Source organism: Canis lupus, chromosome 31 (genome assembly GCF_048164855.1).
Source record: "Canis lupus baileyi chromosome 31, mCanLup2.hap1, whole genome shotgun sequence".
Taxonomy (NCBI): Eukaryota; Metazoa; Chordata; class Mammalia; order Carnivora; family Canidae; genus Canis; species Canis lupus.
The window spans coordinates 24,618,933-24,907,290 of NC_132868.1; the positions used below are offsets into that span (position 1 = coordinate 24,618,933).

The window sequence follows — 288,358 nt, forward strand, 5'->3', positions numbered from 1 at the left end:
AATCACCTATTTTGGGTAGTTTGACTGGATATAACATCAGCTGTCCTCTCTTCTTTGGCCCAGATCCTTCCCTTTCACAGTGGTCAGCATCTCCTCTAAATTAATATTAAACAATTATTTAAAGAATATAATATTTAACAAGCTAAAGTAGTGGACTTCATAGTACACTACATGACATAGTTGGGCCTTTATATAAACTATCCTCATGTACCAGTTTATTCCACAAATCACTATTATTTCCCTCAAAAGCAGGCTTCAAGTCTAAGTTGCATTTTTTTTGTTTTTTTGTTTGTTTGTTTGTTTGTTTGTTTGTTTTTGCTTCTGCTTCCTCTGGCCAAAATAGTATGTTCCAAAGACTAGGCATCCATTACATTTTTCTGTTACACTAACCATTATCATATGGTTTTAAGGTAAAGTATTAATATTCCATATTATATTAGAGGAAAATAAAGTTTACAGAGAGAAATTAAACTACTTATGGGTTCACAAGTAGAAAAAGGCAGAGTTCATATTCAAAGTCTGATTTCATAGCTAAAGGCTCTGTCCACCAAGTCTGTACCTTTTCTAAATTAAAAATCATTTTAGATTAACTTGAAAGTCCATTCAACTCTTTATATTTTTTCTATGACACTATGGCTTTAAAATAAGAATAATACATTTCACAGATCATATTTTTAGTAGGTGATATTTTTACTATGTATCTGTGTTCTTGAGATTATATCTAAAGTAGGAGTTGGCAAACAGCCGTCTGAAGTCCAAATCCGGTCAGAAGCCTGTTTTTGTAAATGAAGTTTTACTGGAACACAATCACTCCCCTTAATTTTTGTATTATTTTGGTTGCTTTAGCACTATAACAGCAGAACCGAATCCTTGCCACAGATACCCTATGACCCACAAAGCCAAAACTCTTTACTGCCTGGCTCTTTATAGAAGAAACTTGCTAACTCTAGTATAAGGAATCCATTATTTTCCAATAATATATATCATGTACTCTGAGTTCCCTGGATACCAAAATAAAAAGTAAAACAATGGATTTTCATTATATAATAAAAGGAAAATAAACAATTATTTTTTATAACTAATGCTAAATTTCCCATTTGTATATTAGTGTGACTTTCAGTAGTAAAATAGAAAATTGGATATGTCAATCAGAGTCCAATCAACAGACAAATATCACATCAGTAATTTATTTTTTTATTTTTTAATTATTTTTATTGGAGTTCAATTTGCCAACATGTAGCATATCACCCAGTGCTCATCCTGTCAAATGCCCTCTCAGTGCCCATCACCCAGTCACCCAACCCTCACCCACCTCCCTTTCCACCACCCCTTGTTCGTTTCCCAGAGTTAGGAGTCTCTCATGTGCTGTCTTCCTCTCTGATATTTCCCACTCATTTTCTCTCCTTTCCCCTTTATTCCCTTTCACTATATTTTTGTATTCCCCAAATGAATGAGACCATATAATGTTTGTTCTTCTGCGATTGACTTATTTCACTCAGCATAATGCCCTCCAGTTCCATCCACGTCGAAGCAAATGGTGGGTATTTGTCATTTCTAATGGCTGAGTAATATTCCATTGTTTACATAGACCACAGCTTCTTTATCCATTCATCTTTCAATGGGCACCTGCACCCCAGTGTTTGTAGCAACAATGTCCATAATAGCCAAACTGTGGAAGGAGCCTCGGTGCCCATCACATCAATAATTTAAACAAAGAAATATGTATATGAAGGATTTTCAACAGTTAGGAAGTAGTTAACTAATAAAAAAGCCATATTGCGTATAGTATAGCAGGATAGAGCTGCTTCCAGATGGTTGATTCTAGGGAAGTAGTTGCATCAAGGATGCAACAGAAGCTCCATCACTGAATAATAAAAATAATGGAGAACTGGTAGAAACCCAACAGAGAAGAGTCTACTTGCCTCCATCACCTTCATTTCACTCCTGAGCTCTTTGTTGATGAAGAGTTACATTTTCCATCTGGCAAGATCCCCAGAATCCAGCAGGGCAAAGGAGGGTGGATGTGAAGCTGAGAAACAGAAAGTGGGTAACCGACACCTGTGTGGAAGTCCGAGATAACAGAATGAACATAAACGTCTGGTGTGGGTCTTTTTAAAATAGATTCAATTAACATTTGTCATAAGATTAAATTAGATTCAGTGGAGGTATTTTTCTGGCAGAGGGCTAAATTTTTGAGTTACAAGCTAACTGCTTCTTAATAATAGAACATTATCTAGAAAACATAGAAGAGTGAGATGGTGCGTGTTATTTAGCATAAATATTGTTTTAGTTACAGACCATTTTTCTCTAGAGAAAATTACCTGAAAGAAGACATTAAAAATAGGGTTCAGTTGGTGTAAAAATAGCAATACCAAATGATGCTCTCTGTTCTGTTTTTAGCCAGTGTTGTTAAGTACTTCCAGGTTCCTTCAAACTCTATCAACTTATTTCTTTGTGTTCCCAAGGGGTGTCCTACATTTTCTCACAATTCCTCTCTGTGTTATCTGTCATTTTTCTCCCATACTTCTCCAGACCAATGGAAAGGCAATGGCTGCTGAGAATGCTGAAATCACCAGAAGCCGGAGAGGCACTAAGTCAGCAAGTGCTCCCGTGCCCAGGCCAAAATTGCTGGTGTCCGTGCAGAGGATGGCATGATGCCTATGCTGTTGTTAGAGTTGCCAATTTATGCCAAAGCATAGCATCTTCCCTCACTTTTATTCTGATCCATTGCTGAAGGGCGATCCCCGCTTAGGCAACTGTGTCCACCACCACCATAGTTTGCTCACATACTGTACACCACATGTCTTTAACAGAAAGTTAGACTCACATATTTTTTTTTTCTTTTCTGTCCTTATTAGAACTCAAGGACATGTCCACAAGAGAAGAACCAATGAAAAATCCCCTCTTCCGGTAACTATGAACATTTTTTATGAGAATGTATTTTTTATGTATCTTACTATGCTACACAGAGTTCTTTTCCATAAAACTCTTTGGTTTCCCATGCAAGGAAATTCCAAGTGAGTCCTATTGTTGAACTTCCAGACATGTCCCAAACATATCTAAATTCTATGGTTACAGTTTATAGTGAAATCTGTGAGTCCCTAAGACGTAGAAATGGAGTTTGTTTTTCCACCCAAAAAGTATGGGGATCTCTGGGTGGCTCAGTGGTTTAGTGCCTGCCTTCGGCCCAGGGCATGATCCTGGAGACCGGGGATCGAGTCCCACATTGGGCTTCCTGCATGGGGCCTGCTTCTCCCTCTGCCTGTGTGTGTGTGTGTCTCTCTCTCTGTCTGTCATGAATAAATAAATAAAATCTTTAAAAAACAAAAAACAGAGGTTTAACATTATGTCATGTGAATTCTGCTATGACCCTTATAAAAATAATCTTATTTGTTTCTTCCTCTAGTTAGTAAATTTTCCAAAGAATTGTTATTCTGACTTTCTAGTCATTTTCTAAGCACTTAACACAGTACCTAGTATAAACAGGCATTCAACAACAACTAATATTTATTGTTCAGGTTTTCATAGAAATGGGGCGCCTGGGTGGTTCAGTGGTTGAGTGTCTGCCTTTGGTTCAGGTCCTGATCCTGGGGTCCTGGGATCCAGTACTGTATCCAGCTCCCCACAGGGACCCTGTTTCTCCCTCTGCCTGTGTCTCTGCCTCTCTCTCTGTGTCTCTCATGAATAAATAAACAAACAAATCCTAAAAAAAAAAAAAGTTTGCATAGAAATGAAGTGAATTAAGAAATCAAGTGAAAGTCAAATGTTGCCTCTATATTATTAGGTTCATTGTTTTGGCTTAGTTTACGCTAAATAATCTAGGTTAGTTTACTGATTCTCACCTGCTTTTCATATATCAACATGTTTTATAAAAGATGGGAACCCTGGGTGGTGCAGCAGTTTGGCGCCTGCCTTTGGCCCAGGGCGCGATCCTGGAGACCCAGGATCGAATCCCACATCGGGCTCCCGGTGCATGGAGCCTGCTTCTCCCTCTGCCTGTGTCTCTGCCTCTCTCTCTCTCTGTGTGTGACTATCATAAATAAATAAATTTAAAAAAATTAATAAAAGAATAGAAAAGATCACCCTTAGGAATATATGTGGAAATATTTCCTTAAACAATTATATTTGGAAGATTTTTCCACTTTTACACCAAGATTTGGTAATTGATGGGAGAAGAAGGGCCAGTAATAGCCGTTGCTAATGGTAACAGATCCTGAGGACAAACAGGAGGGAAATCCTGGGAAATAGCATGGAGAAAACTGTAGAGTTACAGGGAGGATATCAAAGTAAAAATAGAATAATTTAGAAATCACCATCTTTCTTTGAATGGATATCCTGGCAGTCAAAATCCCCAAACAGAAGCTGCTTGAGCCAAGACTTCCTTTGAAACCACTTCTATTTCATGGAAACTAATTTTTAAAACGTTCAGTGGTTTAGGAACATGAAGAGTCAGTTTACAAATCATCATCCACTTCATGAAAAGAAAAAGAAAAAGAAATCATCGAGAGCCCAGATCTGAAAACCATATGACAGACTTAAACATTAAGTCATGTGACAAATTAGAGGGACACCCGAGTAATTTCAACACAGTCAAATCATCGGCCTTCAGTCCCCATAGTGATTATGCTCTCAGCTTACATACATCTCTGCATTACTGTGGCGTCCTAATAACATCTGTTAAAAATCCTGACATGTTGGTAATGTGAGGAAAGGACATCCTTCAGGGTACCTATGCCAATAAGCAACTGTCTGTTCTAGTTACTGAGGTTTTTAAGTCTTTCTGACTATATATAGCTTATACTTCTCTAATCTCTGTACTACAGAACAGAGTATATTTAATAGCTCAATGAAAATAAGCAAACTGTGATTATTAACTAGTTCGTATATTGGTCTAAAAACCCAAGTCTATGATACAATGCTCTGATAATGGGCATGAGGTGAATGTGTGTTACATCTGGACTCCATAGAAAAGTTGTACTTCATGTATTTTAAATATGGAGCAATTATCTTGTAAATTAAGATTTTTTTAGTTTTCCATTTCTCAGATTAAGAGGACATCCCTGATTGTTATGTATTCTGGCCCTAATCGAATATTCACTTTTCTCAGAACCTGTACTTTAATCCGTGAATGACTTTGCATATAGTGTTTCCTCATCACTTAGTAGTTTCACACATCCTTCAGATCTTAACTCACATATCTCCCGCTTTATGAAACCTTCGTCTCAAGTCCCCCCAGGCAGAGGCAATTAGGTTCCCTTCTTCCTGTCTGTTCCCACTGCACTTACTGCAACCATTGAACGTGCTTTTCAACCTCCTGTCTTGGGATGAGTTTCTCATGGAGAGGAGTGGCATGTCTTGCTTCTTTATGGCTCGATTATTTAACCCAGTTCTGGAACATAATTGAGAAAAATATTAACTTGTTAAATGAATCCGTCTGCCTTCTGGATCTTCTCTCCTCTAATACCTCATCCCGGTACTTTATATGCATTTCATTATGCTTCAGACACAGAGGACTAATTACCATTGTAAAATCTTTCATAATTTTTATTACAATGGTTTTGTTCAAAGAGTTGTATCAGCCTGCCTCTTGGCTGAGACAGAGACTTTCATAGATAAACAATATAGCGATGCATTGCGTTCTCTGTTGTATTTTAAGGAACTCCTGAGAATTTCCTCAACTGCCAGAACCTCTGCCATCAGAGTATCTTCATTTATTTAACTGCTCAGTCTGATTTTGACTTCCAAAAACACTTCTGGAAAAGCTATACCACTAATTTCTCTGCATGTTAGTGTGCTGATACTCTCCAATATACAAGTTATCTGAGAATGAGAGAACACTCTGCTTGAAGTTCAACACAATCCCTACAGTTTATTGGATGTGTGATTTGGAGCCTGTCACTTGACATCTGTTTCTCCCAAGTTCTCAACTGAAAAATTGTAAGAATGATAGTAACTACTCAAAAATCTCATCACTGTTTTGTAAAATTTGATTGAGAGGCACCTGGGTGGCTCAGGCAGTTAAGTGTCTGCCTTCAGCTCACTCATGATCTCTGGGTCCTGGGATGGAGCCCCACATTGTGGGGGGAGTCCCTGCTCAACAGGGAGTCTGCTTCTCCCTCTGCCTCTGCTGTGCCCCCATGGCCCACCACTTGTGGTCTCTGGCTTTCTCTCTGTGGCTCTCTCTCCGTCAAATAAGTAAATGAAAATCTTTAAAAAAAATTGAATGTGAAATTATGATGATGATCAACACATATTGAATACACTTTAAGCACTTACATTTGCTTTACATACATTATTAAATGTAATCATCCTTGCAGCATTACAGAATAGGTGTTAGTGTTTTTTTCTACAGAAAATTTGCTCAAAGGGGTGTGTGTGTGTATGTGTATGTCTGGGTGTGTGTATGTGTGCATGTGTTGGAGAAAATATATCTAGTATAGTAATTTGGTCAGACTTATTTGAAAGGTAAAAAGTGAACAGCTAGAACAAGGAAATAAGATACTCGGTTAATATGGATTTTCATCAAGTTTAATGAGGTTGTTAAGATATAAACCAGTACCAGCTTTCAAGAAGGAAGTGGTATTTTTTTAACAAAAAATTAAAAATCTAAGAATATTTTCGCAAATAACCAAAAAGGGCTTAAGAGATAGAATTTCCAAAGAAGCCATATAATCCTGATGAAGCTAAGACACACTGTCAGCTCAGTTAAAGGACAACTTACCACTACCCAACACAAGTCAGGTATGAAGCTAGACCTCTGTGCTAGAGGCAAAGGTGATTACATGCTGCTGTTACTGTCAAGGACCTTACAATCCAGTGGGAGGATCAGGGATGTAGGCAAGTTTTAAGGTAATAGTGAAAGGAAGGATACTTGTATTATGTAAAGTCACAGAAAGAAAAAAACTAACCCAACTGGAGGGATTAGAAAAGAGCATTTTGTGGTCTCTGGAAACTGAATAATAGTTAAAAGCTGGGGAAGAAAAGATATTTAACATAGGCTATTATGTACTACTTAGAAATATATCCTTGAGGATCTAGTCTATTTGGAAAATACTGAAATGTTCTATTCTAGTTAACAAGTATCCAAAAGACATGTCCCCCCCAAAAAAAATGGAATCTAAATTCTAAACAAATTTAAGGTATTATCATGGGATCAATAACATTAATCATCAGAATTTAAGGAATAAGATAAAATACTGGTTTATAATTTATCTAAGAAGTACATCCTCAGACAGCAGTGAAACCTGCAAAGATACAAATTGGCTCATGTTTTGCATTTCTTCCTGAAATTTATCCAAATTTAGAATCCAAAACAACCATACCTAGTTCCTCTTTTAATAAGATCTACGCAATAGGAAATGAGAAGAGTGTCTTTGAAAATAAACTAATTATGAAATTAAATGAAATTCTATCATCCTAATTAATTAAATTCTATAATTCTAATTTAATGTTTAGTGAATAAATTGCATTTTTCATGCCATTTCTATGGGTATTTCTCTTTGCAATCACCGTCTCCCTATTTTCTCTACATATCTCACTTCATCTTCATAAAGGAAAATAGTAATTTCTATCCCTGGTCGGGTAAAGTATGAATGAGAGGCAATTCCTATTAGGACATGTTCTGAAATAGAGCTCAGAATTGGGTTTCTTTTACCTTGGTAACTTGGAAATAGAGAATAGATGCCAGAAGCCATGCATCAAAGATTAAAATCCAATGGCAATTTAAAAAATCAAATAGTCAAAGCAAGTAGTAAGGGGACCATTGGGAGCCAGTTATAAAACCAACTCGTTTGAGAAACCAGAACGACAAAGCATAATAAGTCATGGAGGGAACAAAAAGGAAGTGATCTAGAAACGCTCCTGAAATGGAAGAAGGTAACTCCAATGAGCTGAACACAAGAGAGGTCAGGTTTTGTAGATCAGGAGTATCTGATAGAGCCTGAAATGAACAGAAAGAGTAGCCACCCTTTATACAGAAGATATGAATGGTACACACTAGAAATGAAGCCGTACCTTTTTAATTTTAGTTTCCAATAGTGGCTGATGCCTACCTGGTCTGTCCACAGGATCCCTAGATGCAAATCTCTTCTAGCAGCAGCAATAAACCTCTCTGAAGAGAAGCGTTTGGAAAATCAAAGTTTTCTCTCTGCTCCAATAATAATGTGTTGATAAGGAAGAGAAAATGAGGCTTTTGAGAAAGTGAAAGCTAATTTTTAAAGATAGTCTAAATCAGATGAGGTGATAATAGAATTGTGCTGCTTTTCATCTTTAATTCATTTGTAATGCTCTTGAATTTAAGTACAATATTGTATACTACATACCATACCCAGAATCAATATTTTTAAATCAACTAAAAAAAATATGAGCTAAATGAATCCATTTCGCTTGCATTTATAAATGTATCCATTTGATAAAGCTTTAATTTTAAGACATTAGATCTAGAAAAACATTTCCAACAGACACTTCAGAGTAGTTTGATATGTCAATAGCCTTGCATTCCAAATAACCAATTGGTAGGGAGCATTCTCCCTGGAATCTGGAATTCTTTGGACTGACATAACAGATGCTGGGCTAGATTCTATAACCCTTTATCTGATTTTTCCTTCCTTAATCTACCTAGCCCTACTTCTAAAAAAAAGGGTCTGTTTTTGTTTGTTTGTTTTTAATATACCTGTGGTTAGTATAAGGTCTTCCATACACTTTCTCTGAATTTTCCCAAATACTTTCTTTACCCTAGCAGGGTTCCAGGGAAGAAAAGAAAGAATGAAAAAATAGATGTATAATTCTGGGTAACCAGCTCTAATTAAAAAGTTGAACAGAAATTACTTATATTCAGGAGGCATATAGTATGTAATGAGAATTGTGGGTTCCGAAAGCATAAGGTTTAAACCCCACCTCTATACTTCCTGTCTGGGTGACATCTTATAATCATGTAAGCACTTCTTGCCAAAGTCATTTTTTTTCAAACTTATGGCTAATAAGAATACCTACCTCTTAGAATTACTGTGAAGATTAAACAAGAGGGCTGGTACTGAGGAATCACTGAATAAATGTTGCAATAATTATTGTTATGATTAGACCCCACATTTTGGTAATATGAAGGTAAATGGGCCATTCTTTGTTCCAATTTCCTCTACATTCACTTAAATATCACCTTTCTTCATTCCTATCTTCATAGGGATGCTGATGAATTTATTTACATAAGAAAATCATAAATAATGAATAATTAAGTAGATGCTTTTTCCTTCATGAGACAAGGATCCATAAATCATACTTATTTAATATCATTATGCCAAGGAAGCTATTAATAAAATAATTAAGGGAAACACTTTACTGGGAGTTCTGTTGCTTAATGAATGCAGAATCTTTGAAAAGTGTTTTAAAACTTAACAAATGAAGAACTGCTCCTATCCTTTATAATTTTTAAGTAAACAATTATTTCAATGCAGTAATATTTGAACTTCAATGTTTCTCATCTTCTGTGATTTTTTAATTCATTCTGTTTCTTTTATACAGTAATTAAATCTTTTTCCAATAATTGAATGTATTTTTATGCTATTTCACATTGGACTTTAAACATTAGTGAAAAATTAACACAAATGGCAGCACTCCACTGCTGCCCAGAGATGGCCAATGAAACTAGAGAATATTGTGGGACAGAGTGGGAAGAAGATGGCTTTGCTCACACCCACAGTGCTTCTATTTGTCAACTCTGCACAAAGTTAAACCCCAACTTCACTCTCAACTTCATATTACCATACCCACATTTATAATTAGATTCATGGAAAGAATACATTTTAATGAGAGGTATCCAGTTTTGCTTCAGATTGTCAGGTCAGTGAATTCTAGTAACTTGCCAGACAAAAGAGTGAGAGTTTATTTTAGGTAATGAGCAGATCAGTATAAATGCTGAAACAAAGACTCAGTGTGAAGAGGAAGAAACACCATTCTTTTATGTTCTAAGATATATAGAGGGACAAGAGTGTATGATTCCTATTGGAGGAAATACTCCGTGGTGATCATTGTAGGTGAGATAATTCTAAGCCTGTACTTTGATGTATAGGTTGATAGCTGCTCTTTTCTTATATACATCCATGGAAGCTGAAAAAAAGACTTGATTCTTGGATATTAAAAAAAAAAAAAAGTTACTTCGTGCATTTATGATTTTAAGTGTGGACTTTAAAAGTCCCCTCTGATCTTGGCCTGTGGATGGTTAAGATACCTCCTTATTTAAAAAACATGTGTTCACATATTTAATGTTAGGGTGAGATCTGTCAGCCACTCTTCAGGCACCCTGGCAACTAAAATAATATGACAGAAGGTAAATCTCTCAAATCATGTTTAAAATACGCCTCCATAAAACTTTCTTTTCGTACCATTTGTATAGTACCAATCATATTGAAATGTCGTTATTTTCAAAATTAACCTCTTCTCTGCAAGACTTTAAATTACTTTGAGGACGTGAGCTATCTTCTACAAACTCTTTTTCCTGCACTATGACTTTCTTGGGACCTGATGCACAATAGATTCTTGGGAAATATTTATGGAAATGCAATTAAGAATAGAGCAGTCTATGCAGACACATTGTCAAACAAGCAAGAACAAGTGGTGCTGGGGTTACTGCTCCAATAAGTATCTTACTTATAATCTGCAGAGGGAAAAACTATGGAATACTTCTAAATTAAGTCATGCCTGGAAGGCTAACGTCCAGTTTTGCAGAAGGCTGTGGGACATGAAGATTCTGCAGGAAGAAAAAGGCAACTTGCTTGCCTCTGCTGAATATCTGTTCACCTCTAATACACAAAGTCATAAAGACATTGGAAATACTAGTGCGTGTGCTTGTGTATTTAAAAGAGAGAATGAATAGCAAGAGAGAACAAACATGGTATAAGAAAATATTCCCAAAGAAATATAAATTACATGAAAATATAAAAACAAGTACAATGACATTTAGACATTAATATTGACTTGCTAAAAAATTTTAAAGGAAAACATTATCTTTGCTAATTACCAACTAATTTTTCTGACTAAAACCTATTGCTACTCCAGCTAAAATAAATACCTATCCCTGCCTTAGCATACAGAGTACACTTTATCTACCAATAATGATGGCTAAGCATCAGGCCTCTGAACCAAGTGAATCTGTTAACTAACTTCTATATACCTCAGATTTCTAATTTCCAAAATGAACACAACTGAAGAATTTACCTCATAGGATTATTATGATGATTAAATAAACTGCTATATGTAAAACATCTTAGGGAAGGTATGTGGTTCATAGGATGCGCTCAATAGATGTTAAATATACATGCTAACTACATATTTATTACATATTTTATTTTCAATTCCCAATTACTGAGTTATGAATCCCTCAATATGCCTTAATATTTCAGGTTAGGAGTAACCTGAAACTTGAAAGGAAATTCAGAGTTTAAAAGAACTACCAAATCACTGGTAAGTCATTCCCTGCTACTTTCCTCAATCTAACTTCAGAGAAAACTAAGCTTAAACATTGTTTGTCTTTAAGAAAACAATGAATTAAAAAACTTGTGATTCTAGAACGATTTGCCTGTAGTTTGAGTAAATCACTATTTTTAATATTTGGAGCTAATACTCAATATGTCTGGCAATCATATTAGGGTAGGTGTTTTATATTTTAAAAATTTCATGTGTATGATTTTTTAAAGGTTTTATTTATCAGAGAAAGCAAGAACATGTGCATGTGTGAACAGGAAGAAGGGTGGAGAGAGAGAGAGAGGGAGAGAGAGAATCCCAATCACATTCCCCACTGAGTGTGGAGCCTGACGTAGGGCTTGATCTCACGATCTTCAGATCATGACCCGAGCAAAAATCAAGAGTCAGATGTTTAACTGACTGAGCCACCATGGTGCCCCTCACAGGTTTGAATTTTGATCAACATATGGAAGATTACCTAAACAAGCCTTTATCCTATCTATTTGAACATAAGTATGTATCCATTTTCCATTTTTGTTTATAGAATCACAAAGTTTAGAAGGAGAGACGCCTGGATGGCTGAGTGGTTGAGTGTCTGCCTTCAGCTCAGGGTATGATCCTGGAGTACCGGGATCTCGCCCCACACTGGGCTCCCCGAGGCGCCTGCTTCTCCCTCTGCCTATGTCTTTGCCTCTTTCTCTTTGTGTCTCTCATGAATAAATAAATAAAAACTTAAAAAAAAACCCACAAAGTTTGGAAGAACCTTCCTAGTTTCCTAATCTTACCTCCCCCTTGATGTGATAATCCTTTCTTCAGCACATCTTATATTTCCATTTCTTCCCAAATATCTTTTTATGTGGGGGCTAAATGTCCTTTAAGAGGAATAGAGGGTATCAAATAAAAATGTTACTTATAAACAATCCTTTTCTTCCTATTGAAATCAAATTTAACTTCCTATAATTTATTATCCAAGGTAATTAATATGACTATAGATTTATCTTAAAATGAAATATATCTGTACTTCTAATGGTCCTTAGATTAACTGCTGTCCAGATGCCACCCTATGCTGAGCATCCATTAAGGATACTCTAGTTTGTCTGTTTCTCTCTTAAAGTATGATGCAATCTTACCAACAAAGAATAGGACTATTACCTCCATCCTTTAGATATCATATCCATGTTTAAAAGTTCTGTTAGCATCATCTATATCATAGTGTTTATTTGTACTGGATATGTTTACTTAGGATAAACCTTGCTTTATTAGATGCTTCGACAACTGGAGTATTTTGTTAGTGGCATTTCCTACTTACTTGAGAGGTCCCAGTGTATATTGAACAAAGTCTGTTTATTTTTATATTTCCAAGGATCCTTCCCACTATGTGTGTTCATGGAGACAAGTTTGAGGGATACATAATTTACAGAGACATTACCTCTCCACAGTGATGGAAGTAGATGGCCTAAATAGATGAATAGCAGGAAAGGCAGGGATGCCCAGAGCTGTCAGGTTGACCTCAGTGTCACTGGTGTAGTATAGTGGAAAACAATCTTGAGTAAGGTTTAGAGGAAAGGTTTTGAAGTATTCTTTCATGGACAAATCCCAGCTCTCTCATTTATATCTGCATGACTTTGAACATATTCCAAACCTAGTTTCCCCATGATTTAATTTTAGATAATACTTAACTTGTAAGATAATTTTTAGGATGACATGGAAAGTTAGTACAGTGCAGTTGTTAGAAATTTGAGCATCAGAAAAATTTGACTGAAACCTTGGCTTTCCTACTAACTAGTTTCTTGACTTTGGCTAAGTTTTGATTTCTTCTTCTTTAAAATGAAGATAATCATAATCTCCCCCTTACTGTATTGAAGTGAGAATTTAATGACAATGCTGTCACATGGTAAGTCTTCAATAAACTATGTTGATTGTTATAATGACTGCAAAAACATAATACTATGCCCGTATCAAAGAAGGTAATCAATAAATAGTTAACCTTATTTTTTGGTGTCTACCCCTATAATTTCCGATAACCTTAATTTTAGACAAATAATTCCTGACTCAACATGAGAGAAAACATGTTTGATATGATGTTGGAAAGCTTTCCAGAGTATCAGGTGATTCATTAGGGAAAGAAACCCTTATAAAAATAGTGTAAATGAGTTAAAATAAGAGAGTTGAATTCTTCACAGGGTAATATGGAAACCATCATGGAGTTATTTGCATTTCTATTTTGTCTTCTCCATTCAAATATAGGCTCATTGAGAAGAGGATCAGGATCAGGACTTCCACAGACCCAGCAGAGTTCCTTGCATATTAAGGGGACAGGTAAGTATAATTCTTCAAATGTCAGTTTTTTTCAACTATATAATGGTGTTAATAATAATTGCCTATTATGTAAGAGTATTGTTGTATCCACAAGAGAACAGTTACTACAGTAGTAAAATAAATTATATAAAGACTTGTAAATTTTGAAGTGCTATTGCTGACAGGTCATTAAATCATTCTGTTTAGTTACTGTATGTGTGTTTGAGAGAGAGAAAAAGAGAGAGAGAGAGAGAGGAATAAGGATATATATGTCAATTGGTCTTCTAGTGTGGTTTCTGGTGTCCCGGCATTTCCTTGTCCTTAAACTGATAAAGTTAGTGATTTGAACTGTCAGAATTTAGTAGACAGACTCCGGTATTTAACGTAACCAGTAGGGGGGATCTTAATAGGGAAAGAGTGAAGGAGCAGAGGTATCAAATGGTAACAGGCTTAGCAAATGGCATGACTATAAAAGCCATTTTTGAAAGACAGCCAACAAGACTAATTGGGGTTCTAGCCCAATAAAATAAAACGAATGTGCCTTGCCTCAAAGGGGGTCTGTAAAACTCTAGTCCGTTGTAGAATGCTCCACCACACCAAGTACATAGGCGCAATGTGAGATAGGCATGGAACACATCTAAAATCTATGCAAACTAGAGTGACACGAGGAGTTCTACAGGGGCCAGAGGTAGCGTTTCAGTCTTCTGACTTGGAAGATCACATGAAATGGAAATGTAGCTTTCTGGAGTTCACTTCAAGATAAATACAAATGGAAATATGTGGAAGCTTGTGAATACAGTTTTAACACTTCTGAATTTTTTTTATTTTTTATTTTTTTAACACTTCTGAATTTAATTAGAAGGATGATTTATACAGATGACAAGTGCAGTAGCAAAGAAAGAACCTAGCTAAAAGACAAGCTTGGCATCTCTCAAATCTGTTTGCATGTCTACAAAATTGGGATGATAATAAAAACAATATTATTAGAAAAAATAAACAGATTATCAAAATATTCTTATATTGCAAAACACACATAAAAATGTAAAGAATAAGACTCATGATTCCACTTAGCATATAGGAAGCCGCATGACAATGTCACTTTCACAAAATCATGCAAAACCATGACTTTTTTCAGTGCATGCATGAGAAAGCTAAGGTCAACAGACTACCAAGGGTAGAAATTTCAAATGGTTACAGCCCCTCTGAGGGGAGAGAGGGGCACACAATAGTTGGACTGTTGGTAGGGCATCTAAGGAAGAGGTCACCATAAAAGTGATTTAAAAAATTAATATTTTAATTTTTTTAACTGAATGTATTGGCTACATGAGAATTTAGATTTCCTGGAAGCTGAAGACATCATGAAATCTCATTAATTTGCTAAACCTATGACATGCTAAAATTAAAAACACACAATATCAGAGACTGAATTCAGCATATGAAACAGTAAATTAATTTGAAATTAAGATCAATAGAAAATATTTTTACTGAAATTCAGAGAAGAAAAAGAGTTTTAAAAATATCAGAACTTCTAGGATATAGGGGACAGGTCAAAGGATCTAATATACATGTAATTGGAATAAGAGAGGAAAAAGAGAATGGGACAAAAGAAATATTTGAAGAGACAATGGCCAAGTTTCCCCCTAAATCAATTAAAGAAAACAATCAGCAACTCAGAAAACCTAGGGATAAATATAAATAAAACTATAATTAAATACATCATAGACAAATAGATGATAGCAGACTTTCCAGCAGGCACTATACAATCCAAAAGAAAATAGAACATGAACTTTGAAATACTGAAAGAAGAAAAGTTATCACCTCAAATTTCTATCCTGAGCAATAAAAACATGTAAAAATAAAGATTAATTAAACACTTCTTTGGACAAAATGCCATAAGAAATGTTAAAAGAAGTTCTTCAAGCAAAATGAAAAATAGTACTCCATGGAACTATAAATCTAAACACACACACAGAGAAGCATCAATACAGTAGATGTGATAAATATGAATTTTTAAACATTTAAAAAAATCATTAAAAATAATTAGCTGTACAAAACAAAAAGAGAACTAAATTGTAGGGTTTATAACTAGTAAAATTAAGATGCGTGATAGTAATCCCATAAAGGATGAGAGGAATAAAGTAGAAGACTGCTGTTGAAAGATCATTACATTATGTATGAAATGGAAAAATATTTGAGGAAGACTATGGTGGCCTAAGGATGTATATTGTAAACCTGTAGAAACAATATAAAAATAAGCAAGAGATATAACTAATAATCCAACATAAGGCAGAGTAAGAGGAAACAGGGAACAGATAAAACCAAAGAAAATCATTTTAAGATTGGTTTTAAAAATATCAATAATTACATTAAAGGCAGTAGTCAAAACACAGCAATCAAATTTTAGAGATTATCAGAATGTCAGATGGGATAGGTTGACTAGAAGTGGAAGGATATGGAGAAAAGATACACATGCCATCAATAATCAAAAGAAAGCTATGATAAATTGATTAATAACAGACAAAGCAAACTTCCAAACAAAGATTTTTACTAGAGATACAAAGACAAATTACATAATGATACAGGGATATAAAAGGCTTAAGTATGAAATGCAAAAGCTGATAGAACTGAAAACAGAAATAGAGAAATTTTGGACTTGGAGAAATCAGCCTTCCTTCCTCAGTAATTGGGAGAACAAGCAGACAAAAATCTTTCAAGTATAGACTTGAACAGTATCAGCAAACTTACCTGAGCTTTATAAAATATTCCACCCAATAAAAATAGAATATACATTCTCTTTAAAGTACACATGAAACCTCACCAGAGTAGACAACTATATTATTGGTCATAAGACAAATCTTGAAAAATTCATAGGAATTAAAAGAATACAAAGTATGTTTCCTTAATACAAAACAAACTAGCAATCAATAACCAAAAATTATACAGAAATTATCAAATATTTGGCAATTAAATGAATATACGCTAAATGACTAGGACTAGTAGTCAATAATTTTAAGGAAAATTAGAAAATATTCCAAATTAATTAAAATGTGAAAACAGAGCATATCAAAATGTACAGGATATAACTAGAGCAGTGCCTACAGGAAAATACATTGTATTACATGTCTATATTAAAAGAAAATAAGTATCTATATTCAATAATCTAAGTATCCATATTTTTTAAAAGATTTCATTATTATTCATGAAAGACACAGAGGGACAGAGGCAGAGACATAGGCAGAGGGAGAAGCAGGCTCCTCGCAGGGAGTCCAATGTGGAACTCGATCCCAGATCTTGGGATCGTTCCCTGAGCTAAAGGCAGATGCTCAACTGCTGAGCTACCCAGGCATCCCGCTAAGTATCCATATTAAGAAAATTGAAAAAGATGAACAAAATTACAAAAATCATGAAACAGAAAGAAAACAACATGAAGTAGCATTCATTAAAATAAAATGACCAGGTGCTGATTCTTTTCAAAGATAAATAAAATTTATAAAACTTTAGGGTGACTAATTTTAAAAAAGACTGAAAAAAATAAAAATGAAAAGACTGAGGAAAAAGAATGCCAGAATTAGTAATCAAATAAGGATATCACCCAGATTGTACAAATATCAAAAGGAAAAAAGAGAGTAGTATAAATAACTTTAATAATTTAATGAGATGAACATTTTTGAAAAGTGAAAGCTATGAGACTGCACTCAAAATTAGCTAGAATGATTAGTTCTATACCTTTTATTAATGAATTTGAAATTTTAGTTAAACACCTTCCCTCAAAGCCATCTACCCGCACAGATAACCTCTCCTGGTGAATTTTATCAAACATTTCAGGAGGAGATGATGTAAACTTGACACAAACTCTTCCAGCAAATAGATGAGGGTTGTTATTGACTAAATACGTCCCTGCAAAATTCATGGATTGAAATCCTAACTGCCAGTATGATGTTATTTGAAGGTGAAGTCCTTAGTAGGTGATTAGGTCATGAAAGTGGAGCTCTCATGAACAGGATATTGCCCTTATCAAAGAGCTTCCAGAGAGCTCTCTCACTCTCCCTGTCATGTAAGGACACGGTAAGAAGACCACAATTTTTTTTTTTTAAGAAGACCACAATTTATGAATCAGTAATAAGGTACACACCAGACACCAAATCTGTAGATGCTTTGATCTTGGATCTCCCAGAACATGGGAACTCAGTGTTTGTTGATTAAGCCACTTAGTCTATAGTATTTGTGTTATATTGTGAATGGACTAAGGCAAGCATGTAGTTCTTCCTAAACATTTATGAGACCTCTTACCAAAACTTGAAAAATATGTTTCAAGGAGATAAAAGATCTATATCCCTCATTAATCAAGATCTTTGAAAAGTAGTATCACTTCAAATCCAGCAGTATGGAAAAGGATAATATGTCATGATCAAGTGGAATTTATGCCAGGAAGGCAAGGTTATAATTCACTAGGGAGTAAGAGATTGAAGGTGGGTAAAACTGGTAAAGGGCGTCAAGAGATACAAACCTCCAGCTTCAAAATGAATAAGTTATGGGGATGTAACATACAGTATGGATACTATAGTTAATAGTAATGTACTGTATATTTGGAAATTGCCAAGAAAGTAACACTTGAAAATTCTCATAATGAGAAAAGAAATATGATCTTGTATGGAGATCAATGATAGCTAGACTTATTGTGGTGATTATTTCATAGCTTGCACAAATAGCAAACCATTACATTGCACACTTGAAACTAATATATGTCAATTATACCTCAATATAAAATGAAACAGGAATAAATTTAACAAAATACATGCAAGACCTATGCTTTTTTTTAAAGATTTTATTTATTTATTCATGGGAGACAGAGAGAGAGAGAGAGAGGCAGAGACACAGGCAGAGGGAGAAGCAGGCTCCCTGTAGGGAACCTGATGCGAGACTAAATCCCAGGACCTTGGGATCACAACCTGAGCCGAAGGCAGATGCTCAACCACTGAGCCCCTCAGGTGCCCCTATATGGTTTTTTAAATTAAAAAACTGTCAAGAAAAATCAAAGATCTTCATAAAAGGGAAATACAGTATGCTTACAGATCAGAAGATTTAATACTATTAAGAAGTCACATTTTCCCAAATTGATCTAAAATCCAATGAAATCCTAACAAAATCTCAGTAAGTTCTTTGGTATACATTGACAAACTGATACTAAAATTTTTGTGGCAATGTAAAAGACCTAAAATAGCCAAAAAAAAAAAAAAAATTGAAAAACTTCTAGAAGGAAACATAGGAGAAAATTTTTTGCAAGCTTGAGTAAGGGAATGATTTTGGGGGGCACAAAAAAGCATGATTAATTAAAAAAAAAGACCAGATTTAATCAAATTAAAAATACCTACTCTGTGAAGGAAAATGTTATGACAAGGAAAAAACAAGCCACCTAGTGAAAAAAAAAAAAAAAGCAAAACACAAATCTTATAAAATTCTGGTGTTCAGATATATCAAGAACTCTCATAACTGAATATTAAGCAAAAGATTTAAACAGTTCATCAAAAATATATGAATGAGAAATAAGTACATAAAAAGATTCTCAGCATCATTAGTTATTAAGAAAATATAAATTAAAATAAAAGATACCAGAATACATTTATTCAAATGGCTAATTTTTTTAAAACTGGCAATGCATGTCAAATGGTACCAAGAATACTGAGCAACCGGGACTCTCATATATATCTGGTAAGAATGCAAAATGGTAGATCCATTTGGGAAATCAGTGTAGCTATTTCCTATTAAGTGAAAACTTGACCAGGTGATTTTAGGAAACCTGTATCTATGTATTTGTCCAGGTGAAACGAAAACATAAATCTCAACTCAAGGCCTCCTATATTAATGTTTATGATGACTTTATTCATAATCATCCCAAACTGGAAACTACCCAAATTTTCACCAACTCCTGAATGAATAAGTAAATTGTGGTATATCCATCCAATAGAACACTCTCATTAAAAAGAAACAAAGTGCTGATACATTTAGTAGCATGGATAAATCACAGGAGCTTTACTCTAAGTGAGAGAAGCCAGACACCAATGACTATATACTGTATAATTTCCTACAGCCTTCTGGAAAAGGCAAAATTATAGGGATAGAAATCAAATCGGTGGTTACCAGGACCTGGGGGTTGGGTAGGGTTTGACTGTGAAGAAGCATGAGGGAAATTTGGTGGGATATGGACAAAGTCTATATCTTGATTTTAGTGGAGGTTACATACGGTTTATGTTTGTCAAAACTCCTAAAACTGTACATTTTAAAAAGTCAGATTTTGTGTGTATAAATTGCATCTCAATTAACTTGACTTAAAAAAATGTTAGGAAGTAACAGATTTTAATTCAGGTAAACCACAGCATTTGCAGTCACGTTGGTCTTTACAAAGGATCTTATTTGTATGTCTTTTTAACACAGTTGTGAGGTTAGATAAGGTGTTGGGTCTTTTAGCTACACCATCCAATCCCTTTTCCAGTCGGGTGTGACTGAAAGTAAACGTAATAGTAGATTATGGGGAGAAAGCAGAATGAAATCCCGGTGTGTATTTCACACACACAATTCCCTCCCCTGTGGGCTGCTCTGGACTGGCCATGTCCCTTGATGAAAGGTCACATTTCTTCTGACAGGCAACTTTGTCTACCCATATTCCTCTGTCTCTCCTTAAATTTTAACCCTTCAAGATTAGGGATAATTGGCTACTATTGGGTTCAGGGACCAGAGAGGTCCCTCTACACCCTGCCCACATTAAATTCTCCACAACTTATTCAATTTCAACGTGCCATCTCTTTACTGTCACAATCCTGATTGATACATAGAACAAGGTTCAACTCCTAATTCCATCACTTTGAAGCTGTGAGCACTTGGCCCATGCATTTATTATATTTGAACTTTAGTTTTTTCATCTGTTAAACATGAATAATAATACCTCTTCAGCAAGGTTGTCATGCAGGTTAAATAATGATATACTAGCTGAAGAGTTTTCATTAATAGTTTCTCCCTTTTTCATCTTAGTCTCTCCCTTCTATCACTGGATGTATATTCTCTTTCAACTTCTTCACGTGCTCCTGTTTCTGCTCTTTCAAGGTAACAGAATTTCCCTAAAATGTATTAATGCATAAGCAATTTATACAGGGGGTATATAATGTGCAGAACCCTGCATAAATGGCTTAAATGTACCATGGTTATGTTCCTGGAATAAGCTTGCTATTTCGACTGCTGCAGAACAGTTAAGTCAAACTTTTGAATTAGGTCAACAAAATCCACAAATAGGGTGGAATCTTTGGACTGTCTAAGCAGGGACAGATCTGGAATAAATCAGCCGCAGATATCACTTGTCAGCATGCTGAGGGAGGCATTTCAAATAAGAGTAGAAGGTACGTCAAAAATATTGGCTTCTGGTAGCATTATGATGTATCCATTAAATCTATACTGAGAGTTTTCCATCATGTGGATTCAAGCTAACATAATCATTTTATGGCAGTAATGTCTAAACAAGGGTCCACAATTAGGCTGTATTTTTATCTTGACTTGTGAACTATCACTGCCAACTACTCAAATTTCAAGCTTTTGAGAGGTATGTTATCCTGGAAACCCTTCATTAAAAAATGAAACATTTTACTGTCCCACCAATTCAATGTGCTCTGGCCCGTCCCTATCTAGATCCAAATTAACCATGTAATTGTTTCTACCCTAATGACTAGTATTTTTAATGACTTTTAGAGAAAAACCAAAGAGAACAAATTTATTTCTATTTTCACAAAACATCATCTGGCTTGGATTCTTTTTCTAGCTTTTTAAATAGTGAGACAGGATGACGTTGTGGGAAAGAAACTGGATATGGAATTAAGATACGTATTTGAAATCTGGTTCTGCTACTACTTCCCAGCTGTGTGGCCTCAGAGTCATTTGATTTATCTAGACTCAGTTTCCTTTATCCACTAAATGGGCATCTGGTGGTGAATCAAATGAGCTCATAATGATCTAACAGCATAATACGTATTTTAGAACTTAGTAACTTATATTTATTTATTTATTTATTTATTTATTTATTTATTTTACAATCTGTGTGAATAAGGTTGCAAATGTGATTACTAGGAAATGAAATGAAGAAACCTTTCAGACAGAGGCAGGAATGTTTTGGTGAAATGAAAATTAAAATACTGGAGGACGGAGAAAGATATGAATGATTACAATGCCTGCATTTATAGCCCACATGTCACAGTTCGGTATTTATAGGTTTGTTAGTGACAACCTTCCCAGTATAGCAATGTTAATTATGAAGTAGCTGTCAGTCTCCCTGACACAGCGCTATGCACCTGACTAAGGCTGAAACTGCTCACCATTTCCATAGATGATCATTTCATTTAAGAGTCCAAAATATACACCAATAAATCAGTTTGAGTTTCTGGGTATAATCTCCCTAAATCTTACTTTGAAATAGCCTGGTGAGCCTCTTTTTTTTTTTTTAAACAAATCCTAGTGCATTTTTGTTTCCCAAATATGATTTGTAATTATCCGAGCTAGACATAAAACCTCAGGGAGAAGTGATGGGTCTCATGCTGAACACAGTATTAAATATATACTTAAATTTTCCAGAGCCCAAGCTCCTGTTGCTACTTAAATACCATGATCAAAGCAATAGATAAATATGGAGAAGAGTAAGAGGGAAAGAGAAAAGCTGAGAGAAAGAGAATAAGAAAGAGAGAGAGAGTGGGGGGGAGACTGAAGAGAGGCTTGGGAAAATGTTCAGTGGAAAATCTAGAAATGATGTAAGAGAAAGCAAAGACAGGGATTGGAGTAAGGGGTGTCTAACTGAGACTATAAAAACTCAGAGAGAAAACTCACCATCAGGGCTGAGTTTGGGAGAAACTGCACAGACAGGACTCTAAAGTTAGAATCTCCTGATTTTTCACAAGGTAAGTTAAATATAAAAACTATGAGAAAAACTTAAGGGTTTACTTTTCTTTTAAACTACTTTTTAAATTTTCACATACTGTTAAAATGTTTCGATTATATCTTGATTTTGAATGTTTTTTGGTAATATTTCCCTCTCTAAAATGAGTAGAAAAATCTAAGAAGATATTTTTGTAACACAAAATTAAGGTGGAGCTAATTGTTCAGATATTTCTTATTTATTATATTGTTTGTTGCTTTTATTTCCCACTTCAAAATAAAGAGAAAGACAATGCAAGATGATGATTCTCTATATATGTTAACAGTATTAATTTTGCTTTCATCAAAGATGTCCAATGTTAGAAAATGTTTAAGTGTATAAAAGTGCTCAACTTTTAAAAGCCTCGGTAGAAAAGAAAGGTTTTCTCTTATCTTGATTTCTATCAAAGTTAAAGCTTAAGAGATATCCCTAAATTAATCAAATTCTAAATTCAATATTCTATATTCTTTAAACCTAAAGTATCCTCTGGTTTTCTTCTTATAAAACTCAAATGTGCCACTGTGATATTAACAGTTTAGACTTAAGTCATACCAATTCTTTTGTATTTGAAGTGCTCTTGCTATTAAATGATTACATTGAGAGTTAATCTGAAACATATATTTGAGTTATGTTTAAGAACAAATTTAAAACTTTATTTCAGGTTTCCATCTGTAGGAATAGTGTACACTCAATAAATTCAGTTTTACCAATGCAAAATATTGCTCCTTCAAAATACAATGATAGATTCCACAGGTTTAGGATGGTGATAATTATTTGTTTTTAAATTATCTTTCTAGAAATTAAATAATGTTAATAATAATAATACATTATGAAGATTTTAATGCCCACATAAGTTTTTAAATTGATAGGTCTCCCCAAAAACATCAGGCATGGCATGTATCTCCTCCATACTTTGGTACTAGTTTTCAGTATTCTTACAGAATTTTTCTAAGGAAACTCTCCCATGGATGTGAATTCAAGTCTCCTCTTTGTAAGCAAACTACATGCACTGTGGTGTCATTCAATAAGTCATTTAGAGTAGGCTTTTTTTTTTCTCCCCCTTATTTCTTGGAGTTTTGAACTGATTCCAGTATAATGAATATGGGCAGTAGAGAAGCAGATATGTTTAGTAGACTAGATTTGGGCTCTTCGGGACTATAATTTTAACTTCTTGTTAAAATACTTTCAATGATTTGAACCTTTGATTAATAAAATTAGATTAATGGAACTTGTCCCAAAGGAACAGAGCTCAAGTAAGCAGTCCCTAAATATTGCCCCAACTCTGTCACTGTGTAGTTTATAGCTTCAGGCAAGTCTGAGGCACAGACTAGGGTTCAATAATATCCTGTTATTATGGAAAGAAACAAAAAAACTGGAAATGCCATGATACAGAGTGGGAAAATGGCCAAAGGAAGCTCCTACATCAGCTAGTTTTCCTATATTAGAGAATGAAGACTCAGTTTCACAGTACTTTGGAGCTAATCTTTACACATGGCCTAATTTAATCTTATTGCCCATATTTCATCTACTAAGATCTCTATCTACTGGACACTTTTGCTTAGAGACTATGGTGCCCTCAGAGGAACATGAGCTTGGGGGTCAGAAAACCAGACTTCTAATCCCAGTCGTGACTTCAGCACGTTTCGCTCAGCCTTCTCTGAGGCTTCCTTCTCCCCTGGAGTTATAAAAGGTGAGCCCCAGGTCACCAGGTGCCCTCCTAGCCCTGGGTACCTCTCTATGTAGGCCAACTCCCCTGTGCCTGAGGTCTCTCTGATTAGAGGTCTCGTTTAAGTGAGCCTTTCCCTGTCTTTAATCAGATAGTTCTCAAGGTATCTCTGTGGAGCAGTGGTTAGAGCCAGCTGCCATCATTGCCGGGGTCTTAGCTGGCCTGAACTGACTGTCGCCCAGCCTTAGCCTTATCAGGCTCCCATCAGCTTAGGCCTCAGCATGAGGCTGCTCCCACAAGAACAGTTCCTCCATTATGCCTCACCCCACTCCCTCCTTTTCTTTATCCATCTTAAAGTTTTCCTTCATCTCCTTTCCCTTTGCCAACCTAATTATCTCTGAGCCTTGCTCTCTCCATCTGTTGAGTGTTAAATTTGACAGTTTCCGATGAGCATCCCCTCCGTTTTCTAAAATTCTATGTTCCTGTGACACATAAGGCTGTAACCATGCAAAAAATGCACTTTTAAAATATCACCCATACCACCAATGGCAACTTGGCTGTTGGCCCACCAAGTCAGAGCTGTGGTTCCCACGGGATCATTTTGCCGGGTGCATTTTCCTGTAAGCTCTCTCTTGTCCATCCACACCAAGGCTCTAAGAGGCATCCTCTCTTCCTCTGTCTCTTTTGTGGTCCATCTCTTCCCAGCTCTTCCAGTGCTTGTGTAAGGTCTAGTTCCAGTAACAAGATCCTTCATTCCCTTAATCCCCATGATGGTTCTACTTTCATGACACAGCTTGACTATTGCTATACAGTCAATATCATAAAAACTCTGTGAAAATCATAATCCTAACAACATAGAGATTTTCAAAAAAACAAAGTCAATAAAGACATTTTATGAACTGTAAAACAAAAATAGGTATCATATAAAATTCTATTAAAATTCAATTAAAAATTCACTTTTGTTACTACAATGAGAACTTGAATAATTATGTTTTGAGTATAAAAGAGATTACTTCCCTTTGTTTTCTTCCCATTATGATATTCTGTTGTATGCTAATATTTTCATGGAAATATTTCATAGAAATGTTATTGCTGAAATTAATGATAATGCATAATGTACTGTAACACCAAATGTCAGAGTGGTTGCCACTTATAACTCTCTTTGGTGAAATTTCTTTCCTTGCTCAATATTACTTTATTATAATTCATTTAATAATTACAATACCAGTTTGCCATAATTCTAGAATTCAAGTAATTTAACTGAATTTCATCCTTAAAATGCATAAGGATAAAAAAATATTTTTCATGACATAAAAAAGTAGTATGGCATCTTTCATTAAGCTGCCAGATTTAGAAGTCATTATCAGGATAATGATAACTATTATTTGCATAATTAATTTGTGCTAGTCAATTGCATTATTTGTAATCCTTATAATAAACCCACAAAGTAAATTTGTGCCCCATATTCCTGATGAAAATATTAAAGCAAGAGGCTAAGTAGCATACCCAGTCAAGAATCATATCCATATCTGTGTAACTTAAGGACCAACCTCTTCCTGCTAATTGACTTCATTGTATACAGAAAGTATACACACAGTACAGGGAGTTCGGATACCGGTATTCTAAAGTAACTCTGCTTGTCTCAGGGCATCTATTTTAAAAAATACAATTATAATATTTTTTCATTTAGATCTAGCATGATTGATGTGGTGATGAAAGGAGAAACATTAATTTCAAAATAATAAAGTACTATGCAAATGTTTAAAAAATGGTTACTTACAACAATTGCACTTGAAAGAAATGGAAGAGCCTGTTCTTACAGGAAGAAATTCCTGGGCAGAGCATGTGGTCAAGGAGTCTCCACTTTGACCAGGCTGTGAGCATCTGAGGACAAGATGGGTATCTTACTCACTGTTATCTCCCTGGCGCTTGACACATAATATATACCTAATAAGCACATCCTATTGAGTACGATAAAATTTATATTTTTGACCCTTCATGTACATTTTAGACAGTATTTTTTATTGATTATATTGGCCAGTTAATGTAATTGAAATGTAAGTTAATATTTTTATCATATATTGTATGTAAGTACAAAATGGGATAAAAGATAAAAGGTGGTGGTAACATTCCACAATATCTAGAGGCTTATCTACGCCATCTTTAATTGCGTTTATCCTTTGAAAGCCTTTTTATGCCAGATAAAAAGCCCTCCAATGTATCAAATGGCCAAGCAGCTAGTTTATGTACAAATCTACCAGCTTTTCCCTACCCATAATTTTAATGATACTAGTTTTTCTCATGATCGAGCATTAGAATAAAACAGGAACTCCCATTAGCAGAATTGTCTAGAATTGTCTACAGTCATACACTAAAGATTTTTTCTATTTCCAGGTGACATTGTTTTATTTCAAGAAACTTGCATTAATTCAGGGATCTAAGCACAAGCTAAGGTTGGATAATGAGCAATCTTAAAGTCTACTGGGAGAATTACTGGAGAATATTGATTTGTGTTGCTTTCATTAGAATGAGAATCTGAGATATTGAAACATTAATGGACTTGCTGTGACTCTGTCATGAACTCCGTCCCATATTACTGTGGTTGTACAACTTGGGCAAATCTCTTCTCTTCCCTAAGCCTTAGTTGTTTTCATATCAATAAAGCTGGAATGTTAATATGGTCTGCATTCCTATTTACCTAACACATAAAGCTGCTACATTCATTCATTCATTCATTCAACACATCGTGTTAACTCTAAATACTTTGTTAAATTTATTTACCTGGGCTTTTTAGTAATGCAATCTTCCCTTATTGTCATTATAAATTCCCTCTTAAATTTTTGCAAGAAAAGAAACTAGTACTATGATTGCAAATTCCAACTAAGCAAAAAGAGAGACTTAACAACAAAATTTTTGAGATTTTTCCAAAGGCAATAATGTCTAAAAAAAGAATGAAAAGGGTGCCAAATAGAATAAAATCAATTAACACATGTATAGTAGTAAATTAACATTCTTCCTGATTCATAGCATTCAGGAAAAGTCCTTTGAAAATGCAGGTGTGTGCTACACTAAGAACATGTCATCCGTAAACATTTTACTTTATAAGCAGTTTGTTTTGGAGATGGAAAAATGTTTTATGCTTTTATAAATTGGTTATACTTGAAGGAGCATGAAACTGAGAGTCTGAAATGTAAGTTGTTTTTCTGGTTCTTTTAACTTGCTCTGTGATTTTGGAAAAAATGTACTATTGCCTACTGAAGAGCAATGTGAATGAGAAAGAACACATTCCTGATATTTTAATTAAAACAAAAAAAAAGGGAAATATTAAGCTGCTATCTCAATTTGCACCTTTCTTTCAGGATTGTACTTGAAACATAAAGTACCCATCACACGGGATCCCTGGGTGGTGCAGTGGTTTGGCGCCTGCCTTTGGCCCAGGGTGCGATCCTGGAGACCTGGGATCGAATCCCACGTCGGGCTCCCGGTGTATGGGGCCTGCTTCTCCCTCTGCCTGTGTCTCTGCCTCCCTCTCTCTCTGTGTGTGACTATGATAAATAAATAAAAATTTAAAAAAAAATTACTCATCACACAATTTACTCAAGATAACAAATTTTACAAAGAGAATTTCAAATAAATGTCTCAGCAACACAAGTATTTTTCTCAGATGTATTTTTGGGAGGATGATATAGATTTTATATATATATGCTGACAGAAGCCACAACTTATAATTCAAACTGCTTTTGGACAAAAATCCTCAGTGATTTTTAAGTCTTTTATTTATGATGATACAAAAGCAATTACCCATTCCTATAATTCTAAGTGCTACACTGAGTTGTTCACTGGGGCCAAATTCCAGAGGCAGGGAAGCTCCAGTAAGGAAGAGACCCTCAATTCACCTGGTCTGAGTCTCTCAAGTATTTCCAGCACCTGGCTGCTTCACACTTCAAAGAAAACTAGTAGCAACTTTCTTACCACTCTGTTCAAATACTGTCACTCACCGAAATATCAAAATTATCTGTACAATGTAAAACTGCAATGTTGCACAATCTGTAATACTTTATCAATGCCCCCAAATTTTCAGTTTCCTACCTGGTTGTTGAGTGTAAGTTTAATGTTCCCTGGAAGAATTTGGCTTCAAAGATCTGCCTTCAGCTCAAATATAATCCCCTTGAAGCCATGTAGTTAATCTTTTCCCATGATCTTATAGTTTACAAAACGTTTTCATGTACAATTTAGAGTTCCCATTGAAAATTTTTTACCTATTGTGAAATAATAATAAAAGTGATTTGGTATATTTTCATAAATAATTATCTTTATACATAGTTAGTAAATAATATGAAATATAAGATTAAATACACTTATTACTGATATTTGGCAATCCTAAACCAAATCCACAATGCTTATGCTGCTGGTAAATTAATTAATTTTAAATTAACTAAAATCGAAATTTTATGAATTCACACAGTGAGTTTTATTAGACAATAATTTTATTTTGACAATTTAAGCATCTTGTTTAGGGTCACCAGACCAATAAGTAGCACAGCAAGGACACTTTTCTCTATCCTTCAAGTCTAATTCTGTGTTGTTTTTCTCACCATCACAGAAATTTTTATGATGTTTCTACCTATTTGTTGACTGAAAGAGTTATATTTTTATAATACTAAGCATAATGACTTAAGCATGATGAAAAAAAAGTAAAAAAGCCCAAGTAAACATTTGAAAGTACATTACGTGTACTATATTTCATCCATTCTGATGCACATTTAACATCTTGGAAATTGGAATGCATCATACACTTGATAGGATGTCATAATTTAATTGGTAGCATGTTTTCTTTTTAAAATGCATGTATTAGATGGGATCTCTTACTATAAATGACATGTTAAAATGAAAGATTTGGAGGTCCTCCTGATTCAGCTGGAAATACTTTAAATTCAAGAGGAATGTGTTTATGTCAAAACCTACATGCAATTTTATGCATAGACTGGATGATTTGAGGGACAGCAGAAGGTCTTTCTAGCGGCACCTGCACCAACTATTATCATTACCTACAATGTCTGTACTTCTGCCAGAAAAGAGCCAGATTCACCAACAGACTTTTAAAAAGCTAGAAGCAACATTAGACGTCATTTAGACCAAGCCCATTTCACTCCACCTAGAGAGGAAAGAGTTAGCCCAAGCAGTAGATATGGTCAAGCCAAGGCAGGGCCTCAGTCTCCCAAGACTTGGAGCAGGTCTCTTTCTAGTACAGTGAGCCACATAGACTTTGTGTCAGGCATTGTCCCTTTTAGGTCCTCTTTTGAGATAAAAAAATGATAGTCACTCTGTTATCTATTATTCCTAAAGCTTTTCTTTGTTATCAAAAAGACCTGGATGACTGTAACTCATGGAGCAGGGTACAGGGCACACTGAGCTTACTGTTTTACAGACTTACTCGGAGCCACGCTGATTCACCAATTGCTTAGATGACTACCATCACTTTCTTTTTTAATTAATTTAATTTAATTTAATTTAATTTAATTTAATTTAAATTTTATTTTATTTTATTTTATTTTATTTTATTTATTCATGAGAGGCACAGTGAGAGAGGCAGCAGAGACGTAGGCAGATGGAGAAGCAGGCCCCCTGTGGGGACCCCGATGAGGGACTTGATCCCAGGACCCTGGGATCAGGACCTGAGCCAAAGGCAGACCCTCAACCGCTGAGCCAACCAGGCATCCCACCATCATTGCTTTCTAAGAAGATGGTGAGCAGTGCAGTGCGCAGGTACCCATGGTCATTGCATAGTGTCAGAACTAGGGACCTTTTACAATATGTCCTATTAAATCTCACTTTAAAAATATATAAAGCCTTAATTAGTTTGTAAGTCCTTTATCCTTTATCTTTAAGCCCTTTATTTTTAGTTTTTGTTGAAAATAAGGGTAGGGCAAAGTCTATTTTGAATATTTCCAGTCAAGTAACTAGGGTAAATTAAAAATTCCCAAAGTTATCAAGGTTCACCCCCAAACTCAGTATTCTTGAGACTTTCTAACATTTCTACTACCCATAAGTCAGACAGTAATGATAGTCTTAGGTTGAAGAGAAGTTTTCTTCATCACCAGAGTAGTTTGTGTTTTTCAACGCCAGCCCTCAAGGCAGATAGTTTAAAAGTGTCATTAAAAAGTGCATACAGTCAGATGTTGGCTCACAATGTTTTTTTTTTTTTCCAGCTTAACCTCTCTCTCTCTCTCTGACACCTACCCTCATTCCTGTTTGCTTTCTTATTTAGATCTGTAGGTTTTGATCTTTTCTCTTTTTTCCTGTCTCAACCCACTTGAGAGGGTTTTGTTTTGTTTTGTTTTTGGGGTTTTTTTTTTGTAACAACAATGACTCATTTTCTCACCGATTCTCAATAAGGCAAACATCTTTCTTCATTCTAACAGAATTCTCATTTAATTCTAGCTTAAATATAATTAAATAGTTTCTTTGCTACTGTACTTTCAGAGCCTTTAATATGCCAATATGCATGCTCTGTGTTCCTTGAGGGAATCTACAATACATGTTGCTTCCCAAACTTAAAGGACAAAACTTCACACACCTGGCTCCCTCCACTGCCACTCCAGCTACAGTTTGAGGATCCCTTTGGGATATAATTCTGACATGTGGAAAAGTCTTTGAAACAAAGGTTGAGAAGTTGCACAATGTGAATGTTTGTTTGTTCAGCAGTATTATTCACAATGTGAAAATGCAGGAACATAGTAGACCAGTTGGCTGACAGTGAATGAAGTACTGCACCTAATTTTATCAGTCAGGTCCCACACTCACTGTCTCCTTTGAAGATCCTCACTAGCCAGAGGAATAATATTCAAAAACTGCTCAATGTAAATTACTGATGTCCTGGAAAAATGACAAACGTCTCTGCTCTGGTATATTCCCACAATGAACATCCTTCAGTGTTCTTTCGATTTGGAGTGTACATGGGGCCAACTAGATTTTAAGTCATAGGCTATATTTATCCACTATCAACAAAATAGGGAAACGGAGCTCAACCTACTCTTTTCCTTCCCTCCCTATAATTTCCTCTATTTCTAATTTTGTGGCAATCAAGTTTCAACTAGTTAATCAAATGTCTTTTGTGTGGCAGGTGCCAGGGTGTTTGTTTTCATTAGTGTACCAACTGCCATATTTAGGAACTTGGCCTTTTGGTTAACTGGCTACAGCATGGCTTTAGACCATTAAATGTGTGTATTTAAACTCAGCATTTATTTTTACATCTCCCTATCCAAATAATCAGGATGTGGTTATCTGTAAGATGATACATTATGACTTTTTTCCTATATACACCCAAGCACAAAAATATATGCCTTGGACATAATCATCAATATTATAAATGCCCATCATCCTGTGCCATTTATAATATCGCAAAGATGAAGAGAAACCTGGTTAGTAAAACGTACATAAAAATAGTTAAAGGAAATCCACATGGAAAGACTTATAAAATTGGACAGTTTCACACTTTGTAACCTGTTTTTAACATGATAAAAAATGAGGAAGGCAAACATCACAATTGTAGCTTAACTTTGATTGAATAAGAGAGCTATTTTTTAAAAAAAATAAAGATTTGCCAGAAATATGAAGTCATTTTTAAAATAATTCAGGTTTTGATGTATCTTCTTCAGTTAAAAAGACATCAGAATAATCAGGAGGAAAAAGTGTAATTCTGTGGCAGAAATTCTAAATAATTTGTAATGCATTTTTATTGGTATTTTTATCGGATAGCTGTTGCATTCTTTCTTGTTATTTTTCTACTGTCTCAATTTAGAGAACTAGTCATGAGTTACTGTTTTTTGATACTTACAAAAGTGCTCAGCTCAGATATCAGTTTGTTAGAAAGAGAACACAGAATTTACTGCCCTCTTCCAGAAAGGGTGGAATATAAAGAAGCAACTAGTGGTTAACATAGTAAGAGTCCAAATTATTTGTTGGTGACATATTGAAGAACTAGTTTAGACTAACATGAAAATCAAAATTATATTCAATAAATGTTATAAACAACACTAAAATCTGTTTATGCCCATTTTAAATGTTAATAGGCATGGTTAGCACAGACGCTACCCCATCTATATAAAACACCTATTTGTCTGTATTCTAACAGATGATCTTTCTTGCTAAAATCTACACTAAGGTTTCACAATAGCAGTATTATAAGGAAATGTCATAAAAAAAATTCTTGGATCACACCAAAGCGAATGTAGTTACTAAAGAAATACTTAGTAATACCTCATCAGTGTTCTTTCATTAACAAATTATAAGTACTATAGGGGATAAAAAAAAGTTTACATGAATCAAGTCAATCCTCTCAAAGCTCTTTTGAGGTGAGAATTATTTCTTGCTTCACGAATGAAAAAATAAAGCTCAAGTAGATTAGGTGATGCACATCCAGTGTTACTAATACAAGGAGACTCAAGTCCAATTCTTCAGATCCATCTAAGCATCCCATCCTTTTTAATCCCAGAAATTTTCCAATTTTTTTTTATGGAAATAAAAGTCTATTGAGACTTCTCACTCATCATATATGAACTGGGGGCTGGGGAGGGAGAGGTGGGAGGTGAGGCTTTGTCAATATAATGTACTAAGTGACGAAGTTGGGCCCATTCTATTGTAACCCACAGATTATAAACTTCCCTAAAACAGGCAATGCCTCCCCTTTACCAGCAGTCAAACTGGCAGCTAGCAGACCCAGTATAGACCATAGATTAGCTTTAATTGTCTATATAGTGGTTTTTTAAAATATAAGAAATCACAAATGTATAAATAACACATCTTTGTGCTCACTGCACAGAATTAACAAATGTACTATTGAGACGTATTTGCTTTAAAAAATATATTCATTAAAACTAAGTCCCTATGTTTCCCTCCCTCCACAGAGGCAATCATAGTCACGAATCAAGTTCCATTGGTTTATACTTTAAGTGTGTGTATAGATTTCAAAATATATAAAATTGCTTTGTGTATTCCCAATTTAGGTAAATGGTAGCATAGCATATATGTTGTTCTACAACTTCTCATTTCCCCCAAAGTAGCTTCTTTGAAATCTATGCATACAAATACACATAGCATTTAAGACATTGTTTTAACAGTAGATACAGATATATTTAAGTCATTTGTTCTAAGTCCATAATACGGATGTACCTCAATTGATAAATCCATTTCCTCCTGGGTAGAGTATTTGGGTTGATTCCAGTTTCACCACTATAAACAATGAGTATACAAACTTTCTGATACATGTCTCCATATAAACATGTAAGAGATACTTTGGAATATTTACCAAGAAGTAAAATAAATGGGTTATAGTGTAGGACATGATCATTTTCAACTTTTCCGGATATTGTCCAATTTTCTTCAATCCAATCCAATCAATTGGATTGATTTCCAAATCCACCAGCATCACTTGTGTTTTTCAGTGTCCAAGCACCATTCTAACATTTGCAATGTTCACTTTAAATTTTTGCCAACCTGATATATGTCTCTCTCTCTTTTGTATGAAATAAGTTGCAGGTATTTTGGGATGATGTATTTTTGGATGTTTATTTTCCATTAGGTTATTTCCTTTTATGAAATGCCCATCCATAACTTTGGCCAATTTTTAATATAATTGTTCATTAATTGTTATTTTTAATTTTATTTATCAGTTTTAAGCATTTCAAATGCTAATCTTTCTTTTATACAGCATGTTGAAGCTATATCCCATTTTGCACCTTTTGAATCTTAAGAAATCCTCTCATAACACAAGGACATATATATATTTGCCTCTCGGATATGTGGTGCTTTTGAATTTGTGAATTTGATAGCTTATAGACAGAGCACATTCTCTCAGGTTCATGCAGACCTTGCTAGGCCTTATTTTCTAAAACCTGGCCAATTTCACACATTTCCCCTAGATATATGAGGTTACAATCCTTGGATTAGATAGTCAAAGAATAAAATTATACAAATTAGATTTCTCAGACTTTGGTTAGTTCAAATTATGATTATATCTATACAACCGCAGTCTAGGTTTCCATGGAAATGAAGCCTTGATAGAGTTCATGCCAGGAAAACTGACAGTTTCTATTAAGTATTATTTAAGTTTTGCAGAGATGCACTCCAGCACATAGAAGCTGAATGATTTGGCTTATCACCTGCATCTAACAAGTTTTACAGGAGCTTTTGTTCTCTATCTTTATATGCCAAACTAATAAATGTTGACTTTGATGTATGTGACCCTCAGATGCTGGACTGGAGATTGGCAAATGCACATTTTATTCTGGCCATGACGTTGATGCTGTGGAGTTCAGGAAAAGTACACTCAGTGGATGTAGCAACAGAGGTAATTAATGGAAACTAGCTTAAGGGATCATATATTTTTTATGAACAGAAGCCATTTCTACTAGTGTCAGAAGCAGGTGCTGCTGGAAAATAGATGCCTTCGTAGCACAAAATCAAGGAGATAGTTTTTTTTTTTTTTTGTATTGTCTTGACTTCACTATAGATTCAGAGAAGGCCGGTTATCTGACTGTCAAAAAATGAACTGGAAGTAATAAAGATTTGTATTCCCTGAACAAAAAGCATTAAGAGAAATTCCATTATCATTTCAGCCATATTTTTAATGAAATCAATTACATCAAGGTGAAGTGTTTTTGTGGGAAAATTGAAGTTGTTAACTGTCAAAATTTAACTCGCTTTGGCCAAACTCTGTACTACTATACAAATGTTTTCTTGCTGCCTTGACTAAAGTACACAGGGAAAGAAATGTGAGGACATCTCCATGCAGAGAAATGTTAATTTGGCTTATCTGATCTCATTAGAAAGTGTTCTCTGTACTTCGTAACTAAACAAGTGAGAATTTGAAATACATTTTACTGAAGGAAAGTTTTACATGAGTTCCATGAATTTTTTCCCCTGAGGATTAAGAATATCTTGAAAAGGAACCAAACTCTATTTTGTATGTGCAGTGATTGGAAGAATGAAAACATATCTTTTGGAGGATGCTCTGAGAGATAATAGAAGATCTCCTATATTTGCCCTTTGAAAGTTTGTCTACTACTCTTTAGAGTTTCTTTCTCATGATTATATAGCATCCTTCCCTTCCCAGTTTCTATGTCGTCAAGCTCATGTAGGGAAGAGATAGACATTATGAGTTTGTGGACATTATGGAGTCTGCTCTGTAAATAACAAGAGCCATGAGAGATTTCTTGTATTCTTTTTATATGAAGACAGTATGCATGAAATAATCAGCTTCATGGCAGTGTTAAGGATAGAAGAGAAAAAGGGGAGATAGGAGATAGAGAAGCAGGCCATAAAGTTATTAAGAGTATACACTAAGCAGTAAGGAGTCGCCGTTGATGGGAATCAGAAAGAGCAAGAGCAAGAGGGGTTTTCCAGGAAGTATTGACCAGACTTTGTGCAAATTTGGTTGGCTCAGGAAAGAGGAGGATTGATAGCTTTGAGTTTAAGTGTCAGACTATATGTATTTCAAGAGTTTCTGGGGCTAATGATGAAAAGAAAAATGTCACTCTTTCATTTTTTGAAGGGAAATGAAGAACATAGAGAATGGAAGAAATAATCGAAGAAGGACAGGAAGGGAAGAAAAAGAGTCTTGCCAAGACCAATAGTCTGGCATAAGGAGGAACGTGACTAGTGGAGGATGCAGGGAGGAGGCCCCTGGGACTAGTTTCTTCCCACAGGGGAATTTTATCATTTTCTTAGAAAAGTATATCCCCCTGACTGCACAATGACTAGAGATAATTAATAGAAACATTTTTTTAAAAAGATTTTATTTATTTATTCATGAGAGACACATAGAGAGAGACAGAGACATAGGCAGAGGGAGAAGCAGGCTCCCTGCAGGGGGAACTTGATCCCAGAACACTGGATCCCAGAACTGGGATCACTGCCTGAGCCGAAGGCAGACACTCACCACTGAGCCATCCAGGTGCCCCAATAGGAACATTTTTAAATGCTGTGATCAAGCTTAGGAAAGGAAAAGACAGGCTTCATAAATGACATCTACACTTTTCTGATTTGAATGAAGTGCAAACTGGCAAAATATGTAACAAACAAGAAATTTTGCATGGGAGGGTGAAATTATGGGGATAGTTCTGACTCACAGTAGACTCTCATTAGCATGTAGTAACACTGGGCAGCCCAGGTGGCTCAGCGGTTTGGTGCCTGCCTTTGTTTGGCCCAGGGCGTGATCCTGGAGTCTCAGGATCGGGTCCCATGTAGGGCTCTCTGCGTGGGGCCTGCTTCTCCCTCTGCCTGTGTCTCTGCCTCTCTCTCTCTCTCTCCCTGTGTCTCTCATGAATGAATAAATAAATAAAAATCTTTAAAATTAAAAAAAAAGCATGTGGTAACACATCACATGGAAAGATATAGTAAGCTTCACGAGGGCAGAGACTGGATTCTGTTCATTTTCACATCTGCCAAGTCTAATGCAGAACCTGGTCCATAGTGAGTGCTTAATGGCTTGAATTAATAAATTGTGAATGAATGGTGAAAAGAAAGCAGTGTGAGGTTTGCATTTTCAAAATTTCTTCAACAAATATTCAGAAATTTGCTGAGTACTAACTATAAGCAAACTACTGGCCTAAGCATTGAATAGAATAAACAAATAAAAGACTAATTAGACACAGTTATTGCCCTCAGGATATTCACAATCGGAATCAGTACAAATATATGGTAACCAATGTAATACAAGGGAAAATGTAATGAGCACAATGATGAAAGAAGTATAGATAGAGTGCTGTGGGAATGATAAGGAAGGATGCAGTTGATTATTGAAAAAGATGTGAAAAGAATAATCAGTTAATATACTAAATTTTAGAGGCAAGTCTGTAGTTTTTTTTTCCCTTTATTCCTGTGTGTGTGTGTGTGTGTGTGTGTGTGTGTGTGTGTGTTGTTTTAATTATTTTGGATATACCTCACCTCTATGCATTTTTGTCCCCAAAAGGCTTTCTCTCAAGACCATAAATCCACAAGAAATCAAGTTTTCATGACAGGCAGGCAGGTCAGCTAAAGGTAACAAAAGCCAAATGAGATGATTATACATATTTAAGGTTTCTTTTTCTGAACAAATGGAATCACCTTTCCCGCCCTGTAGGCTTTTGATTCTGGAGTCATAGATGTGCAGTCACCACCCACAGTCAGGGAAGAGAAGTCAGCTACTAATCTGGCAGCAAAACTCTTGCTTCTTAATGAACTTGTGTCTCTGGAGAATGATGTAATTGAAACAAAGAAGAAAAGGAGCTTCTCTGGTTTTGGGTCTCCCCTGGACAGACTCTCAGCTGGCTCTGTTGATCATAAAGGTAAACAGAGGTAAGGAACATTTTTATTTTTTAATTCTTCCACTCTAATTTCAGAAACAGAATTCCACATAAAAAGTATAACGAAACCTTGTAGATAAGCATATTTGACAGTGTTTTAGCTAACTTGTGAGTTTAATACTATGATTTTGAACAGAATGATTTAGTATCTAAAATGACTGCTACAGTGTGCATTAATATTGTTATACTTTCCTGAGGAAGCTTCCATTGCATGCAAATGTAAAATAGTTATTATCAGACTATTACAGCATTGGGAGGTGAGGGTGTGTGCGTGTGCTATGGGATAAATGTTCTCGCTACTTGAGTCTTCAATTTAATAGAGCTACCCAGAATTCCATTTCTATTTTCACCTATGAAACAAAGCTTTCCAGAATGAGTGAATGAGCTTACTCCCATATACCAAGAGGTGGTGGAGATCTCTCAGGACTTGGAGTCAGACATGTATGTTTAAATCAAATTTCTGATAATTTCTAGCTATATGAATTTACAAGAATCTTATTCTCTGTGATCCTCAGCTTATTTATCTGTAAAATGGGGATAATTACTTAACCTCTATAAAACTCAATGAGTACTTGGTATGCTGTTATTATAAGAGAATTAGAGTCATTAAATCTCTTTAATCGTTGAGTAACTATAGTAATTTCGAATCAGTTTCAAACTTTTCATTTTCTACTTTCTCAGTCTTTGTTCCTGATCTCATACATTTCATATTAGAAATTGCACAAAAAACCACCCAATTAACAAGGTCAGAAATCTGAGGAATTTACCAGGATACCTTTTGCTTACTTTAAACATTTTATTTTTCATGAAATTCTTCAAATCTCATTTGTTTGGTGTCTTAAATATCTCCAGAATATCTTTTCCTATTAAGGCTTTCCTAATTTGGGTCTAAATTATCTTTTTCATATTTATTTTTTCCTCCAATCCTCCTTCATCTCCACTTCTACTACCATCATTACCTTTTATCACCAATGTATCCTCTGCTCTACTGCCAGGGGAGATCATTTAACCCAAAAATCTTTTGGTGAATGTTCCCATTGCTTACAAGACAAAAGAAAACTCCTCAGCACACCCTACAAAGAATTTCAACATCTGGCACCTCATTTTTTCATACACTCATTTCCATGTCCTTTGCTCCAGTATCACCTGCTTACTTGGAGTTTGAGGACTTGTCATCTTTGTTCATAGTGCCATGACTTTGCTCCATGATTCAGCATACAGGATACAATTTGCTACACTTCTGAGAGTCTCAAAGCTACATGAGGAAATAAAATTACCACTTGGGGAGTGTAATTTATCCTACTTGTACTTGAAAAATAGTCCCTCACTCATACTTTGAAATTCAGACCCTATTTTAATTAAACAAATACAAATTAGTTCCACTTATTGTTGTAGGCATTGTGTTGAGTTCTGGTGGAAAACAGGAGGAAAGTATAGTCTCTTTCCCTCAAAGAAATCACATACTAATAAGAAATATGAAAATATTTATAATGAATTACAGTACAAAGCAAAAAGAGATATGTTTATAGAACAATTTATAGAAGGCCATGGAAATTCAAGGAATCAATGGAATTTTAGTGGAGAAAATATGCCTTCTAATAAATGATATTTCTTGATTCCTCAGTTTGCAGCATAGTCTATTAAATAATTGAAAAATCAACATATAGATGCCATATATAAGTATTTAAATATAGATTTATAATAGCATAAATACATAGCATATATATCAGATACATATATCATCAATATCATAAATGCATAAAACCTATATTGAAGTTTCATCCTAAAAATTTCTTCAGGAAGTATCATAAGGGGGGACCATATCAGGAGATATAATCTGTCTCAGACACCCCAGCTTGCAAGAAAGAGATTGGCAAGCATTTGATACCAATTTGACAGATTTTCACATATAAAGGCTCCAAATAAACTATTATAAACATTTAAAAAATCAGGGAATATTATTCCCCTGAGTACTTCTTGAAAAAACTGCTAGATGAGCTTCTTTGGAGGACAGAAATGATTGGAGAAATATCATCACAGGAATTGGCGTGAGTGTAACACTTCACTATGGAATCACAGTAAAGTGAGGGAGGCAAACCAAGAAACAGACTCTTAACCCTAGAGAACAAACTGAAGGTCCCCAGAGGGGAGACGGTTGGGGGAATGGGTTAAATAGGTGATGGGGATTAAGGAGGGCACATATGATGAGCACTGGGTGTTGAATCACTATATTGTACACCTGAAACTAATATTACACTGTATGTTAACTAATTGAAATTTAAATAAAAACAAAAAGAATATCCATTTACAAGTATGTATAAGGAACCAATAAGAATAATACTAAAATATAAAAAGTAGATTTGCACAAATGGAGTCTCACACTGTGTTCCTGAAAAAAAAGACTCAAAAGTAAAAAGATGGTAGCTCTTAGGTTAAATTACAAACAACACAATTTCAATAAAAAAATACTATCAGATATTTTTGTATCTAAAGAAATCGATTACAAAATTAACTTGAAAAAAATTAATAACTGGCATAGACGAAAAAAGAAGGGCCCTACAAAATATTTTAAAATATCATATTTTCCTTTCCATACAGTAGTATAATAGCCCATGGATAGACCAAAACTAAAAAAAGATAAATAAATTAAATAAACAAAACAGAAATTCAAGTAATAGACATATAACTTGATTTAAAAGCAGCCTCAGATATTAGTGAGTAAAAGGATAGACTGAATAAGTGACTTGGAAATATGGAAAACAAAAGATAAAATTGATCCTTTCTCAAACTATACATTGTGATAAATTGTAAATGAATCAGAGATTTAAGTGAGAAAACAGATGAATCCATTGATATGAAGAAAATATTGACAAGTTCTGTTCAGAGAGACAGTAGGTAAAGTCTTCAAAATTCTGATGCAAAAATCCAGAAAAATCCAGAAAAAAATAAGGAAAAACTAGATACACTTGATTGATTACAGATTTTTAAGTTTCCATGGCTACAGATATTGTAAAGCAAAGTAAAAGGAAAAATAGTAAATTAAAGAAAGGCTTGTAACTTATACCAAAGACAAAGTGTTAATAACTTTAATATATAGAGAGAACTTTTAAAAGTGGAGAAGAAAACAAACAGGTCTATGGAAGAATGGGGTAAAAATAGTTCACGAGAAAAGAAATGCAAATCATGAACAATCAAATGAAAAGATGGTAACTATTGTTGTAAGAAGAAAAGCATATTAAAGTTTTTCTGATATACTATTCTTGTGTATGTTAAATTGGCAAAAATCCATTAAAAAGACAAGATAGTCTTGCCTGAAATCCACCTAGTAGGTGGATTTTCAGGAAATATGAAAGGCAGAGAAATTACTTCAGAGACTCTAAAGGGATGTGAACAGCAAGTGAGACTATAGGGAACTGCAAGACGAATAATCCAGTTTCTTCAATAAAAGAATTACAAGGTTTTGAAGAAAAAGAAAGAGATGGAAGGGAAAGGGGATCCTAAAGATTAAAGCAGAATAAGACATTTATTAACCAGTCACAATGTTAGGGGGTCCTAATTCAAACAAGTGATTTATTTAAAAAATAACTTATGTAGGAGACAATTGTAAATATGAGCAAAAGCTACTTGATGATTTTAAGTAATTATTGTGTACTTTTATTTTTTTTTATTGTGTACTTTTAAATATCAAAATGGTACTGTGGTTACATTAAGAGAGGTTCTTATTTAAATATTTCATTGAATATGTTTATCTTGGATTTACTCCAAAGTCATACAGGAGTGAGAACAGAATGGATGAAACAGGTTTGCCTAACTGGTGATTGCTGACTTAGAATGAGGGATATTTGGGAGCTTATTACACTATTCTATTTGACAGGTGCCTGAAATGTCCCATGATAAATTAAAGGGAAAAAAGCTACACACTGAAAGAAAGAGTAGATTAGATCTGGCCAAACAGTAAATGGATTCATCATATGCGAAGGCTAAGGAAATTACTTTAGAATACACCAAGAGATGGAGAACAGAATAAGAAATTACAACATATAACTTAATCTAATAAGAGTTTAGTGGGAACAAATAGAACAGAAGGAATCACTACTTGAGGAGATGGGGTTATTTTTTTCAATATTTTCCAGAAAAGGTAAAATAAAGATAATTTTTCATATTCAGCAGTAATAACAAATTTTGACTGAAATAACTAGTATTGCTTTTGATCTTTAAGTGGATTAAGAATAATTATTCTGTGGAAAGTAACTCATGTAAGAGATGGTTTACAGGCTTGAACATTCAGGGCATGTTCTTGCAAGGGCTTAATAGCATGGTGTTGGCTCAATATCAGATACAGACAAGAAGCAAGATAGGAAACGAAATTGGGAAGGAGATTTGGGGCCACACAGGGACATCATGTTCAAAAACTATGTTCAAAAGCCATGCAAACCCCATATATAAACTCATTCAGTATCTCTGAAGCTAGACAGTGAAGGTCCCATCCAATGTATATAAATCAAGAAAGCATCGTAGTAGAGTGATGATCTTAGGAGGTCAAAAATTAGTTTTCTATTTCCTTTTTTTCTACCTTTCCCTTCACCTCTGACTACTTCCAGAAGTTGGAAATGAGTTAAGTGAAACTAATATATTGGCACAATAGTTTCCCAATGAGTTTAAAAAATTGAGGATTTCCCTTAATGTAGACTTTTTATCTTGTTTCACATCTGGAATTAAAATACAAAGACAAGGCCTTTCTGTAGTCTCTGGCATAACAACAAAGGTGAGCTCCGATGTCAGGATTATTTTATTTTGAATTTATTTAGAATTATCTATATACATTAATAATTTTCTCATGTAGATTTATTTATGCATTTTATATTTTTATTTTCACTAGTTGATGTTTTACTCTTTCAAAGTAAATTCAAAGGGCACATCTTGTGTGGGGAGTGTTTCGGTTTTATATTTTTAATAGGGATTTCTGTTCTTGGTAATAAATTAAATATTATATTTGGTTTGTATATTAGGAAGGTGAGAAACTTAAAATAAGTAGTAGCTCTTTTTTTTTAGTAGTAGCTCTTATATAAAATATTTCTCTATACTTCTTGAGTTTTAATAGAAAAAAATTAGATTTTTTCAAAGTGTAATGATAACTCAAAATTAAAGATTAAAATTTTAAATCATCTGATAAAAAAGTATCTTTGTATCATTGAAATGTATATAAAAGGGTGACAGGACAAAAATTTGCATTTTCCCATGTTTAATAGAAAAAGACACACAGTTTAGAATCCTGCAACTTTTTTATTAAAAGAAAATTCATAAGAACTATAGTAATTTTGCTTGGAGAGTCACACATAAGGTTATTTGCTGCTCTTTTATCATATATGAGACAATAGCTTTGGTCCATTAATCCAGGTAGCTTTAAACTCTTCTCTATATATTTTTAAATTTTTCACAAAATTAGGAAATATCATTTACTTTAACATGCATGTGTACACACTTTCGTTGTTGCTTGTAACCTATGGTTTTTGTGACTATGCCATCAAGTTTTATCCTTCCCAGGCATGCATTCTCTATCTTCTCATATTCACCCAGAGAGGGTCATGGGTCTGAGATCAATTTTCATACAATAGCCCCAAGATTGTATCCATCACTTAATCCAGGGATTCATAAACTTTTTTGGGTCATGGGCCACTTTGGGTAGTTTGGTGAAACTTCCTTCTTATATTATTATTATTTTTAAGTGGATAATATTCATAAAGTTCAAATCTTACCAATATTCGTAAAGTTCAAATCTTACCAATAGAATTATTCTGTATATAGAATTTTCCAAAAATTTTAAATTAATCCGTAAATAACAGCATATATGTTTATTAATACATAAAATAACAAGTTCTAAGAGCCAAGTCTAAAAAGTAACAATCAATTCAAGTAGCACTGAACATAAAAGCAATTTTGAAGTATCTACAGTGACTGAAATGTGATCTGAATGTAGCTGTGATTTCTATTTGTAACAGAGGTCTAGACACTCCTCATGTTATTGTGATTTGTTCCCTGCATTCATATTTCCATTAGAGGGCAATGAAACTGAAGATGTAACATTTTCCCATCTCATTTATGGATTCCTGAACTATATTGGTACAGGACTCCATATTTTAAAAATCTGACTTTCAAGTATATGACATGCATTATTTTATTTCCAATTATTTTAAAATATTCAGAAAAGGAAGATTTTACACTCTGCTTTTGAAAAGCTTCATAAGAGATAGAAATAGGAAAATGAATGAATAGTTGGGGAAAATTTAAAAAAAAATCATGAAAGGATAAACAGAGCAAAATCTATGTCAGATCATATTAAAATGAAGCAAAGAACCACCTATTGGTTCCTATTTTGTATGATGCTTAACTTTTTTCCTACCTTAGTTTGACACAGGCTGTACTTTCAAATGGATGTGCAAATTACTTTAATTCACGGGGCGAAGTTAACCATGCTTTGAAGTCCAAAGTATTTTCCTCATTCAGCTCATCTGTTTAAAGCCTGAAGTTAATGAATGGTTTTCTCATTTATGCAAATAAAGCAGCTATGATTATATCCCTGGCCAAGTAGTATCTACTGCATAAATGACCCTCTAATATTAGAAGATGCTAATAATTGGCCTGGAATTTCTCTAAAAACTGTGTCCCTTCACTCCCTCCCACAATGCTGAGACTACCTTGGGGAAATAAAAACAGTCCTAGTACTCGATATCTATATTTACTTGCTATAAGTATTTTCTGTTATTGTTTGAATTCCCTCATTAATATTTTGGGGTCAGCCAAGCAAGTGATATTATTGTGTCCGTCAGAGTTTCTGCAGGAAACAAGCAGCACGTGTGACATAGGAAAATTTGAGAAGGATTTGTTCACAACAGGACTTTTTATAAAAGACAGAGCAGAGGGGAATTGTTGTGGATGGCACAACAGCCTGAGACACTGGTCCAAAAAGAAAAGGAAGGGAGAGGTTTCCAAAAGTCGGAGAGACAGTCCTGAACAGCCAGATGGGTCAAGAGAAGCAGTGACCTTCCATCAAGAGGAAGTGATCTTGCAGGGCAGGAGGCAGAGGGAATTATCCTGATGTCACTTCCTCTGTTTTTCTAGTCTCTTTCCAAGGTTGCACATTACCTAACCAAACCAAAGACAGAGAGCAAAGGAACTTTTATGTGACCCAAAGAGGTCGGCCTCCTGGACTGAAAGTCAAATGAGCAAAGGTAGGGATTAATTCTGGCAAGCAGACGCTGGACTCCCAGCGTAATTATATACATTGTACAGATACAGCTCAATAAACTTTGCTCCAGGACATTGTTATTATAACCACTTAATTCAAAGAGAAGGACTCCGTGGGACACACTCAGAAAAACATTTTAATCCTCGCCTACATGCATTCTAACCCATTCAGTAGAAGTTGGTTTTTTTCCTATCTTTTAGATAAAGACAAGGGCAGGTACTAGGACTCCACTGGTCCCATTGAAATAATAAAGACCCCTCTGGTCACTTTTATTAGAAAACAACCATATTTCAGTCATCAAAATAACTGTTCTTATGTCTTAGCCCATACCATAGATATGATTAAAGTTTCTCTGCTCCCCTGCTTAGGCCCCATTCAAGCTGTAAAACTGTAATGGGAAAGGCAGGGGTGCTTCTAGTCAGTTGATCCTCACCCCTCCTCCTACTACAGTGGGCCGCCTTCCACTTCCCTGGTCTTGGGGATGGCAGTACAGAGAGGTAAAAAGAAAAAAAAATCTGACCTGACTGATACTTTTATGCCCCGGCTTTAGTGCTCTGTGGCCTCAGTAAATGGCCAAAGCTAATTCCTTATCATAGGATGTTTTTTGGGGGGGTCATCACATAACCCCTATTGGGAACGTTGATATACACATCCTTGCTTCCTGCAATGTCTCTCCCCTGGTAAGTCAGTTTGCCCCTCAGCCTCATCCTCCCTTCTCAAATTCTTCATTTGACACCACCACCAGCATCACCCCTGGCGGCAAGGCCTTCAGGGAAGGTGCCTCTTGTAATGAACCTAGGCCAACTGTACCCATTGTGCTTGCCCTGCATCTGCTCCACAGAAAACCCACACCTTTGATTCTGGTCACTGAAACTGAAGCTATTCCCTATGTCACCATCTCTTCGTTCTTGCTGGGTGGAACTCTTATAGCTTCTTGCTCTTCAGATTTTCCTGACACTATCTCTGAGGCCTGCCTGCTTCCATGGGTATATGTCAGACTGTCTACATTTTTTCTTGAAGCTTGCCCCATATATGAAAGAAGAGGAAAAATACCACTGTTCTCCAATATCTCACTCCACAGTAATTCTCCTCAATCACCTACTCTACATCAGTTCTTTTACTAGAGTCAAGTTGGGAAAATCAATTTTTAGGAAACCCCTTTGCAAAAACTTTGTGAGTGTAGCATCCCACTTTGGAATGCAAGAAGAAACATTTGCCACCTACTTCTGTTTTTCCTCAGCTTTTTTGAGGCCACAGCCAAAACTAAGATAGAAAAAAAATCCCATTTTAACATTCTGATAAAATGGGATTTTTTTTCCTAATCCCTATAACTCCCAAGAAGATATTATTATTCTCATTTATTTGCATATTTTCAGGGAGACAAAATGGTTTTCCTGAGTTTACCAGCCATAACGTTAGATTGTTTAAATACAAACCCAATGACTTTCCAGGTAAGCAGCTGCTTCTAACGAAGAAATTAAAGTCCTGCATGAATAAGGCACTTTTCCAAGGCCTAGAACAGCAAGGTTTACTTAGAATGTATGCATTAAATAAATAGTTTCAGAGAAAAATTATACCAATGATATATAGGTTTCAATCCTAAGCCAGACATAAAATTCAGACGACAGCTGAGAATAGAAGTTGTGGTTTCATCTTGTCAGATATGATTGCCCTTCTTGCTGACAGTCCCAAAGCTTAAAGATAAAAATCCTAACATTTCATTTGCCTTTCTAATTAATTGTGAAACAATCCTACAGACCTAGACTGACGTAGACGTCTCATGATTTTTGCTATTCCTTTCCAGCTCTTATTTGGTGATGCCCAAGGAAGTAGTTCAAAATGGGCTCAATTTCAGAGTGAGAAACACAGGGAAATAATTCAAGTATGGTACCCTATTTCCCTGCTTCCTTTCTCCTAGTCAAAAAGCCTGGCTGAATAATAGGAAATGCTCTTAAGCATAATGATCCAGGACTACTGTTCCTTATAGCTGCTCTTTATTGCCGGCCTCTCATCACAGCAGCTCAACACCACAGACAGTCCCTTTGCCTTCACTTCCTACCCTAGCTCATATATGAATGAGTTTAAAACCTTCTCCCCAAAGAAGATTCCATGGATAGGCTTTGATGTGTACATCACCCACAATAAATAAATAAATAAATAAATAAATAAATAAATAAATAAATAAAATTCTAGAAGACATTTTTATGTAAATCTATTTGCTGGGTAGAAGTTCTGAAGGTTTCATTAGGTTCTCACAAAGGTTCATGAGCCAAGCAAATGAAGATCCCCTATACCTTATCCTAGTACTCTACAGCAATTACGAAATCAAGCAAGCCTATATTACTTTACAGAAACTTGAATCTCATTTTTTATTCCAGTGTTCATGGTTTGTTTCTGAAGGCTTGTTCATATGCTCATTCCTTGGGATAATACTTCAGAAGGTGACATTATGCTTAGTCAGCACCATCATCATAAATTTAATAGAATCCACTTAAATTTGAATTACTACTTTGAAATAGAATTCTAAAAGTCATACATAAACTTTCTGCTAAGCCAAATAGCACTTTCTTCCATCTTCCTAAACACATCCCATTTATTAAGCCTCAAATTTCCATGTAGAGGAACTCTAATTAGGGAAAGACTGGCTTTTTGTCCTACCTACCCTTGATTCACTCCCTTCTGGAAGAGAAAGCAGTCATTTATCTAATAGGCCACTTACTGAGGACGAGTTGAGCATGTTTAGTAGATCCTTTTCTTCCTGTTATTAGATAACCATGACTAGTCACATAAAGCTGTCTAATACTAGCAGGAAATATAAAGAAGACCTTTCAAATGCAGATGTCAAGTCATATCTTATATTCAGCTGATCACTAAGAAAAATGACATTTTAATTTCCTTTCATTGATCATAGCTTGGTTATCTATTGTTTCTGAATGTGGATTCTGGGGGAAAAAGGATATTATGCATTGGTCCCTAAAAATTACATCATCATTCAGACTTATTATGGTCCTTCATCCTAATATTCTGGAATTTAGATTCAAAAGCCCAATATCTGTTTCAAACATGACCCTGTGGACTTTGATGATTTCCCTTTTCATGATTTAAAGGGCTTTGCTGAGTCCTTCATTTTAGTCTATCCTAATACATTAGTTCTTTCAAGTTCGTATAGCTGTCCTCTTATAGTCATTTCTTCTTTTTTTTAAGTTTATTTGTAAAGATTTTATTTATTTCTGCTAAGCAGGGAGCCTGATGTAGGGCTCCAACCCTGGACCCTGGGCTCTTGACCTGAGCTGAAGGCAAACATTTAACTGACTGAGGTACCAGGCACCCAAAGTTTATTTATTTAAGTAATCTCTACCCACAATGTGGGGCTTGAACTCATGACCCTGAGATCAAGAGTCACATGTTCTTCCTACTGAGCCATCCAGGCACCCCCTCATATAGTCATTTCTTAATTCTATACCTTAGTTTTGAATTGCAACAACAAAGATTGCAGGATTCAGAGGCCATCATTTGTTTTATTGTTGCCACATACTCCAAAAATTCTTCCTGGGACCTGCAAATTAGGTGTGATCTCTTCTCTTGTGGAATCCCAGAGCATTTTGAACTTCGCTGTATTAGATATCTATTGCTATTCAGGTGAACTACCCAACACTTAGCAGCTTAAGACATTAATAAACATTGATGTTCTTGTATAATTTCTGTGCATCAGAAACCCAGAAAACTCTTGCCTGAATGCATTCTGGCTCCAATGTTCCTGTAAAGGTTACAGTGAAGAAGTTGGCCAAGGCAGCAGTCACCTGGAGGCCTATATCAGGGCTGGATTATCCATTTCCAAAATGACCCATTCAACATGGCTGATGGCAGGAAGTCTTAGTTCCTCATTGGCAGTTGGCAGGAGGCTTTAGTTCATTGCCACATAAACCTCTCTATAGGACTGTTAGAGTGTCCTTAGGAAATGGCAGATGACTTCCATAATGTGAGTGATCCAATATGGCAGAAGCTGCAACATTTCCATGACTTAGCTTTGAAAGTCACACATTAATCACAATATACTGTTGGTTACAGAGGTCAGCCCTGCTCAGTGCGGAAGGAGACTGCATTATGGTGGCATTATTGAGGTTCATGTTGGATCCTGGCTACTGTACTCATCTAAGCCTCATAGTATAACAATTTAATTCCATCTTTTACTAATCTAAATTACCAAATTATTTAAGGGACCCCCAGTGGCTGAGTCAGATAAGGATCTGCTTTCAACTCAGGTCATGATTCCAGAGTCCTGGGATCGAACCCCCTATCAGACCCCTGCTCAGCGAGGAGCTTGCTAACCCCCTCTCCCTTTGCCCCTTTCCCCAGCTTATGCTCTCTCTCTCTCTCAAATAAATAAATAAAGTCTTAAAAAATAAATTCTGAACTATTAAAAAGAACATCCTCTGTTTACCACTACTGCATATGTTCCTTTTCTGCATATTACTCAAAGTTGCTGGAGTGCCATGCCTTTCTTGATAGGACCTGACATTTTGTTGACCATTTAAGAGATACCAGCAGATAAGACTGCTGTTTTTAGAGAACATTCCCCACACTCTGATTCTTAGGTTTCTTTCCTTGGAGCTCGAAATTGTAAGCAGGATTGGTAAAAGTTGTTGTTGTATAAAACAATTGGTAGAAAGAAAAGGAAAACATTTACATTCACATGAAATAGCTATTAACTTCAATGAAGTTCCAGTCCACAAACTAAGGCTTAAGATTTTTAAAGCTCTGGTTACCATATGGAACATATGTTTATACCTTGATGTAATTAAATCCCAATAGGATAACAAAAAAGAAGGTACAATCTTCAATTCATTTCATGAGAAAGCATTATCTGGTCATCAAAACTATATACAGAAAGAACAAGAAAAAAATTAGAATAGTAGCATTAAGGAGAGAAGATAAAATTCCTACAAAAAAATATCAAAACAATTCCAGTAGTGTATTAAAAAGACAATACAGCATCATCATGTTTGAGTTCATCACAAAAATACAGTATAAGGTTAGTTTGCTTTGCAAAGTCAATTAACAGGATAATAGACTGAAGAAGCTAAGCCAGATCATTCAATAGATGCAGAAAAAGCACTCAGTAAAATTAAACATCTACTTATGATCAAAATCACTGATAAACTAATAATAGAAACAGAGGGAAACTTTGTTTTAACCAAGTAAAGGACACCTATTAAAAAACCTTACAGCCCATGCTTTTAAATGGTGTCACAACAACAGAAAATCTAATAAACTATGAAAGGTCTTTTATGGAGAAAATTACAAAAATTCTTGAGAAGGCATGAAAGATAACCTAAAGAAAGATCTTAGATAGTAGGATTCGATATCGTAAAGACTTCAATTCTCTCCAGACTTATTTATACCTTTGATTCAATACAATTTGAGGTAAAGTTGCAAAAGGATTGTCCATGAACCTAACATTTATAAATAACTGAGTATGAATATAAAAAAATGACCTTTGTCTCATTCCATATATAAAAAATTTCAAAAGAATTTAGAACATAAATGTGAAAGGAAAAACTACAAAAAGATTTTAGGATGAAATAAAGGAATATCTTCATAACATTAGAGCAGGAGTCATTAGTAAACAAAAAGTAAAAATATTGATAAATTTAAAAACAACATTAAAGATTTTAATAAAAGACACAATAAAGACTAACCACAAATGGGAAAGTATATTCGCATATAACTGACAAAATCTAACTTTTGGAGTATTTGTAACCCTCCTACAAATCAATATTAAAAAAAAAAAAAAAAAAAGAACTAACTGGGATACCTGGGTGGTAAGTGTCGGGCTCTTGCTTTTGGCTCAAGTCAAGATTTTAGGGTTGTGAGATTGAGCCCTGCCTCGGGCTTCAAGCAGGGTCTGGAATCTGCTTAAAATTCTCTCTCTTCTCCCACTGCACCCCCCACCTTCTCTGTCTATCTCTCTCCCTTTCTAAAAAAAAAAAAGAAAAGAAAAGAAAAGAAAAGAAAGAAAAGAAAAGAAAAGAAAAGAAAAGAAAAAAGAAAAGAAAACAAAACAAAAACTAACCAATAGAAAACAGGCAGCAGACTTGAACAGGTACTTCCATGAGAAGAAATCCAAGCAGCCAATAAACAAAGGAAAAGGGGAGAAACTTATTCAGGGGAACCAAATTAAAACCACAATGAGATAAAATCGCAAATACTTGACATCTTGCCATTTGCAACAACATGGATAGAAGTAGAGGATATCATGCTAAGTGAAATAAGTCAGTCAGAGAAAGACAAATACCATATGATTTCACTCATTTGTGGAATTTATGAAACAAAACAGATGAATATAGGGGAAGATGAAAAGCCCACATTGCAAGGTTTGGCCTAGATCTGAAACAATTGGGAGTTGTCACACACCACTCTTGGATATGTAAATTGGTACAACTTTGGAACAGTCTGTCACTAGGTAATAGAATTAAGTATAGGCATAGTTGACAATGGTACTTCTACAAACACACTTGAGAGAAATCTTTAAATGTGCCCTAAAGGCATCTATAAGAAAATTTTCATCTGAAGAATACGTAACAACAAAAAAGAAAATAATTCCAATTTCCATCTACGGTAGAATGTCTAAATAAGCGGTTGTATGTTAATAGAATGAAATATTTACAGCAGTGAAAATAAAGAACTGAAGCTATATATATCAACATGGACAAATCTCAAAGCAAAATACTTGCTGAAAGAAGTCAAGAAGAGTTTGTACATGATTTCTTTTAAATAAAATTTTAGAACCATCTACACTAAACAAGAGAGTTTTGAATAATACATCTAGATTATAAGGAAAAGCAAGGAGATAATTAGACCAAAATGCAGTCTATAGATTACCTTGGCAACGGAGCCATGAAAGGGATGCAATTTGGGAGCAAGAATGCAGGTTAATTCCAAAGTGCAGGTAATATTCTATCTCTTCATTTGGTGCCAACAGGAATGTTCATTTTATTTTTCTTTAAACTGCAAATAGATAATTCTAGAGGCTATTTCGTATGTGTGAAGTGATTCTCAATAAAATATTTAAATACATATTTTATAACTTGTTTTAGAATGTAAAAAGCTTTTTAGAATGTGGATGATCAAAGAATATAAATGTTTTAAAAAATCCTATTTAACACAAGAAGTATATATTAGTGTAAAGTTTAAAGTTGTATTTAAAATAATCAATCTATTCTCTATATTAGTTTGGCAGATATTTTTGTATCCTTAAACTATTTCAGAATCATTTAAAATGGAAAATGAACACAGATCTATAATATAAGCCATGTCATACCATTATTTTGTCACAAGAGGGACTAAATAGTCAGAAAGTACAGCTTTCCCCTTTGGTCTTAAGAATATTTCACTTTCTTAACTTTTATGTTTTACACATTGTTTATTCCTGTAAGTGTACTTGTTTAGAGCTTAGTACAGTGATATATATTTCATAACAGCAAAAGTGTTAAGATAAATACTAGTTTGCCATTTTACTTCTAAATAGTTGGAAGCTGTGTAGAAATAATTTAACTTACTGAAATATGATCTTTTTTTGGTTTAACTGCTTTATGGGAATAACTGTTTTCATTTTGTTTTAGTGCCAAAAATGTTAAATACTGAATGGCTTTTCATATATATTTGTTTATTGATTTTTCTTCTTTGATTTAAAGATACATATAAGCATTTGAAACCAATTCCAAATTTTAGAAAAAAACATCAAAGTAATTATATGGATCTGTGGCTAGAACAAAAGCATTCATATCCACTTGGCCAGTGGTTTTCAAACTCTGCTGTAAGCACCCTGAAGTGTTTCTGGAAGCTCTTTCAGGGACCACCATATAGGGAAAAGGAGGGGCACTTCTTTACAATGACAGCTCTTTTATTATTTTTTTTTATTATTAGAGAGAGAGAGAGCAAGAACACAAGCAGGGGAAGAGGCAGAGGGAGAGAGAATGAGAGTAGCAGACTCTCTGCTGAGCAGGGAGCCTGATGCAAGGCTGGATCCCAGGATCCCGAGATCATGACCTGACCCAAAGGCAGATGCTTAACTGATTGAGATACCCAGGCGCCCCTATAGAGACAGTTCTTTACTTAACATTTTAGGTATTGATCTCTTTTACAAACCTTTTATTTGTATAAATAGTAAACTACAAATAGTTTGAAAACCAGTGGATAGGGGAGGACTGATAGAAAATGATAGTAGGATCAGTTAAAATGTGTAAAAATGATTTCATTAGCTTTTTCTTTTTTTTAAGATTTTATTTATTTATTTGAGAGAGAAAGAAAAAATACACAGGCAGAGGGAGGGGCAGAGGCAGAGGAAGAAGGAAAAGCAGGCTCCCCAGGGAGCAGGGAGCCCAATGAAGGACTGGATCCCAGGACCCTGAGATCATGACCTGGGCTGAAGGTAGACACTTAACCAACTAAGCCACCCAGGTGCCCCATTTTTTAAAAGACTTTATTTATTTGTTTGAGAGAGAGAAAAAGCATGAGAGTGAGAACATGATAGGTGAGGAAGGGCAGAGGGAGAGAGAGAAGCAAGCTCCCCAATGAGCAGGAAGCCCAACGTGAGGCTTGATCCCAGGTCCCTGGGATCCTGACCTGGGCCAAAGACAGATGTTTAACCAACCAAGCCACCCAGGTGCCCCATGTTTTTTTTTTTTTTTTTTTTTTTTTAAGATTTTATTTATTTATTTGAGAGAGAGAGAGAGAGGCCTCGTTAGCTTTTCTCAAGTAAAATGTGAGCTTTAACAGATAATGCATATCTCATTCACCACTGTATGCCCAGCGCAGAGAATAAATAACAATGGTTCTGCATAAAGCAATCAAATTTAGTTAAGAAATAAGTGTGTTAAATAAACAAACAGGTCTGAAAGATAGGCAAGCAGGTATTATCTAAATTTGATCAAAGAGAGAGAGAGAGAGAGAAGCTCAGAATGACAACAGTCTTACAAACGCTTACACTACCATTAAGTAGAAGAACCAAATAGAATCAAAGTCTTCCATATCCTGGTTCCTAATCAAGTCTTGGGGAAAGAATGGAAGGAAAGGTCATGGAACAAGGGAAGATGTAAGGAAAAAAATAATTTATTTGCCTTTCCATCACTATAGCTGCCTTTTATTTGCTTGAGCAAAAAAAGATCAACTGCAGGAAAGAAAGGGGAAAATGCTACTTTCATTTATTTTATCTTTATTTTAAAAAAATGCATTAGGACTCTTAACCAATACATGTTCTGTTCTAATTTATAATAACACATCATACTTTCCTTTAAAAAAGCAGAAGCATTACTTTTCCTGCCACCATCCATGCCACAGGCGCTTTGGGAGGTCAGATCACATGTGTGGCACTACTCTTTCTCCAAACTGCCATTTCCTTCCCCTTCTCACCAGGCCTTTAAACATCTGGAAGGGGTTGCTTTCTCACTTCCTCTTCCTACTTTTTTTTTTCTTTTTTTATCTTTTTTTTTCTTCCTCTTCCTACTTGTCTGGAACTTCTGAGCACTCTCCTCCACCCTGAGGTGACTTTTATCTTACCCCTGCCCTGATGGAGTTAGTCAGTAAAGGGACTAAAGGGTTCAAGGAATAAAAGTCATTATCAGTCTCATTTTTTATATATACACAGCATTGCCCACGACATAAGCTCTCAATCACACAAATATATCCATGTTTTATCGCTATGGTAATACATTACCTTAAACTTCTGGACTCAAAACAATACAAATATATTATGTAACAATTCTGTAGGTCCGAAATCCAATAGAACCTTGGCAGTCACCATATGCCAATCTACACAACTTTTCTTAGTTTCCTTTCCAATTAGGTGCAGCCATGTGATGGATTGTTAGCCACTGTGTAACTATAATTCTCCCTGCTGGCCGCTCTGTGCTCTCCTTTCTTTGCCTGATGTGCCAGCTGACTAAGGAAGAAGTCAAGAGGTCAGCAGGTAGCACTCCTGGAGGGTCCAGAGGAGAAATCATTTCCTGTTCTTTTAGGTTGTTGGCAGAATTCAGTCCTTTTGGTTGTAGGACTTATATTCTCATTTTCTTTTGAGAACCTCTAGAAGTTACAGAATTCCTTTTCTTTTATTTTAGATTTATTTATTTGAGAGAGTGTGTGTGTGTGTGTGTGTGTGTGTGTGTGTGTGTGTATGAACAGAGGGGGAGGGTGGAGGGAGAGGGAGAGAGAATCCTCAAGCAGGCTCCACACTGAGCGCAGAGTCAAGCAAGGACCCTGAGATCATGACCTGAGCAGAAATCAAGAGTCAGATACCCAACTGACTGAGCCACATGGGCACCCCTAGCATTCCTTTGTTCTTGATCCTTTCCTCCATCCTCAAGGCCAGTGGTGGTGGGTTAAGTGCAGCTCTCCAACCAACCCACTCTTCAGTCAGACTGGGCCTACTCAGATAATTCAGGATAATCTCACCTCAAAGTCCTTTTTAATCCTATCTGCAAAGTATCTTTTGCTACGTAAGGTGATGTACTTATGGGTTCTGTAGGTTATGGTGTGAATGTCCTTGAGGAGACCTTATTCTTACTACCATAAGGAAAATAACTGCTTAAAATAAAAGTTTATAAATTATGTGAATAAAAATAAAAAATATAAAAGGTGTTTTTTCTTTTTTCCAAAAATAATTCTTTATAATTATATCAGAATACCCATAGCACAACTGATATGCATAATTTCCTATGATTCTTCATCATTAAATGTATGCTTATTTTATAGAGAATATGTTTCCCCTTTGACTATCAAGTTGAAAAATATGTAGTCAATGTAGTATCAAAAAATCCAGAGTACAAAGATAGACCCCACTTAAGAAGGTATGTTTTTCAGAAATCTAAAGAGTTGAGGTAGTGTTATGGCTAGGTTAAGAATAAGCACTAATTTTTTTTCCTGGATTTCCCCCCCACTGATCGAACTACTGTCTAGCAGACAGCCTTATAAGATCATATATACTATGCCATCTGCATTGACTAACAGAACCACAAGCCAAACTAGAAAAGATGGTGGATGTGAATCAATAGAAAAGAAGGCTGCATTAGTACAAAACAGAACAAAACAAAACAAAACAAAACAATAAACACATAACATGGCCCTGTTCCTCCAATATCATTTGGAGATAACCTCCAAATTTGATTCATTGCCTATTTTTATCATCTTTGTCTACATATATAAAGCATTAAATATTAATTACCATCCAATTTATTGTTTTAATTACAATCAGTGTTAATGGATGTTCCATATGCAAGACACAGTAATAAAAATACCCCATGTTTCCATTTTTCTCTATACTTCTCAGAGCCTTAAAATCAATTATTTACCTAATAATGATATGAGGAACACTGATTAGACCTGGTAGTTAATGAAGACCTTGTGTCAATAAAAATGAGGTATTTTTTCCTCTACATGTTCATATTTTCTCATTACTCATCTGAGAGTACTTAATCATAGATTTTTGAAAGCAAAGGCTATGTCTGATTTATCAATCCCAAGGTAGCCACAGGAGCCTTAAATGGTAGTTACATAATAAATGATAATAGAAAAAAATCATAGATATTGAAGTTTTTGTTCACATTTAGTGTTTAAATTGTGTAGTGTATATCGACAATCTAATGCAAGTAGTTAGAATAGAAGCTATTCAGAATGTTCTGAAACAAATATTGTTAATTCTTTAAGCCTTTGAAAATTGATTCAGTTGAGGATGCCTGGTGGCTAAGTGGTTGAGCGTCTGCCTTTGGCTCAGGTTGTGATCCTGGGATCAAGTCCTGCATCGGGCTCCCTTCGAGGAGACTGCTTCTCCCTCTTCCTGTGTCTCTGCTTCTGTCTGTGTGTCTCTCATGAATAAACAAACAACAAAAAAAATCTTTAAAAATAATTGATTCAGTTGTCTCTGTCTTCATGAAGAAGACTGAAAACTTCTCAAAGTTCCAAGACCAGTGAGAGATATGTTCTGAGAGTTCTGGGACCTCCCCTATTAGGATTTTTATTTGGTGGAACTAAGGGATGGCAATTACAAATCAAATTAAAATGTTTCTTCTTTCTAAAGAGAGAATTTACTAAACATACAAGCTAGAAGTCCTCTCCTCTGATTTTTTAAACTTCATTTTCATAATAAACTTTTTTTTTTCAAATAATAATTGACACAGAGAATATGTAACAGACATAGGCCATTTTGTACAAAGCTTATCTGGGTAAAATTTAAATGATGACATAAGTGATGACATAAGTAAGCACTATTACCACCCCCACCACCATTCTTCCCATGAAGAACCATTCTGAGTCAGAAACTGGGGAAAACACTGACCTAGTGCAATTGTCTTCCATAACAGAGGAATACACCAACATTTGAAATGAGAAAGGGACTTACCCAAGCTAAACACTCAGCAGATTGATATGCTGATTAGACCCGGCTTTTCATCTGCACTGTTTGATTTTGCATAAGTAATTTAATTTTTCAAACCTTCAGATTCCTCAGATATAAAGTAGAGGTAGTTATACCTACTTTGACAGAGGTTGAGAGGATAAGAGATAGTATCTGGCACATAGTAGGTGCTGATGAAGCTGATGAATGGTAACTAGTGTGTGTATTCCAACTCCTAAAGAAAGCCCCCAGATCCGCAAGATATAAAAGAACAAAAGTCATAATTGATAACTTGGACTTTAGCTTAAAAATGTTCTCCTTGGTTTGTTTCAGGAAAGTAATAGATCATCCAAAAAGGCGATTTGGTGTTCCTGTGGATCGGATTGGTGGAAACCGCCTCTCAAATTCCAGGGGCTAACTGATACCAAATGTGAGTACAATTTGAATGTGTAGCAGGATATGCAGGCTTCTGACTAGCATTTCACAATGGACTAATGGATGCATCTTGATTTGTATATTGCCCTTTTGATTTCCTAGCTTATAAATTCACTGTTTCAACATTCCTATACTCAGTTAGTATATTGATGTTAAGTAACTTAAATACATTAAAGAAGCAAAAGAATATTCGAGATCTACTTCACCATAAAAAGATTCAGTTATTCCCACAGATTTTATATAATTATTGAATATTAATATGTGAACAATGGTTAAAATTCTAATTGATGTAATAAATCACTGATGTAATCGATGTAATAAATACAGAACTGTGTAGTAATCCCTCTATTATGAAGAAGACAGATTTCAGTGACACGCACCATTTTGCATTCTGTTTCTAATGACTACATCCCCAGAATTGTAATAACATGGACCATAGGGGAGAGAACAGTATAGCAGAAAGAGTATTAGCCATGGCATCAGAACACCTATTCCCAATCCTAGCTCTGTCACTAGTTCATTATCTTGTTTCCATACTTGTTTCTCTATATCTTGTACCGTTAGATAGTAACATAGTGGTATGATGAGAATTAAATTAGATATATATGGGGCACACACTACACAAAGTGATCTTCGATTACAGTTCTGAAAATGTACTCTGTGCTGGGCCCTATACTTGGTGAGATCATCCCATTCCATAAATTAGGTCCGATCACTACTCAGTATCTTGAGAAGTAGTACATTACGAGGAGTGAAGTGTTAGCTGGAGAGGCCAGCTCTGTGGATCAAACCCCAGTTCATCTATCTGTTAGTTGTGGGACCTTGGTTAAATTCTGAAATTCCACTCTGTAAAATGAAGACAATAATAAATTCTATCAAATTATATTGTCCAGTGTACTAAATGAATTGAAACATATTAAGCATTTAAAGTAGTGTCTGACATGTAAGTACTCCATAATAATAATAGCTAATACTATTATTAATATTATACAATAAGCAGAAAAGGCATATTAACCCACAATGCCATATGGCTAGTAAATGATGTAAGTAGCTTAAATTCCAGAGCTTAAACTCCAGAAAGCTTAAATTCTGAGCTTACATTTTCAAAAGTATATTTAGTCATACATTATATATTTTAAACATAAAATGTTAAACATAAAATCTAGGCAACGTATTTTTTCTCAGTAAAGCTTACAGAGGATGCATCCTCCCTCTCAAGCAGATAAGACAATCTGGAACTGTTTTGCCAATTTCAAGCATGAATTTCGTGCTTTTTATTTCTCTCAGGATGATCCTTAGACCAATGATACAGATCCCCCAAAGCATCACACTAGCCCTGAACCTTTCAATTTAAATCCTGCCAGTTTTTTCTTTTCATCAAATGCCCTAAACCATAATGAGAAGTCAATATTTTTACTTCAACTTTATTATTCTCAGAATAACTCAGTTAAAAGAATTTTTTTTCTCCATGGAGCTCTTGATCAATGAAATCATGAAGTTACTGATGTCCACCAATATGAGAGGATTTAATGAGTACTGTGAATAAAACAGTGCATTTTGAGCACTACCATCTTCAAAACACGGTTTGAACTTTCCTTATATCTAGAGATACACCAAGTATGGTTACTCTTCAGGACTGTTTAAAATCACCACATTATCTTTGAGTAGGATCTAATTGCTATTAAAAACCAAGTAACTCCTTGAAATTAGGATCATAATCCTCCAGTTTCTCGACGTATTGAGAGCATTATGACACTGAGATTGAAACAATTAGGTTTCTACATGTACTCTATCACCTTGGACATGCTGGATTATCACCTATTTTAGTATTTCTAAATTAAACCAAAACAGGTTATGATTTAAAAAATCATGTAGGAAACTCATTTACATATACATTTTCATATGAAATTTTAGAGCATACAAACTCCAGATAACCACTGAACTATGAAAAGGTAGTTGAATGAATATAATGTCTCCTGAATCACTATGGGTGAAATTAAAATTCATATATTATGTCCTTCATAGTGGTATGATGACAACCACTATCCTTATTGTTAAAGTTTCAAGATAGTAATAAAACAAAAGAACAGGCTTACAATAAAATTTAGCATCATATATTTTCTCTTTCCCTTTTGTCAATAATTGCAGGTGCAGCCGTTCAACCATTAGGTTTCTATTCATTATTTCCTGCCATTATCACTGAGATTTCTCAGATGCTTTTTTGCTTCCTCATATGAAGTTTAGTGTTTTATAGTTTATAAATAGTAAAAAACATAAAAAAATATATCTGATTTCCATTTAACTTTACAAAATCACTTTTGTATGTTATTTCTTATTGGTACAGTATTTTTTGGATTAAGTCACTATGAGTTTCAAAAACATAAAATCTCACTTAATCCAATCCTTTTTTTAAAAAAAATTTATTTATGATAGTCACACAGAGAGAGAGAGAGAGAGAGAGAGAGGCAGAGGGAGTAGCAGGCTCCATGCCAGGAGCCCGACGTGGGATTCGATCCCGGGTCTCCAGGATCGCACCCTGGGCCAAAGGCAGGCGCCAAACCGCTGCGCCACCCAGGGATCCCCAATCCTTTTGTTGTTGTTGTTTTGTTTTTAACAAAGGAGTCTGTGAGAGGGTCTGTGAGAGGAAATTGATTTGCTCAAAATTTTACAGACTTTTGGAGCAAAATCCCAAACCCAGGTGTCTCTGAACTTCTAGGCCAGCATTTCTCTTCATGACCTATAAAGTCTTCAGGATGCTAAGTTGTCATTGCTGGATGCCAACTTTTCTGGTTATACATTTCTAAAACAAACAGAAGTGGAATGTTATACTTTGTGAAAATCTTTGTTCCACTTCTGTGGGAATTAATGTATACTCTTTTAAAGTAGGTTTATTTGTGGTTCTCGGTTTCAGTCTTCATACTAAAAGTGAAACTGGTTCTAATCATGGAAGTTTTGCGTGGTTTGAGTTTAGATCTAGATGCAGCTGCTGTATGTTACCTAGTTTCCAGAACAGATAACCTCTTCTCAATATGTGTTTTAAAAAAGAAGATAACCTGGTATTTGGAACAATGTCTTCCTCAAGTCATTAACATATTGGACCACAGTTTTGAGTTTTTTATAGGCTTCAGCTCTAAGCAACTCAAATGGGTTTTATTTAACATTTCATATCTTCTCTAAATACAGTTAGCAAGTTCTACGTCACTGCCATTGAAACTAGGATGCCTTCCTGATGAAATTTGGTAGAAATGGGACTATTAGTTATGCTTTCCCTTGCTGCCACATGCACAAAGACTTTTAATAATGTAAGGCATATGTTGCTGTATTTTCCTGACAATTTTTTATTTTGGATAAATATTGACACACTATCATTCATATATATTAAAAGAATTCTCAAAGAGCAGAAATATCATGTTTAAATGTCAGTATTATTGTTGGGCCCTTTAAGTAGAGCAAAATATACAATTAGCAATGTGCTTTCATAGCAATAAACTGAAAGTATTAGTTTGATCATTTCTTTCTTATGTCATGGCAACATCCCTGAACCAAGATTGAAGACTGAAAAGAAATAGAATACAGCAGGTATCCAAAGCAAGGAATTGTGGCTTGAGCATAAGCACCTGGCTTGTACATTGAAGATGCTCCTTTTAATGTTTTTTCATCTGAAATTATCATTTTGCATTATTGTCTTTGCAATTAAAGCATGTCCTAAGAAAAAAAGCTATAATGAAACATCTTGTAGAGTTTTAGCTCTTGTCGATTGATGTTCATGGTACTTCCCTTATCTATGGAGCTCTCAGTAGCTTTAACAATTTCAATTTTCATTTTTGCAGACACAACTTCCTCGGAGGAAACGTCACAGAAACATGGAAGATGCTTCAGTGAAATCCTTTGCACTCCTGAATGATAAAACATTTAAAGAACTGACCTTCTGCAAATCCTTTCCACAGTTTGAACTTCAGTCTATCACATCAAAGTATTGTTATAACTTCAATTAAATTATGCAGACCATTTCAAAGCATGGATTTTTTAAAATATGTATTTTAGTTAAGAGAAATGGTTACCTAACTCCAAAACTTGCTTTTCCAAGAAACAATCGAAACACTATACAGTGAAATGCTTTCTATATGCATTTACTAGTTACACTTATGCTGTTGAAGAATAATAACTGAAGACCAACTTGTTTCTGTAAAACTTGGATACAATCTGTTTGCTCATTATTGAGGAACAAGGAAAGACACTGTTGTATATGTTCTCTTAAATATTTTATTTCTCTCTTATCCTTTGCCTGTGAGCCTCTTGGGTAATAATTATGAAATTAGGCTTCTCTTAATGTATTCACCTATCAGTCAGGTTCAACCAAATAAAACGTAGCCCAGAAATAAAAGAAGAAAGATTTATAAGCAAGGGGAAAAAAACCAGCAGTAATAAAGCCCATCAATTTTATTCTTCTAAAGAACTGAGAAAATACTTGCAGTTCAGAGCACATTAACAGAAGTAGGAAGTGAAGGATATCACTCATTTGTCAAGTTTGGAGGTTTCATGTCCCCTAACAACTTTTCTTTTCTCTAAATTACAACTGGTAGTTAATTAAGAGCAGCAGTGGTTAATTGTGAGAAAAACCTCACAGGAGTAACAGATGAAATTATGGGGGAAGGCTAAGAATCACTAAGTAGTAAACTACTAAAGCAGTCTGGGGCTCATTAAATATACATAATTTTAGCACAGTATAATAAGTATCTTCTTGATGCTTATTATACTGTGACTCACCTACAAAACTGGTTTCATACACTGTGTCTAATAAGGCGTTGAAAAGTATATTGTTTAAGAATGATTTCTTTAAAATGATTCAAATTATTTTTCATTGATCTATTAAAGCGTAAAGTGTCATACTCTGGAAAGTTCATTTCTCAACAGTAACTGTGATGTTACTGCAACTTAGGTACATGAGCCCGTTGTGCATTGGGTATGCTTTCAAAACACAAAGATAACTTATTTCTTGAAGCAGACACAGCATAAGTTAGCAGAAATTTTTAAAGCCTCTAGAAAACACTTCTTTAAACCCAAGTAATCACTGTCAAACAGATCTGACATATGAGAGGAAGGAAGTTTGGTCAGTAGGACAGAGGTTTATTTTAGCATAAAAGGAAGAATGTTATAAGATGGTATATTCATATTACAAGAGGAAAAATGGATAGTTGTTAATTTGAACTAAAAAATGAATAAATATATCAAAGAATAAAGTGGACTCAAAGAACATAGAAATGAACATGTATACTTAGAATACAGAGTGGGTTTGCATATAGATTCTTAGTTTTGGGGAAATCTTTCCAACTGATGAAAATCTTCACATTTAAGTTTAGAGAATAAACAATAAATTAATGGTTCTGTTAAATGTAATAGATGGACTGTAGCAAAGAGAGATGAATTTTGAGAGAACTAACCAATTCTGTTTTCCATAAACTTGCATTAGAAAGTTAGCAGTGGGTAAATATTCTGTAGGACTTGTCATTTGAAAGAATTATTTAAGAAGTTAGAATGTATCTTGCCATCTTTCCCCAACCTTCTGTTGAATTATAGAAATGTGTTCTAGGCCTTGGAAGTTCTTTCTTCCCTTTTTCGCCCATCTGGGTGTTTGTAAGCTTCTAATCCAACGAGGTGCTGCTGCTTCATGCATTGACAAAGGTATTAAAGCCTACTTTAGCCTACGATTTTCTTATGGTGAAGATTTATTTTTTTTTTCAGGTTACAAAGAAATTTTTAGGAAAATCTCTAATTTGTAATTTCTCCCCCACCAAATAAATTTGTACAAGAGCTATCATTGGCAACTTTTTTCCCCATTGGGGTGACATTCATTTAACATAACATTAACCATTTTAATGTGTTCATTTGGTACATCACAATGTTGTGCAACAACAACCTTTATTTGGTTGCATAATACCCTCCAGTTCCATCCACGTTGAAGCAAATGGTGGGTATTTGTATTTCTAATAGCTGAGTAATATTCCATTGTATACATAAACCACATCTTCTTTATCCATTCATCTTTCGTTGGACACCGAGGCTCCTTCCACAGTTTGGCTATAGTGGCCATTGCTGCTAGAAACATCGGGGTGCAGGTGTCCCGGCGTTTCATTGCATTTGTATCTTTGGGGTAAATCCCCAACAGTGCAATTGCTGGGTCGTAGGGCAGGTATATTTTTAACTCTTTGAGGAACCTCCACACAGTTTTCCAGAGTGGCTGCACCAGATCACATTCCCACCAACAGTGTAGGAGGGTTCCCTTTTCTCCGCATCCTCTCCAACATTTGTTGTTTCCTGCCTTGTTAATTTTCCCCATTCTCACTGGTGTGAGGTGGTATCTCATTGTAGTTTTGATTTGTATTTCCCTGATGGCAAGTGATGCAGAGCATTTTCTCATATGCATGTTGGCCATGTCTATGTCTTCCTCTGTGAGATTTCTGTTCATGTCTTTTGCCCATTTCATGATTGGATTGTTTGTTTCTTTGGTGTTGAGTTTAATAAGTTCTTTATAGATCTTGGAAACTAGCCCTTTATCTGATATGTCATTTGCAAATATCTTCTCCCATTCTGTAGGTTGTCTTTGAGTTTTGTTGACTGTATCCTTTGCTGTGCAAAAGCTTCTTATCTTGATGAAGTCCCAATAGTTCATTTTTGCTTTTGTTTCTTTTGCCTTTGTGGATGTATCTTGCAAGAAGTTACTATGGCCGAGTTCAAAAAGGGTGTTGCCTGTGTTCTTCTCTAGGATTTTGATGGAATCTTGTCTCACATTTAGATCTTTCATCCATTTTGAGTTTATCTTTGTGTATGGTGAAAGAGAGTGGTCTAGTTTCATTCTTCTGCATGTGGATGTCCAATTTTCCCAGCACCATTTATTGAAGAGACTGTCTTTCTTCCAATGGATAGTCTTTCCTCCTTTATCGAATATTAGTTGCCCATAAAGTTCAGGGTCCACTTCTGGATTCTCTATTCTGTTCCACTGATCTATGTGTCTGTTTTTGTGCCAGTACCACACTGTCTTGATGACCACAGCTTTGTAGTACAACCTGAAATCTGGCATTGTGATGCCCCCAGATATGGTTTTCTTTTTTAAAATTCCCCTGGCTATTCGGGGTCTTTTCTGATTCCACACAAATCTTAAAATAATTTGTTCTAACTCTCTGAAGACAGTCCATGGTATTTTGATAGGGATTGCATTAAACGTGTATATTGCCCTGGGTAACATTGACATTTTCACAATATTAATTCTGCCAATCCATGAGCATGGAATATTTTTCCATCTCTTTGTGTCTTCCTCAATTTCTTTCAGAAGTGTTCTATAGTTTTGAGGGTATAGATCCTTTACATCTTTGGTGAGGTTTATTCCTAGGTATCTTATGCTTTTGGGTGCAATTGTAAATGGGATTGACTCCTTAATTTCTCTTTCTTCAGTCTCATTGTTAGTGTATAGAAATGCCACTGACTTCTGGGCATTGATTTTGTATCCTGCCACGCTACCGAATTGCTGTATGAGTTCTAGCAATCTTGGGGTGGAGACTTTTGGGTTTTCTATGTAGAGTATCATGTCATCGGCGAAGAGAGAGAGTTTGACTTCTTCTTTGCCAATTTGAATGCCTTTAATGTCTTTTTGTTGTCTGATTGCTGAGGCTAGGACTTCCAGTACTATGTTGAATAGCAGTGGTGAGAGTGGACATCCCTGTCTTGTTCCTGATCTTAGGGGAAAGGCTCCCAGTGCTTCCCCATTGAGAATGATATTTGCTGTGGGCTTTTCATAGATGGCTTTTAAGATGTCGAGGAATGTAGGCAATCTAGAAGAAATGGACGCATTCCTGGAAAGCCACAAACTACCAAAACTGGAACAGGAAGAAATAGAAAACCTGAACAGGCCAATAACCAGGGAGGAAATTGAAGCAGTCATCAAAAACCTCCCAAGACACAAGAGTCCAGGGCCAGATGGCTTCCCAGGAGAATTTTATCAAACGTTTAAAGAAGAAATCATACCTATTCTCCTAAAGCTGTTTGGAAAGATAGAAAGAGTTGGAGTACTTCCAAATTCGTTCTATGAAGCCAGCATCACCTTAATTCCAAAGCCAGACAAAGACCCCGCCAAAAAGGAGAATTACAGACCAATATCCCTGATGAACATGGATGCAAAAATTCTCAACAAGATACTGGCCAATAGGATCCAACAGTACATTAAGAAAATTATTCACCATGACCAAGTAGGATTTATCCCTGGGACACAAGGCTGGTTCAACACCCGTAAAACAATCAATGTGATTCATCATATCAGCAAGAGAAAAACCAAGAACCATATGATCCTCTCATTGGATGCAGAGAAAGCATTTGACAAAATACAGCATCCATTCCTGATTAAAACTCTTCAGAGTGTAGGGATAGAGGGAACATTCCTCGACATCTTAAAAGCCATCTATGGTGAAGATTTAAAGTTGAATTAAACAAATTGATTTCCTATCATCTTTATTTTTTTAATGCAAAGTTATGCGTATGGCCTTCAGTTTAATTAAAGTCAGAGGTCACAATATAGGGATTTATACTCTATTCTAATGTGTAATGCATTTATCTCATAATATATATACAAGACTTCAAGAACAAAAAGAGAAAAATGTTTTCTCCACTCATAGCTATTTTATTTTCTATTTTAATTTTTACCACTACTTTATACAAAGTAGAAAATAAGTCAGCAGTACACTAGTTTGAAATAAGGCATTCTTTTAACATAGCAGGAAATTAAAACATAATTTCTGTTAAGAATATTATGAATCATCTCATTCATTTGTGAAACTTCATAGAGCAAATTGTAAATATGGATTTATATCTTCTGGCATCAATTACATAACCTGTTTTTCATGAGAGATGTTCATTCCTGGTTGTATCATCTTAAAATTTACTCACACTACAAAAAGTCTAGCAAATTATACCTTTAATTTACAGATAACTTAAAGGAATCAAATTTCTCAAAGCAAACTATTAAAAGGTGATTTGGTGGAATCTTCTAAAAGGAAGAAGTAGCAATAACTTTTTAAAATGACCTTAGCCCTGAATGTTCAGAATGCATATTGTTTAACTATTCCAAAGTTAATAAATATGAGATGATGAACACAGGAGTTTTTGACTTTCTTTAGAACAGTATTATGTTTGTGTTTCTAACTAGTATAAATATGTGAGAATAATTAGGCATTATTGAGCAACTAATATTTATCTACATTTGATGGCTCCTAACAAGTATATAAATAACACTATAGATATATTACTCAACTTGATTTGTTTTATGGGTTTTTAAACTTAAACAATATTGTTCATTCTCTCTTACGAGATAGTTTTCTCTTTAAGCACCACAAAATTAATATTATGTAGATAAGCTGCATTTACCCCATGTGAAATAAGGAACTGTGTGTAGGCTCATCTGGCCATCTATTCTAGTCCTTGATTTTTTTTAAGCTACTTTGAGAGAAACAGAGAGGGAGAGAGGCAGAGACACAGGCAGAGGGAGAAGCAGGCTCCATGCAGGGACCCTGACATGGGACTCGATCCCAGGTCTCCGGGATCACACCCCGGGCTGAAGGTGGCACTAAACCACTGAGCCACCTGGGCTGCCCTATTCTAGTCCTTAATATTCTGTAAAGTTACTTTGATGATGTTTCTCTGCTAGCACAGGTGACAGACAAAATTGAACTCCCTGCCTTGAGTTGATTAAATAAGCTTGTTCAGATGCAATCAAGAGCAGTTTGATGTATAGATGTGAAAAAGAAAAAAAAGAATCAAGAAAACGCCAAAGAGTTTTGTTTATTTTTTTAGCACAATGAGTGTAGTCTCTTAAGACATGCTGAGTCTCGAATATTTCATGATGCTGTGGTGGAGGCAGAGATGAGAATTAAGAAACCAAAAGCCAAATAGTTTTGTAAGAAAGTTTTCGTAATAGCTATCTCTGAGACATCTAATGTTACTTTCTCCCAGAGCCCAATAAATCATATATTCCTTCTCTCTAGTAACATATTTATTTGGTTGTAGTAGTTTCAGTGACAGTTGTCCAAATGAACAGAAAAGAGATAGTAGCTAGCGCAATCATAAGAAAGAGAAAGGACAATTTTTTTTTCATAAAATGAGACCATAGAGTTTAATTTTCCAAGACGCTTTTTTAGAATATTTTAATGTATAGCTCAACAGCATGGTCATCACCAGACAAAACCATATATAGACATTGAATCTATGGAAAGCATACAATTATAGATACAACACTGTCAACTTTAGCACTACAAGTCCATTTGATATAGCCCATGCCAGACAAAAGTGCAACCGACTTGCCATTATTCACAACTTAAACCTTAAGTATGCAATATGTAGAATAAATGCCACCGTTACTTTATGCTTAAAATAGCTTCAATCTTTAAGCAGTAATAAGTAGACGTATTTCTTTTTTCTAATGTTCTTCTCTTTTTGTATCCAGAGAAAAAAACTTCAGACACAGTATTTCCAAAAGCAGGCTAAAAAAGAAAATGAAACAAATTCTTTATTAGGAGGATATTTGATGAAGCATTACATTTGAATAAAATAGTTCATGTGTAGCTCAGTATGAGCAAGAGAGTTTGGTAAAAGGATTGTTCAATGTGGTTGTTATGAGCCTCATGTGAATCTATACATTAATTAAAATTAAATAAAATTTAAAAATTCAGCTTCTCCATCACACTAGCCACATTTAGAGTACCCCATAGTGACTTGTAACCAGTGAGTACCATAATGGTCACTTCATCTCAGAAAGTTCATTTATATAGACTGTTCTACATAACAATGCACATAATACAGTTCAGAGAATACAGTAGGTTGTCCAATTAGATACATCTCTCTGTTTTATATTTGGGGTGACTGAAATCCCAAAGGAGAAGTCACATGAGTAAAAACTATGATAAATATGGTTCAATTTATGGGGGAGGGAGGGGAAAGGAAGGAAGAGAGTTTAAAGTTCACTTTGCAAATCCCCAAATGTTATTTAAGCAATTTGATTGTCACATTGAGTCTTCACATTCGGACCATAAAAATGATGCTTCAGAAAAATCAAACCAATTCTAACAGTACTCTTTAACTTTCAAATGCACAAATGAGTCATTTTAAATCTTCTATAGGTTGCTCCCAATCACTTGACTTATAGTAGCTTCATAGAATTCGGGATAAATTTCTCTGATTCCCGGGATGCCTGAGTGGCTAGTGGTTGAGCATCTGCCTTTGGCTCAGTGCCTGATCCCAGGATCCAGGATTGAGTCCTACATCCGGCTCCCTGCATGGAGCCGGCTTCTCCCTCTGCCTGTGTCTCTGCCTCTCTCTCTTTCTCTGTGTATCTCATGAATAAATAAATCTTAAAAAAAATTTCTCTGATTTCCTTCAGTCTAAGTGGTTTAGAAAATTAAGACCTCAGAGGACAGGTCTTTGATTCACTATTGATGAATGGGACGTACAGTAAAAAAGAGTTTAAAAAGATACTCTTTGAAATACTCTTTGAAATAAATGATAAAAGTCTCTGCTTGCCAGGTTTCCCCTCCCTCTCCATTCACTCTGTAAACCAGTAACCCTCAAGTGCATCACCACCTACACACACAGTGTTATGACAGCCTCAGAGTATACTTTTCATTTCTACATGAGCCGCAGCTTCCTTTAATGAAACCACATTCAAATCCTATGAAAAGAGTTTATTTTCAGACACTAAACTGAGGAGCTTGGCCTAATTCAATCTTTTTATAGTGTGTTTCAGAAAGTTATCATCACTGACCTGTCTGGCCCTTTGGATATCATCGAATAACTCTGTCAGGAAGATATAAATGTACACATATCCAAAAATTACTCATGCGGGGCTCGATTAAGTATGCAATGGGAATACAGTTTGGGAAATTTTCTGGACCTGGATGAAAGGAAGTATCATGGATGATATCCCCAGTAGAGCCAAACTCTTCAGTGCTTATCTACCATTTGTCATCTGCATGAAGGAAATCCCTCACTATCATTCTGGTGTTGATGTCTGTCTGGTTCACTCTTGTAACCCTATTTTTAGCAGGATGCTATGCATTGGACAGCCATATATTTATTTATTTTTCATCTCCTCTTCCCAAGTTTCTTCAAATGTGCTGCTTCCATCTTATGTCAGCTTATGAAGCCAAAAAGCTAAAGCCATTGAGTGCAACTAAGTAAGTAAACCAAAGTGAGAGCAAAGAGACCTTTTCTTCTTCTTTTTTTATTTGCTAAATTTGACATTACATTTTGTAAATTTAAGGTGTGCAGTGTTACTTTGACAAATTTATATACTGTAATATGATTGCCATTGGAGTAGTATAGGTCACATTACATCATTATAGTACATACAATATCATTGTCTATATTCATTACACTGTGCATTAGATTTCTATGACTTATTTACTTCTCATTACAAGTTTGTATACTTAAACATCATCAATCTGATCCAAACCCCGTTTGCCTCCACAGCCCTCTGGTTACCACCATTTTACTCTTTTTTCACTGGGTGGACTTTTTTTAGATTCCACATAAAAGGGATATCATAAAGAACTTGTCTTTCTCTGTCTAACTTCTAATGTGCTCAAGTTTCATCCATGTCGTTGGAAATGATATTTTCCTTTCTCATAATTGAATAATATTCCAGTGTGTGTGTGTGTGTACACACCATTTTTATCCATTCATCTATTGATATATACCATTTTATCTATTGATATACACCAATTTTATCCACTCATCTATAGATATATTCCTGGAAGTGGAATTGCTGGATCTTATGGTAAATCTATTTTTAATTATTTTTGAAGAATTTCCATATTGTTTTCAATAGTGGTTGGACTAATTTACACTCCCACCAATAGTGTGTAAGAGTTCCCTTTCACCACATTCTCGCCATCCCTTATTGTCTCTTACTTTCTTTATGATAGTCATTCTAACAGGTGTGAGGTGACATCTCATCGTGGTTCTGATTTACATTTCCCTGCTGATCAGTGAATCTTGAGCATCTTTTATGTGGCTTTTAGCTATGTTGATATCATTTTTGAAAAAAATCTAGTTCTTCTCATTTTAATTAGGTGTTTTTAGAGGTTTTTTGTAGTTATTAAGTTGTATTCTTTATATTTTTTGGAAATTAATCTTTTATCCAATATATGCTTTCTCAAATTTTCTTCCATTGTATAACCTGACATTTCATTTTGTTGTTTCTTTTGCTGTGCAGAAACTGTTGAGTTTGATGTGGTCTCATTTGTTAATTTTTGCTTTTGTTGCTTGTGATTTTGGTGTCACGTCCAAAGTCATTCCCAAGACCAGTATTGATAAGCTACTCTATATTTTCTTCAAAGAGTTTCATGTTATCAAGCTTATGTTTAAGTCTTTTCTCTATTCGAAATGAATTTTTGTGAGGTATGAGGCATAGGGTCCAATTTAATTGTTCTGCATGTGTTTCTCCAATTTTCCCAGCATTATTTGCTGAAGAAATCATCCTTCCTCCATTGGATGTTCTTGGATCTCTTGTTGAATATTAGTTGACTCTATATGCCAAGATTTAATCCTGGGCTTTCTGTTCTGTTTCATTAGTCTACATATCTATTTTTGTGCCAGTACCATACTGTTTCTTTTATTACTATGGCTTTGCAGTATAGTTTGAAATCAGATTTTGTTCTTTTATCCTCAGGACATCTTTGGCTGTTTGGGGTCATTTGTGGTGCCACATAAATTTTAGGATTATTTCTTCTATTTCTGTGAAGTATCCTTCTTTATTTTGGTGAGGATTGCATGAATCTGAAGGTGGCTTTGGAGAATATAGCCATTCTAACAATATTTATTATTCCAATCCATAAACACAGATTTCTTTCCATTTGTGTCTTCTTCATTTTCTTTCAGCAAAGTCTTAGAGTTTTCATTGTGCAGATTTCTCACTTCCGCGGTTAAGTTTTTTCCTAAGTAAATGGGCAGAGGACCTGAATAAACATTTTTCCAAAGAAGCCATACAAATGATCAAAAGACCATGAAAAATGCTCAACATCACTAATTATCATAGAAGTGCAAATAAAAAACACAATGAGGTATCACCTCATAAGTGTCAGAGTGGCTGTTGTCAAAATAAACAAATATCAACTATTGGTAAAAATGTGGAGAAAAGGGAACCCTCATGAACTGCTGATGGGAATGAAAAATGGTGTAGCCACGATGGAAAACAGTCTAGATGTTCCTCAAAAATTAAAAATAGAACTACCGTATGATACAGCAATTATACTCCTGGGTATTTAATTGAAGAAAATTAAAGTGGTAATTTGAAACGATACATGCATCCTTCTGTTGTTGCAGCATTATTTACAATAGCCAAGATGTAGAAGCAACCTAAGTGTCCATCAATAGACGAATAGATAAGGAAGACATTACATACACACACATACACACACACATTAGAATATCCATTAAAAAAAGAAATTTTTGCCATTTGTGATGTGGATGGACCTAGAGGTATTATGCTAAATAAGCCAAACAAAGACCATATGATTTCACTTATATGTAGAATCTAAAAAAAACAAAACAAATGAACAAACAAAACAAAACAGAAATAGACTCTTAGATACAGAAGATAATCTGGCAGTTGCCAGAGGGGAGGGAGTGAAATAAAGGAAGAGGAATAAGAGGTACAAACTTCCAGTTATAAAATAAATAAGCCATGGGAACACAGTGTACAGTGTAGGAAATATAGTTAATAATATTTAAAAGCTTTATAGGGTAGCTAGATTCATCTTAGTGATCACTTCCTAATATTGTATCATTATGCTATACACTTGAAACTAAAATAATCTTGCAGATCAACTACAATTTAATTAAAAAATGTATTACTAAGTGTTTTACTGTTTTTGATGCTATTGTGACTGGAATTTTTTTCCCACTGCTTCATCATTAGTATAAAAAATGCCACAAATTTCTGTAAATTGATTTTGTAATCTGCCATCTTACTGAAATCATTAATTTTAGCAGTTTTTTTATCAAATTTTTGGGATTTTGTATATATAAGATCATGTCATCAGCGATTAGTGACAGTTTTACTTCTTCCTTCCTTCCTTGACTTTTATTTCTGTCTTTCTTAATTATTCAAGAAAGGACTTCAGCACTATATTGAATGGAAGTGGTGAAGGTGGGCAACCTTGTCTTGTTCCCAAACTCAGAGAAATCCCTTTCAATTTTTCTCCATTGAATATGATATTAGCCATGGGTTTGTTACATATGACCTTTATTATGTTGAGTTGTGATACTTTGATACCCAATATATTAAGGGTTTTTATTATGAAAGATGTTGTATTTTATCACATTAGACAGCAACATTCTTAATGAATTTAGTAGGCATCTATCAACGATATATTAAATGATTAAAGCAAAGTATAAGATTCCCCAGTAAGTATAAGTTATTAGTGCATTAGCTGGATCTCTGGGTCCATTTTCCTTTCATACAATCTTATTTATACCAGACAACTTCTAGTTACATAATGGAATCACACTTAAAATATAATGTAGGCTGTTTTTGTGACTTAACCTAGGCATTCAGTTCATATCTTTTATCACCACAAATATTTACTTTATTCCTACTACATACAAATATGTTTTAATATCACCTTGCTAAAACACAAAGAAGTTTCTTTGACATGCCCTCAAACTTCTCTAGCTGATATCCCAATTTCTTCTACTCTTTAGAATGAAATTTCTCAAAAGTGGTGTCTATTGTCGGTGGTTCCTGACAAATGATAAAAATATTGTTTTATCATGTTCTCTTTAACAAAAAGTCCACCAAGAAATTCATGTCAAATCCATTAATAATCTTTCATTGCTGTTCAGAAGGAAAGTTGCAGTTATCAACTTACTGGACTTATTAAAACTTTAAATACAGTTTCACTACTTTCTGGAAACAGTGCAGCCTTCCTTTGTCACTTCCTTCCTTGGTAGCTACTCTTATCAAGAGTTCCTTTGCTGATTCTCTCATCTGCCCAATTTCTAACTTTGGAATCACCCTGGATTCAGTCCTGGCTGTCTTCTCTTTTATATCTAGAGTCATTCCTTAGGTGGTCTGATCACAATACCAAGCAAAATTGATATGCTGATACCTGTCAAATTTTTATCTCCAATACGAGCTGCTTCCCTAAACTTCAAATTTATATATTCAATGGTCTATTCAGATCGTTACAAAAGTCTCCCCTTATCTGTGGGGGATATGTGCCAAGACCCCTTCCTCGTGGATGTCTTAAACTATAGATTGTACTGAACGCTATAAATACTATATTTTTTCCTATACACACATTAATATGAAAAAGTTTAGTTTATAAATTGGGCACAGTAAGAGATTAACAACAATAACCAATAATAAACTAGAACAATTGTTCTAGTTACAATTGTAATAATTGTAACAATATACTGCAATAAAAGTTATCTGAATGTGGCCTCTGTCCCTCAAAATATCTTATTATACTATAGTCAACCTTCTTCTGGTGATGATGTGTGATGATAAAATGTCTATGTGATGACATGAAGCAAAGTGAATGACATAGGTACTATGATGTAGCATTAGGCTACTATTGACCAGAATTCTGATATGTTATAAGGAGGATCATTTGCTTCTAGATCATGGTTGGCCACAGGTAACTGAAACTGCAAAATGCACATAAGGAGGCCTATTATACTGGGAAGATATTGTTATGCATGGCTGTAGTAGGGATATTCTTGTACTTTGTTTTTTGTTTGTTTGTTTTTTGTTGTTGTTTTTTTACATTTTCTAGGTGTTCCCATGACCCTGTTAAGTTAGATTATGATCATGTGCCTAATTTGGACAATTAAGAGTGTGTTTATCTATCTCCAATTCTCTCCTCTTCTACTACAGGGACACATAGAATAGGTAAAGAGTAAAGGAAGATAACCAACATACACAAGGTTTCATGTAAACAGCAAATAAATCTTAAAGCAATTTATATCACTGAGATTGTGGGTTATTTTCCTAATGTAGTTTGCCTTATTTACCCCCCAAATACTACCTGACAACAAATAAAAAGGGAATAAAGAGAGTCAAGAAATACAAGATCTCAAAATGTTGAAAGAACTGACTTCTTCTAGATCCCAAACACTATAAAATAAGATTTGAAACTACTCCAAGTGACAGAGGCTCTGTAAATAGAACTCAGGGCAAAAATCAAATTGAGTGTATAGTCTTTAAGGTATGTTTCAGATATTTTCCAGGCAACTGCTACTAAGTAGGGGGTGAGAATGCAGAAAAATTAAAACTGTTATTTATTTATTTATTTATTTATTTATTTATTTATTTATTTATTTATTTATATTTTATTTATTTATTCATGACAGACACACAGAGAGAGAGGCAAAGACACAGGCAGAGGAAGAAGCAGGCTCCATGCAGAAGCCTGACATGGGACTCGATCCCGGGACTCCAGGATCACACCCTGGCCTGAAGGCAGGAGCTAAACCACTGAGCTACCCAGGGACCCCCTAAAACTGTTTTTTTGAAAGTATTTGCATATAGCAAGTACATGAGAAGTTTTCTAAATTTTTGAAACAATATCATTGCCAAAGAAACCATAAATCCTAAAACAAAAATATCTTTGACACTTTAAGACAAAATAAATCTTGGGCCTCCAACTTTGTAAAAGCAGGACGAAACCTGAGAAAACTATGTCATCCTGGAGAAGAGAATAATCCCAAAGTAGCATATAAGATATGTCCAGGAATAAAAATGAAAAAGCAAAAATCTCAAACAGTACAGCCATTGGAAACATTACAGTGGGCAGATGACTCCTCCTAGATACCACAGAATCCAGTCAAGACACTTTTTCCCAACTGGAGGGTAGAGGACCTTTGTAATATTTGTCCAGCGGGATTTCAGAATTACTGGAGGATAGTATTCTTTGTGTCTCTTGTTTGTTTCCTTTATGAATGGGATTATTGATTGTGCTTATCTCATCCTTGTTCCTCTTCCAATTACTGGATTTGTCCTTTTAGCCAACAGGTCTATAAATGAAGAAGCTACACTATAGCTGATGAAGACAGTATCTCCCCCGGGGGAGCCTATTCTTTGTTCTGGGTTCAGTCAGTGAAAGAAATCTGGAATTGTCTCTAATGGGAATGAGTTGAGTAGAGTCTATGTGGTTAAGGAGAGATCAAAGGATAGACTGTGGTAGAGGCAGTACTCCCCAACTATTATATGTACTTCTTAAAATCTCTCAACCTGTCTTGCCAGTATTTTGGGGCCAGCCCACTTGACTAATTCTAGCCAATGGACTTCAGGAGAAGCGACACCTATCATTGAACTGAGTTCTGAATTGAGGCAGTTTAAAGCTGGGATGTGTCCTCTATCCCTTTCCTGTGTCTTGGCAATATTAGGGACAGTAAAGATATAACAACATTCTAGATGATATAGCCAGAAAATAGAAGAGGATTATACTACATGCATTGAACTTGATTATTAATAGGCCTCTGAGATTTGAATTAAAACTGGTACCACATTATAGCCTAAGTTATGTTAATTATAGGAAGGCCCAATAAATCTCTATCTCAACACTTCTATACCATCAAACCTTTTCTTCTTCCAGCTATCTCTTGCTCAATAAATAGAAATCACCCTCTTTTACTTAGTTGCTCAAAATAAAAACTTAGAAGTCATTTATGATGCCTTCCTTTTTTTGAAAAAAAAAATACTCAAACCACAGGTAATCCTACTATAAACTTCGTTAACTTTTTTATTCAAATATATCCAGAATCAGGCTCCTTCTTATCAATTCACTACTGCCACGCTAATCCAAGCTACTACCACGTTATCATCTGAAACACTAAATTCTCTTCCTTAATGGTTTCTCTGCTTCTACCTTTCCCCATCTTTTTCAGTGTATTCTCCATGAGGAGCAGTTCTGTTAAAGCTTATCTCATTATTCTCTTGTTCAAAGTTTCTAATGATGTCCCAGTAAAAGCTAAGGTCCTTAAAACTCCTGACAGTTCTCTCCCTGACAGCTTCCAATTCATCTTCTATCACTCTCTCTTTTCTGGCTCACTAGCTGAGTCACTTAGCAATTGGGTTATTGTTGGCATATAATTTTACCTCTCTGAGATGTAATTTCCTCATCTATAAAATAAGCATAGTAATGGATATCTTATGGTGATTATGATGAAAATAAAATAATAATTATAGTATTGATCAAAACCATAAAAAACAAGTTAAGCTTACATAGTATTTACTATATGCCAGGCATTATTCTAAATGCCTTTCATATATTTACTCATCCCCCCAACAATCTCATAAAGATAATTATTATTATAATTTGCATTTGGGGGCAAAGAAAATGTATAGGAAGTTACATAATTGCTCAAGGTTACCAGGTAGGAAATGTCACATTGATTTTAACCCAAGCAGTTTGGCTCTAGAGCCTATGTATTTAACCACAATATTTTGACATATTAAAATATAAAATGTCTGGTATATGCTAAGTGTTTAAATAATACCAGTGCATCCTCTTCCCACTTAGTAGCATTGTGAATCTTAGGAAGGCTCACATCACTATTATAATAGAGGAATATACATATAATTTTTTCAAATATAATAACTAATTCAGCAAGAAACAATAATTTCCCAAGAAATGTTATAAAAAATAAGAGAGTCCAAAAGGTAAATCTTTCTAAAATTAACTGTGATGATTCAAACCTTAAACCAAGTGTTAGAGCAATGAGGGTTCTCCTTACTTCAATAAAGATGTTCTAAAATTTGAATTGACTTAAAACTGGGTTGTTTCTATTTGTGATTCTCCCAACTTCAGTCTCTAAGCAAAATAGCAAGCATAGGTCACAATTTTAAACAATAAGACCCTATTTTACTTAAACCTGGGACATATGACTTTGCTACCTACTGCGGTAAACACAACATAGCTCAGATACATTCATAGGGGAACATTTTCATTGGCCTCTTTCTTAAAAATTAACTTGGATTTTGATATTCACCATAGGATTAAGAAATGTCAAGTTAATCTCTTCTCTCTCAGTAATCATTGCAAAAATTAATCTTTTAGATATCAATTTTAAAACTTTGAAATGAAAATTTACCTCGCTTATTTGGATGGGAAGAAGATAGACCATCTATAGCATAGGATATCTCAGCATCTTTTGCCTCTGTGAACTGCTCTTTTAGGTTTTCCAACTGTTAAAAGTCAAATATAAAAATTATTGATCTTTCATAAGAATGATGCTGCTTTCTACTGAAGAAGAATTAGAGTAAGACAAGAAAAAAGAGTAGGAAAAATGGAAGAAAGAAGAGAAAAGGGAATAGAAAAGGAGAAAAACTATAAAAAAGTAAATAAAAAGAATTAAATAGAAAAATACAAGGAAACTTAGAGACTAGCTGGAAAAGGTACATGACTCAACAGGAGATCAGGAAAAAACAAGTTTATGATGAAGGAAGTCAACTCTAGGTGTTAATTAATGGAGAGGCTGTAAACAGACTGTGTTGCTGGACTAGATTTTATGTCACCTATAACGAGCAGTCCTTTTCAAGGAGCTCCAAAGAGTTATGTAAATGTTTGAATTTCCTGAAATATTTCTCCTTTCCAGCAGAAAGAGAGAAGTATTTTGAGGCCTTTGAGGTTTTACCCAGGATTCAACCCATGTTAATTTTTAGCAATCTCTCTGATTGCCCATGCCCTGAAGACTTAACTCTTCAACCTGACTACTGAGGGTGTCCAACCTGCTCAGAACAATGGGGCATAATTCACTCTCCCAAACAGCCACATGGTTTGTATACTATTGGATTTGCATGTGTGTTTGTGGATAAAGTTTTGAAATAATCTAACTTGGTGATCTTCACATTTTTTCCCCACATGTCAAGCAGTGGGGGAATAAAGCTGCTAACTGGCCCCCTATCAGGGCAGCTGAGAGCAGGTCAAGAATGCAACACCTCAGGCCCCTAACCAGCTGCTTTAAGCAGGACAGCTCCACCTGCATATGCTTCAATGACTAGGAACACATCAAATTTATTTGGGAAAAATGTATTTCCACTTTAAAAAATAATAATAAATTTTGAAAATCATGAATCTAGGTATAGTCTTCCATTTTATAGATGAGGAGATTTAGATCCAGAGAATTTCAATTTGTCCATGGTCTTATAGTTAGGTAATTGGAGAGCTGGGATGAGAATCCAGAGTTTCTACACGTTTCATCTCAAGATCACTTCAGCTATAGTTTTGTTTTGTTTTTCTTTTCTTTAAGTGACATTTGACTATTTTTCCCCTACTTTACTCTGTCTCTAGCAGGAATAAAAAAAAAATCACACTATAGTACTAATAATTTTTCAAAATGTGTCCAAAGAAAATGCTTGTAATTATCATTAAAATTGAAATGTAAGTATTTCACATTCTCACCTGGTTAAGTTCTTCCAGTTTGTTTGCCAGTTCTATTCCTGCAAGATACATTTTTCATATAAAAAATTTCATTGCAAGTAGTATTTCACTCACTTCAGAACACACATTCAGGATCTTATGTGGAAGGCAAAGGTCTTTTCCATATGATTTAAGACCACCCATCATCCCTAAATAAAGCCCAAATATTTTCTCAATACCTGTAATATTGAATTGCAACCAGTTATGTAATGAGAAAATACTTAATTTCTAGTAACAAACACAAAGCTTTCTAAAATAGACCATAGCTCTAACAAGTACTATTATTTAGTTCTAATAAGTACTATTATTTAGAAATAAACTATTTTATTGACATGAGGAAATCTTATAAAACAATATTAAGTGAAAAAAGCAAGACACAAACATCTGTATAATTCAACTGAGAAATACCTAAAATATTAATAATAACTCCCTCCCTTACAATGAGCACGCATTTTTCTTTTTTATAATTTCATTCATTTTCTTCAATGAGAATATCTTACTTCTAATTTTAAAACTTTGTATTTTTGAAGTGTTTATTAAGATAGTGTAGTCAGTACATTGTCCCATGAATAGACATGTTCTTTAGGCCAGATGTTTTCTGAGAGTGTACCACACTGACATATTATCACATTTTTTTCTGAAGCTAGACTTACTGTTTCTGGCAGTATTTGTCATTTCTTGGAAAGCATTCTGATGCACAATTATAAATTAGATTCTGCTGTTCTTCAAAGAAAAAAAAATCTCCATTGGTGTAGCCTAAATTTCCCACTGTTCTTTACTCCAACCATTTCCCACATTGAGAGAATTTGATTGCAAAATGTGCTATAAGACTGCAGTTAATTTGTGAAATTTTTAGTGGAAACCTATGAACAGATGTGAAGCATTTAGTAAAAGAAAATATTAACTGTGCCATTGAGGAGCTGCACAGATGAGAGGAAAATATGAGTAAAGGTAACTATTTTATAACAAGATGGTTATTGATCCCACTAGGACTCTCTAATTGAAGAAGATACGATTTTAATATTTGTTAATAATGCCTTTGCTTTTAGCGTGAATATGAAGTAATAAAAACACTTAAGCCATCAGTGCGGCATAAAAGGGAGTAGTTACTATTTTATTTAACATACATTAACATTTAGAAAGAGCAGTTCAGAAGGCAGAATAAATTCTTGACTCACCAACATTGGAAGGTCTTTGGAAATCAAAATTTGTATTCAGTAGATCCAGCAATAGTTCCTTGCTATTTGTATCTTCTTTTGCTGGAAACAATTCATTTCCTGCAATAATCATCTCAATGTAATGAAACCTCCAATTTCAATCCGTCACTGAAAGTATTTCTAATTAAATACATTTTACAGGTAACTATCAATGCATATACTCACCAATAAAAGGGGTGTGGAGAAAGTTGTGTAATCCAAAAAAATGGGCTGATAAATAAATCGTTGCATGCATAGGAGCACTCAAAGAGAGTTTGTGAGAGGAAAGGTGGAGACGTATGTCTGAAACATGATACCCTAAAATTTACCTGCCATCATTTCTAGGTAGTAGAATTGCAGGTAGATTTCTTATTTTTTATCTGTATTATTGAAATTTTCTACTCTTGTGCTTAATATAAAAAATATAAATCAAAAGTTTTATTTTTAAAGAAAAAATAATTTATTTTAAGATTTTATTTGCTGTACAAATTTAAATATGAGACTTTTTGTGTTCTTGAGATTACCTTTAAAATCATCTAAGGAAACCTTGCAGGAGAGGTGGTATGATGTCTACTTTCTCCCTATTTTTTAAAATATTTTATTTATTTATTCCCAAGAGACAGAGAGAGAGAGGGAGAGAGAGAGAGGCAGAGACAGAGGCAGAGGCAGAGGGAGAAGTAGGTTCCCTGCAGGGAGCCTGATGCGGCACTCCATTCCAGGACTCCAGGATCATGACCTGAACCAAAGGCAGTTGGTCAACCACTGAGCCACCCAGGCATCTCTATTTCCTGTCTATTGACATCTTTCCATCTTTGTCAATTTACTTCCCAGCCCCTTCTTTGATCAGATGCTCAACTTTTTTAGCACTTTAAAATCAGAAATATCACCCAAATTTTTGTAAATATTTTATTCTGGAGTAGAAATCAGGACAAAATGGCCTTTACTCAAGCCATAAAACATGAAGACTCAATAAACTATCAACAAATAATGCAATTGAAACAACAGCTAGTGTATTAAAACAAAATGAACTTTTGTGAGGTGGCCTGCAAAATCAAACCTCTTTCACAGAACTTCTGTAGATCATTCACCCCATTTCCTAGTTCCTCATAGTCACTGACAGTGTGAGCAGAAACTAGATTTGCGAGTTTGAAGTTTATTTTTTTATTTATTTTATTTTTTATTTATTATTATTTTTATTTTTTATTTTTTTTTGCGAGTTTGAAGTTTAGATGTGCAAAAATTGTGGTTTTAGGTACAGAAATGGCTCATGATTTGAATATAAAATTCCATTAAATCGGGGATCCCTGGGTGGCGCAGCGGTTTGGTGCCTGCCTTTGGCCCAGGGCGCGATCCTGGAGACCCGGGATCGAATCCCACATCGGGCTCCCGGTGCATGGAGCCTGCTTCTCCCTCTGCCTGTGTCTCTGCCTCTCTCTCTTTCTCTCTGTGTGACTATCATAAATAAATAAAAAAAAATAAAATAAAATAAAATTCCATTAAATCATCTGCCTTTCCTGTATCTACAGAATGTTAATTGATGAATCCAGAGGACTAAGAGGCTAATGAAAGGAATGAGAAAACCTTGGTGAGGAAGCAAATGGATGACTTGGGGCAAGTGACAGTATTGTATCTACACTGACCATAGTTCATTGATGCTTAGTCTTCAATTTCTTTACTTCATAAACATAGAAATTATCTGTGATGTTTTTTTTCTATTGATCAATTAAAACACTAATAAAATATTAATGGGACTTTTATTTAACATCAATTATATGAAGACCTTCAGAAATCATTTAAAGATGTGGCCATGCAATAACATAATTGTTATTACAGTTGTTTATGAAAATGTTAAATAATACACCTTATAATGTTTGTTTGAAAAAGAAATACCATACATTTGACAGCCAGATGATAATAGTTAACTTGTTTCGGAAAGAGAACTGTATAAGAAAAATTGATTCATTACCTTCAACTTAGAGAATGTATAAGATGAGAAGGAAGTAATGAGGAAAGCTTAGAGCTGAAGTTTTTATGTTTCATTCACAGTCCACTTCTGCATGTTTAAGTGGGACATTTTTCACAAAAGAAAATTGATCTATTTTCCTTTCTTGGCCAGTCTGTTTTCTAGTAACTATGTTTGCGTAACTGTCCTCAGAACGTCTTGTCACTACCTTCTAAAGCAACCATCATTTACAGGAATCTCGGAAGAAATATTTTCTCAAAAATTTTTTTTTTATTCCTGAAGTTAATATATTCTCTAAGAAATATAATAGAAAATAAGTCTTTTTTTTCTTGATTTCATATTTAGTTTTAAAACAGATGCATGGGCAGCCCGGGTGGCTCAGAGGTTTAGCGCTGCCTTCAGCCCAGGGCGTGATCCTGGGGTCCTGGAATCGAATCCCACATTGGGCTCCCTACATGGAGCCTGCTTCTCCCTCTGCCTGTGTCTTTGTCTCTCTGTCTCTCTCTCTCTCTGTGTCTCTCATGAATAAATAAATAAAATCTTAAAAGTAAATAAAACCGATACAGCCTTAAAAAATTGCACTATTCAGACTGTTTCTGCCCTTGAACTAAAAGTTAATATTGATAAAGGAAATGCTAAATACCTGAGTGTCAATGCACCCTTAGCACAAAGGATGGCAAAGTGACCCAGATGTGATGGAGTGAATGCTTTTAGAAACACACAGATAATACGTGTTCATTTTTTAAAAAAAGATTTTATTTATTTATTCACGAGAGTCACAGAAAGAGAGGCAGAGGGAGAAGCAGGCTCCATGCAGGGAGCCCGATGTGGGACTCGATCCCAGGACTCTGGGATCACGCCCTGGGCCGAAGGCAGACTCGCTTAACCCCTGAGCCACCAGGCATACCAATAATACTGATTCATTACTACTTAAGATACTGGATCAAGGGTTTACTGTCTCCTTGCTTTACATTCAAATGTGAAGCTTTTTAGTTGAGACAGAGAAATTTTACCAGAAACAAATCTGAAACCCCTAAAATGATAAAATACCAAAACTTAATAAATTATATATATAGTATTCTGGGTCATGATATTCACTCTTCAGTCTTTTGTGTTAGGCAGTATGCTCAGTGTCAGGTTTACCCATCAAGCCGTGCTTTTCTGTAGTCCCAACAAAACGAAAGCTGGCAGAGTGTGCCATTTGTCTGAAATACTAACACAGAAAGAGCAAGGGATGGTAACCCCAACTTTGTACCCTGTCAGCAGACAAATGCTTATTTGAGAAATGTGTTAAAAGATTACAATAAGTCAAACATTTGGCTGCTATGACAAATGTGTGTATGGACAGAGGCTCACTCTAATCATAGACAATTTAGATAAGAAAGTGACCTTACTAGTAATTAAATCTTTTCCATTTACGTACAATGCAACAGATCCAAGGGAGTCCCCGAGAGAAAACTTTCCAATATACTGCCAGTGATATAAGCACATCAATGTGTGGTATTCTAGGGTCAGAGGTGTTATTTAATTTTAATCGAGAAAAAATGCTTTAGGGTTGGATTTTTCTATATTCCACATCCACGTGAAATCAGAAGTTACATTTACCACTAACTAACATCCAAGGGAATAAAGGGGAAAGGAGAAAAAATGAGTGGGAAATATCAGAAAGGGAGACAGAACATGAGAGACTCCTAACTCTGGGAAACGAACTAGGGGTGGTAGAAAGGGAGGTGGGTGGGGAGTGGGGTGACTGGGTGATGGGCACTGAGGGGGGCACTTGATGGGATGAGCACTGGGTGTTATTCTATATGTTGGCAAATTGAACACCAATAAAAAAATAAATATATTACCACTAACTAACATCTTAACCTTTTTGCAAAGCTCCCAATGAATGATGTCATTTTTCCTCACATGTCAGCAGAGTGGTAAGAATATTGAAAATCTCATTATTTCACAAGACCAGTGGAGGCCCATGAAGTGCAATGATTTTGACCAGCCAAACACAAAATGAGAGCCATGGATAAAATCCAAAGTTTTTGATTCCCAAGCTTCTATTTATGTCTCTGAGATAATTTGTTTTTCAATGGGAAAATCCCTATAAATAAATAACAAGGATTTATGCTTTTTTATTTTCACTGCCAAAAGAACTGTTCTTTCACTGACTTTTAAAACCACACTTGAGACAACATGATCTAGTAAAATTGAATTCAGTCCAAAAGGGAGAAACTTAGCCCTCTTCTTAAGCCAATGTCATGTAAACCAAATGTATTATGTTCTTTTTTTAATTTTTATTTTATTTATTTTTTGTTTTTTGTCCTTTGATTCCCTTATGTAAGACAAAAGCTAAAGACTCCTTCCTATCAGGGAGGTCAGTTAGATGATGGTAACCTGAAGCTAGAAGGGAAAATAGCACATTTTAAGTTACTATTTTTCAAACATAAAGAAATATACAAAAGTCTCGATGATATTGCTCACCTAATAAACCAACATTAAATTTAGCTCTACTGATTTTCAGATGAAGAGTTATTTACACTACAAAATGAAGACTTTAAAGAAAGATTAACAGAAGTTACAATATTATTAGAGCAGATATTTATTTTCTCCAACTTTATATATAGTAAATATTTGTAGATGTCATAGATTAAATTATTTCATTTAACATAAGTACCCTAATATGTTAGAGATCTGATAAATGCATAATGTGGGTGCTAGCACTGTCCTCCTTGAAAATACTATGTAGATTTCCCCTTGCATTATTACCTCCCAATCTCTGCAAATACAAATTTCCATCTTAATTTGTTCTTTTCTGAGCCATTCTCCTCTCATAAATAACTTATTTATAATCTCATTGGATAAAAATATTACTTTTCTTTCCCCAAATGTACTTCAAAATATGCACATATTAGTTCATTGATTGTATTACTATTTATACACTCACCACCTATGGTCATAGAGTAGAAGTAAGAAAAAGGTTCCCCATGGTTAGAAAAAAAATAATAAAGTGCAGTTAAAATACATTTAGTACAAATTGATTAAAATTAATTTACTTGAGAAGAACAGCATCATAGATTATAATTTAAAACAGCAACTTCTGAAGGGATGTTTGATGATTACATAATACCAGTGCCTTAGAGCATTATTTCAATAATGGCAGAAAAATCAAGGCAATGCAAACAGGAGAATAAGGATTATTCACCCATCTGTAGGATTTTAGATTCACGTGTACATACCTTGGGTAAGATATGGCCGTCCATGCACCATTTCCAAAAAAATCATTACAGATAACAAAGTTAGGAATCCAAAGCAAAGAGTGGTTGAAAGAATCTTGTTCATGTTAAAAATCTGTGCTAGCAGAGAAACTGACTATCCAGGTCAAGATGAATACTTCAGTGGCTCTGGAATGCTGCAGAGATCACTTTTAAAAGGTGGCAAGTGTGCTTCAACTACAAATGATCTGAACAAAGAAAAAAACTTATAAAATGTAATGCATTCTGTCAACATGATTCACTACTTGGAGAAGTGACAGGTTTGCTACTCAGTCAATGACAGGAAGAACTCAATCGATATATCTCCTACCTGCCCATTTCGCTAAAAGCAGACATTCCTATGCATGCCCACGCACTCAGACACATGCACAAGCATAGTGCAAAAACTGGCAATGTCGAACCTATTGGTTGGATTTTCAGAACAATTAAATGGGAACAATGCCTTTCATTTGACTAATTTAGAGCCCCACGGAGGTCTTCCCATGTTATTTGCAGCCACCACTTCATTTTTAACCAACCAATAGATTTGAGTTGGGAAAGAGCTCAAATTGGAAATGAATCATAATGGGAACATTAATGTCTTACTGCACTGAAGAAGGATGGTTTCATTTTGCTGCAACCAGCACTTCTAGAGATTAAAGCTAAATCTAATTAATTCAAAGTTGGCAAATGTCCCGTCAATTACACTCTTTAATACTTGCTTTAATTGTAATGGTTTTCTTTTTAAGTCAAAGTCTTCCAGTATATCCACAATTCCAATTTTATGGCTCCAAGGATGTGCTAATGACCTCTGGCCTTGGCATTTACTTCTTCGATCAGGAGAACTCTGGATGCATTAGCTCTAAACTGACTCAGTTTCCTCTGCATAAACGGCAGCATGGGATGATATGAAAAAAAATGCAATGACCCAACTTTTCATGAACCCATTGCTTTAATAAATTCCCTGAATAAACTCTAAACTGCTTAGTTTGATATTCAGGCTTGTGTTTCCTTCGCAGGCTCATTTCCACTACATGGCCTTCTGCACTGGTCATAGTAGGCTTTCAATTGATGAACATATCTTGCACTTCCTTACTTCAGAGCATCACTTCTGTCTACCTGGACTCCATTCCACCACCATTTCACCTACTCATTCCTTAAACCCCTGGGAAATGACACTAGATCTGTTTAGTCTTCTGGATCTCTCTCTTTTGCTTTCAGACATAACTTTTTTTTTTTTTTTACCTCATTTGGATTACCACAAAACTGCTTAGATATCTATCATCACCCCAAATCCATTCTTCCATTACAGTTCCATGTTTTGTGTGTCTGCTTCCACTATTAAATTGTGAATACTTTGAGTATTCACAGTTCTTGTCGTGGACATTTCTGCCCTATTTGCAAATTTTGGAGCATTTCAAAGGAAAAATAAGTGAAAACATATTTGATTTGTGAATAAGCAGTAACTGAAATTTTTGGTAATTTAAAGGCAAAATTGGATAATGCTCTTAAATTTTACATGTAGGTATCAAGCTAGATGAATGGAAAGAATAATTGTACCTCCTTAAGTGCCTATTTTCTCTTGAGCCTTAAAATTCAAGAACAATGTCTTTGCAACTTGATCCTTAAAGTTGTTGGGTTTTTTTGAAGATTTTTATTTGTTTATTCATGAGACACACACACACACACACACACACAGAGGCAGAGACACAGGCAGACAGAGAAGCAGGCTCCATGCAGGGAGCCCAATGTGTGTGGTCTCCAGGGTCTCCAGGATCGCACCCTGGGCTGAAGGCAGGCGCTAAACCGCTGAGCCACCCAGGCTGCCCTGATCCTTAAAGTTTATCATACCATAGTGTTTCAAAACCTTTCATCATTCATACATACCTTGATACTATCATTACTTATTTAATACATTATTTGAACTAGGTTTTTAAGCTCTATTTTTAAAAATATATCAATATGGAAAATGAGAAATAAATATTACTTAATGGACAAATAATATACAACTATTATGAAAAATAGTATAGTTGCAAGTAATTATTAAAGAAAAAAGTAAAAACAAAATATAAAGTGCACCTATAATAAATCTGATCAATCATATATAAAATATAATAATAATAAATCTAATAATTGAAAATGAAGATCTGGGAATAAATAACAAATGAAATGCAAGTTAAATATGAATCAGTATTAAAGACATGTTCAGTTTATGGTTACTTAATTCAAAAATATTGAATATAAATAAAATTATTTGGATTTTTAAAAATTTTATTGTTAAATAGGAGCACAAGGAACTCCAATTCCCATGGAGTTTGCCTTCTTAAAAAAAAGGTAGCTTAATTGAATTGCCTTCTCTAATAAAGTTGGATACTGATGACTCATTTCTTTTTTTTTTTTTTCTTTTTTACTGGCTGAAAGAGAACTTTTTACTACTATTCTGTACAGAAAATTCAACAGCATCCACTCAGCCCAGTTTGGTGGCCAGTTCTTTAGCCTTTGTCTTTTCCAACTTGGCAGCGTGGGCCACCCCAGTGAGGGTAGTCCTCATCATGTCTGTCATTGTAATTGGTCCTGATGGCTTCCACCAGCTTAGCCAGAGCTCCTCTGTCTTCCAAGTTAACCTGTGTGAAGATGACAGTGGTGCAGGTCTTCCTTTGACCTGAGGCCCCAGCCTGGCCTTCCCCTTGATAATGCAATGGGGACCCCCATCTCAAGACATGGGGCAGGCAGGAAGACAATCAGCTCAATGGAATCCACATCATATACAATCACTACCAGTTGAGGCTTCTTCTTCCTTTCCACCAAGGTGGTGACAGAATTAACCCCAGCTCTAAGGACAGGAGGGGTCTCAGTGGGGACATCCCATTTGCCAGCAACTTTCTTCTCAGCCCAGGCCACAGTTTCTTCTTCTTCTCTTGCTTTGTCTCTGGTCCATGTCTCTGGGCCAGCTTAGGCAGTTGAGTAGCTGTTTGGCGTTCCATGGTTTGGGTGAACTGGTTCATCACGAGAAGCACTTTTAGATGTTTATAGAAAATAGCCCTTTGCCACTGCTGCTGAATACTGCAGAGCCATTTTCAAAAAGGTTGAAGTCTCTTTTGGACTGAATGTCCTGTCTGATGACAAAATTCTTGGGCATTTTCTCAGACAGGAGATTGACCATCTTCTTGGCTTTGGGCTTCTTCAGAACAGCAGGGGCTAGGACCACCTTCTCCTTAGCCCTCTTTCCTTTCAGAGTCTTGGATGGCTACAAAATGTTATGTATGACTTTTGTTCCACAAACATTTATTTCAGGAAACCACATGTAATGTCCTGAATTTTCTGTCATATTTTAGCTAATGTTGGCAAAGTCATGAAAAACAAGTTCTTTATCTGTGGCCATTCCATCTACTTTGGGAAAAAAAGCTACAAAGATCCTTATACTAAATCTTTTATCTATCTCTCTTAATAATCAAAATATTTTGCTAAATTATTCTCATGAGTATTTAATCTAATTAGTTGTTCAAGTAAAAACAAATTTTCAAGACTGGTCGCATTAAACAGACAAATGAAGTTAGAATATTTGTTTCTGGAGCCTTTAATGTACACAGCAATAACACATAATCAAGGACATTGTTGCCACTAATTGAAAAATCATCCATGCCAGGCCCTGTTCCAAGCACTTCACATACAGTGTCTTATTTAATTCCTTCTGTAGTCCCTCAAAAACTGTAAAGCTATTTTGATTTTTCACCTTTTACAGCAAAGAGCCAAAAGGAAACCTAGCTCTACTGCAGAGTCATACTCTTATCCAGTTTGTCTCTTGTCCACAGTCTGGAAAACATAGAAATGGAAAGTGATTGGTTGTTCCAATCAGAGAGATCCTGATTTTAAAGGAAATTTACATTTTGCTTCAAATTTTCAAAAGAAATCCTCTTGATCACTTAGTCTGTATCTCACATATTGTTTCTAAATAGCATTTCTATTTTGTCAATGAAGACATTGTCATTATAATTTACTGATCACTCTAAGATTAATTTACATCTTAACTATTTCTCATAATGAGTGACAGCAAAAGCACAGATAATCAGGGTCCATAAGGTGACTCAAATACATTTGAATGATTACTTTCTGACTCTATTAAACAGTTGGGCTTTTTTTATCAGTAAGTAAAAAAACTTAAACAATTTCATTTTGACCTCCTTCTGACCCCATTATTTCTTGGTGGAATTCCTAATGTACAGTTAAGTGAGTGAAAGAAACAGCAGACAGAAGAGACGAGGCAAAAGTAGAGGCTCTGCATTCTGATAACTGTGTGCATGGATTTTTTTTTTCATTTAAAAGAGTTCAGAAAGCCTTTATTTGTCAAAATAAAGTAGAAATGTCTATTCAAATACCTTCACAATTTTTTAAATTGAATTGTCTTTTTATTATTAAGTTGCAAGAGTCTCTTATATTCTGGATGCCAGTCCCTTATCCAATATATAATTTGCAAATATATTTCTACATTCTATGGATTGCCTTTTTACTTTCTCAATACTGTCCTTTGAAGCACAGTTTTTGTTTGGATGAAGTCCAATTTGTTTATTTTTTCTTTGTGTGTATGTGTGTGTGTCTATTTTTTTAGCTTATCGAAAAACCATTGCCTAATCCAAAGTCATGAACACTCATGACCATGTTTTCTTTTAGAGTTTATACTTTTAGTTATAAAATGTAGGACTTTGATCCATTTTGCATTAAATTTTGTATATGATGTGAGGTATAGGTCCAACTTTATTCTTTTACATGTGGATATCTAGTTTTTATTGATATGTGGTTTTCCATTGATCAGTTTGTATGCCCTTATGTCATTACCATACTATCTTTTTTTTTAAGATTTTATTTTTACATAATCACTACACCCAACTTGGGCCCTGAACTTACAATGCTGAAATTAAGAGTTGCATGCTTTGCCAACTGAACCAGCCAGGTGCCCCTATCATATTATCTTGATTAATGTAGCTTTGTAGTAAGTTTTGAAATCAGGACACATGAGACTTCCAACTTTGTTCTTTTTCTGGATCTTTCAATTTCATATAAATTTCAGAATTTGGGGGCAGCCCAGGTGGCTCAGTGGCTTAGCACTGCCTTCAGCCCAGGGCCTGATCCTGATCAGGTCCTATGTCGGGCTCCTTGCATGGAGCCTGCTTCTCCCTCTATCTGTGTCTCCCCACAGGGAGCCTGCTTCTCCCTCTGCCTATGTCTCTGCCTCTCTCTCTGTATCTCTCATGAATAAATAAGTAAAATCTTTTTAAAAATTTTAGACTTAGCTGGTCAATTTCTGTAAAAAGGGCAGTTGGGATTTTGATAGGAATTACATTGAATTTGTAGATCAATTTGGGAAATATCACCATCTTAAAGATATTAAGTCTTTCAATCCATGAGCAGTTTTTCTGCTTATGTCTTTAATTCCTTTCAAAGCTATTTTGTAGTTTTCAGTGAACAAGCCTTACACTAATTTTGTTCAACTTATTCTTAAATATTTTATCTTCTTGATGCTATAATAAATGGAATTGTTTTCTTGATTAACCTTCGCATTTTTCATCGCTAGGGTATGAAAACACAATTGATTTTTGCATATTGATCTTATTTCTTAAAACCTTGTTGATTTCATTTATTAGCTCTACCCTTTTTGTTTGTTTGTTTGTTTTTTGTTTGTTTTGAAGATTCCTTAGGATTTTCTATATAGAAGATCGTGTCATCCATAAATATAGTTTTACTCTTTCTTTTCACTCTAGGTGCTTTTTTTTTCTTTTTCTTGTCAATTGTTCTAGCTATAACCTCCAGTACAATGTCTACTTATCTTGATCCTGATCTCAGAGAAGATAGATTTCAAGCTTTCACCCTAAGTACAATCTTAGTTCTGGATTTTTTGCAAGTGCGCTTTACAAGGTTGAGAAAATTCCCTTCAATTCCTGGTTTGTTGAGTGCTGTCATTATAAAAGAGCGTTCAATTTTCTCAGATAATCTTCCTCATCTATTGAGATGATCATGTGATTCTGTCTTTTATTCTATTAATGTGATGTATTACATTGGTTGATTTTTGTAAGTTAAATAAACGTTGTATTCCTGGATACATCCCATTTGTATGATCCTTAGTATATGTTTGATTCAGTGCACTAGTGTACTTTTTTTTGCTTGCATTTTATTGAAAAATTTGGCATCCTTACTTATAAGGGATATTGTCCTGTAATTTTCTTCTTATTTCATTGTCTGGTTTTGGTATCAGGATAATACTGGCATCATAGAAGGAATTAGGGAGCATTCTTTCCTCTTTTATGTTTTGAAGAGTTTCTGAAGGATTGGTGTGTATTATTCTTTAAATGTTTGGCAGAATTTGACAGTGAAATCATCTGGTCTTTGACTTTTCTTTGTGGGAACTTTTTGAACTACTAATTCAATCTTCTTATTTTTAGGCCTATTTTACTTATTGATTTGGTTTTAGTACTTTGTGTCTTTCTACGAATTTGTCTATTTCATCAAGGTTATATAATTATTGGCATACAACTGTTCATGGTATTCCTTTACATACCTTTCTATTTCTGCAAGGTTTGCAATGATATCCCCAACCCATGGAGTTTACTTATTTTCCAATATAGAAATAAAACACTGAGATATTTTTTCACTTTTTTTATTAAGAAAAACCGTGAGATACAGAGACCTTTCTGGCAGGATCCAGGGAAGAGGAATAATCATAATAACGTGTATACCTAATATTGAATATCAGTAGGAATTAACATTCAGAGGGGCTCTACACTAGTAGATGGGCAAGACAACAGAAATTTCCAGGCATAGACACATTGTACTACGGGAGTTTAGCCTGTTTTCTAGTAGCACTTTTGTTAATAGTTGAAAGCATAAAAGATGTCTGAGTAGAAATGAGTAGGGGCTTAGATTCTGGTCAAACTAGAGGTTTAAAATCAAGGTTCAAATATAAGGTTCTTCCCTTATAGCACATGATGCAAAATAAAACATTTTTCCAAAATATAACTGAGGTGAGAACACTGGGCAATATATCATAAAATACAGTCTATTGGAACAGAAAGAAAGGAAAAACTGGATGGAAAATCCAGGATCTATTAGCATTGTTTGTGTAATAAGAGATTCTCGAAGCCTACAGATGTTAAGCAGTAGGAAACCAGACTCTTAGAATTGAGATTAGAAGAAGAAACTGTCAAAAAGGTTTGAGCCTCAGTTTAAAGGGTAGACTCCCTGGCCATCAGGGGCCCTGGGCTACAATTAATGTCTGTAAACTCTTCTTCCTTCAGCCATCATGGAGGTAGTAGCTGTCAAGATGGTCTATCCTTGCATCAAGAATCAGAACCTCCAGGGATGCCTGTGTGGCTCAGCAGTTGAGCGTCTGCCTTTGGCCCAGGAGAGTGATCCTGGAGTCCCGGAATAGAGTCCCATATCAGGCTCCCTACATGGAGCCTGCTTTTCTTCTGCCTATGTGTCTGCCTCTCTCTCTCTCTCTCTCTCTCTCTGTTTCTCATGAATAAATAAATAAAACTTTTTAAAAAATCCCTCCATTTGCCACTATCATTTAAACCAAACTTTCTCTTTCTCATCTTAAACAACAAATAAACTTTACTAGACTACTCACAGTGTCTTCCAACTACGGTTCCTAGGTTCTCTCTCCATCAAGGCCAAACTGCCAGAAATAATTTCCTTCCTCTGGTTCTTTCCCACATATTTACTTTAGCCCAATTCAATCTTGCTTTTACCACCCTGCTCCCAACTCCACAAAACAGCCCTCTGCAAGAATCCCATTGCCGTTAAATCCAATGAACCCTTTTTAGTTTTCCTCTCCTCTTTTTCAGAATCTTCTTGGTTGACCACAGCCTACTCACTGAAAAACTCCCTGGTTTCCTCTGACTTTGCTAGTCATTCCTTTTCAGTTTCTTTCAACATTTCCTCCTCCTTTGACCTTTGAAACGTGAACTTTGTCAGGGTTTTGTTCTAGATTCTCTTTTCTTATCATGCTTCAATCTCTTCTAGGAAATGTATAACTTTAATCACTCCCTGCATATCATGACTCCAGAATGTCTGCCTCTCTCCTCACCTCTTTATGGAGTACCATACCTGGATTTTTTACAAGGTTCTCAATCATATCCAAAAGTGAACCCTTCATTTTTACTCTAGTGTTTCACTTCTCTTCCAAAGTTTGCTACCTGAGTGAGCAGCATGGCTATTTACCCAGTCATTCATTCAAGAGCCCTCTTCCTCTCCCTCATGCCCCATCTTTTCCACCCAATCGCAAAGTTCTATCATTAAGCCTCTTAAATATTTTTCAAATCTTTCCATGTCTATCTTTTTGGCACCTCCCTAGACTAGGAAGCCAACATCTCACACCTGCATTACTGAAATACCATTATTACCAAGTCTCCATATACTCACCATTGCTTCTCTTTAACCCATTCCCCACAAGCTTTTAGAGTACTCTTTTGGAAATGAAAATACCAGTTCATAATATTCCTACTTAAAACCCTTGAATCCTTTTTTGTTACACTTAGGATAAAGATTGAAATTCAGAACATGGTCTATAAGGTCCTGCATGATCTGCTTCTACCCATATCTTCAATTCGTCCAGACTTATTTTTGCCTTACCATAGATTAGCCACAACGATCTTAGTTCTTCAAAATTGTCAAGCTACTTTCTCCCACAAGGACTTTGTGTCTGTAGGGAGGCACACACTCTCTCCCCACTTATATACCCCCACACACATACATACACATATTCCATTTCAAGCCTCAGTTAATATTGTTACTTCCTTAGTGAAATCTCTCTGATTTTTCCAGATTAGGTGAGTCTGCCTGTCATAGCTCTCACTGCACTGTACATTTCCTGATTAGCCCATGTCTCAACTCTAAAAAAATTACTATGTATGCTTTTGTGCATTATCTGTATTTAATGCACTATCGAATTCAACATGTTGATTTCTGTTTGCTATATTTATAACCATATTGTCAGCAACCTCAAGAGGCCCTGGTACATGATAATCCCTAGCCAAATATTTAATGATTAAACAAATGAATAGAGTAAGGGTCCATTTGTAGTAGAGTTTATGCTTGGATACTTCCCATTAGTTTGACTACTTCCCTTCTACCTGCTAAAGGGAAGAAGGATACTGACTATTCCAGATGCAGAATAAGACTAAAGGAAGAAGAAAAGACAAATATTTCCAAAATAGACAGGGCTAAGATCTACAAATTTAGAGTGCTCAGAGGAAAAGATGGCAAGAAAAGGCAAAGGCTGGCATATTTTTTGTTGTTGTTTCTCTCCTACAGAGAGGAAATAAATGGCTTTGAATGAGTGAGGCAAAGAGGAACCAGACATGCCTTTGATGTAATAGGCAAATTAACTAATATGTGAACACTTTAATGTCTGTATAGGTCATGCAATAAACTGTAATGATGCTTGCTATGCTTGAGAAAAGAATGTCAATATCTGTGAGGAAGAACTGTGTTGAAGCCAAGAGATATCAGGAAAGAAAATTGGCAGGCATCCTGCAGATTCATTGAAGGTCTGAATCAATGCTTCTTCCAGAGGAGGTTGGGAGCACAAAGTATTTTTCTATGAGAATGTCTTCAAATGAAGAGCTTCCTGGTAACTTCTGTGCCTTTTCTCCTTGTGTGTGACTCTTGGATTTGAACTGCAGATTAAAGGGTTTGTCCCTTAGAAGTATCTAACTCATAGAGGAATACGTCTGTGTTTGGCCACTTTCCTGACTTTATTCTTGTTAGGAACTAATCTCAGAAGTCCTACTAACTCTTCTCTGACACTGATTTCAGCTTTCTCCTTTCTCTTACTCTGAGGGCTGGTTTAGCACTTGCCTCACTATGAGGTGGAGATAGGAGAATACTTTCAAGAAATTATTCTTTTGTTCGCATAGCTCCCACTGCCTAGAAGATCATTATCCTTCATTATTCTACCCAGGACACTCATTAAAAAAGAAAAAGTCAGAGGTCTAAGATTATATTTTCCAATTAAGAATTCCTCGATCTTCTTAGGGCAGAATTAATTGCTTCTTCTTCCATATACTGTGAGGCATAATACAAATTATGTTATTGCACTTGTTGCATTATGTTGCACTAATGAGAGCTGCATGTGGGTCTCTCTCTAAATCTGAATTGTTTGAGTATAGGGATAATGATTCCTTATCGTTCATTGTGACATACACCTTCCAGCCTGTGGTAGGATTTAAATGAAAAAATAGATGTAGAATATTTAGCATGGTTCTCGACACATAGTTTGTGATTGCAAATGCTAGTTAAAGTGAATAGTAATTCCACCATTGATTATTCTCATTTAAATAATCGCTACTAATAAAATTAATTTTAAGAAAATATTATTCAGCACAATAATGCACTTAAGAAATCTTTACATTGTCATTCAGCCAGGTTAAGTGTTTCTTGGTCACCTAGTGAAGAAAAAAAGTTAACACCTTCTCCTTCTGCCACATAACATAACTTCCAAGCTCTGGGCTTCAGTCTCTCATGTAAAATGTTAAGGTTGATTACATCCAACATCTCTTCCTCTTGACCATTTCGTAGCAACATTCTGCTAAAAACTTTCTTATAGCCTATTGTTCTCTATTTGTAGCATGTATAATCATTTTTTTTATGTTTTAAGAAGAAAAAAGATAATTCAAGATTGTTTGTACATTCATACATCTGACATAATATCTAGCACAATAGAACTCACAAAAAATTCATTGATGAATTATGAAAAAGTCACTGCTTTAACTCAAAATGGTTACTCTTTCTCCTCAGTAAATCTATTTTTTGTGTGCATTCGAGTTTATCACTTCCTTTCTTTTCATTTATAGGAATGATTTCCTGCTTACCCACAATATGTCGCCTTCTTCTCCTTGACTGAGCCATCTCCTCTTTATTTAGGTGAATTCCATCAGGTCGTTTTGGGTGGCCAAACAGATTTATGTATTTACATAAGACTTAGTCAAACCAGCAGGAGAATTTGTCTCATTCTAGCTGATGGCCTGAAGATATGAATAAAAAACAATAAAGTAATTAAAACATCCTTGGCTTTGCATAATCCATTTTGCTCAGTCCTAGATGATTCACAATGCTACATCACCCTCCACAAATTTCTTTTCATTTCTCACCACAATATTCTTCAAGATTTCACTCTGAGAAACCTTCTATATTATCAATACATTAAATAATAAATGAAGATAGACATTGAGCAATTCAATCTTATTAACTAAATTCTTGGTGATATTGATACATTTATAGAACTTCTGTCCAAAGAACGGTGCTTTAGAGAGAAGATGCCATTATCGTAATGAGATTTCTTCCTCTGATAAAAACCATTAGGTGGAGTCAATATTTATGAAGCTTTTATCCTGACTTGAGTAATTTGTAACTCCTGCCTGGGTATGACTTTTCAGCTCAGTTCTTAAGTCCATTAACTACTACAACAGGATGAACTCAGATTTACTGCACTACTAGAAGCTTTGCAAAGAGGTGTGGGTTGAGAGGAAGAGTCCTTGGAAATTGGAGGACACAGAAACAATCAATTTTGTTGGCTGCTGAGATTCAGCTCCATAGATAGTTTTGGCATAAGATACCCCAGCAGGCACAACTTACATCCCTTGAACTGATATTCATTTCCTCTAGGAGGGAAGAATTAATACAGGATTTGGACAGTAGTATCTGAGAACACATTCCCCTTCAAAAAAAAAAAAAAACCCACAGTTGATTCATAATATTTATCCCCAATCTTATGACCATCAGTGAGGTGGGTGATATGATGGATACAATCATTCAAGGAGCTGTGTTCCATAAAGGAAAGGACCCATCAATAAGATTCTTAATGCCTAAATTCAACTTCTGATGCACTACCCATGAATATCATAACAATTAATGAGTCCTGATTTCTTTTTCTCCTTCCACATCCGGTGTTCTTCCTAGTGTTTCGAGCAGAGGGTACAGTGAGTAGTTGTTTATGGAGTATTATGTGCATGACCTTGACCTACATCCAGGCTATTTGTATTTACAGTCTTCACTATAGCAAGGCATATACTAGGGTGAGCACACTTGTTGAGATGCAAGTGGGTACCAGATCCTTCACTGGAAAATTGCAGAAGAGAGATATGGGTGATGGCTTTAGAAGAAAATCTAGTAGAGCTCCCTGAAACAGACTTCATCCAGTGAAAGACAGGGATGTACAAAATAAATATGCTGGCTTCCTTGACCTTGGTTGGGACAACTGTGAACTACGTGCTTCCCTGTCACCCAAAATTCCCTAGTAGATTATATTCCACTTGCCCACAGTGGTAAACTGCTTGATAACATTCTCTTTTGGTTTTCTTTCTTTCCCAGGCTCACTTCTCTCCCCATCAGATCCCTTTTGATATTTCCTCCCAAATAAACTACTTGCATTTGAATACTTGTCTCAAGGTATACTCTTATAGAAATATAATTAAGAAACCACTAACACAATGTGAATATAATATTCACATTTCATTTAAACCTCAATACAGAAACTCAGCAAACATACAATATGTTTTATATCATTTATCTTTCCTCTCATTACCCTATAAGATAAAGAAAGACTACATTGCTTTAAAACATAAAGAATACAAGTTAACTTCAGAGATAAAATCAACATGCTCACTGATTTCATTGTCTATAAATTAGGCAAGGGGATGATTGAACTCTGGCACATTTCACAATTTGCGAACAATTTATCATGTATTTTGCTAGTTTACATCTATTCTCATTTTACCCCAAACAACCTGCATCAGAAATATAAATAGCAACCAGTTTCCATGTTAGCCTCAGAAATTGCCAAAAGCATCATAGAGATATTGATAATAGTACAAAAGACATGCCTGGGGGTTCATAAGATGCTTGAGTACCAAAGTTTCCTCCGGTAAGGAGGAGAAATTTTCATGCTGAAGTTTGCAGCAGATTTCCTATTAACTAATCCCCTGAAGAAGCTCCAGTTCACCTCTGGCAGACCTTTCTTCCTCAACAAATGAGGGATGGGCTGCTGACAGGAAGCAGAGTGCACCCCACATAATTAAACAAAGGAGAGATTCCTAAGCATTACGTGACAAGAAAGACTCAGCAATCTCTGCTCCACCATTTAATTAGCTAATGAATGCCTGGACAGGCACTAAGTTACTTTATTGATGCAGAATTCTGTTCCTACCACTTTGTGTGAATACAGAATAATAGATTTTTGGAACCTGAGCTTCTTTTGAATGCTTAGCTTGACTTTTAAGGTGCTCCATGCATGGATGAGCCGCAACCTGTCTCTAGTCTCCTTGCTGACCACAGGTCCATATGCCTTCCATATTTCTAATACACTGTGCTTTTAGCCCAAGTTTTTCCAAAAAAGAAACCCCGAGACAAAATTATACGCTGGTGCTTTACTAGAGGGTACTAAAAGGTGGCGGGATATGCCATTTTGACATAAGGATCACTGAGAGATAAAGACACTTGAAAAACAGCAGGTGCAAGAGGGGTGGTATGACTCCTCTTTTTCTACCTGAAAGCAAGACATTAAACCTCATATGGAAAATACCTTTCCAGTATCAGGAGAAAACTAACATTCTTATCACTGAAAGAAATCTATAAAAAAAAAAAAAACCTTGTTAAAATAAAACTTGTCTTTCTGGTCACTTATCTATCAGATTAATTACCCTAGCCCAAGCGCCTCTGCACTGTCACATCTTCACAACTTATTACTCTTTGTTCCATTCAGCATAGACACACATTCAAATCTAACTGCTTCTTTGGGTTTTCTTTTTTTTAAGATTTTATTTATTTATTCATGAGACACACACACAGAGAGAGGCAGAGACACAGGCAGAGGAAGAAGCAGGCTCCATGCAGGGAGCCTGATGCAAGACTCCATCCCAGGACTCCAGGATCAGGCCCTGGGCCGAAGGCAGGTGCTAAACTGCTGAGCTACCCAGGTGTCCCTGGGTTTTCATTTACTTATGTGGGCTCTCTGTCATGCAAAACTTATATTAAATACATGTTTATGCTTTCCTCCTGTTAATGTGTCTATGTCTATGAGTCCCAGTCAAAAACTCCAAGAAAGTTAGCGATACAATTTTGTCTCCTCCACAGTACAAAGAAGCATAAGATAAAAAAGAAAAGTAAGGCATGAGGGATCCCTGGGTGGCGCAGCGGTTTGGCGCCTGCCTTTGGCCCAGGGCGCGATCCTGGAGACCCAGGATCGAGTCCCACGTCGGGCTCCCGGTGCATGGAGCCTGCTTCTCCCTCTGCCTGTGTCTCTGCCTCTCTCTCTCTCTGTGACTATCATAAATAAATAAAATTAAAAAAATTTAAAAAAAAAAAAAAAGTAAGGCATGAAAAAAGGAAATCAAATACAGGGTGATGTGTTTCTGTGCTGGCTATAGTCTTACCTGAAAACCTATGTTTGATTGCTGAGTCCTGCAGAATAAAACTGACATCAGAGAATCACTGTACTATAGAATAGTCCACGGTGGATTAAAAGGGCAAGGCAGGGAAATTCTCTGCTGCCTCCATCTCATGTCTTCTATCTTTGCTCTACCCCATGGAGTAATAACTGGCACTTGCAGGTTCTATTATTACCCTCTTGACCCCCTAGGTATTCAGGTGGAAAGCTGGAAACTCCTCAACTTCATTGCACCAATAAGCCATTGCAGTTGTCTCTCCTTGTCTGTCAGTACCTCACCAATGTTCTTTTTTGTTTGTGTTGGTGGAACAAGCAGAAATAGTTGGGCCCTTATCACCTGGGTAATGGCAAGAGCTATTGTTAAAACATCTATGGCTTGGAAGGAAATCAGTGCTAGGGCCAGGGATAAAAGTAGAGATAAGCCACATGAATATATTTCAAGTGGCAGGGCAGCTTGCACTGCAATATGGGCCCCTCTTGCATAGGACTACACGAAAAATGTGCAGCCTCCAAGTCATTTAATGAAAGGGTCTCAATAGTATTACCAGTCGCCATAAATGTTACCTCTGAAATTCAGAGGGACCCACATACACAATCTTTTTCTCTTATATAGAATTTGCAAAGGACAACATTATGATTATTACTTTAAAGCAGAGTTTCTCAATCTTGCCATCATTAAGATTTGGGGTTAAATAATTTTTTATTGTGAGGGGGCTTTCCTGCACATTGTAGGATGTTTAGTTGCTTCCCTGGCCTCTACCCACTTTTGTTGTTACCCTGGCTTCAACCCCTAGTTTACTGCCTACTTGATGTCACCCCCGCTCACTGATTTTTGAACACCAAAATGTCTCCAGGCATTGCCAAATGTCTCTTGAAAGGAAAATCATCCCCAATTAATAGCCATTGCTTTTATTTAAAAAAAAATTAAAGATTTTATTTATTTATTCATGAGACAGATTGAGAGAGACAGAGACAGAGACAGAGACAGAGACAGAGACAGGCAGAGGGAGAAGCAGGCTCCATGCAGGGAGCCCAACGTGGGACTCGATCCTGGGTCTCCAGGATCAGGCCCTGGGCTGAAGGCAGCGCTAAACCAGAGCCACTGGGCTGCCCTAGCCATTGCTTTTAGACACGACTCAGTCTGCCCCAGATCACCAGACCCTAAGAACATTACCCCTAAAATTTGTGGGTTTTAGTTCCACTTTCTGACACATATGTCCTGCTAGAGTATTAGGGATATTTGTCACTTCTTGCTTATCAACGTAATCAGAATGATGCTATCTACAGAGTTGACCACTAGGATATTCTGCAGAATGTGAGAATGACCATCATGGTCCGGATACCCGAGGATCGAGGTATAGTCCTAAGGACAATATTGCAAAAAATGTAGGATAGTTAACATAGCCATGAAAAGGGCAAGCTATATCTGGTCCTCCATGCTAAAGGGATCACTAATTTGATAATAGCAAACCAAATGTCAGAGGCTGACTAATGTGCTTCAATAAACATAATGCATCCGCTATTGGGAGTCAATTCTCAGTGAGCATCCCACATTTTTGCATATCCTGTGAGCAGAGGCACTGGCTTCCTTTGTTCTAGGCTATTTTTCAAAGGATGTTTTATAGCAAACAGCTTTGAAGGATAGAAAAAGCATATCCCTTCAGAGCAAATAGTAGGTGTATTTACATTCCAGTATAAGAAAAATAGTATCTCCCATCAAGGCATAGGATAAGCAGGCTTACTTGCCATTATGAAAGATTCAGGATCCCAAAGCTTGAGGTTCCTCTCTTAACACACCCCACCGACTATAAAGAAACGCCTGGCTCTGTTTGCAATACCCTGTGAGTTAGAGCTTGAGGAACTGGTGTTAAGTGTTAATGTACTGCTTTCTGCTCTTTCTGTTCATTTGTCTCCAACTCAGGAATCTCATGTTTTCCACCAGCATCCATGGAACTATGGCAGGCTAACTTATTAATTTGCCAGTGGAGTCGAATCTCAGACCTTTCACGGTTCTTGACATCCAGCAAAACAGCAGTGATTGGAGTTATAATTTGGCTAAGGCTATTGTACTCTCCATCATCCCCTATGCTCCAAGTGGTTTTTACAGAGGTCAGAGATGAATTGAAGAACATGCTGGTAACTAACTTTGCAGTTTAAGTCTTTGATGGTGGCTCACATCTCTTCAATTACTTTAGAATGTGGTATTGCTTCTTATTTCCTACCTTTGAAGTGGGGGAGGGCAGTCGCAGAAGCTTCCAGTTGGCATCTCCAGTTGGCTCTTACTCCAAAGGTCAGAGAATGAATCTAAGAGTTCCGTCACCTGCTAAGTATATCCATCCTTAGTATGCATTTGCTGACTTTGGAAATAACCACTGGGTTAGTCTATAGATGCAGTGGACTCACTGAGAGACAGACTTGGATCAAAACTGTACTTAACATCTGTCCTCTATGAGGTCCCTCTCCCATCAGGGGTCTAACATGGCATTTCAGGTTCCCTATGCATAAGTTCAAATTGCATATATGTCTTTTAAAAAGCACCCAGGAAAAGTTATCTTGTCAAATGGCAGCAAGTCCCTATGGAGAAAGTTGGAGGATACTTATTACATATGCCCTCAGGTCTCCAGCCTCTCTTTCAATCAATAGAACCTAGCTCTGTGAATAGACTTCAATATGGAAACTGAAAGACAGACTGTGATTTTCCAATGTGACATTGGATGTCAGACATCCCTCACCTTCTTTCTTTCTTTCTCTCCGTCGTATATATAAAACAACTGTCCATCTTTGTTACCCCTTAGGAAAACCATAATCTATTAGCCATCAGTGTATTTCTCTGATGGTCAAGCTCCTCTGACCACCACTCCAGAATTTCTGCATATTAACTTTGTCCTTGGCCATTCCAAAATCCCATATTCTTCATGTGTATTTAATTAGCCTAGTTTCATAGCATCATCTCCCACTGATGAAGGAAGCTACCTTTGCTGCTTTTCTTTTTTTAAAAAAATTATTTATTCATGAGAGACACAGAGAGATGCAGAGACATAGGCAGAGAGAGAAGCAGGCTCTCTGTGGGGAGCCCGATGCAGAACTCGATCCCAGGACCCCAGGATCACACTCTGAGCCAAAAGCAGACACTCAATCCCTGAGCCACCCCTGTGCCCCTACCTTTGAGCTTTTCAAAGATATCAATGTCTTTCTCACTGTGAATTCATTATTGCCTTAATAAAAGCAGTTTTCTTTGGGCTTTAGGTAATAATTCTCAGGTGTTCATTCCAATATCTCTACTTCTCTGAGACTTGACAATCCTCAAGAACAAATTCCAAACAATAACAAACAAAATGGACACTCTGGCATCTTGATTTCATTTACCATAGGCCATTATCAATGCCAGGTTTCAAGAGACCACACCAGCAAATTCTTAGATTTGTACTTCCCTAGTCAGGTTGTACCAAAACCTGATTCTGGGTGTCAGCTCTGGAAACTATGAGGAATTTTAAGCATGGACCCTGAGGACATCAGTGGTCATATTAGAAGTCACCATTTTGAGTAGCTATGGCATAGTCTTTAGGTTATGCTGTCTTCATCTGGCAATTAGGAAGGACTGATTCTGCAGGCCCTGAAAAATCAGAGAATTTAGGAGATTCAAATTCCCAAATATCGTCATTTCTGGCCTCAGGGACCCCCATTTGTTTTGTTTGCCTTAAGAGACCCACCAAGTCTTCACCTGTTTTCTTTTTGCAGCTCTTGCAACTTTATAATCACAAATGCCTCTAAACTGATCTAGTATAGTAATAGCCCCTTAACCTCATTTAAAAAAAATATTTTATTTGGGGAGAGAGAGCAAGCATAAGTGGAGGGAGGGACAAATGGAGAGGGGGAGAGATAATCCCAAGCATGGGGCTGGACCCCATAACCCCAAGATCATGACCTGAGCTGAAATCAAGAGTCAGCCACTCAACTGACTGAGCCACACAGGTGCCTTGCCACTTGACCTCTTAATGCCCTTCCTTATACCTACACTTCATTCCACTTAACCAAAGGTGAAAGCTTGGATAATTGTAATTCCATTGCAGGCCAGGAAGGTTTGCCATTCCACTTTATGACAGTAATGGAGTGAGTTGCTCTGGCTCCAGGACATGAGTGATTTAACCCAAAAACTCATATTGAGGATGGGCTTTTGAGGGCCATTTTTTGTATCAGTTATGTTTGCCTAGGGCTGTTAGGAAACAGAACTTTTGACAAAACTTATTATATGCTAACACTTTATCATGAGGTAAGAGGGCAGCAGGAGTATAGAGAAAAGAATACTGAAGCAGAACTGTGGTAAGACAAATACAAGGTGATGTTTTCTTTGCAGGTCACATTTAGATAGAAAGTGAAGGGTCATGGGTTACACGCATATTTGACATGAAAAACTGTCAGTATTCTAAAAGTGTTGTAAAATTTCATACTTATAGAACTGTGAAAAAATCAATTAAATGCATATATTTACTTCTTTCTGGATTCTTATTCCACTGGATTATTTCCTTATGCCAATACTACACTTTCTTGACTATTGCAGTTTTATAGTTAGATTTTAAAACAGAGTATATCTCCACTCTCACCACTGCTACTCAACATAGTGTTAAAAGCCCTAGCCTCAGCAATCAGACGACAAAAAGAAACAGGCATTAAAATTGGCAAAGAAGAAGTCAAACTCTTCCTCTTTGCAGATGACATGATACTGTACCTAGAAAACCCAAAAGACTCCACCCTAAGATTGCTAGAACTCATACAGCAATTTGGCAGTGTGGCAGGATACAAAATCAATGCCCAGAAATCAGTGGCATTTCTATACACTAACAATGAGACTGAAGAAAGAGAAATTAAGGAGTCAATCCCATTTACAATTGCACCCAAAAGCATAAGATACCTAGGAATAAACCTAACCAAAGAGGTTAAGAATCAATACCCTAAAAACTACAGAACACTTCTGAAAGAAATTGAGGAAGACACAAAGAGATGGAAAAATATTCCATGTTCATGGATTGGAAGAATTAATATTGTGAAAATGTCAATGTTACCCAGGGCAATTTATAAATGTAATGCAATCCCTATCAAAATACCATGGACTTTCTTCAGAGAGTTGGAACAAACAAGATTTGTGTGGAATCAGAAAAGACCCCAAATAGCCAGGGGAATATTAAAAAAGAAAACCAGAGCTGGAGGCATCACAATGCCAGATTTCAGGTTATATTACAAAGCTGTGATCATCGAGACAGTGTGGTACTGGCACAAAAACAGACACACAGATCAACGGAACAGAATAAAGAACCCAGAAATGGGCCCTCAACTCTGTGGTCAACTAATATTCGACAAAGCAGGAAAGACTCTCCCCTGGAAAAAGGACAGTCTCTTCAATAAATTTGTGCTGGGAAAATTGGACAGCCACATGCAGAAGAATGAAACTAGACCACTCTCTTTCACCATACACAAAGATAAACTCAAAATGGATGAAAGATCTAAATGTGAGACCAGATACCATCAAAATCCTAGAGGAGAACACAGGCAACACCCTTTTTGAACTTGGCCACAGCAACCTTTTGCGAGATACAGCTATGAAGGCAAGGGAAACAAAAGCAAAAATGAACTATTGGGACTTAATCAGGATAAAAAGCTTCTGCACAGCAAAAGAAACAGTCAACAAAACTAAGAGACAACCTACAGAATGGGAGAAGATATTCACAAATGACCTATCAGATAAAGGGCTAGTTTCCAAGATCTATAAAGAACTTATTAAACTCAACAGCAAAGAAACAAATAATCCAATCATGAAATGGGCAAAAGAAATGAAGAGAAATCTCACAGAGGAAGACACAGACTTAGCCAACACGCACATGAGAAAATGCCCCACATCACTTGCCATCAGGGAAATACAAATCAAAACCACAATGAGATACCACCTCCTACCAGTGAGAATGGGGGAAATTAGCAAGGCAGGAAACAATAAATGTTGGAGAGGATGTGGAAAAAGGGGAACCCTCTTGCACTGTTGGTGGGAATGTGAACTGGTGCAGCCACTCTGGAAAACTGTGTGGAGGTTCCTCAAAGAGTTAAAAATAGATCTGTCCTACGATCCAGCAATTGCACTGCTGGGGATTTACCCCAAAGATACAGATGCAGTGAAGTGCCGGGACACCTGCACCCGATGTTTATAGCAGCAATGTTCACAATAGCCAAACTGTGGAAGGAGCCTCGGTGTCCATCGAAAGATGAGTGGATAAAGAAGCTGTGGTCTATGTATACAATGGAATATTCCTCAGCCATTAGAAATGACAGATACCCACCATTTGCTTCCACGTGGATGGAACTGGAGGGCATTATGCTGAGTGAAGTCAGTCAATTGGAGAAGGACAAACATTATATGGTCTCATTCATTTGGGGAATATAAGAAATAGTGAAAGGGAATAAAAGGGAAAGGAGAGAAACTGAGTGAAAATATCAGTGAGGGTGACAGAACATGAGACTCCTAACTCTGGGAAATGAACAAGAGGTGGTGGAAAGAGAGGTGGGCAGGGGGTTAGGGCGTGGGTGACAGGCACGGAGGGTGGCACTTGATGGGATGAGCACTGGGTGTTATGCTACATGTTGGCAAATTGAACTCCAATAATAAAATACACACAAAAAAACACATAGTGTAAATCTACTGGTGTTGGTCAGTTTCAAAATTGTTTTGACTATCTTAATCATTTGCATTTCTATATTAGATTTTAAACAGCTTGTCAATTTTTGCCAAAAAAAAAAATCTGTTGGAACTTTAGACAGAATTGCATTACATCTATACATCAATTTTGAGACAACTGGCCTCTTAAAATATTAATTCTTCCAATCCATGAACACAGAATGATTCTTTCCTCTAGGTCATCTTCAATTTCTATGAGCAACAGTTTGTAGTATTCAGATTGGGAATCCTGCATATATTTGTTAAACTCATTTCTAAGAATTTTATGTATCTTGATGCTACAGTAAATGGATTTTTAAAATTTGTAAATTTTTATTCTTTAATTGTTGCTAGTATGTAGAAATAAAATTGATATTTATATATTGACCCTTTACTCTGTACCTTTGCTAAATTTATCATTTCAAGTAGTTGCTTTGCACATTTCTTAGAGTTTTCTACTTAGCCAATAATATAACATACAAAATTACTTCTTTCTCAATCTAAGTGCACTTTATTTTCTTTCTTTCTTGCTGCACTGTGGATTACTGCCTGGTAAAATATTGAATAAAAATAAAGAGAGCTCATAACCTATTATTGTTCCCAATATTAGAAGGAAACAATGTAATATTTCACTAACTTGTGTGTTCTTTGTAGATACATCTTATGATATTGAGGAAGCATCCTTCTACTTCTGGTCTTCAGGAGTTTTTTTCTTTTCTTTTCTTTTCTTTTCTTTTTTTCTTTTTTTTTTTTTTTTTACTATAAATTGATGTTGCATTTTGTCGAAATTATTTTGGTAATATCTATTGAGATGATTAAGACGTTGAATTCCACAGACTGATTCTTAAATAAATTCTGCATTCACATCCTGGGAGTAACTTCAATTGGTGTTCATGTGTTATTCATTTTGCATATTTCTATATTTGATTTACTAATATTTTGTGGAGGATTTTCACAACTATATTCATAAAGGATATTGTTCTATATTTTTTTTTATATCTCTGTCAGGTTTTGTAGTTAGTGCTGTGCTGGACACATAAATAAATTGGGGCATGTTCCTTTTTAATTTATCTAAGTTTTTCACACCTCAACTTCACAGCAATTTAATTTCATTTATCCACTCATTACTTTGTACTTTTGTTATCATGAATTTTACTTCTACATACTTTATAAACATTAACTTACAATTTTATTTGTTTATTTTTTGTTTTAATCAATAAATTATGTTTTAGGAAAAAGTGAAAAGATAAAAGCAGCTAGATCTTTGAGGACTTATCCTCATATTTAGACTTTTCTTTCTTTTAATCTGAAATTCCAGGGGCAACCCTGGTGGCTCACTAAGGTGGCTTAGTGCTGCCTTCAGTCCGGGGTGTGATCCTGGAGACCTGGAATCGAGTATCATGTCAGGCTCCCTGCATGGAGCCTGCCTCTCCCTCAGCCTATCTCTCTCTCTCTCTCTCTCTCTCTCTCTCTCTGTCTCTCATGAATAAATAAATAAAATCTAAAAAAAAATTCTGAAATTCCATTTGCTATCCTTTCCTTTAGCCTTTTGAACCTCCTTTTGTATTTCTCATGATTTAGGTATGGTGATTACAACTTTTCTGAGCTTTCATGTATTAGAAAATAACTTTATTTTTATTTTTGAAAGACGTTTTATTATTTATTTATTTATTTATTTATTTTGAAGATTTTATTTATTTATTCATAAGACACACACACACAAACACAGAGCGGCACAGACACATGCAGAGGGAGAAGCAGGCTCCATGCAAGGAGCCAGACGTGGGACTCGATCCCGGGTCTCCAGGATCACACCCTGGGCTGAAGGTGGTGCTAAACCGCTGTGCCACCTGCGCTGCCCTATTATATATTTAATAATGATTTGATAGGTATTTTTTCTTGTTGCCACTCTAAAGCTGTAATTTTATTACTTTCTGGCCTATATTGTTTCTCATTAGAAGATAGTCATCATTTATATAGTTGTTTTCTTATATGTCCCATTCTCCTCGGACGCTTTAAAGATTTTCTCTTCATCTGTGATTATCAAATTCTTGATTGGAATGGCCTAGGTGTTTTGGTTTGGTTTGGTTTGGTTTGGTTTTTGTATTTCTCCTTTTGGGATTTCCTGAGCTACTTGCACCCATCGGTTGATGTTTTGAAATAAAATCTGGGAAACCATTAACCATTATTCCTTTGAGTATTTTTGCCTTATTCTCTCTCCACTCCTGGGTCTCTAAGTACCAAACAGAATGATATTATACCAAAGGCACCCGAGGCTCTTCCTTTAAAAAATCTGTTTTCTGTTTCTTCAGATTAAATCCTTTCTATTGATCTATCCTCAAGTTCAGAGTCTTTTTTCTACCATCTTCATTCTACTATTAAGCCCATCTAGTCTTTTTTTTCACTTCATGTATTATTTTTTTTCACTTCAGATATTATAATTTTTACTTTTAGAATTTGCATTTATGTTCAGGTTTTATCTGAAAAATTTCTAGATTTGTTTACTGATTTTTGTACAGTTTCTGTTGTCCAGGGAGAGCCTCCAGTTATTCATTCCTTATAACCATATATTCTGCTTTAAATCCTTGAAAATACTTTTAATAATTGATAATGAGAGCCTCTTTGCGTCCTTGACTACTATTTCCAACATCTGGGTCATCTTGGTACCTGTGACCTCTGATGCCTTTTTTTTTTTTTTTCCTATTACTACATTTTCCTACTCTTTTGCACATTAGATAATTTTTGGTCGATGATTTTTTTCTGGACATTTTGAAAGACACATTTTTAATCTAATTTGAATTAGATTGTTTTTTTAAAAAAATCAATTGTTGACTTTTGTCTTGGCAGATAGTTATTTATTAGAAGCTCTCTTTCTTTCTGTCAAGGCTTGGTTTTAGACTTTCTTAGATTAGCTAAAGAGTAGGCTTTGCAAGTAAGCTATCCATATAATTTATGGCTTCTTTGGTAACTTACCTGAATACTAGATGCGTTAATGAGTCCTCTCTACTCTAAATGGGTCTTTAATATGACATTTCCAGCATCTAGTGACCTCTTGAATTACTATTCCATTCTCTATTCTAGGGATACTGCTTTCTGTTAGGGAAACTCTTTCTGTCAGTTTCATCTTGTATATGTTCAGGCTTTGGCCAAGCACTTGGGAAATCGTATGTACAACTGTCTCTTCTGTACTCTACCCCACATGTTGAAATTGTGTTCGCAGCCCTAAGCTCAGTTCTGTCCCTCTCCAAAAAGACTCGGCTTGGATTATACCCTCTTTTTCTTTCTTTCTTTCTTTCTTTCTTTCTTTCTTTCTTTCTTTCTTTCTTCTTTCTTTCTTCTCTCTTTCTTTCTTTTTTCTTTCTTTCTTTCTTTCTTTCTTTCTTTCTTCTTTCTTTCTTTCTTTCTTTCTTTCTTCTTTCTTTCTTCTTTCTTTCTTTCTTCTTTCTTTTTTCTTTCTTTCTCTTTCTTTCTTTCTCTCTTTCTTTCTTTCTTTCTTTTCTTTCTTTCTTCTCTTTTTAGTGCCACGTGTGCAGGGGGCTGAGGGGGATGCTGGGTAGAGAGAGAGGGAGAGAATCTTGAGCCGGTTCCATGTCCAGTACAAAACCTGATGTGTAGCTTGATCTCACAACCCTGACATCATGACCTGAGTCAAAATCAAGAGTTGGATGCTTAACCAACTGAGTCATCCAGGAGCCTACACCCCCTTTATAAACATTAGAAAATTGTACCTTGCTACAGAGTTGCCAAGACTGGGAGGCTCACTGCATGTGTCTATCTTTCCTCAGGGATCACACCATCTATCAGTCCATATTTGAAAACGGTTGCCATATATGCTTTCTCTAGCTGTCTAGCTGCATATGGAGGGAGGCTGTGGTTAGAACTATTTACTCTATCCTAACCAGAAATGCAAGCCTAAATGGGTCTTTAAATTTTGAGTTAAGAATTACATAAAATTTCTTATGTAAAGAAAAAAATGGAAAATAATACAGTCACCAAAGTACCACAACCAGATTCAAGGAAACCATTTTTCCATATTTGTCACAAATATGTGGCCTTTTCTCAAGGAATTGAATCTTCACAGATATAGTTGAAGCATAGTCTTTTGGTTACCTATCAATACATAGTATACCACTCTAGCTAAAGCTTATTAGCTTTAAACAATAGCATTCATTTATTTGTTTAATATTCTATAAACTGGGCAAGATCAGTGAGGACATGGTCCCACATGGCTTTACCTTAAATGTCTCAACTGATTTTGAAGAAAATGCTTGGCAAACATCTTGGGGTTACCTGTCACTAGAGATGTTGGCTGGGCATCTTTATTCCCACTCACATAGCCTCTCTATATAACTAGCTGAGTTTCTGACAACATATATTAGGACCGTCAGATTTCTTACCAGTCCACTGACTTTTTTCAGAGCATAAAAGCAGAAGTTCCCTTAGTGCCAAGACTTAGAAGTCTTAGAGTGTTATTTCTGTTGCATTTTATTGATGAATGTCATCACAGGTCCAGCCAAGATTCAATCAGAGGAGAATTAGATTTCATCCCTTTTGTTTTTAAAGACTTTATTTATTCATGAGACGCACACACAGAGAGAGAGAGAGAGAGAGAGAGAGAGGCAGAGAGAGGCGGAGGGAGAAGCAGGCCCCATGCAGGAAGCCCAATGTGTGACTCGATCTCGGAACTTCAGGATCATGCCCTGGTCCGAAGGCATGCGTCAAACCGCTGAGTCACCCAGGGATCCCCTAGACTCCACACCTTGATAGGGACTACCATGTCATTTTGCAGGAGGGCATATGCGACAGGAAACGATGCTGTGGTCACTCTTGCAGATACAACCTATGGCACAGTTTCCTCACCTTCCCTACATCTTTCCTCAGAGATAGCCACCATAATTGATATGTATTGATATGTATTCTTGTCATTCACATGTTTATACTGTTAGTATAGTTTTCTCTAGCACTGAACTCGTTTTATACTTCAAGCATTCTCCACATAGAGCCAAGCAGAATATTGAGGAAATTCACAAATGTGTTAGAGACAGTGATTCCCTTGATATGTTTACCCAAGAATCTGCTAAGGCCATTTCATTGCTGATGCCTTAAGCTGCACAGATTCATCCTTTCTCCTTCTCCCAATTTGAATTTATAGCCCTGCCCTTCCAGTTACAGATATCTTGGGGAAAATCACATGTAGAAAAAGTTTCCTAAATTATGAATCTCCTGCAGAAAAATGGATAGTGTAGTTCATCCTTTAAAGGTAGATTCCAGTCTTTTCTGAGTTGAAGCTCTCCTTTTAATCAAAACCTTTCTCCATACTAAATGTTCTGTTGTTGTCGTTAACCTTTGGTTGAAAACAACACACATAGTTATAAAAAGTTATGCTGATCTTAGTGATTACTTTGTTAACATAAAAAATACTTTATCAGCAAATGGGTTTATTCAGGAGTAGCAGGGAATTACAATTTGGAACATACAAGTTGTGGAAAAACCACAGGCCGGGTCCCACAAACAAAAGAGGTGAATGTTATTTCATGGAGAAGAAGGAAGTTGGGAGAGGTTGTTTTAAATGAAAGTCTATTGAAAAAAGTCAAGAGTTCAGGGTAATGATGATTTCTCATTGGCTGACTTGCAAGGGTAGTTGATTTTCTTGTCAGAGATGCAATGTGCATCTTTCCCTGTTGGGGCCTGTAACTGATGACTCTTGTTGATTATGCTTCTTTTGGGGTCTGTAATTGACGATTCTTCCTATAATTGAGATTTGAATGATGGGTTTCCCCTTTTTGTGTTCCCCTTCCTGGCACTCCCATTGTATTTTAGAGAGGTTTCCTTTCACTGATTTTCACAAATTGTAAATAAATTCATCACAACTGTACTGTGTTCATTAAAAATATAGAAATATGCTTTTGAGGGGCAGCCCGGGTGGCTCAGTGGTTTAGCACCAACTTTAGCCCAGAGTCTGATCCCGGAGTCCCGGGATCGAGTCCCACGTCAGGCTCCCTGCATGGAGCCTGCTTCTCCCTCTGCCTGTGTCTCTGTCTCTCCCTCTCTTTCTCTGTCTCTCATGAATAAATAAATAAAACCTTTTAAAAAAAGAAATATGCTTTTGAGAGATTTATAGTTTATGAAGTCAGCATTATAATTTTTGATATGAATATGAATTTGTGAAGCCTAGCATAATAATTCTAGCATACTGAGCCCAGAGGTTATGCACCTTTTACATAGCTCATTCTATTGAAACTTGCATTGGTGGTGTTAGTTCATGCTTCTCCTTATGGTATGCTCCTTGCACTAATCAGCACTTGTGCCAGTGTGTTTAACATCCCTGGATGTAAAGGATCCTACCCTAGTCCCTGACAAGTCTTATGGATGAGATTCTCTTGCCCTGGCTCCCTATAGACTCACTTTCTTCAACAATGTTCTTTGCCTACACTCTCATGGCAGCCATGAAAATACCTCCCAAATGACAGTGGTGTCCATCATTTTTTTTTCTTTTTTTCCACATTGGAAATAAATTTATCTGGAATAAATAAAAGGCCTTTAAAACAAACATAGGCTTCAGGAGAAGATGGTATAAGCTAAAGATTCCTCTTTGCAAAGTGATATTTCTTTTAAATCCAGTTGTTTCTCTAAAAATTTTTAATTATATCTGCTATCTATTAAGTTCTTGGCTTTTTCTTAAAACTCATTTCTGAAAAACACACTTTTCTTTTTTAAAAAAAGTTACTTTTGGGATCCCTGGGTGGCGCAGCGGTTTGGCGCCTGCCTTTGACCCAGGGCGCGATCCTGGAGACCCAGAATCGAATCCCACGTCAGGCTCCCAGTGCATGGAGCCTGCTTCTCCCTCTGCCTGTGTCTCTGCCTCTCTCTCTCCCTCTCTGTGTGACTATAATAAATAAAAAAAATAAAAATAAAAAATAAATAAAAAATAAATAAATAAATAAATATAAAAAAAGTTACTTTTTAGGGCTTCCTGGGTGGCTCCATTGGTTAAGCCTCTGCCTTCGGATCGGGTCATGATGTCAGGGCCCTAGGATTGAGCCCCATATCATGGGCTCCCTGCTTGGCATGGAGTCAGCTTTTGCTTCTCATTCTCCCTCTGCTCCCCCCTCACTTGTGTGCAAATGGTCTCTCTCAAATAAGTAAAAATTAAAAAAAAAACTTTACTTTTTAAAAGATATTGTTTGATCAGCCTAGTAAAAATGATTTCCTTTAATAATTCTTTACCAAATACTTTATGCAATGATTTATTCAACACATATTTTATGAGCAGATACTGTGTGCCAACATTATTCTAAGTACTATGGATACAGTAGTGATTCACATAGACAAAGTTCCACTCCTCCTGGTAGATTGGATGGACACAACGAATACACATTTAAACATGTAATATCTGCAGAGATAATTGACTTGGAGAGAAAAATAGAAGAGTGAGCAAGATACGGAATGACTAGGATTAGATTACCATTTTAGATAAAGTCAGGGAGGTCTCTCTGAGAAAATGATATTTGAGCAGATATCTGAATAAAAATGGAGAAGCACATCTTGCAGTTATTTGTCAGATGATGGGGCAAGGGTAGGGGCTTTCCAGGAATAGAGACCAGTTAAGTGAAAAAGACTTTGGCAGAAAATAAACAATCCCCCTCCCTCCCCAAAAAAGAAAAACAAAACGAAAACAAACAAACAAATCAAACTTAAGAAACAAAATAGGAAAAAAAAAACATTTGAAGAAAGAAGGTTGGATCATATTTATTAAAAAGTAGCAATAGGTTGATTAGAGAAGGGCTGAAAACTGAGCTCAGGATTTGACAACATGAAGGTTATTATTTGTGTAATAAAAAAATTTTTTGGAATGGTGGGCCTAAAAAATATAATTGGAATGGGTTCAAGAAAGGATGAGGAAGTAGCAAGAGGAGATCATGGGAATAGATGAACATTTCAAAGAAGTTCGCTATAAATGTGCAGAAAAATGTAGTAATTGATAGAGGGGAATTTTAGGTCAAAGGAAGTTTTTGTTAAGGTGTAAGAATTATAGCATGTTCAAATGTTGTTGAAAAATATTTACCAGAGAGGAAAAATGATTACTGTTCGGGAGTAATATCCTTGAATCAGTAAGAGAATAGGACCTAATTACAACTGATTTCAGGGGAGGCGGGGCAAGACAGCGGAAGAGTAGGGTCCCCAAGTCACCTGTCCCCACCAACTTACCTAGATAACTTTCAAATCATCCTGAAAACCTACGAATTCGGCCTGAGATTTAAAGAGAGAACAGCTGGAATGCTATAGTGAGAAGAGTTTGCGCTTCTATCACGTACAACTTGTTTTTAGCCGCTCTGCACTGAGCAAAATGACTAGAAGGAAAACCTCAACACAAAAGAAAGAATCAGAAACAGCCCTCTCTCCCAGAGTTACAAAATTTGTATTACAATTCAATGTCAGAAAGCCAACTCAGAAGCACAATTATAAAGCTACTGGTGGCTCTACAAAAAAGCATATAGGATTCAAGAGACTTCATGACTGCAGAATTTAAATCTAATCAAGCAGAAATTAAAAATCAATTACATGAGATGCAATCCAAACTGGAGGTCCTAAAAACGAGGGTTAACAAGGTAGAAGAACGAGTGAGCAACACAGAAGACAAGTTTATGGCAAGGAAGGAAGCTGAGGAAAAAGGAGAAAAACAATTAAAAGATCATGAGGATAGGTTAAGGGAAATAAATGACAGCCTCAGAAGGAAAAATCTATGTTTAATTGGGGTTCTCAAGGGTGCCGAAAGGGACAGAGGACCAGAAAGTGTATTTGAACAAATCATAGCTGAGAACTTCTCTAACTTGGGAAGGGAAACAAGCATTCAGATCCAGGAGATAGAGAGATCCCCCCCCCTAAAATCAATAAAAACTGCTCAACACCTCAACATTTAATAGTGAAACTTGCAAATTCCAAAGATAAAGAGAAGATCCTTAAAGCAGCAAGAGACAAGAAATCCCTGACTTTTATGGGGAGGAGTATTAGGGTAACAGCAGACCTCTCCACAGAGACCTGGCAGGTCAGAAAAGGGCTGGCAGGATATATTCAGGGTCCTAAATGAGAAGAACCTGCAGCCAAGAATACTTTATCCAGCAAGACTCTCATTCAAAACAGAAGGAGAGATAAAGAGCTTCCAAGATAGGCAGAAACTGAAAGAATATGTGACCACCAAACCAGCTCTGCAAGAAATATTAAGGGGGACTGTAAAAGAAAGAGGAAGTCCAAGGAAATAATCCACAAAAACAGGGACTGAATAGGTATCATGATGACACTAAATTCATATCTTTCAGTAGTAACTCTGAACATGAATGGGCTTAATGATCCCATTAAAAGACATATTTAGATAATAATATACTTATACTTGGAGACTTGAATAGGGCACTTGCTACAATTGATAGATCTTCTAAATACAACCTCTCCAAAGAAGCAAAAGCTTTAAATGATACATTGGACCAGATGGATTTCACAGATATTTATAGAACTTTACATCCAAATGCCACTGAATACACATTCTTCTCAAGTGCACATGGAACTGTCTCCAGAATAGACCACATACTGGGTCACAAATCAGGTCTTAACCAATACCAAAAGATTGGGATGTACCCTGCATATTTTCAGAGCATGATGCTTTGAAACTAGAACTAAACCACAAGAAGAAGTTTGGAAGGATTTCAAACACGTGGAGGTTAAGGACCATCCTGCTAAAAGATAAAAAAAAAAAAAGGGGGGGTCAACCAGGAAATTAGAGAATTAAAAAGATTCATGGAAACTAATGATAATAAAGATACAACCATTCAAAATCTTTGGGATACAGCAAAAGCAGTCCTGAAGCGGAAATACATCACAATACAAGCATCCATCCAAAAACTGGAAAGAACTCAAATACAAAAGCTAACCTTGCACCTAAAGGAGCTGGAGAAGGAACATCAAATGAAACCTTTACCCAGCAAAAGAAGACAGTTAATAAAGATTTGAGCAGAACTCAATGAAATAGAGAACAGAAGAACTGTGGAACAGATCAACAAAACCAGGAGTTTGTTCTTGGAAAGAATTAATAAGATAGATAAACCATTAGCCAGCCTTATTAAAAAGAAGAGAGAAAAGACTCAAAGTAATAAAATCATGAGTGAGAAAGGAGAGATCACCACCAGTGCAAAGGAAATACAATTTTAAAAACTTATTATAAGCAGCTATACGCCAAGAAATTGGGCAATCTAGAAGAAATGGATGCATTTCTGGAAACCACAAACTACCAAAACTGGAACAAGAAGAAATAGAAAACCTGAACAGGCCGATAACCAGGGAAGAAATTGAAGCAGTCATCAAAAACCTCCCAAGACACAAAAGTCCAGGGCCAGATGGCTTCCCAAGGGAATTCTATCTAACATTTAAAGAAGAAACCATACCTATTCTGCTAAAGCTATTTGGAAAGATAGAAAGAGATGGAGTACTTCCAAATTCGTTCTATGAGGCCAGCATCACCTTAATTCCAAAACCAGACAAAGACCCCACCTAAAAGGAAACTTATAGACCAATATCCCTGATGAACATGGATGCAAAAATTCTCAACAAGATACTAGCCAATAGGATCTAACAGTACATTAAGAAGATTATTTACCATAACCAAGTGGGATTTATTCCCGGGATGCAAGGCTGGTTCAACACTCGTAAAGCAATCAATGTGATTGATCATATCAACAAGAGAAAAAACAAGAACCATATGATCCTCTCAATAGACGCAGAGAAAGCATTTGACAAAATACAGCATCCATCCTGACCAAAACTCTTCAGAGTGTAGGGATAGAGAGAACATTCCTCAGAATCTTAAAAGCCATCTACAAAAAGCCCACAGCAAATATCATTCTCAATGGGGAAACAGTGGGAGCCTTTCCCCTAAGATCAGGAACAAGACAGGGATGTCCACTCTCACCACAGCTATTCAACATAGTATTATAAATCCTAGCCTCAGCAATCAGGCAACAAAAAGAAATAAAAGGCATTAAAATTGGCAAAGAAGAAGTCAAACTCTCCCTCTTTGCAGATGACATGATACTGTACCAAGAAAACCCAAAAGATTCCACCCCAAGACTGCTAGAACTCATACAGCAATTCGGCAATGTGGCAGGATACAAAATCAATGCCCAGAAATCAGTTTCTATACACTAACAATGAAACTGAAGAAAGAGAAATTAAGGAGTCAATCTCATTTACAAATGCATCCAAAAGCATAAGATACCTAGGAATAAACCTAACCAAAGAGGTTAAGAATCGATACTCTAAAAACTACAAAACACTTCTGAAAGAAATTGAGGAAGACACAAAGAGATGGAAAAATATTCCATGCTCATGGATTGGAAGAATTAATATTGTGAAAATGTCAATGTTACCCAGGACAATTTACAGGTTTAACACAATCCCTATCAAAATACCATGGACTTTCTTCAGAGAGTTGGAACAGATCATCTTAAGATTTGTGTGGAATCAGAAAAGACCCCGAACAGCCAGGGGAATATTGAAAAAGAAAACCAGAGCTGGGGGCATCACAATGCCGGATTTCAGGTTGTACTACAAAGCTGTGGTCATCAAGACAATGTGGTACTGGCACAAAAACAGACACACAGATATGGAACAGAATAGAGAACCCAGAAGTGGACCCTCAATTCTATGGTTGACTAATATTTGACAAAGCAGGAAAGACTATCCACTGGAAAAAGGACAGTCTCTTCAATAAATGGTGCTGGGAAAATTGGACATCCACATGCAGAAGAATGAAACTAGACCACTCTCTTTCACCATACACAAAGATAAACTCAAAATGGATGAAAAATCTAAATTATAGACAAGAATCCATCAAAATCCTAGAGGAGAACACAGGCAACACCCTTTTTGAACTTGGCCACAGCAACCTCTTGCAAGATACAGCTATGAAGGCAAAGGAAACAAAAGCAAAAATGAACTATTGGGACTTCATCAAGATAAAAAGCTTCTGTACAGCAAAAGAAAGTCAACAAAACTAAAAGACAACCTACAGAATGGGAGAAGATATTCACAAATGACCTATCAGATAAAGGGCTAGTATCGAAGATCTGGGTGGCTCAGTGGTTTGGCACCTGCCTTTGGCCCAGGGCGTGATCCTGGAGTCCCAGGATCAAGTCCTGCGTCGGGCTCCAAGTATGGAGCCTGCTTCTCCCTCCGCCTGTGTCTCTGCCTCTCTGTCTCTCTCTCTATGTCTATCATAAATAAATAAATAAATCTTAAAAAATAACTTGTTAAACTCAACAGCAAAGAATCAAACAATCCGATCATGAAAGGGGCAAAAGACATGAACAGAAATCTCACAGAGGAAGACATAGACATGGCCAAGAAACACATGAGAAAATGCTCCTCATCACTGGCCATCAGGGAAATATAAATCAAAACCACAATGAGATACCACCTCACACCAGTGAGAATGGGGAAAATTAACAAGACAGGAAACAACAAATGTTGGGGAGGATGTGGAAAAAGGGGAACCGTCTTGCACTGTTGGTGGGAATGTGAACTGGTGCAGCCACTCTGGAAAACTGTGTGGAGTTTCCTCAAAGAGTTAAAAATATACCTGCCCTATGACCCAGCAATTGCACTGCTGGGGATTTACCCCAAAGATACAGATGCAGTGAAAGGCTGGAGCACCTGCACCCTGATGTTTCTAGCAGCAATGTCCACAACAGCCAAACTGTGGAAGGAGCCTCGGTGTCCATCAAAAGATGAATGGATAAAGAAGCTGTGGTCTATGTATACAATGGAATATTCTTCAGCCATTAGAAATGACAAATACCCACCATTTGCTTCAACGTGGAGGGACCCAGAGGGTATTATGCTGAGTGAAATAAGTCAATCAGAAAAGGACAAACATTATATAGTTTCATTCATTTGGGGAATATAAAAATTAGTGAAAGGGAATAAAGGGAAAGGAGAGAAACTGAGTGAAAATATCAGTGAGGGTGACAAAACATGAGAGACACCTAACTCTGGGAAACTAAAGGGGTAGTGGAAAGGGAGGTGGGTGGGGGATTGGGGTGACTTGGTGATGGGCACTGAGGGGAGCACTTGGAGGGATGAGCACTGGGTGTTATGCTAAATGTTGGCAAATTTAACTCAAATTAAAAAAAAACTGATATTCAGCGGATGTGAATAACCACAGACATAATGGTTGCTAAAATAGTAACACTTTCAGGCTGGCTTTTGTTTTAGTGCTGTCTTGAGCCCCCTTATTACCCCTACCCCCACTGACACTACATCTCTTTTCTTTGGAGCTCTCTAGGTCTTCTCATCATCCAGAAACAGAGGGGCAACAGCTGGAACAGGGGGAAGATCCACAACTTGCTCTGTTTCCATGTTTGTATTTCTGCCATCCTGTTTATAATTTTTTTTGAAAATCACCCAAGGATCCAGTCCACAATGAAGATGTTAGTCTTATATAGAGAAATAGACAGGTGGACTGATAGATTTGGAGAGGGTGAGGTTGGAAGTCCTCTTTTCAATGATTTTAATTTTCTTAATAGTCTAAGAAACTAAGAGTAAAGAGATGTAAGGGACTATATAGGTAGAAGGGAAGAAGATGTGCAAATAATGTCTAATGGAATAGGAAATAAATTGGTCTGGGCAATATGCAGAATTTATAGTCAATTAGCCATGGCTGGGATATTGCCATGCAAGTAGGGAAAAGGAAAACAGAGGTAAGGGAAGTGAGAGTATCTTGCAGGGAGTGATTACAAAATAGGCCATAGACTAGTTAAAAAAGAAGTAGAGATATAGGGAGAAGTGAGAATCAGTGCCGAGGTGGCAGGATAAAGAGATGATCGGTTCTGCTGCTGTTGGAGAATTGTTGGAGTTGGGGTTTTAGTAGGAGTGAGTTGCAGAGATAGAAACGGTAGGTGGAGAATGAGGTGTTCAAGATTGATGAAGGAGCACATTCTCTAGTAATGCCAAATTCTAGTTAATGACCCTGGGACTTTTTGGTGGAGATGGGGTGGGGGTAATAAAATCACTGGGCATAAGGAAGTCAAGAAAAGAGAGGTGGACTGTCTATGTAGACATTGAAATCACCAAGTTACAGATGATGGACACAATGAGAAAGAAGCTATCATCTTGAAGGAACAAGAAGTTACCCAAGGGTATGTAAATAACTACCACAGGAGATGTAGGGATTCTGAGGGTATGAGCTTCAGAGACACTAGATATATTTAAGAATAGGAGATAAGTATGTTCTAGGAGAGGCAATAAGATAAAAAAGAATACAACCGTAGCACCTCCAAGCCCAATGGGGTATAGAGCATTCGAGAAGAAACCCATTAATTGTTGAGGGCTGCTGGAAAAACAATGTTCCCAGGTGACAGCTAGGCTTTAGTGAGAAGGTGGCCATCTGCAAGCCAAGGAGAGAGGCCTCAGAAGAAACTAAATGTGCCAAAACCTTGCTCTTGGACTTCTAATCTCCAGAACTGTGAGAAATAAATTTGTTTAAAACACTCTGGCTGTGGTATTTCGTTAAGACAGCCCCAGCAGACTGACAATGTCTACTTAGTAGAAGTTGCATAATTAGCTCTAATTATGGCCTATTTTGGGGGGTAACTTCTTTCTTAGGTTGACTGTGGTGGTGAAGTTTCTAGAAAGCACTGGGTGCCAAGAAAAGGAAGGGGTCTTTCTAGGAGCATGTGTAACATCGTGGGTCCCCTTTCTTGCCTTATCAAGGTCCAGTGTGACTTATTCATTTGACCATATTTCTTTCCCTTTAACCTTCTTTTAATTTGGGATTTTTATAATTGGATAGCTATATTCATTATTTAACAAGCATTTATTGAGTGCCCCTTTTGTGTCAGGCATTGTTCTAAGTATTAGGGATAGTAAAATAGGTGAAAAATCCCTGACCTTACGGAGTTCGCCATCTAGTACCACTTGGCTGTCTCTTGAATATTTTAGTTTTCTGATTTGACTTCTTATGGCCATACTCTCCCCCTTCCAATCCACGTGTTTTGTTATTCCCAAATTAACCCTCTTCATGTAGAAAATGTGCCGTATAACTCTCATTTATAATAATCCACTCAATTAGTGGTTTGATAGTATCTTATAAATAAATCCTTATTTCTCCCTGTGGCATTTGAGTTGCGATTTAGCCCTGGAATGCTTGTTTGAGATCTGCTTAAAATTGGGGATTTGTACCTCCTCTGGGAGGTATCTTTTGAATCTTCTTACTGCAAAACTGACATTTCAGGACATTAAAATACATAAACTAGATATAGGAATTCACTATACATTCATTTTCTTTTAAATAGTCAAAAGATATTTAGACATTTCAGCCCTGTGCTGGAAAGTGCTGATCCTATAACTCTAAGTTCTAATTGCTGAGGTTGGGGGGGGGGTAGATATAGAGTAAGGGTGGGGATAGGGAAGGATAGCCTGATTTGGGGGGGGATTTTCATGTTATCTGGTCCAGCAACTGAAAGGGGCTTCTGGTCACTTTTCATTACTTTTTCTGTTGAAGGCAGCTGATGCCCTAAACAATAGACATGACTTTGAATATATTTATTTTTCTCTAGGACAGAAATGTGGGTGTTTTTAGGGAAAACAAAGCAGCGACCTTTCGGCATTTCTTATTTATCCTATCAGTCAGAGTCTAGGCAGAAAACAGAAGCAGCATGCAAAATGCTTTAATTGAAAAGAATATAATGAAGGATGATTACAGAGGTGTGGGAATGGTTCAAGGGCCAAGCAAAGTGGTACAACCCTACACCTGAAGGGGCACTGGTAGGAAATGGTATTATTAGAGACCCAAGAGAGCTATAGCCATGGAAAAGAGTCTTTGAACAGGCATTGTAATTAGAGGGCCAGGGTAGGGCCAAAATTTTGGCCTAATACAAAGGTGAGAAGAGGGTAATTCACAGGCTGGTATTTCTCTCCTTCCTTCTTTTGATCTTCTGATAATGCTACCCATTGGTCCAACTCAACAGAAATCACAAGGCAAGGAGGTTCCCGTGATACATTCATAAATGTCAGCTCCCAGGCAGAGCATGGAGAGAAGTAGAGGCAGTGGATTTGGAGAGGAAAACTGAAAATATCTATTATAAATATTCTCTATGACCATAATTTTTTTAAAAAGTCAGAAGGCAAGGAACTTAAAAATCACCATAACACTACCTTCCTAATAGTATCACCTTCCTATTCAACCATTTGGCTTACTGAGTACTCTTTCTGCCTAGTACTAGTTGACAAACTTTTTCTGAAAAGGGTCCAATAGTAAATATTTTAGATTTGAGACCTGAGAGAAAATTGAAAATATTACATTGTATTTATGCAACCACTTAAAATGTAACCATTTAAGCATATAAAATGTAGTCATTAAAATCTAGTGGGCTGGGGCACCTGGGTCACTCGGTTGGCCTGACTTGATTGTAGCTCAGATCATCATCTCGGGGGTATGGGATCCAGCTCTGTGTTGGGCTATGCACTGGGAGCCTGCTTGGGATTCTCTTTCTCCCTCTCCCCCTGCCTGTTCCTACCCTTCTCTCTCTCTCCCCCTAAATAAAATTTAATTAATTAATTAATTAATTAATTAATTTAAAAAAAAACCCAAACCCAGTGCCTGGATTTGGCCTGTGAGCCGTAGTTCATCACCTTCTAGTCTAGAAAGTCTTCTCCTAAATGTTTGCTAACCTACATCTATTTTTTAATGTCCAGTCCAAATAAAACCTCTTCCCTGTGGCCTGTTGTGCTGAGATTCTCTGAGTTATGAATGAAAGAAAATCCATTTTTACAACCTTAAGAGAGTAAAATTACCAGCTTGAATTTGAGACGATGTTGGAGGGAGATCCCAGAATCAAGGAGCTGCAAGCATCCCAGCTATTCCAGGGACCTGGCTTGCTATTGTGGTATCAGAACATGCCCTGTTTCTCTCTTCCTCTTACCTTTGCTCTGTTGGGAGTTTGGTTTCACTGTCGACTGCTGAGGGCAAAGCCTCCCCGTAGGGAACAGAAAGTACCTGCCTCTCTTTAAGCTATAATCTTGGGGGAGCACTCTGCTTGACCTATCTCGGTCACACACCCATCCTTGGATGAACACGCGTAGGTGGTGGTGGTGGTGGTGGTGGTGGTGGTGGTGGGAGGTTCTATGATCGCGCAAGCTCCGGAGAGAGGAGCCCACTGCTGAGGACAGTGTCCCAAAAGGAGGGAGAATTGCGTTGCCAGGAGATACAGACAGGATGTCTATATTTGAGAGATGAAAATGTCACAATTATAGCCTAGTATGTGATGTGCTGTAAGACAATGTCTGAGACACGTTTTATCACCCCCTAGTACCTAATTCCACAGTTGGTAGACAGTCCTGCGTTTTTGATGAATGAATGACTCAGTCCCCCCAGCTGGTGGCGAATGCTCCCCTCGGTAAACTGGCCCACATAGCAGCTGTTGTCTAGCTCTGTAGGTTGTATCAGAGGTTTTCCACGTCCATATGTTATCCTTCCTCTAATCCCCGGAGGCAAAGCATGCCTGAGACACAGCCAGGCAGCAGGAAATCCCAGCCCCGGAACCAGAGCCCCGGCGGCGAGGCCGATTCTGTTCTGGGTGACCCACGTGCCCTGGTTGAGGCCTTCAGGAGCCCTCGGACCGGACGGCGGCGGGGCCCGGGGCGGGGGCTCAGCGCGGCCGCAGCCACCGGGCGTCCCTCGGCACAAAGGAGATGGCGGGGAGGCGGCCGCCGCGCGGACCTCGGCACCCCTGCGGCCCGCAGGCCCGGTTACAGACCCGCAGCCCCCCCGGGGCTCCCAGGCGCGGTTACAGACCCGCAGCCCCCGGGGCTCGCAGGCCCAGTTACAGACCCGCACCCCTGGGGCTCGCAGGCCCAGTTACAGACCCGCAGCCCCCGGGGCTCGCAGGCCCAGTTACAGACCCGCACCCCTGGGGCTCGCAGGCCCAGTTACAGACCCGCAGCCCCCGGGGCTCCCAGGCGCGGTTACAGACCCGCAGCCCCCGGGGCTCGCAGGCCAGGTTACAGACCCGCAGCCCCCGGGGCTCCCAGGCGCGGTTACAGACCCGCAGCCCCCTGGGGCTCGCAGGCGCGGTTACAGACCCGCAGCCCCCGGGGCTCGCAGGCCCAGTTACAGACCCGCAGCCCCCCGGGGCTCCCAGGCGCGGTTACAGACCCGCAGCCCCCGGGGCTCCCAGGCGCGGTTACAGACCCGCAGCCCCCCCGGGGCTCCCAGGCCCCGTTACAGACCCGCAGCCCCCGGGGCTCGCAGGCCCCGTTACAGACCCGCAGCCCCCGGGGCTCGCAGGCGCGGTTACAGACCCGCAGCCCCCCGGGGCTCCCAGGCGCGGTTACAGACCCGCAGCCCCCCCCCCCAGGCTCGCAGGCCCAGTTACAGACCCGCAGCCCCCCGGGGCTCGCAGGCCCAGTTACAGACCCGCACCCCTGGGGCTCGCAGGCCCAGTTACAGACCCGCAGCCCCCGGGGCTCCCAGGCGCGGTTACAGACCCGCAGCCCCCGGGGCTCCCAGGCGCGGTTACAGACCCGCAGCCCCCGGGGCTCGCAGGCCAGGTTACAGACCCGCAGCCCCCGGGGCTCCCAGGCGCGGTTACAGACCCGCAGCCCCCTGGGGCTCGCAGGCCAGGTTACAGACCCGCAGCCCCCGGGGCTCCCAGGCGCGGTTACAGACCCGCAGCCCCCGGGGCTCGCAGGCCAGGTTACAGACCCGCAGCCCCCCGGGGCTCCCAGGCGCGGTTACAGACCGCAGCCCCCGGGGCTCCCAGGCGCGGTTACAGACCCGCAGCCCCCCCGGGGCTCCCAGGCCCCGTTACAGACCCGCAGCCCCCGGGGCTCGCAGGCCCCGTTACAGACCCGCAGTCCCCGGGGCTCGCAGGCCCCGTTACAGACCCGCAGCCCCCGGGGCTCGCAGGCCCGGTTACAGACCCGCAGCCCCCGGGGCTCGCAGGCGCGGTTACAGACCCGCAGCCCCCCGGGGCTCCCAGGCGCGGTTACAGACCCGCAGCCCCCCCCCCCCCAGGCTCGCAGGCCCGGTTACAGACCCGCAGCCCCCCGGGGCTCGCAGGCCCGGTTACAGACCCGCAGCCCCCCCCGGGGCTCCCAGGCTCGGTTACAGACCCGCAGCCCCCGGGGCTCGCAGGCCCAGTTACAGGCCCGCAGCCCCCCCCCCCCCAGGCTCGCAGGCCCGGTTACAGACCCGCAGCCCCCAGCTGGTCACAGGCCGGTTACAGACCCGCACCCCCCCTCCCCGGGGCTCGCAGGCGCGGGGACAGACCCGCAGCCCCCATCTGGTCGCAGGCGCGGTTACAGGCCCGCCCCGCCCCGCCCCGCCCCGCCCCGCCCCGCCCCCGCGCCCGGCCCGCGCGCCCGCCTTTCTGTCTCCTCTGTCCCTCCGTACGGGACGGCCCGGCTCCACTTCCGGGCTCGGAGATCGGGTATCGATCCGGGCGGGGGCGGGGGGCGCGGGAGCAGGTGGCTGCGGCGGGCTCAGCGGGGCCGCCTGCCCGGGCGCCCGGACGGCCCTCCCGCCGCCTTTGTCGCCAGCGCTTCCGCGGCGGCCGCTCCTCCCCCAGGTCGGCGCGCGCTGCCGGCCGGACTTTGCGCCGCGTCGGGCGCTGCTGCTGCTGCTGGCGGTGCCGCGGCTGCTGGGGCTGCGGGGCTGCGGGGCTGCGGGGCTGCGGGGCCGCGCTCGGGGCCGGCGGCGGGCGGCGAGGGGCGGCCGGGACCCCGGCCCAACATGGCTGAAGTCACCATCGACCAGTCCAAGCTGCCCGGAGTCAAGGAAGGTAGGGGCCGCGGGAAGAGCGGGGGCGCCCCCCTCCCCAGCCTGGCTCCGGGGCCGTCGCCCTTTGGGCCCCCGAGGCCCTCGCGCGGGCCCCACCCCCCGGTGCCCTGGCCCTGGCTCCCTGCTCCCCGCCCCCCGTGCCCTGAACCCGGCTCCCCGGATCCCCCGGGTGCCCTGACCCCGGCTCCCCGGACCCCCTGGGTGCCCTGACCCTGGCTGCCCGCCTCCCCGGGTGCCCTGACCCCGGTTCCCCGGACCCCCGGGCCCTGACCCCGACTCCCTGGCCCCCCTGGGTGCCCTGGCCCTGGTTCCCGGGCCTCCCCACCCCGTGCCCTGACCCTGGCTCCCTGCCCCCCCTGGGTGCCCTGACCCTGGTTCCTCGGCCCCCCCGGGTGCCCTGACCCTGGCTTCCGGTCCCCTCGGGTGCCCTGGCTCTGGCTCCCTGGGTGCCCTGACTCCAGCTCCCCAGCCCCCTTGGGTGCCCTGGCCCTGGTTCCCCGGCCCCCTTGGGTGCCCTGGCCCTGGCTCACTGGCCCCCTTGGGCGCCCTGACCCTGCCTCCCCACCCCACCCCCCGTGCTCTGACCCTGGTTCCCTACCCCCCCGGGTGCCCTGACCCTGGCTCCCCGCCCCCCCCCCCGGGTGCCCTGACCCTGGCTCCCCGCCCCCCCAGGTGCTCTGGCCCTGGCTCCCCGGCCCCCTCGAGTGCCCTGACCCTGGCGCCCCAGCCCCCCTGGGTGCCCTGACCCTGGCTCCCCGGCCCCCTTGAGTGCCCTGACCCTGACGCCCCGGGTGCCCTGGCCGGTTACGGGGTTGACTTGAGGCTCTACTGTGGTACCTTGGGCGAGTCACCCGGTTCTGAGCCCGGCTTGCCCTACGCCAGGAGGTGGGGGGAGACAGGCTAGCACCACCCGCGGCAAGTGGTTGTGCAAATGCTCTAGTGACAGGCCAAGCCTCGGTGAACGTTCGAGGGCTGGGCACATCTGACTTACTTGTGTCCTGAAAAATCCAGGCCCAGCCTAGCTGCTGGCGTGAGGGCTAGGGAGTGGGGAGGGGTTGACGTTCAGTTCCTTGTGGAGCCTTTGTTTTGAAACTTGACTCTTTCCCTCCTTCTCTCCACTTTTCCTAGCCCAGCGTCTGGCTGGCTGACTTTCCCACCTCCCTCAAGGTTTAAAAGTTTCATCTTGGCACTGCCCAGCGCGGGCAGGCTGATGGGAAGCTGCTGCAAGCATTTTCTTAGAAAAAGCAGGGGGTAAGGGGGGACAGGGGACTGACTGGTGACCTTGATTTTTAAAGGCTCTTTATACTGATGTCCTGGAAAATCGTGGTTGATGAGTACTGGTCTGGTTTAGCCACTGGCAAGTAGCCCTTTGACTTCCCTCCCCTGCTCGTGATCGGCTGCTCCAAGATTTAGCATTTTTTTTTTTTTGTTGTTGTTGTTGTTGTTGAAATTTTGGGTGGTGTTAGATCACCTTAACCTTTAGTTATCTTTGGCTCCACTTTGGCCCCAGGAAGTGTGGAAATCCCAGAGTGCTATCCAAGCTCGCAAAGGTTGTCTTTGTTGTGAATGCCATTTGTTTCAACTGAACATCTTGGCCTCGGGTGTCTTGTCTTGGGAATGTGGAATTGAAAATAAGAATTTTTGCTTTCTTGCAACTGCATGTTTCATTGACAACTTGATTTAATTCTGGTGTTCAGACCGACGCCAAAATCCCAAGGAAGCTTGACTGCTTTCTTTCCCAGAGTTCCAAACACTACAAGATAGAGTCCCTGGTTTTATGTAGGATTTTTCTTGGGGCCAGGCTTGTCCTATTTTTCCTGCAGGGTCTTAGAGTTTAGGCCTGAGATCTTTCAACCTTTCAATTTCCAGCAAGGCTTTGGTGAAGACTCAGGCATTCACATGTAAATGTCGTTTTCACAGCAGTGTCAGGTCTGGTGCCTGAGTGAAAGGAAAAGCTGATAGACACTTTGAAAGACCTAGTCTCTGAGATTGTCTGGTTGCCCTTAGCCTTTTGGGTACAGTGTTATGGACAAATGTCTCTAAAGAAAAAGTGACCCTGTGTAGTGTGTAGTGTGCTTCCTTGGGGGTGGGTGATGTGTAGATTGAGCACTGGAGTTCAAACACAACCTTAACAGGTAAAGTATTAATCGTGTGGTGCTGTGATCTTACCCAGCCCCTTGCATCTGTCAGTGACCTGGAACAAACTCGAAACTCACTTTCTGTATTAGCATTTATATGACTCTTAGGTCTTCTGGTTTCTAACCAAAACAGGAATGATTTATTCTAGTACATTCTTTCTCAAAGGGTTCAACAAACACTTTCCATCTAAAAATGCAAGATGTTTCTATTGCTAGACTCTGGAATTTTAACACATTCAAATTGGCTTTCACTTTGCTCATGTGTTTGGCAGTCCAGTTTGCATGATATGGTAAGGTGGTACGAAAATTTGGTGTGGCTTTTTTATTAAGTTAGAATTAAATGTTGATTGTTTTTGAAGGTGGTCAGATTATTGTCTTTGTGAGCAGCTGACTTTTCTGATTCCAAGATACTCAAAGGAAATGATGTATCAGGCTAGGAACGCCCTAATGGTGGTGTAGTTTTTGATCTGGGAAGTATTCAAGTCTAATAAAATGTATCTTTCTCTAATGTAATTCTTAGTTATGGCCTAGTTACTCCCTAATAATGTCTTTGAACCCTAATTTAAAGAGAAGAAAGCTGATGCCCTTGTTTGGGTAAAACATACACATTTGAGACTGTTCTTAATACTGAAACTACAACAGAGTTTGTAAAGGAAGTTTAGTGGTAAATTGCTTAATACCCTGGAATAGATTTTTAAGCTCTGTTTTTAAAAATCTGTCTCTTCCACTTCTCTTTTCGATCTAAATTTTGGTAGATTTATATAGAATTACGATTTCGGGTCATGGGGTAGATTCCAATACAGATTAAGAATAATGTAGTCAGTGTCTGTGGCTTCCCGCTGCCTTTTCTTTGGGAGGGGTTGGGGAGCCCTGTGACCTCTGTTGTGAACGTCTCAACAGAGGTCATGGGTAACAGCTGACAGCAGGGAATGTTTTAATATAATTTTCTTTTCTAGGTTAAAATCCAATGCTTGCTTAGTCAAAGACATTCATAATTTGGCCAGACCTTTAAAAAATACCCAAAGTTACAGCAGTATTTTTACCTTAGGAAATCTCTTAGAATAGGAGACAAAAGGACACATTTGAGTTGATATGTAGGTGAAAGGAATTAAGTCTAGCTAAATGTTCACACACGTCATTATTTCTGGTTTAAAAGCATATTTGGGACACAGGCATACTTTTTGTAATGGAAATACTTTGCCAATGTTTAGGAATAGTCCTTTATTTCTTCTGAAACATTCGAGCTTCTACCCAACAAGATTTGAAATAATCCCCAGTGTTTTTTAGATCAGTAGATGTATGACTCAAAGGCATCATGCAATTTTCGAATGTTAGACAAAGGTGTATTCAGGTTCCAACAGTATTCTGTAAGCTTCTTAGTTTAGATCAGAGCTGGGAATATATTTCTCTTAGAATGAATGCTTTTCTTCAGTTGACAAATTTAGATTTTTGGTCAATTGTAACGTCGTTGCCGAATTTTCTTTCTGACAAAATAGTCCAGACTCCTTACTTTCCTTTTTTCCCCTCTCCAGTCAGATTCCCATATCACTTCTTAATTGATCACTTATCATCATAATCTTGCCCCTTCTCCCATCTTACAAAGTTTTGACACTTAAAGTGTTGGTCTAAGAGCTAATATTAGCCTGTCCACCAAAGCCATTTCTAGACGCTTTTAAACTTTTATCAACTCCTTTGCAATTAGAATTTTCCCACTTTTAGCCATTTAGCCCAACACACAAACCCTCCTGTCAATTCCCAGGGCCAGCCTTCTTTTTTCTTCTTTTACAACAGTAAGAAGTGAAATCATTTTGTTATGTATTTGTACTAGTCTTCATATGGAAAGTTCCACCATCTCCAAAGTTGGTTATATCTATGTTTCATGTGCATGTCTGAAATAAATGCACCTAGTGACTTTTTTCTTGAAGTAAAAGCAACTAGCTATTCTAAAAGAAAATCTTTTCTTTTTTCTTTTCTTTTCTTTTCTTTTCTTTTCTTTTCTTTTCTTTTCTTTTCTTTTCTTTTTTTTCTTTTCTTCTTCTTCTTCTTCTTCTTTTTTTTTTTTTGTGGAAGATAAGTACATCTTAATACATTTCCAGAAATATGTCCCAAAGGACTGATTCATTTTAGGTCCAGGACACCGTAGTCGCATAATGAGGTAAATTAAGTTAATGGCACAAATCCAGAATTTTAAGGAGAAGAGTACAAAATTAGGTCTGATGCATTAAGTTAAGCAAGTATTCCCAGAGATCGAAAGCATGTTGTGAGCATACAAGGTGTGTAATGGGAAGCAGTGAAGGTGAGATGTATAGATGTATAGCACATGGCTCCAGGACAAACTACAGTTTCTCTTTGCTTCAGAATTCTACAGCAGGTTTTTTTGTTACTCTTTTTTAATGAGACAATGGCTGTATCTCCTTGAATTGGGAGATTTATATTTTATTTATCTTTCTTTATCCTCATCTGGCTTCAGGTCTTTCAGCCATAAAGTATTCAGCAAATATTTGCATATGTGAGTGAATGAATGAATGTGTTATTAAATGTTCCCTGTTAGTTCAGGAATCATACCTCTGGCAAAGTATATTATTTTATTATTATTATATTATTATTATTATTGTATATTATAGATAATATGTTATTTTATATTCCTTCTCAGAGTATAAGCTCTTAAGGGGCAGAGATAATGCTTTCTAACCATGGGGGGCACAGATCACAATGCCAGAAAGTAAATTTATTTAAAGAAATACATATTTTTTTATTTTTTATATAAGAACTTTTAATATTTTTTCTAATGTTTATTCTCTTTTTTTAAAAATTTTAAAAAGATTTTATTTATTTATTCCTGAGAGATACACAGAGACAGAGACAGAGAGAGAGAGAGAGAGAGAGAGAAAGGCAGAGACACAAACAGGCTCCATGCAGGGAGCCTGATGTGGAACTCAATCCCTGATCTCCAGGATCATGCCCTAGGCCAAAGGCAGGCTCTAAACTGCTGAGCCACCCAGGGATCCCCCTAATGTTTATTTTCTCATTGGTGTATCGTAGAAATAGATATCATCCCATATAGGTAAGTATAACATAAACAAGTGAAAAAATATAAAGGAATTGTTATGCTCTTCCTTCTGTCCTTGGAGAATCATTATTAAGAATAAAATTTTAGTGAAAACTCGTAATAAATGCTCTTTTGTGGTTTTGATTTTTATTTGAGTAATAGGTTTAATACACTTATCTCACAGTTTGCAAGTTGGAAGGAATCTTAGATGCATATTTTTTAAAAAAGTGTTTATCTACTGTGTGCCACCTGTTGCGCAAGGGTAGTACCATCATAAAGCATGCCCTGTAGTGCATGGACGTGATATTCACTGTGGTGGGGAAGCAATTGTGTAGAGTTCAAGGAGTTGCTGTAAAGAACCCTCTAAATTCATACTGTAGCCAAAATGCCCCTCACATGAAGGAGAAAGAAAAGCTCTTCCAGTTTATGGATGCAATACTTTCTTGAATGAGTGAATTAAAAAAAAATGGATATAGCTATCATTTGTAAAATAAAGATTTAAAACAAAATAAAAATAAAGATTTTTTTTAAATAAAGCATTTTTTAAGTCATTGAGTTTTTTTGTTTTGTTTTGTTTTAACTAACAGGTTCCTAAAGGGCAACTTCTTCCATGTGTGAAACCATAAAGTTAATTGATACTTAATCAAAGGATCTCAGAGTAGAAAGCATTAAAAAAACCACTAATCTAAGCCAACCTCCTCATTTTCTAGATGAAAGTCTGAGGGCCAGGATGGGGAAGTGAGCTACAGGAACTGGTGAGGTTGAGTAGCTAGGAATTAGCACACTGAGACTAGAATTAGAAACACTTATAGCTGCAGATATTCTCTCCTTACTTACCTTCCCCCTCCTCTCGCATTTTCTCCTTTCTCTCCTGCCTTCTCTCTTTCTCATCCTTTTCCCCTTTCCCCTCGTCACCTTTCTTTTAAATTATTCTGTAGATACATAAGATTAATTTCTAATATGTTTCCTTAATACTGCCTTATGTTTACAACAGTGGAATGAAAATAATGGACAAAAGTTTCACAGATGTTTTAAAGTTATTTTAGGGATAATGTTTGATATGAATGTTAATGAGTTTATGTAGGTTTTTAAAAACTTTTTAACTAAGATTTTGTTTTTAGGTTTTATTTTTGATTCATCAAATGAATTACTGAGTGAACTATAAGAGGGTATACTCCTGCATCAGTGTTATATCTAAAAAAAAGATAATAATAATGCATGTCTTCTCTGCTATAGTCAGCCTGACTGACGGGGCCAATGTTTAAAGGCTTGGACCCTTTAAATGTATAGAGGGATAAAGTCAAAGAAAACTACAGGCCATGGTTTTTCCATAGTCCTTGTCAGGGGGTAAGAGTTGTTATTGAGATGAGTGAATTTGCGTCAATGACAAAAAGCTATGTGATACTCTTATAAAGAAAGCATTTATAGATACCACAAAGCTTTAGTAAACTCTGCTTGAAATCCTAGTTTTCTTAAGTACAGGAGCATATTTTCAAAATGAACCACTCTGAAGCATGGGGAAAAACAAACCTATAATAGCTATATTTGTGGTTTCAGAAGTAGCTGGTGGAAGATCTATTGAATTAATATTTTTAACTGATGACCCACTTAAAGGTGTTCTGTACTTCAAAATGTAAAATTAGGATATCCTAGATCTTGAATAAGACCTATAAAGGATAATTGGTTTGTATATTCAGAAGGACCTTGGGGATTATTTAGACCATTTATTCCCAGATGTTTGAATTTAGAAACCAGTGCAAAAGAATTCTCAGAGATTACCATTAGAAGTCATGACAAACGCATGTGCACACACAGTCATTTATTTTGCCATCATTTATTTTACAAGAAAAACCCCACATAAAGTATGTACATATGCATATGATAGTTGGTAATCATACATTGACATAACAACATTAAGAAGTTTCTCATAAACCAGAACCAGTTGTAATCCGTTTTGCTTATATATTAATATTTTTTCTTTTTAGTCAAATTCATTGGGGTATAATTTATGTACAGTGAAATTTCATCCTTAATTTACAGTTCTAAGTTTTTGACAAATGTATAGTCTTGTAATTATTGCAACAATCCAGATCAGAACAGTTATATAACCACCAAACTTCTCTACTCTTTTTCCCTGTCTCCCGCTAGCTAGCCATTGATTCGTTTTTGGCCACTATAGTTTTTTTCCTTTGGAAAAATGCCCTGTCTTTGGATCATACAGTAAAATAGTTTTTTGAGTTTAGCTTCTTTCACTTAGCATAATGTATCTGATATTATGTTGTATATATTAGTAATTCTCTTTATTTCTGAGTTCCAGTGTTTGGCTGAACCACAGTTTACTTATCCATTCACTTGTTGAAGAACATTTGGGTTGTTTTCACTTTTCGTGGTTATAAATAAAGTTACTATAGACATTTGCATATAGAGGGGGTTTTTTTGGTGAAAAAAAGTTTTCCTTTCTTTTGGTTAAGCACCTATGGTGGGATTGCTGGGTCATATGGTGAGTGTATGTTTAGCTTTATAAGAAACTGCCAAACTGTTTTTCAAAGTGGCTATACCATTTTGCATTCCCACCAGCAGTGTATGTGAGGTCCAATTGCTCTGCCTCCATGCCCACAGTTTGTGTTGTCAGGGTATTTTTTGTTTTCTTTTTTCCTTTTAGCTATTTTAGTAGGTATATGATAACATATGTGGCTTTAGTTTACATTTCTCTAATGACTAATGATGTTAAGCCTCTTATCTTATGCTTATTTGCCATTCTTATGTATTTGTTGAAGTATGTGTTCTAAGCTTTTGCCTTCCCTTTTTAAAAATTAGACTATTTTCTTTTTATTGAATTCTGAGAGTTCTTTATATATTGTGGAGTCAAGTCTTACATCAGATAAATATGTTGCAAGTGTCAGTGGATTTTAAACCTTGGTACAGCATTAGATTGTTTATGTTGGGCAATTTACTATAAACACATTCCTAGCCATACTAGATACCAGTTGAATCTCTTTGATATGGTCCCAGGAGTCTGTAGTTTTTTTTTGTTTTTTGTTTTTTTTTTTTTGTTTTTTTTGAGTCTGTAGTTTTTATACCCAGATTATACACTTGGACTTACACAATGGACATTTGCAATATAATGTGGTCACCCTAGTGCAGGAGTCCTCTCTATTCTAATTTCTCAAGTTTTTGCAGTGTTCTCTATCAATGTTCAAACATAAGCAGCATTTTCCCCCCTCTAGTAATTGACGGTTCCACTAAGATAGGGGTCTGTACACTATGGATCATAGGCCAATGCAGCTCACCTACCACTTGTTTTCATTCAGCAGGTGAGCTGAGACTAGGTTTTATATTTTTTTAGTAATTGAAAAAAAAGAGGAAGAAAGATTAGTGACATATGGAATTCATATTTCATTTCTATAAGTAACGTTTTATGGGAACAAAACATGCTCATTGTTTACATATTGTCTGTGGCTGCTTTCATGCTACAAAGGCTGAGATGAGTAATTGTGGCAGGGACCATATGCCAGCAAAGCTTAAAATTTTTATTATCTGGTACTTTATGGGAACAAATAGTGGGGTTTTTTTTTTTGACCATTTTTGATGAAACTTTAAAAAAAAACTTCCTTATTTGACTTTTTTTTAAATTAATTATTTATTTATTTATTTATTTGTTTATTTATTGATTGATTGATTGATGAGAGACAGAGAGAGAGTGTGGCAGAGACACAGGCAGAGGGAGAAGCAGGCTCCATACAAGGAGTCTGATGTGGGACTCAATCCTGAATACTTCAGTTATCACCATGAGCATCAGTTACAGCTTTAATAGGTTGGTGTTGTTGGGGACTATTGCTGATTGAACTCTTATGGTAGTGTATTTTCTATTTGTAGTGACTTTTACAATTATATACTTATATCCTGATTTTTTTTTTTAGGAAGAAAAAATTTACACTCCGTGTATTTCTAGGTACTTCAAAATTGATTATCTAGATAGAAGCCTTATATAAAATAAGAGCATGTCATATGCCAGCTCTGAGTGAGGGTCTGTGGCCTTTCCTGAGTGAAGTGCATGAGTAAACAGATTGAACTTTTTGAAAAAGTTTACTTATGATTTTTAGTTTATTGCTAATTACTCTCTTCAAATGTGTTACTGACATTTGCATGAAGGAAATGTTACTTTGTCTTCTTGGAAACTTCTATCAGAAGTACCTAGGTTGAATTACCCCTCAGCTTTGAAGGTTTAGTGTGTAATGAGCATTTCCAGTCTTGATACAGCTCCTCAATGACCAAATACCAGGGGAGTCTCCACTGGACTTTTTTGGCTTTTATTTTTCTAATGAGTCATAAAGGTTGAGTCACTTTCCATTAACTTTACTCCAGAACTTTTAACTGCACATAGAAAAGTGTGAGTGCCTTATAGGGATGTCTTTTCCTCTTTGTTACCTCCCCATCAACAACATTTGTTTTGGATTCTGTATTTTTTTTTAATTGACTGTATGGAGGAGTCCATGATTTACTTTATTACATTAATTACATAAGTTGGGGGTAACATTCTGTCAAATGCTTTAAAATGTTAGGTTTTTTCCTTTGGTGTTATGAAGATGTGTAAAATATAAAATGTTAGGGTTGACAAATACTGTCCAAAAGTCCTTATTGTCTAGATGGGAAACCTGAAGTAGAAAAGGAGAAAATAAATAAATAAATAAATAAATAAATAAATAAGGAGAAAGAAGAGACTTAAGATCTTTGTTCCCCCATCTGTACTTCTTGAGCTTGGTCTGACATCTGGGCCAAGAGCTATTTGGAAAGAACTGTTCATTCTCAATGTCTGTATTTACCAGATCACTTTTTAGCTTTGCCTACAAAAGGTCCCTTATCCTATCAGTGATGGCAGGATTTTAACTTGACATGTCTGCTTCTCTTGTTTTTCCAGGTTTCCATGGTCAGACCTTATTATTTCAAATTGGGCTTTAGTGGACCCACAGAACATTTCTTTTCTTTCTGTAGTTACCCCGTTAGAGCTTCACAGAGCCGATCCTCAAAAGGTCATTTTGGCTAAGTGTGTATGTTAGAGGGGAGAGACAGGAGGTTTAGAGAATAGTTAGGGAGCTATTGATAGATGCCAGTTTACTGTGCTTTTAACATCCCTGAGGTCTAGGAACTTGGTTTCAGTGACTCTCAAGCTCCCTGTACTAGGATAATCACTAGGCTTAAAGATGGGATCACCAAGGAATTTATAGGCCAAACCCAGATCCTTTGTGAGTAAAAAGGGTGATTCTAATTATTTCACCAGAGTAAATGGATACTGGTAATCACACAACTAAAGGAGACATTGCTGAAATACCATGAGCAGTTGGATGTGGTGACTGAGTAAAGTCCTTGTGTTACAAAGCCTCTTCTGGATATGTGAAATTTTCATTGGCACTTAAAACCTGAAGGATACCTGTCTGTCACAGATTGTCTTGAAGTTCTAAGTTTGTTTTCTGTTTCATAATTGATTACTATGTAAAGCATAAAACTGCTTTGTAGGTTATAGAATAGAAATCATTAGGGTGTCATTCAGCTATTCATATTGGGGTTTATCAAGATTTTATTTTTATTTAGTTTTCTGTTCCCTATTTATGGGTTCTTTCCATGTATTCTCCCCAAAATGTGGGGAACAGGTGTTGAAAAGATTTGTGCCAGTTGAAGGGAGATAAGACATGGAGACATTTCTGATTCCCGTTTACTTGGCAATATGTAATATTTCTATCATTTTTCTATTTTAAATACTACAGGAGGCTACATTTTTTACTCTATATACCTCTACGATGCATCTTTTTAGTAACTGAGCTTTTCTTAGAATTATTTTGCAGTCTTTGCTGTAGTTTACTGGTACATTAAATAATTCATCCCAATTGCAATCAGACTAGTGGTATAAAATTTAACTTCAGTGGACTGATTTCTTCCTAAAGGGAAATACCCCAAACCTAGACTTGTAAGACCTGGTTTCACATCTCTTTATTTACCACCTATTAGGTGTAAGATCTCAGAGATAACACTCAGTATTTCTAAGCTTTAGTTTCCTTATCTGTTTATTGAAGATGATATTTACATGGGCTTCTGATGGCAGCTAACTGAAGAAATGGATATGAAAACTTTCTATAAAATGTTGTGGTATCCAATCAAGCTCCTGATGACATTATTGTTTAAGTTGCCCTGTAATACTTTGACTTTTTGACTTCTCCCGGAATTTTTATATTTACTGTTTTCTCCTTTAAATTTATTTTGGCATAAAAGGAGTAAGGTTCTTACAAAGCTTTAACTAAACATATCAAACATAACATGTATTTTTAAACTTCTTGATTGTAAGAAGAGATAGTTGTGAAGAATCTGAAAGTTTCTGGTTGGAGACTAGAGGGACGATGTACAGATTGCGAACTTGGAGTGGTTTAAGGTCAAAAGGTGGGAAAGCATGGGTAAGAGCTCAATAGATTTTGCTTTGGGCCTGGATATGTCCAGTTGTACTTATTTTGGAATGGTTTTCTAAGGCCACATTGTTTAGTTTCTTTCAGCTTCATATGATATATTAGGAGTTAACACTACTTTAAAAACAGTGCTGTAAAAAATAAATTTATACTCATAGACAGCTATTTCAATTTTTAAAAAATTGCCAAAATAATTTTTACTCCTTAAAAAAACAGTAAAGCGAGTAAATCTTGTAGAGCAGAAAGGATTTGGACAACTTGTCTTCCTATTCACAGATGCAGGCGGCCCCTGATTTTCTTTCACTTCCTCTGCAGGGGAATTACACGATAACCAAGCATACTATAGAATGTACTGAAGCTACTTTCTATAGCATTGCAGAGAAAAATCCAAGGCATATTAAGAATCCATTCTACTTGAATTTAAAACATTTGGTGATCTTTCAGAAGCCTTCTGAATTTCCCAGGCTATGCTGTGATCATCTGCCCCGTATAAGCCCTTTAGTTAGTGACACAGTTCACATTTATATTCATTGGACAATAAGTGACCGATAACATGGTCTCATTTTGCCCTAGTATTGAAGGCTCTGTGAGAATTGCTAGTTGAAACAGAAAAAGATCACTTTTTTATAAGGCAGCAGTTGAATGAAAGGTTATTTTAGGATTTATTGATGATTAAAGCTACTATACAGATTAATAAAAGCAAATGTTTGCCATTTTGTATGGTGGGAATAGTTAAATCATCAGAAACAATGAAGAAAGCGGTATTTGGTGAAGGAGAAAGCCTAACAGTCATTCTATAGAGTAGTCTTTTATACAGGCTGTGATGATCACATTTTATATACTCGTGTCCAAGAGAAATGTTTAACACTTACTCTGAATCAACTACCTTTCATGCAACCCTATGTCTAATTTGGATGATTTTTTTTTTTATTTTTTAAGATTTTATTTATTACAGAGAGTGAACACCAGTGTGATGGGGGCGGGAGCAGAGGGAGAAGCTACTGAGCAGGGAGCCAGATGTGGAGATTGATGGGGGTTTCTATCCTAGGACCCTGGGATCATGACCTAAACTGAAGGCAGATGCTTAAGTGACTTGAGCCAGCCAAGTGCCCCAGAGATGGATGAATTCTTAATTTGGACTGATTCTTTACAGCTCAGGACAGTGAGGCTCTGATTTGGAAAGTGACTTGTCAGAGGTCACTTGGTGAACTGTTGACAGAACCAGAACTAAAACTCTGTCAGGTGTCTGGAATTGAAGAACAGGGCTCTTGTACTTTAACTTGTGAGTTCCTTATATGCTACAATAAAGCTATATTTCTATACATTGGGCAAGAAATATCCACATTTCTAATAGTAAAGATACCAAAATGACATGTGGATTTGGGAGAAAGCTTTCACTAGAGCAACTCAAAAATAGAAATGAGGAAAAGACATCTAGTTTTAAGCATGCACTGTTTTTAATCTACTTGTTAGTGTGTTTATATTTTTTTAATTTTTATTTATTTATGATAGTCACAGAGAGAGAGAGAGAGAGAGAGAGAGAGGCAGAGACACAGGCAGAGGGAGAAGCAGGCTCCATGCACCGGGAGCCCGACGTGGGACTCGATCCCGGGTCCCCAGGATCGCGCCCTGGGCCAAAGGCAGGCGCCAAACCACTGCGCCACCCAGGGATCCCCGTGTGTTTATATTTTGACTGGTTATACTTCTGCTCAGCAGTCTACCATCATCATTCTTTTTTTTTTTTTAAAGATTTATTTGTTTATTTATTTATGATAGACAGGGGTGGGGGTGCAGAGACACAGGAGGAGGGAGAAGCAGGTTCCATGCCGGGAGCCCAACGTGGGACTCGATCCCAGGACTCCAGGATCGTGCCCTGGGCCAAAGGCAGGTGCTAAATCGCTAAGCCACCCAGGGATCCCCTACCCTCATCATTCTTGATGTTGATTAAGCTATTACATGACTTTCTCATGTAATTCTACTTTTCTAACATTGGACATTCAATAGAAAAAGTTTGAAGTGATGTAGGTTATTACTCTGCTTTCTAACTCTGGACATTCGCTTGAAAAAGAAAGTTTGAAGTGATGGAGCTTATTAAACATTTTAGACACACTGATTTTCCTTTGACTCAGGCCCACAATATGTAAAGGAAACATTCTCCTTCAGTTGGACAATGGTTAGCAAGAGCTATAGAAATGTAGTAAGGTGTGATTACAGTTTAATTTTTTGCCAGGATATTTCTAAACATTCATAAGAGGAAGCAGTGATTGCATATTCTATTATAGATTCTATACTAGACAAGTGCCAAGATCTGTGTTAGTGAGTAACTTAGTTGAGGGACTTGATTGGAAGAAATACTTAATGGGACATAAGTATAGGACTTAAGAATTCCTTAATTCTGATGCTGCCAATAATAATAGGTTCCATTTATTGAATTTCCTTTTATTGAGTGACAGATGTATTTGTTGGCCCTTCACTTGTCTAATTTAGTTCTCAAGACATTTATTCTCATTTTACAGAGGAGGAACCTGAACCTCAAAAAGATTAAATAACTTGTACAGGTCTTATAGCCATTAAGTAAGCCATATTTGAATCCTGGTCTGTATAGCTCCAAAGTTTTTTTTTTTTTTCCCCCTCTGAAATACTCTTTACACAGCAGGAAAAATCCAAGACAGAATAATGCTGCCACTTTATATAATCTTTATTTTTGCTTTATTGAAGAGGTCTCAGCTTTCTCGTTATTGGAATTTACCTCTATGCTTCAGGTTTTGCTTCTTTCTCCCGATAGCAGTAGCTGCTTCATTTCCAGCTTTCTTTAGGAATAGGGAACTATCAAAAGTTTACATCTAACTTAAGTACCACTAAGGTGAGTACATTTTTTTTCTCAAAAATTAAAAAAAAAAAATAGGGGCACCTGTGTGGCGCAATAGGTTAACATTGGATTCTTGGTTGCAGCTCATGTTGTGCTCTCAGGGTTTTGAGATCAAGCCCTGCATCAGGCTCTGCACTCCGTATGGAGTCAGCTTGAGATTCTTTGTCTCTCTCCTTCCGCCCCTCCTGCTCATGCACGCATGCTCTCTCTAAAATAAGTAAATCTTAAAAAATAAAATACCCTCTCTGATGAACTGCATAGAGAGAGCCAAAGTGGTTGAAAGAATCACTTTTTAAATTCTTGGCTCAACTCCCTGTTTATCAGCATAGGCATTTTCTAGGTGTGCTTTGAAATATAAGCTAGCTTCTTTCAGTTTACTGTTGGGTTGCTTCCTTCTATATAGATGGTAATTTCCAGGAAATCTGATTTAAATGTAAGCCTACTTGTATTATAATTAGAAAGCTAAATCTCCTGATCTTCTGGAAAGGCATTCCCCTAGATTCTAAGAAAGGTACCCATGATCTCAAGATATCTTGTAGAAAAACACATTTCTAGTCAGTAAACATGACCAATTATTGAGCATATGGCAGCATATCAGAGTAAAATTCCAAAAAATCTCCAAATTTACTCATTTGTTTTTTTTTATATATTTTTAAATCTATATGATCTAAGATTACTGGAATTGTGTGTAGAGTTCTGAAAAATAGTTACCAGAGTGGAACTGTTGAGTAGTACAATTTGCTTTATAGGAACAGGATTCTAAGAGAATCTTTTTACAATGCCTATTTATTCCATGGCTGCTATTTGAAACAAAATTTGGGGGGGGGGTGAATATTACTCTTGATTTTTTTAAAATAATAATTATATATATATATTTGAGAGAGAAGGGAAGAGCAGAGGGAGGAGAAAATCTTTTTATTTTTTTTATTTTTATTTTTATTTTTTTTATTGGAGTTCAATTTGCCAACATATAGCATAACACCCAGTGCTCATCCCATCAAGTGCCCCCCTCAGTGTCCGTCACCCAGTCCCCCCCACCCCCCCTTTAAAAAAAACGAGTGGGAAATATCAGAAAGGGAGACAGAACATGAGAGACTCCTAACTCTGGGAAACGAACAAGGGGTGGTGGAAAGGAAGGAGAAAATCTTTTTTTTTTTTTAAGTATTATTATTTTTTTATTTTTTTATTTTTTTATGATAGTCACAGAGAGAGAGAGAGAGAGAGAGAGAGAGAGAGAGGCAGAGACATAGGCAGAGGGAGAAGCAGGCTCCATGCACCGGGAGCCGATGTGGGACTCGATCCCGGGTCTCCAGGATCACGCCCTGGGCCAAAGGCAGGCGCTAAACCGCTGCGCCACCCAGAGATCCCAGAAGGAGAAAATCTTAAGCAGACTCCATGCTGAGCAGAGCCCAACTCAGGGCTTGATCTTACCATCTAGATCATGACCTGAGCTGAAATCAGAAGTCAGACGGTTAACCAACTGAGCTACCCAGGCACCCCTTACTTTTTTGAAATTGGTGACGGGCACTGAGGGGGGGCACTTGACGGGATGAGCACTGGGTGTTATTCTGTAAGTTGGCAAATAGAACACCGATAAAAAATAAATTTATTATAAAAAAATAAAAAATAAATGTGTTTACTAATCCTGATAGGAAAGAAAGTGCTAGCTAAAGTATCTCCTTGCAGGAGAGACGTTGAAAGTGGAAATATCTGACTCAGGGTAAATAGAATTTGCCGTAGCTAGTACTTAAGGAAACTCTCTTGTCATATGAAGCCAATAAACCAAAATGGTTTTCTTTCCCTGGTGTAAACTTGTACTTAAGTTGGGTTGGATGTGATCTTTTGGGTTTTAATGGGCATGACTGGGTTTATCCTACAGGGGTTTAAGGAGATGGGTGGCTTTTCTTTCTAGGCTAAGGCAAACAGAGAAACCAAAACCATTTGAGGGCTGCCAAACCTTTTGAGGGCTTGTTTAAGTGCCAGGAAAAGTGCCATTCAAATAGTGGAACAGCAGAAGATCGGAGTTTCTTTAGGGATACATGCAATATAAAAGCAATAAATTCTTACAGTCTAGATATTCTTTGTGGAAAATTGTTCTGTCTGCTACTGCTTATCTAAGGACATTTAAGTATTTGGGGTATTTTGAGGACTGCTTGTGGTAATCAAGGATCTTTTGTTTTCTACATAGAAAGTTATCTCCATCAGAATAATTTGTGAATACCTTTTAAAAAGAAGTGTACAGATTTCCTGCAGTGCTCAAGTCCTTATAGTGGTTGTTATCACTCCTATTTTGGGTGAGTAAATGTAAGCTATATTAATTTGTTCAAGATTATTCATTTAGGGAGTGTTAGACCCAGGACTGTAATCAGGATAAGAATACTTGGTTACACTATACTGTATCCTTACAGCAGTGAGTATTCACTGAACACAAGTGCTCTATGTAAAGTATTGCAGAAAACACTGTGTAAAGAGTTTCATTGTTTTCTAAGTGTAACTATTTTTAAAGATTTTATTTGGGGGGTGAGAGGAGCAGAGGGGCAGGGACAGCAAGCAGACTCTGTGCTGAGCACAGAACCCAATGTGCTGGCTGCTAGATCCCTGGATCCTGATGAGATCATGATCTGAGCCAAAACCAAGAATGCAAAGCTTAACTGGCTAAGCCCCCAAGGTACCCCTCTGAGTGTAATTTTGATATTTATCTTTTTATATTCAGTTAGGAAATTTTAAATCCATTTAAAAATAAACCGAATCATTTAAAAGAAGGAATGATTTATTTTAAATAATTTTTATGATATTAAAAGTAATTACTTATTTACCTGCTGTGTAAATTCACATATTTCTGAATTGTTCTGAAATGGAGCACCCATGTAAAATGTAATTGTTCTTTAAGGAGTGCACCAAAGACAGTAAACTGAGGAGAATCTTCTCTACTTTTGACCAGTTTGATTTTCGGGATCAACTGAAATTCACAGATGTAGATTTGTTAATCAGAATGCAGAATTCTTCAGTAAGTGTTTGGTCAGTAAGTGTTAGCCATCTGGTGGGTTTATTCAGTAGCAGATGTATTTCCCAGAATTGAATTCCTTTAACTGTATTGAAATCAGTTCGATTTCCTTTCTAAGTGGGTATTTACTCACTTTGTTTCAGTGACTATATCTGCACAGTACTTGCTTGATAAATGTGGAATAACTTTTTCTTTTTTCACACTGCTGAAGTTAGCAAAACTACCACCACTTTATAGCTGAAGAAAAAGAAACAGGAGAAATACACGAATTTTGAAGATAAATCAGTGGCTAACACAAGACCAGTAATATATTCAAAACCTTTGGTTGCCTATACTGGTAAAGTGAGCTACATCTGTTGGTTAAAATATAAGTGCATATGCACATGTGTGTGTTTGCATACACACAGACACAGATGATTAAAATGGCTTTAAATGCTACTGAGTGGTCTAGTTTAAGTTAGCGGTAACCTATCTATCTCACTGTGATTATGGTTTAGAGCAGTGCTGTCCAATAGAGCTTCTGTGATGATGGAAATGTTCTGTATTTCACACTGTCCAAAATGGTAGTCATCAGCCCCATATAGTTATTTAGCACTGAAAATGTGGCTCGTGAGACTGAGGAACTGAATTTTTAAAATTTAATTTTAGTTAATTTGAAGAAATATCTATATATGAGTAGTGGTTCCCATATATAGTATGGGGGAAAACTTGTGACCTGAATGGATAGAATAGTGATGGATAGACCATACAGATTTGGTCTAGTTTAAGGAAATCTTTTCTAACATCTATTCCAACATTGGATGATATAAAGGTACATCATACAGAGTTTGAAGGGAGTTTCACTCGTGATCACTTGGTGGGAATGCAAGTACAGAACCGAAGCACCAATTTTTGGGAGTGTAGACTAAGTGACCTGCAGGTTGAGCCTCATTTTGAGATTATGGGATGCTTCTTGAGAAGAGAGGAAGATTTAGCATCTAGATCTGCATTTTCTGAAAATAGATAAGATCTGAGTTGTAACTTTTCTTGAGTAGTTTTTTGGTTACTGTCAACACAGAAAAGGTTGGCTTCAGAGTACTGATCCATAAAGTTGATGCCTGCAAACACAGGAAGCTTGTGAGGTTGTGTTTGTGAGTATTTTTTATACTTTACGATAACTTGAGTCATATTTTTCTTTCTTTCTTTTTTTAAAGGTTTTATTTATTTATTCTTGAGACACACAGAGAGAGGCAGAGACATAGGCAGAGGGAGAAGCAGGCTCCTCCTTCTTTCTCCTTATACGGAGCCCAATGCAAGACTGGATCCTGGGACTCTGGGATCATGCCCTGAGCCAAAGGTAGAAGCTCAACCACTGAGCCACACAGGCATTCTGAGTCAGATATTTCTTTATGGAATGTTTTACCTGACAGTTCTACCGGGATGGGTAAACATTGCTCTGTTTCCACCCTACTATCTTCCCTCCTGCCACTTTTTCACTGTTCCTCTCACTCTCAATCTTTTGCTCTGTCAGATGGAAATTTCTGACTCAGCCATTTTCACTTTTCCAATAAGTTACCCAGTTCTTCTGTGGTCTCTGATAATGATGTGGATGGTTTATGATATTAAAGTAGTACTTCTGATTTGAGGACTTACATTATCTCAGCATTTTTCAAAACCCACTTGCCTGCAATCTAATGTGTCTGTGGTCAACTATAACATATCTACTTGCCAAACAAGTGGTTTGGGTTACTGGGGTTTTCATTTAACTTTGAATTTGGGGGATTAGAAAAAAAAATAACTCAGGGACTGATTTTAATAAATTGCATCAGAGTGAAATGTTGGGGTTAAATCAGTTGTTTTGCTTTAAGACATTTTAATGTCTCTTTACTTAGTCTTGGGCTTTTGTTGAAGATGTGTGTGGTGTGTGTATGTGTAGGTACACATTTAAAACACATACTTTAACTATTGATGATGTCCATTAAGTGCTTTCTATTTAAGTTCTAGCATTATAACAGCTTAGTTTCATGTTTACTGCTAGTAAAATATTTCTATTCAGTGTAGAACTGGTATTCTTTCTTTTTTTATTTTTATTTATTTTTTTTAAATTTTTATTTATTTATGATAGTCTCAGAGAGAGAGAGAGAGAGAGGGAGGCAGAGACACAGGCAGAGGGAGAAGCAGGCTCCATGCACCGGGAACCCGATGTGGGATTCGATCCTGGGTCTCCAGGATTGCGCCCTGGGCCAAAGGCAGGCGCCAAACCGCTGCGCCACCCAGGGATCCCTCTTTCTTTTTTTAGATAATGGAAACTGGGCAACTTTCACATTTCCCAGCTTGCTTTGGTTCTCAGGAAAATCAGATACAAATTTGAGGACTTATGTAGACTTTGTATTTGGTAATATACTTTTTTCCTTAACAACAACAACAGCAACAACAACACCCTTTCATTTTGTAACCTTAAGGAAACTATAAACTGAATCAATAAAACATTGCAAATGCAACTCATTTTTTCCTAGCAAATATTTGTTTCATTATTTAGATGTGAAAATTAGATTAAAAACATGTATCTTATTATAAAATATTACTAAAAGGATTATAAACATTGACTACTCTTCAGAGTAGAGAAATTGGAAAATATAGAAATACTTAAAAAGGAAAATAAGTGACATTGTAATTCTACAGTATATAGTCAGTATTTGAATTTTGAGGTTTATCCTTCCTAATATTTTATGAAGTTGCAAAGTCAGGTGTGTCACCTATAGTCAGAAAGGGTCACAAGATCAGCCCATATGGGGCATCTGGGTGGCTCAGTCAGTTAAGTGTCTGCCTTTGGCTCAGGTCATGATCCTGGAGTTCCAGGATTGAGTCCTGCATCAAGCTCCCTGCTCAGCGGGAGTCTGCTTCTACCTCTACCCCTCATCCCACTAGTGCATGCTCTCTTTCTCTCTTTGTGTCTCTCAAGTAAATAATTAAAATCTTTTTTTTTTTTTAAAGGTCAGCTCATATAATGGAGAGTACCTTTACTTGTGCCTAGCTTGTATGATAAGCCACATGGATAATCATCTATAGGGTGTATTGAACAGATTTCAGAGTGCCATTTTTTATGCAACCCCCTCCCCCAACCACCACCGCCAATCTACCCAAGGCTGGAAGTAGGATCAGTGGATAATGTCTATGAATTGACAGGTTTTGTCCTTCTGAAGACCATCTTACTTTTCTTTCTTTCTTTCTTTCTTTCTTTCTTTCTTTCTTTCTTTCTTTCTTTCTTTCTTCTCTTCCTATTATTATTTTTAAAGATTTTATTTATTTATTCATGAGACACACACACACACACACACACACACACACACACAGAGGTAGAGACACAGGCAGAGGGAGAAGCAGGCTCCATGCAGGGAGCCCGACGTGGGACTTGATCCTGGGACTCCAGAATCATGCCCTGGGCCGAAGGCAGGCGCTCAACCACTGAGCCACCCAGGGATCCCCCTTACTTATATTTATTTACAGGGGGTGCTGCGTTGAAAGGAAATGGGCTTCCTGGGGATGAAATATTTAAGAGGATGGTTACTTGGACAGGGTAAGATTGGACTTGACAACTACTAAAACCTTTTCTGATAATCAGTTTCCATAATTTTAAGAAAGTGATGAATAAGCACATTTTTATGACCAGAGATTGAAGCTTAGAAATATTTGAAGAAACTAGAGAACCTGGCCTAGATCCCTTCATTATTCTTAGCTATATTTTCTTGAGGTTAGAATTCTTGATACTCTAAAACAGTTTGGTGCTCTCACCAAAGTGATAACTTTAGCAGACCAGATATTTGGTAGAACTTTGCAGAATTCTGCTCCTTGTAGCACCTTTTTTGAAAAGGGTAGCTTTTTATCTCTCAGTAATGTTTGTGGCAGGATTGATTCACCTGGAAGATATTTTCCTATTACAAAGATCCTTCAAGATTCTTCCCCCCATATTTTAAAAAACAAACAAACTAATTAATTAATCAATTTATTTATTTCTTCCGATATTGACCCTTTTTTCATTTACCTTAATTTACTAACATTTTCTGATTTTAAGACTCTTTGGCAGTCTGCTACTATAGAAGATTTCTGAAGACTGAGAAGGTTTTCTCAGATGAGTCAGGACACCACTCCAAGATTCTGAAAATTCCTGTCAGTATCTTAGCACACGTTACATTCTCTGCTTCAAAATGCCATGCACATCTTATGTATCCTGTTGGGTTATTTAGCTTAACACATATCCTGATGTATACACACACTTTTTGTAGTCTGGGGGTCTAATCTTAGACACTTATTTGTGTGATCCTTGGCATTATTATTCCAGCTCTCAGAGCCATCATTTCTTCATGTATTGAATGACGTTTTGAACTGTGGTCTAAAGGGACCAACAGTTGACCATCTGACTGAATGTACTACCTTTCTAGATATTCTAGGATTCTATCAACTTTTATCCATTATAATATGTATAATGTATCTGAAATTTGGGTGATGGAACCAGAAACTCTTTACTCTCATTTTATTTTATATTTTATTTTTAAGATTTATTTATCTTAGAAAGAGAGTGAGCAAGAGAAGGGGCAGAGGGAGAGGGAGAGAAGTAGACTCCGTGCTGAGCGGGGAGCCCTACACGGGCTCTACCTCATAACCCTGAGGTTATGACCTGAGCTGAAATCAAGAGTTAGATGTTTAACCGACTCAGTCATCCAGGTGTGCGCCCCCCTTTACTGTCATTTTAGGTAATGTGGACAGACATGGAGCTCCTCAGTTTTTTTTTTTTTTCAGGTTAGCTGGAAGGTGAGGATGGGCTCATACCTGCAAAAAATGCAGTATATCATGGTACCTCATTTATATTGGTCATCATTTTCCTAGGAGCCCTCATTTCCACAATTATTTATTTGAAAATCATTATCTCAAGAACTGTGATAAATGTTGGAGATAAAATAATCCATAATATTTTTCCTGCCTTACAGGATCTTGAATGTATGCTGGGGAAACAGATGGGTAAAGGTAATAATAAGATTAGTGCTATAGTATTATATTTACTATATCCTATGAAGTCACTGGGGGAAAAATGTATAGGCATATCTGTTGGTTATGTGACAGTCAGTTGTGATGGTTTTGGCTTTATTCAAGAAGATTGGATAATAGAGAAATGACATTTGAGTGAGGCTTTTGAAAGTTGATTATGAATTTTTTAGACAGTGGAGAGGTGCCTCAGGCAGATAGAACAGAGTTCTGCCCTCCACACCCAATCCGTAGTATGGTGACTAAGTTTTCTTCCCATTCTCTGTGTTCTGTACCCACACCAATGAACTAAAATGTAAACCAAAACCAGTAACCATAAAAATCCCCAAATAGTTGAAACATTGGTTAATAGTACTTGACTCAGTCATTTGTACAAAACGTGGATGAAAGTCTCTGTCTTTCATAAAGGAATTATAGAAATATGTGTGCCCTTTGCAATTAATTTAGTAAGGGGGGCAATTACATTAAGGATAAATATTTTAGAAAAGTGGATCTGATTTAATTATATTATGGGTCTCTTCTCAGAAGGATCATCTATCTTCTAGACAGATGAAATAACCATAGTATATGGGATAGAACAGGAGATTTGGAGACTTGATCAGAAAGCTAGGCCTAACCATTGGCTACTTTGACTAGGAACAAAGTAAATGAGGATGGAATACCTATGTCATTGACCAGTTTTTCATCAGCCAAAATTAGGTGCTACTCTCCAACTTCTGTCATACCGTACTTGGATGTTGTTAATTTCCACAGGATGGACATCTAGGACACTAAAAGTCAGAGAAGGATCAAGGGCTTCAGTTATCCCTTATCCTCTAGTAAATTAACTGCTCAAACATCACTGAGATCTTATTCTCATTGTTTCAACCTTCTGCCTGAAAGGGAAGTTTCAGTTGTCAGAGTGGCCAGTGACTCAAAGCTATCTGCTATTTTGGGACTCATTATTGGGGCAGATGGTTAAGAGAGTGTCCACAGTCCATAGCTGAGCTACGGGGATGGGGATGAAGGTTCATTTTGGATTGGTATTGGTGGTGATATTGGTGATATTGGTATATATGTGTATATATATATACTTTGTTGATTATGAAAACGTTGAAAACTTGTCATTAGGATAACTGTTTACACTTTCTCCTGCATCCCATTTCTCTTTTACTCAGGCAATTTTATTAGAGCTTTTCCTTTTGTAGGGCAACAAACAAAAGCATAGGGGTTTACATATGTATCACTTGGACACATTAGTATGAAATTCATTAATACGCTCTTTGCAAAGGGGGATACTCATTGATGTTGGATGGAAAGTAGAGGAGAAGGGGGGAGGTGGTTAGATCCCAAAGGGAGATTTTCCTCAGAATTTCCCACTATACTCACAGCTGAGGGATCTTCTTGTAGATTGCCCATGAAACACTGTAGATGAAAAGATCTTTTTATTGCTGTTGTTTTTCAGAGGTAAACACAGCCTGATTGCTATAGAGACTTATTCTGGGGAGAGAGTGAGACAAAATAAGTGATGTCACATTTTTATTGCTCTATTTTGAGACTTGGAATCCACATTCTAAGTATATGTATCACCCTTACCTAAATTCTCTTGTATTCACAATTTTATCAATAAATGCATATTTATCTTATTTACTATTTAATGATATCACTCTTTTCTGATGTAATGAAATATAGACTTTGAACAGAAACTTTTGGGGCCAGAAGAGCTTGATTTGGTTCTGATTCATTTGTTTATTTTTGGGCTATCTTGGTCAAGTCACTTTATTTCTCTGAGTCATAGTTTTCTCATAAATAAAACGAGAGTATTGATAAAGCCTTTACCTTCAAGTGGCTAGGAGAAATAAATATGAAAGTGCACTGTCATCAACAGTTTTTATGTTAGTGTCAACTGTGCCCGAGTGTCATTACCAAATTTTTTTTTTTTTTTTTTTTTTAAAGATTTTATTTATTTATTCATGATAGTCACAGAGAGAGAGAGAGAGAGGCAGAGACACAGGCAGAGGGAGAAGCAGGCTCCATGCACCGGGAGCCCGATGTGGGATTCGATCCCGGGTCTCCAGGATCGCGCCCTGGGCCAAAGGCAGGCGCCAAACCGCTGCGCCACCCAGGGATCCCAAAGACAAAATATATGTCTGGAATATCATCCTCATTCATAGAGGCTGTTTTCATGTGTATGGAACAAAGGAAAGCAAGTACTATCCCTGCTCTCAATGTGATGAGTAGGTATCCCATCTGCTGCTAATAGCATTTACACAAAAATAGAATAATTTACAAGCTATACCAGAATATAAAAGGCATACAGATGCAGTTGAAAGAAAAAGTTTCTAGTGAGTGTATTATTAATCCAGGCATTTGTATGTGAGTGGAAGCTTGTAAAGATTGACTCATTGGAATTGTTATTTCCAGAAAGTTTTGGGATGTGGGTAAAAGAAGGACAGAAGTGGAATGCTGTCTTTACTCTTCTGGTTTGTAAGAGTTAATTGATCTCCTTCACTGAGAATGCCTACCCCTTCTGCCCTTAAGAATTTTAACCTTCCTTTGAAATTTGTTTTGTATGTTAGCTATTTTAAGGTTTCTGGATACCTTTGTCTGAGTCACTCCCATTTCTTATACTTACCTCCACTTCATACCAAGCATAACTCCTCCATTATTTATGCCCTCAAAGAATATTCTGTAGGTCTTTCTAACATTTATTAAATTATATTGTGTTTATGTTTACTTACCTTTCTGTCATCTCTATCTTCTTGATGGCTTGGAGATGACTTATTTTTCCTAAAAAAGAGCTCAACAAATGTTTGTTGAATGACTGTGCTTTCTAGATATATTCTATGTCATTTATTTATTTAGGGAGATCCATAAATGAATTAAAAACATCTTTTTCTTCAAGGAAAATGGATGGGGGAGTGTGTGTGTGTGTGTGTGTGTTATATGTATATATAAATCCCACTTCTTATTTCTGAAATTTGTTTGGCTCAATGCAAACTAATTCACTATATCCCTATATGTATATATCTGGATTAAAAAGAATCACTAAAACTATATTTCATTTAATGGGAATGAGGAAGATTTCTAGTTTTTATTTAAATATTTGAAAATTTTGTAAGCCTCTGTGTTGCTGTCATAACAAAAGAGCTCAATTCTGTTCATAAAATTGTTTTCTTCTCTTGTCAATGGAATTTTTACTGTGTTTTGACTTTGTTGATCAGTGTTTCTTCATTTTTTCCATTAATATCTCTTGGAGTCTTACTATATGCTACGCCCAGTGCTAACTGTGTGGAAGGTGCAGAGATTAGTCCAATAGGGTCCTTCTCCTGAAGAGTTTGCAACTGGTTGGGGAGGCAGCTGTGTATTTGAGCTGAATGATAAAGTGTGTTTCTTTCTGTTGATGTTCTTCAAAAGCAATGAGGCAGAGTTGCATGGTTATTAGTTTTCAAAAGAGACTTAGCTACCATGCCCTAATTGTGGGGAAAATGTTCGAGGTTAGAGATTACAGGACCATTGAAGTTTGAATGGGAATGAAGGAGAGTGTTGGTGTTGCCTTAATATCAACATCAGCCTGAAATTCGGATGAGTGAAAGTGAACATAGGAGGGAGAAAGTTTGAGACGTGGGAAGGTAAGAGCTCAAGGTCCAATGATACATCTTAAATGTGCTTGCAGGGAAAGATGGAGAGATGAGTTTATGCTGTTTATCCTCAGTAGTGTTTATACTGTTTACTTCAAAGTAGAGTAGATTAGGGAAGGAACAACTATCTAGGCTCTGAACTTGGCCTGGCTGTGAAGTATTTCTGTAATTCCCAGCCTGGATACTGATTTAAAAGGTGGCTGAATGTGTGATTTTTTTCCAGCTAGTAGTAGAGTCACGATGCAAAGATATATCTTGAAGGGAACTAGAGTGGATGCAGAAGAAACTGGATTAAACACATAATACTTGGTATAAGTGAGATTATCTATTTGAAAGTTCTTATTAAGCTCTGAAGTGCTAAATCAGCGTATTGACAGTATAATTCCATGTATGAGTGTGTGCACTTCCTTCTAGTCCTTGAAGAGCTTCTAGATTCTCTGCTAGCTCAAGCCCTCACCCCTATATGCTGTAAGATTTAGGATCAAATCATGATAATTGAATGTACTTTGTTCTTGTTTAAATAGTAAGAAATCATTGAGAAGAGTCATTGTTATGGTAACTAGCGATTCATAAACTCCTTGTACCTGTTATGTCAAATGTGTCTTCATGTTTATGATTTAGCAATATATGCTACTGATGGAATTAAAGATGTGGATTTTAAAAATGTTTGTATTTAATTGTAGAATTTAAAATGCAATATAAAAATTACAAAAAGCAGAAGAAATACAAAATGTAAGAACCTAATAGATTTAATAGATGTTAATATTTGCCTTATTTGCAGTAGTCTTCTCTATTTTGTTCCTAAAACAAGAGAACACCTGATATAGCAAAGACACTCCTGCCCTTTGCTTCTCTCTACAGATGAGCACGATTCTAATTCAGTTTGTGTCAGTGCTGTGTATTAAAAACATATTTTTATTACAAGTGTTTAAGTCCATAAACATAATATTTTTAATGTTGCACTGACTAAAGCAAAAAAAAAATTATTGAAGTTCTTCACATGGGTATGCACATGGAAAATTGCAACGATTTTATAATTTTTTATTTTATTCAGCATGACATTAAAATATATATAAAATATATTGTTTGGCATAATTTTTTGCTCTGATAACATAAAGTGAAGTGGCTTTTTTTGTGAGTATAATATACAGGATGAAGTATGTTTTACATTGTGAGCTACTACATACCATATATACTTATGTGTGTAGGTGTGTGTGTGTGTGTGTGTGTGTGTAAAACTGAAAAAGTTTCTCCATACCATAATTTCCTCCACTGTGTATGCTATACTTTTTTCTATTCATTTTTTTTGAATCTATTAATTTTTAAATAGTTGTTCTAGTCTTAGTAAATTGATTTGACCTAATAACAGGTTGTCATCCATGATTTGAAAAATAATCATCTCAACAATTAATCTAATCTTAATTAAGTTTAATACTGACTTTAGTATACACACATAAGCTTTTGCAGTAAAATAAAAGCACTTCAAATAATAAGGCAACATATTAAGATAGCATTCTTTTGAACAAGATTTGATTATATTCATTTTGGCTAATTCATTCTGAATATTTGTTTTCTGTGAACTAAATTCATACATGTTTTAGCCATTTAATCAATTAATATTAATTAGCTAAGCATTTTAGGGAATGCATGTTGATCAATATCGAATATCTCCTTTCAGTCTGTTCCAACCTCATGGTTTGCCTGAAGTCCAGGAGGGCTGTCATGGTTTCAGGGAAGGAAAGAGCCCTTACTGGCTGGGACACTGACTTCTAGCCTTGTCACCAACAGACTCCATTTGGCCTTAATAATAGCCTTTGTTCCTTACAGCCCTCACTTTCCTCACCTGTTAATTGAAAGGGTTCACCAGGTCATTTTGAAAGCACTTTCATTCTCTGAAATACAGGGTAACTAGGATCAGGGACACAGTTGTTACAACTTGCTGAGAATATATCTGATGTCAAAGCACAGGACTTTTTACTGGAATTACTAGTTTCACAGTTGCATTTGAACAAGGGTAAGCAGGTCATATATAGTTTAAGCGGTTCTTAGGCAGAAATGATTTGTAAAACCATTTTGGAGCAACCTATTGTCCAAGATCTACCTACTTTTTTTATGGCATTATTTCTCAGGGACAGGGCTACATGAGTGTATATGTTAGCATATGTAAGTGCTAAAAATAGCAAAAATGTGTGTGTGGTTTTTTTAAATTCCATTTTAGGTAAACGTCCTCATAGGCAAATCCAAAGCTGCGGAAAGAAATCTATAACCTCTGCTAATGCTATGGTATAGTTTCTGGAATCCTAGATAAATCCCTAGTACTAGTTTATGGCTTTGAGGACTTTTCCTTTTTAATGTGAGTTACATGTTGGGAATAGAGCAAGAAGTTACCGTCTAAACTACATGTCCTTCAAACAAGTAAAAAAGCACATGTCATAATAAGAATCCTTCATAAGTATTATTTTATGTATATGTTTGTTTTAAGAAACAGGAGTTTAAATTGCTGTTTAGGGTAGAACAGACCTTGGAGACCATCTTTTCCCATTTGCTTCTAAAAAGGCCACTAAATGCTCCTGCCCCGATCTCCAAATTGAGGCAACATTAGGGACGGATTCCTGGATCCTCTAAGGTTCCCACTTTCTTTTGGTGTACAGATTCATTTTAGGAAGCTCTACATTTAGGGACATGTAAGGAGCCAGTTCTAACTCATGTCTGAGGGTGTGGACCCATTAAAGAATGTGATTATCCTTGACAAAGAGATCTGCCCCTACCTGAGGGACTAATAAATGTATGTTTTTCTTTAGAGATACCAAGATAGCTGTCAGTCTCTGAGAGAGGATCCCCTCCATCCAGATAACTGAGGAAAAGGCTAGATAGATTTCTCTTAACTCCTCTGATATGCGAGGACTCCACTTTCTCTCATCTGCAGTATGCAGAATGTTCTTGTCTCTTGTATTATGGCAGTAGCACTTGCTCTCTCTTAGCGGACTAGAATTTCTGGACCTCTGAGTTCTGATTCTGTGGTTAGTATAGGTAGGCCAGGAATAAGAGCTAACCATTATTTTGTGACACCCTGTGCTTGGCACTAAGCACGTATTATGTGGATTTTTATGATTGAAGACTTTATACTAACTAGTCACTATTTTACATTGCATGTTATCTTATAATATTAGAATTGATTTTTGAAGTAAACACAATTCTTTTTTAAAAAACTATAAAATATTACCAATGAGCCTTCTTGTCTTCTTCTCTTCCCTCATCCTTTGCAGTGTGCCGAGATTTTGCTGTTTTAGAGGACCACACCCTGGCCCACAGCCTACAGGAACAAGAGAGTGAGTAATGGCCCTCATTATGTTTCTTCTGTTTTCTTTTTTAGTGGTAGCTTGAGGCAGGTTTCTTAGGGTGAGACAGCCAGGAACAGAGTCACCAGGCCTACACTGTCCATCTATCCTGGGGGATTTATCTAGGCAAATGTCACCTGGGTGGGGGATGAAATTCTGGGTATTTTGAAGTATGACAGCTGCCAGGGATTAGGAGACTGTTGGGTGTATGGAAGGAGAAGGGGGACTTGAACTTTTTCTCTTGCCTTAGTGTTATAGGAAGGAGACACTATCTGGCATCTATCCCTTCCCCTAGAAGAGGGGCTTGAACATCTTTCCAAGGCATTGGCAGTATCTGGATTGTGGAGTCTTCATAGTATTTATATATGTAATCATGGAAGCTAAATCCAGCTAAAGTTGTATTTGTTACATAAAAGTACATATTTGTGAATATGTAATTTAAGAATCATTAATTCACATGTCAATATAAACATTAAGTATTGAAAAATGTAATTTATAAATAGAGTGACAACTGGTGGAGCAGAGGAGCCGTGGCCTTAGAGCATTTGTGTGGAAGTCCTGGCACTACCACTATTTTGCCATGTGACCAGGAGCAAATTACTTAACCTTTCTGATCCTCATTTTACTTAATGGAAAGATACAAAGAAGTTGCCTGTTATATAGCATTATTGAGAGCATAAAATGAAGTCATAGGTGTGAGGCTCTTTTTAAGGGAAAAGCTCTTCTTAAGTTATTCTGAGGCATACTATTAATAAGCCAAAAACTGAAACATTGTTATTCCTGTCTTCAATATTTCTGTCCAGTTGAGCATCATTTGGCATCGAACATTCAACGGAACCGTTTGGTCCAACATGATCTCCAGGTGGCTAAGCAGCTTCAGGAGGAAGACCTGAAAGCTCAGGCTCAGCTCCAGAAGCGCTACAAAGACCTGTGAGGATTTGGGGGTGGGAGGGACTCACGCTGGGACTGATTTTCTCTGTGGAGCAGCAGGGCAGGGAAGAGACTCCGTGTCTGTCCCTCTCCTGCCTTTCACTATTCAATTATAAATCCTGTAGTGGCTATCCTATAGTTTTCTTTGATTTGAAAATTTTTCTCTGTTGTTGGAACACTTTCTAGGTTTTGGGACATGTGGATTCTAATATGAACTCAGCACTTTTAACTTTAGGACTGTGAGCCATTTGGTCCATCTCTCTGAGTCTATATTTCTTCCCTGTAGCATGTGGAAAATAATCTCTGTCCCTTTGCCTTGTAGGTGGTTTGGGAGGAATCCAGGGAAATAGTGGATATCAAAGAACTTTCTGAGTTGTTTTGGATTTCTTTACTCTTTTCTAGGGGTACTCTTTCCTACAGTTCTTTCCTGGGGGTGTTTGCTGCTATTATTTTCCTTGAACCTCTTGCTTTTCAGGGAGAGATAGAATCTTCTGGAATGCTTTTTTTTTTTTTTTTAAGATTTTATTTATTTATTCATGAGAGACACAGAGAGAGAGAGAGAGAGAGAGAGAGAGAGGCAGAGACACAGGCAGAGGGAGAAGCAGGCTCCATGCAGGGAGCCTGATGTGGGACTTGATCTCGGGTCTCCAGGACTCGATCCTGGGTCTCCAGGATCACACCCTGGGCTGAAGGTTGTGCTAAACCACTGAGCCACTCGGGCTGCCCTGGAATGCTTTAAATTACACCCTCAGTTATCTTTATAACTCCAGCATGTGACAAAAGTTCTTTCTTAGTCTCCTCCTTTAATAGTTAGGTAAATGGAAAGATCACATGTAAGGTCTCTTCCAGCACAATGACTTGTTCTTTTCCAATGCTTTAAAAGCTCACAGGGTGCATTTCTTAATTGAGAGTGGCCCCCATCCTTAAATCTCAATGATGGATTTTACCACAAGGTATTGTTTTAAGGAGGAAAGGGCAAAGGAAGAAGTGAAGGCACCCCTCAATTTAATGTCATTCTTGTTCAGAGAAACAGGAAAACCTATTGTTTGTGCTGTCTTTGAGGAAGGGTTTATCCTTCTGTTTTATTATTCATAGAGAGAACTTTAGTTATCATTTTGTTCATCTTCCTTATTTTGGAAAAAACGCTGTCACTGACTTTTGCTATACCTGTCACCATGAAAGGCACTAGAGACCAGAGATAGGAGTAAAATATAGCCATTGCCCTTAAGAGCCTCAGAATAAAGCTCTGAGCATTATAAATCTCCAGATAATCTCACAAGCCACAGGAAATTGAAGAATACAGTTCATTCCTATGAAGAGAGGAGACTGGGAAAACCATCCCAACAAAGATACAGTTAATCTGAACCTTGATGGTTAATTAGAAATGTGTAGTCCTAGCTGGGGAAAACCATTCTCGCCAGAGGAGGTAATAGGGAAGGTAAGAGGTAAAAGAACTTGGAATCTCATGGTACCTACACGATGTTCAGTCTTGCTGGACTACAGGGTGTGATTAAGGGCATGGGTAGGGGATGAGGCTGGAAAAGTAGTCAAAACCTGGACCGAAAGGTTACATAAATTATGTTTTTAGGAATTTAGATTTTGCAGATTTTATATTAGAAACAACAGAGAACCTGTTGGGGTTTTCATTTTGGGGCCTAGTTTGTGGACTGGGTAGGTGGAGGATTGTGAAGGCCGCTATTGAGCAATGGTCAAATGAAGAGACGACAAGGTTTGATTTGAGGGTAATAGAAATGGAGTTTAAAGAGAGAGATTTGAGGGATATCTGGGTGGCTCAGTTGGTTGAGCGACCAACTCTTGTTTTCAGCTTAGGTCATGATCTCAGGGTCATGAGATTAAGCCCTGCACTGGGCTCCGTGTTTAGGGCAGAGTCTGCTTGGGACTCTTTCTCCCTGTGTACCTCCTCCCTGCTCTCTCTCTCTCTCTCTCTCTCTCTCTCTCAAATAAATAAATAAATCTTTCAGAAGAGATTTGAGATGTGTAGAGAGGTTCGGGGTCACAACCAGGTGAAGATCAGAGCCAGAGCTAGAAAAATATTCTAGAGTTCTCAACTATTCTTTATATGATCCACAGTGCTTTGCTATGAAAGGCAGTTCTCAGGCTGGTGTAGAGGTTTAAGATCCTGAATTAGGGTAATGATAGCATAATGAGATTATTCAGAGATTCTTGAGATAAAAATAAAACACTAAATATAAATGAAGATTCAGGGAGTGATGGATTATAGGTCTTAAATTAGAAGAGAGCCAGGTATTATATTTCTGCCTGGGACTTCAGGGTTTGGCAGATAGTCCTAACTGAAATAAGGAAGTTTCATGATTTTCACACTCTGGTAATTTTGACAGTTGCACATCACTGGATGGGTGAAATGCTGTAAATATTAATGAACTGGAACCTCCCACTCAATCTGCATCCTGGGGCCCCTGTCCAGCATCAGATTTGCCAGTTGTTGACTACTTCTTTATCACTTGATTTTGCTTCCTCTGGATTCTGTATAATTGGCTGAATGAATTAAATCTGGTCCTTCATGGCAATATGATTTGAAGTAATTAAGCTTAGCTTAAACCTCAATTCTTTCTTTCTTTTTTTTTTGTTTGTTATTTTTTAAAAACATTTTTATGGAAGTTCATTTTAGTTAAAATACAATGTATTATTATTAGTTTTAGGGGTAGAATTTAGTGAATCATTTAGTTGCATGTAATACCTAGTGCCCATTCCATCAAGTGTACTCCTTAATGCCCACCAACCATCCCCCATGCTCCCTCCCACCCACCTCCCCCACCCTGTAACCCACATTTTGTTCTCTGTAGTTAAGAATCTCTTACAGTTTGTTTCCCTCCCTGTTTTTATGGTTTTATTTTTCCTTCCTTATCCTACGTTCATCTATTTTGTTCCTTAAATTCTGCATGTGAGTGAAATCATATGGTATTTGTCTTTCCCTGACTTCTTTGGCTTAGTATAAAATCTTCTAGTTCCATCCAAGTTGTTGCAAATGGCAAGATTTCATTCTTTCTGATGACTGAGTAATATTCCATTATATATATATACCACATCTGCTTTATTCATTCATCTGTTGATGGACATCTAGGCTCTTTCCATGGTTTGGCTATTTTCTATACGAGGAGATACATCTATGTCAGTTGTGATCTTTAACATTTCATTTGGATTTGCCTTCTCTACCGAACTTCTGCTTTCTTCCCATCTGTTATCATCTGCATTTAATTAACAATTGCTAAGTCCTGTGTAGATTCTACATGAATTTGGGAGATGCAAATAGAGGCATACTTGAAAACTAAGACCATGATTTTGTGTATGATTCTTAATTATTAGAAGTGAGTAAATGAAAAGAGGTTATATAATAAAACCTATTCTGAGTAGTTATTTTTTTCTTTTCAGTACTTTGGCTTGAGTGGATAAGAGTCCTAAAATGTTAGACCTATTAAATGAAGTCGTTAAGTGCAAATACTTTTATAGCTGTTAAATTGACACAAGAGGATGCAGCTCACTGGCTGTCAGTGGCAGAACCAGACATCACATCTGCAGCCACCTTCTCCAGTGGTTTTCCTACTGATTCTAACGGAATCTTGCCATCCCTTCCCTGTGCTGTCTTACTTTCTTTTCCTTCTTTTCTGTCTTGTGTGTGCATAACACATGTGTACACACCTGTGTGTGTGTCACATCTTCCACCAACACCTACCTATTTCCAAGCATGTTAAAAGTGACCCATTTCCATACAAATTAAAATAATTCTTTCCTCTCAGTTTTGTCAGAATAGAATATATGGATTTTAATTCCTCAATTGAAGTTAGGATTATTGCTCTCTACAACACTTTTAAATTACAAAATGCTGTTTGTTAAATATGGAACATATAACCAAGACTGAGATTCACTGAGTATTTTTTTTAAGTGGATTCCACACCCAGCATGGAGCCCAATGCAGGGCTTGAACTTGGGATCTTGAGATCAAGACCTGAGCTGAGATCAGGAGTCAGTGCTTAACTGACGTGCCACCCACATGCCCCTACTGAGTATTTAAAGTTCACTTGGCAGGGGGAGAATGAGAGGATTTATTTGTTTAGGAAACAAACTGCATCTATAAATCACAATTATGATTTTATTCCAGCATCTTTTTAAATAGTAAGCTCTAAACCTGTCTGTGGTCTTCATTCCTAGTTAACAGTTTTGTGTAAAAATTGGCTCTCCAGAACTATCACATTCTGGAGATTTAGGCTTCCCAATGACTTTTCTTGAAACCTGAATCCAGAAGACATATGGACTTGTAACCATCTCTGAGAGATCCAAACCCTATTTTTTGTTTGAACTGCTGTTTTAGAGGTTCTGTTTTAAAGGATCTGTTTCTCCCACCAAAATCATTCTCTTGTTTTTTTCACCAAAAAAGTATTGTGAGCTTCTGAGTGCAGAGTGAAGATTTACTCATGTTTGCTTCCTCAGTGAGGAGCATAGTGCCTGGACCACAGCAGGTGCTATTTAAATCTTTGTTGAATGCATGAATGCCCAAACAAACTATGCTAGCTACAGTATTACAACATTTGGTTTTCTTAGGGGCTTGAGTATGAAGAAAACTGGCATCAGCCAGGAGGTGTCTATTGTGAATTGAAGCTGGGGAGTATTTTAAGTATTAGTGAAACTGAAAAATACATCCAATCATTTTAAAGTCATACCACCTCGAAGTGATTCCGGTGATATTTAGTGAGCTCTCCCCCAATTTTTTCTGTGTACTCCCTATCTTTATTTGGGTATTTGTGGACATTAATCTCAGAGTGTATGTTTCCTCTGCAGAATCTTGAGAAAACATGCCTCTCTGTAGAGTGGCCCCAGTATGGTGAGGTGATTCAGGAGTGCAGAAAAAGCATGGGACTTTCCATTGTAGTGTCTGGGGATCAGAATCTGGTTCTGGCGCTTATTTTCTCTGTGATCTTAGGGAAGTGGTTTGACTACTCAGCCCCAGCTTTTTTTTTTTTTTTTTTTTTTTTCTGTAAGATGTAACAGTATCAAACTCTTTACATCACTATTGTGAGGATTAAATGATAGAAAAACGTACAGGGGCTTATAGTGAGTATTCAGTAAATTGTGTTATTTTTAGGAAAAATCATTTCTTATTTTCTTTATTCATAGTGTCTTTCTTTCTTTCTTTCTTTCTTTCTTTCTTTCTTTCTTTCTTTCTTTCTTTCTTTCTTTCTTTCTTTCTTTCTTTTAGTGAACAACAAGACTGTGAAATTGCTCAGGAAATCCAGGAGAAGCTGGCTATTGAAGCAGAAAGACGACGCATTCAGGAGAAGAAGGATGAGGTACAACTTAGATAATGCCCCTCTACCCTAGCAGAGGAGGGACTGCTTTCAGTATTCATAGGCTCAGGGTAGGGTTGCCAGGTGGGCAGGTGAGCTCTTGTCTTTGGGGTGCGTAGTCTGAGTGTTGCCTTCCATAGACCACTGTTTATTGCCCCTTGATAACCTAATAAGTGAAATCTTAAAAGATAACGATAATTGAATGTAACATGTGAATTAGTCTCCTAGGACTGCTTTAACAAATGACCCTAAACTTGTTGGCTTAAGACAGTGGGAATGCCAAAGATACAGTTGCAATGAAACGCTGGGACACCTGCACCCTGATGTTTCTAGCAGCAATGTCCACAATAGCCAAACTGTGGAAGGAGCCTCGGTGTCCATCGAAAGATGAATGGATAAAGAAGCTGTGGTCTATGTATACAATGGAATATTCCTCAGCCATTAGAAACGACAAATACCCGCCATTTGCTTCGAGGTGGATGGAACTGGAGGGTATTATGCTGAGTGAAATAAGTCAATTGGAGGACAAACATTATATGGTCTCATTCATTTGGGGAATATAAATAATAATGAAAGGGAATAGAGGGGAAGGGAGAAGAAATGGGTAGAAAATGTCAGAAAGGGAGACAGAACATGAGAGACTCCCTAACTCTGGGAAATGAACTAGGAGTGGTGGAAGGGGAGGAGGGTGGGGGATGGGGGTGACTGGGTGGTGGGCACTGAGGGGGGCACTTGACGGGATGAGCACTGGGTGTTATTCTGTATGTTGGCAAATTGAACACCAATAAAAAATAAATTTATTATTAAAAAAATAAAATAAAAATTCAAAAAAAAATTGCTATTGCTACTGAAAAAAAAAAAAAAAAGACAGTGGGAATGTATTCTCTCAGTTCTGGAGGCCAGAAATCTGAACCAAAGTTTTTGTGGGGCTTTGCTGCCTCTGGAAAAGATGATGCTTTGCCCCTTCCAAGCTTCTAGTGGCTCCTGACAGTCTGGCATTCCTTGGCATGTCACTGCGTCCCTACAGCCTCTGCCTCTATTGTCACATGGCCTTCTTTGCTGTATCTTTGTGTCCTCTTGTTTTCTTATAAGGAAACCACTGATTGGTTCTGGGACCCACCGTAGTCTAGCATGATCTTAACTAATGACATCTGTGAAGACCTTATTTTTGAATAAAGTCCTTTTCTGGGGTTCGTGGTAGAAATGAATTTTTAGGAGACACTCTTTGACCCAGTACAGGCTGTATTCCTGTGATCTTGAGAGGGAAAGCACAGACCTGAGCGTAGGCTGAACGGGAGTCAGTACATGTCATTGTGGGAGGTCACAAGCTGCTGTTGCTCTCACTCTTCGTTGCTTCTGGCTTCACTCTTCTATGAGTTCTGCCTCAAAGAACTAATCTTTTGGATTCTGTGGATATTTTAAAATTGTATTGTTTTTAAAGCTGAAAATGACTAAAAGTATCAATAGTGGTTTGTTGGTAAGAAGACTTGAATTTGCAGTTAACTAACTTGAATTTGCCTTTGTGTTGGACTTTTAGCATATCTTACAAACAATTCCTTTTCATTGTGTATTGATTCTGCATCTACCTTCTTTGAAACCAATTGTGCTGTTCTTGGTCACAGGTTAAGGTTATATTAAAGAAGAAGATGATTTATAATTTTAATAGGATTGCCATAGATTTATTGTATGTATACTCAAATATTTTTCTGGGTTAAAAGGGGCGCTATTAATAATTACATAAACTGGGCCTATCCTGAGTACCAGCACATGTGATCATCCTGTTAAATAGGTGGGATGAGGGCCATCCGTAAACTAGCCTGCATATACTGCTGCTCCCACAGAGCCATCCTTGTTCCTATAAGACTCCTAGTACTATGCCAGGTGAGCATGAGACACCTGGTATTTGTGTATTTAGCTGTTTTTTGTTTTTTGTTTTTTGTTTTTTGTTTTTAAGAAACCTTGATTTTGTAATAATCAGAACTGCAAGTAAGAATTAAGAATTCCCTTTTATCCTTCCTGTTATCAACACAGGAACTCTTTCTTACTACAGGATGTGTTGCCTCTCTGTAGTTAATACTTTGCTTTTAGGGATGAAACTGGAACTGAAAGGAGTGATTATATTTTCTAAACAGGAAAGCTTTTATTTTAAAAATAACAGAGTAATGAACTTGGCTTCTTATAAATGCTACTGGTGTCCTGTGATTTTTTTTTTTCTCCCATTCGGGAAAAACAGGGGAGAATGAAAAACCAAAACACTTTATTTAGACATGTAGAATCTAAACAGCGATCATACTAAATAGTCTCATGGTAATACTATATAAAAGTAAGCAGTTTAGTGATTAATTCTTTTTCAGATGAAGAAATTAAAACTTGAAGAAGTCAGTGTCTGTTCCCCAGCTATAATAAGATTCCAGAGAAATGTCTCAATAGTTCAGGTCCTCTGACTGACCACTTCGGACACACATGACTGTGATTCAATAGACAACATGTAACCTTTGGAGTCAGACTGCCTTGGGTTTGAATCTTAGCTTTTTAACTTTTGGCTATGACTTTCGAATCTCACTTAACCTTGTAGAACCCAGGTTCCAAATTGGAGATAGCGTGATAATTGTACAAACCCTGGAGGGCTGAGTGAGATCATGTATGTAAGGCCTCTGAGACATATTAAGTTAATAATTTCTTTCTTTTTTACTTTCTTGCCAATTTTTTCCACATCCTTATGCCCTTTATAACAGCTCTTATTTCTCTTACATAGAGATGTATGCTAAATTAGAAAGGGAAAAAATAAACAGGCTTAAGTATATTCCAGTCTAGTGTGATCTGAGTAGTCTTCATGCATTTCCTTGCCTTGATAGGCCTCCCAGCTGACTTGCCCTCCACTGCTGTTTGACCTGGTGAAATGGCCCCATTCCCCAGTGCAGTGCAGAGAATTAAAGGAGAAATTCAGTAGGGGAGATTTAGTGAGACTAACCTTAAAAACTATGTTCAGACTCTGACTTTCTAGCTGATGCCTTAGATTAGAAGATGCCTACCATGCTGAGTTGTTCTCTTAACAAAAGATAGGACTCTCAGCCCACTGGTATGTTACTATATTAAATGAACAAGATTTGTAATAGTAAAGCTTATCATTGAAGGATGTATAATAATGCATATTTATTTATTTTAGTCCTGCAGAGGAGACTGAGACTGAGATGAGATAATAGTGGGGTTTTTCCAGCCAGCTCTTGAAAAAAATGTTGCCTGTTACTCATGAACTACCCTAATTCTTTTTAAAATTTTTCTCCATTTATGCTCTTCTGTTTCCTTGTGGAGTCTGCTTAGCTAGTAAGTTCTTACTGAACAGCAGGGCTGTGGAAAATTCCTCTCTGGATTTTCACCCAGATCTCATTTTCAGAGATTTTTGGGGTCAACTCTCTTTAGTAGTTTATTACCCTTCAAACAACCAGATGTAGAATCCAAGGCCTCTTTTCTCTTGGGACAGAGTATTTTTCCTGCATAGCATTGTACATGAGAAGTTATACAATTCTGTGTGGGTGAATTAGCATTTCTAGCTTTGTTATGGTATAATTTTATTGTGCTTTTTAACACAGCACAGATGTAAGGCAACTAGCATTTCCATGCAGAGAGGCAGATGTAGAAAAGTTTTTTTAAAAAAGAAAGGAAGAAAAAAAAAGAAAGGAAGAAAAGAAGGAAAGAAAGAAAAAGAAAGATCTTTAGTATTCTCACCAGCATTGCAGCTTCCCCCTTCCTGCTTCTCCCTTACTTTCCCCCTTCTCTTTCTTCTTTCTTTTTTTTCTCCCATACTCCCTCCCTCTCTTCCTTCTTTTCAGCTTTTCTCCTTTAAAAACAAAAACAAAAACAAAACAAAAAACAAAAAACATTTTTACATCGTGTGACTATAGTAGTTCCATTTCTCTCTAGGCCTCTGTGGAAGCAGGGTTTTGTAGCCTTTGGGAATACTGGACTGTATGTGTTTGTAACTAAGAAAAGTGGACTAATTCCACCGGGATCATTCTCTTTGGTCACAGCATAAGCATTTGTCATTGTTGTTTCATAAAGCTAAGGAATGTGTTTAGTCGATTTAAGTAATTTTTAAATAAAACTCCTAAGCATATGTGTGTGTGTTTAAATATCTATAGATATACATATATGTTTCTTTATACATATATGTTTCTTTTGAACCTACGTCCAAATATATGTGAAATGTGCAACTATTTTAGGGCAAAAGTTTTTTTTTTTTTTTTTGCTTAAGGAAACATTAGCATGACCATATTATGAAAAGTCTGTGGCACTAGTCCAACAGTTTGAAGCCATTTATAATATGAACTGTTCAGGGATAAACTTAGTAACGAGTTTACATTAAAAATTAATCTAGTGTGAACCATGGTATTTTTTCATAACATTCTTCAAGTGATTAGAATTTCATATTCTAAAATAATATTTATGTAAGTTGGTAATAATTAGAGCATACTTCAAATAGCAGTACATTTTAGCTACTAAAAAAAAATGCCTTATGTTTTGGTACTTTAAAAATAAGATTATGCATATATGGCCAGAAAGGGGGAGTGAGTAGAAGGTTGTTGACTGAGAAGATTCTTCTCTCTTCTTATCTTGGTCATAGTGATGTTTTTACATCCATAGAATTGTTACGTTGTTTTCCAGTCTTAAACCCCACTGGAGAGTATACCTGTTCTGAGTTCCCTACTGAATTAGATGTTACTTGCTAGTTGATAAAGAAGTGTAGCAATCTAATGGAATGGGTTTCTTCTTTTCTCTTTCTGATAGTTATTTAATAATCACATTTTTAGATTTCCTTGACTGTTTTTATGCCAAAGATTTCCTAATTTTGAAACCTACTACCATTGAGGAATAGAAGTAGAAACTTTCAGGGGAGAAGTAACCCTGATATAAAATCATATAAACCAAAAAAAAAAAAAAAAAAAAAAGCCTAAGGAACCCAACATAATAGTTTAGTAATTTTTTTTAAAGATTTATTTATTTGAGAGAAAGACAGACACAGAGTATCAGCAGGGGGTGAGGGTGGGGAGGCAGAGGGAAGAGACAGTGAATCCCAAGCAGACTCCCCCTGAGCATATGGCCTGGTATGCAGGGATCAATCCTGTAAGCCTGAGATCATGACCAGCTGAAGTCAAGAGTTGGACAATCATCCCACTGAGCCACCCAGGTGCCTCAATAGTTTAGTAATTTGTCATCTACTTGGGAATGATGTGTTAGGCTCTTCTGGGCTCCACTATGCCTTGTTTGTGATAATGCCTTTCTTAGAGCACTCACTTTTGCATATCTTAAATTATACTAATCATTTTGCTTCTAAAACTTAATAGGTAAGAACCTTGAGGATATTGACCACATATCCTGTTTTCTCTACAGGTCTGTAGGAGAATGTTTGGTCCATTGAAGGCAATTAGTAAGACTATGTTTTCATTAAAATGACTTGTTTTATCATCTAGAGATCCTTAACTGTGTTCTGTCTTATGTTCATAGTTTAAAATTTTCAAGATTTGGATACCATAGTGAGTTTTCATTCCAATAAATGTATTTACTAGAAAGTCTTCTAATTACAGTTTTTTGTTTTGTTTTGTTTTTTTCACATGAGCCCAAAGTAAGCCTACCTGATTAGTATGATTAATTAAAAAAATAATTTAAAATGACTTCAGAAGAGCTTATGAGTTCTTTTAGGTTTGTTTTCTCAAGTTATGTTTTATGAAACAGTAATTCCATTAGGTTTATACCTTTTATGTAAAAAGCTTTTTACTCAAAACAAATTTGAATATTTTTAGGTTATAGGAAGATGACAGGTTTCTTTTATCAAAGTTTTAAAATAATCTATTGTGCATTTCAAAGAGTTAGATGTAATGCAGGCTTTCCATTGAATGCTTTGTGTTTCTTGGAGAACCTTTAGAGACCAGCATTCTCAGGAATAGAGCTTTGGAAATGCTGTTCTAGACTAACCTTTACAGGAAGAAAGCTAAGGACCAAGGAGCTTGTTTATGACTAAGCTGCATGCAGCAGCATTGTGACTAACTGAAATCTTCAGTTTGTTTCAGGGGAAGTTTTTTCTACTGAAATCACCTCCCTGCAGGCAGTGCACAGTGATGTTGAAAAGTAGGGAGGGGCCCGCCCTTGGACTAAGCCACAGCTCTAAGTCAATCACTGGTCTGTGAAGTCTATCCTTTCCCTCCTCAAGCCAGCAGCCTTTCCTCTCACCAAGTGGAAGCTTACTCAAAAAGGAGCTGAGAGCTTAAAAGAGCAACAGGTTTGGGTGCTAAGGAGCATAACTGTTTCTCTCTTTGATGAAAAGCACTTTCTTTGACTGGCTAATGCACGGTAAACAAGTGGCATCATCCTTGTTTCTTTCCTCCTTGTTCTTCACACTGAGAACACAGCTTATTACTGTATATTCATCAGGATGAAGTTCAGTAGCAGGAAAGCAATTGTAAGGTCTCTAAAGCATAGTTTCGTTAAATCATTTATGCTGGTAGTTGGACCTGGTAATTTTCCTGTTTATTTTTACTCAGTTACAGCAAGGGAAATTTCTTGTTTCCTCTAAAGCAAACCGTTTGTCGCGTTAGGTACTCAGTAAACATGATAGCTCAGGAAAGTTTTGCATTTTCTTCCTATCCTGCACTAAGAAGTATAGAGATTTGGGAAACTTTATTATAATAATAATAGCTTTGGGAGAACAGTTATCTGTTCTACTTGTCTCTCTTGAACTGATTGGTATATTACTTTATAAGATATCAAATACAATGAACCTGGTACAGGGGTTATATGTAGTAACAGATTTATTAAAATGATGCATTAGGAAATTAAGACATTGGACTTTAAGATTGACTAGTAATGTGTCTGTATAGATATATGTATGTATAGAATATGTAGATACAGATATGTATATATATCTATAGGTATGTATGTGTATGTGTGTGTATATACATATATAGAGAGTGAACATTGGGTAGTTAAGTAGCAGAAAGGTATGTACACCTTTCACAAAATTTTATGAGACACTTCCAGCATAGAAATCAGTTAGAGATAGTATGTTATTAGTATATTCATAAGCTTGAATTTAGGTATTCATTTAATAAAAAGGCAGATTTGTAAGGCCATTTTGATGATCATTGAAAGCTAAGTGTGTGGATGATCATTGTTGATTTACCTAGCTGCAGCATCCTTCATGTTTCTGCACTGACATGAAAGAAATTGATTCATCCAGATGAATTTTTTTGAAGTTTGCCTTCTAGTCTTCATATCGTCTTCATTTTGACTTATTTGGAAAATTGCAAAAGGGAGAGTAGTAATGAATTCTTGCTTCAAAATTTATATCAACATTTAAACACTTCTTGTCTTATATAAGTACTTAGTGTAAATAGAAAGTAAGCACCTTAAACTACCTATGATTATTATCATTTTTCACCAGTGAATGCTATTGCATATTTGTGTGATAGTTAAGAATCTGGTGAAGCTAGGGACCTTCTTTCCAAAAGAATGTACATGGAACAAAGTTTATGTGCTGTTTTGTGGGGCTTTCATAGAAATGAGCTTCAGTTTCAGAACACTGTCACTGGCTAGCTCAAAACCTTTAATAACCCTTCATCCCTTAAACTGTAGACTCCAGACTTCTTGAGATTGTGTGTTAAGGACTGCCTGTGTTCCAGTGTCAGAGTGTTTTTCCAGCCTCATCTTTCTCTTTAACACCATATCTCCTGTGTTCTAATGGACTGTTGGTTGTCACCCAGTTAAAACATTCATATTTTTTCTGAGGTTGTTCTCCCTCCTTACTTTGCCTATTGGAATCCAGTTCTTTATTCAAAACCTAATGCAAATGCAAAGACTTGCCATAATTAACTTCAGCAGAAATGAGATTTGCCTCTTTTATACGCACATTGACATTTTTACCCTCTTATTAAGGGATTTGTGATTTAATTGTATTGTAGTTATTTCTTATACCTTTGTTTTCTTACAATGATGGTAATCTCTTGGGAGGCAGGATCAGAACTCAGTAACTGCTAAAAACTTGCCTGAAAATGAAGCAAAGGGGAGACAGAATACTGTTTTTTCTTTTTCAGTGAAGACAGTGGTATTCTAATGAAAAGCTAAATCAGAATCAGCTGAAGAATTATAAAGCTTTAAAATTAAATTATACATATGATTTATAAAGTTTCATAGATTATTGCTCTCTTCTCCATGCAGACTTACTGAATCATAATCTGGAAAAAGGGCCCACAAATAAGTATTTTTTAAAAATCTGTTGTGTAACCAGCTTTAGGAATACTAGATTTGTATGACTCCAGATTGAGTTAGACATAAATTTTGATTTTTTTTAAACCTTTCTTGTTCATCTGGATCATACACTACTCCTGTTGAGCAGTTATCTATGGTGTTTGAATGGCATGAGTTCAATGCCAGGAAGTCTGGAAAGCTATGGACAGAACCCACAAAAGCTTGGCAATGGAATGTCAGACCACTGACTTAGAGGGCTACTGGATGGAATCTGTTTCATTATAAAAGGTTTCATTCTCTGGTAATATTGATTAGTGTTCTGTCTGTTTTTGCAGGACATAGCTCGCCTTTTGCAAGAAAAGGAGTTACAGGAAGAGAAAAAGCGAAAGAAACACTTTCCAGAGTCTTCTGGATCCAGTGCTTATGGAGATAGTTACTATTATGAAAATGGAGGTAACAATGGCTACATTATGACTTACTCTGTCTTTAGACTCAACCATAAGACACCCCTTTAAATTTGTAAAGTGACCTCAGGGCCCATAAGGATTTGTGGCCAAATTCTCTCTGAATCTATTGAATTCATCAGTTCCTTAGTTGAATAATCAGAGCCATTTTTATGGCTATTAAAACAATTGTGGTTTTGTAAGATTTGACATGCATTCTGTTGTGCTATAACCACTTGGAATGCTGTACTACATTCTAAACACATAAACTGGGCTGTAAAAAGTGGGGGTGTGTCTCTGGGCTTGATCTTTCTCAAGGAGTCTGGACAGAATGTCCGAAGCAGCAAAGTGCCATGAATGATGAAGATGGTACACCATACATCAGTTGGGTAATAAAACTTTTTCCCATGCCTCTTGTATTTCAAAAATAGGCCAATAACTATGTGTGTTGACGACAAAATTAAATTCTAAGATTCTGCATTCATTATTTACTCTTGATACTTTCTTGCTATTTGATTGCCATATAGAAAAATTCCTGAGGGAGAAGTCCCTTCTGAATTTCTCTACTCTAGTGCTTGCTTTTGCAGTGTGGTGACAGCAATGGTATTGTGGTGGCAATTGTGGTACTGGTGATTCTTTATCTTAAAAGTGTGTTGGGAAATGAGTATTTGCAAATATTGTTCTGCCTTTTTAAAAGATCTGTCAAAGGAGAGATATTCCCTATAATTCTAATGTCAGTATTTATTGTAGTTCAGCTTGGAGACCAAGCTTAGGGTAACAAGTAACACCTAAAGCAGTTCCTAGAAAGTAATAATATCAAGGTCAATGATCCCAAAGGCCCTTGTGAGCTAATTATCAATTATTCCTGTATAATTTCATAGTAAAAGGTAAATAGGTATTTGTCTTTGATGAGCAGAATGCAAGGTATGCATACATAGATGCTAGGATTAACTACAGTTGAGTACAATCTTGCCCAGTCACGCTCTAAATTTATTGTTCTCAGTGGAGCTCCTTTCTATTGCATAGTAAGCGGGTTGATTCCCTATGGTTTGATGTGCTCTTCTTCCATATGTAAAATGCTCAGCTCTTTTTTGATAGTCACTTTCTACATGCTGATTTTTCTAATGAAATTGTGTATTACATCATTTAAAAAGAAAAAAAATATCGCCATATATTTCTGTGCTAGAGACCAGAAGGTCAAGAGTTTATTCTCCAGTTTTAATTAAAAGCTTAGAAATGTGCTCTGGTGTTTTCCATTTGTTTTTATATTTATTTCTGCTCTGGAATAGTTTTCACTGCAAATAAAAGTAACGATTTAAAACTATTAAGTCTATAAAAACATTAGGATGGCAAGTAATTAAGTATACTAAAGTATTAATTTTGGCCTTCCTCTATTAAAACCTTAGACTAATTTCAGTCGGGACTGAAATCTGGTGGTTTTAACCAGAGTGCTGTCATCCCTCTAGGACAGGAGACTATGTTAAGAATTTAGTAGTTTTTCAAGGACACCTTAAAGTAAAAACAAAAACAAAAACGTGATGTCATGATCTCCTGAGCCATATTCATGTAAATATTAAAATTCCTCTTCAGGTGTTGTTGTTCAGAGTTTATAGATTGCTGAACATGTGTGATCCTCATTCATTTACCTTTGAGTTAGACAAAGTTGTGTTCCACAAAAACCACATTATAATTCAGCTCTTACCCACAAAGTAATCCTTGTGTCCTTTGCAGTAGTCTTTTCCCAACACATAAGGATATTCTTTAATTGTATTTCCCTCTATATGTATACTATGATTTTTGCCTTAATTATGTAATAATTACAGTAGGTCATTACAGAAGTGGTCTTCTTTTTAGCTTTTATTTTACTTAAGCTTTAATCTTAAAAATGATCATTTATTGATTTTCTGCAAATCTGAAATTATCTAAAACATCTGTCAGATTTATATTAGTTGAAATGGTATGTCTTACTCATTCGTGAATCCATGTTTTTCTTTCAAAGCCATACCTGTATCATAGGCATATTAAGTAATTTTTTTTAAGTCATGGTCTTTGGAATCATAAGACCTTGGTTCAAGTTGCATCCCTTCATTAGAACAATTGCAGTGTTGAAGCTATCTACTATAATCATGCTAAGCCTTTTTCTCATTTGTAAAATATATATTTTAAAAATACATCCTGCATCTGGATGTTGAGAAGATCACCATAAATAATGTTATTTTGGCGAGGACTTCAAGTACTATTGTTTATACATATATCAATATTATGTGTGTATAACAATATCTTACATATCTAAACAAAAATCATCTTATTTTGAAAGAAAGACATGGAAACATACAAATAAAATGTGTACATAAATATGTATGTGTGTATATAAATGTAGGTATTGGCTATAAGGAAGTTAATTATATTTGCCAAATAACTTGGCCTCAAGAAACATAGAAGTCTCAGTCCTTAACTGGACAGAGTTCAGAGTTTCAAAAGATTAAGACAGATTCCCCCTCCCCAGTCTCTTTCCTTTCCCAGGTTTAAAGATAATCACAAGTGAACTAGACAAATGTTTTTTTTTTTTTTTCTGTCAACTCTAATACAAATATAGTGACAGCTCTATTCTAATTCTTGAGCATAATTACCTAAAATAGAAGTACTAATATCAGTTAACTTTTTAGAAGAGATTAAAAACAACAGAACAATCATAGCTTCACATATCCATGTCAGAAACAAAGCTCTGCTTGTTTTTTGGGGGCTAGAAGGCAGACTTCATTCATGCAGCTCTCTGTGGGAACACTGGTATTAACACTAAACCATTGTTCCCTGGATGTGGTCATCATTTAAGTAGCAAGTCAATATTGTATTAATAATTCATAGCAGTAGTCAATTGCTTCTTTCTCAATCGTCAAGATACACTTAAAATAAGTTATTATTTAATAATAATTATTATTCTGTTTCTCTTTCTTTTATGTAAAAAATAAATTTAACAAAAAATTCTGCAGATAATTTTGTAAACTTCCGAGATGACAGATTTTAATTTAGATGTCACCTTTGAAGCAAATTTCCTTTCCTCCTGGAAAGCTCAAGTGGAAACAATTTGAAGTTTTTGAGATGCTTTATGGCATCAGTGATACATTTAGTACATATCTCCCTTTCCTTCTTTCCTTTATTAGATTAACAACAAATTAAAAAAAAAAAAGAAACAAAAACCCGAAAAATTAAGAAAATGTATAGTCCATATGTTCTCTACATCCCATCAAATTGGGGTAGCTGGTTCAAATGCAATTTAGCAAGTGTGTAATTTCAACAGGGAACATAGCTAATTTAGCAGTTTTCTATGGATTTAGGATGTCTTTTTTTATTACAGAATATACTGAGAGTCTTAGAAAGTGCTAAAATAAACGTGCCTTGCAAAGTGCATAGTAATATCCTTCCTTCATTTTCATCATATATTTTGCTTCAGTGGGACCTGACCAAAGCACCCTTCTGTGCTGTTTTTGAAATTTGTGTACATTTAGGACTTGTATATTTAGCACATCTGTATTTTTATACAAAGAATATAATATCAAAATTTTTTGAAATGAATGTAGGGATGGAAGTGACTCCTTTTTCTATATTCTGTTATGGCATCCTATTTTAATTTTTTCCTCTACCAAAGTTAAGGAAGTTTGGGATCAGAATTTATCTACAGAGAACAGGGTCATTTACTCAAAATTCTCTACTCCAGTTCTCTTCCACATTGAACTGTGCATGGCTGGGAGAAAGTAGGGAAATCTGGGCCGTTTACCTGAACTAAACAGATACTAGCACATCCTGATAGAGATTTATTGTCATTTCCAATAAGAATATTTGAAAGCCTCTTCTAGAAAGCTTAGTTATTACCAAACTTAGTTGTTTTCTGTTTTATGACTCCCTGAACTCCCCACAGTAGCTCTAAATTGGTTTTATAAGTAGAATTTAACATTTGATGGCTGTGATTTTTGTTATTGGCAAATATTAAAGTACTATATTAACTCTCCTAATCATAATCAAGTTCCTTTCAGATTTATTTCACATAATTTTAGTCTTTTACATTTTGATTGTGTACCCAGAATCCTTCATGTATGCACAAACCATTCCAATAAATGCCTGTCCCCTTTTTTTCATTTTGTTAAGTTGAAAAAGTAGTCTTCTCCATTTTAAAATACATTAAGCTTGGGCCCTGTCTTTCCTGCATAGTGAGTTCATACTCTCATTAAGTTAACCTGCGTTTCTATTTTTCACATCCCTCCACTTCCACTCAGACCAGCCACAGTCAAGGAGGGCAAGGGAATTGGGTTCTGGAGTCTCAAGGTCATGTAGACTCCAAAGTGATGGAAACATTGTGAAGCAAAGGAACAAGAAACTCAAACATCCAGTGGAGAACTTGGAAGAACTAGAAGATCATTGTTCATCAGGGAAATTTCTGTCATCCCGTAGCTTGGGCACATTGAGGGCCAATCCCCAAATTGACATTGAGCAGCGTGAAAGGAAACGGTCTGACCATGAGAGACGTCGGAGACCTCCGCTCCCCAAGATCAGTGGTGAGGTGTTTCTGAGTACTGGATTTGATGACGGGGAGGCTCACAGTAGCCATCGAACTTGGAATTGGGAAAAACAATCCAGACACCAAGACCGGCTTTCACCCAAGTCTTCACAGAAAGCAGGGCTTCATTGCAAGGAAGCTGTATATGGGAGGGACAATGGGCAAGGGGAGCACAGAGAAAGGAAGCACAGGCCCAGGACCCCTCCCTTCCCAGGGAGTGAGGAACAGCTCCAACTCCATGACACAGGTAATGAAGGACAGTCGCCTTGAAAAGTCCTCGTATCACATATATGCATACAAGCAAATATATTTGATAAGCATCTTAAGCAACCTATTCTTTCTCTCTAGTCTGTACTGGTGGCTTTAAAATAAATCCTGGAGCCAAACATTATAAAAGGTATCTACTTAGTATCAAGCGTGTAAGAAAAAGAAAAAATATTTGTACCTTTCTCCTACTGCCTTCTAAGAAAATATACCAGTTCTTTGCAGAGTTTTCCAGCCCCAGAGTGCAGTGAGGTGCCCATCCCAGATACAGTTCTTCATTTGCTGAGACCATATACCAGAAATTCCGATACCAAATCAAAGCTCTTGAGTTTCTGGTTGTAAGTCAGATATGTTGATACTGTCATCATAGTATTTGCCTGACTAGAGAACCACCCAGGCTGGAAGTACCAGCTTCTCTTGATCTCATCCGTAAAGTGAGAGATTGGACAGGCATTCTCTTATAGCAGCAGATTTCTAATTGTGGGCCTTAGGCTTTTTTTTTTTTTTTTGTAAGAATCAACTAGGCTGTTTCCAAATGAGGCAACTTTCTGGATCTCACATATATGATCATTTCTGTAGTTTTTCCTGGTGATTTGGACTTGTTTTAGACCTGTGCTTGAAGTTGGAAGACTGTTGCCTTAAGTTCCTTTCTAAGGTCTAACCATGTTCGGCTTTAAGGCTACAATTGATGTTCTGAAATGACAGTATTGGGTATGTTCTTAGCGTTTGTTTGAAATGAAGTGAATGTTAGATTTGAGCCTCAAATTTCTGGTCTCTGAGGCTTAACTGATGTTCTTCAGTGACACAGTACTGTTTCTCATTTTTATCTGGAAACTGCTGTGGTGCTGTTTTCCTTGTGGCTCTACCACTGTAAGTCATAATTAGGGGACCATACTCCCCTCCCTGGTTCTATTTTACTTTCCTGAAGTTTTAAAGAGATGCAGGAGTTATTGAGCAGTACCACGGAGGTATCTGTTCTTATTTCCATCCTTTTTACTGCCCAGCAAAACTCTACTTCTGGGTCTGGAAACTGTTTTTTGGGTTGCAGATTCAGATTGATACAGTTGGTTTCTTCTATCATGTTATCTCTTCTTATGATGTTAGTCATTTAAGTTATTAAAAGACTTGGTAATAAATAAAATGAAAATTTGGTATTGAGTATCTGCCAAAAATATTACTACCTCAGGCTTTATGTTCAGGGATATATGCTTGAATCTGAGCCTCAGGGGGTTTACTAAGTCAAGCCAGAAAGTAGAATGAATGTAAACAAACAATTGGAAATTAGATATACTTTGAACAAAGAGTAGAGGAGGTGGTGATATAATCTATCTATAATAAGTTATACTGTCCATATCCAAATGTAGAAAGACATGTTGGAGTCCTAACATGGGGGAGAATTGTACCTGCCTCTACGTTTCTGATTCTGTGATTCTGACTTTTTGTGTGTTCTGAGGGCTGGTTTATATGGCTTTTAATTATATGTGAGTCTCAACACAGGCTCAGGAAGGATAAAATTGATAGGAAATCAAACACTGATTCACAACCCTCCTACTGGAATTGTGGGCAAACTCCCCCCTCACCCCCCAGTGGTTTAAAAAACAGTGTGGCTAGGCAAGTACTAAAATGGCTACAACATAGCTGCTAATCTATCATTCTGTATTCAACTTTACAAATGTTACCTTCCTAGAGACCTTAGGCATTTGCTTCTGTGACCCCTAGAATAGAAGATTACATTAAAATGCAGTTATTAAATACTGGTGTCTGTTCTTGTTTTGTAAAGGCACAGTTCTTAAAGTTGTCAGCAGAGGCCAAAGTTTTATTTAAGTTAGTAATGAAAAAACCAGCAGGATGAAGAGCTAGTTCTAATGGAATTTGCATAGTCCGTTGAAAGAGGAATGCAAAATACAGTTGCTAAATTAAATATAAGATTGGTTAACTTTCTAAAGAACAGTAAAACCCTATCTCCTCTGAGGGTGACTTCTCTAATGAGCTATTAAATCATAACAGCGTATTATTTCCTGCAGGTTAACTTCCAACCTCTTAGGGCCATAAAACTTTTGTATCTTTCTGCTGTGACATTCCCCAAGCTTCAGACTGGCATATTAAAAAATATTCTTGCGTGATATCCAAGAATCTATCAGTCATGATTTTACCTCATCCGGGGCTTGGGATAGGTGTGTCTTAAATATCAGTACTTCTAATAATTTTAGCTTATTTGGTGAGAATTTAAAGATAAGGTTTGCATATGTTTGTTGGAGGAAGTTCTTGTGTCCTTAAACTGGAGAATATGAACAAAAGAAGATAAGCAAAGATTAGATTCAGAATTGAATGTGGAGGGGCGCCTGGGTGGCTCAGTCGGTTAAGTGTTCAACTCTTGATCTAGCTGAGGTCATGATCTCAGGATCATGAGATCCGGCCCCACATCAGACTCTGTGCTGAGTGTGGAGCCTGCTTAGGATTCTGTCTCCTCCTCTCCTTGCCTTCTCCCCCCCCCCCTCGACCCCCCCCCCCCGCCTTCTTTCTAAAAGAAAAAATAATTGAATGTGCAACTGTTACATATGGCTCACTTTTTTTTTTTTTTTTTAAGATTCTATTTGAGAGGGAGAGAGAGTCCACAAGTGGACTCTGAGGGAGAGTGAGGGGATGGGCTCTGAGGGAGAGAGAGAAGCAGATTCCCTGCTGAGAAGAGAGCCCTACTCCAGACTCTATACCAGGACCCTGGATTCATGACCTGAGCCAAAGGCAGGAGCTTACCCAACTGAGCCATTCAGGCGCCCCTCACTTGATCTTTTGAAGGCTAGTTTTTGGATTGTTTGGGCTATTAAGATGAGAGTAGCCATTCCGTTAGTTTCCTTCAACTAACTTTTTTAAATTTTTGAAGCATCTCTGTTTTCTATAATGAAATGTACAGCCTTACAATATAGTATGTGAAGTTCTCTTATTTAAATAAGCTCTTTTTACCTCTGGTACAGAGCATACTACATTTAGTGAGCAATTTTGCCAGTCCAGAAATCTAACACTTTAGGATATGAGATTTTATGCTTGTGAGACATGTAAATTCCAGTGGTATACAGTCGTTCAAATAAACTGTTTCCCCACTAGATATTTGGGATTTAGAGAGATATTAACTCAAATACTCATTAATCATTCATTCATTCACTCATTTATATTGAGGTATAGGTAACATATAACATTATATTTGTTTCAGGTGTACAACATAATGATTCGATATTTGTGTATATTGCAAAATGTTCACAATAAGTCTGGTTAATATTCATCACCATATATAGGCACAATTTTTTTTCTTGTGATGAGAACTTTTAAGATCTACTCTCTTAGCAACTTTCAGATATGTAGTACAATATTATTAACTGTAGTCACCATGCTTATTTATTTTATAAGTGGAAGTGTGTTCCGTTTATCCCCCTTCACCCATTTTGCCCATTCCCTACCCTCTGCCTCTGGCAACTAACAGTCTGTTCTCTGTATCCATGAGCACTTTTTTTTTCCTTTTTTTTTTTTTTTTAATGATTCTCTATATAAATGAGATCATAAAGTATTTGTTTTTCTCTGACTTATTTCACTTAGCATAATGCTGTCAGGGTCCCTCCCTATTGTTGCAAATGGCAAGATATCCTTTTTTATAACTGAATAATATTCTACTGTATAAATACCACGTTTTCTTTATCCATTTATATGTTTTTTTATACTAAATTTGTTATTGGTGTTCAATTTGCCAACATACAGAGTAACACCCAGTGCTTATCCCGTCAAGTGCCCCCCTCAGTGCCCATCACCCAGTCACCCACCCCCCGCCCTCCTCCCCTTCTACCACCCCTAGTTCGTTTCCCAGAGTTAGGAGTCTTCATGTTCTGTCTCCCATTCTGATATTTCCCACACACTTCTTCTTCCTTCCCTTATATTCCCTTTCACTATTATTTATATTCCCCAAATGAATGAGACCATATAATGTTTGTCCTTCTCTGATTGACTTCACTCCGATAATACCCTCCAGCTCCATCCACGTTGAAGCAAATGGTGGGTATTTGTCATTTCTAATGGCTGAGTAATATTCCATTGTATACATAAACCACATCTTCTTTATCCATTCATCTTTCAATGGACACTGAGGCTTCTTCCACAGTTTGGCTATTGTGGACATTGCTGCTAGAAACATCGGGGTGCAGGTGTCCCGGCGTTTCATTGCATCTGTATCTTTGGGGTAAATCCCCAACAGTGCAATTGCTGGGTCGTAGGGCAGGTCTATTTTTAACTCTTTGAGGAACCTCCACACAGTTTTCCAGAGTGGCTGCACCAGTTCACATTCCCACCAACAGTGTAAGAGGGTTCCCTTTTCTCCACATCCTCTCCAACATTTGTGGTTTCCTGCCTTGTTAATTTTCCCCATTCTCACTGGTGTGAGGTGGGATCTCGTTGTGGTTTTGATTTGTATTTCCCTGATGGCAAATGATGCAGATCATTTTCTCATGTGCTTGTTGGCCATGTCTATGTCTTCCTCTGTGAGATTTCTGTTCATGTCTTTTGCCCATTTCATGATTGGATTGTTTGTTTCTTTGGTGTTGAGTTTAATAAGTTCTCTATAGATCTCGGAAACTAGCCCTTTACCTGATACGTCATTTGCAAATATCTTCTCCCATTCTGTAGGTTGTCTTTTAGTTTTGTTGACTGTATCCTTTGCTGTGCAAAAGCTTCTTATCTTGATGAAGTCCCAATAGTTCATTTTTGCTTTTGTTTATTTTGCCTTCGTGGATATATCTTGCAAGAAGTTACTGTGGCCGAGTTCAAAAAGGGTGTTGCCTGTGTTCTCCTCTAGGATTTTGATGGAATCTTGTCTCACATTTAGATCTTTCATCCATTTTGAGTTTATCTTTGTGTATGGTGAAAGAGAGTGGTCTAGTTTCATTCTTCTGCATGTGGATGTCCAATTTTCCCAGCACCATTTATTGAAGAGATGGTCTTTCTTCCAGTGGAGAGTCTTTCCTCCTTTATCGAATATTAGTTGACCATAAAGTTCAGGGTCCACTTCTGGATTCTCTATTCTGTTCCGTTAATCTATGTGTCTGTTTTTGTGCCAGTACCACACTGTCTTGATGACCACAGCTTTGTAGTACAACCTGAAATCTGGCATTGTGATGCCCCCAGCTATGGTTTTCTTTTTTAAAATTCCCCTGGCTATTCGGGATCTTTTCTGATTCCACACAAATCTTAAGATGATCTGTTCCAACTCTGAAGAAAGTCCATGGTATTTTGATAGGGATTGCGTTAAATGTGTAAATTGCCCTAGGTAACATTGACATTTTCACAATATTAATTCTTCCAATCCATGAGCATGGAATATTTTTCCACCTCTTTGTGTCTTCCTCAATTTCTTTCATAAGTGTTCTATAGTTTTTAGGGTATAGATCCTTTACCTCTTTGGTTAGGTTTATTCCTAGGTATCTTATGCTTTTGGGTGCAATTGTAAATGGGATTGACTCCTTAATTTCTCTTTCTTCAGTCTCATTGTTAGTGTCTAGAAATGCCACTGACTTCTGGGCATTGATTTTGTATCCTGCCACACTGCCAAATTGCTGTATGAGTTCTAGCAATCTTGGGGTGGAGGCTTTTGGGTTTTCTATGTAGAGTATCATCGGCTAAGAGGAAGAGTTTGACTTCTTCTTTGCCACTTTGAATGTTGATGGACACTTTGGTTGTTCCCATGTCTTAGCTTTTCTATATAATATGAAGTGAACATGGGGTGCATATATATTTTTGAGTTGATGTTTCTGTTTATTTCAGAAAAATACCCAAAAGCAGAATTGCCAGATCACATGGTAGTCCTATTTTAAATTTTTTGAGGAAGCTCCAAATTGTTTTTTGCATAGTGGCTGTTCAGTTTACATTGCCTTCAACAGTACACAAGGGTACTGCCTTTTCTCCACACCCTCATTAACACTCGTTATTTCTTGTCTTTTTGATAATAGTCATTCCAACAGGTGTGAAGTGCTATTTCATTGTGGTTTTGATTTGGATTTCCCTGATGATTAGAGATGTGGAGCATGTTGGCCATATGTATGTCTTCTTTGGAAAAATATTTATTCAGATCCTCTACCCATTTTAGATCAGATTGTTTTTTGCTTGAGTTGTATGAGTTCTTTATATATTTTGTATATTAACCTCATATCAAATTTGCAGATATTTTTTTCCCATTCCATAGCTTGTCTTTTCATTTTGTTAATGGTTTCCTTTTCTATTAGAAGCGTTTTAGTTTGATGTAATCCCACTTGTTTATTTTTTGCTTTTGTCACCTTAACTTTTGTTGTCAAATAAAAAAAAAAAGAATCATCTCTAAGAGTTTATGTTCTCTTCCAAGCGTTTTATGGTTTCAGGTCTTATGTTCAGGTCTATAATCCACTTGAGTTAATTTTTTTTATATAGTATAAGTCCAGTTTCAATCTTTGGCATATAGCTGTCCAGTTCTCCAGACACCATTTTTTGAAGAAACTGTCTTTTCCCCATTGTATATTCTTGGCTTCTTTGTCATAGATTAATAGAACATATATACAGAGATTTGTTTCTGGGCTCTCTATTCTGTTCCATTGACCTATGTATCATTTTCTTTTAAACTGCCTGGAGGTGACAGTCTTATCACCCTGTTAAACCAGTTAAGTCTGTTCATTTGACTGTTTCATTTGAATGTCTTCAAAGTATCTTTGAAAGATAACTAAAAATATTTTCTCAGTGAATTCTGTGGTGTAGAGTAAGAGGAGGCATACAAGGTTTAGTGTGTTGAAATCTGAGTATATCCCACTCTATTTCTTTTAGTGGTGGCAAAATTGAAGGAGCAAGGCCTAAGTGTGATCTTTCGTATGAGACTCAATGAGGTTTTGAGCTGCTTACAGAAGTGTCATTTTTCTTTAGGTAGAATAGTATCACAAGCTCTTTTCCACTAACTTTGTCCAACTCTACCTCCCTATCTGATTTCATTTATTTTTTCTGAAATGTTGTTTTCTAGTTATGCCCAAACTAATGATAACTCAGAGGTTTAGATTTCATTTAAATATGGTGCACTTACGGGAATATCCCTCTGTTTCCTGACTATCCCAGACCCCTCAGAAATCTGGGTTAAAACCAGCGTAGCCCAACCCAGCAGTGTAAGATTCAGTAGCTCTGGAGAGGATAGGAAATTGAGGTGGATTCTGTATGCTGAGTAAACAGGTGCTAATAGGCCTGAAGCTAAGAAAGCCAGGTTTAATAGTCTGTATTTGTAGGAAAGACAGATGACTCCATTGCTTTTGGATTTACCACAAAGCTAGGTTTAAAGCTCTACAAAGAGAGACTTTACCAGACAATTTAAATTTCTTCATGTGCCCAGAATTTAGTTGTATTTTTTCTTTCCTTTTTCTCTTTTTTGTTTAAAGCAAGTGAATCAAGTGTAGTGAGGCATATTCATAAAAATTGTTTTAATATATGGTTCTCTTGATGGATATAATAAACTAATAGTTTCAATGCCAATTTCCTATAAGAATCAACTGTTAGCAATCAACCAAACTACCAAAGGCCAGATCTCATCCAGGCTACTTAAATTAGAATCCTTGAGATTTGTGTCAAAGATTTTTATGTTTATTTAAAGCACTCCAGATGATTTTAATATATTAGCTAGGGTTGACAACCACTGATGCAAAGATATAGTCAATTAGGAGTAAAAACTTTCTTTTTCCCTTCAGTAACCCATTTGCTGGAAGTCACTATTCCAGATGGTTAATCTTATTCATGGCATTAAAAATTTTTTATTACTTCTGAATACAATACATTCACATTGTTGAATAATTGTAATTTATACAGGATACAAAGAGGGAAATGCCTGTAATTTTGAAGTAAACCTTAGCACTTACCACTTGATTAAAAGTTAGAAAGGGAATATATGCCACTTACAACATTTCAAAGTAAAATGCCAAAATTCCCCATCAGTCCACTGTATTCCTTTTCTCTCAGAGGAATAGAAATCTAAGATCATTCATTATGTTCTCTGGTATTTCCTTTATGTTATATCTTCCCTAAAATTTAGCAACAGCATGAACTGATCAAAGATATAGGAAAGATCTAAAGCAAGTGGGTTTGTTGACCATTAGAGCAGAAGCTATGGTAGAGCCACTGGTTGACTCACATACCCCCGGGTGATGCGATTTCTGTTCCCTCTGAGGTAAAGTATGCAAGGCTGAGTTAAACAGAAGGAAGACTCTTGTTTCCTCCAGTCTCGAAGTTTAGCTTTTTTAAAACTCCAGCTCTGTAACTTTCTTTTCTCTGTTTTGTTTGTTTCAGTGACTTAGCCTTTATTTCACTTACTGTTTTGCAAAAGCCTCACCTACAGTTCATTGCGTGATTTTCTGCTGTTGAAATATGAAAACTATGTGAAAGGAGAGTTTTGTGCCTGGCAGTTTGGGGTGGGTAACTTTTTAAAAAATGTGTGGATAATCTGCATTGCCACATCTATACCTAGGAGAAAAAATTATTTCAGGTGTACCCTACACGGAGTTCAGTAGTGGTAGCAGTGTTGTCAGTATTAGATACTAAAGAAAAAAATCTTTAAGTTTTGCACCTTTTCAGAAAACAAATGTAGTTGCCTTATTACATTGAGTTTTTCTAGGAATGAAGCCAAGAATGATGAAAGAAGCTGACTCTGCTCCGTCGCGAGTGGCCCACAGGGATCAGGAATGGTATGATGCTGAAATTGCCAGAAAACTGCAAGAAGAAGAAATTTTGGTGAGCAAATTTTCATGCAAAAGTTTAGGTGATAGTCACTAGATTTTCTTGAATTGAATCATTCTTGAGATTACATAATAGGCATAATGAGCCTCTATGAGTTGAGAAACTGATACCTTTTTTATGGGTGGAAAAATCAAGACAATGGGAATAGATTGTCCAGTTTTACTTACTGAGTAAGAATTAGCAACAGAATTCCATATCCCTATCTTTCTGTTATTGAATTCTGATAATTCTTTCATAATCTGCTATAGAATTTAATAAAAATAGCCCCTGCTCTGGCTGGTGAAAGTATACTAGCTCAACTTCAGGGATGTTAATTACAATTGGTTTGAAACACCAATTTATTTTTATGGAAGGTTAAAAAAAAAGATTTTATTTATTCATGAGAGACACAGAAAGACAGAGACATAGGCAGAGGGAGAAGCAGGCTCCCTGTAGGGACCCTGATGCGGGCCCAGGACCCTGGGATCATGCCCTGAGCCAAAAGATGCTCAACCACTGAGCCACCTTGGTGCCCAGATATTTTTTAAATGGACAACATAGATTCTAATTAATCTTTTGTGTATTTTCTATACCATAGGCTACCCAGGTGGATATGAGAGCAGCTCAAGTAGCCCAGGATGAGGTGAGTCCATGTTAGTTTGTTTAGCCAGGACTTTTTAGAAATATCCCAGTAATTTTCTGGGATTCCCATGAATCTGCAATCAATGATATTGACTGGATTTTGTTTAGGAAATCGCTAGACTTCTCATGGCTGAAGAAAAGAAAGCTTACAAGAAAGCCAAGGAGCGGGAGAAATCATCTTTGGACAAAAGAAAGCATGACTCTGATTGGAAGGTAAGTTTTGTTTATTGTTTTTTTTTTTATTTTTGTAATGGGGATTTTGCTTTTAGGGTAAGTTCTGCAAATGTATTTAGGGTATACAAATTATCTGTATTGCATATATGAATCTTATTTGTAAAGGTTATTTCATTACAAAAAATCATAATTCTTGAAAAATAACTATGAAAAAATAACTGCTAAGATTGAAAAACTCATTCTATTCCTTTTAAGACCAGTTAAGTTGCAGGTGCCTCTGGTTAGGAGCAATCTTAGTTTTACTAATATTTACCTTACAGGAGAATGTAACCTGTACCTTACAGGAGAATTTTCACAAGCTTTCATAGCTCCCTAGTGGCCTTTTCTTTCCTTCTCTAAGTCCTCGGTGTTGCCCATCCATAATCATGTGCCCATTATTTCTCTTTTCTCTGACAACTTAATCTATGGCAGACCGACAGATGCCGCCAATAATCATTGCTTATGTCAAAGTATAGGAACTAATAGCATGAGCTTCACCTGTTGTCTTTTCCCTAGTTAATCAGAAATATTATACAAAATAGTTTATTCTGCTGTAAAGTAATGTAATTGTTGTATGTGGTGGTTGCAAGTTCAGTTTAACAGACTTGACTCATTAGTTACTGTGTGCAGTGCACCCCTCTGGACTTAACAGGGAAGGACAAAGATCTATTTTCCTCATAATACTATATAATGTAGGAGGACAAATAGGATAACATAGATAGCTAACAAACACAAGGTCAAACTGACTGAAGAAAGTATAGTAGAGGAATAGCAGAGTTATGGAGGGATCAATTCCTAAGCTACAGGACCTTCAGAGAGGGACTTTGTACTAGGCCTGGAAGGATGCAGCTAGAATGTGTGTCCATGACATAGTGATATTCAGCTCTGTTCTTTCCTTCTCTCTTTTTTTTATTCTCTCTCTCGAAAAAAATTCCTCCCTTGAGTCTCTGGTTCTGTCTCTGTCTCAGCACTGATTAGGAGGAAAAAGAGGACATAGAAACTGTGATGATAATAGTATTGCTCTACTATTTCCTATAGCTCAGTTATTCAGCTGTCAGTCTGAAAACAAATGAAAGTATTACTGCCATGTTAATTATTTATAGGAATCTCCTTCTTTTACCCTCTGAGTAATTCAGGATTTTTTTTAACAAATGTATTTCATTTTAGTAGAAGTAGAAGGCTCCCAAATGATTCTGCTATATAAGTTAAGCTACAAATAATTGCCCAGGAGTTACTCAGATTCTTTGTTAACCACAAAGAAGTAAGTATTTTTAAGAATTGCAAATCAGGCAAGTAAAAGGGGAAAGCCACATTTCTAGCAAGTATCAGGATTTCTTTAATTTCTAGATTCTGTAATGGGTGCTGGTATTGGTGTAAGTTCGTCTCTTGGAAGGGTTGGACTGAACCTTCCTTAGTTTCCTCCTTGAAAATCACCATCCTCAAGTCAGATGTTCAGAAATAAGTTTAAGAGCATAGACCTACACTCCACAGACTCTGGAAGTTCTTGTCAGCTGCTGTGCAGCTATTATGTTAATAATGTGTAGCCAGGCACACCCCTGCTGGGGAACATGTTCACATGTAGTTAGCTCACTCTCTGGCTGTACTGAGCACTTCCAACATATTTTTGTGACTATATATATATATTTTTTATTCATTTGTTCAACTGAATGTAAGTAAATTAAAATTACTAGAATTTGGCATAATTTGGATAGTTTCTAAACCTAATAATCTTTCCGTTTGTTTGCTGTTTTCTGTATTTTTTTTCTTTTTCTTTTTCTGTCCATAGCCAAAAACTACTAAATCGGCACACTCAAAGTCAAAAGAGAGTGATGACCCTCATCGTTCTAAGAATGACAGGCCAGCACGGTAAGATGACACCTAAAAAAGGGGAATGAGGGACTTGACTTTGGGGTAAGAAGATATGGATATTCTGAGAAGAGTGTTCTTTGGAGAGGAGATCCAGAAATCGGCAGTTGTCAGGGGGTATCAAGTCTTGCAGGATTATTATCAAACTTTTTTTCCATTCTTAAATTGGGTTGAACAAGTCAAATCAGGAAGATGCTAGGGCATATAAAAAATGATGTTTTTTGTTAGGACGAGTTCTTGTCTTTGGATTCACTTCCCTTAGCTAAGAATGGATGAGATTAACCATTTTCCCAGTAAAATCTCCAGTTTTAAGGTTTACCAAGTTTCATGGGTACACTAATGTGTGCATGACATTTACAAATGCTTAAATTCATTTCTGCATGAGTTTCAAAGTCTAGGCAAATACTTATTTCGAGACACGGCAGACTTCTAAATCCCACCAGATCTAATAGCTGTGGCTATGGTGTATGTACTTCTTTCTGACTTCTCTCAGTCTTAGGTCATAGTTAATGGAGCAGTTGCTGTCTTTCTACCTCATACCTCAAGTTGGCAATATTTAAGTCTCTGGAGAAGCAAACTTTTTTTTTTTTTTTTTGTCCTTTATTGCTTTCTGTTGCTTTTCAAAACAAAACATGATTGGAATAGAAAGAATATTATATACAGAAAGATGAAAGTAACACTAAATATAAAATTTTGAAAATTCTATTAGAACTTCAAATATTGTTCCTAATTATAGTGTATGTATTAACTCTAAAGATAAATTTTATCACATTGAAAGCATACACTGTTGTTGCCACTCTTTGCCCATGCTTAAGCTGCTAGACTTGTCGACTTAAAGTGAATATATTTAGTGTCCTTAAAAATCTACATTCTTTTGAGATGCCTGGGTGGCCCAGTCGGTGAAACATCTGACTCTTGATCTCAGCTCAGGTCTTGATCTCAGGGTCATGACATTAGTCCCATAAGTAGTGGCTCCACGCCCACCTACTTAAAAAAAGCCATATTCTATTTTTAAATCCATGGGCTTTCAGAAGATAAATAGCCTTCAGAAAACTGCATCAAGTTTGTAAGGCTCTTAGGACAAGAGTAATATATTTTTATCAATTGCTTAAAATTGGTTCTTCTTATATCTTTTAATTAAATACATGCCAAAGGTAGACTTTATTTTCATCCCTGCAATATCCAGGTAAAATAAGATGTAACTAATCTGTTCTCAGTAGGTAAATAGGTATGGTTTATTATGTTTTCTTTAGTCAAATGAATTAAAATAATCTTTTGGGTTTTCTGCAGTCTTCCAAATTTTGGGGTTCTTTAGAACACTAACAATTTTGACTTCAGATATGATAGACCAATCTGGAATGTCTATTTTAAAAAATGAATTAAAATTGAAAACAAGTTTCTGAAAATGTAATACTTCAAAAAATATTTGGCAAAAAAATTAATAATAAAAATATTTGGCATTTTGTAGAATGAATAATCAAATGATCCTGTATTAAAAATAGCTATTGTAAATAAGTGAAAGTGATCTATGACTGGTAGAACTGAAGTTTTTGTTTGTTTGTTTGTTTGTTTTGACTTGAAGGGAATATTTATTTGTCTTTAAGTATCGGTTGCAGAAAGATATGTGTAGATACAGATCTAGATATAGGTGATAAAACTGAGAATTTTATGAAATTGTATTTCATAGTTAAAAGTTAAGCCTATTATTACAGATTTTATACAACTAATATTAGAATTTATGCATTCTGCTTAGAGCTTTTGGTTTCCTCTTTCACATTTCCTTTTTCTTCCCTCACATTTAATTTTGGTGGATTTAGTTAGCTATTTGTACAGAAAGAGACGGATTTAAGGATTGAAAATCATGGAGCTTCCCAGGTCTAGAAGTTTACTGCATTATAGTGTTAATAATAGTAGAGGGAAAACAAGTTATTGTGTAGAGCTTGTAATATTCACGGTCAAAAATCAGTTTCTTTGTCCATTACAAAAATCTTGTATTCTCTCTAAAGAAATACAGAATCAGTTTGGTGATCTGAATTAACTATGATGCTTTATAACTGGGAAAAGTTTCAAATAAGTTCCAAAGTCTTTTAACTGTAGGGTATTATGCGATAATACTCCTGGTATTTTATTTGCATTTTTCCCTTAGAAAAAAATAAGCATTTTTAAAATCTCATTTAGTTCCTACAGCATTCTTATGAATGTGAAATATATTTATCTCCACTCAGTCACTTATCAGATATTTATTGAATGTCCTAATAATTGCCCATAGAGTAAACAGCAGTTAGCAAGAAAGAACTGTTTCTTAGTCTCATGAAATTTATCATCTAAACAATTGCATAAATAACTATTACCATGTTAAATGCTTTAGATGAAAAGTACGTGATATTATAAAGAATGAGGAGACAGCCTAGTCTGCGTATCTAGGAGAGCCTCTTAAAAAAAAAAAAAAGACTTATTTATTTATTTGAGAGAGTGAGAGGACATGAGCAAGGGGTGGGGTAGGGGAGAGAGAGGGAGAAGCAGACTCCCCACTATGCAGGGCTCCATCCCAGGTCCCTGGGATCATAACCTGAAGCAAAACCAGGAGTTGAACACTTAACTGACTGAGCTACCCAGGCATCCCAAGAAATGACTTTTAAGTGAATTCTTAAAGGGATGTGTCTGTATCGCTGACTTAAACATGTAAATCATTTCATGAGGACAGTAGGAAACAGGTATTCCTAATACATCTAAAACTATGAAACAAACTATTGGGTTAGCAAGCTTTTTCTAATTTTGGATGTGAATATCTTTGACTTTAAAATAGCTATCTCCAGCATAACAAATAGTTTGAAATAGGAAACATTAAAAACAGAGAATTCTGTACATAAAAGTTCTAGTAAAAAAAAAAAAAAAGAAAGAAATAGGAACACTGGAAGCCATAAACAAAGGTTTGTTTTCTGTGTAGTCAATAACTAAGCAGACAGGGGACACCTGGGGGGCTCGGTCTTATTAGTCACATAAGCCTTGGACTCTTGGTTTCAGCTCACGTCATGATCTCAGGGGACCTGGGATTGAGCCACACTGTCTCCTTGCTAAGTGGAGAGCCTGAGATTCTCTCCCTCCCTCCCCCTCTGCCCTTCCCCTACTTGTGTGATGTGCTCTCTCTCTCTCTCTCAAATCTTTAAAAACAACAACAACAAACTAGACAGCATATGAAGAGAACTAAGGGCATTCTAGATTGATTTTGTATATCCTTATGTGGAGATCCTAGTGGATTTGTGGAAGTTCCTTGTGTTGTTTCACACTTCAGCATCTTTTCCTTGACAAGTTGATGGTGAGGCAGTAATCCTGGGTTTTTGTTTGTTTGTTTGGATTTTTGGGGTTTTGGTGTTCTTGGTTTTGTTTTGTTTTGTTTTGTTTTGAGAGTCCCATTTGACTTTTGTGTTTCTGGGTTTTGATCACCTAATATAAGAGTTTAATAAAAAAGAGTGAGTACAAGTCTCTGCTGTCCTGATTACCAATCCTATTTTCTTGGACCCAAGTTACTTCTTTAACCACCTATTTTTTTGAAGTTGAGTTTCTTAATTCTAGAGTCAGATTTTGTCTCAACTCTTCTGCCAACTTCTAATACTACTTTTTTAAGGTAAATGTTACAAATGTTAGTCAATAATGAAAAAAAAACTGTATTTAATTTCTAATATTTGTAAACAAGTAGTTCAAAGTGAAAAACAAGAAAAATGAAAATACCATATCATTTGTTATACTCACATTAATTATATGTATATATACAAAAGTATGAAAATATAAGCCAAATACCATTTGAAAGTATATTTACACACACACACACACACACACAAATACAGATACTGCTGCTGATAAAAATACACAACTATGTAGCATAGCATAGGGTAGTGAAGAGCACAGTGATTTTGAAGTACAGTTGAGTCTGAGTCCCAGCCCTGTCATTTAACAACTGTGTGATCTTGGACCGATCACTTACCTCATCTAACCTAATCTAACTCTAAAATATGTGTATGATGGCTACCATGCAGACTTGTCCTGAAAATTCATTGAGGGGACCCCTGGGTGGCTCAGTGGTTGAGCGTCTGCCATTCAGCCCAGGGCGTGATCCTGGGGTTGTGGGATATCAACCCACAGGGAGCCTGCTTCTCCCTCTGCCTATATCTCTACCTCTCTCTCCATGTCTCTCATGAATAAATATATAAAATCTTTAAAAAAAAAATAAAGTTCATTGAGATCATCTGAGTAGAACCCATAGCACAGTCCTCAATAAATAAGTTTACATCCTATGCTGACCTGTTGTTTTTTTTTGTTTGTTTGTTTTTTGTTTTTTGTTTTTTTGGTTTTTTTTTTTTTTTTCTATGCTGACCTGTTACAGATAACCGAATACCCAGCAAGAGACCTACTGCTTAGGGACAGAGTGAGAAATTTGAAATCACTTGTCTTCTTATATGACAGAGCCCTTTGTACCAAACTTAGCATAACTTTCTGAACTGCAATGTATTTATGTCTTCCAGATTGCATATATGGTTACAGAAAATCTCCCACAACATGGTTATGTATTTGACATATTCTGTTACTGCATCTGGTTCCATGCTTTAATGCAACATTTAAATACACCTCTGAGAAACAAAAACCAAAAAAGGAGAGATTTTGTTCTTCATCTTCATCAATGCCAAATGTTTACAAAAATCTATGTAACATAATTTTAAAATAATAAAAACTTCAGAGTAGCAAAAATTCCCAGTGCTTTTTTACATTTTGTATTATTTTGATGTGAAAAGTTGCCAATGTAGTTGTCTTTTCCTTTTCTAAGCTCTGCTTTGCCACCTAGTGGATTGAAAGACTTTGCTCTAGATTTTATATGATGACCCATGTCCTCTTCCGCCCCTTTCCTTCTTTCCTGTCCTCCCCCATTAGCTGCCAATTTTGCCCTCTTTTTTAATTTGTTTCTTAACTTTCTGTATTACTTCCCTTTGATCTTTTCCTTTTTTCCCTCTATTTCTTCATAAAACCTACCAAAACAAAGGAAATTTCTCATTAATGGCAGTGGTTACACATCTCATTAATCTTGTTTCTCTCTAGTCCATAGCACAGTGCCTCACACATATTTCTCAGAAAAATGTTTGTTTTTATTGAATTATGTGCATCAAAACAAAGGAACAGTAAGATAAAATAATTTATTCAAGGTTATGCAACAAGCCGGGAACTAAAATGAGAGTTCTGTGTCTTTGCATTTCTACCAAAATGGTTTTACCATATTTTCCAATGAGAGGTAGAGTTGTAGTCACCACTACTTAGAATATCTCTTTAAAGTTTGACTTCCCTTCAGGCCACCACCACCTACCATGACAGAGGCTGAAGATTTGGATTACACTCATTTCACAAACCAGCATAATTCCACACGTCATTTCTCAAAATCGGAATCCTCTCATAAAGGTAAGAAAAATATATGTGATCAAGTTTAGGATTTTTTTTTTTTAAATCCTCATGTTATGGTGGAAAAATCAAATGGTGTCTTATAGATCACTGGAGTGGCAAAATAAGTTATCCTTCCTTTTGGAAGATCATTATAGTATTTTTCATTTGTTAAAAAACAAAAAAGGTAAAACAGAAAACAAAACACCTTAAATTGAATGCAAGATGTCTGTGTATGTGCATTTTCCTCCAGGAAGAATTTGTAGCTTTCATCAGTGTGTGACTATAAATAAAACAAAGGAGCAAAAGGAAAAAAAAGAGCAATAAAACAAACTCTTAACTATAGAGAACAAAGTGATGATTATCAGAAGGAAGGGGCTTATCAGAAGGGATGAGGTAAATAGGTGATAGGGATTAAGGAGGGCACTTGTGATGAGCACCAGGTGCCTTACAGAAGTGTTGAATTGCTATACTTTACATACTGTACACCTGAAATTAATATTGCACTGTGTTAAATAACTGGAATTTAAATAAGAAAATAAAAAAATAAAGAACACACATACACTTCACATAAAACTATTAACATACAAAAGAAAAACAGGGCAAAGAAAATGAAAGAATATGAGGTCTAAATTGGACCAAATCCTAATTTTAATTAATTAATTAATTAATTAATTAATTTTTGGACCAGATCCTTAAAATGAAAGGAATAGTTGCATGTGGCCAAGCATACACATTCACTTGTATTTTTATGATATTCATAAAATGAAATAATGAAAAGGCAATTCTTATATTAATTTTCTCATCTAAAAATGGAAGTGATTTTAATAATAGTGTCAGTGTTGTCAGGATCATATAAATAAAATATATGAAAGCAGATTGCAATAGACTTTACAAATATTAGGTCCTGTTATTTGATGTCTGTTATTTGTTACAGCTTTTGAAGATATCTTAGGTCATGATTTTATCATCTTTTTCCAAATCTAATGATTGCCTTCTCAAACTTCAATTTTTTTTTCCCGTGGTCATTACAAAATATCAATGTGTGGGTGCTGCTCCAGACTAATTAAATCAGAATTTTTAGGGGAGAGAGGTTGCCAAGCATTTATATTTTTTTTAGAAAACTCTGCTTACCCCAACCGTCTCTGTTCTGACATTCGTCCATTGTTGATCAGATAAAAGATATTATTGTAAAAGATGGAATTAGTTGGACATTATCAAAACAACCCTACATACTACAATTTCAGTCAGTTGGTGGACTTTCCACCACACTGACTTAATTGGAAGTAGCTCATTTTTTTCCCTCAAATTGTATACACCCACTACTTTTAAGAAGAGGTCTTCTTGCCTTTGACATACATTTGAAATATATTCCTAAAATAACTTATTGACTCCGTGTGTAAGTATTTTACAATCAAGAACAAAGAAACATGCATAGATATAAAGATAAATGATTTGCCCGAGCCGGGAGAAAACAGCATTTCTGAGGTTTTTCTTTAATGGTATTTCTTCTTTTTTCCTCCTTTCCAAGGTTTCCATCATAAGCAGTAAAACCCTAGGAATCTGCCTTGAGAACGGACTCACTGTAGCAAACATTACTGGATGATACAGAACGCGTTCCACATTCATTTTTTTCTTTCCTGTGTTTGTATTCCTGGGATTTATCTTCAAGAGTTCTTCTGACCATAAATAATTTTAATTCATTTAAAATGTTTTGGTTATTCTTGATCACTTGGGCAGTACAAGAAAATCTAGCTTCTGAATATTGGCCTCCTCTCTGCTGCATACACTTCCTGGGATATAGTATCTAAAAGCTCTGTAAAATGTCACTTCTGTTAGGTATGGAGTACTGGTATCTAGAGACTAGGCTTTATTTAGCAATTAGAATTTTGTGGAGATTATGATCAGAGTAAAACAATGTTTGGATGCAATACAGAATAAAAGACTATAAGAAATAGCTTTCTTTGTGCATTAGTATATGGCATATTGAAGAAAGAACCTGTTTTCTGTATTTCTTAGAAATTTTTTTTTAAAAAATCACAACTATAAAGTGTTTAAAAAAAAAAAACCTGGAACAATTGAACCATGTGGTTTTGTATATCCTTATAAGCTTTCGTGGGAGAATTGGCCCAGATGTCATTCTCTGACACTTTCTCTTCTTCTGATTAATAGCAAGTCTTTCTGAGGTACCTGGGCATTGGGCAGATTATTAGTATTTATTCACAAAAGTTTAATTCTATGAAATTTTAACTCAAGTCTGTGCAGTCAACTGAAAGTGAAAAAGTGAAAAACTTTGTATCCCTTCTCTTATTTTACTTTTATATGGAGAGCCAAGGGAGGTAGAATTAGAAAAAAGTTTATGTAAGTAATGATGCCATCAATTCTCTCTCGACATAGGTTGAGAAGTTTTCCTCTTGCTTAAAAAAGTAAAGCAAGTATTTGTTGGCAACCACTCAAAAAATATTTTATCTGTCAATAATCAGATTGATTCAACATAAAGTTTAAGTGGATAAAATGGTTCCTTATCCAGGTATTTGGTTCTACGTATTCATTAGTGATACATGGCATTGGATTCCTTTGTACAGGATCTTTGAAGCCCTCCTTGAGAAATCTAGTCTTTGTCTAGCTTTTAACCTTGTGGAAATGCTTATCTTCTCATTCTAGTTAGTTAACATAAATGGCAAACATGCTGTCTATATAAAAGTTTCCCTTCAGCTTGACTTTCCATTATTTTTTATTGTGTGAATCTGACATTTCTGACATTCCAGTATGGTGTTTGTTTAGGAAAGAAATACATAAGTGATTAGAGAAAAGGTTGTAAATCCATTCTTTTCCCACTGGGAACTGACTATTGTTTAGCCTTATCTTTGCAGATAGTCTTTCAATTGAGGCAATATTCAGGAAGTTATTTAGAATAGTTTCTCAGAGTGGATTTTGGGTCCTTTCATTTTGAGAAAGAGCTTTCGTTCCTAAAGTTTTTGGATTGCAGGAACTTGAGTAAAAGGTGCCTAAGAGTCAAGTTTTAGGGAAATGATAATCTAGAAAGAAGCAAACCCTAAAAGAGTAATTTTTGAGAAAAGGTGAAAGAGAAAACAAACAGGACTTTGAATGACACAGATGAAATGAATGAGGCAGAATCATCAATTAAATAGGCAAGGACACAAGGGATGGAGGTCCTAGCCTTAGTCAAATTCTAGAGGGTGCTATCAGTATCCAAAGCTTAGGCCTTGTTGACTTCTAGTAATGCTATATTTTTCTTTGTCTGCCCTGTGATTTTGTTTCATGTTTTAAAAAGCTTTTTTTGTGTGGTGACTTTAAAAGAAAACACAATGTATCTTTATTTTGATAGGCAAATGTGCAACATCATTTGCCATATTTTTATTTCATGAATGTTTATTTTTCTATCTCATACAATGATCAGATTTACTTTAAAAATTCTGCATTTGTCTTGCTTCTCATGTACTTTATCCAATCATATTTATTATTGTAAAATGCTATCGAGGTATTTTCATTCAAAAAATGTTAGGCCACTTAACAGTTAAGTCTTGGATATTAGCGCTTCAGCTGTCTTAGTGAGCAGCCAGCGGTGATAGTTCCCTGTGACACCCAATTCAACATCTGTATTGAACATTTGTTACTTTTTTTTTCTTTAGGTTTTTTAAAAATTAGAATTTTAAGATATTTTATTTTTTTTGTAAAGCAAACACTTTTTAAAGAGTATCAGAGAAATTCTTTTCTTATTAGTTAAATCCTTTTATTCTCACTCAAATATTATAATTATTATTTTTAAGACTATAGAAGTAACTAACAACTGTATTTAAAGGAACTGCCAAACATTCTTCACTGTGTTCTCTGCTTATCACTTTGTTATTTTTATATAAATGCGGAAATACTTTATTCCTCTTTCTACCACTGGAACACACACAATTTAATTTTTAGGCCCACCATGTATTATGCTTTAATGTTGTGATGTAAACTAATAAGCTGGCCTTGGAAATTCTTTCTGTCTCCGTACTTCTTTTCCCTGGAGGCCCCATTAACACTAGTATTGCTGAATGAGCACAGTATGTTATGGAGCCTTATCATGAGGCTACTGGATGTGTACAGCCTCTGCCCCCAATCTAACTTTTTGTAACTTGTTGCCTAGAAGCAAGGTCAGACAAGGGTCACATTAAATGTTCTGAGTTGGAAAAAAAATGTAGTTTGAAGCCATTGTTAGACATAATTATTTTACGGAAGACTGGACAGTTGCTACATATGCTTTAACAGGACATTGAGATTTTTTAGAAAGTGACTTTGCATACCTTTGAATTGTTTTTTCTCAAGTGACTTTACAACAACCAGCAACAGAGTAACGTAAACTGCAAAAAAGACTTATGGTCTTTGATCATAGAGAAACACCTAAATTAAAAAGAAAGATCTGGATAGATGTTTCCTGGGAGGAAAACCTTTTCATATGTGCAATGGCCACTTGGATCTAGATCAACATATTCCAAGGTATATGATCTTGGACCTTGTATTCCACTGAACTCACTCTAGAAAATTGTGAACCGGACCCCTTTTCCCCTTTTCTTCTCTACTGTGGTCTGCAGCCGAACTGGATGATGAATAAATTCATTGCTGAATTTGTCCACACCTTTCCATCGATGTCAGGACTTTTCAGTATAAATATAATTAACTTTTAATGGATAATTATTTTTCTTCAATACTGTCAGATACTCTCTAATTTTTGTCTTGTGCCAAATTGTTCTTTAGAAACACCTGCTATATAATATGGTGCATTCAGTTTACCACATCAGTGGTTAACATTTTAGGGCCTTGATTTTTAATGGGTATTGCCTTTGTATAAAAATCACTCTGGGGGAATATCAGGATTATTCATTTATTCATTGATGATTTTCTTGAAAGATAAACGGTGATTGGATGTAAGATCTTCCCTCTAAGTAAAGGAGTGAGACCCCCGTGTAATCAGCTTTCCCAGGGACTGAGAACAGAGTAGAACTTGCACTGAAAGGATTTTTTCCCTTTTGGGAAAAGAGTATTTGTGTAGGGAACATTAATGTGAAAGGAAAACCGTTCAGGTAGATTTCACCATATGTAGTGTGCCATGTTCTCATAACACCGAATTTTTAGAAACAATCAAAATAACCAAAACCTGTTCTTTCAGCTGAAAGGAAAAAACAGATGTTTAAGGTACTTTGTCCCTTACTTACTGCTCATAGTCAAAGAAGTGACTAGATCAAGTGGTCTCATTTTCTTTTCCTATCTGGGTGGTACCTGTGAGTTTTAAAGCCATAACTGCTTACCTTACTATTGATAGAATCCTATTTTTCAAAGCCTTTAGCTTGGAACAGGTAATGTGGTCAGGGAGGAGCAAACTAGAAGACTGTCCTGATAATGCTGCACAATGGGGCACAGGGTCATCCAAACTCCTGGTCAGAGAATCTCATTCAGCCCTGATGGTGCTTACAGTTATTAAAGGAAAGAGTCAAGGCTGTTGTTGCTCCTGCCATTTAATTGTTGTTACAAACCCTGAAATTTACTTCCAGAGAAGTAAAAAAGGAAATGGTAAACTAGGAAAAATTCACTTCTGACAGAGTCACTTTTCTGATGAGACTTGTACTTTTTGCTTGCAAGGTCTTGAGGAGCAGTGTTGCCTTAAATTAGTTTGATTCTAACTGAGGTCAGTGTACTGTACTTCCTGTATGTGAATGTCAACTCTCCATTGAGATATAAAATTCACAGGTGATCACAAAACATCCTTGCCGTCAGGAACTCTGGATTTCCTCCCGCTGAGCTGTGGGTGACCTGTACACTGATAAATACATCATTTCATTGAGTTGCCTCTCAATCTCTGAATAAGCAGTGGCATGACCAAAAAAGGCTGGTAGAGGGAGAGTGAGAATTTCCTAGCCAGATTTTTCAGGTTATCGTTTCCTGAATAACTGAGAGTTGACTGTCTATTCTATAGTGACCATGTAGAAGATACTTCCAAATGTTGTGTTGTGTAGAGAAGTCACTTATTATTGTTTTGTGAGAATTTCAACAACACTCTTGTGTTTTTAATGCATACCATTGACAGAAAAAAGGGAGAAAACCAAACAAAACAGAGACATTTACTTGAAATGAGAGATCTTTGATGGAAAGAGTGTTTCTATTTTGTTAGTTTTAGGAGAATATTAACCAGGAAAACTGCTGTGGTAAGGGAGACACCAGAGTGTTTTTGTAAGGTCGTGTTTGATGCCATAAATTGACAGAATCATCTAAGTAATCATGTTGATTTGTTGAACTATCTAGTGCTGGAAACCATCTTGTTCCCCTTTATATTTGTGAACGGCCTAGAAACATGTTCTGAATGCATTTCATATGCTGTTGTTCATTCTCAGCAAACTAGAGGATGCTTTTCTCTTTTTGAGTTACTGTTAATAGCATAGGGAGCCAGCACTGTGCTGGTTTCAGCATTTCAGATAAGGACAGGATTAATTGTGCATCTTAGTTAGTGCCCTATCATTCATTGTTGAGGTTCGCATATAAAGAACAGGAGAATTGAAAGACAGGGTTTTTGAGTGACATGTCCTTCACAAAAGAGCAAGGACTAATAGCAGTAAAAAAAAAAAAACAGTTAAGAAAATACACCATTACACATTGCATACTTAGGGTATGTTTTTGTTGCACTGAATTTCAGACCATAAACTGCTAAAATAGTTTCTAGCTATTAAATTTAGTAAGAGGGTTTTTGATGTCAGAATTTTTTTATTTGATTGAATTAGCCCCTGAAATCACCGTAGGCTATAAACTTCAGCTCTTGCTATAAACTGAAAGCCAAATGCCCTTTTTCAGAAGTAGCTATATTTTTCACCTGCCTCTTAAAGGCAGCCCAATATTTGTTTCATGGAGTATTATAAATAATGAGGAGATGCAGTGGGAAGATAGCATATTAAAATGGTGTTCCACAATGAGAATTCTCTATAATGGGGTTTTCCTTTAAAAGAATCCATCCCGGCACAGTATTATATTTTGAAAAGGTGCTGAATTATAAAATACAAGAGTATGCTCATATAAATCAAGTTGCTTAGGAAATTAGAGGTGGTGCTATCATTTGTCTTACAATTTGGAAAAGTACTTTCCTGAGAGAGATAATGCATAGTGCCCAGGCAGTTTCAGATTCTTTGGTAAGAAGCCCTATGGGATCTGGAATGTGGATATGTTTAAAAAAATGAGTGAAATATTAATCCAAGTGCTCATCAACTTGTAACCAAGCCCCAGAAGGAAAGGCAGCTTTGAAATAACTACTTCATGGAACTGAACAGAACCTTAATGGAATACAGTTGTCTGTCTGAGGACAGAAAACGAAGAGGCCACCTCATACCACATGCTTATTTAGAGATTAGATGAAACTGTGAGGGATACTCTGTGGATGCCTTAAAGGTGACTGGTGTTGAGTACTGGTGGGTATGTGTGCACCCATCTGGCCTAGGCTGACGGAAACCATTTCCGTTCACCTTCACACAGCACAAGCTGTTCCTGCTCATAACCTCATTGAGGAAAATGAGAAACATGGTGCTGGTGACTTCCGTGTGTCTTGGGAGGTGAGGTGGTAACGTCACTCAGCACTCTCCAGTGCTCAAGCCTCCCCCTTAAATGCCAGTTCTACATCTACATTAATTCATCTATGCAAGCTTGTGTTTTCATGGTTTGTTTTATACATGTTTGCTCATTTGATTCTTTAAATAATCAGGTCTAACATTAATATTATGAATAATTTTTAAACCAAAGTATGTATATGTTTGTGTGCTTGTTTTCCTGGATGGTTTGAGGCAAACACCAATCTTGTCCTTCTCTCTTAATAAAGTCATCCATTTGTTAAGTCAATGGTCTCATGTTTTCTTTATTGCATTCAAGGACTTGAAAAGTTCTGGGAAGAGGAAAGGAGTATTTTTTTTTCCTTTATGAAGTAACCCTAATGTATATTTGTTTAATAACAGCATTTTCTCTTATTCCAGTTCCATCCACTTTCTGTAACCATGTATGGCACTGATGATGCTATCTAGTATATTGAAATTGTCAACAAATACTCCCAAATCTGATACTGATAGCTAATATGTTGAAGTCCTCAATAAATACTTCCAAACCTAAAGTTGCTTAGAGAAGTGGGTTTGTATGGTCTGTGGCGGTTGGTGACTTAGTTTGATGTATTTGGGAGAAAAACAGGTAAGTGGATGTTCACAGAATAATACAAGTGATTAAAGACTCCATGAGTACAATAACTCAAGTCTGCAGGATACCTGATACTCCATGGATTTTGATAAAATAGATATTAATAACAACTACCATTTAACTTTTTATAAGTTCATTTTTCTTTGTTTTGATAGATTAGCCATGATATAGAAACCTGTGCTCCAGATGTTAGGTATCTTAAAAATAAGATCTTCTTTTTCATGACTACTAAACAATTTTCAGAGGTTACTAGTTTCCCTGGAGCATATTCTCTAGGACTTAGCTTCTTCTCTGGCAAATATAATAGGAAATCTAAATGATCTGTAATATATCTATACTGTTACCACTACCAGATGCATAAGGCACACCAATGATGTGCAGATGTTGAAAAAAGTTGGTATGTTGATTTCAACCTTCCTGGGTGAAAGTTGACAATGAAAGAAGTTGACATATCTACAGGCCAATTACCAAACTTAAATATGTAATTAAAGTAGCTCCCTTAAATCTGTGGTAGAAGGTACCTGGTATTCTTGGGTGGAGTTTGAGTAACATGGCTGAGTATGACGTTAAACTGTGGCCATGTGGTGTGTATGGAGAGCTGTGGCACACTAGAAAGCCCCCTTGTAAAACAAAGGCAGCAAGAAAATATTCAGCTCCTACACCTTGGAAATTAGGTGTAATATTTAAGGAGTCTTTGGATTACTTACAGGGTAGGGGTAGAGATTTGAAGACTGTTTATTGGCTCCTCCTATGTATCTAGGCTACACGGTTAAAAAAGCAAAGGCTGCAAAATAGTGTCCCGAATACTTCATTAACAGGAATAAGGAGACCCGGGTGCTAGTCCTGGCTTTGAACTTGCTTCAGGACCTTGAGACACGACTTACCCTCTCTAACTCAGTTCTTTTATATAGAGTAATAAGCACATTGCAGGAGAGTTGGTGATGTTAGACCTGACTCCTGACTGAGGAGTCAGGCCTAACATTCTATAATGCCTGAGGAGTCAATGCTGACTAGGTTCCTTTAAAATGGCCCAGGAAAAGAGTAGCCTCCCACAGTACTGGGAGCCAGGAAAGTCACAAAGACTTCTTAGACACTTGGCGAGAGGCCTCATTCCTGATCATATGTTCTTTAAAAAAATTTTTTTTTGTATTTTTGACAAAAAATGTGTACAATGTGATGTTTTGATATATGTATACATTGTGAAATGACTACCACAGTGAAGCTAATTAACACAGTCATCATCTCCCTCACAGTTAGCTTTTGTGGATCTGTGTGTGTTTGGTGAGAATGCTTGAGATCTACCCTTAGCAGATTTCAAGTATACGATGTTATGGTTAACCGTAGGCACCAGGCTGTATATTAATTAGATCCCCCAAACTTAAAAATGAAAGTTTATACCCTTTGCTGACCCTGTGTTCTTGGTTGTACTATCCTGCTGCTCCTAGCTCCACACCCAGAAAATTGCCATTAATTGTGTGTGTTTCTCTAACCAAATTCTATTTCTATTTTTATTATCCCCAAGCTTCATGAACTTTCTTTACTAGATAGGGTTTGGGTTCTTAGGAACTTTTGTACCTCCCATTAGCATATCATGCTTTTTATCCTCTCAAATCTCACTTCTCTTACCAATTCCTGAACCTAATTATGCAGATTTCATCTTGGTCATGTTAATCATGACATGCCCTTAATTACACCTGACATACTTAATTATCTGGTGTCATTATACCTGATCTGTGCCCTCATTCCCTTGACCTGGCCTCAGGCTCTAGGACATAACTGGGGGCATGTGTGTGTATGTGAGTATATGTGTCTGCAGGTCTGTATGTCTATAGCTGACATAGCTCTAATGGTATATGTATAAATGACTGGACTTTTCTGGCATGGAGAGGTGAGAATCAAGTGGTGTATATCAATTTTGCCTTTTATGAATCATGGTTTGGTGTCAAGTCCTTAGAACTCTTTCCCTCGCCATACATCCTCAAGCTTTGCTTCTGATATATATTTTTTCTATGCTTTATACTTTTAAGTTTTACATTTAAGTCCTTGACTCATTTGGAGTTGGTTTTTAGGTAAAGTGTGAAGTTTGGTCAAAGTTGATTGGATGGACTGATTGCCTGGATATCCAATTGCTTCAGCACTATCTTTTAGAGGCCTCCATGGATTTTCTTTTATACCTTTGTCAAAGATGAGTTGAGTGTATTTTGTGTGGGTCTGTTTCTGAGTTCTCTATTCTGTTCCATTGATCTATATCTCTCCCTTGCTAGTGCCACACAATGTGGATTATTGGAGCTAGATAGTAAGTCTTGAAATTGGATAACCTGATTCTTTACACTTTATTTTTCAAAATTGTTTTAGCTACTCTAGTTCTTTTGCCCTACCATATAAATTTTAGAATAATCCTACTTACATCTATAAGAGATATTTCTGAGATATTGAAAGGAATTGCATGAAACCTCTACATCAATTTGGGGACAAATAACATCCTTAATGTATTAAGTGTCCCAAAAAAGACTACAAGTATGTCTTCTTTATTTAGATATTTGATATCTTTAATCAGCATTTCAGCATGTATGCTCTGTACATTTTTTGTTAGATTTACTCCTGGGTATTTTATTTTTGTGCAACTATAGATATTTTCATTTTGTGTCAACAGTTTTTTGCTAATATATGGAGATGCATAGATTTTTGAATAATTCTTTTTATATGTTGTTGAATTGCAATCACTAATATTTTAAAGGATTTTTGTATTATATTGGGAGGCATATTGACCTATAATTTTACTGCCTTTGATTGGCTTTCACATTAGTGCAATGCTGGAAAAAAAACAGGTTTTTGTCTTTTCTATTTTCTAAATGAAATTGTATAGAATTGCTAGTCCGTTGTTTTCGGTTTTTTTTTGTGTGTGTGTGTGTGTTTGTTTTTTTAGGTTTTATATAAATTCTCCAGTGAAAAGACACTGTGTGCCTAGTCATAACCTTTTTGGAAGCTTTTAAATGAAAAATTCAATTTTGTTTAGTTATAGGGCTATTCAAAGTAGGTATTTCCTGTTAAATTAGTGTTTTTCAAGGAATTGGACTACTTCATCCAAGATATTGAAATTCATGTGTATAGAATTGTTTGTTGTATTCCCTTCTTATTGGTGTCTACTGGGTTTGTAGTAGTATCTCCTATTTTATTTCTAAATACATTATTCCTTAAAAAAATAGCAATTATAGATTTTCCTATTTTATTAAATTAAATTACACTGCTTTAGCTGTGCCACAAATTTTAATATGTTGCATTTTCATTTTCATTTAGTGAAATGTATTTTTTTTAATCTTCTTGGAGACTTGTTCTTTGATCTATGCATTATTTAGAAATGTTCTGTCTCATTTCCATGTTTTTGGAGCTTTTCCTTATATCATTGTTGTTAATTTCTAGTGTGATCCTGTTGTGGTTAGAGGACATGCTGCGTGATTTCAATTCTGTTAAATTTGTTGAGGTTTGTCTTATGTCCCTGGTTGTTGTATATGTTCCGTGAATGTGCATTCGGTTTTTCGGTGGATAGTTCTATAAATGTTGATTAGATCTTGTTGGTTGATGATGGTGTTGAGTTCTATATCCAGACTGATTTTCTGTCTAGTTGTTTTATCAATTATCAAAAGAGAGGTGTTGAAGTCCCCAACTATAATTGTAATTTGTCTGTTTTTCATTTCAGTTCTATTAATTTTTGCTTTGTGTGTTTTGCAGTCCTGTTTGATGCATAACATTTAGGGTTGCTGTGTCTTGGTGGAATGACCATTTTATCATTATATAATCTCTTCTCTGTCACTGGTAATTTTCTTAGCTTTGAAATATACTTTCTCTGATGTTGATATAGCCACAATGCCTCCTTTTGATAAACATTCACACTACATCTTATATTTCAACTTGCCTACTCCATTGTATTTGAAGCAAATCTCTTGCACAAAATATATAATTGAATATTTTTAAATTCATTCTGCCATATTTTTTTATTGGTGTAAACCATTAACAGTTTGTTGGTCATTTCATTTATTAACCCAGTCATTTCGTGGGTTTGGAATTCTGCTATTTTAAGAGTTCTAATTCTGTATTTCTCCATCAAAAAATTATCTCTAGGGCAGCCCCGGTGGCTCAGTGGTTTAGCACCGCCTTCAGCCCGGGGCATGATCCTGGAGACCCGGGATCAAGTCCTACGTCGGGCTCCCTGCATGGAGCCTGCTTCTCCCTCTGCCTGTGTCTCTGCCTCTTTCTCTCTCTCTCTCTCTCTCTCTCTGTGTGTGTGTGTCTCTCATGAGTAAATAAATAAAATCTTAAAAAAAATAAAAAATACCTCTTATTTCCTAATCTAGTACCATTTTATTTTATTATTATATATTTTTTTACTTTTAAAGATTTTTATTTTTGTGAGAGAGCGTGAGAGCCCATGAGTACATGCATGCCTGTGGAGGAGGGACAGAGGAAGAAGCAGACTCCTCCTTGAGCAGGGAGCCGGATGTGGGACTCGATTATCAGACCCTGGGGTCATGACCTGAGCCAAAGGCAGAGGCTTAACCAACTGAGCTACCTAGGCCCCCCTAGTACCACATTTTAAATCATAAAATTAATATTTGATGAGACATGTCCCATTTTATTCTCTCAAAAAGAGTCTATGTCTTTGGCTAGCTCTTTGTCCAGGAGAAACTTTAAGATCATTTCTTAGTTTTGCCCATGTATATTTTTATTGTGAAATGTATATCAAAAGATATGTCATTTTAATCATTTTTAAGTGCACAATTTAATGGCATTAATTATATTAACAGTATAGTGCAACACTATTTATGTCCAAAACTTTTCCATCACCACACATAGAAACTCTGTACTCAGTAAACAGTAACTCTCCTATTTCTCTCTGCTCCCAGCCCAACCTCTGGTAACCTCTAATCCATTTAATATCTTTATCAATTTGCCTGCCCTTGTTATGTAGGTGGTCATATAATAGTTCTCTTTTTATGTCTGGCTTATTTCACTTAGCATTTGTTTTCATGTTTTGCATGCATCGTAGTTCATTCCTTTTTGTGGCCAAATAATATTCCATTATATGTATATACCACATTTTGTTGGGTTGTTTCCAACTTTTGCTAATTGTGAATAATTCTTCAATGAACCTTGTTATGCAAATATTTGAATCTTATGTCAGTGTACATAGGGGTGGAATTGCTGGGTCATGTGGAATTCTTCGTTAACTTCTGGAAGAACCAGTAAACTCTTTTCCATAAGAGCTGAACACTTTTACATTTCTGTCATTAATGTACTAGAGTTTTAATTTCTCCACATCCTTACCAATACTTTTTTTTTAAAAAGTGTTTTTATTATAGCCATCCTAATATGTATGAGGTAGGGGTTCAACTTCATTATTTTGCATGTAGAAATCCAGTTGTCCTTGTACTATTTGTTGAAGATATTCTTCTTTCCTCATTGAATTGCCTCATCACTATTGTTTAAAATCAGTGGGCCATAGGTGTATGAGTTTATTTTTGGCCTTCAATTCTACTTCTGCTTGCCTATATTATCCCAGTACCACACTATTTTGATTACTGTAGCTTTGTAGTAAGTTTTGAAATCAGGAGGCATGATCCTCCAACTTGTTCTTTTTTTCAGAAATGTTTTGGCTATTCAAGTCTCTTACAACTCCAAATAAATGTAAAGATTGACTTTTCTAAAAAAGACTTGTAACTTTGATAGGAATTCCACTGGATCTAAAGGTCTTTTTGGGTACTATTACTATCTTAAAAATATATTTTTTTTTCCCAATCCATGAACATGGAATGTCTCTCCATTTGTTTGTCTTTAATTTCTTTCAGTGATATTATTTTTGGTTTCAATGTACAAGTAAGTCTTTAACCTCTTTGGTTAAATTTATTTGTCAGTGTTTTATTCCTTAATATTTTAGACTCAGTTGTAAATGGAATTTCTTAACCTCCTTTTCAGATTCTTGCTGAAAATCAGTTGCTTTTCATGTGTTGATCTTGTAACCTGTAATTTTGTTAACTTCTTTTTTAAACTCTAGCAGCTGTCTTGTGGACTCTCTGGGATTTTTGATACCTAGGATTATGTCATAAGAAAACTGAGAGGGTTTTACTTCCTTTTTCCCTGATTCAGATACTTTTTACTTCTTTTCATGTCTAATTGCTCTGTCTGGAACTTCCAGTACAGTGTTGAATAACAGCAGTGAAAGTGAGCATCCTTGCTTTGTTTCTATCTCAGGGGAAAAGCTTTTAGTCTTTTATCATTAGGTATGTGTTAAGCGTCACATTTTTATAAATACCTTTTATCCTGTCGTGGATGTTCCTTTATATTCCTGCATTTTTTAGTGTTTATTATAAAAGGGTGTTGAATTTTGTCAGATACCTTCCTGTGTCACTTGAGATGAATGTGGGTATGGGTATGTGTGTGTATGTGTTTCCTTCATTCTATTAATGTGGCTTACTACATTAAATGATTGTCTTAAGTTGAACCATCCTTGTATTCGAGGAAAAATTCCACTTGATCATGGTGTATAATCCTTTTAACATGCTGTTGGATCCCATTTTCTAGTATTTGTTGATTTCTACATCTGTATTCATAAGGCATATTCATATGTAATTTTATTTTCATGTGGTATTTATAGCTTTGGTATCAGAGGAATGCTGGCTTTGTATGAATTATAACTTGTTACTTCCTCTTACGTTTTTTTGGGAAAGTAGGGAAAGATTAGTGTTAATTCTTCATTTTTCTTTCAAGATTTATTTCTTTATTTTAGAGAGAAAGAGCATGTGTGAATGGGGAGGGCCAGGGGGCAGAGGGAGAGAACCACAAGCAAGCTCCCCACTAAACATAGAACCTGATGTGGGGCTAGATCTCACGACCCTGGAATCATGACCTAAGCCAAAATCAAGAGTCAGATGCTTAACTGACTGAGCCACCCAGGAACCCCAAGATTAGTGTTAATTCTTTTAATATTTAGTAGAATCCAATAGTGAAGCCATCTGGTCCTGGGCTTTTCTTTTTGGGAGTCTGTTTACTGATCAGTCTCTATTCATTACAGGTCTGATGAGATTATCAATTTCTTCATGATTAGCTAATTTGTGTGTTTCTGAGAATTTTTTTTTTTTCATTTAGGTTACCTAATTTTTTCATGTAGTTCATAGTATTCTCTAATACTCTTTTTTATTTCTGTAAGGTTGGTAGTAATGCCCACACTCATTTCTAATTTTAGTTATCTGCTTCTTTTTTTTTTTTTAATTCTTTGCCAGTCTAGCTGAAGGTTTGTCAGTTGATCCTTTCTAAGAACAAATTTTGGTTTTGTTGATTCTATTGTCTTTCTATTCTCTATTTCATTTATCTTCATTATAATCTTTGCTGTTTTTTTCTTTCTAATAATTTTCAATGTCGTAAATTTTTTTTGTCTAGCTCTACAAGATGCAGAGTTAGGTTACTGATTTAAGATCTTTCTTTTAAATATATGTATTTACAGTTATAAATTTCCCTCTGAGTATTGCCTTTGTTGCATTCCATAAGTTTTAATATGTTGTGTTTTTTCCTGTTTTTTTTTTCTTTTCTCCCTAAGTATATTCTAATTTTTGTTTTGACCCATTGGTTGTCTAAAGATGTGTTGCCTAATTTCCACATATTTTTAATTATCTCACTTCCTTCTCTTGATTTCCAGCTTTATTACTTTGCAGAGAAGAGACTTGGTATGATTTCAATCTTTTAAAATTTATGTAGACTTTTGTTTTAAACTTACTTCCTTTTTTTTATTTTGCTTATTCATGAAAGACACACAGAGGCAGAGACATAGGCTGAGGGAGAAGCAGTCTCCCTGTGGGGAGCCCGATGCAGGACTTGATCCCAGGACCCTGGGATCATGCTCTGAGCTGAAATCAGATGCTCAATCACTGAACCACCCAGGCATCCCTATGTAGACTGTTCTATGTTCTAACATATAGTGTCTCTTGGACGCCATCCCATATGCAATTAAGAAGAATGTGTATTTAGTTGTTGGATTGAATGTTCTATATATTTGTTAGGTCTAATTGGTTTACAGTGTTGTCCAAGTGCACTCTTTCCTTATTGATCTTATATCTAGGTGTTGTGTTAATTATTAAAAGTGGTATATTGAAGTCTCCAACTATATATTTCTCCTTCCGTTCTGTTAATATTGGCTGTATTTATTTTGAGGCTATTTACTGAACATGGTTTATAATTGTTATGTTTCCTTGATGAAATTGACCCTTGTATATAATGGCCTTCTTTGTCTCTTGTAGCAGTTTTTTTTTTTTAATAAATTTATTTTTTATTGGTGTTCAATTTACCAACATACAGAATAACACCCAGTGCTCATCCCGTCAAGTGCCCCCCTCAGTGCCCGTCACCCATTCACCCCCACTTCCCACCCTCCTTCCCTTCCACCACCCCTAGTTCGTTTCCCAGAGTTAGGAGTCTTTATGCTCTATCTCCCTTTCTGATATTTCCCACACATTTCTTCTCCCTTCCCTTATATTCCCTTTCACTATTATTTATAGTCCCCAAATGAATGAGAACATACACTGTCCTTCTCCGATTGACTTACTTCACTCAGCATAATACCCTCCAGTTCCATCCATGTTGAAGCAAATGGTGGGTATTTGTCGTTTCTAATGGCTGAGTAATATTCCATTGTATACATAAACCACATCTTCTTTATCCATTCATCTTGTAGCAGTTTTTAACTGAAAGTCTATTTTTTCTGGTATTAGTATAACCACTCAGCTCATTTTTTCCCCATTTTTTCACTTTCAACCTATTCATGCCATTTCATTATATTTTCACTGAGTCTCCTGTAAATAGCATATATTTTCTATGTGAGTCTATATGTCTTGCGAAAACTGGACATTTGAGTATTATAATATGGTAACCCTGGAAGTCAAATTCTTCCTTTTCCCCAGGGTTTTTGTTTTTATTTTTCATTTTGATTGTTGAAGATTGTAGTAGTTAATTTGTCTAATGACTTTTCTAAGTTGTTTTTTGCAGAGATTGTATTTCTTTCATTTGTAGTCTCTATAGTCTCTGTTTCTTAGCTTTTGTTCATCTTTTGTTTCATGGAGATTTTCTAGAACACTAGCGGTAAGAAAATCTTTTAGTTTTTGTAGATTTGCTCTGTTCTGAACCTTCCTTTGACACCTAGCTGGATTTCCACTGAACATAAGGTCCATCCGAAGTCAAAGCTTAAGGTCTTCTGAGGTCTTTTCTGAGAATTCATTTTGCCTTGGGCTTCTGCATGGCTTTCTAAATCCCCCCATAAATATGGGTATTTTTTTTATTGCTCCTGTTTCACAAAGAAACTCACCCCAACTTTTCCTCCTAAGACTTGTCTGTTACATGTCTCAACTGTAATGTCTTGCCTCAGCTGTCTGCAAATTGTCCACTTTTGCAGTATTTTCAAATAATACCCCATGGTTTTCTGTCCTCAGTGAGTTCCAAGATAGGGAAAACAGAGATGAGCACCTTACAATGCCTTACACCACTGCTTCAGCTAGTCCCTCAGTCAGGTTAGAACAGATGTACTCAACAATTTGCAAAGAATTCTATTTGTTCTGGAACCAGGAATGGAATGCCCCACTAGGAATGCAGGCTGCTGTTGTTGCCATCGCCTTCTTCTTCTTCTTCTTTCTTCTTCTTCTTCCTTTTCTTCAAGATTTTATTTATTCATGAGAGAGACAGAGTGAGAGAGAGAGGCAGAGACACAGGCAGAGACACAGGCTCCCTGCATGGAGCCTGACGTGGAACTCGATCCCAGGATCATGGCCTGGGCTGAAGGCAGGCGCTAAACCGCTGAGCCACCCAGGGATCTGCAAGGCTATTGTCTTCAAGACTGCTGCCCAGCTAGAGGGTATGGGGCAAAGTCAAATAAAACACTGAATGCCTTTCTACTGTTTCAAAATTAAATTTTCTTGAATCTGTGTTCACTTGGTTACCATAAGCCTTTGATTAACTTCCAGAGTTCTGACAATCTTGGTTCTGACAGTTTCTGCCTTTTTTATTTTATTTTTTTTTATTTCTGTGGGAGAATGGGAGCTTGGAGCTACATACTTGGTCACTTTGCTGATGTCATTCTTGGCCATTTCTTAAAAAGGAAAACAGTCATTTATAGATCAGTGTTGGAAAATTGATCTCATTTTCATAAATAACTAGGGACTAATGAATTATGGAGTACTAGACAGCTGAGAAAGGAATGAGGGAAATATCAGCCATAGGCTGATCTTCGGGATGTATTTTTAAATGAGAAAAGTAAGGTAGAGAAAGCATTAAAGTTTTCTACCATGTAGCTGGAAAAGGGGTGGGTGTCAGGAAATGATACTGTGTATGCATTTTTTTTATAGTAAAATGGAATGTCAACATTTTGAAGACAGCTATAAGGATGGAGGAGAAACACATGTGTAGGGGAGATGTAGAGGCTAGACATAGAGGTATATGCTTTATTTTGTAGATCTGATGTTAGAACCAGATACTTATTTTAAATAATTTTGAAACAAAGTATAAGTTTCTTTAAAAGATGAACTTAACTAACTATATCCTTTGGTACATAATCACAGGGAGCAAACTATTTCAAATGATTTTATCTATATATGGATTTATCTCTCTTTTTTTCCATACACACGTACAATTTTTTAGGAGAGGGGCTGAGGGAAAAGGAGAGAGACTCTTAAGCAGGCTCCATGCCCAGTGCAGAGCCTGATGTGGCCCTGAGATCATGACCTAAGCTGAAATCAAGAGTCAGACACTTAGTGGACTGAGCCACCTAGGCGCCCACACACATACATATTTTTAACAATATTTTTCACCATTTTCACTGAAAAGTCCAAGAAACCTAGACAGTGAATACCCTAGTAGCAATGAATATTCTTCATACTCAAATTGGGTCTTAAAATAATATTTCTTACAGAAAGAAAATAGACTTTCATAAAGATATGGCTAGTTTTAGGTATGAATTTAAATTTACAAGATAAAACTGGAATATTTTTATTACCAGTTACCAAATAAACTATCAGTGGCTACTAGGATCATGTCAAATGTCTCCAACTAGCCAGAGATAGGAGGTTGTGTATCAGTAAAGATTACATCTGAAATGAATAGAAGCATATCAAATATGTTTAAATCTATGTCTTTTTTTAAAAAAAGATTTTATTGGGCAGCCCCGGTGGCTCAGTGGTTTAGTGCCGCCTTCAGCCCAGGGTGTGATCCTGGAGACCCGAGATCGAGTCCCACATTGGGCTCCCTGCAAGGATCATGCTTCTCCCTCTGCCTGGGTCTCTGCCTCTCTCTTTCTCTCTCTCTGTCTCTCTCTCATGAATAAATAAATAAAATCTTTAAAATAAAATTTATTTATTCTTGGGAGACACAGAGAAAGAGGCAGAGACACAGGCAGAAGGAGAAGCAGGCACCGTGCAGGGAGCCTGAGGCAGGACTCGATCCCAGATCTCCAGGATCACACCCGTGGTAAAAGGCTGCGTTAAACCACTGAGCCACCCAGGCTGCTCTAAGTCCATGTCTATATAAGCATCTTTATCCTCTTAAAATAACCCTTACTGCTTATGTATGGCAGATTCTATGGGCCAACTCATTATTTTTGAAAATTAGTGAATAGGTGAATAATTGGGCATTTATCCTGTTTTTTTTTAATAAGATCTATACCTTATTGATGAATAAATGAATAATTGATGAGAATATATTTCCCTTTATAGAACATTTTAACTAACAGTCAAAAAGTGATAGAATGAGATTATGATCATTTTGCAACTCTCAAAGAATTAATAGATCTAAGTAATGATCACCAACATTTGGTATAAAAGGAGAGAGAATTGGATATTATATGCCTCTAAATGGAAGTAATAATATAATAGAACAAAATTACCAGGTTTCTAGATTTATCTACCAAACCATAGGAAGTATAGGGCATTAAAGATCATTTTAAATAGCAAATAAGGTAGCAATCTGCAAAATCAGATTGTGAGAAACTTTATAAAATAACAAAAATTCTCAGAAATGGAATATATCTGTGAAGAAACTGGAGAGAATGAGTATAAGATGCAAATGAAATAGACTGATTGTAAATAGACTGAAATAGACTGATAACAGAGTTCATAAGGTGATGGGGGAGATGTGAACACTGGCTGGATATTTGATGATACTGAGGATTTAGCATTAATTTTTAAAGTGTGATGATGTTGGAATCAGATCGTAAATGAAAAGAGTCCTATGTTTTAGCGATAACATAACTGATGAAATGATACGGCATCAGAGGTTAGGAAGTGAATGAGGTACAGGTATGAAAAAATCAGCCATGCATCAATAATTGGGAACGCATAAATCAGGTTCATTATACTGTTCTCTCTACTCTTACATATGTTTGAAAATGTCCATAATAGTTGTTTTTTTTTTTTTAATGATTGGAAAATAAACCCTCAAACTAAAACTATTGAAAGTCACACTTTAAGGTAAATATGTATGTATTCTTCAGGCAAAAGGAAAATTATCTTGGATGAAAGGTCAGGAATTACAAAACAAGAATAAATGGAAAGTATATCTTTATTGGCAAATAATAAATGAATAGATGAACATTGTCCAAAACAAGAAGGGTTTGAAATATAAATAAAATACACAAAATGGTATAATAATTGTGAAAATTCAAGTGGAGTTGCAATGCTGTAAAGCAGTACTCCTCAAACTTTTAATATATGAATCATCTTGATAAATTGTAGATTTTGATCAAAAGGTCTGGGGTGGTGCTAGGAATGTGTCATGTTTGACAACCTCCCAGGTGATTTTTATGCCGCTGGTCTAAGAACAGATAGCTAAGAACACATAGTAGCAAAGTTAAGTTTCTCCAATATCCTGGGAAAGGTAAAAAGACGTTTATTAGACTTTGATATGTCAAGTATGCTTGCTGTAATCTTCATTTTAAGAACATAAAAGAGGCCAGCTCCAGGTGGCTCAGCCGTTTAGCGCCACCTTCAGCCCAGGGCCTGATCCTGGAGACCCGGGATCGAGTCCCACGTTGGGCTCCCTGCATGGAGCCTGCTTCTCCCTCTGCCTGTGTCTCTGCCTCTCTCTCTCTCTGCGTGTGTCATAAATAAATACAATCACAAAAAAAGAGTAGTAAAAGAATGTGAAACTACAAAGATAATAAGATAATAGGATAATAGTGAGGGAAGTGGAATAGTAGAGTATAATCCATCTGAAAGGAACATAGAGAAGTAGAACACCTGGACACCACTATTTGGAAGGTAAATTCAAACTTAGGTATTTCAGTAGTATAACTGAAGTTTGGGGGTAAGTGCTCCAATTAAATGGCACAGTTTGTCATTGTCAGACTGGCAAATCCCCATTTTATGCTTCTAAAGAGAAATACGTGAAACTTAGGATACAGAAAGATTGAAAGTAGAAGGATGAGAAAAGTGTTCCATGGAGACGGTAACCAAAAAAAAAAAAAAAAAAGCTGTGATAAATATCAGAAAACACAAACTTTGACAAAAAAACATTGCAAGGAAAAAAAAGTGGCAAGTTTGTAAACATAGATGTTTTATATTCTTTCTTCCCTTAAAGTCTTGAACGATGTTGTGTTTTCTACGCTTACGATGCCTGTCAATTCAAGCGAGCTGTGAAGTGCTCAGGAGTCGCCTGTGGCTAAAGGCTGCTGGGTTTTTTTTTGTTGTTGTTTTTTGTTTTTTTAAAGATTTTATTTATTTATTCCCGAGAGACACAGAGAGAGAGGCAGGGGCACAGGCAGAGGGAGAAGCAGGCTCCATGTGGGCTTCGATCCTGAGACCCTGGGGTCACGCCCTGGGCCCAAGGCAGGTGCTCAGCTGCCAAGTCCCCCCACCCCCCACCCCAGCATCCCAAGGCTGCTGTTCCAGACAGCCTGGAACTGTTATGCCAGCTCAACTGGAGGCAGGGAGAGTCCTATTGGTAACATGTGAACTAGTCATTATTACAGGAATGCAAGTGAAGCACGAACTGCAAAGTGATTGAGGACCAAGCAGAAATCTCACAGAGGAAGACGTAGACATGGCCAACAAGCACATGAGAAAATGCTCCGCATCACTTGCCATCAGGGAAACACAAATCAAAACCACAATGAGATACCACCTCACACCAGTGAGAATGGGGAAAATTAACAAGGCAGGAAACCACAAAAGTTGGAGAGGATGTGGAGAAAGGGGAACCCTCTTGCACTGCTGGTGGGAATGTGAACTGGTGCAGCCACTCTGGAAAACTGTGTGGAGGTTCCTCAAAGAGTTAAAAATAGACCTGCCCTATGACCCAGCAATTGCACTGCTGGGGATTTACCCCAAAGACACAGATACAGTGAAATGCTGGGACACCTGCACCCCGATGTTTCTAGCAGCAATGTCCACAATAGCCAAACTGTGGAAGGAGCCTCGGTGTCCACCGACAGATGAATGGATAAAGAAGATGTGGTTTATGTATTCAATGGAATATTCCTCAGCCATTAGAAATGACAAATACCCACCATTTGCTTCGATGTGGATGGAACTGGAGGGTGTTATGCTGAGTGAAGTAAGTCAGTCGGAGAAGGACAAACATTATATGGTCTCATTCATTTGGGGAATATAAAAAATAGTGAAAGGGAATAGAGGGGAAAGGAGAGAAAATGAGTGGGAAATATCAGAAAGGGAGACAGAACATGAAGACTCCTAACTCTGGGAAACGAACTAGGGGTGGTGGAAGGGGAGATGGGCGGGGGGTGGGGGTGACTGGGTGACGGGCACTGAGGGGGGCACTTGATGGGATGAGCACTGGGTGTCATTCTATATGTTGGCAAATTGAACACCAACAAAAAATAAAGTAAAATAAATCTATACAATAATAAAGCGCGGGCGCCGCGTCTTCATGGTGAACCCGCTGTGGCCAGCAGGGGGCGCGCGGAGCCGGCGGGACGGCCTTGCCCGCGGTGCTGAAGACCAGCTGCGGTTTCAGGGAGGGAAAACCATACTTTTAGGAAAACAACACTTTACCCAGAAAACTATTAAGTGAACACTCGAGAAATTCTTGGAATATCTCTAAGTACAATCTAAGTCCATTAATGCATCACCCAAACACACCCACAAGCCCTCTCCCCCCCACCTTCCGTTCCAAGCCCTTTTCTGGCCACAGGGTTTGACCCCATGTGATTGTGGCCCCGGGAAAGTGGGCTCGGGGGTCTCTGAGCACGGTTAGACGGTTAGACGGGACGGGAACGATGAACTGGAGGGAAGAGCTACAAGACCATGGGGAGGGCCTGAGGACGGATGGGGCGACGGTCCTGCGGGCGGGGACCGGGCGGTGCGCGGCTGCGCGTGTGACAGGCGTGAGGACGACCGTGGCCGTGCGGGCCCTCGGGGGTGGGCTCTTCACACCGCGCGCGGGACACGACGGCCGGCGGAAACCCGGGCAGGCGACCGGGGTCTGCGGGGGGGAAGGGCTGGGGTGTCTCTAGGGTCCTTCTGTGTCATAGAAGGGGCTTGATTCTCTGCTGAGAACGGGGGGGGGGGGGGTGCGAGGGGGAAGCTGAGGCCTGGGGGATAAGAGGCAAGTTCTGGTCTCCCCCAGGGTGGGGTGTGGGCGCTACGGAGAAGGCAGGGAAGGGAGACACGCGGGGGGACAGCACGGAGGGGCAGGACGGAGGGACAGGACGGAGGGGCAGGATGGAAGGGACAGGATGGAGGGGCAGGACGGAGGGACAGGATGGAAGGGACAGGACGGAGGGACAGGATGGAAGGGACAGGACGGAGGGGCAGGACAGAGGGACAGGACGGAGGGGCAGGACAGAGGGGCAGGTCGGAGGGACAGGACGGAGGGGCAGGACGGAGGGGCAGGACGGAGGGACAGGACGGAGGGGCAGGACGGAGGGGCAGGACGGAGGGGCAGGATGGAGGGACAGGATGGAAGGGACAGGACGGAGGGACAGGACGGAGGGGCAGGACGGAGGGGCAGGACGGAGGGGCAGGACGGAGGGACAGGATGGAAGGGACAGGACGGAGGGACAGGATGGAAGGGACAGGACGGAGGGGCAGGACAGAGGGACAGGACGGAGGGGCAGGACAGAGGGGCAGGTCGGAGGGACAGGACGGAGGGGCAGGACGGAGGGGCAGGACGGAGGGGCAGGACGGAGGGACAGGATGGAAGGGACAGGACGGAGGGGCAGGACAGAGGGACAGGACGGAGGGGCAGGACAGAGGGGCAGGTCGGAGGGACAGGACGGAGGGGCAGGACGGAGGGGCAGGACGGAGGGACAGGACGGAGGGGCAGGATGGAAGGGACAGGACGGAGGGACAGGACGGAGGGGCAGGACGGAGGGGCAGGACGGAGGGACAGCACGGAGGGGCAGGACAGAGGGACAGGACGGAGGGACAGGATGGAAGGGACAGGACGGAGGGACAGGACGGAGGGGCAGGACAGAGGGACAGGACGGAGGGGCAGGACGGAGGGGCAGGACGGAGGGACAGGACGGAGGGGCAGGACGGAGGGATAGGATGGAAGGGACAGGACGGAGGGACAGGACAGAGGGGCAGGACGGAGGGGCAGGACGGAGGGACAGGACGGAGGGGCAGGACAGAGGGACAGGACGGAGGGACAGGATGGAAGGGACAGGACGGAGGGACAGGACGGAGGGGCAGGACAGAGGGACAGGACGGAGGGGCAGGACGGAGGGACAGGACGGAGGGGCAGGACGGAGGGACAGGACGGAGGGGCAGGACGGAGGGGCAGGACGGAGGGACAGGACGGAGGAGGAGGATGGAGCGACAGCCGAGGCCCCACCGAGTGCAGCGACCGGGGTCGGTTCCACGTGCTCGAGGCTATTGGCCTGCGGCGCCCGCATCAGCAGGTGCTGTGGGCGCCGCACGGGGCTGCTTGGAAGGGAGTGGCTGTCGGGGGCCGGGGGTCCGTGGGCAGCATCGCGGTCGGGGGGTCCGTGGGCAGCCCCGCCGTCGGGAGGACAGCAAGGTGCTGGCTGTGCTGGGCGGAGGCCCGGGAGCTGTGCGGCTGCGGCTGCGGCTGCGGCGCGGGCGGGGAAGTGAGTTTGCTGGAAGAGGGACGAGTTCCCCCGGGGTCACGGGCCGGGCCGGGCGACGAGGGAGCGGGAAGGGTGAAGCGTCTGGCCTGAAGGAGCAGGTCTTAGGGGCAGAAAAGGGCTGCGGCCCAGGAGCTCCGACGGGGTGGGCTGCGGGGGGAGCTGAGGGCCCAGGCCGCGGACGCGGAGGTCGCGAGTTCCCGAGGGAAGGAGGCGCGGTCCTGGAGGCGGCCGCAGGCAAGGAGAAGGGGCTGCGGGGGGGGGGGGGGGGGGGGGCAGGATGTGGGGCGGCCGACCTCCAGGGCCATCCTTGGGCAACCGGGACTTTGTGTCTATTTCCGGGCCTTGGACTTGGCGATGGACACCAGGGCCGCTAGAGAAAAAAAGAAAAATGAGACTACTTTCGAGACACTACATCTGGGCTGTTTTCAGGCCACGCACCCTGGGGTTTAAGAGCATCGGATGGATTTGGGTTCAAAATAGGTTTTTGAGACTCTCGTGAGCTGTGTGGCTTGGCCAAAGTACCTATTGGCTCTGAAGCTTAGTTTCCCTGCGCACACAGGGGGGATAATCATATAGTCTACTTCAAAATTGCATAGTGCCTTCTTCGTAGAAAATATGCAATAAATGACAGTTATCGTAATCGAAATTAAGAAAGACCAGGTATGTTTACTGACGGAACCCAGAACATATTCAAACTCGACAGATCCTCCGAGTGTATCACGCATCAAGCTTGAGTTGTGGACACAGGGAAACAGAAAGAAGCCAGGAGCTGTTGAGATCGTCTGGCAGGGTTGCCAGGATCTCCAACTCCTAGTGGAACCCATGGCATCGTCCTCTTTCCTTTTGTTACACAATCTGCCCTACGTCCTTGGTAGCGTGGGCAGCACTTCTTTACCTGGATCCTCCTTGAATATTTCTCAGTGTAGGGAAATCACCACTGCTCACAAAAAACTGCTCCTTTCCTTTCCTTTCCTTTCCTTTCCTTTCCTTTCCTTTCCTTTCCTTTCCTTTCCTTTCCTTTCCTTTCCTTTCCTTTCCTTTCCTTTCCTTTCCTTTCCTTTCCTTTCCATCTCTCTCTTTAAATTTTCTCTTGGCAGCTTGAACAGTTAAGAGTTTTTATTTTTTACAGCATAAATCTGTTTTTCTTTGCTTCCCATCGTTTGACTTTCCTATGCCCTCTGGCAATTCGATTTTCTCTTCTATGTGACAGCTCTTCAGACATTTGAAGACAGTGGCTGTGTCTCCCCAGATGTTCCACTCCAATGACATAGACACCCCTGGGTCCTCAGTGTCCTTTTACAACACGGCCGGGGCCTTTGCGCTTACGATTGCCTCTTTGCCTGTTTTCCTCCAGCTCTGTGTCTCCCAGGACCTCACCTCCAGGGAAGATCTGAATTCCACAAAACTGAATAGGGCCATCGCCATCCTAAGTTTGGACACAGTTCATGCAATTAGAGCCCACAGAGATCTTCTGTTAAGCTTCCCGTCTGTTTCCTCACGCACCACTCTGTGGACTTCCTCAGAAAGGCAGATGAGTTTTGCAACAAAGGGCAAGACTTGCTCTTTTTTCCAGTTCATGTTTCATTTTGTAGATTTGCCTATTGTCTACCTTTGGTGGTTTTGTGAGGGATCCTGATTCTGGAAAATTGGACTTATGTGTAGATTTGAAGAAAACTGGCTAAGACTTGGGAGATGGGCAGCTGTTTCATTTAGAAACGTGGAAATTATCTTCACAGTAAAGGCCCCTGAGCCGTGCGTCTTCCTGGCTCCCGTGGGAAGGCAGGAGGGAAGGGGCTACATACAGCCTCTGGCAGCTTGCTTCTTCCCCCGAGAAGCTGGAGCTGGAGACAAAGAACTTGCAAACCGTGGTGTTTGTACTGACTCTGGCCCATGACAGCATTTTTCTCATCAGATGCAAAAATATTGTTCCTTTTTGAGGATTATTTTTGCTTCTCAAATTACTACCCTTCTTACTATGAATTTTAGTGTTCTTTAGTTTACAAGAATGATGTGCTAATAGGTGGATTTTTTTTTCTTACTTAAAAAACAAAATTTGGCCATCTTCTGATCTAGCTAATTAGGGACCATTGTTCTCTAACTTATTTAGATACATTAAATAAATTGAATGGATGATATATGTCTTACTCTGTAAGGAAGGAAAAAAGTTATCCTTGACCTTCTTAGGGTCCCTCACAGGGTCTAAAAGGATGGATTTAGCAGGAGAAAAGCATAAACCTTTACTGAATTTTTTCATGTACTTGGGAGCCTTCACAAAAGTATGAAGACCTGAAGAAATGATCAGTGCAGGAAGCTTTTATGCCTTTTAGACAAAGAAATGATCAATTTGTGAAGAATTGACAAGACAGAAGAGTTAAGCTATTAAGGAGTAGTCGATGGTGAAGAGATCAATAGAAAGATCAGGGTTAGTTTAACAAGGTTTGTTTGTACCGATCTCTCGACCCCAAACTCCCCATCACGAGTGATAGAAGCACACGCCCTTCCTCCTGGTGCAGGGAGAGGGTCTTTCATGGGACAGTCTCCTGACCTGCCTCAGGGAAGAAAGGCAAGACAGGAGGTCACAGTGAACTTCCTAATTCTTTTTTTTTTTTTTTTAACTTCCTAATTCTGCCATTTTCTCAGACTCCTGCAGCTTATGATACTCAATCCGTCAAGGTGCTATATTTTGGGGTGTAGTGCTTCCTGAACCCCTCAGCTTCTTCTGAACGTTAATTCCCACTTAAGAAATAGTCTATAAACCAGAGCTCATGACTATTAGGATAAAAGAGCTTGACTAGCACCAACACTCCTACTGCTCACTGCCATTCCACGCGTGACGACTGTGAATTCCCCACGCTGCAGAGGAGGAAGCCTGTTGAGTGGCAGGGCCAACATGGCCTGGTAGGCTTGGCTTCTGACCAGCACGTTGCCTGGCGATTGCCCCTCTGGATCTTAGATCAGGCTCCTCAAATATGGCTAGTTAGCAACTAGCTGTGTGATGGAAGTGGGCATCAACTAGGTGAATTAGCGAGTAGAGCTTCTGGGTAGCCTTGGGCCAGTCACGTCACCCCTCTGGGCCGTACTGTGCTCATCTCTTAGACTATGTGATTATTCCAGCTCTAAGAATGACATCTTGGGCCATGTTGATGGGATGTAATAGGAAAGGACAAAGGGCTGATAACAGATGAATGAGAAGAAATGAGGCCACTTCCTTCACATCTGGGTGTGAGGCCTGAGGGGGTTCTCTCCTAATGGAAATGTGTGGTAGTCCCAGGGACAGACCCTGGTGCTAGAGAAGGCAATGGGTTATAGGAAAGAAAAAAAGTCATCAAGTCAGGTAAATGAGAGAGCCCGTGAAATCGGTTGCTGTGTTCCTGGTGTTGGAGGGGAAATGACCTGCCCATTAATCAGGTAGGAGCGGGAGGCATAGAGAAAGCCCTGGGAAATGGGTTATCCTAGTAAACACCACTTGATTTTAATTGACATGAGCAGCACTGTTTGATCTACAGCAATTAAGAGGCAGTTTTGCTGAGGGAAGCTGGTCAGGACCTTGACTCTGACACCAGGACCGGAGGCAGAGCTGCCACTGCCTGGGCTGAGGGGGATCTGGGCTGTCAGGGGATGGCAGGGGGCCCACCTTTCCTGGGGGGGGGCGGGGGAGGTTGGCCTTGGGCAGGACTGGGTGCTCTCACCCAGAGGCAGTTGGGCTAGTGAGATGAGAGCAGGGTGCGCCAAGTTAGCAGACTCCGAGGAGTGAGCTGGCAAAAGGAATCACGTCACATCTGCCAGAGAGAGTGAGCAAAAGCAACAGGCCCCGGGCAGCTGGCTAAAGGTGACCCCTGGATCTGCAGCTTCTCCCAAAGCGCAGCTGATCCCAGAGACTGTGAAAGTGAATGGATTAAGTTCTGGCAGGTTACATGACCTCTCTGTCACTTTCTCTCTGTCTCTCTTTCTCTCTTTTTCTCTCTTATTTTGAAAAGTCCATCTTTTCCAGTTTACCACTTGCAGATTATAAGAAATCATATTCTGCACAATGTCTCTAAATGTGGGAATTGAGGGCATTGCGATCAGGTCCCTTTTATTTCTTGGGGGAACAATTGGTCTGAATTCTTCTTCAAGCAAGAGATGTTTCTTTGCCTTCCCTCATTTCAGAGCCAGATGTTGAAATGAAATGAAAAAACTGCTTCATTCCAAATTCAAGGAGTCTATTTTGCTAAAAGCCAGGCCTGAGGCAGAAAAGTAGTGTCGCCGTTTCTATATGAGAAGGGATATTTTAATCTCCTGAATCATGACTCTTTGGCCACATTTTCTGTTTACAGTCTCATTCGGCCTATAACTTCAGAAAGAGAAAGGGTCACTTTCTCAGTAAACTAATTTTGCTTTTCATTTTCTTTATAATCACACGGTAGCTATTTGAGATTGCACTCTCAGCAGGAAAACATTTAACATTTCTAAATAAATATGTTTACTGCAATTAAACCAACTCGAGCTTATTCATCCTGAAGTTTTGAGTTTTGCTTAGTTTTTATTAAAAACATACTTTATGTCCTAGAAAAACAACTCACTCTTCTGTTGCAGGTGTCCACATTGTGGAAACTGAGGCCCGAAATGATCACAGGGTCTGCCTTAAGTCACCCGATTTACTGGTGGCAAATAGGTCTTAGATTCCTTATCTGGCCTCCACCACTGTATTCTTTCCTGCAGTTCCACCTCCATTTTCAAGTAAAAACCTACTATCCAGTGATAAGTAATAGATGATTCTGCTTTTTCAAAATGTGGTCTGAGAACAGTGGAATGGATAACCTGCCCCCCCACCCCCAAGGGAAGAATGCTAAAATGCACAATGTTAGACCCCATGCCAAACCATGGAATCAGAATCTGCGTTTTAAACCGGTTCCCAGAGGATTCAGGTGCAAACTGAAATGTGTAGCCCTGGAAGTTTCCAGCAAGACTTTAACATTTAACTGATGGATATATTTTGTTAGGGTAGGTAGGCTCTTTTGGCTTTCTGGGATTATAAAATAACATATTGTACATAAGTTTTCCCCTCAACTCAATAGGCTGTTGATTATTCTTTAATTTAGCTTGTTAGATGACAAAAGTTTAGCACTGTAGATGACTAAAAGCGATGGTTACTTGGAATCAAGTACAAATCTAGGAATGATCTCTAACAACATTACACTGTTAGGTAAAGTGAAGCCTTTTCAAGGCCTGTCTTAATTTGACTTTTAGACTGAAATGGGAAGACCCGAGACTGGGGTCTCATCTACTGAGAACTAACTCTCATTTTTTTTTTTAAAGGATTTTATTTATTGATTCATGAGAAACACACAGAGAGAGGCAGAGACATATGCAGAGGAGAAGCAGGCTCCCCTCGGGGAGCCGGATATGGGAATCTATCCCAGGGCCCCAATCACAACCTGAGCCCAAGGCAGTTGCACAACAACTGGTTGTTGCCACCCAGGTGCCCCAAGACTCAATTAAAATATTCTATGCAAACGTCAGTTGAAGACATGGAATATTTTGTGTCTTCTTTTTTCTTTTTTCTTTTTTTTTTAAGGTTTTATTAATTTATTTGAGAGAGAGAGTGGGCACACCTGCAAGTGCACATGCGAATAAATGGGGAGGAGGGGGGGAGAGGGAGGGGTAGAAGCAGACTCCCTGCTGAGCTGGATCCCAGGACCCCAAGATTGTGACCTGAACCAAAGGCAGATGCTTAACCCACTGAGCCCCCAGGTGGTCTCGTGTCCTCTTTCTTATATGTGAATTTTCATATAAGTGGTAGGAGGTCTGGCATCACAAACCTAGACCTTCTACTCCAGCTGCAGAGTGTGGAGCGGCGGGGGTGGGGGGGTGGGGGACGGGACTCTGCAAGCTGGACTTGGACTGTTACTTCCTCTCCTCCCCTGCCTGTCTGGTCTCTGTCTTGTCTTCTCCCCTCTCACTATTCCAGGAATTTATTAGAGCACCTTCTTTGAAACCATTTTCTGTAATGTCAAGGAAATGACTTTAAAAACAAAACAAAACAAAATCTGAGAATCTTACCTCCAGCTTAAAACCCATAATGTCGTCCTTTTTTTTTTTTTTAAGATCAGACAAGAACTTCTTGATTGAACTACACCTTTTTTGTTTTAAGAGAAAACTGATTTTAATTCAACATAAGGTCAACTCTAGGTAACCACAATCTTTCTGCCTAAAAATTAGCAAAACTGTGGAAACGAGGCAAATGTTTCCCCTTACATGTTATGTGGCTCCCATTACAAATAATAATAATAATCAATCAATCAATCAATCAATCATAAAAATGCTAAAACATAAAAATGAAAGTCTGAGGTTTTTAAACATTTCTTTTTTTTTTTAATTTTTTAAATTTTTATTTATTTATGATAGTCACACAGAGAGAGAGAGGCAGAGACACAGGCAGAGGGAGAAGCAGGCTCCATGCACCGGGAGCCCGATGTGGGATTCGATCCCGGGTCTCCAGGATCCCGCCCTGGGCCAAAGACAGGCGCTAAACCGCTGCGCCACCCAGGGATCCCGAAAGTCTGAGGTTTTTAAAAGAGTATATTAAGAAACTTTCACATGACCTATCAATGTTGTTCCTTATTCTACAACGTAGCATGGGTAAGAGCAAAAGGAATTAAAAACCATGACAGCATTTCTGAAATGCAGCTTTCAGAATTCCCTGGTTCCCCCTAAAAATGAACAGAAAAGAACTTGAAGATTTCTAGAGGGAGAATCTGAACGTCCACTGTGATTTGACTCTTACCCAATTCACCAATGCAATGTGTGATCCTTGACTGAATCCTGGATAGAAAATTCCTATAAAGAACATTAAATGGGACAATTAGAAAAATTTGAGAAGTCCATATCAGAAGTAGCCCATCAATGTTAATTTCCTGGTTTAAATAATTGTAAGATATTGTAAGATAATGTCTTTCATTTTAGAAAGTTGATGTCAGTTTAGAGGGAAAGGGGGCATTGTTCTGTTTGCAGCCTGCTTTTAAATAGTTTAGAAAAAAAAAGTATAATAAACACACATAAACAGATAAAGGGTGAAAGAGAAACACACAGAAACACAGATAAATATGTGCAGTAAAGTATTAACATTTAGGGAATTTAGGTGAAAGGATTTTAGGATTTCCTTATACTATTACTGCAACCATTCTGAGTCTAAATTTTCAAAAAAATATAAATTTTCGTCAGCTTGTCATGTAGACCATTCTGCTGCCATTAAATTTACACTATAAGACAGTAACCTATGACTCACTTTTGACTAAGATTAAACTCATCAAACAGTAGGCACACTATGATTCAAGTTATATAAGCCATGTGTACAGGCGTATTTTAGAAGAAAATATAGGCTGGAACAATAACCTTATAAATGTTAAGGGTAGTCACTCCTAAGCAGTGGGATTATGGGTAATTTTAGTATATTTTCCTTTTGCTTGCATTTTTCTAATTTATTCAAATGACTGTATTATTTGTTAAAAAAAATAAAAATTATTATACTTGCAAATTCAAGTGGATTTCCTTGTATTTGGTTTCTCTTGGTTGTTAACATGGAAAAAAATGGGGGAAAAAAAACCTCTCTTCTTTCTCAAACTTTAACTGATAGTTCTCACCTACTTTAGCACTTGAATTGTAACTGTAGTTGCTAAAAATAGACTGAGTGGGTTTGGATAAAGTATGTATACAGTTGCCTCGAACCCATTGTGGAAGGTTCTAGAAAGTGCCAGAAGGAACAAAGTCAGGCACAGGGAAACTCTAAGGAAATAAATGACCTATATTCTGTCTCTATTTAGGGGAGATGAGTAGTTACATATTTATTTAATGAAAATCAATCCCCAAATGAGCTTGCCCACAACAGGGCAGTCATTGCGTTAGGTGATTTGCTAACGTGGAGTTTTCATCTAAAAACAACAGAAGTTATGGAATTGTAAAAGGCAAGGTAACTTATTCCTTAAGCTTTACTTCTACCTCTTCCATCATCAGCCTTGGGAGAAAGACCCTGTCTTTTTGAAAGTTAACAATACTTTTTTTTTTTTTTTTTAATTTATTTATTTGAGAGAGAGAGGGTGAGAGAGAGCAAGCATGACCAAGAGGGGCAGAGGGAGAGGAAGAGAGAATCTCAAGCCCGTTCCCTGCTCAGCATGGAGCCCAACTCCTGGCAGGATTTCAGGACTCTGAGATCAGGACTTGAGCTAAATCCAAGAGTTGGACACTCAACGGACTGTGCCACCTAGGCAACCCAGCAATACTTTTTTTTTTTCCTCTTATTTTTTTTCTAGTTAAAAGTCACAATACTGTAGCTAAATTAGAAAATACAGAAAAGAACAGAAAGGGAAATGTCTTGTAATTCCAGAGTAAAAAAATAGCAACTCATCTACATTCTTCTCAAGCCAAACACACACCTAAATTCACATATTTATTTACTAAAATGTGATATTTTTTAAAGATTTATTTATTTATTTATTTATTTATTTTAGACAGAGACAGAGAGAGAGAGGGGGGCAGAGACACAGGAGGAAAAAGAAGCAGGCTCCATGCCAGGAGCCACGTGGGACTCGATCCCGGGACTCCAGGATTGCGCCCAGGGCCAAAGGCAGGCGCCAAACCGCTGAGCCACCCAGGGATACCCTAAAAGTTGATATTATTTTGTAACTCATCCTTTATTTTTTTTTGTAATACATCCTTTAAAATTAAATTTTGTGAATATCTTTCCATGTAAATGTTCCACTATATGATTTTGCCATAAGCAATTTAAGTTACCTCATATTTATTTGATATTTATGTCATTTCAAAATTTTTTCTTTCCTAATTAGAGGCAACATTTTCATGACTATCCCTGTAACTAAATATCTGTGTACATTATTAAATATTTTCTTAGGACAAATTCCTGGAAATATAATTACTACGCATTTTAAAAGAATTTTGATAACTGTTCTTCCTTCAGAATGGGGGCAATGCTATATACTCCCACTTTGAGAGAGACCTTTATCCTGCATAACCCTGGACATTATTTTTAATCTTGTCAACTTGATAGCTGAAAAGTCCCATCTGTTCTTTTTTTTTTTCTTAACTTAAATTCAATTTAGTTAACATATACTGTATTATTAGTTTCAGGGGTAGAATTTAGTGATTCATCAGTTGTATATAATACCCAGTGCTCATTTTATCAAATGCCCTCCTTAATGCCCATCACTCAGTTACCCCATCCTCCACCCACCTCCCCTCCAGCAACCCTCAGTTTGTTCTCTATAGTTAAGAGTCTCTTATGGTTTGCCTGCCTCTCTGTTCGCACCGTATTTTATTTTTAATTCCCTTCCCCTATATCCATCTGTTTTGTTTCTTAAATACCACATATGAGTGAAACCATATGACAATTGTCTTTCTCTGACTGACTTTTTGACGTGGCATAATACCCTCTAATTCCATCAACAACATTGCAAATGGCAAGATTTCATTTCTTTTGATGGCTGAGCAATATTCCATTGATATATAAATACCACATCTTCTTTATCCATTTATCTGTTGGTGGGCATCTAGGCTTTTTTCATAGTTCAGCTATTATGGACATTGCTGCTATAAAGATTGGGGGGAATATGCTCCTTCAAAACACTACATTTGTATCCTTTGGATAAATACCTAGTAGTGCAATTGCTGGGTCTTGGGATAGTTTTATTTTTAACTTTTTGAGGAACTTCCATACTATTTTCCAGAGTGACTGCAGCAGTTTGCATTTCCACCAGCAGTGTGAGAGGGTTCTTCTTTCTCTGCATCCTTGCCAATATCTGTTGTTTCCTAGCATTAATTTTAGCCATTCTGACCAGTATGAGGTGGTATCTCATTGTGCTTTTGATTTGGATTTCTCTGATGCCCAGTGATGTTGAGCATTTTTTCATGTGTTTGTTGGCCATCTGTAGGTCTTCTTTTTTTTTTAAATTTTATTTATTTATTCATGAGACACACACACACACACACACAGAGAGAGAGAGAGAGAGAACGACAGAGACACAGGCAGAGGGAGAAGCAGGCTCCATGCAGGGAGCCCGACGTGGGACTCGATCCCGGGTCTCTAGGATCACGCTAAACCGCTGAGCCACTCGGGCTGCCCCTATAGGTCTTCTTTGAAGAAATGTCTGTTCATATCTTCCGCCCACTCCTTGACTGGATTCTTTTTTGGTTCTGGGGAGTTGAGTTTGATAGGTTCTTTTTTTTTTTTTTTGGATTTTTTAATATAAATTTTATTAGAGAAGAACTTGTTCTGAGTGTATAATTTAAGTGTACAACTGGAAACACTGAACATTGTCATAGCAATCATCTTAAGTTTATCTCATTTAAATTTTTACTTGAGAATTCTTTTATTTTTTTTATTTTTTAAAGGTTTTATTTATTTATTCATGAGACACACACACATACAGAGAGAGAGAGAGAGAGAGAGAATGACAGAGAGAGAGAGGCAGAGGGAGAAGCAGGCTCCATGCAGGGAGCCTGATGTGGGACTCGATCCCAGGTCTCCAGGATCACTCCCTGGGCCAAAGGCAGATGCTCATCCACTGAGCCACCCAGGCGACCCAAGAATTCTACTTTTAAATGTACAAAACCAATTCATATGCTCAGGGGATAAGTAAGCATTCCATTTTTGAAAAGTCTATTATTTTTACTCTTTCTTCCTCTGCATACTACCTTTTCCTCCTTCTCCTCCTCCTCCTCCTCCTCCTTTCTTCTCCTTCTCCTTCTTCTTCTTCTTTTCTTCTTCTTCTTCTTCTTCTTCTTCTTCTTCTTCTTCTTCTTCTTCTTCTTCTTCTTCCTTCTTTTAAAAAATCTTATTCTCAGTATAATTTCTGTCTAAAGGTAGAGGAAAAGAAGTCATAAACGTCAAGCCAGCTCCATCCATTTCATTTTTTGTTAGCTTCTTGGCTAGATGTTAAGATTACCTGTGTCATATAAAGCTTGGAGATTGCCCGAAGGTGTAATTCTGTGGAGTGTATTTGTTTATTGTCAAGAATAAATGGAGAGAGTTTTCTTAGTATCTTCCATTTGAGGTTGGCTTTCAGCTAGCTAGATAAGAACTACTGCTTAAAGGACAAAAACAAGAAATCACAAATATATACAGGTTATGAAGTCTAATAGATTCACTACAAATTACTTTTCTCTGTCACAAAATTTGAATTTGCAGATTACCATTCAAGAGTTCCATCTTCCTTTCAAGAACTATCCTCTGAAACCCACTTTTAGGCACTGTCCCCAAGAGAGGCAAAATGTAAAACATAAGATGTTCAAATTATATCAGAAGTTAATCAGAGAAAGATAATTATTATATGATCTCATTCATATGTGGAATTTAAGAAACAAAACAGAGGATCATAGGGAAAGAGAGGAAAAAATAAAACAAGATAAAATCAGAGAGAGAAAAACCATCAGAGACTCTTAATCATAGGAAACAAACTGAGGGTTGCTGGAAGGGAAGAGAGTGGAGGGATGGGGTAACTGGGTGATGGGCTTAAGGAGGGCACGTGATGGAATGAGCATTGGGTGTTATATAAGACTGATGAATCTCTGAACTCTACCTCTGAAACCAATAATACATTATATGTTAATCGAATTTAATAATTAAAAAAAATCAAAATGTGTTTCAATGCCACAAGTTATGACAAAAATAGATACTGTTCTTAAAACCAGAATGTATGTCTTGATAGTGTACCAATGACAATGTCTTCCACTGTAAGCAATGGAAAGTGCCACTCTACTGACTCAAACACAAAGAAATGTCAAAATACAAAACTAGAAGTCAAGAAAGTGGGCAGATTTCAAGGCTAACTTAAGAAGGAACTCCAGCTTCCTCAGGCCCTTTCCTCTGTCATTCTATGTTGGCTTATTCCCAGGCTGGCAGGAAGATGGTTCCATCAGTGGGGAACACCCATCCATACACAATCACCACCAGAGGAAGGAAGAGCATCTCTTCCTGTAATTCTTTCTTCAGAGTGAAAAAACTATACCCAGTAGCCCTCAGAAATTCTCCCAGTATCTCAGGGGCCCCACAGAGAAAGTACATGTTTTTTCTACAACTAATCTCTGTCATCAAGGCTTGTTTTTTGGCCCACGTTTGGGTTCCTGAACCAAAAATGAGGTTTTCTGTCAGTATTTTTTTGCTTCTTCAGTCACACTATAAATGTGGCCTGACATCAAGCTACACCTTGAAAAAAGGAACCTGAATCCATCCTGGTTCCTTCTTCCAAATTGCCACTCTACTCCAACCTACTTGGGTCTTTCACTCTCCATAGACTTTAGGTAGTTGTTGTCTGTAGTCTTATGGTTTCTTTATAGATTTTGGATAGTAGCCCTTTATCTTATAAGTCATTTGCAAATATCTTCTCCCATTCCTAGGTTGCCTTTTAGTTTTGTTGATTATTTCCTTTGCTGTGTAAAACCCTTTTATCTTGATGAAATTCCAATTGTTCAGTATTGCTTTGGTTTCCCTTGCCTCTGGAGATGTGTCTACCAAGTAGTTGCTGTGGCCGAGGTCAAGGGGGTTGATGCCTATGTTCTCCTTTTAGGATTTTGATGGATTCCTGTCTCCCATTTAAGTCTTTCATTCATTTTGAGTTTATTTTTGTGTATGTGTAAGAAAGTGGCCCAGTTTCATTCTTCTGCTTGTGGTTGTCAATTAAATACTACTATCAGTTCTAAATCACAATTCCTGATTACTATGCTTATTGGCTATTTATAGTTCTGTAAATCATCTTTTATTTTCTGATACTGAAATACTAAAATATGGAATGCCACAAATTAATGAGCTTGTTTTCTATTTTCTTTCTTTCCTCTTTTTTAAAACAGGGAATCTATTTTCAAATGAGGCCTGAGAAGCAAACTACATGTAAAATAGATAAAGTGTAACTATACTGGTTAGAGCAGGGCTGTGGGACCTGGAGGACAAGAGTTAGCTAATTATTGTTGAGCAGAGGAGTAGAAATTTGCAGAAAGAGTGGAAGGGAGAAAGGAGTGGAGACAGGAAGACTAGATAGAAGACATGCAATCATGCAACTGAGAGAGACCATATGTGTTTATCAGGAAAATTGCAAGACAACTTTATCACTGTTTTTCTCCTTCCCTCATACCAACTCTTTAGAAAGGTCTTAAACCTTGGAGAATGTTCCCAGATTTAATTCAGTTGGACATATAGGAAAAATCAGGAAAACTAGGATTATAACTTAATAACTGACCTCTGTAATGATAGAGTTACAGGGATATAAGAGAACACTTAGTTCTGTGCTTCTCAAATTTGTATATGCCAATGAATCACCTAAGGGTCTGGCTAAAAATTCAGGTCTAGGGTGAGGACCTAGGTCCTGCACCTCTAATAATCTCCCATGGGGTGACCACACTGCTGCTCTAAGAAGCAATATCTGGCACAACTCCTGTATTCACTAGGGACTTAGAGACATGGATACCTCTGTCATAGTTACCTGTAATGCTGGCTATAGGACCGGAAACCTCTCTCCACAACACACACGCACACATGTATGCACATGCATGCACACAGGCGCACAGCCGCTTGGGAGACTGGATGAAATATAGTTGATACTCTATTGAGAGTACAACTGAGGTTTCCATAGGACAAAACTTACAAAATGGGAAATCTCCAGGAACACTAAGGAGAGAGTGAAAACGAGGATGTAAGTACATGAACTGCTCTGGAACACACTGAGGACTACTCATCTAATTTCTGGGTGTGTTCCAGAGAGGGAAAATGACTTGCTCAAAATTATATTCTCGTAGACCCAGTGTAAGCTCTTGCATCATTATCCAATAGGAACTGAAAATGATTTTGACAAATAAAAATGGAGGAAGACCTGCATACCAGATAGTAGAGCTTACTATAATGCTATTATTATTATTATTTTAATGCTATTATTATTATTAAAAATAAAAATGACAGGAATAGACCAATATATCAGTACTTCAATGTAGAGAGTGGAAGGAAACAAAATTAAATGTATATTTTCTTGGTATATGGGTGGGCTGCATTTTACTTCATTGGGTAAAGAAAAAGCATGAATTATTTAATAAATGGTAATGCGATAACTGACTTTCCATTGAAAGAAATCAACATAGGCATATGAGAGATAATGGCTCATTGCAGTCTAAATGGACAAAATCAAATTAATTCTGTAATAAATGTAAAATATGACTGTGAGGAAAAAAATAAAGGAAGTTTTGTATAAATTAGGGACTATACCTAATATGTAAAGTCTTCCAACGAGGTAATAAGAAAAACACAAACAACTCATAGAAAAAAGTGTAATACTATAAACAGATTGTTCAGAGAAGATATGCAGATGGGGACCTAATAGTGCTCAGGAGAATGCAAATTAACACTGCAGTGCCCACTCTGCTTGACCAGTGGCATTGATCTTAAGTTTGATTGATAAGCTCATGAGGGAGAGAATAGGCTTTACTCAGCACCAAGTTCATTTCATTTAATGACAGGATAAATTAAAGGCAACCACAAATCATGCATGCTACCAATATAGTGGAGTCTTTTGACTATTAGGCACAGCCTGTGAAGTCTGCACGTCATTAAACACTCAAGACATGTGTGGTAACAATGAACAAAGCTGAGCTCTTGGAAGCCATGAGCCCTAGATTCTCCACAGTTCCACATACCTTGCTATTTGTACTTCTGGTACAGCAGCATCTCATCAATATTGTTCCCTTAAAACTTGGAAAATTATCTTGATGGTAATGTGCAGGTGCTTGGCCCAGTACATAGTCCTCCAGCTGTTTATTATTTATCTTGGATCTGTTGTAGCCATAATTCCAGTTGTTAGTTTTATAAGAAGAATTTACCCGGCAGTTAAATATATGAATACATGTATACCAGATTGTTCCAGAAAAAAAAAAAAAAAACTAAAAGAAGGAAGAAACTTGATTTTACTTTCTAAGCTCTTGCAATTTCCTTTCAATTGTTAGAGCAAACGTATTACTTTTGGGTTTTATTTTTAAAAGTAGTTGGTTTCAGGAACTTTGTTAAGGAAGTAACAGCATCAGTTAATGCTGTCTGACCCAAAGGTAATGATCTGTGAAACTGACCACAGGATGGCTCATCAGAGTCCCAGTTCTTAGAGGACATTTGGATCTTACTAAGTGAAAGCCATTGGTTCAGTTATGGGGTTTCTGTGCCTTGCAGAATTATTTCCATGGGTGTCCCACTTCTAGGAGAATGAGATTTTCCAGTAATTGTCAGACTTCCCCAGCAACTAACTGGGATCCTAAACACTTGAATTAGCCTTAGTTTTTTTTTTTTTTTTTTTTTTTTAGTAGTAAAAACCTCTAACTTCAGGCTCCTGAGGCTGTTAGATATTCTGTGATAGCATGTCTCTTCACATGAAGTTGACATTCCCCAAGAATCTGGTCAAGTCCACCTGGAAGGCTTCTCTGGTACAGTAATATTAACTGTCCATATGTAGGATGGGTTTCCAGGGGGGTCTCAGAATTGAGGTCCTCTGGCTGTGGCCAGAATGTAATCTCTAACTGCAGGTTTAAGCCCAGTTCTTGATGCATCAACCTCAGCAGAGTTGACTGGTGGCTCCACCTGGTGCTTGCTTTGATACCTTCACAGTTAGCACTGGAAGGTTTTCAACAGGCTGCATCTAGAATACTCATTAATGACTGCTGGCTTTTGCTCTAGGTTGAGGGGACAAGTGACATCCCCAGCATGCTCCAGAAGATCTAAGAGAGTCTTTCGGCTCTTTCTCTTGGATTCCAATCTTCCCAAGTGGTCTTTAGGGCCATGTTCTTACTGAGGGTTTGCTTCATGAGAAAGTCAGGAAAAAGGTTTCTGGGGGCTTCCAGGGCATAGTGAGCTCAAGGGGTAGCCTCAGCATCTTCACTGGATCTGGAAGGACTTTATGTTCTAAGGTCTACCTTCAGAGGAATATATACTACTGTGGGATCAGGCCGGGAATTCATAGGGTTCTTGGATAGCCTGGGTACCACTGTGTGTTCCCATACCCACTGTGAGCTACAGAAACAGTTCTTGGCTCCCTTAGGGTTTACACATTATCTGGAACTTCATAACTTTGGAGCTATTCAGAGATGATCTGAGGAAATTCCAAGCAGATATCCAGATTCTGGGACACTACAGCTAGATTCTGTAGCCCTAAGTCCTTTTAAGGCCAAAGAGGGCAGTCTTGGGGTTGGAGAGCTTTAAATGAAAGCAGAGTGTTTATAAGAGCCCAATGGAATCTTCTTAAAAGAGGAGAAGTTTCCTTCTCTCAACCAGTTGGTCTCCTGGGAGCCATCAAGCCAGGAGGTCTCCAGTCTAGAAAATGTATCTGTGTTCCCCACCCCCACTGTGGTAAGAACAAGCGCTTAAATTCAGCCCTGTGGTATCAGGGTGATCAGTTGAAATTGTGTGCATGAGGTTGTGTGCAAAAGTTAGATTTGTAAAGCTAGACACTATTTAGATTAGATTTGTTTTGGAAGCAATTGGGAAGACCCATGGTGAGGTTCTGAGGCCCTCCAGACGCAGTGGGAAGAGAATAAGAAAATCTTCCATTTTCAGGGATGAGATTAGTCCTGGAATGCCTGCCATCCATTACTGGCTCTCAGTAAAGAACAGCATTTGCTGCTGGGCATGGCTGTCTTTCTTTGGCAAATTTTCGCAGGGTTTGGCCTATTTAAAAGGACAACCCTAATAGTTAGAAGATCTGTGGGTATTTAGGTAAATTATTTATGGCCTGAAATCTTGTACATTCACCCTTCAAAGGTATAATGCAATATGAATGAGGACTGAGTTCTTCCTCAATGCATTAACCATGCTCAGCATTCTTACAGAATGGTCTTCTCCATGTGGAGTCTTTGGCAACCTCTGTGGTTTTTAAACTTTTATGACCCAAGCATTGCTCAAGGTGAAGCAGGTGTCTATGGAATTTTATTTTAGTAGTAACTTCCTTGTGGAATGGTTGCTTGGTTCTCTTCTCTTATTAGGGTATATCTGGGCTGATTTTTCAACATAAGACCACTGGCTATTATGATAATTTCAGATTCTAAAATAATACAGCAAAGAGGTGCTATTTTTATTTTGTTGGAAAATACATTTAGGCTATGAAAATTTAAACCGTTTAGCATAGATGACACAGGAGACACCTGAATCTGTTTACAAGTTCAGATTTGACCTTAAATTTAATTCTTCCATTAGGTTCTGTAACTTTAACATGCATCAGAATGACCTGGAGGCATTTGTAAAAGACAGGTTTCTGGATGCCACCCCGAGTTTATGATTCAGGGAGGCCCCCCAATTTGCTTTTATTTTATTTTTTTAGGATTTTATTTATTTATTTATGAGAGAGAGAGAGAGAGAGAGAGAGAGAGAGAGAGGCAGAGACACAGGCAGAGGGAGAAACAGGCTCCATGCAGGGAGCAGGATGTGGGACTCCATTCTGGGACTCCAGGATCACACTCTGGGCTGAAGGTGGCGCTAAACTGCTGACCACCCAGGGATCCCCAAATTTGCTTTTCTAACAAGTTCTCAGCTGATATTGATGTTCTTGGTCCAGGGACCATATTTTGAAAACTATTGCTCCAGACAATGCCAAGATTTTGGAACCTTTCAGGAAGCTTATCTACGATAGTTATGTGTTGGAAGTTTATATTGCTTTCTAGCTTGTAGAGCGTCATCAACATCTATTTTATTGTTATATACACATGAGCAATCTAAGGATAGTTCTAGGTCGTGTTGGATAGAAATTTTCATTTGTTTAGATTCTTTCAAAACGAAGACTTTGGCTCTAAAGGAATGTATGTAACTCAATAATTGGTTTTATTTTCCTGTGGATACAGGACTACATCTTGCTTGGGTCTGGCTGAAATAATTTATCCTCTGGCATCTCTGGAACAGATCTGAAGTAAAATAACATTTTTTTCCTTCGAAAAGAATGGAATTTAAGCCCTGAGTATGCCCTCTGTGTTTGGGACTACTGAGGATCACACTCCCCATCTTTCTGATATTGCTGATTGCATAGTCCTAGCTCCTTGTTCAATATCTGTGCGATCAGGCCTAAGGCCCCAATGCCACGAGCATTCATGGTTTTCATTTGTCAAGTCAGAGTGATCATTCTGTGTGGATCAGATAAGAGAAGAGATGTGAGAAGGATTCATACATTCTTCTGTAACCATGAAATGGCATTACGATATTTTTAGAAGACTGAGATGAGCAGGGGCAAAACTATTTTGTTAGGACAAATAATCTTCCTCTAGAAACATCAATATAACGAACTACTAGTCCTGCTGGAAATTATCTGTGAGTAATAGATGAGTGGGAAAGCTCTGCTAACATTCCTCGTACCTGTAGCCTACACGGGTTCCCCCATTTCTGAGGTCTTGACAATACTTGTTTACTTTTAATGGGTTATATGTTACTTCTGCTGGCAGCACTCAGTGGGGTTTCAATATGAGTGAGCTTATTGGAATCCTTAGAACAGTTCTGTTAGGATTCACGACTCAAAGGCTTAAATTGAATGCAGCCATAAAATTATGTCTCAAGTAGGCCTTACTGGGTAGCCTATTAGTACTATTTATTTCTCTCTTTCTAAAAGGCATTTTAAGCACCATGCTGTTTTCAGGAACTAAAATATTTAACATTTAAAATAATAGCATTGCCTTTATCCTTAAGGTAACATTAAAATCATGGTGCTCAGTTTTCATTTAATTCTTCACTAAATGAGAGTGGGAGTAGCTGAAAGAGACCAACATTTCTGGGGGGCCTTTTGAGAGGAATCAGAAATTGGCTGCTCATGGAGGAAACCCCTGAACTCAGAAACTCATTGTATATTCTGTATCTCTACAGAAAATACCTAAATTACTCATAAAACTTTAATGAACAAGGCAGTTTTTGAAGCCGAAAAGCATAAAATAATGTTGAAGTCTTTTAAGTGAAGATAAAATTGCTTCTCAACACCCCCCCCGCCCCGTCTTTTCTTTTCTTTCTTTTTTTTTTTTTGGCCCAGTTTCTAGTGGAAAGCTCTTCTAAAATTGCTGCCCTTTCACTTCCTCTTTTCTGAGTGACTGATGAGTAGGGAATTTTGTTTTTCCCTGGATAACTTCAGAGAATATAGCTTTTGCTCACTGGATTGGGCACATGTTGGTGTCTGTACTGTTTTCTTGTTCCAAAGGATAGGATGCTGTCATTGGCTTTTTTGGACTCTTCTCATCATATTCATTCTGTGGTCATGTGGCAAAGTGTATACAGACTGGCATTCAATTGGAAACCCTTTATAGCATCAATCAGAATCCTGATGGGAAATGGAAACCATGTTAGTCATTTAAAAGAGAGTAGCTTTGATTCGGAATATCATTACACAGTCATTGAAGAGCTGAAAGAGCAAAAAGGGAGCACTGGTGACCTAGAATTCCAGCCACAGCAAGAGCCCAGGATAAAGAGGAAACAGAGAAGATAAGGAATGTGGTGTGGCTGGCTTGGGAACTGCAGGAAGAAGCTGCGGACTTGACCCAGTGTCACTGCTACAGCGGCAAAGAGGGCCAGGTTGGAGGTGAGGCAGGAAATTCTCTCTCCACCTGCCCCCCTTCCAGTATCACAGAGTGCTGCCCGTAGGCAGAACTTCTCAGCCAGCCAGCTGGCATGGGAGTCTGGGAAATACAGTTTGTGTATTTTGAACCCCAGTGTCTCAGAATATACAATCAATTTGGAGGTAGAAGCAGATGGATAACTAATTAGCATAATCACAATAAATTTTAATACAAAGAAAGTAATTTCTCAATGTACTACCTCATGAATGTACTACTGTCACTGCAGGGTCCTGTAATTAGATATATAACAAAGTTTCAGCAAATGATGTTTTATTTTAAGAATGTTATTTGTTTGACAGAGAGAGAGCACAGGTAGAGGGGGAGCAGCAGGCAGAGAGAGGGAGAAGCAGACTCCCCACTGAGCGGGGGCTGAATCCCAGGACCTGGAGATCATGACCTGAGCCAAAGTCAGACGCTTAACCAACTGAGCCACCCAGGTGCCCCATCAAATGACATTTTAAATAACTAATTTTAAACCCCTTATGTTTTTCATTCTATAATTCATGAGTTTCTGTCTTTCTCGCTGTGTCTTTGGTAGGCGCTATTTTAAATTACCATAGTATGACAAATACTTACACATACACATATGCACATATAGGGTAATTTGGAATGTGGGATTTTCACCTTCTGTGCTGATTTTAGAACTTAGTTAATCCCTATACAATATGTATACATACATATACACCCATACAGAGTAATTTGGAATATGAGTTTTTCACCTCCTGTGCTGATTTTAGAATTTACTTAATCCCTATAGAAAGTGGAATTACACAGTATCTAGTAATCTAGGATACAGTCACAAACATAATAAGGCGATGTAAAAAGAACCGGAATATATAGGAATTATTTTTCTCTGAAGAAAAATTTGAGAACATAAAACAGAATTTTTAGAGAAGGACTTCAGAGCTCATCTAATCAAGGAAACTTAAGTTTCTAAAGTTATTTCTACACAATAGTCAATTCTTCCCTTAAAGACTTTAGGGCTGGACTAAGACACTAATGAAAAAGATAAAATAAATTTACTCTTGACACAGGTGACTTCACTAAATTCAGTTTTCTTGAACTGCACGCATTTAAAATGTCTCAGGAATGAATGTGTAAATGGTGCTCAGAAAGAAATGAGAATGGATGAAATCAGCAGGTTAACTCAGCTTGTTCAGAGAGATATCATTAGAACCCACACTAAACAAAAACCAACTATACTTTGAGGTATGCTTTATCTGTAAATTTAGGGGAAAGTATTGAATTTTTTCGATGGAGGAAATGACCAAATTGTCTATGACAGTGAGGCAGGGAGCATACCTAATAGCACAAGTAGTTATTGAGGATTTCTATAATGGAGTATAACTGTGGCCTAGACTTCATGTTTAAGAACTGAGAGGAAGGCCAGAGCGCTGGAAACCAGGTTTAGGGCTTAAGTTTCTCCTTCATAAAATCAAGAGGGGAAAACAAAATATTTTTTTTGTAGCTCACAGGTTCTGGTGTTGCTCTTCTTACTGAAGACAACAAACACTGCTTTCAAAAGTAGAAAATGGATTTGCTTTCTGCTCAGTGCCCCCTCATTTAGTACTCAGACCCCCTAACCCTTAAGCACAATCTAAGATCTCCTTCAGTGCAGCATCTGCATTCTCCCCAAATGCATGTGTGTGTGTGTGTGTGTGTGTGTGTGTGTGTGTGTGCTCCTACCTTTTTCTTAGCAGGAAATGCTCTCCCCTTTTTTCACTTCCCATCAAACAAAACTCAACCTTTCCAGATCCAATGCAGACTCCATGATTTCCATAAACCCCTCCAAGATTCCTTTTTGCTTTATTCAGTTGCTTCTTCTTACTCCTAGAACATTTTGCCCATTTATTTTCTGTCTCCTGCACAAATAGTATCTTATTCAAGAATATGTACACATCTGATGATTCTACAGTGGGCTGCAATAGATGAAAGCCTTACATTAATTTCCCCAGAAAATCATGCATATTTGCACACAAAGAATCTTACCTAAAATTTCCTAAGAAGAGCTAAAGGTTTTTAAAGGTAGATTGTTTTAGGTCTCTAGTGCACCATTTCTTTTCTTGCAAATGAAATACATGCTCTCCCCTCCACCCTGCCTTCCTTCCTTCCTTTCTTCCTTCATCTCTTCAACTTATTTATCCTTTAATTATGGTTTCTACTTCTTATTTAGAGTATCAAAAATTTGGGTCCCCTTCCTGGAATGGAAGCATGTCCTGACAAGGCAAATACAATTCAAACCCTAACCTGGGGACTCAGGGTGCCATGGTCGGTTAAGAATCCGACTCCTTGGGGATGCTTGGGTGGCTCAGCGGTTGAGCATCTGCCTTCAGCTCAGGGTGTAATCCCTTGGTCTCGGGATCGAGTCCCACATCGAGCTCACTGCATGGAGCCTGCTTCTCCCTCTGCCTCGGTCTCTGCTTCTCTCTCGGTGTGTGTGTCTCTCATGAATAAATTAATAAAATCTTAAAAAAAAAAAAGAATCCGACTCTTCGTTTCGACTCAGGTCTTGATCTCAGAGTCTTGAGATGGAGCCCCACATCTGACTGAACTCAGCGAGGAGTCTGCTAAAGTTTCTGTCTCCCTCTCCTTCTGCCCACCCACTCCTCTCTCTCTCTCTCTCTCTCTCTCACACACACACACACACACACATAAATCAATCAATCAATCAATCAATCAATCTTTAGAAACCCTGAAGTGATATAGTTACTCTAAATAACTTTGTTGAAGAAAAAATATATACTCATTCTAATATTGTGTCTTCAACAACATTGCAGAATTCAGTAGTGGAAAGAACATTGGACTTGGTGAAAGTCATGGGATCAATTTTAGGATCTACCAGTTAGTTTGTATGTAAACTTTCAAATTAATGTGATATCACTTACGCTAATACAACTCTAAAATTTAAAAAAAAATTAAAAAGACCCATATTACTGTGGAGATCAATGAAATATATATGAAAGCATTTTACAAACTGTATATTTCATTAGTTAAGTTGTAGAGGTTGTTTTTATTATCATGAGTAAATAAGAATTCTTAGAATGTCAAATTATATTTAAGCATGAGCATCAAATTTCTCTTGGAGTATGAAACATTTCCAATGATTATAGAAGAATACTTAGTGACCTGAGTCAGGGCACTTAATCTAAAATGTGTCACGTATTGCTCATTGTGTTCTGTCTCATTTTTCATGAAGTGCATTGTATGCATTGAATTGATATGAGTGAAAGACATTATAATGCAGCACAGCATGGTAGGGGTCAGTAGTCTTACTGTAGACACATCTGTGTCATCTTACTATCTCTTGGCCTGACTTCTGCATGTCAGATGTGGTATCACCAGAAAAATGGAAGTAAAGAGCCCTCATAGTGATGGTGTTAGACATGGAAGGGAAGCCTTTGCTTTCCTGGGTAAAATTTCTTGTGACCTGCTGGTTTAGTTCTCCTCAGAATGATTAAACCATGGCTGGCATTATCTAACTATAGGTTTCTACTTTATTAAGGGACCCTGATGGTTTAATGGCACATAAGTTGTATTCCCTGGGATTCTGCTTGACAGGAGTTTAATGCTGGAAGCAGATGAAGTGTAAACTGCCCCTGTGGTACCCATTACACTAACATTAAAAAGTCTCATCGTGAATGGGTACCACGTAGAATCCCTATTCTTTTTATTTTTGTATTGCAAGTCTAAGTGAGGCTGTAAAATTACAGAAGAGACCCTAGAGGCTACAAAATATTAAGCTAAACTTATCATTCCTAATAAAGGAGTGAGATATACTTAATTTTTAAAATTTTAATATCTTATGACTTCCATTTACAGGCTACATGATTTTATCCGAGATATTTTTCACTGAGTCTCAATATTAATTCTAATATTCTTTGAAGCCTCAAAGATGCATTTGGCTATTTAAAATAACATTTTAAAGAGACATATATGTACTGTTTCTCTTTACTAGACTATTACTTAAAAAGGAATTATAATCTCAGAAACATCAGTACAAGACTTTTTACTTAGATAGGACTTTTTAATCTGCATGTCCGGTAACATGTGCCTCGGTACGATAACTGTCTCTCCCATTCATAAACCTTTTTAATAATTTTATCAGTGCCTCCTAAAACAATATTTTGTATTCCTACAGAATAAGAAACTTTTCTGCAAGTGCGCCTGTGTATGAGCATACATATAAAATTATGGACAAAGATGCTAATGTCCACTGTAGGAAAGTCTAGCCTACAAATTCCTGATTTATTTTTCATTCATACATCCATCTATAATCCATACAATGTAAAATATTTGTGTAGTTAGTAAGATCATATGTATTTATCATATGACTAACCACAAAGCAGCGTTAGTTAAGTAGTGCTTATATTCATTCATTCAACATTGATGGAGTACGTAGTATGTGCCAGTCATTGAGAAAGACAATGGGGATATGAAGAAAATAGGATCCATGCCCTCATGTACACTGAATCCATCTGCCTGGAGAGTGCACTGGTAAATACATATACTCTCATAAAACAATAAAACAATCTTATAGCTAAGATCAGTTCAATGAGCTATGGAATACACAACAGGAAACTTTCCCCAGTCCCTTAAGAGGGATGTCCCCCAGGACATCATCATGGATGATGCTGAAGCTGAGTCAGGAGAGAAGGATGTGTAGAGGTGCAAATGTTTGAAAAAGCATGGCTTTCCAGGGATTCATTCAGAGCATTTATTTCAATATGATTGAAATGTCAGTATTTGGTATATACATTTCAGTAGGACTAAAATGTAGGCTGCAAGGCAAATGTGGTAAAAGACAGGCTGCAGAGATTGGCAGTGCCAGACTGTAGAGGGCCATGCCCAGGAGTTGATATTTTATTTTGAAGACTGTAGGAAGCCAATGGACTGTTTAATCCATAGAGGAAATGAGAAATACCTTGATCAGCTCTACATTTTAGAAAGATCACCCTGGTAGCATTGTGGTAGAAATATTAAAGGTAAATATAAACTGTGGGCAGGGAGAAGAGCTGGGCAGGTAATGTAAATGGCAAGATTCTGAAGCTTCAGGAACTGTTCAGGAGGATAGCATCTGACAGAACTGGGAGACCTTTTGTGGAAAGACTCAACAGGTCGTGGTGACCAATCAGATGTGAAGAGTAGGGAAGAGGGAAGTACCAAGTATAATTTTTGTGTTTTGGATTAGGTAAGGTGCTGGTTATATTGACTGAAAAGGGAGGAGGTTTGGAGATAGTAAAAAGTATTGAGTGACCGTATGGGGCCTAATGTGGTCCCTGAGTAAGGAAACAGAAAGGTACAAAGGGTATTTGGTGGGACCAGGTACCTTGGGAAGACATCTAGGTTAGAATAGATCTGAGCTTTATCAGCATGATGTTAACTAAAATCGAAAGAGTAGATGGGGCCACCAGGAGGATTAGATATTGTAAGAGGGAAAGAAGAACAAAGGTGGAACTCTGAGAAACACCATATTTTAAGGGGTAGCTGTGGGAAATGAAATCTTGACAGGAGGTTGAGAAGTTGGCCACAGATATGGAGGGAAAAATAGACAACAATTGCATCGTGGGAATGTTCCAGGAGACAATTTCAAGAGAAGTTTGGTCCAGACTTCTATATACATCAAGAAATAAAGTAAGATCAAGGCTGAAAGGTATTCCTTTTGTTAGGAATGGTGGGGTAACTGATCACCCTTGTGAGAAAAATTTTCTCAGAGAGATAGGGACAGGCTCATACAGCAGTGGGGTAAGAGCAGGAGAAGGAGAAAATGTTGGCAACTTACAAAGAAGTCGGTTACAGAGGAAATCAGGGAGATTAGAGGGGGCTAGGAAACCATGACAATTAGAACATCTATTTTCTAGTAATAAGAGAGAGAGAGATTTATGCTTATTTACGTGTGAAGAGAAAGGAAGCAGCTCTGCTGTTGAGGATGCAGAAAAGAAAGATGATGTGAGTTTTCTAAGGAAGAAGAGTAAGATTTAAGTCATAGTTTGAAGGATTATGTTTAGATTTGATATAAGATTAACTTTCTTGTGAGGCTGAAGGGAGATGATAAGAGTGAGTAGGGATCAGCTATATATAGATGGACAAGGATGGGCTCAAAGCAGGAAATTGAATCATGACCTATACCTTGTGAAATAAGAGACATTTCTTTGGGATTTAAAAAAATGATAAAATGTCAATATTGCTGTGGATTTTTAAACTCTAGTTGATGTTCTTATGAAATCCAATGGTCTCCACAAAATTGAAATAGTATACTAAAAATATGAAATGCTTTGTCCTGGGGCACCTGGGTGGCTCAATTGGTTAAGCATCTGCCTTTGGCTCAGGGGATGATCCCGGGGTGCTGGGATAGAGCCCCATGTGTCTGGTTCCCTGCTCAGCAGGGAGTCTGCTTCTGCTTCTCCCTCTGCCCTTTCCCCACTCCCCGCTCATGTTCTCTCTCTCTCTCTCTCTCTCAAATAAATAGATAAATGCATAAATAAATGAATGAATAAAATGATTTGTCCTATCAAAAGTTGTGTGGAACAAGAAACTGATGCAAACATTCCAATGATTTTCTAGTGCTATGGATGTTATTATGTCAAAGTTTGGTCCTTTACTGTGGCAATTGTTTACATAGAAATTGACACAAGGGTTATATACAGTAAGTAGTTGAGAATAGTTTATATAGGAGGTGAAGATGATAGGGGAATCAAAAAATCTATGTATTTAAAGAAGTGAATGTGTGTCTGGCAGGACTTTTGAGACACTGGCAGTTGAAGAGTCCATGATCTCTCGTAATGATGGGCCCCCAAAACATATTTTTGATGATATCTCCAAGATATCATATGTATAATGATTGAATTTTCTAGAGTATAAACATAATTAATTTGTTAAATTAATTATGTAAATTTATATAAATCAGTTTTGTAGCCATATTTTGGCATTTTTTTTTAATTCTGCAACCAACTGAGATTCTCAAAAAATAGAAATGACTTTGACTTTACTTGCTCACTGAGATACTCTGGTGCTTAGGTAGTAAGATTGGCTCTTAGACACATTGAAGAAGCTTCCATTCTAGGATCACATATTTGAATTTTTAAAATTATTATTTTGGGTGGATAGTAAAACAGAAGAAAAGAGAATGTTTTTTTGATGGAGTTTATCCATTTATGTATTAACATATCAATTGAACTGTGAAACTGTTTAACATAGTATATCTGTATAATAATCTAATAAAGGCATTATTCTAAATAAATGCTTAGACATTACTGCCTGTTGCACATTTCTGGGTTAGCTTATTGTTTACTATCAAGTAAATAAGGAATGATTTTTATATGCAGAAAAACTCAGAATTCCACTGTCTAGATGTCTTATAGGAAATCCTACTGATAGCTAGAAGGAGACAAAAACATTCATTCCAAATGACTTAAAATAGAAATATACAACTAGTATAGTGAGGTGATATTTCACTGTGGTTTTGATTTGCATTTCCTTGATGGTAAGTGATGTTGAACATCTTTTCATGTGCCTGTTGGCCATCGTCTTCTTTGGATGTCTGTTCAACATATTTTTAGCACTAGGGTTGCCAGACAATTTCATTTAAATATTCTGGCACACTTGATAGAAAATTATTTCAGCCAATAGCAAATAATATGGTACCTTTGAAAATCTCTACTATACTCATTTTTTGGCTTTAACATAAATAAAAGCATAATAACAAATATGCCTACTAACTTAAACATTCAGTTTTTGTTCTTTAGTCCATACGCTCCCCTCAAGTCTGTGTTTACTTTTTTCATACCAGCACTAAATCATTTTATACAGTAATGGAAAGGCAAGTTCTTTGTTGAAAAAAATATCATTCATCATTAAATGTTGTTTTTTCCAAAATGTGAACATTATGTTCAAAGTATGAATTCCTGTCTAAAGAAAATTTGAAGGGAGCTATTTTCAGTGTGGCAATAAGAAGATTGGAATAGGGACACCTGGGTTGCTCAGTGGTTGAGCATCTGCCTTTGGCTCAGAGTGTGATCCTGGGGTCCTGGAATCAAGTCCCACATCGGGATCCTTGCAGGGAGCCTGCTTCTCACTCTGCCTATGTCTCCATCTCTGTCTGTGTGTCTCTCATGATCAAATAAATAAAATATTTTAAAAAAAGAAGATTGGAGTATTTCATCAAAATAAAGATGTTACACAGTTAGATCAACTGGAAACACTCATGGGACATTACACTGAATGTTCAAAGGGCAATGCTTCTGCAGGTACCTGGAAGTTCTGGTGTATGCACTCATTGTTCCAGGGAGCAATTTAGTTGTTCTTTAACAGTAACTTCATCCTGCTGCAATTCAAAAGTTCAGTTCAGAATTGATTTTCTATTCATTCTTACCTCTGAAAAATTAAGAAACTCACTAAATACAATAATGTAGATTCCAGGTATGCAAGTCTCTTGATAAGTCTTCTAAGTGTTTCTTTTCTTAAAGAATCCCATAATATAAAACCAGGATGAAACTAAATGAACAGCAATGCCTTAAAAGATATGGATAGGAGGGAACCTGGGTGACTCAGTGGTTGAGCATCTGCCTTTGGCTCAGGTTGTGATCCTGGGGTCCTGGGATCAAATCCTGTATCAGGCTCCGAAGGGAGCCTGCTTCTCCCTCTGCCTATGTCTTTGCTTCTTTATCTGTGTCTCTCATGGATAAATAAATGAAATCTTAAAAAAAGAAAAGATAGGGATGGGGATGGGATGGGAGTTAAAACAAAATAAATGTGCCCCTACTGAATAGTTGGTAGACAATGCTAATAAAAATAACAATTTTAGTCAAAGGCAAGACATGAAACTTGATTGAATACTGGTTTAAGGGGAAAAAAAACTTGAAAAATGTTGTTGGACAATTGGAGAAGTATGAATATGCACTAGATATTAGATGGCATTATGGAAGTACTGTTCATTTTCTGAGATGTAGTAATAGTGCCACAATTTTACAAGAGAATGCCTTATTCCTAAGGCAGCATGCTGAAGTATTTAGGGTAACAGGAGAGTGAAAAAAACAACACAAAACAAAACAAAATGGGACACACGAGTGGCTCAGCGGTTGAGCGCCTCCCTTGGGCCCAGGGCATGATCCTGGAGCCCCCGGATCAAGTCCCACATTGGGCTCCCTTCAAGGAGCCTGCTTCTCTCTCTGTCTATGTCTCTGCCTCTCTCTCTCTCCATGTCTCTCATGAATAAATAAATAAAATCTTAAAAAAAAACAAAAACAAAACAGAACAATAGACTATTACCCAGTTTTATTGTATCCAGACACCACTGATTGTAATATGCTTCATTATTATTTAATAACAGAGAAAACGATTGCCAAAAAATAAGACATGACTTCATACCACTTCACATTTCATTTTATATTTATTGATAGAGCTTTTTAAGTCTTTTGTGGCAGTTTATAAAATTGCGTATCCCTTTGTACATATCTAAGAAATGAAAACACAAACAAGATAATTAGTTATGTTTTCCTGAAGCTTCTCCACGTTTGGAGTCTGACTTGTTTGGATTGCTTTTGGACTCGAAGTCATCCACATCTGTGACATTTCTTGCAATATCAACCTCTGTACCATTAGGAGAATTGTTACATTTTTTCAGAGTGCTTTACTCTTCACTCTAGGGCTTTCTTCAGAGCTGCAGACACCGTTTTGTGAGGGTCGAATATGGTTGATTTTGATGCTTGCACTTGGGCAGGCAATGAGCAATCCCCAACACTACCTGGTGGCAGCATTACAAGATATCATCACTTTAGGCATCCCAAATTTAGGAATGTTGCCTGTGGAAAAATATGTATGTCTTTGAATCTGTCCCTCCACACCACATATGTGCATGTGCATGTTCCCTTTCTCTCTCTAAAGTAAATAAATAAACCTTATAAAAAAAGAAAAGTTTTTGGGAATTACATATATTTAAGACATTAATAAATTATCATGTATTTTACATTGCACTCAAGTAATTGTGACTTTGACATCCTAAGCTAAGCCTTCACTGTTACTTTTCTGATTACTAATGTAACATATATGCATTATAGATGATTTAGAACATCCAACATGATAAAGAGAAATAGAGAGTAAAAATCAAATAAAAAAAAATCCAAACACCTAAATAAAATCATTGTTAAAATCTGGCATATCCTTACATTTTTTTTTGTATATTCAAAAATATAACTGATATATTAAAGATATTTAGTATTCTACGTTTCTCCATAGCATTACCCAGTATTCACTTTATATATTAATTAATTAATTAATTAATTCATTCATTCATTCATTCATTCATTTTTATAAGATTTTATTTTTTAAGTAATCTCTACACCCATCGTGGGGCTTGAACTCCCAACCACAAGACCAAGAGTTGCTTGGCCTACTGATTGAGCCAGGCAGGTGCCCCATATAGTATTCATTTTGCCAGTTATGTTTAGATATTCATGTTTATGTTATTTTTGTTAAATATTCATATCTAAATAATTTTAAAATAATCATTCTATAGCATTCCATTTTAAATAATAATACCTGATATTCTTTTTAGCTGAGTACATTTCAGAAAATTATAAAATTACCATGTAAATAAATATGTATGCTCGATACCCAGGAAGATGGAGTATGATCTATTGTCTCTTTTAAATCCAAATATATAAAAGCTTAAATGCACTAGGAGCAGGCTGGGTCAACAGTCCACCTGGAAGTTAGTCATTGCTTTGGGAAGAGTAGCCTAGAATGTCAGTGAGCTCTGGGGCCTGGTGTCATGCACCTTCCCAGAGGCCATGGTAATCATGGAACCAGTGTCTCCTTTGGTAGAATCTGCCTCTTTTCTGTAATGCTTGCTTGTCATGTGTTTAAAGTACGGATGAAAGCTTTCTTCAGATCCAGCTATCCGCCAACTCAGAGCTATCAAAATCCAGTACTTATGGGAGCCCTTCAAAACGTGGAGCGTACACGGGCTCTGATGGCTCCTCATCAGACTTTTAGATGTTACTCTTGTATTTCGGAGTTTTTGTTTTATACATTGACCAATCTATTTCAGTACACTTGGATCCAATTTAGAATTTGACATCTATGAGCCTGATATCCGAGACCGTGGTGGGACAAAATACCTTTTAGTATTATTGTCTCTATAAAACTATCTTGGGACACCTGGGTGGCTCAGCGGTTGAGTGTCTGCCTTTAGCTCAGGGCCTGATCCCAGATTCCCAGAATCAAGTCCTACATTGGGCTCCTTGCATGGAGCCTGCTTCTCCTCCCTCTGCCTGTGTCTCTGCCCCTCTTTCTGGGTCTTTCATGAATAAATAAATAAAATCTTAAAAAAAAACAAAACAATAAACTATCTTGAAGGCTTCTAAAATCTTTGGTTCACACTTGCTTCATCTGAAATATCCAAGGAGTAGAGAGCAAAGGGATGTGGAAACCTTTTGTAAAGGGATTGGAAAGAAAAAATAAATATAAAATAAAATAAAATAAAATAAAATAAAATAAAATAAAATAATTAAATTAAATTAAATTAAATAATTAAATTAAATTAAATTAAATTAAATTAAATTAAATTAAATTAAATTAAAAAAGGGATTGGAGCAGGGGGTTGGGAGCACACCTTTGCTGTCAGATCTCTGCCTCCCATCCAGGCTTTCTCAGTCATTGCCCCAGCCTCTCTGCCACTTCTTACTTCAGAAGAATCTTTCCTATAAGTCACGATGTAGTATTTCTTGCTAAAAACTTCCTTTTGTATTTCCTCTAATCTGGGGCACTTGGATGGCTCAGTCGGTCGTGTCTGCCTTCAGCTCAGGTCATGATCCCAGGATCCCTGGGTCAAGCCATGCATGAGACTCCCAGCTCAGTGAGGAGTCTTCTTCTCCCTCTGCCCCTCACCCCGCTCGTGCTCTTTCTCTGGCACACTGTGCCATTCCTCTCTCTCAAATAAATAAATAAATAAAATCTGTATTTTCTCTAATCTATTTTGTAGATGTATCCATGCTTAAAAAATGTCAGGGGCCCTTACTCTCCTTCCTGTGTTTGAAGACTTTCCCTCAATTTAATTGTGTGTCACTATTCTTAAATTCAGGATCCAGACATTTGTCCTCGCAGCACTCCTTGCAGCAGGGACATAGACCTGCGGTCTAGACTCTCCCAACCAGAAGCTTCTTCAGGTAAGAGCAGTGCGAGAAAGCAGTTACCCCCATGGGAGTTATTTTCAGGCAACCCTAATGGCGAAAATGTCTTACCCTTGAGGACAACAGTGTCTGAGTTTCTGGCATCTGGAGTCCAGGACAGCTGAAGTGTGTCCCTGGGGGTAATAATGGTGAGATCAGCACAGGCATTTCTTGGAACTATTCTTAGTTGCACACATTTAACTCTGACTCTATCTTCACCTCAGATTTTGGGCCACTTAATGTGCAAAGCTGATTCTTTATTTTCCTTCCTAAAACAGAAGGAATTTAGTGGTTTACAATTCTACATCCTGAGAAATACACTCATCCTCCTTCCCACTGGGCTGCACCCTTTATCTCCCCCAGGTAGGGGCTTTGTCTTCTACTGCTTGACCATTTTCCTCATCTTTACCCACCATACAACATAGTACCAGTTCGCAGGGTTTACAAAGTGCATAAACTCTGTAAATGGTTTTTGAGTCAAACTAAATTACGTTTAAAGCAGCCCCAGGCAGCTCGGTAAGAATTGTTTACTCTCCTCTTGTGAACGAAAGAGGCTTTCCCTTATATTCTTCATAAATAATAGTTTAAAAATTATTTCTTTTAAATTGGTGAGAAAAATCAATATCTCTGTATAATGTGAACACAGTTTTCTGAACAGGGCCAGTAGGAAACGTGGAACAGAAAGATTTATTGGTTTGCAAGTGTACAGGGAAATCCATATGATTTCCAGTACCCCAGTGAAAGTGAAAAGTTGCAATTTATATTAAATCCTTCAATTTATCAGTCAGATTTTGTTTGTCCTTATCTAAGTCAACCTGGTGTAATAGACGTACAAAGAACAAATTGGGATCCTTGTGTTCAATGCCTGCTGCCTTCCTTATCTCTGTGATTTTGGATAAATGATGACTTTCGGAACTTTGTTTTGTTCATTTTCCAAGTGAGAGCATTAACACACTGCCCATCTTAAAAGCTTGTTGTAGAAGTAGGAGGATAAAGTTGTCAATGTTATGACATTGCTTTGTAACTTGTAAGAAGAATTGTAAGAATTGTTATTGCTTGTGTTTATGTGTGTTTTTTTTTTCCTCTAGGATATTGTTCTTCTATCAAAAAACTTATAAATGCTCCAGAGAATTTGAGATTAAAGTAGGGGTCATATCATGTTACATATCTGCTTCCTTAAGCATGATCTTTTCATTTTCATAGAGATTATATTAGAAAGAATAATAGAACCTGTACTTTGGAGAATGTTAAAACTAAGAAAAGGTATCTATACCTCATAATTAAATTTCTATGTCAGGATTATTGAGCTGCAAGAAATAGATACTCCAATCTAGCCTAAAGGACCACCCAAAACAGAGTCTTATTTTTCCTTTTTGTACAACTGTGAAGTTCAATGGATGAATTTTCAGGCTTAGCTAGATTTAGGTACTTAAACGCTCTTGGGAGTCTTTCAGATTCTCATTTCTCTATGTTGGTTTGTATTTGTACTTTTTTCTTGGTCAAGTAAAGTTGACCACCACTGCAGTCTTTAGACTTGGATTCTTTCAGTTTAGTAGCCCCTAGAGGAAGGTAGGGGATAAATTCTTGATAGTGCCAGCAAAGTTTATGTCAGTCTTTGGCCTAGGCTGCGTTACATGCCTGTAATCTCTGTGCTGTGGTTAGGGATGGGGTATTCTTCTTGGTCCTGTCTGGATCCCATGCCCAATCCTAGAGCTGGTGTACTCAGCAATCTTTGAACCTCAGAGACTATAGGTAGGAGAAAGGATTCTTAAAGAGAGACTGTGCAGAGAAAAATGAATGCCCACTTCAACATTTCAAGAAGTAGCAGGACCAATGTATTTAGAAATATTTGCATAAAGTTCTTAACTTGCCTCAGTGGAATCTTGTTCTTAATAGCTTTTATCTCTGATTTATTAATTGACAATGTAGACACCACCCCTATTAACTCTGGAACAGGTTGTTTTGCCACGTTACCAAGGACATGAATGAGGTTAGGGTGCCCATCCTATTATCAAGATGGACAAATGCATTGACAGTATTTCTAAGATGGCCCTTTGGGAAACAATAAAAACAATACAGTGTTTGCAAGAAGAAAATGTTGCAGAATGTGGCCACTTGGGGCCTGCTTTTGTGATTTGTTTTTTTTTTAAATAAAGAGCTCCTAGCACATAGAGCTGTCATGACCTCATTAGGGGTAATTTGGAGGCTGCTATGAAGCAGGCCACATGTTGAGGGTGGTCCTAGGGTACCCACAGATTGGAAAGGGCTTAGAATATATTAGTTTTCAGTACGTTACTTTCTTCCCATAATACGTAGTAAAGTCAAATATAAAATCCCCTAATATCAAAAGCAGATATGCAGAAGTGGGCAGTGACCTGATATAGAGTTGGAACATTTGAGCCCTCACATCAGTTGTGCCAAGAATTTGTCATGTACCCTATGGCAAGTCCCATTTCCTTTAAATTTTTATTTAAATTCCAGTTATTAATATACAGCATCATATTAGTTTGAGGTAGCAAATTTAGTGATTTATCACTACATACAATAGCTGGTGCTCTTCATAGAGCCAAACTATAAAACAGACTCTTAACTATGGAGAATAAGGTGAGGGTTGCTGGAGAGGAGGTGGGGGTGGGGGCTAAATGGGTGATAAGGATTAAGGAGCACACTTATGGCAAGTTCCTCTTCTTATCTTGACCTTCATTTCTTTATCTGTAAATTCAAGGATTTTAATATGATGATAACAAAGGCCACTTGTGCCCAGCAACTTTATCCTAATAGAAATTTTCCATTTTGATTATTTTTTAAATTTAGCTTTTTAATATAAGTGATACATTTACATGGTTAAAGTGCAAAATAATGTCAAAGGAACACTGTGGAATCTCATTCTTACCCCTGCCCAAAGCTATCATGTTCTGTGCTGATCTCTATTTTCAATGATTTCTTTATTTCCAGAATTTATGAAAATTTAAGTAAATAAATATTCATCCTCCCAATTTCTCACATAGAAGTTCGTTTGCACCTTTTTTTTCTCACTGAATGTGTTCTGGAGCTCCTTTCATATCACTATATAAATCTCTTCTTCATTCTTTATTTAGTCTCTGGTATTCCATTATTTCTAATATTTTGCTCTTGGAAATAATGCTGTGCAAGATAAGTTCCAGAAGTAGACCTGCCAGGTCAAAGGGTAAAGCTTCTGTAATTTATATTTTTTTGTGACTGCCTCCTCTAGGGAGTATACAAATTTATACTTAACTTGAATTGTGTAGGAAGGCCTGCTTCTTCACAGTGTCCCCAACAGAGTGAGAAACACACTTAGATTTTGGTTGTCTGATAGATTAAAAATGGTATTTTGGCACACTTTTCCATTTCAATTTTCTTATTAAGAGTAAATGTTTAGCAGATTGACTTCTGTCATTTCAGTGTTAAGAACCCTCTTGACCTGTTTCCCTGTGAAACTCTAAGAATTATTAAAAAATAACCATGGAAAGCCTTTGGAAATGGTCTTAAGGGAAGCAACAAATGAAAAAAATCTATTTAAGAAAATCTACAAAAATTAGGTAACAAAGGCCAGATTCTGTGGTGTTTGAACTCCCTCTCTCTACCCTCCCAGCTAGTGACATAGAGAATTTACTTCAGACTGCTTCATCCAACAACACAGGGCTCCCTCTCCCCTCCACTCTCAGTAAGAGAACTTTCTTTCTAGAAGGAGCAGGGCTTCAGCAGTTCTGAATCTGCCTCGGTACCTATTGTTGAAGCTAAGTCTTCGGCAAGTCTAGTTGGGGGGTATGGATTCTCATTTCATGTTTAGTTCCCACTTGTGAAAAGGAGACTCTGCCTTGAGTGCATCCTGCTCTTAGGAGGTGGCTTCTGAGGTGTGGTCATGAGCCAGAAGAGGCAAGCTGAGAGATTTCAAGTTCCCAGCTGCCCCCTCAGCTACCCACCAGGGTTTCAGTTCCCATTGTGAAGGTTTCTCTCCAGCTCTAGAGCCCTGGCACAGAGATTATGCCTGGGAGGAGAAGTAGGTCATAAAACCAATAGTTCTAGTCAATTCCTAAATGAACTGATTTCATTTGCAATAGAGTTTAGAGAAGTTCAAGGCTAAGGGCAATCTCAAAGGCGACTCGGAGGAGATATGTGAGTTTAACAAAGATACAGCCTGACGAGAGGCTGGCTAGTTGTAGGAAAGAACCAAGGAATAAGACAGCAAGAAGGAGAGTTCCTGGGGTCAAAACATATCAAGCGTGAACTTCAGAAACTATTCCTTCAAAGGAGATGCATTTTGATTGGATTAGTTTGTAGAGCAATTTATACAAAAGACATCGTTGAAAACAATAAAGCAATAGTTGGGCAGTTGGTGGAATTGTTAGGTTGTTAGTTGTCAGGGAGAGAGGAAGAGAGTCCTACTAATACCACTGTCATCGCAGGGTGACATACATAGGATGGGCATACACAAAGCTGTGTTTTCCTGAGAAGCAACATCAGAGGCTTAATGCTGGGGTGGGGGGTGAGGGGACAGACAATAGACCTCATCAAGATAACCCAATCAGTCACTTATCAAATAAGCCTCAGAGAAGAGAGATCATTACTCAGAATTGCTACAATATATATTTAAAATGTTCAGTTTCTGATAAAAAATTATGGGGCATGCAGAGAAACAGGAAAGTTTCCAACCTGCTACCCTGGATAATTCAAATTCAAGTTCAATATTGGAACATCAACTCTTACCGAGTTTCTGGCCTGATAGCCTGCCCTATGGATTTCAAACATGCCAGCCCCCACAATCACATGAGCCAATCTTTTAAAATAAATCCCTCTCTGTCTCTGTCTCTGTCCCTGTCCCTGTCTCTGTCTTGTCAGTCTCTTTCTCTCCCTAGAGAAACTTCACTAATAAAAGGGCAAGAAGAAATCCAAAGGGAATTCAGAAAATAATTTGAAATGAATGAAAATGAAGATATACACACCAAAACTTATGATATACAGGTAAAACTTTGCTTACAAGGATATTTGTAGCTGTTAAGGCTTACATAAAAAAAAAAAAAAAGGCTCAAATCAGTAACCTAACTTTTAATTTTAAGACACTGAAAAAAGAAGAGTAAGCTAAATCTAATGAAGCAGAAGGAAGATAATAATAAATATTTGAGTGGAAAGTAATGAAATAAGATAATAGAAAAACAATAGAGAAAATCAATGAAACCAAACGCTGATTCTTTGAAAAGATCAATAATATTTAGAAACCTTTGGCTAGATTGACCAAGGAAAAGGAGAGAAGATTCAAGTTACTACAATCAGAAAAAGAAGGAGAAGGCATTACTATAGATCTTATAAGAATAAAAAAGGATCATAAAACAATGCTATGAATAATTGTGTACCAAGTTGGATGGACTTAGATGGAATGGGCAAATTTCTAAGAAAGATACAAGCTATTGAAACTGATTCAGGAAGAAATAGACAATCTGTGTAGACTCATAAAAGCAAAGAGATTGAATTAGTAACTAAAAAAACTACTCACAAAGAAAAGCTGATGTCCAGATGGTTTTATTGCTGAACTCTACCAATTTTAAAGAATTTTATACCAGGACTCCTGGGTAGCTCAGCAATTGAGCTTCTGCCTTTGGCTCAGGTATGATCCTGGAGTCCTAGGATCAAGTCCCGCATCCAGCTCCCTGCAAGGAGCCTGTTTCTCTCTCTGCCTGTGTCTCTGCCTCTTTCTCTGTGTCTCATTGATAAATAAATAAAATATTTTTCTAAAAAAGAATTTTATATCAATTTTTCACAAACTCCTCTCAAAAAATAAAAAGGGGCCAGACACTTTCCAGCCCCTTTTAGGAGGCTGGTATTATCCTGATACCAAACCAAACAACTATCTCACATGAGAACTATAGGTCAATATCTGTTTTGGTCTATTGATAAAAGATCCTCCAAAATATACCAGCAAATTAAACACAGTAGCATAAAGAAATTTTTACAACATGACTAACTAGGTCGATCCCAGGAATACAAGGTTGATTTAACATCTGAAAGTCAATTAATATAATTCATTATATCAATAGAATAAAAACTGAAACTGATATGATCATCTCAATAAATACAGAAAACTTATTTGATAAAATACTGCATCCACTCATGATAAAAAAATCCAACAAACTAAGAATAAAGGGGAATTTCCTAGATCTGATAAAAATCCTCTAAGAAAATCCCACATCTAATATCATAGTTAACAGTGAAAAACTGAATCCTTTTCTCCTAAGATAAGGACTATGGCAAGGCTGTCTGCTTTCCTTACTTCCACATAACATTGTGTTGGAGGTTCTAACTAGGGCAAATAGGCAAGAAAAAGAAATGAAAGTCATCCATATTGAATGGAAGAAGTAAAACTATCTCCATTTGCCAATGACAGGATCTTGTATGTAAGAAATTCTAAGGAATCTACTAAGATGCTATTAGAACTAATAGATGAGTTCAGCAAAGTTTCAGGACACAAAATCAACACATGAAAATCAATTTTATTTCCACATATTTGCGATGAACAATCCAAAATGAAATTAAGAAAATTATTCCTTTCAGAATTACATCAAAAAGAATAAAATACTAAAGGATAGCAAAAGAAGTACCAAAATCATACTCTGAAAAATACAGAGTGTTGTTAGAGAAATTAAAGTTCTAAATAGGTGGAAAAACATCCCATATTCATGAATTAGAAGGCTTAACATTGTTAAAACGGAATAGAATTAAGAACCAAAAATAATACATCTATGACCAACTGAACAACAAAGATGCCAAGACCATACACTAGGGAGAGACAAAAGACAAATGGAATTCCATATGCAGAAGAATGAAATTGGGCGCCTGCCTCATATTATATACAAAAATTAACTTGAAATGGATAAAAGGCATAAATTTGAGAACCAAAACTATAAACTTTTAGATGAGAAAACATAGGGGTGTATCTTCATGACTGTGGATTTGACAAAGGATTCTTAGATATCTAAGACATCAAAAGCACAAGCAACAAGAAAAAAATAAATTGGATTTTATCAAAATTAAAACCTCTTATTTTTATCAAAAACACTTCAAAGGATACCATTCAATAAAGTGAAAAAACAACAGCAGAGGATAGGAAAAAAATATTTCCAAATAATAGATAGGGAACTTATATTTATAATATATTATAAATTATTTATAAATTATGAATAAACTTGTATTATAATGTATATAATAAGAGAGAGAGAGAGAGAGAACTCTTACAACTTGATAACAAAAAGGCAAGTAACCCAATTGCAAAATGGGGAAGTATTTTGAATAGACATTTTCTCAAGGATGCTATACAAATATGTTCTTACTGGTACATGAAAAGATGCTCAACAGCATTTGTCATCAGGGAAATGCAAATCAGAGCCACAATGATATACTACTTCATACTTACTAAGATGGCCGGAACCAAAAGTCACATAATGACAATATCTCTATTGGCAGAGATGTGATAAATTGGAACCTTTACAATGTGCTGCTTGTGAGAATGTGAAATGGCACAGCCACTTTGGAAAACAGAGTGGCTGTTCCTCAAGTGACTAAACATAGCCCCATCATATGACCCAGTACTCCACTTTTAGGTACATACTCAAAGGAAATAAAAATATACGAATGCAAATGTTCACAGTACAATTGTTCATAATGGACACAACATGGATGCAACCTAACGTCCATCAATGGACAAAAGATAAACAAATAATGATGAATCCATACAATGGATTATTATTTGACCATAAGAATGAAGCATATACTACAACATGGATGAACCTTAAAAACATTATGCTAAGAGAAGGAAGCCAGTCACAAAGGACTTCTTATTGTATAGTATGACACATATTACGTGATTCCATTCATATGAAAGTCCAGAATGGCTAAATTTACAGAGTCCAAAAGTAGACTAGTGGTTTCTTAGGGCTAGGGAGGGTGTTAGCAGATTGGGGAGTAGAGGCTGATAGCTAAAGCATATGGAGTTCCTTTTTGAGATGATGGAAATATTCTAAAAATTAACTGAGGTGATGGTTGTCATATTTGTGAATATGCTAAAAACTATTGAATCATATGCTTTAAATGGCTGAATTGTGTGTTGTGTGAATTATATCTCAATAAAGCTGCTAAAACGCAAAAAAAAAAAAGAATGGGTATTTAGCATCTTTTCAGATGTTTGAGGAATAAACATTTATTCATTCATTCATTTATTAATGAATAAATGCATTTGGAGAACTATTTATTCATACCCATGGCCATTTTTTGTTTTTGTTGCCCCCCCCATCCCTTCTAAGAGCTCCTTTTATATTTGGGAGGTTAGCCATATATGGATATAAGCTGCAAAATTTGTTTTCTGTTTGTGATGCCTTTTGACTTTGCTTATGTTTTCCCCTCCAGGCAAGAGCCTGTAATTGTATGCAGGTGTATTAATCTATTGCTACTGTTCTGTCCTCTAGATTAGAGTTCTAGAAAGGCCTTTCCCATTCCTACTCAATAAAATAATTCTCCTATGTTTACTCTGGGTTCATTTGCGGTTCTGTTTCAAATTTTGCCTTTAAATCTTTAATCTGTTTAGTGTTTACCTAACAAAAGTATGAAGTATGGATCCAGCATTCTTTTTTTTTTTTTCTTTCTTTTAGGCAGCCAGTCAATGGTACCAGATTCCTTTACCACAAATTTCAGATTTTCTGCGCTGACTTGAAATGTTATTTTCATTATATAGTAAACTTCCTAATATATTTGGCTTTCTTTCTTGGCTTTCTATCCTATACCATTGGTCTGTTTCATCATGCACCAAAGCACACCTTTTTATTTATTTTTTTAAAGCACACCTTTTTAGACATAGAAGCTATAAAATATATTGTAATATCTGTCAACAGAGACACCCTTTATTACTTTCTTTTAAAGAGCTCTATTAATCCTTGTTTATTTATGAACTTTAAAATTAGCTTTGTAGTCCCAATACAGAAAAACATGCAAACTGTGAAAATAAGATACCATCATCACAAAAACACAAACAACAAAAGCTGGTTAGTTATTTTTTAAATATCATGTTACAAGATAAAGAAATTTAAGGGAATTGATATCTTTTTGATGTTGCTTCTTCCTATTTAGGAAGGAGGGACCTCTTGTAATTCAGTTCTTTTGAAAGCTTCAATAGTGTTCTAAAGTTTTCCTTGTGTAAGATATGAAAATTTATTGGGACGCTTGGGTGGCTCACTGGTTGAACGTCTGCGTTAGGCTCCGGTCATGATCCCCAGTCCTTGGATTGAGGCCTCCCATTGGGCTCCCAGCAGGGAGCCTGCTTCTCCCTCTGTCTACGGGTCTCTGCCTCTCTCTCTCTGTGACTCTCATGAATAAATAAATAAAATCTTTTAAAAAGATGAAAATTTCTTAAGGTTTTCACAAGAATTTTATCGTATGTATGTATGTATTGCTGCTGTTAAAAAAAATGTACTTTTCCTCCATTTAATCCTCTAGCTTATCTTCTGTGTACATGGATTCTTTCGATTTCTGCTGTATAGCTTGGTAACCTGCTACATGACTGAATTCTCTTTTAGTTCCTCAGGTAACAAATGTAATCGTATCGTTTGCAAGTATCACATATGTTGGTAGAGGAAGTCACAGGGAGGATTGACCACTGGCCCACCCTCAAGCTGACCCCGGGACCTGGAGGCATCACTCTCTCCTCTGTCCGGGAACATATGGTCATCCTCCCATTCCCACAGGGGGCGCTGCCCGAGGCCACAGCCTGAAGGGAGGGAGGTGGTGATGACAGCCTCTGAACAGGTGTCTGTGATTGAGCCCCATTAAGGCCTCTCTGTCAACTTGTAAGATTCTGGTGGTGTGGGCAGAAATCTAGGTCTTGCAGCTCCAAGATGAGCCTGGAATGTAAGTGCCTGCTTGGTAAAGCTGCCCCTACCCATGTGCAGTGGCTTGTTTCTTTTCAATCTCTCTGGCCCAGTGAGTAAGGAACCCCTCAATGTTTGCAAACCAACAGGTGTAATCATTTCCAATTTTTCGTCTTATAATTTATTTTTCGTTTTTTTGTGTTAGTACAATATTAAGTGAAAATGCCCTACCGGGAATGTCTGTTTTGCCCTGAGTTTCATGCAAATTCCTTTTGTGTGACACTCTCAAGTGTGGTGCTGGCATTTGTGCTGAAATTTATAGCCCTCATAATCATGGTTGTTATGTCATCTTATCTTATGTCACGTGACATTATATTATAGTAGAGCATAGTATCCACCAGTTCATTTTTTATTTAGTGTTTTGATGAATTTGTTCAAATGTCTAACTGAATATCATCAATTGATAGTTCTCCTTAGATCTGTTGACTTGATAATTATTGATAACTAAACACCTTTGCATTTCTGGAATAAACCCTATTTGATTATGATATGTTGTATTTTTAAATAGGTAGGTAACTTAAACTTTTTCTGCTGATATTGCCTAGAATTAATTGTATTGAAATTAGAAAATGTGTTTTATATTATTTTCACTTTGGGGAATTATTGACGTTTTCAATGTTAGTTTCCTTGAATATGACCTAAACAATTAAAGATAAAGTTTATTCTTATTTTTTAGAAACAGATTTTAATATACATCAATCAGATACCTCTTTGATTATGTTACTTAGATCTTTAATATTGATCTCTCTCGGATTAAGAGAAGTAAGTTATTCTCCTAGTTTTACTATGTCTTAATCCAATTCTTCTGTATTATCTTCAAATTCTACTTTATGAAAGCTATTGTAATATTATTTGACCTATGAATATTCATAACTGAATTCATAGTAATCTTCACTCTTTGGCATCACAAACTGTCCTGCTTTGACAAGTTTTCTACTCTTTGACCTGAAATCAGCTTTTTGTCTGATATAAACCCATATTTTTCTACTCTGCTGTTGTTTAATATACCTTTGTGCATTCATTACTTTAAACTTCTCTGAATCACTTTCCTTAGGTGTGACTTTGTATGTGTGTGTGCTCCCATACTACTTTGTGTTTCAGTGTGAAATCTTTTCAGTTACACAAGTGAATAAGTTTATTTACATTCATTGCAGATATATTTGGTTTTAACTCTGTAATAATTTTATATTAGGTTTTCTGTTACATATTTTTAAGTCTTCTGAACTGTTTTCTCTGGCTTTTTTATTTATGATTCTCCTGCTATTAAAGATGATTGTGATTATTTTTCTCATAATTACCTTTATAGCTATCCACTGTATAATACTGAATTCTCTAAGCCTCTGCAAAGTATCTATTACAGCGTGTATTTTCTTTCTCCCAACTATAGTTATTACTCTTAACTCTCTTAGTATTTACCTTTGTATTGTGAAAGATGCCTATTCTTCTCTTGCTTTTCTTGTCACTTATTTTTTTTATTTTTACTTTTTTTTATATATAGAGAGAGAGAGGGAGGGAGGGAGGGAGAGAGAGAGACAGAGAGAGGCGGTGGGGGAAGGGCTGAGGGAGAGGGTGAGAAGAATCTTAAGCAGGCTCCACGTCCAGCCCCAAGCCTGACTTGGGGCTCTATCTCACTGACCCTGAGATCCTGACCTGAGCCCAAATCAAAGTCGGATGCTTAACCGACTGAGCCACTCCTTGTTGCTTTAGATGCTGTCCCTTGAGTCCCAGCTGCTGCTGCAGAGGCCACCTCCTAGCTTTGCTCAAATTCTGTTTTCCTTCCCACCTTCCCACTTTCAAGTTACGTCATTGTATTTTTTTCTACATCATCAGCTTTTATAATTCTGCTACCCACTCCTAACATTTCAAAACTGTCTTTGTTTTGGAATCAAATGTCTTCTTCCATTTCACTGCCACTCCTTCTACATTTCTCTTGTCCTCTCTTGGTCACCTAAAGGTTTTCCTTCAGTTGTTTTCTTTCTGTTTTGTTTTGCTTTGCTTTGTTCCTCTTTCCCCCAGGAAGACTCTTGGGATCAGCTGTTAATCTGTTTTCTTTACACCTGTAACTCAGCTTGGTCTGCTGGATTGAAATTCCTTGGATCACATTTTATTCCCTTGCAGAAGATGTGTTTCTTCATCTTCTGCTATTTGAATGTAGCTACAGAGTAATCTGAGACCATTGTGCCTTTTTCACTTTATTAGCAACTTGAGTTTTTTGCCTGGCTGCCTAAATATGTAAAGTCAAATCATTTCTTTAGGATATAGCTTAGTGTCAATTGTCTGAGTCACTTTTCCCTGAAACATGATTTACTCTTTTAATATGTAAATTGAAGCCTTTTATTATGCCAGAAAAATTTCCTTCCATCATATTTTAAAATTTTTGTTCTGTGTCATAGTTTCAGTTTTTCCTTTGGAGTCTCAATTATGTTTATATTGGATTTGCTTTGCCACTCTTCTAAATCTGTTATTTTCACTCTATTTCATGTTTCTTTATTCCATCTTCATCCCATTCCATAGCTATCATTTTTCACTCATTATTTTATTTCCATTTCTTTATTTAACTTGCTTATTTCTATTTGCAATTCCCCTACTGTATTTTCCACAGTGTCATTCTTCCTTATGCTTCTTCCTATCTGGCAGCTTATATTTCCCTTCTTCCTCTTATCTTGCCTCTTTCTTTAATTCTTGTATTTCTATTTTGTGATTTTCCTTAGTTGCCACAACTGCTTTATTTGAGTTTTGTATTTAATGATAGATTTTTGCTTACAATTTTCGTATGTTACCTGACAATATACTGTGTGTCGTCGTCTTCTTCTTCTTCTTCTTCTTCTTCTTCTTCTTCTTCTTCTTCTTCCTCTTCTTGTTTTTTTTTTTTTTTGTCTTTTCTGACAGTAAGTTTTGTTTCTTTTTTTCACTTTTCTTTCTTATAGTATCTTTTACCAAGGCTGTGTCAGATCCTTTTCTTAGGATATATGGTTGAATGAGTTCAAATTTCCTGGTGTAGCGAAAGTTTGGGAAGAGGGAAGAGGGCACAAAACCTTCCAGGATTTGTCTCTCGAACTTTCTGCCCTCTAATACGAATGATACCAACTGTTTTCTTCAAGTAGAACCCCACTGTGGCTTTGCTGTGAGGATATACCTCCTTGACTTCCCTCAACAAAACTGCTGGGCCTTGGAGGGCTTCTTCCTGTCCTGGGCTCCCCAGCTCTCTTGCTGGTTAATGCAACCAGAGGACAGAGTTTTTGTCCAAGAGACATGACTGGTCCACTTACTATCAGGTGCTGTGTTTTTGTGGATCTTTCTGAATTTATAAAGGCTGAACTATTCTCACTCCTTGACATTTTTCCACTTTATCATTGCCTTTCACCCCATATGTAGGTTCAGTCTGATCTATTTCATCTCATCCCTACTTAAAATATATACCTCTCTAAATCTTTCCTGTGGGCTTCTGACCGCAAGAAATACATTTTCTTCTGGCTCTTTCTGCTACTTTTCAGTCCATCTGGAAACTTGCTTCCTCTATAATGCACCACTGTCCTTATGCCACTCTCTCTGTCCCATGGAGCTAAGGCCATGTTCAGCTGCTTTAGACTATGTTTTTGAATTTGTTCCTTTTTTCTGTGTCTTAGTTAAATTACAAATGGGATTTACTTGATCTATTTTTTTCCTTTCTTCTTCCCTCCTTTTCTTTCAATCTTTCTTTCTTTCTTTCTTTCTTTCTTTCTTTCTTTCTTTGTCTCTCTCTCTCTTTCTTGATATAATTTCAGGATGAGAAAGGAGGACTATTCAGATTAAAGCTATCTCCATATTCATAGCTTGGCATCCAATGATTCAGTATAAGCAATAAATTAAATCTGGAGGTTTTAAATGGCCTTTCACTACCCAGCACATGCTGCACATGTAGCCTTTACATCAACCCTAGAGATTGATTACTATTTTTAGTGGGGCTTTAAGGAGCCTGCAACTAGTGCAGCTTTCTGGGTTCTTGTGCTCAGAAAGCCCTGCCCTTAACGTTCAATGTTCTGAAGTTGGTTCCCATCTTGAAATTCTTAATAATTCAATATTTTGAACTTATATTTTGTAAGCTAAGCCTGGTGGGACAATGGAACTTATGCAGTGGGGTTGGGGCCTGGGCACATGCACTGTCCTGCTCCCCACACCTCCCCAGCTTCCCCAAGGTAGGACAGATTTTGGGCTGTTCCTTCTGCCCCCAGACAAACTGCTGCTCTTTGCCCAGAGTGGTGACCCTGCTGGTTAGAGGGCTGCATTTCACCATTGCTCTCCACTCACAGAGCATTGGGCAGGCAACTTATTAAACTCATTCAAGTGTGAAAGTTTCAATATTTTGCGGATCAGCCATTCACCATGGGTTGAGTGACAAGTTCACAGGAAGAAGAAACTGATCAGCCCGTCTCTCCAACCTAAGGGTCCTGCAATTTGCATTTCCAAACTGTGTAGCCAGCCCTATTTACATTTTGTGCCTTAGAATGTTGAGGCTAAAATACACAGCTAGTAAAGGGGAGGATTCTGGAGCTCTTAGCCTCTGTACTCTACTTCCGTCTAAGACTACCAGATAGTTTGCACTGTCAAGATAGAGTAATTGGAAGACAAAGGCAGAAATTCCATTGAATTTGTTCTCTGCAATTGATGTGCTTTAGATCTATCAAAGCAGAAATTTGTGTACTTGGTAATTTGAAACACACTTGCCTTTTGTTCTTAAAAAACAGGGAGTAGGTATTGTGGAGTATTGAAGGGGGTAGAGGTATGGCAGAGGGTTAGGGAAGAAGAGTTGGTGATGGTAGTAGCAGTGATGAGGTTAGCTCTATTGCTGGGGGAAGTTAATAAAAAGTGCTAATCAAAGTTCAAAAAAGGTAGAATAAAAAAAAAGGCAGCATCAAATCTTGTAAAGAGATTAGGGATGGCATTCTTCAGGCATTTGACCTAGCTTTTTAAAGATGGCTAAGATTTTGACGTACAGAGAAGGAAAGCATGAGAACCAACAGAGAGAAGAGCGTGCAGAAATATTCTGGGATGTGTTCACTTAGAATAACTTTCTGGTCAGGTGAAGAAGGCATCTTTAGCTTACTTTCATTGAAGCATCATGAGGTATTATCAGCTGAATAAGACTTACAGCACATTACAAACAATCCTAAGCAAAATATGAGCTGACCCCTTGGGTGATTTTCAAGAATATTGAGGTGAAAAGGACTCTCTCTGCAGGGTATTGAATTTCCTGTAGATATTAGAGACTCAGAACTAATAAGATTCCGTTATTAATGCAATAGGATCTTGGTTTTACCAGCAGCATGGTGAAAACCGAGACAGTTGATAGCATTTAAATTTAATAATCTATACCCATTCATTTAACACATATTAATTAGTGTGTGCCAGATTTTTGGGAAAATAATTTAATGACCTCATCTTGCCCTCAAGCCACTGTAATCTGTAAAAGGGCAGATAAGAAAGGTAGATAAGCATCAAGAAGAAAAGTAATAAGTCTCTTCTAAGACTGGGATAAAAGGCTGTGTAATTCCAGAGAATGGAGACATTCAAGCCTTCAAGAACATCAAAGAAGTCTTCATCCAGTATTTGGCATTTAAATTGGACTTTGAAGGATGGAGATTTCATCATGCAACTATTGAGCGAAAGAATCCCCATGTGGAGAAACAGCATGAACAAAAATAAGTAAGTAAGCAATAATACAGTGAATAGTGAAAAATTCAGTTTGATAGGGGTGGCAGTAGATATTATAGAGAAGAGTTTTGTATGCCCAGAGAAATGTCAGGGGAGATGTTTTTACAAAGAATATTCATCATAGAAATTCTTTCTAGTGATGCCAAATTTATAACCATGAACAATGGCAGAAGGGCCAAAAAATGAAGAGCCCCACATAAGAAAGCAAGGAGCTGCTTCAGAATGGCTGTGAGCTCTGGAGAGAAAATACCACTGCATTTCTCGGAAGACATGAGTGTGACACTGCTCCAAAGGAAAAAAGAAAGGCGCTGATTCTCATAACTAAAATTACATCTTGTCACTTTCCCTTTATTTCAGTGGCCATTCTACAGGCTTTAGATACATACTTAGAGGATGACTGATCCAAATTCTCAACTATTCATATTCTTGTCCAGAAAGAAAATTCCATATCTGTTCCTGGGAGATAACATGTGCACATAGGTAAAGAAATAATAAATAGTCCATCAATCCAAGCAAATTAGGTTATAGCACCAACTTCCATCTCTAAAAAATACTATTTTAGGCAAATGAGGGCAATAGTTTTTAAAAACATATTATGATTTTGCAACTATCTGAATTAATCAAACAAATATCTTATATTTTGTTGTCTATTATGGTTTTCAAAGTAGGTTCACATCCACATGTTGAAATGCATCCTCAAGGATTCAAAGATTATCAGGGCATGGAAATTAAGCCTTTTAATTTTTCAGATGAGGAGACCAGGAATAAGATACTAAATGGCTTTCTGAGAAATCAAAGGTTTTTGAGGAGACCAAACAGCTGGTCCTCTCTTTTCTGTTGCAGATGTGGAAACAGACCTATGGAGGTGGTTGACTCTCCCAGAGACTCCAAGCTAGGAAGTGATGAAGTTGAGACTCATACTTTTCTTTTAACTCTTGAACCAGGAAACTTCCCTCTACACCCTGCTGCTTCTAAAGAGTAAGTGGGAGCTTTTCTTTTGATAATTTCCTCCAAATGACTCAGCAAACACTTGAATTCTATTTCCCAAGAATGTAGCCTCTTCCATTAAACTTTCTGTAGCCAGTGTGCCTCAGCACGGTTTGTTCCATTCTGCACTCTCATAAATGAATAAATTCTTCACCTGCAGAGGAGTGACATTTAAAATAAAGCCAAATAATTTTCTGTTTTAGAAAATGTCAAAGATGATCAGGGATCACTTCCAGGCTTGGAGCATGGTAGCAATATTTTTTTGAATGACTCTGCAGTTTAAACCCATATGGGTTGATATAATCTCTGGGCCTCATCTGGTGAGTTGAAGTTTTGAAATTCACTTAATCCCTTGCTATCTTGGAATCAGTATCATACCCTAGATGGGCCAACCAAAGTTTAGTGTTTACGGTTATATATATAAGAAAAGATCATTGCAGGCTACAAATCAGCGGTGTACCCAAGTGCTATCTAACTGCTGGGAGAATTATTTCACAGTATGAAAGAAACAAGGGAAAAGAACACTTTGGTGCTTTACAGGCTTTAGATGGTCCAGATAATTTTGAAAATTCATCCAACAGGGAAAAATAACATTCAGTAACAGACCTGAAGACAGGGTTTATGACTAATTATTTATGATACACAAAATGTCCTATTTCCTAATAGACATCACATGTAGACTATAATTTGGATATATAAAAGATATTTTCTGTATTTCTGTCTCCTGGAGAGGATGGTAAGAGCCTGATGGGCAATTGGATCCATAGTCTCTTTGTCTATCCTCATTTTGTGTGATTTTGGCAAACAAAACAAAACAAAAAAACGACAACATAAAAACAAACCTCTTTGGTGCTTCAGTTTACCATTTTTTAAAACGATTTTTTTTTTTTTTGAGAGAGAGAGAGAATGAGCAGAGGGAGGGGCAGAGGGAAGGAGAATCCTCAGCATACTCCCCATTGAGTGCAGCTCCTGACAAAGGGCTCTATCCCAGGACCCTGAGATCATGACCTGAGCCAAAACCAAGTGTCGTATAGTTGAGCCACCCAGGAGCCCCTTAACATTTTTTATTGTATGTGTATAATTTCTGTTTTCAGGGCCTGCCAGATGTTGTACTATAAAAACTTTACATCTACTCTTTGTTTAACAAACATTTGCCTTATGATTTTGAGAGACAGCAAGTTTTCTCTCATATGCTGTTTATTAACATGTGCACAACTGCTCCAAAATGCACGTCAATCCTCTGGGGGATGAGACAGTTGGTAGGCAGGGCTGCGGTAGTGCTGGACTGGAAGCCAGTCAGCAAAAAATGGCTGAAGGCACCACCCTTTCCTCATTTGAGAGGTTTGCATGTTTCCTCATCACACTTGCGATGTACTTCAGCTTACCTGGATTACAAAATTTTCTTTTGTAGAAAGCATTGGATTTTGCCTTCATTTCATGAAAGCATATTCATAAATAATTGAGAAACTTCAGTGTTTAGAAATCACAACAGGCCTTCTTCACTGGGCCTGGCATCAGGCTCAGGCCTTTAACATGGATTACAGAGGCAGAGGACGATAGTGGCAGAGAAGTCAGAGTTAGACAAGAATATGTTTCTCTGAGATTATAGGACCCTTTATGGTGGCAAGTGATTGGTTCTTGTCTGGAAGACAGCGGGAGTGAGAAAACTTCTGGGAATTCCTATTGTGATAGGCTGGTGCTCTTCAATTTGTAGTTCACGGACATTTCCTAGGACAGGTGAATTCCATGAGAATGTTAAAAAAAAGAAATTTATCCAAGTAAATACAAGGGCTTGATCCCCCAAATGTTCTCTATTCTCATACTATGGCAGAGCATAACATAAAAATAAAAGTCCCTCACCCCATCTAATCCCTGCAGATCCAGTGCAAGAGGCAATCCCTTTTACCTTTCTTTGATTTACATTTTTCTGGCAGGTGCTTGGTATCCACGCATAAGAAATAAACATAATAACTCCATTTCTTGATTCATCAACCAACTTTTAACAGTAGCAGCTGATTCAAAAAACAAAAGATGCTGTTTGCTCATATATAAGCTATTCCTATCTATCTCTTCCCTTCTTTTATCACCCATTTTCTAAGAATTTTTCCTTAATTTTTACGGTTTATACACTTGAGACTTGTACAATTCGTTTATAAAGTAGCAAAAAATAAAACCGAACAATGTTTACATTATTAGAATTATGTAAATATTACTCACTGCAGTACCAACTTGTGTGATTGGATTTGTAAAGTAAAGGAAATGTAATCTGAAAACATTAAATCTGAGTCGCTTTACAGAGAATTTTCTGCAAGTCAAAGCCAAATGAGTTCTCTTTTCTTACAGTCCATTAATTGTTCAAAGTCATGCCATATTTTAGATCAATTCATGTCTGGACCATGAGGAAATGAGCCTTTCAGAACTCTGCCTAAGAGAGTGAGGATCCTTTTTGAGAAAATGTCAAAGGAAAGAGAGAATAGATCAGGACTGTTTGAGAAATGAGGTTTTAATTGTCAGAGCAGAGAGGTCTCCTGTAGACTTCATCTAACTCCTAGAGAGGATGCGTACAAGTGAAATGTAAGATAATTATTTTTACAATTTCTATAAGGCAGGTAGGGTGCAGGTGATCATTGCTTTGATAATTTGATGACTGAATAAAATACAAAAAGAGTAAGGAATATTTACAGAACTCTGCCCCAAAGTGAAATCTCTAGGACTTTAACAATACTTAATATTGGCAATAGGGCCTAATGGAGATTGTGGGGTTTGTTAGACATCACAGTCCATAAGGATAGCTGGAACAGGATGGAATGTAGTGGAAACAGTTACTATATGCAGTGGACATGGACGTAGCCAGAAGCAGCAAATGCGGACCCTTCAAAGGTAGCGGTGCCCAGAAAGGACTCTGCTGAAAGCAGTTCTTGCTTGGGAGACATGGGTGCACTCATTGGGTGTGGTTGTGTTCAACAGATAGTAAATTAGTTTACAAGAAAAATTAGTTTACAAGATAGAAAAGAAATGGTGGGATTTATATGGAAGATGAATAGTTTGTTCATGAGATCTCCCTGAAGACATAATTAGGAAAGGGGAGGTAGGGAAAAAGGTTAGTCAAAAATCAGTTATACTCATTTCTTGTCTTATATAGGCTCTTGATAAATACTGTAACATCTTAATATATATTTATATGAAGATATTTCTCTACAGCAATATGACAGCAAGGGGAACGTTGGGTTGAAGAAACTATGTTTGAGAGGATCTTGCATAACCTCTGTAAGGTTAACCAGAGCCTGATTTTACCAATCTATAAATTGGGGATAAAAAAAGACTCCTTCCTCGCAAGATATTCTAAGAATCAACGAGAGAGATGTGAAAATCGTATGTACACTCCAATGGGTCATTGAACTGTTAGCTTTCATTGTGTAAAATAATCTAATTTCAGAAAATTCTTTCCTCTGGATGCTTTCCCCTTCCCAAACACCAGGGGCTTCTTATCTTTTGCTGGTACAGCAGTGGTGATTGATATCATGCTCACCCCCTTCATCCATATAATTGGTGGATTTGCACTGCCCTGGGGCAGCCAAAGAAGGATATACTTTATAGTACTTTGAAGGGAATGTATAACCTCATTGTCCACACTGTCTGGGGCAGAATGTTCTCCTGCAGTGACAGTTCAAAACCCTTACTCTCAACCCCTAAGTAAATGTAGTTAACTTAGATTTATTAATAAACCTTTGGGAATTGTTGAAAAGTTTGGAAGGAAATTCGTGTCTGTTACTGTGAATTATTATTTGGATATTTCCAATATTTGCTTATTGAGCTTATGTGGGATAGTAATGTGAGTGGTGTAAGGGAGAGCACTAGAATAGGATTCATAAAAGGAGGGGCTCATTCTCTTTTTGTCTGCATAATTTTGAGCACATATCTATATCTCACTGAGCCTGGCACAACATCTCAAATAAAGTATTTTCTCTTTCTAATAAGGACCTGGGGTATTGGAGACAGATGTAGTAATTAAATGGGAAGATTGCTGCATAGTGAGGCAAGATCGAAGCTTTGGGCAAGATTTTTGTCCTTTTCTGAATATCAAGATTTTGTTTGTTTTAAGTGCATAAGGAGGGGATCTTCCCAGTCATTTCTAGAATACTTAGCATTGTTTTATTTTAACTCTAATGTGAGCATCTGTGCTAGGGAGAAGAATGGTGCCCCAGAGATATTCGTGTCTTAATCCTTGGAATCTGTGACTATGTACGTTTTAGGGCAAAAGTAACTTCACAGATGTAAAACTTTGAGATGGGGATATTATCTGTGATTATCCAGACAAACTCAATCTAATCACATGGGTCTTTAAAAGCATAGCACCTTTCCCAACTAAGTCAGAGTAAGAAGGTGTACTTATGGAAAAAAGACATAAACAAGGACATGGATCCTCTCCTAGAGCCTCCTGAAGAGAACACAGTTCTGCTGACACCTTTATTTTAATACAGTGAAACCTGGGTTAGACCTCCCCTTTACATATCCATAAAATAATAAATTTGTGGGGGAATCCCTGGGTGGCTCAGTGGTTTAGCGCCTACCTTAGACCCAGGGCATGATCCTGAAGTCCCAGGATTGAGTCCCACATTTGGCTTCCTGTATGGAGCCTGCTTCTCCCTCTGCCTGTGTCTTTGCCTCTCTCTCTCTGTCTCTCTCTCTGTCTCTCATGAATAAATAAATAAAATCTTTTAAATAATAATAATAATAATCAATTTGTGTTTTACTCCCTCTGTTTTTCAGTAATTTAAAGGCAGCTATAGAAAATGAGTGCAGAATATATATCACTCATGTTATTAGCATTAATTTAGCTCTAATATGTAGTAGTTGCTATAGAGGACCCAGTGAAGGATCAGACGTGCCCAAGAGTCTTTAGTTAGGCTGAAGAGATGCATATTATGCAAACTCGTCTCTCAAGGGGGGGTGGGGAACCCAAGTATGAAAAGATAGCAAATGAAAGCTCATTGGAAATTCAGAGAAAGGGGAAGTGATACGTGCCTGGGGAGGGCAGGAGAAGAGGCGATTAGGAAGATTTCCACTGGAGTCATACTTTTAGAATTCAAACTTTAAGGATGTGCAGAATTTGACCATGCAAAGATGGGCCTACATTTAAAGTCTCAGGAATAGCACATGCAAAGATTCTGAGGCCAAAAATTATGACCTGGGTGTAAGAAATGGTAAATAAGTACCATTTGGCTTAGTTCGAGCATGAGAAATTGAATGTTAAGCGACCATTTTACATTATAATGACTGTAAGGCAGAATGAGAAATGTTTCCTATTATGCAATGTAAAAAAGCCAAATGTAAAATTATATCTGAGCTGCAACTTCAGCTTTGTAAATTATGTCTGCACATGAGCAAAGGCTGGAAGGAAATACCAGCCACAACAACATTTATTAATAGGCGGTATTAGGGTAGAAGCGTTCCAGTTAATTCTTCTTTTTTGATTATTATTATGTGAGTGATGGTTAGAAATGCATGAAAGTCATTTGTGGATGATTATATCTTGCAAATATGAGGGTCTGATGTGCATATACATAACTTAAAATAGAAATAGCTTGCACATTAGACTTGGTGGTCATTGTGTACAGTCTTTAATTTCTAGGAACCCTGCAAAACAAAGACAGTCAACAACTCTCTTTTCCTTTCTCATAATTATTAGCATTTGAAAGTAGACGTAAAATATATGTGCAAGGTGTTCCTACCCACAGCAAAAGACTCATCTAATAGGCAACCATCTGATAGGAAGGACTGATTTTGCAGCAGGACATTGTGATGACAAACCTTGGCTATCTGCAGAAAAAGTAAAATATGGGTTATTATTTAAATTAAAGAGATGAAATGCAAAGATTAAATAACGTTTCATAGAAGCCAACCTGTGCTCAAGGGACTCACTTATTAGGCAGTCTTGTGATAGAAAGTAAAATATATCCATCTCGCTGAAAAGCAATTTATTGCCCACCTCACTGTCTTGCCAACCTCAGCATTCTCTCAAGGTAGCTGGAAGCAGAATTAGTTGCAATAGTATTCATAGGTCTATCCACCTCTATCTATTGCCAAGATGAACTACATCTGTTTGCCTTGAAAGAGATGTTGTCTTATGACTTATTATGGTATGACTTCTTATGAAGCTACATACTCATTTGGCACTTTTACCAAATTAACTTTTTCTAATCATCAAAATGTGTGTCTGTGTATTGACATCTTCCGCAATGCGTTTGATTTCACAGCTGCTGCAAACACTAAGTAGAATGCCTTACTTGACTAAATCACTAAATCCTATGTTGAAATTAGAAGGGCATCTAGGAATCATTTATCAAGCCATCTTACTTTATGGAGGGGGGAAACTGAGGACCAGAAAGGGCAATGCTTTCATGAAATTTCATAGTAAAAGTTAATGGTGATGCAAGACTAGCAATAAGTCTTCCAATTCCCCATATGGTATGATTTCTAAGTAACATATTATCTTCTTGTTGGAAGCACAGATTGGGTTAAGGGGAAACAATTATAAGCATGTTCTAGAATGTTTAAGTGGGAAACTAAGTTTGACTTTGGGGAGAAAAAGAAATTAGGTTTACCTCCCTTCCTTTTAGATGGGTGGTAATTAGCATGTTGCCAGATGGTGGAAACAGGGGGCACTGTTGGAGAGTGTATGAGGTTGATACTGCTCTGACCACATGTGGCATCTTTATTTTTCTTATTGTACTTAAAGCAAGGAATGGCACATGGCAGTTACTCACTAACATTCACTGAAATGACGGAGTCAATCAACAGTTAATACTGAAATGTCTATTGACTTTCTAAGGACACCGAGTCCAGTCAATGGCTCTGGAGGGCTGCAACACCATGGCAGGTCCTTATCCTCCCAAAAATTGATATCTAGTTGAAAGAATAGAATTTACAAAACGGCAACTGCTGAAAAAGAATTCACTTAATTGCAAGCTTACTTAGCATAGTTGCTAAGAAAAGGAATCAGAGACAACAATGATAGTAATCATCAAGAGTAATGATTTCAAAGAAAATGAGAGAGCTGAGCTGGGTCTTAAAGATAGGAAGGCTGGGGGAGTTGAGAGAAGATAATGAATCTCTTGACTTCTGTTATACCATTTTTTTTTCTGAGTTTCTTTTTGCATTGTTGCTTGTTCTCTTGTCTCCTTCGTGAGCATATAATTTTCTGACCCCTTATATATTGGTGTTAACAGGCTCTCATTTCTAGGGGGTCCCATAAATTCTCTTATTTCTTTAGTTTGAGTTAGGTAACTGACATTTGTAACAGAATAAGTTCTAGTTTGTCCTTTGAGTTTCTCTCTTTTTTTAATTTTTATTTTTTTTAAAGATTTATTTATTTATGATAGATACAGGGAGAGAGAGAGAGAAGATAGAGAGAGAGAGAAAGAGGCAGAGACACAGGAGGAGGGAGAGGCAGGCTCCATGATGGGAGCCCGACTCGGGACTCGATCCCGGGACCCCAGGACCGCACCCTGGGCTAAAGGCAGGTGCTAAACCGCTGAGCCACCCAGGGATCCCCTCTTTCTTTTTTTAACATTAAACATGTTTCTAGATTTCCACTATTGTTTAAGATTTTACAATTACCTAAGAGATGATTTTCAAATCAATTTCTTGAGTCTGTATTTTATTCTTAGATATTTGGCAATGTGTAGAGACATTTTTGGTGGGCAGGGGAGAGGGACATTATGGCATCTAATAGGGTAAGGGCAGGGATGCTGTTTAAGCATCCCTCAAGGCACACGATACCCCTTCCTCACTACTTCCAACACAGAATGATCCAGCCCATGCTGTCGCTAATGCTGAGATAGGAAAATACTGCCAAAAAGCCTTTTACTGTACAGTACAGCCATAATGCACCTTGGAGATCATCAACTCACCCATCACATTCTCCAATTGAGAATCTTGAAACTTGAGACACCTGCAGTAGCTAACCTCAAGTCCCATGGGAAACATATACCAGGGACAGAACAAAAATCCCACATCATGCAATTCCCATTTCAGTGCTGCTTTACATACAGAAAAAGACCCAGAATCTGGCCATAGTGTGCTGGAGGGGCCTCATACTAGCTTGTGAGAGTCAATTGTTAAATATTCAGAAAAACGTTCCCCTTATCAATCACAATGACTCACTGCGCATGCATCAAATATTAGTACTATCAGGAAAATATAATAAAAATTTAAAATTAAACTCTTGTAAATGAGTTTTCTTTTTCTACTGGTTTTGTCTATTATAGATTAAATTCTGAGTATGCAATCTTCTTAAAACAAGTGTAAGTTAGGTTGAAACAATTCCTCATTTTTGCTAGTTTGTTTTTTCCTTCATCAATTGTACTTTTTCCAGTAAATAAAACATGACTGTACCATTAACTTTTATATCATTAATCTGTTCCTAAAAATGGCCATTTTTTTCTTGATTTGATCTCTGTGGAATTTTGGCAATGCAACATGAATTTGATGATGTCACATCTGAGAGATTTCATGAAGTGGCAATCAGTGTAGGAAGTGAATAATGTACTTTTTTTATGCTGATTTATCTAGATAGACATATGCTTCTATTCTTTTATGCCATAAATAATTTGCTGGCATCTGTGACATACAGATATTACCCTAAAGCCTGTTTTTGTGAACTGTAACCAAGCCAAAGGAATAAGCCAACTATATGTTCCCTCTTTCTGATCAAATGCAAATTTTCTGTTTAAAAGGCAAATTTTCCATTATCAAAAGATGAATGAAATGGTCTTGGGTTTCATTTGGGTTCCTTCTTTTTAAAAAGTAGGAAATAATGTGTAAGCTAAGAATATGCAATGGGCCATTTTTCTTGATTATGAATTTGACACTCACAAAAGTTAAAACGAATTAACTAAAACTTTCTGCTTCTTATTAATTTCCTTTGCATTTTAGCCTATGATAGAACTATACTTATGGCATCCTAGAAGGCCAGAGCTGAATGACCTTTTAGGTTTATAATCCAATTTCTTGATTAAGTATATAGAAAAACTGAGACTCAAAGCTAGCAAATGACTTGACAAAAATAGTATAGGAAGGATCATCCTGCTCTTCCCACTCGATCCCAGAACATCTTGGCACTCATGATATCTGCCTTTACGATTACAAGGACAGAAAATTAAAAAGTATTCTCATCCACCTTGCATATCCCACACACCTTCCTTCTTTTTACCTGTTTACACTGAAGAGCCACAGATCTCTATCCTTTCTTTGCTACAAATTTCATAGGAGAATTTGATCACACCCCTCTTTGCTTAGATTTAAGTGACTTAAAATATAAGTGTTAATAGATAAAAGAATACCCCAATCTAGGAAGCATTTATATTTTCATAGATATTTGAGAGAGTCTCAGATTTTGTCTAATAAACTTTTTATTTTAGAAAGGTTTTAGATTTACAGAAACATTGTGAAGATAATAAGAGAGTTCTCATACCCTCCATACCCACTTCCCCCTATTATTAATCTCTTTCACTGGTGTAGCACATTTATCACAATTAATGAAGCAGCACTGATATGTGATTATTAACTGAAGTCTATACTTTATTCATATTTGCTTAGTTTTTAACCTAATTCTTTTTTTTTTTTCTGTTCCAAAATTCCACCCAGGATAATAAGCTATTCTTACTTGTCATGTCTTCTTAGGTTCCTTTTGGCTAAGATGTTTCTCAGACTTTTTGAGGACTAGTACAGTTTTGAGGATTAGTACTCAGATACATTTTAGAACATCTCTCAATGGCAATTTGTCATGATGTTTTTCTTATGATTAGATTGAAGTGATGGGTTTGGGGAGAAGATTGCAGAGGTGAAGTGCCATCCTCATCACTTCATAGCAAATATATATATATTATTAATCTGACATCACTATCAATGTTAAACTTATACTTAGCTAGAGTATGTTTATCAGGTTTCTCCACTGTATTCTTACTCTCTGTATCCATGCAGTACTCTTTGCAAGGAAATCACTGTGCCATCCACATTTAAGTAGTAGGCATATGCTTCATTCCCTAAACAGTATCAGCATAAATTATTTGGAATTATTCTGCACAGCAGATTTGTTCATTCACTCATTCATTCATTCATTCATTCATTGTGTCAGTATGGACTCACAGGGTATAATTGAGCTTTGCCTATTTTATTGTTCAAATTGTCCCAGCATTGGCCACTGGGGGTTCTCTTAGTTGATTTCTGTATCCATTTGACATTCTCCCATTATGGTGTATTTTGAGTACTTCCTTATTTTCTGGCAAAAGGAGATGCTCCAAGTTCATCTTGTGTATTTCTCTCCCTAGTTAGAATCAATGATTTCATGAAGGAGCCCTGGTTCCCTTATTGGAAAATGGCATTTAAAACCATTTAAATTTTCCATTTAAACAGTATTAAAACCATTCATTTAAAACTTGATATTTATTTATTTATTTATTTATTTATTTATTTATTTATTTATTTTTAAGTAGGCTCTATACCCAACATGGGGCTCGAACTCACGACCCTGAGATCAAGAGTCACACTTTATCAGCTGAGCCAGCCAGGCACCCCTAAAACTTTGTATTTAAAACCAAGATCTGTGTCCTAATTGTGCTTATTGTGACTGGTTTATCATTGATTCTAGGCTCTCTCACCTGACAAAGCAAGAAAATACATATGTGTATGCTAACCTGTGTAAATATACTTATTCCTAAATATTACTGTATGTAACTATTTGTACCTATGTAAAGTTAAGTATGAGTTCATAGCATTGTCTCCAACTCTACTCCATTGTCACATGGATCATTCTAACCCCCTAATTCTGGCTATCTGTAACTTCCCACTATAAGAGTATGACACTTGGCTCTCACCATCCATAATCTATTTATTTAATTGTTAAATTGCAGTATATATGCACAGTGGTTTCAGAACTAACTCAACCCCTGTGAGAAATGACTTTGGAAATCAAGTACAGTGCTTATGTACATTTCCTTTTGACATACTCTTACAGAACACACTCATTTCTAGAGTTACTCAGGTCAGCTCCTTTCCCCTCACCCCTTCAGTGAGATTATTTCATAAATTTGTAGTACAGTTAGATTTTAGTCAGAATCTGCATTCTTTCTTGGGATTCTTCAACTTTATAAATACTTTTCCTGAAATTTCATACACTGATTCACACTTCATAAATTTCTATGGGTTTTGACAAACGTGTAATGCCATGTATCCATCATTACAGTATCATATAGAATATTTTTACCACCTTAGATCACTTCTGTTTCACCTATATAATATTCTTTCCCCGCCACTCTACAAATCCCTACCAACCACTGATCTTTTTATAAACAGCTCCATCATAGTTTTGCTTTTTTTTTTTTTTCAGAATGTCATATAATGAGAATCATACAGGATGTACTAGCTTCTTACACTCAGAAATAGGCATTTAAAATTCATCTGTGTTTTTATGTGGCTTCATAGGTCATTTCTTTCTTTCTTTCTTTCTTTTTTTAATCACTGAATAGTATTCCATCGTATGGATGTACCACAGTTTGTTTAGTCTTTTGCCGTTTGAAGGACATCTTAGTTGCTTCCAGTTTTTGGCAACTATGAATAAAGCTGCTATAACATTTGTGTGTAGATCTTTGTGTGGGTATAAGTTTTTAAGTCAGTTGGGTAAATGCTTAAGTGTGAAATTGCTAAATAATATGTTAAGACTATATTTATCTTTATAAGAAATTGCCAAACTGTCTTACAAAGTGGCTGTACCCTTTTGCATTCCCATCAGCAATGAAGGAGAGTTCCTGTTACTTTGCATCTGTGCCAGCAATTGGCACTGCCATATTTTAGGTATTAGCTATTTTAATAGGATTGTAGTTTTGCATTTCTCTGAGGATGAATATTTGTGCAGCTTTTTGTATGTGTATCTTCCATATGTATATCTTCTTTGGTGAGGTGTATCCTAAGCTTTTGCCCAATTTTTTTTTTTAACTGGGTTGTTTGTTATTGTTGAGTTTTAAGAGTTCTTTGTATATTTTGGATAGCAGCCCTTTATCAAGTGTGTCTTTTGCAAACATTTTCTCCCAGTCAGTGGGTTGTTTTCTCATTACCTTGACATTGTTTTTCACAGAGAAGGAGTTTTTGTTTAAATGAAGTTCCAGTTTATCAATTTTTCTTTCATGGATCATGCCTTTGGTGCTCTATCTAAAAACCTGTTGACGTAACACAAGGTCATCTAAGTTTTTTCCTATATTATCTTCTAGAATTTCTATAGTTTTTCATTTTGCTAAGCCTATGATCCATTTTGAGTTAGTTTTGTGAAGGATATAATATTTAGAATCATTTTTTTACATGTGGGTGTCCAGTTGTTCTGATACATTAGAGACAATCTGTGCTTCATCACATTGCCTTTTGCTCCTCTGTCAAAGATCAATGGACTATATTTATGGTGGTCTATTTTTGGGGTGTCTATCCTTTTCCATTGATCTAATTTTCTATTCTTTGGCCAATACTAGGCTGTTTTGATTACTGTAACTTTATAGAAAGTCTTAAAATCCGACAGTGTTCTTGTCTAACATTATGCTAGCTCTCCTGGGTCTTTTGCTTCTCTGTTTGAACTTCATAATTAACTTGTTGATATCTATAAAATAACTTGGTGGGATTTTGGTTGGTATTGTATTGAATCTATAGATCAAGCTAGGAGTATTCTGTTTTGTTTTGTTTTTTTTCTTTCCATTTGTTATGTCTTGTAAGTTTTCTGATGAAAGCCACTTTTGTTATATTGGACAACAGAAGTATGTAGAGGACTCGATTAATATGTGAGAGTTAGTTTACAGATTAGTGTGAGGATTTATTTCAAACTAGCCAGGAGGTAAGCTATGTTTAATGTTTGTTTTTGCTATAGGTACTAGAGGTTTCAAATGCCTCATGTGTCTTTGTCTTTGTCTCTCCTCCTTACTTTGTGGCTTTCTCCTCAGGGGGAGCTTATGTTTCATAGGCTTTTCTGCTATAACTACTGTTATTATACAGAGCCCTGTTGCGTAGCAGTAAGGCCTGGCGGTAGGGGAGTGTCCCAAAATGATCCAATCTAGATTTTTTTTTTCTTTTAGTAGGCCTGTGCACCTGGCTATGGCCTTTATAAGTGATTTGATAAGGGATATGTTGGGCTTTTCTTCTCCCCCAACTTCAACTCCTTCCTTGGTTACAGAGTTTCCAACTTATTCCTTTGAAGCCTGTCATTATTCATTGATTAGGAATTCTGAAGAGGATTTGAGTGGAGAGGAATTCCATTTCCCCAACTTGGATATGGCTTCAGAATTGTGCTTAGGCAAAATAAATTCCCCTGGCATGTAGGCATTTGTGATGGAGAAAACTCGGGGTATAGTTCACAATGGTTCCTCTCCCTTTCCCCTGCCAGGACCTGATATTCTCTGGGATCCTCACAGTGAGAACTTTCTAGCCTTTCTGGAGGAGAAGCCCACAACAATGTGGAGCTCCTAAAGGACTGCACTCCTCAGATTTCCTCACTGTCATGCTAGTCCACAGTCAGCCTCCAGTAGTCCATCCAAATGGCCATTTACAGTTTCCTTCCAGTTTAGGGTCCAGCGGCTTTGGCTCCAAGTAAGCAGATCTTAGCTGATATCACTTTATGGATTTACTTGTCTCTCCAGATTTCAGGGGTTGCAATTTGCCCTACGACCTCAGTTATCTGATCAATTAAAAAAAAAAAGTCATTGATTTTTAGTTTGTCCAGCTTTTTCTTGTTGACAGCTTCTAAACGCTTTACATAAAGCTGATCCCAGAAGTTCTCCCTCAAATATGAATTTTTGAACTTTTGGGCATAGACTAGTGGGGTTGCTATTTGAGAGTGAGCATGGGCTTTAGGTTATGCCAATGATTCAGGTTACTGATCCATTCATGTTTAAATTGTTGTCAGAGGTAAAATAATCTCCCTGTGTGTTTTCGCTTCCATAAGTTAGAATGAGAGTTGCAATATGCTATCTTTAAGGGTGCTACTGGCTTATGTATTAAATTTTCAGGTTCAAAAGTCTCCTCTTAGAATTCCTCTTATGACAATTCATGGTTTCTCTCTAGTGTCTGGTTCTGCTCAGACTTTTCAGGTAGAGACAGGCCCTATTCTGGTCCCTCACCATCAGGCTTTCTGCTGGCCTGGAATAATGTCCAGTCCATATGGCAAATGACTTCCTATTGCTTTGGAATCAGATAGTGGTATTACATCCCATCAAAGCTGGTGGAAGCCTGAATGATCTTCCAGTCTATATTCCTCTGGGAGACTCAAGGAGCCTGTCCTTTAAGGACACCACTTGGAAAATAGTCAGCTGCTTTTCCAATATGTCCCTTTTATAAATGTTTTATGGCTTTACTACTACAACCATTTCTTGAGCTCTTGCCGTGTATAAAGCAGCATTCTATGCCTTACACATATTGTCTCATTTAGTCTGCATATAACCCTCTACGTCAGAGAAATATTTATTTTATTCATGTGCTGATTGCCATTTTGAGAGAATAACTGGTTCACTTTTCTACTGATTGTATTTGGATGACCTGGGGTTTAAACTCAGATCTGTGTCATTACCAGGCTTGGGTTCTTTCTCCTTATTCAGTCTTTGGTGTTTGGGTTTCTTGTTGTCTTAAATTTGCATGTTTCATTATCTGCAGTCACCTTCAACCAGAGCATATCTTTTCATGTGATTTGCATTCACATTTCATAACTCAGAGGGTTTGTTGGGTGGAAATATCATCCTTTGTAACTAAAGAAATAGAATGTTCTGCTGGGTGTTGCATGATGTCAAGAGATATGAGTGGTGGTTTAGATCTTCTAAGTAGCTGCGTGACCTTGAGCAAGTCACTTTTTTGTAACACCTACCACTTGCCAGATACTGTTCTAGGCGCTTTATATATATTAGCTCATTTTCCCCTGTCTCAACAACCTTGTAAGACATACAGTGTGCAAATGCAATTTTACAGTTGAGAAAACTGAGGCAGAGAGAAGTAAAATAACTTGCCCCAGGCAAGTTATTTTGTTGGTGGCATTGCCAGGATGAAAGCCTAGTTGGGATGGTTCCAGGATCCAAATTTCTAACCATGACCACCACCAGGCAATGCGGTCTTATTTATGCACCAATTATTTATTCCCACAAACCTTTATTAAAAACCTATTGCACTGATGTTAAGTTCTGGGAACATAGGAAAAAAAAAAAATGAATCTGGCTCTGCCCTAATAGAGCCCACGGTCTCCTAAACCCTTGCCACTAGAAATGCTCTTGCTCCCAGCAGCAGGGCAGCACTTGGGAACTTTTTAGAAATGCATACTTTCAGGCCTCACCTCAGACCTACTGAATCTTTTGCACAACAAAATTGGAGAAGCACTGAGGTAGAGCCTGGACACTAAAGGGTAGACTGCGGCCTTTTGTTTCTTCTTCTGGGCTCTGGTTTCTTCACCTGTAAAAGAGAGGAGGAACCCCTGGGCTCTGATACTCCTCCATGGTACCTTCTAGGTCACAGGCCAGACTATGGAAGAGGCAGTGAGCTGAGAAGAAAAGGATGCCAGTGGCCTGGGTGTGGGGGGCCCCGGCCTGCGGGACAGGGTGCCCGGGGGTGGGGGGGGCGCTGCCTGCGGGACAGGGTTGGGGGAGCCGGGCCTGCGGGACGGGGGGGGGGTGGGGGCGCCTGCCTGCGGGAAAGGGTACGGGGGGGTGTGTCCTGCCTGCGGGACAGGGTGGGGGGGCACTGCCTGCGGGACGCGGGGGGGGGGCCTGCCTGCGGGAAAGGGTCGGGGGGGGGGGTGTGCCTTGCCTGCGGGACAGGGTGCAGCGGGGGGTGATGCCCTGCCTGCGGGACAGGGTGCGGGGGGCACTGCCTGCGGGACAGGGTGCCCGGGGGTCGGGGGGGGGTGCTGCCTGCGGGACAGGGTTGGGGGGGTGGACCTGCAGCACAGGGTTGGCGGAGCCAGGCCTGCGGGACGGGGGTGGGGGGGTGGGGGGCCCTGCCTGCGGGAAAGGGTACGGGGGGGGGTGTGCTTTGCCTGCGGGACAGGGTGCGGCGGGGGGGGGTACCCTGCCTGCAGGACAGGGTGAGGGGGGCACTGCCTGCGGGACGGGGTGCGGGGGGTCCCTGCCCGCGGGACAGGGTGCGAGGGGGGGCCTGCTTGCGGGAAAGGGTCCGGGGGGGGGTGCCTTGCCTGCGGGACAGGGTGTGGGGGGGGCCTGCCTGCGGGACAGGGTGCGGGCGGGGGGCTGCCTGCAGGACAGGGTGCGGGGGGCTGGGGGGCTGCCTGCAGGACAGGGTGCGGGGGGCTGGGGGGCTGCCTGCAGGACAGGGTGCGTGCCGTCCTTCGGCACCAGAGATCAGCGCCAGGGCCTGGGTTTCCATCATTCTCCAGGTTTCCGCAGGGGCTGAGGAGATCAGGTTGGGCCCAGGCAGCTGGTATCGCCCCCGGACAACTTACAGGCTTTTCTATCTATTTGGAGAGCAGAGAGCCTCGCGCAGCTCCTGCTGGAGGGGGCAGGGACGTGAGAATTCAAAAGGGCTGTGTCGTGAATTTTGGAGGGAATTTATCGCTGACAAAAGGCTGCAATACTGACGGTGGGTGGGGGTCGCAGCCGCTGGGGTGGGGGGGGCGCGGGGCGGGGACGCGAAGGACGCGCGGAGGTCGCCGGCTGCATCCCCGCCGGCCCCGCGATTCCCGTCTTCCCGAGGCAGGGCTCAGGGAGCCACCACCCTGGGGAGCTGGGACTGCTTCCTGGCGGACGGGGACGGGATGCGCGCGGGCGGCTCCCCCGCACCCCCCCCCCGCCCCCCCCCCGCCCAGCACCGACCTTCGGTTCGGCCAGGAGTGGCAGGAACCGTACAGGTTCACAGCCTTCAGCTCGGTGCGCTGGGCTTGATCCCTCACACCTCCCTTTGAAAGGCGAGGGGTGGAAAGGGCCTCTTGGGCATGTCCACAGTTTCCTGGTGCTTGAGCTAGGCCCTGCCCTGGGGTAGATCCTTTGCACCTGCCCCCCTCTGAGACCCGGGACACCCCGTTGGCGGGGTGGGTGTTACAGTCTTTATACAGTTGCAGAGCTTGGGCAGAGTCTCAGAGAGAAATCTGGGAGGGAAGAGTCTTCATCCAGCTGCATCTTTTTTTTTTTTTTTAATTTTATTTATTTATTCATGAGAGACACAGAGAGAGAGAGAGAGGGAGGCAGAGACCCAGGCAGAGGGAGAAGCAGGCTCCATGCGGGGAGCCCGACGTGGGACTCGATCCAGGGTTTCCAGGATCACACCCGGGCTGAAGGTGGTGCTAAACCGCTGAGCCACCCGAGCTGCCCCCGCGGCATCTTTTTAAGGGTCTCAGGAACCTTTGGCAGTCCGGTTCCAAGACTGCAGGTTGAGGTGTTGTAAGAGCTGCCCAGGCTGGATGCTCGGAGGGGCCACAGTGGGTCTCCTTGGGGAACCGAGCAAGAGGGGTGACTGACTGCCAGGGCCCCAACTGTGTGTGTGAATGAGATCAGCTCTGGAAAATACAAACAACCCTCAGGGATCTGGCAACTAGGGCTGAAAATGAGGGTGGGAGACCAGAGGAATGGGCTTGGCTGAGTAGGCCAGGACGGAAGCCATCGCCTCCCCTTTGCCAGGACAGAACCCGTCAGTGCTGACTGGCGATGGTCTGGCAGTAGAATTATGGTCTAATCCTTTCCTTGTGTACACATCACTTTCTAGCTTTAAGATTTGCTGACTAGAACATTTAGAAAGTTAGGGATTTGCCCACTCTGGGACCTGAGGATCCTCAAGACACTGCATCTGGAAGGAATCTTAGACTCCCCTGGACCCTCAAATTCAAACATCTGATTTGGACAATGGGGGACTGAGCCCAGAGGGGGAAAGAAACATTGCCAAAGCTAGTGGCGGAACAAGGGAGGCCTAGGTTTATGTTGCCCAATAATGCATCAAGTTCTGGGGACCACACCAAGGGTTTTCCTTTTCATGTTTTATATGCGTGTATGTATATTGTATATTTACATGTGCTTACAATGTATACCTACATCAGACATATGCATGTCTGTGTCTTGACACACACATTTATTTCCCCCAGCATATTTATTTCACAAACTATGCCGACTATATTCCTACCTTGAATGCTTGAATGTGGTAAAAACAAGATTACTGCACATACTCTGTAAATGCTCAACTGTGGGGACCTTAATTAGAAAAGTTATAATGATCGTTGTCGATAGAGCTGTGCTTAGAGTGCAGCTGTGCCTGTTCTTTCCTGTTAAGGATTTTACCCAAGGAGATTTTGAAGTTGGAGATAATTAGATTTCGGAGGTTGAAGGTCAGAGAACAGGAGAGGAGAGATATCAACCCTCAGAAAGCCTAAGTGTTTTAGGAAAAACAGTCTGGTTGGAATTGAACATTAGTTACAAACAAAACCTAAATTGCCATAAGGTGTTTTCTAGAAAATACCAGGGTAATTTGCCATCGCAGTGCAGGGAGCATTTCACTGGGAGTCAGAAGACTTGAGTCCTATTTCCATAAGTGACTTACTGGAGGCAGGTGCCTTAGAAGGACCTCTGTGTACCCATCTGTAAAATGAGGAATTGGCATTGATAAGTTTAGGGTCAATGTCAGGAACTAGCTACTTCTCTAGTAACTTCAAGCTAATTTTTTTTCAATGTGTGTTTATTCGTTTAGCAAATATTTATGGACTGCCTATTATGTGGGAGATATTATGCTGGGTCATGGGAATACTGTGGAGAATAGGATATAAAATTCCATTAGGAACTCCAAAACCTTGTCAGGATATTCTTAATTGTTATGCTTTTAAGTGTTCCCTTTGTTCTAGACATTAACAGACTGTCCTCTCATCCAAAGTCAGACACTGGATAATAAATGTATATTGTACTGAGGAATTGAGAGGACTGAGCAACATGCAAATAGAAGAACAGGAGATCCAGGGCCAAGATGTTACAGGGAAAATATGATATAAGAGGAAAATTAACTGATTAAATAGGGCTGAGGCATAAGCACACATCACAGGTCCCACGGAGGCCAATATATACAAATGGTAAAACAAGATGGTACAGTCAGCCCGGTGTTCTCAGTGTGGCCGTGGATCAGCCACTTTAGAATCTCTGTGGGCTGGTTGAAATGCATGTTGAAGATTCTAGCTTGAGTTCTCTGGGAGCAGAACCTGGGGATGGGATAGATATCTGATTGGTAACGAATAGCAAATACTCTAGATGTGTCTTATGCACGCTAAACTCTGAAAACCGCTGGACTAGGTAATTGTACATATTGCAAATAATTACAAGAAGTGATATTTGGCAGGATATAATGAGTAAAGCATTGATGAGTCTTACTCCTAAAATTCAGAAAACCAACTTCAAAATAAGTAACATAACATCCATAAATTTTCCACTTTTAATTTGTAGAACAAGTATTGATTGGGATACTAGGTAATACACACACACGATTTATGTTGCTCTGATTTATGCCCTGCTATGAGGAACTATTAGAAATGAATTCCCTGACCTCCATTTTTTTCTATTCATTAAAAGAAAAAGTGTCCTTGTATCTATGGAGAGGCAAGAGGAGAGCTTAAAAGAAGAGAATACTGAGAGATAGAAAAAGAAGATGATATTTTTCCTAAATATAAAATCATATTTAAGTATAATACATAGATTTTTGTTTCATGTGGCTCTAAGGATTAATATCAAAACAATTTAATTATGCTGAGAGAAAAATACTGAAAGAAGAAAAATTCCCTAAATTGAGTTGCCTATAAACATACATATGTATTGTGAAGGAACAAACAACTAAAAAGAAATTAATTTTTCAAACAATTTTCTTGAGCTTGGCAAGGCTTGTTCTTTGCTTGTCACTTTGGCAAGCCAGTTCCTTATTCTTTCACAAGATGGTGCTGTGAAATGTGACTTCCCTTCGCTGCTAGAAATACAAGGTGCCTTTGGTAAATTTTGGAATAATTGCAAATTTAGCTGCCAAACCCTCTGGTTACTTTCCAGTTAACGGTAAAGTGTTTGTCGGTGACTTTCTGATCGTTTGTTATTGGCCATGACAGAAAGAGCAGAAAATGAGAAAAAAATATGAAAAAATATACGTCTATTTTACTTTTAAGACAGGGAGCAAAATCCTTACGGTAGTTCTTGTCCATGTGTCCCAAAGTGACAAATCTCTAGTTAAAACTCCCACAAACATAACAGGATGGCAAAAACATGAAAACAAAAAATCCTCACTGTGCTTGATTCATCAGGACTAAAGCCAGTTTCTTTTTTCTTCCCCTTTCTATTATTTGGAATTCTATAATTAAAAAAAATATATATGAAATCTATCAGAACTGAAGGCTAATGTGTTAGATTTGTAGAAATCTACCTTAATGTGGTGAATTTGTGGGGGAATTTGTGTTTGGAGTTGTGACAAAATTGTTGTGAATAGAATATCATTGTGTACTTTTTGTTCATGAAAATGTACATATAATTCTGATTGTTTAATTATCTCCAATGCATTTTTGGTAAACCTCTCAAGAATATGTTTATTTTATTTTTTTGAATTGCCTGTGGGAAAGACATTTGCTATTATTTACAGTTTAAGGTAGGGTAAATCTACAGAGAGGTCAGAATGAATGAGATTTATTGTTATTTTTGTTTCTATTTCTCTGTTTTGTTTCTGTTTCTCTGTTCTTTGTTTCTTTCTACCTAATCTGGGGAAATTTCCTTAGCATTGAAAATATTTTCTTTTTTGTGGTGGTGGTAAGGAATGGAGAGCTAACCATTTTTACCCCATTTTTGCGTTGAGAGTAATAGTCCTCATACATCTATAACCACGTGGTTTTGTGTTCAGTGGTACAGTACTTTAGAAACTGAAATATAAGTAAAATAACTAATAGCAGAATGTTTAGAACCAAAAGGGGATGTAGAAATAATCAAGTTGGTTGTCTTTTGTGATACAATTAAGATATATAACCTTGTCTTTTGTCCCTGGGTCCTGGCACAGAGCTCTCAAAACACTTGGAATTTCCCAAGTGATAGGAGTGTCTTGTTATGCACAAGGGACACCTTTTGACCATATCTGGGTTTATGCTGATGAGGTGGGTCTTGGGAAACATCTGGAGAGTGTCAGGATGGGGCTGGTTGCTGGAAGAAAAAACAATAACTAGAATAGAGGATTAAAACTTTTAGGCCCACCTCCAACCTCCCAGGAGGGAAGAGGGGCTAGAGATTTTTAATCATCAATGGCCAACGATTTAATCAATCATATCTATATGATGAAACTTGGATAACAACTCTGAAACAAGAAGGCCGAGGGAACTTCCAGGTGAGCACACCGGTGTGTTGGCAAGGTGGTGTTTTGGAGAGGATGTGGAAACTCTGTATACCCCCATTTTCCTAATACCTTCCCCATTGCATTGCTTCCATGTGGCTGTTCCTGAATTGTAGCCTGTGATTGTAAGTATAGTTGACCCTTGAACAATTACAGGGGTTTGGGGGACCAACCGCTTGCGTGGTTACAAATCTGCATATAACTTTCGATTCCCTCAAAACTGAACCACTAATACTCTACTGTTGACGGGAAGCCTTACCAATAATATAGTCGATTAATGCATATTTTCTGTTATATGTATTTATATACTCTATTCTTACAACAATGTAAACTAGAGAAAAGAGAAAAGAATATGTTAAGAAAATCATAAGGAAGAGAATATGCAGTTATAGTACTGGACTGTTAAAAATCTGTTCAGACCCATGAGGTTCAAACTCATGTTGTTCAAGGGTCGACTATATAGTGCTTTTCTGAATTTTGTTGAGTCATTCTAGGAAATTTTTGAACCCTGGTGAGTACATTGTGGGAACCCTCCTGAATTTATAGTTAGCTAAGGTGAAGTACAGGTAATCTAGACTCAGTATCTGGGGCTAGCATCTGAAGTGGAGGCAGTCTTTGGGACTGAGTCCTTAA

The 288,358-nt window shown here is 37.5% G+C and overlaps 3 protein-coding genes across 10 annotated transcripts; 2 read left to right on the forward strand and 1 right to left on the reverse strand.

Moving 5' to 3' along the window:
* Window positions 1-22,500: 22,500 nt before the first annotated feature.
* On the forward strand, window positions 22,501-66,913 carry OSTN (osteocrin). Its single transcript, XM_072807851.1, has 5 exons — window positions 22,501-22,682; window positions 34,615-34,713; window positions 37,486-37,700; window positions 57,673-57,769; window positions 61,605-66,913. The coding sequence occupies exons 2-4, from the start codon at window positions 34,615-34,617 to the stop codon at window positions 57,755-57,757; spliced, it is 399 nt and encodes a 132-aa protein (XP_072663952.1). The 5' UTR covers window positions 22,501-22,682; the 3' UTR covers window positions 57,758-57,769; window positions 61,605-66,913.
* A 1,032-nt stretch (window positions 66,914-67,945) lies between these two features.
* UTS2B (urotensin 2B) lies at window positions 67,946-127,747 on the reverse strand. Of its 5 annotated transcripts, XM_072807850.1 has the most exons (8): window positions 123,744-124,468; window positions 102,302-102,402; window positions 96,508-96,660; window positions 85,628-85,851; window positions 80,417-80,515; window positions 79,221-79,258; window positions 77,911-78,004; window positions 67,946-68,297 (listed from the first exon to the last, which is right to left on the reverse strand). In XM_072807850.1, the coding sequence occupies exons 4-8, from the start codon at window positions 85,728-85,730 to the stop codon at window positions 68,272-68,274; spliced, it is 360 nt and encodes a 119-aa protein (XP_072663951.1). In that variant the 5' UTR covers window positions 85,731-85,851; window positions 96,508-96,660; window positions 102,302-102,402; window positions 123,744-124,468; the 3' UTR covers window positions 67,946-68,271. The 5 variants fall into 5 exon arrangements, with proteins under 5 accessions (XP_072663951.1, XP_072663947.1, XP_072663948.1 ...); XM_072807846.1 differs by lacking the exons at window positions 67,946-68,297; window positions 102,302-102,402; window positions 123,744-124,468 and adding exons at window positions 69,184-71,747; window positions 127,593-127,745; XM_072807847.1 differs by lacking the exons at window positions 67,946-68,297; window positions 102,302-102,402; window positions 123,744-124,468 and adding exons at window positions 69,184-71,747; window positions 125,896-125,964.
* On the forward strand, window positions 124,376-200,600 carry CCDC50 (coiled-coil domain containing 50). 4 transcript variants are annotated; one of them, XM_072807843.1, is made up of 13 exons: window positions 143,298-143,403; window positions 149,078-149,114; window positions 156,019-156,081; window positions 156,894-157,020; window positions 162,254-162,344; window positions 170,915-171,032; window positions 175,294-175,821; window positions 184,477-184,601; window positions 185,185-185,229; window positions 185,337-185,441; window positions 187,228-187,307; window positions 192,643-192,749; window positions 194,260-200,600. In XM_072807843.1, the coding sequence occupies exons 2-13, from the start codon at window positions 149,090-149,092 to the stop codon at window positions 194,277-194,279; spliced, it is 1,434 nt and encodes a 477-aa protein (XP_072663944.1). In that variant the 5' UTR covers window positions 143,298-143,403; window positions 149,078-149,089; the 3' UTR covers window positions 194,280-200,600. The 4 variants fall into 4 exon arrangements, with proteins under 4 accessions (XP_072663946.1, XP_072663944.1, XP_072663943.1 ...); XM_072807842.1 differs by lacking the exon at window positions 143,298-143,403 and adding an exon at window positions 148,893-148,943 and having other exon boundaries at window positions 184,486-184,601; XM_072807845.1 differs by lacking the exons at window positions 143,298-143,403; window positions 149,078-149,114; window positions 175,294-175,821 and adding exons at window positions 124,376-124,382; window positions 126,517-126,602 and having other exon boundaries at window positions 184,486-184,601.
* The last annotated feature ends 87,758 nt before the right edge of the window (window positions 200,601-288,358 follow it).

What these genes read in the sequence shown, in the direction of transcription:
- CCDC50 (XM_072807842.1), top strand. Translation starts at nt 148,908, where the DNA reads ATGGGCTCATACCTGCAAAAAATGCAGTATATCATG. An exon ending in GGGGAAACAGATGGGTAAAG is followed by an intron (nt 149,115 to 156,018) that starts GTAATAATAAGA and finishes CATCCTTTGCAG; the next exon opens with TGTGCCGAGATTTTGCTGTT. An exon ending in TTACTATTATGAAAATGGAG is followed by an intron (nt 171,033 to 175,293) that starts GTAACAATGGCT and finishes ACTTCCACTCAG; the next exon opens with ACCAGCCACAGTCAAGGAGG.
- OSTN (XM_072807851.1), top strand. Translation starts at nt 34,615, where the DNA reads ATGCTGGACTGGAGATTGGCAAATGCACATTTTATTCTGGCCATGACG. An exon ending in CAGTGGATGTAGCAACAGAG is followed by an intron (nt 34,714 to 37,485) that starts GTAATTAATGGA and finishes CCCGCCCTGTAG; the next exon opens with GCTTTTGATTCTGGAGTCAT. An exon ending in GATCATAAAGGTAAACAGAG is followed by an intron (nt 37,701 to 57,672) that starts GTAAGGAACATT and finishes GGTTTGTTTCAG; the next exon opens with GAAAGTAATAGATCATCCAA.
- UTS2B (XM_072807846.1), bottom strand. Translation starts at nt 85,730, where the DNA reads ATGAACAAGATTCTTTCAACCACTCTTTGCTTTGGATTCCTAACTTTG. An exon ending in CCAAAGACCTTCCAATGTTG is followed by an intron (nt 79,259 to 80,416) that starts GTGAGTCAAGAA and finishes TGTATCTTGCAG; the next exon opens with GAATAGAACTGGCAAACAAA. An exon ending in AACTGGAAGAACTTAACCAG is followed by an intron (nt 78,005 to 79,220) that starts GTGAGAATGTGA and finishes GACTTTTAACAG; the next exon opens with TTGGAAAACCTAAAAGAGCA.